The sequence below is a fragment of the Scomber japonicus genome, chromosome 6 (genome assembly GCF_027409825.1).
Source record: "Scomber japonicus isolate fScoJap1 chromosome 6, fScoJap1.pri, whole genome shotgun sequence".
Classification (NCBI taxonomy): Eukaryota; Metazoa; Chordata; class Actinopteri; order Scombriformes; family Scombridae; genus Scomber; species Scomber japonicus.
Window position 1 is genome coordinate 24,802,621 of NC_070583.1, and position 243,793 is coordinate 25,046,413.

A 243,793-nucleotide genomic window follows, 5' to 3' on the forward strand; every position below is an offset into this window, starting at 1 on the left:
AATCCTAATGATGAACTACGCTACGACCTTTTCTTTGGGTAATCTTGCTTTTTTTCCCCTCAAGATGATAAACCACAAAAGGGAGCCATTATCTATTCAGGCTTTTAACCTCAGCGGGTCTCCATGAAGGCTACTTTTTTCCTCAATGAATACTTAAGCATATATCAAATAGTCATTTTCAGTATGTGCATGCATGTGTATTTGTGTGTCGTGCTCTTTTGACACAGCTGCTACAAAGACCCACAAACAACCGTTTTTGAGAATGGGAAGAGTCAGATGGGCCGTTTTTCCTTCGAGGTTTTCCGTTTTGTGAAACACAGACACCAGAAGATGTCAACCGTGTTTTTGCACTGCGTCACAAAGCTTTGCAGAGCAGACGATTGCATTATGCTCATGCCAGTAAGTACGAGAAATCTTGAATCTCAATCTGCGACTCCCCATGTGCCTTCCTGACCTCACAGAGTAATAAAATCTGATTATGTGATTGGCAGATCTGTGGGCGACGACGCAGGCGGGATGAAGGAGCGAATCCTGATTCCCTCCCAGCAGCATCTGGGAACGCCATCATCACCGCTGGACCAATCATCACCAGGAGTGGTGCGAACAGTAAAGTCACTCTTAAAGGAATAGTTTGACATTTTGGGACATATATTTATTTGCTACCTTGCTGGATACCATTGTAATATCTGTACAGACCAAATATAAGGCTAATGTGAGCAACCGGTTACCTTATCTATGGCCAAAAGATAGTCCTACACATAACCCCTGTAAAAAACACAAATTGTTGTTTTCACACATTGTTCTTTGTTAAAATTACACACACTAAATATACTGTGTTAATTACAGAGCTTTAGAGGATTTTATTAGTTCTGGACAGAATCAGGATAGCTTTTATCCTATTTTTCAAGTCTGTATGCAAAGCTAAGCTAATCAGCTGCTAGCTGCTGTTTTATATTTAATAGATATTGATGTGAACGTGGATCAATCTTCTCATTTAATTTTTGGTAAGAAAATGAATAAATATATTTCCTGAAATGTCAAACCATTAATTTAAATTGAGATCATACATCTACAGAACCATTGAGGATTGAAGTAAATGTAACCACAATAAACACTTTTAAAATACTTTTTTTTCAGATGAAACTCCTGTCAACAACTCTCAACTAGGTAAGTTCTCTTATGCAAGGTTAAGAGACATAAAGAGGTTTAAAATATGACCTGCGACTAAGTCCTGGGATAGGACAGGAGATACCCATGGAAATTGTTGATTTAAGGCAACAACAACAAAAAGATTCTATTTCTCTTTCTGAAGGAAAAAGAAACAAACTCAGGTCATGTTAAGCCCCACGTCAAAGAATGTGTCTGTTTTAAGTTTCTGCTATTGTTCACCTTTCCCTCCACCAGCATCTGGTGACCCCTCCCATCCGATAAACCCAGTGACCAGCGCTCTGATCTCAGGCGTGGTCATCCTGGGCGTGGTCAGCGTGGGCTTCTTACTGCTGTTGCTCCACCTCCTGCAGAAGTCCCGCCTCTCCACGGCCGCAGCCTCAGGTGTTTGGAACCCCAGCTTTAAATGACCACACATCTGTATATAACAACATCTGTGCACTGACCATATGTGCAGAGTGTGTACACGTTGGACACACAAACTTAAACACATTATTAAATGTGTATTGTGTTGTTTAGGTGTTGTGTGTTTATTGCCTTCAATACCTCACTATTCCTGTCCCTCATTGCCCTCTAATGTTTGGCCAGTTACAATGTTTACAGAAGCTTTGCAACAGTTGTGTTTAATTAAATGTACTTATTTTAATCAATGTATATATATATATATATATATATACACACACATACATACATAGGCTATATCTATATCTATATCTATATATATATATATATATATATATATATATATATATATATATTACAAATTTAAACCAAAATATGAACAATTATCATAAAAAGGTGCACAATTTTATGTTTTTATTTAGTTTTACTGTCCTAATGTTGAATTTGAATCTGCATTTAACCCCTATACAATATTACAATGAACAAATAAGCATAATTTATTTGTTAAATTTAATTTCAACTCTTTGTTGCTTTAGAAAATGTAGCTGTATCATTATTAAAGGGATAGTTAAATATTTTGTTTATTCCATTAATAAATACATTTTAAAATGACATGTTACATTTTTATGGAGTGTTTGTAATGGATGAATTGGCAAGCTTTTAAAGGTGCTGTTGGATGTTTTTTGCTTGAGTCAGGCCAGCTGTTTCCCTCTGTTTCCCTCTGCTTCCAGGTTTTTGCTAAGTTAAGCTAATGAGCTGCTTGATATTTACTGTACAGACATGACAGTTATATTAATCATCCTGTTTAACTCTCAGCAAGAAAGTACATTTCAAAAATAATCTTCTTACTGTACACTTATTCTGGAGTAAGGATGTGAGTAAGAGGACCTTGAGCTGAGACCGTTTTTATCAAATGCTTTTTGGAAGGACAAGAATATCAAGAGAACTGGATTCAAGCAATGAATATGCAAAAGTTCCTGTTTTGTTTTCTCATTGTTCAGCATTATTTCATACTTACAATATGAATAACTGTACATTTTTATGAATGTTTGTATTTACAACATAGCTTTTGGTAAGTTCTTTCATCAATATAAACATATTTAACTTCTCCACGTGACATATATTTCTACTGTGACCAAAGGTAATAAATTCTGTTAATTCTTTAGATGCCATCTCCCTTATGATTTCTCTGATAATAATCAGTAAAGTTTACTTATTTTCCTTTCCTAAATTGGCACATGTGCGTGAACGTTTTTCAAAATGTCATTGCCTGTATGGGTGTCCTAACTCCAGGAAAATGAACAAACTGGGTAGTTCCAGAGCTCATTGGATGACTGCCAGAATTAATCTTTCAATTTTTGCCGTATTGATTTTCTTTCCGATGACCTATATAAATGTCTGTTTGGCGGCAGCTGTGTCTCACGTGTCTGACTCCAAGGCTGTATTTGTGACCCGCACGGCTCTACTGCATTCATTGCTCTTTATCACTCTAATCCCTTATTTCAACAGCTATTTTGTGATGTATTCAGCGTGCAAAATGACCACTGATAACTGAAATGAGAGGAATAAATGTTATCATCCTCCCTCTCAGTTTACTATCAGCAATAATTGATTAAACCCTCCTCCCTAAATGGAAATGAGGCAGGGGTTTGGTCTGAATATTGAAGCCAAGTTCAGCCAAGTGAAACCCAAAGAAAACTTCTATTTCTAAAGACCTGAGGAATATTTGGGAAGTTGCGTGTGGACAGAAAGGACTCTAAGCATGTTTAAGTGCACACGTCATGACAATAATAACGTGTCCTGCATTTAACAGTGTGGCTTCATACGTTTGACAAAAGATTGACGGAGACACCCATCCGCAAACTTGACCCTGATCAGAGCTTTACCTTCCCAGGTGGCTCACCTGACAAGATTGAGTTACTAACTGTCTCTCACTCATTTTCTTTCAGTTAAATCCCAGTATGATCCAAATATGAAATCATGCTCTAAATATGTGGGGAATTGTGCTTTAATACATATCCATATTCTATTGTCGTAAATCATGTGCAATACACACTTCAGCATTAAGATTTTCACAAGGTGCAAACATGTAAAATGCAAGTCAGTCTAACATCTTCAAGATGATAACATTGAATTGTGAGCATCAAAAATCATCATGCATATGATCCTTTGTGATTTGTCAAATTAAGAATCATCAAGGTCACATAAAACTACTGAACACTGCAGAAGACAACAGACCCTCTTTTCTTTATTGTATGTGAGGTCCCAGCTGGATAGAAAGCATACATTCCCTTACTTTATTAAGTTTCATATTAGTAGGTAAAGGGGCTTCGTTTCACACAAAAGTCACAAAGAGCCTTATGGGCATTGTTTAAGTATGTAACTTTGAAGAGGACTGTGTTGGGTTTCATCATGTGCCTCAAGGAAAGCACCACAGCACCTCAGCCACAAAAAGTGAATTGTTTCATGCAAGTTGAGGCAGCCCCACCAAAAGTGCCCCTGACCCTGTTTCTATCCAATCCCAAAACAGTATTGTGACCACACGGCGGTCATGTTCACCATATATAGAGCCCACTGCTCTCTGATCCTAAACCAGCAAAGAGACTGAGGAGGTAAGATCCAGATACCAACAAAGTTTGCCTGATTGACAGCACTGGATTATACATCTAAATTGGGCTTCAATGGATTTATTTTCATCTGAATTGTGCTGGACTTGACATCTGTGTGTTTCCCTCAGCTTTTTCACAGAAGGCAGAGCAGTGAGATGGCTTTATTCAGCTTCCTCATTCTGACCTCCCTGTGTATTGCGGGCCGAGAGGCCCTCAGCCTATCTGACTGCGATGCGTTTGCCAGACGACCAAGTAAGATGATCGTGACCTTCAATCTCGCACTTTTGTTTTGGACCAAGGGGGTCATATTGATTTTAGTTCAGGTGTAGACCTTTAGGAGGGTTGTATTGATTTTAGTTTTGCTTCAGATATTGAATCACCACACTTGAAAGAATGTGCCTACCACAGAATGAGGTTAAAAAAGGTTTAATGAACTAAATATTTATTCATTCATCATAGTGGTGGTGATCTTGTGCAACTATTTCTTTAAATTTTTAGATAAAATGTAATGAATGAATGAGGATGTAATATATTTTTAAATTTTGATAACATGATTTGATTTCATTACTGCCCATGTTACACTACATGTTTTCATAACATTTCTATGTTCTTTCTCAATAGCTAAAATGCTAAATAGCTCAGTTCTATTAAAATGAATAAAAATCCTATTATTATTTTAAAATATCACCATCAGAATACACTGATATCGCAGTGGTGTGTGGCACATCTGCCATTAGCCTGGCTATTCAGATCTGCCCGGCTATCTACACTGGATACAACGAGAGTTTGCTGATTCTCAACCACATCAGCGACATGAACTGTCAGGGGACGCTGGACACCTCTGTGGCGCCTCCTGTGGTGAGATTCAGCTTCCCCATCACAGAAGGAAACGCCTGCGGGAGTAACTTCTTGGTGAGCATTATATCAGTGTTGATTTCTGTTTTCAAAACATGATGTATGATGATCATAAGCGTGTTAGTCTTTGGCTGAGGAGATAGTTAAAGAAGATTTGAGAACAATAGGAGAATCTTAGTTGTGTTCAGGTTCAGATAAGACAAAGGATAAAAAGAGCAGTCACTAGCTGGAAAGTCTTAAGAGGATTTCATCCAAGCATACATGAGGTGAATCAGTCTGCTCTTTAAGTCAGACACATGCAATCACTCAAGCTTCCTTTTCTGAGGAGAGTTATTCCATTTTCTTGCTGCAATTTCATCACCACTGCCTGCTGTGCTAGAGACGATGGGCAACATTTATTTTTAACTATTTCTTTAAAAAAACATGTTTCCATTTAATAATTCCTCAGACCACTAGCACACCAGGGACGGGAATATTCTCAGACTTCTCCAACATCCAGACCGTCAACGTGAGTGGAGTGGTCCGATCTTTTGACCCCACCATTGGAACAATCACCTACAATGCAGAGCTCAAGTATTACTATTCATGTGCCTATCCACTGGAGTATCTCATCAACAACACCCAGATGGATGTGTAAGTGAAAACCTAAATTAATACCAAGGTTGAAAGGAAGAATGGCAGAATTTCTAATGTTTCACATGCATGATCACATTTATTTCATCCTTGTAGGTCATCCTCCTCCATTGCTTTGAAGGACAACAATGGGAGCTTCATCAGCACCCTAAGCATGGCCTTGTACCAGGTGACACTCAATTCCTCTCGCGCATACATATCCTAATTTCTGCCTGTAGCAGCTGTAATTCTAGAAGATTAATCAATATGCAAGAGCTTGTATAATGTTTTATTTTAAGTGTTAACTTTCCTTCCTTTGCCAGGATATAAATTACACCAAGCCCCTTGTCATGCCATCTCTGGGCATCGAGCTGAGGACAAAAGTCTACGTGCAGGTGGTTGCATCCAACCTGACATCCCAGTAAGAATCCTCATCATTACACATCATCACACCTACAGCTTTCCTTTGTCTGGTTGAGATCTGGGCCTGTATTTGTCAAACTTATAAGAATTACACTTTCTCAAGAGTCGCTGTGAAGAATAAGACACAGTAATGATTGGAAGATGACAAATCAAAAACAATCTTTTTTACACATGGGTGAAACAATTGGAAATTTGCTATTTGACTGGAATAGGAAATACATTATGTTGATTTTAGTGAATTTAGTGCAGACAATGGGAATGCACAGAAAGTGATTGCAAATTTGTTTACACACCTAACTTAAAGATCTCGTCTAGACATGTTTGTTGTTGTTGTTGTTTTCCCCACAAAAATGCTTAGTTACTATGTCAGAATTCCTACTTTCTCCTTCTGCCTCATTATAGTGTATGGTTATGCAGATATGTTTCATTTTAAAAGTTAAACTGCTCAATAGTAGATGTCTCCTATCTCACCGTAAAGTCTACTCTCAGTGTGAACTGGTGGCTTCATGCCTCCACATCACACTTGTATAAGTTGCATACTTGCCTCCATTGGTCCAAGCTAGTTGTGAAGACACAAACCATGCTAATAGATTTGCACCTTAAACTTGAATTTTTCATGAGCACAGAGAAACTTTCCACTTTCAGCATTTCAATGTGACAACAGTCTTCGATTGTCAAACTCTGTGCATACATCATTCTGCAGAGTGAAGCTCAAACATCCAACTGTAGGAGCAAGAAGAAAACATATTTTTGACTGGAGAGAGTGCAAAAAATGGGTTCAGATATAATGAATTATTTATTATGACCAATAATATTTAATACATTCACTCCAAAACGTGTCAGACCATATGTGCTCACCTTTTTCTTTACTGCAGTGGGTCTTAACCTATCTTAAGAGAAAAATTTAGCTCCACTGGAGCTCTCTTAAATTTAAGAGCATTTCCATTTAATAAGAAATTTAATTAACTGCTTTTGTGCATGAAAGTCAATTTATAATCGTTCCCATTCAGTCCAACATTTCACTTTTAGCAGTTTGATAAATACAAGTCCTGGGTGTTGATAATGTATGGATGGCTGCATGCAAGTGAAGGGCTAGATTTAAAAAAAGAAAAAGAAAAAAAAAAGGTTTTCCATTTCTCCTAGTTTCCAACCACATATATCTTGATAGATTGCAAATTTGAGGATTCCACCTGTGACCTGGAGTCTCTGACTCGGTGCTGGGGACCTCATTCTTTCTCCACAGGTACTTTGTTCACCTGGATCGGTGCTACGCCTCAGTGTCTCCACAGCCCTCCAACTCCACCTCCTTTAATCTGTTTGTCTCGTAAGTCAAGAAGCAAAAAACACACTCAAACTCACACTATACTCCTATCTACTTTTTGTAACTTTTGAATTTCTTCCAGTCTTTCAAGGCTTGATAATGAGTTCAGTCTTTTGTGCAGCAGTCCAGCTTTGAATTTAAAGCTTTTTCACATATCTGCAGGTTTCCTCTCTTCCATGTAATGAGTATACCAGCTACCTGTAAATCCAAAGGGAGCCCTAGTCTTGATTTTGTCTCCCTTCCTTTCTTTCATTAATACACTGCCTGTATGTATCCATGTCATGTGCAAACGGGGCACTTGTGAGGTTCGCCTTTTATTGAAAGGTGCTCTATAGATCAGCTGACCACCATGCTGGAGAACGGGGATAGCCAAAAGGCCCGCTTCTACTTCTCAGCGTTCCGCTTCATCGAGCAGCAGAATGAGACCATCTCCACCTACTATCTGCACTGCATCACTCGGCTCTGCGAGCGCAGCGTCTGCAGCACCTTCAAGGTAGGAATAAGGTGCCTCTTGCATTTAAAGCAGAAATCTTCAATTCCAGCCAGATCCTCAGCTCATATCCCTGCATCTGGTTTTTATCCACAGCAATGCAACAGGAAGAGGAGGAGTGTGGAGACCACTGTTGTCCAGGAGAGCATCACAGAGCCATCTGTGCTCACAGTGGCTATAAAGGCCAGGAGAGAGAGCCGTAAGTTCTGCTTCCTGTTTGTGAAAAAGTATCATTGAAGGAGTCAGACAAAAGATCTGTAAACTGTACCAATAGCTCCCAGCAGCAAGTAAAATTTTCATCTGCACACTAAATATGAAGCTACAGTGATGAGAGAGTTAGCTTAGCTTAACATAAAGGCTGAAAAAAGTGGGAAACAGCTAGCCTGGCTCTGTGTTAACATTAAAAAAATCTGCCTACAGGCTCCCCTAAAGTTCACTAATTTACCTGTTGCATTTGGTTTGTTTAATCCATATGAAAACCAAAGTGTAAAAACATCAAGCTTTTTGCAGGAGGTTATGTGCTGGACTATTTCTTGGCCTGGAGCAGTGACTGCAGTGACTTATTGTCCCTGGCCATAACATAGCTACCAATAAAAACCACAGCATGCCATTTTTACACTTTTGGCCAGTTTAAACAAATAAGACATGTGTTAATTAGTGAGGTGTAGAGGTGCTGGTAGGATAATGGTATCCTTTATGACAGAAACAAATCAATAAAATGTATAAATGAGAAATAGTTAATAATAATCTGACTCCTGCCTTCAATTTGTTTTCTTGAAACTGTGTGCTGTTTGTCAAATGTAGAGTTTAACCCCAGATCACTGCCTGATTCTTTGCTTCTGCTTCTTTCTCCGTAAAATTAAATTCAACATTTTAATATATTTTGCGAAATGTTTATCTCTCATAATAAAATACTGTCTCTTTCCATCTTTCTTGCAGCCATTCTATCCAAAGAACAGGGTAAGTATGTTTTTTATTAACTTGACTGCCATGAGAACAGCCATTCACAAAATGTTTAACTAATTAGATTCCTTCTGAATGAAAAGCATTTCATATCTGCAGCAAGTCATAACTTTTTCTGTTGTCTGCTGGAATCATGCATCCCATTTTGGTGTCACTCTCATTTGTGCACAGCGCTGTCTGGTGGCCAGCCTAATGGAAAGAGCACGTCTATTGGTCTGGGGATTGCTGTGGCCGTCCTCATTGTTGTAGGGGTGGTAGCCATTTTGATGGCTGCATCTTTTTATCGAAAGTTGAAGCAGCTAAGCTAGCAGCGACACCATAATGTTGATGAACAGTCAGCTCAAATTAAAAGACATGATGAGTTAAATTCACATACTGGTGGAGGTGCATAATGTATGTAGGACTCTGCTTTACTTAAATTGATTGGAGCACTTAATGTTTCTTCCCAACCCTTCAGACTGCTACAAACTATGGAAGATTAAATCTGACTAAAGCATCTATCATGATGTGAAAAGAAAAGAAAGGTAGAAAGAAATGGGTTGAAGTAAAAAAAAAAAAAAAAAAGATGTTAAATTTTGTTTGTTGTCAGTGTGTAAATATTCTTTGATTCAAGTATTCAGCATGCAATTCATAAAGAAACATCTGTGTATGAATCATGAACACGAATGATTAAGACGGTGGATTTGTTACATCTACTTTCGATGCTTTAACAAACAGCACAGGTTTTATTTGCGCAAGGCAGAGCTGACTCAGTTTAATTGGGCTGCTGTAATTCTATCTGTTGCATGTTATATGTAGAAAAGCATGTGTAATAAATTAAATTCTAGATGCAAATAATATGTGTACCATTACCCTACATTGTGTTGGTCATATACAGACCAACAGAAAAACCGATGGTGTCACATTAAATGCAATAACACCAAGAAAATAAGAGGGTAAATGTAGTTATTTATTTGAAGATTTTGCTTGTTTGAATTATGTATTCAAGCCTGCATATTACAGTATCAGGGGAATTTAGTTGGTTTAAATACTTGTAATAATGTATACAATACTGTGGCAACTGTTCTGAGAAAGTTTGTACATTCCCAAGAAGTGAATGATTGCTGCTGTGTAAATTCTTGCATTTTTTCATGTCACACATGCAATATGCCTATTAAAGCTTGCAGGATATGAAACAAGAGGGTATGTTTTCCAACAGTAGACACTCACCTGCCGCCTACAGAACATGCTGCATGCAGTGAACAACAGCCCTACATTAAAGTGCACTTCACAGTCCCTGACACACAAGAAGACTTTGATTATCTGCGGTTCAGCCTGGGAATTTAAAGGAAATGAAAAGGATTAATTCATCAAACCGAGTAAAACTGGCACACCCTTCTATGCTGTTTTATAACTGGAGGAATGTAGATCGTACAAAAAGTGCTCAATATGAATATCAGTTTTTCAAATTCAGTTTGAGATTTGATTTGCCTTGTTTTGGAAGTGCAGAGGCTAAAACCCAGTTTGTGTTCAAGTTAGTGGAATGATGTTTTTGTAATGACTCTCCACTAGAGGGTGTCTAATCACCATTCTTTATCCATCTCATTATTTGAGCGCTTTTGCTACTGTTGTGATTTTTAAGTTTACCTGTCCACAGTGGCATGATAGTTTAGCAAGCAGAACTCAATTTAAAGCAGTGTCTAAGAATCAAGACATGTAATGGGTACATTTCAATCAGGATTAGATTTGTTGCTGCACAATATATTCCTCTTCAAAGCTAGTTGTTGTGACAGCTCCATGGAGAGAAGCTGCTTGTATTCCTAGTTTATATGGTCATGAAGAAGGTAAGATCAATGCTTTTCTGAGTGATCCAGTGCAAAGTGAGATGTCTTCTCCTGTATACCATACAACGAACAAGCAAAGCAATCAGCTGGCTTGACAAATGATCTAATTACGAGTTTCTGTATTGTTAAGTAGGCCATGACAAACTCCATGACAGACGACCCACTTTGTTACTCGAGGGGGGATAAATCAGCTGAGCTGGAAGGTATTGCTCCATTAGGACTGCAGTAACTGTATGTTCTGGATAAATCTCCCTTTTATGAGTTCCCTGTAATTTAATTAAACCAACAGGGATAAACGCATGGTCTGTCGCTCTCTAATGGTGTGGACATTAACCTTTAGATCTTGCTGCTTTGCCCTCCAAAATGTTAACAGCCTTGGGAGCCAGAGTGAAGAGCAACTAAAAATTGACACTTGCTGCTTAGGCTGTGTTGCTCCTGACAGTGCATATTTTAATATATCTTAATATTCAAAGTTGACTTATATGGTGATTCAACTCTGTAAGCAGCATTTGTATCGCTGCTATTAAAACTGTTTATTTCCTACCGTTATCTGCAAAAGACAGGAAATCTCTGTCTGTGAGGATAAAATCATACTCTGCAATTCATTTAGCTATTATTGGCCTTAATGTTTTGGTCGGTTTTGTACTCAGCTGAAAGAATAATTATCCTGTCATTTAAATTCTAATTAATATGCATATGAGTCTGTCTGTAGGCTATACATTATGTTTAGTAGACAGCACAGTTATGAAAAATTGATGGACCAGCTGTAATTTAGCACTGGCATATGAACATGAGGAGTCTTGGAATATGATGAGTTTGAATAAACAGTGTCAGAGTTGTGCTAATGGGCTGATGCGATGTGCTAATGTGCCAAAAAATAAAGCTGTGATGAGTATAAAAGGCAGGTATATGTGGAAAACTTCACAAAGGTAGGACTGTGTTAGACTGCTGAGCAGGCAAAGTCACACTGGAAGGTCGTTCCATTAACCTTTTGTAATGAGACAGTGAAGCTGGGAAACTGCCGGCAAAGTGTAATGTCATGTTCACGTCATATCAGAGGAAGCAGAAGAAGAACGGGATAGGACAGCACTTCTTTGTGACATCCTGCCTGTATTTAAATGAATAGTTCAAGGTTTAGGTGAATATACTTATTTGCTTTCTTGCACAGTTAGATTAGAAGATCGATACCACTTTTATATCTGACACAGATGATTAAATTAGCATAAAGACTAGAAAAAGGGAAAACAGCTATCCTAACTCTGTCCACAAATGATACCTACCAGGCACCTCTAAAGCTCACCAATTAAAACATATTTGGTTTGTTTAATGTGTGCAATAACTAAAGTGTAAAAGGGACAATACTTTTGGACAGAACTATACTGCTCTTTGTCTGTTTCTAGTATTTATGCTACATAAAGCTAACTGCCACACAATTAACTTTCTGCAAGAAAGCCAAAATTTTAATTAGTCAGCTTTGGATAGCGGATTTTGTCACCTTTGGATACAGCCAAACTAATTGTTTCCCCCTGTTTCCCTTTCCATATTCATAATTTAGCTTTCCTGACTCCAGTTTAACAGTTAGATTAGACTGAAGGACAAACAGTGATGTCGATCTCCTCATCTAACTCTCAGCAAGAATGTAAATAAGCATATTTCTTCAAAATGTCAGACTATTCATGTTCACATCATCAAAGCTGTAATTATGACTGGGAAAGTGGGAGTTTTATTAAAGCTGAGACTTAAGTCCTACATACTGTTCTTAATCTGACCCTTTACAGTATCCTCTCAGAATTAGTTTAAATACCAAACTTCCCCTATCAGTCATTATTAGATTGATGGTTAATCCTTCATTTGTTTATGAAGAAAAAATATTCACAGTCACAAATATCATATGTAAATATATTATGGTGTTGAATAAAAAATAAAAAGATAACAGCTAACATGATTTCATGAATTGATTTTATTGAATGTAAAGAATGCAACAACATCATTTTATTGTGAATACAATTTAATATATTCTGTGTCACTTCATGAAAAGTCCTAAAATTTCATGCTAACAGAAAAATTTCTGAAAATGGGTCAAATTTGACCTTTAGGCTACAATATGAAAGGGTTAATTAATTACATGGAAGTGCTTAAAGTCTGCCATTCAGCGTAATTAAACCTTTATTTAATGGTTATTGTTAATGTGCAGTATTTTTTTAACCACACAATCATAAATGGTTAAATATGGAAATCATTTTCATGTCTACCATCCGTATGTCCTGACGCAGCAAGTCAAAAGACTTAACCAGGTTTTGCAGCCAGCAGCTGGTTTTTATATGACACAAATTAAATGTAGCATATGCCTATGTGTAGGTATAGCATCAGTACAGTCAATGTATGTGAAGGGGCTTTGTTAGTGTGCCTCCAATTAGTGTTCAGAGAGGGAGTGGGTAAGGGTGAATGTAGGACACCAGAAGACACTGCTGAGCCTTCAGGGGGGTGTTGTGGGATAAATTCAACAAACTCTCATTGCTGCTGTCCACTTGACCGTAAATGTCTTACAAGTGAAGATTATTTCCAATCATTGATCACTGCAAACGCGAAGATAAAAAGAGAGATCAACAGGAGAAAAAGAGTCTGAGTCTATTATGAAGATGGTTTAACTGACATGCTAGAAGCATAATACGTCTTATGTTAGTATTGGCATTTGAGCCTCTGATTAGCATTAACTTTCAAAAGTAATGTGAAACTGTACCAAGTGCTACAGACTTGTTCAGTATCCCCATCTGTACTTTGCTGAACTTGGACTCATGGACTTTTACATTTAAGAGATATGGCAGTTAATAAGCTGTTTGGTGGTGTTTCACTAATGGCCACAATGTGAGGCTGTTGGTGCCACTGCTAATTCATAAACATTCCCATGGAGAAATTATTTTCAAAGTTTCAGTTTATTTAAAGCGATGGTTCGGCGTAATTTCGACCTAGCGCCATGATCTATCTAAACACCGCCTCAGCCCTTTATTTTCATTTGGTTGCAAATTAGTGGAGTTAGAGCTATCAGCTGAATGGCTTAGTACAGGCGCTAATGGGACCAACAGTGTATCTCGTAAATTACCCCACTAATAATGCCTGGATTGTTATCAAACTTCTACAGTAGTACAAATAAGGTTTTTACTCATACATCCATGCATTGAAAAGTTTGTAAGTACACCAGGAGTTTATTAAAATAACACTTACCTGATGGCTTTTACTCTGCTGCTACTGCTAAAGCTGTAAACATCGCCGAAATCTCGCGCGATCACTGAAATGCCGTGTGGTCGTGCAAGATCCCACACAGAGCACCTTCTTGTTCGATGTGACCCAATTTGTACTACTGTAGAAGTTTGATAACAATCCAGGCATTATTAGTGGGGTCATTTACAAGATACACTGTTGGGTCCATTAGCGCCTGTACTAATTTGCGACCAAATGAAAAAAAGGGCGGTGTTTAGATAGACATAATGGGTGTTTTTGGGTGGTCGAAATTACGTCGAACGTTCGCTTTAAGACAACAAAACTGTATAAATATCATGTTTTAATGTTACAGTAGAATTTACCATTGAACAGTACAACCTGTTAAAAGCATCAGGCCACGCCTTCAAAATGTTGGGAAACATTTACAGACAAAAGTTTTTTTCAGTGTCATCTAAATATGGTGTAATATGGTGATTAAATGACATATGTGCTAGCAGAAGTAAAATATGCGTTTACCAAAAAATCCAAAATGGCAGAAAAAATGTTAAAGTGGAAATGGGAGTGGTCTATATCAGTCAAATCAGCACTGTCCAAGGAACACTGTGCAAATATTGTTTCGATAGACCTCATGGTTCATCTATCTATCTATCTATCTATCTACCTAGAATATGCTAGAAAGAAGATGAGAAAATGAGAAAGTAATAAATAGTAGTAAAATGAGAAATAATAAATAAAGCTTCGAAGAACAATAGTGTGCACGTTTGTCAGCATTTACTGTGTCACCGTTGTTGAAATTAGTACCAAAATACATTTTTGAAATGTGTTTCAATTTGTGGATTTTACAAGCTCCGTGCCTCTAAATGAGTGCAATCAGTTTCTCTGCGTCCTCTGATTACTAAGATTAGCAGGGAAATCTTCTGGCAGAAAAAGGGTGATGACATAAAGTGATGATTGTTCATTGGAGAAACAAATTCAAAGTTAATCTTAGTTACCTTTGGGGTCCATAAAATACTTTTTCACATCTATTTTCATGTGAAACCAAATCTTCACAAATAAATAAACAAACTGTTTTTGCTTCCCTTTCTTGTTCTTATTACAAATCTGGGCTGTGGTCTTATATTGAGAGTTAAACCATTTAAAATAAGATGCTTAAGTCTGATTATATCTTTTTTTTATTTATTTTTTTTATTAACAACAACAAACCCCAAACTAACAATTAATTATTCTTAATAATTGGTTGTGCATCAGTTACCCACACAGTTGTACTTGTTGACATGTTCCTTTATTACAGTAACCATGGACACTGTAGTACATTTTGTGTCAATCCCACGTACACCGCCCTGCTGATAAATACAAAAACTTATATTAAGTTTTCCCTATAAATGCACTATTTTATCCTGTTTGAATCATACTTGCCCAGCTTTTTTAGGAAATTATTTTTTATTTTAAATAATGAATATATGAACTGGTGACCTTTAAAGATTCTGTCCTCAGTAGAAAAGAGACACACAGAGGCTGGGGAAGTTTCGAGAGATGGACAAACACATGTTGGTCTTCTAATGGGATTGTTAGACATTGAAAAAAATACAGAATATCACCAACTTTAATTCTTGCATTAATTTTTTCTCACATTTTTCCTCTTTGGGGAAACATAATAGACTGTAAACACATCGACACATTACCACCTAATACAGTTGTTATGGCGGCTTTGTTGGGAGACAACTGCAAATTACATATCCAGTAGACACAAAGTGACATTAGCATTTATTTGGAGACATGTTTTGTTCACCTGATGAATGGAAGTCCAATATTCTCTCTGCTTTCAGTTTTTTGTTGGTCTCCTGAGGGAAATGCCTCTTCAGCCACTAAATGCTCCACTGTGTTCACTAGTTAGTCTTTGTCTGTCATTTTGGGGCTGTAGGGGGGCTATCACAGCTTTTTGTTTAAAACAATTTCCTGCTGCTGAAAGTGAAGTTGATGAGTTGAACCACTATGGCAATGTTGCAGCTGTAAGACCAAAGCAATGTGCTGAAAGACACTAAATCACTCTATATCTGAGGAGATCCTAATCAGGTGAGTGACTTCATCACCTGTGACTCCTTTTTTACATTACGTATAGTCATTTGTATTGATTAGTGCAACTTTAAATATGTCATCAACAGATTACATAATTTACCATGTAAAATTGCAAATAGGGACAAGTCTGAAACTGCTTTGAGGATTTGGTCATGCAAAGTTTAGACAGAATAAAGAGAGGTAGAATGTCAAATCCCTCCAAAAGGGGGAATAATCCTATTCTGGATGAGCGGCTCCAGTCGTCCTCCGTACCTGCAGTTGAAATCCTCTTAAAGGGTTTTTTCAGGACTTTTAGATTATCAGTGTATGCATCCCTTACACCTGGGTAAGTACGTGAGAAACACTGGAATTTCTCTAAGAAGAGCTGGCCACCCAAGAGAAAAGTATTAAATGTCACCTGTGCCTGAGTACTTTGGAATCCCTGAAAGCATCTCCAAATTCACTCTGTGAGTTCAGTTTAGTTGAGTTTAAAGCTTTCTGAGAGAGAGGCCATTATCCATTATTTTCTTCTCCTTAGAATTATGGCAAGTTCTATTCACGATCATTTCATTGCCTGCATTTGGATATTCCATTGTTGTGCCGTGAATAAATTGCCTGAAAAGTGAAAAAGGCCAGCATCACCTTGTCCCACTTCATCTTAACTTATTTGTCAAGCTGTCCATCATCCTTTCAACAGGGGGCTACTTGTTAATGATTGATGCGGCACCTCTTAATGTGATGGATGAATCGCCTGCTGCATGATGGGACAGGGGTGAGTCACCCTCCCCTGCTCCCCTCCCCCACCACTCACCGCCACTCCCTGCGTAGGGGAGACACACGCCTTGTGTCCATCCATGGTGGAACAAAGGCACATTCAATTTAAGCCCCATCAATAATGTACAGCTGAGGAGGTCTTTTGCTAAAGCAGCCCTGTAAAAGCCAGGGCATTGTTTGGGTGAGGCAATGGTTTCGACTGTTATATTATCTCAGGATCTGTACACTGAGTCATGTATCGTATCATTGTTTTATTTATTGTTGCACGGCAGCGTCACTGTGATGTCTGAAAGCCCTCTTGAGATGCTTTCTTTCTCCGGAGGCTGCAGCCTGGGCGCTGGAGAATGTGTCAAAAGAAAGATAAGAAGGATGTCATGGTTTTTGATTTATCACCCATGTCAAACATTTGCACCCACTGTCTATAAATGGGAAATTTGTTTACCCTATGTAGAAGCTGAACTGACGTGTACTGTGTATGAAATCTTTCATTTTATGCAAATGTGTTTTTTTATACACTGTATATATTATGACAATTTAAAAAACGCACCTCAAAGACACAGCCTGATAGAGAGAGAAGGAATAATGAAGCCAGCAAAGAAATAGAAAGTTCAGCAATCACTAAATCAACAAAGTAAAAAGTAATAAAACATCACATAAAACCATGAGGCTATAAAAATTATACTGTCTTTGATCTAGTTCCACGATTGAGGGTTCCTGATTGTAAATGCACAATCAACTTCGATTCAAACCCTTCTATCCTCAGCCCATACTTTCAGATGACCGCCCCATAAAAAACCCCATGTGAGGATGTCAGTCTACACACAATATCTAATGGGTACTTTAACGGTCAGCGACATAGCTTGGGGATGAACTCAGATGTGTTTTAAAGATAATCAATAACTATGCTAAAATGGAAACAGAAACAAGGCCACCCCCTCTTTTGTACCAACTAAAATCTTTGCAGAAACATTTTATAAATGGACAACAATGTGTAGAAAGCTGCTGTGATATAAAGCGGATGTGAGTCATGGATAACAGTTTTCAGCAGATAAAAAAGCTGAAATGTTTGAGATTTCCTCAATTTTGGAAGAATTACAATTTTATAAAGAGAAAAAAAACACAAAGTTGTCAAGGATATGACTTAGCTTTTCTGTCTGTGAGGCACAGCAGTGCTTTGAGCCAAATGCTTGTATCAGGCTGCTAACATACTCACAGCAACAATGCTAACATGCTGATGTAATGTTTGCCAGGCTCACTTTCTTTGTTCTGCTAACACATGCTAACATTAGTTAATTAGCACTAAACACAATGTGCAGCTGAGGCTGATGGGAGTGGCATTAGTTTTGCAGGTGGTGAAAACAAAGTCTACACTGAATTTCATAACAATCCATCCAACAGTTACTGAGATAATTAATTCTGAAGCAAAAATGTAAACATCATGATGGTGCTTTAGAGGAAATGTTTCATGGACTAAATTGGTGGACTGACTACCAGCCATTGCCATCCCTAGAGCTAAGCCATTAGCACAGCTGAAAATGAGAGACAATATTGTGTGATAAGAGGCCAAGCCATCAGTCAGCTGTGGCAATCATGTTATTGGGTCCTACAATGAGGAGCTCACTTTAATGTATTAAGGTGCAACATTCAATTTTGAAGGTCATAAAGAGGGTGAAGGAGAGACTCAGCTGTTAAATAAAAAGCTTTCGCTGTATCATTGTCATAAGAGTTCAAGGTGAAGGTTATGTCTTTGAGTTAAGTGGCCCAAGGGTAACATAGAAACAGAAATGGACCTAAAGGGGAACCCTGCAGTGTGAGAGGATCTACCTCTCCAGCACAAACAGAGAAAGTCAAACTACTTTAAAGTTATTTCACCAAAGCAGCCAAAGGAGTGTTTGAGCCTTCAACATGAATCACATGATCAGTGGTGTCAAAAGCTGCACTAAGGTCTAGAAGGATCAAAACAGATGTTTTTTTTTTCTTCTGCCATCTGCTAATAGGCCTTTCGGTCCTTTCATGAGAGTGGATTTAAAAGTGAGGCTGAAACTCCTCAAAATAATTATTTATATACCTGAGTGAAATTAGCTGATTAGCAATTAACGTTTCAAGGACCATTAATTTGACTTTGTCTACCAGATGAAGAGTTTCAAACTGGTGAGACTTTACTGGAATAAACCGTGTATAATAGACCTGAATTCTAGTGGACAAAATCAGACATCCAGACATCTTTGTTGCAGATTTCCTGTGTCTGTAGACTCAAAAAGCCATATAAACAGTTTTAAAAATCCACTGATCTGTTAGGAGCAAACAGTAGTCACACCTGTTCACACGTAGGAATTTGTGCTCATTTAGCCCTTCTTTTAACCTGACACCGGCATGGTGCACAGAGGGCAAAGAGACAAGCAGCACTTACACAAACAACTGCATCCTCTCACACAATACAAATGCCCTTCGACACCAATGGCTGAGATGGGCAGCTTTGCCCCCAATCCATCTGTGGCCACTGGGGAGCCTGTGAGGATCATGGTTCATAATTCATAGAAGGAGCCAGACATCCAGAGAGAGACAACCTGAGGCAGGGAGGGGGCTTGCTGGGGTGAACCCTTTTCATTATGCATTGGATCTCTGACTTCAAGACTCAGAAGCGAACGCTGGGTGCTCTGTGGATTTTTTTGAGAGCTGAGAGGTTATTAGTTTAGTCAGATGTGCACACACAGACACACTCTCTGGTCAGGCAGGTCAGGATATACTGAATATAGAGTAATTGCATAAATTCTTGTGTGAGGAAGGCTCCACTTCATGTTTGCACAGGTCAGTGATTAAGCAGGATGAGCTAGCAAACTCCTGGGATGTAAAGCAGTGACAAACAGGACTGCTCAAAAGGTTTTGCTAAATCCCCTTAGTGAAGTCATACTCCTACTTCTCAGTTAAATCCTGCAAAGCTGCATTCTCAGGAGTTAAGAGTGATGACGAATGTTAATAAGAGGCTTGATCCAGAATTAAATTATTCTTTTTTTAAGCAGTCACATCACAGGTGATAATGTTGTTTTACATGCTGTTGTGTGAAATATGCCATGTCTTTCTGTTTTTTTTCAGTTCAGAGGTGGAGTCAAAGACAAATATCTATTGTGTTGTACAATGAAGTTGTACTGAATTGTATTGATTTTTCTATCCTCACCAATATATCAAGGAAGTTGTGCAACTGACCCAAACCAAACCAAACCTGACGTTTTTAATTAGAGATAACGGTAGAGCGATCACAGGAAATGAGGAGAGAGAGGTAGGGACTAACATGCAGCACAGGTGAGGTCAGGGTTGGGTCTCAACCGTACCAGTCGGGGTTGATCTTAATATAATGAATATTTTTGTATTAATAATTTAAAATGAATTTGTGTAATGTGAAAGGGCCACCCACAAAGAAGTATTACTTGATTCTCACTTGAACCTTTTTGCTCAATGTTTGGGTCTTACTTTGCTGTTTTGGCTCTCTCAGCACTTCCATGGTGTTGTTTTCAGATGCAACAGGAAGCTGTTTTCAGTGAAAAATCTCACCAATGCACACTACCTGATCAATACCAAATGTTAAACAGACACAGTTAGAGACCAAAACAGAGCTAAAAGGAGAGTGAATATTGGTCTTGTATGTCTCCGGTAGCCAGAAACACAAAATAAATGGTTATGTTTCTCTGCATCTCCTGGATGTGTAAGTGGGCAACTGTTTGATAAAAAATACAATATATAAACTTAAAAGTGATAATATGTCAGTTTTACATTTACAGCTTATTTGCTTTAAAAAAATAAATAAGTTCTTAGTTTTAGACCAATGCAGAGCCCCAGAAAATTCACTCAAAACCACAAGGCCTCATGTTGGTGGGATTTCACACTGCTGGAGTGATCTTGACCAGCATATTGACTCTCCACAAGATCTAAGGGCATCCCTCTGGTACTCACTCTACACTCTGACCTCCATGTGCAGAAAGTGAAAGCAAAAGTTCCAGCAGTACCAGTGAAATAAATATCACATTATTATTACACTTGTTTTAATAACTAAATGTAAAGCTGTTTGTATCTGGTTGGCATTTCCATCCAGCCTTCAATCGACTGATTGATCATTTCAAATCCAGAGAGAGCTTCATATGATATATTAGCAAAGACAGACACAATAAAGATATTAATGTATTCTGTCTATCCTTAATAACAATCAACTTATAAACAGTGACAGCTAATAACATATTTCCATTATGGTCCATTTAAATTGAAAAAGAGAGAATGATGTTCGCTTGTCCGGCAATAACACACTACATAACTCTCACACATTAAAATACTTGATTCCACCTTTCGTCTAGCAGAATGATGAATTGCTTTTTACGGTCTTCATTTGTCTCGTCTGTCTTCATCAGCATTTTCTTAAACATTCTCTCATTTTTCTCTCTAATAGAGTGAGAAAGAATGATTTCTCACTTTAAACATTCAGCGACTTCCCTTTTCTTTTTCTCACTCCTCTAGCATTTTTCATCTTTTGTCTGTGGTTGTCTCTTTCTGTTTAGTTTTGTATATTTTCTGTGTGGTTTGAAATGTTTAACAAGAATTCTGAAATGATAATGCATACTAATGTGCACACACCCTCTCTCTGTTGTTTTTCTCCTCTTGCATGAAGTGCTGCTTGCTGAACGGGTTGTGTTATATGATTTTTATCCACCTTCACATATGTGTATTGTGATTGTGTTATTCATGTTTGCATAATTAGGGAAACTGAACTTCCTTTGTTTGCTTTTTTTTCTTCTTTTCATCTTTGTTATATGTACATGTCTGCTCCTGCGGGTGCATGTGCATATCATATTCCACAGTAAACACACTGAGTGAGGAGAACATAACCTCTTTGAAGTCAATGTTCACTCCACTGAGGGAAATTATGATATGATGTATTGTGTGTGCATGTTGTGTGTGCAGAATATCTGCAAAGAATTTCTGCAAATAAGTTAAACTTTTGAATAGCACAATAAAAAAACAGATGAACTTGTGCCTTTTAATATGTACAGTTTATAATCTTCATGTGCTTATGTGAAACCTGCACAATTTAAGTGCCTCTGCTTTGCTAAAACTAAAACTTTTCCATGATGAATCAGTGTAACTCTTAATGTGAATATGGTTATACAAATAGCACTAATGCACTGATTACAGCGATACTGCATGTGACCACATCTACAGTCCACTGTACCACGTGGTTCACTCACTGAAATTTCCATTTCTTTTTGCCATTAATTTGTTTCATTCATAAATAATCACTTCCTCTTTTTACTACAGCCATAATGCATGGTTTTCAAGCAGCACTTATCATAAAATCTATATAATGTTGAGGTTAAATGTGAACTACTGAAGAAGAAAGACACTCCTGTGGTTAGCATTCCAGGAAGTAATCAATGAGCACAAGCAATGTAGATTCATTACAATAAAATGTGTGAACTTTATATCACATTTTGAAATAACAGGTTTATGTAACGTACTGTAGGTCTTGGATGTGGTGTCATACAAGTACAATTTGTATTGGTATGTAAAAACTTGACTCAGTAAAAAAAAAGAAAAGAAGACATTTCATGAGTCGTACACAAATTTCTAAATTCAGCTCATGCTCATTCTTTTGTAAACTTAATAAACAATTGCACTTTTGCGTGTTTATAGTGGGACTGTTTTAGATATTTAACTGGAGGCAAAATGATTAGGTATGTGCTTCACTACCTCCTGTTCCTTACCCTTTTTAAAATGCTGAAATAGTGCAGAGTCCCTGTGGGAGTTTCTGAGGAGGGAACCCAAAACACAGCTTCAGTGCACAGAGAGCCGTTCCCATGACACATTTGTACTGGAGAAGGGGATTTATCCTGTTTGGGGGAAGCAAGATCTGAGATCTCAGCATCTGCTCTCCAGTTTGGCACTGTGAGTGCTGGAGGCAAGGCACATCAACGCCGTTTGATTAAAGATTTATACCCTTTCAGACATGTTTTCTCTCATTTTTAGCAAACCTTATCTCCTACATTTTGCTGAGAGCTGTTTAAAGTGAGGGAGTGGCAAATATGCAGTAATAAAGGATGTAATGGGGCAATATTAGAGGTATTTACGTTTTCTCACATTGAAAACAGAGCAAAAATCATTCAATTAAAAAAATCTATTGATTGTCAGCTTTGGATTATCTCCAGTTAATGCATGACTGGAATGCAGTTTAACTTCATTCACTCTCCCCACTAAACAAATGTATAAAAGCCTTCATTCAGAAAATTTGCATTTGAATTGGAGATGGCACTGCAATTCAAATGCCTTTTTGTCCACTGTGGTAGCTGTTGAACATGAGGATTTTTCTCCTTAAATTCATTCAATAAATATATATTTTAAAATCAAACCATATTCATATGAATCTCACCCCCAACACACAATTGTTTTCTGAGAAGATGGCAATGCATTAGGAAACAAATTCAACAATAACAAGAAAATAAAAATAAAAACCCATTCAACAATACATAAAGACATCACGCACATAAGAACAGAGAAAATATACAGCAACCAGTCACCACTCAGAGCACACACAATTTAAATGAGCCAACCTAAAAAAGTAGATCAAATGTCAAATGTTGTTTAAAATAGTCAATACTCAGCCAATCTGATGAAAGGGGGGAGACTGTTACAAATACTGTGTTCCTAAGTGATTAAAAGAATCTTACAATAAACCCTGAACTTCACTGGTAGCCAATACAGTGATGCTAAAATAGGAGTTATGTCAGATCTATGGTCAGTCCTAGTTAATAGCTGCTGCAGAAGTGTTCCTTTGTTTTAAAAAAAAAAGTATTGAACCAATTTGTTGACATGGTGTTCAAATTTCAATTTACCAAGATTCCTGGTGTTAGTTTTGACATGGGGGCGAGTGGGCCAGTACACTAAATGATGCCTTTTGTAGTATTATCAGGGCCAAAAATGAGAAGATCAGTCATGTCAAAAAGTAGTTAAAAGACACCCAGTCCTTTCATGTGGCTAAGCGAGTGTGGGTTGCTAAAATCGTCTGATTTTACAGAAACATATAGCAGAGTGTCATCTGCAAAACAATAATCGGATATAACACCAAATCAACTGATTATCTGGCTCAAGGGAGAAAAAGATAGGATTTAGGATTGACACCTGGGCTACCCAATATAACCGGGGAGAAGATGAGGACGCATAGAGACAGAAAAAACACCTATTTGACATATTTGACACAAACCTCTCCAGAGCTTTTTTTTTGTCGTATTTAGTTGATTAATCAGGGTGGTGTGATCAGTGTTATCAAAGGCAGTGCTCACGTTGAGTAAGACCAAGATGGTTGTTCCCCCCTCTTCAGCCTGTACAAGGATGTCATTCATGACTCATAACAGAATAGTTTCCATTCTGTGATATTGTGGTTTTCAACACAGCTGGATGGAAGGCCAGTTTTTTTTAAGAAGGGGCTGGACACTGGCTGTCTTAAACTGATCAGGGACATAACCAGAGGTGAGGAACACAAGGTTGTTTTCCATGGTAATGAGAGCAAAATGGGTTAGTAAATTTAAAACACTACTAAGTGGATCAAGGGCATAGTATTGGATCTGATTCTATTCATCTGGTTACTTGAATGTTGATACAATCACAAATATTCAGTTGACGATGGCAGAGAAAGCAGCAGGAGCTGGTTGCAGAAGCTGATTGATTGTTCTCAGAGCTCAAGGATTTTGTTTATTAGCAGTAATTAAGTCTGAGAAGTAATCTGTTCTTGCATCCTTGATTTTTTGATTGAGCAAAGTTAAAAGTTCTTTCATGTGTAGAAAAAAAATTAAGTTTTGTCTTTTTCCATCTGCACTCATCCCTCCTGCAGTCCTGCTTACAGCCACAGATAGCATTATTATATTTATCCACAGAGATGATTTGGTGTTTGCTACTGACATGTTCGTAATAGGAGCGAGGGCATCTAACACCAAGGAACACAGGTTACTGAATTATTGATCAAATCATTATGTTAGAGGGTTGAATATGACCATTGTATAAATCAGAGAAAGTAGAACTTTGAAGCAGAATGATTATTAAACGTGTAGAAACATGCTGTTGCCTACTGAATTAGAGAAGTTGCCTGGATGCAGGAGTCAAATAGAATGTATTTATGATTGGAGACAAGGTCTACCAATGGACGAGAGTTATAGTCCCAGAGTAAAAACAAGGTCAAGGGTGTGGCCTTGGTTATAAGTTGAACCAGAGACATGCTGCATGCTGAATGATCAGTAAGGAATCCAGTCGCAAAATTATGAGACAGGTCATCGATGTGGATATTAAAATTATATCATGATCAAGGAAATTGGAGGATAGGGATTCAGAAAATGCTGCTAAATAGCTGTTGTTTGGTTTGGGGGGACAGTAGAATGAAATACCGCAGACAGTTGATTTTAAAGATGAGCATCTCAAAGTTCTGAAAATGACAAACAACTATATTTTGTTAAGAATCACATTAAGGTAAGTGATATGATCCCAAACAAGCAACATCCAAAACATTAGTTTAGAAAAAAAAATCTTATCATAAGATATGACAGTTCATCCAGATAATTCAGTATCACTGAAATACAGTTTATTAAAAAGATTGGAAATGTCAAAAAGAGAAGTTTACCACCAGGCTACTAGGATGACTGACATTATTTTATTAAAGGATTACATTAAAAAAAGTAATAGTGAAAGTTGTAGTAAAAGGGGATGAGGATGGGGTCTCTATTTGCTCCTTATTATGGTCATTTGTTTATGTGTCTGTGGGATGAATCGTATTTACTCAATAATTACCTTTTTTGAAGAACATTTGGTTCAATAAGAGACTTATTGATGATGTTTCTATTTTATTTTTTTACTACTGAAGAAGAACTTCATGGTTTTTGCAAATACATTAATAATCCTTACCCTACATTGAGATACACCATGGAGTACAGTCAAGAGAACATTCAATTCTTGGATTTATTAATATCTGTGAATTAAAGTGGAGAACTTGATACCTGTACATTTTGAAAATATACTGACAGAAGTGTTTTCTCACATACCCAAAGTCATCTCCTAAGGGAGTGCTAGCCAATGTCCCCTATGGTCAGTTTGTATGGCTAAAATGTATATGTAATAAAGATAGTGATTTTTTGTGAAAGCAAGAGAAAGACTAGAAAGACAATATTTGTTCAAAGAGGTTTCAATGACCACAGTTATTTTGTTCTTTTCATAAACTGAAAGACTTCTCTTTTGTGTCTGAATATGATATTTCTGGTAAGGTTAAGAACACTATCAAAAAACACTTGAGTCGACTAAAATGTGACCTCTTTTTGGAAAATATGTGTGCCTCAATGCCAAGGTTTTGAATACTGGGGGCATCTGTGTATGGAGAATATGAAAACTAACTGGCTCTCTGAGGCAGTAAATGGGAATCATTGATGTGGTAGATGCACACAGTGGTCTAACACTTATGATACTAGAGAGTTTTGCACGCTGGTAAAAAGTACAAAATTAGACCATTTATTAATTGTATGTCTACTCATGTCATCTTGATACTGAAGTGACCATATGGATTTATATATGTAGACAAAATGAAGCACAATGTGAAGTTGATAATAGCTGAACATACAGCAGCTATAAGAAATAGAAACATGGATTATGCTATTGCAAGGCACAAGAAAGAAAGAAGACACGGCTCTGCTGCTTCCCTTAAATTCATAGCGATTGAAAGAGTCTAGCCCTAGGGGTGGCGATATCATAAATCAGTTATTGAAAAGGGAAGCATTTTGAATATATACTTTGAATGCCTTGGGGCCTCATGGGTTGAATGAGGCACTGGGCTTTTTTGGTCTATTTCTGTAACATGTGCTTTAAACTACATTGTTTCTCTTTGCCCACAGGTGTATGTAGGTAAAACTGAGTCTGTAAAACCCCTCCTGGTACAACCTCTTCCCTCCCTCCCCCATTAAGACAGATATATCTAGTCTGTATTCATCACCTCCTATTTTTGGCATGTATTATGATGATTATGATTATGTATTTTGTATAGTTCTGTTTTTTCTAATATCACAATTTTTCAATTTCAATATTAGGAAATCTATGTATTTTTTAGAATCATAGTTGTTGTTGCCTGTGATTTGCTTTTTTAAATGAATTTATGTTGGAAAATGAGTTGTTGCATGTGACTCTATCTCTGTAGATCAGCACTTGACTATTTAAAAGTACACCTGATGGCAATTAAACACAGAGACAATCTGATGAAACAAAGTGTTGAAATGTGTCCTTTTGTTAAAAAGTGTTATCTGGTGTGCACTCATATACTTCTTTTTTGACTATCTTAATTTGCCCTGGTTCAGCTGGCACCCAGCTCTGTGTGCCTCTTAAACACAAAATTATCCTTAATCTCTTGTCCTGTTCCCATGTGCTTACAGTACAAGAGGACAGGATGAGATATACTAGTACTGATACTCCATGCCTACCAAATAATAATTTGCGGGCAAATCTCTTGTTACCGTATACAATATAGCCACATGTGTTTTGAAAAGGAGGGTTGACCTTTGTTTTTTTCAACAGGAAAAACTGGTTCTCTTGCTATTGATTTCACTATAAATGCTCATATAAGGTTGCATACAACAAGCCTGGGCGAACTGGTGCATGTGGAAAATAACTCATGGAGAAAACATTAACTGAGGTTAACATGAGAGATAAAGGTTGCAAATAAAAATTAGAGCTTACAAAATAGCTCCTAGAAAGCATTAAAATGTCGCTGCCTGATTATACACGAGGGGAGAAATTATGCTTTAAAGGCTGTTGGTTCATATACACCTGAGTGGGCTGTTTTCTGCTGAAGGTGTCAGTCTGCCTGTGCCCTGCAGCCTTGGACAACACCAGTGACTTTTAATTGGTCTCTCTGTCAGAGAATCAAAATGCAAAGCCTGCTCTCAGCCCTTTAATTCTCCACTGGATTGCATGAGTAAAAGCTTTAATAAGTTTGACTTTTTTTGTTAGCATTTAATAATAATGATCAGCACTAAGTCATTTATAATACATTAGTTAGTGATAAACTAATCATGAACAAAAGATTAACATACCTTTTTGAATTACTAACAATATGTTGACACTAATAATGAACAAATCATTATTGGATTGTTAATGAATTAGTTGATGATATATTAATAATCACCTGTGAGCTATTCAAAGCAATTAAAAGAAATGATGTAATTACTTGAACAAAGCATTGTCAAATAATTCATTAATAATTCAATTTTATGTGGATACACATTTACAAATAACAGTCAGGACAAATACACAGACCTAATATATTTTAAATCCTCAGGTTTCCTGTGTTTCCAGTATTTGCCAGGTGCTTTGCAGATTGTAGCATATGGAAGTGTTTGTGAGTCTACAGTAAGGGGAATACCTGTACCTGTACATGTTGGGACCAGCAAATATAGCTCTAAACCATCTCCTACTACTTTCATCAGTGTTCCTCACCTGTTATTAATGATGTGTAACTAAGTTATTCACTAAGTGCCTTTGCATCCCCCTAATCTTAAATGTAAACAATTCATCATACACAAATGTCTAATCTATCATTTTCAGATTACTCTTCCTGTAACAAAGGCTGTAACAAACCTTTATGCATCCTCCTAATCAACAGTGTAAACACGTAAGCCAAGTAAAGCCTTAGTGAAAAAGAAAAAAAATTAGCTCAACCACTTAATTGAAGTCAACATGAATTATATCACACTTGATTAAATTGAGAAAAGGCTTAGAGAATTGCAATCAATATTGAGTTGCATCAACTGTAATAGTCAATTTAAAGCATTTTTTAAAACTCTTCTTATTGGACTTCTAATACATCCATGGGTCTGTCCCAGTCCAGCCAAAAATAACAGCAATAAACAACAGAACAAGTTTATGTGGGATTTGTTTCTCAATACAGCCTGTAAAAGAGCCTGAAACACTCACACAGTGTATGTCTCCTATGTTTAAATTCAGCTACCAGCTTTAGGACTATCAGTTTTGCTTCAGCTGCTATTGTAAGCAACCCATATAAAATGCTTGGGTGGTGTGAGCAGGTGGTTAGAGCACATGCCACATACGCAACCGACCCCAGTTCGAATCCCGGCCGGAGGTCTTTTATTGCATGTCACACACTCCTCTCTCTCTCATATTTCCTTTCTGTCTACTGCTGAATAAAGGTGCCTATACAAAAAAAAACACTTGGGTGAATTTCAGACTGGACACTGCAGCAGACCAACATGATGCTCTGTCCAGACTGAAGCTGCAGTCTCACAAGATCCGAGTAGAGTTTCCTGGTCCTCTCTGTCTGAAATCCCTCTCTTTTAATCAACCCAAACCTCATGCACTTTTTCATCATAACTTTAAAGCACCAGTACCTAGTGGAACAGACTTGGCAGAAATGGAATATAATATTCATAAGTATGTTTTAATTAGTGTATAATCCCATAAAAATAAGAATTGTTGTGTTTTGTTACCTTAGAGCGAGCCTTTTTTTATCTACATAGGAAGCTGGTCTTCTTCCACAGAACCCATTATGTCCCAGTGTTAATTTGGTTGTTATCTGCAATCTCACTGCTGGATGCCACTAAATCCCACACACAGGTCTTTTAACTTTAGTTTGCTCTAAACGAATTTATCCGTACTAACACACATTAATTGAGAGGTGCTACTGCTACTGTGGCTAACATGCTAATGTAATAATGAGCATGACAACTTTTACAAACTGCATCAAATTGGTACTGTATTAAAAATGCACACACAAGCATTTAACTTCTGCAAGCCACGCTAACTCCAATATCGGGTGGTGTAATGCTCCCATTATCCAAAGTTATTCCGCCAAATAGCTGCTTCTGCTTTCCCTCCACTTAATAGCCTGCAGCTGCACCCTGTAGTGTTACTGCTACACAAAAGGCTAAAACTTGAATTTGAACACACACAACTGATCCTAACAAAGAATCAGCACTGTCAACACATCAAGGTCAAAATGGTTTTGTCAAAGCACGGCAGGTCATCAGGAGCTTTTGGTATAAGCCAATTACTGAGTTATTGGACTCAGCTTACAACAAAGTTTTCAAAACCAGGATTTTGTGACACCCAAAGGACATGTAAATGAAATGTTCACTACTCTTCTGAAAAGCTTTTTGTAGGATATTAAATTGTAAAATAATCTACAGCCAAAGAATAATAACATAATTTCATATAATCACTTTCAATGGCTCACAAGTGATCCACGATAACTAAGCAATTCATTAATTAACCATCTACCAATGATTTGTTCATGAAAATGTCATAATTAACTAATCATTTATAGATTACTCACAACACCTCTGTGTCACACATTTGTAGAATTAACTTATAATTTCCAAAGGTATATTAATGTTTCATTCATATTAGTTTATCATTAATGAATGTCTTATAAATAATTTGCTACTAATCAGTATTATATAAGTATTACCCTTTTTTAATTGTATATGAGCAAGTGAAAGTTGAATGTGTCATCACAAATATTTTTTATTAGATGTAAAGTTGATTTTACACATTTATTTTTGTTCCATTGGGTTGAATGAATTTGCTCTTTAATTAATAGTTTTTTAAAATGTGTTCATCAATATTTCCTCACAGAGCAAAAGAGAAGCCATGAGATCATCTCAGCAAAGTGAGGAAATACAAACTGAAATATTAAAAACAGTTTCAGTGGGCTTGAGAGTCAATCTTGGGTTGATGCCTGGTGTTAATTTTTCATGAGATGAGTTGTTTGCAGTTGACTCATCACAAGTGAGTGAGTGAGAGATGCATGTGAAAGTGGTTGGACGCTGATTCATTACTCAGGAAACATGATGGACTTACTCACAAGCACACCATTGTTGTTCTGAGGCCTCTGGAAATAGAGGTCTCTTCTCTGAATTGGAGAGGGTACTGCCTGTCAGGATTCAGGGAAGGCTGGGGAGTTGACCTCTGACCCTTATAAGAGGAATGTGCAAGGATGCCTTGGTTAGACAGAAAGAAGTGGCAGAAGGCTTTGTTGGGGCCTCTGTAGTTAAATCGTCCCTGGAAGCGTAGACACCACCCTCGGGATCATTCACTGGACATAATATAACATGACATTCAAGGAAATTGTGTTTTGTTAGAACCTGTCTGTCGTTTTGTAGTTTTGACCATGATTATACAGGGTTACCATAACATTTTACTCACTAATGTAATAGTGGCTTGACACAGAGATATCACAACAGTGCAGTCCAGTGATACAAGAAACATGAGCCACACAGATTCATGTTGATACAGAAAGTACCTCTGCAAGATCTAACAGATGTAAGCAATAGAGTAAAACATTTTTATTTTAGCCACTTAGTCTAACACTTCCATAAGTTTAGGGATCACATTTTTCAAAATGGTCAAAATCATAGCAGCAAAAGCTGAGATGTGTCATCTTTTAGGCCTCATTTACATCTTTAATTAACATGTGATCTCCATCTGGGTATTTGGATGAGGACAAACCCATGTTAATGCAACATGTAAATGCACGGAGTGCATCCTGATCAGAAACAGATCACACTGGTCTCAATAATTATTGGTCAGATCTGCAGGTGTGCTGGCTCGCCAGGTGTAAATGCAATCTGTACAGTGTGACCAGATTATTAAAAAGAAAATCCATAAAGCATGTTAAAAGGTCACCTAACTCAGTCTCTAACTGCTGACTTAAGCAAACTACGAAAAAGGTATAACTTTAGCTTTATGTCAAATCTCTTGCAAAACAATTGTGACTTCCTTTGACCTGGGATGCAACAAGATTGTTGACAAGTCCGTCAGCCTATAGCTAATTTGCTTATTCAGATCTGATGGCAGTGTGGTGTGAATCAAGATGACAAGAGTACCAATACCAGGTGTAAACACAAAGGCTTATGATCCAAATAATAATAATAATAACAATAATAATAATAATAATAATGTATCCAGAGCCAGACCACATCAGTCCCTACGGACCAAGCTCTAAAAACACTGGATCCACTTACCGTAATCCAATTAGATAATGTGTTTGATAGAAATATGAACTCTTCTTTTGCTCCATAGGTAAGAAGACCTCTTTCAAAAAAATATTTAATTCGTATGGACACATTTTGTAATAATCCAAATTATTAAAAATACAGCCCTGAAATATACCCAATAGTATGCGATGTAGTATGTCAATTTGTCTAGACAAGCATGGTAACATTTAAAAAAATGATTTAATAATGTAGCTCAGACAGCAGAGTTTATAACTAAAAAGCTATAAATATTACATTAGATGTACCTGCGCAGCTGCACTTGTAAATTGCCATGCAGGAGATATTGTAGTTTTTTTTATGTAGGCTAGTAAATTAAACACTGTTGGAATTTTATGAGATCACAAAGGTTTCAGCTTCTAATATTGTAGTGCTGATTTATTAAAAGGGACAAACATGTTTAATATTTTCAGATAGACAGATGAAAGAAATGAGAGACTGCACTGGGTCTCAGTGGAAAAGCAGCTCAACCGGAAGTGGTTTCAGGACTTTCAATTAGATCCTTTGGAAAGCTACCCCAGAGCCACAGATGACATTATATAACTGTTTTCACAGGCTAAGTACTCCACACAGTAAAGTGATGGCAAAGTGCCTCTTTTAAAGATGGTATAAAAACTGATGGTTTGTTTACAACTGTCCTGATCTTCTATGGGCCCTTAGCTCTCTCTAATAAAGATGTGAGTAAAATGTAATGGTAACCAACATGAATGAAGGCCAAACTCTGAAAACATGATTCAGGATGTTAGAGGAATAGCTGAACATTTTGGGAAATAAAAGCTTTCTTACAGATAGATCCAACAAGGGTTGACTGGGGGGCAAATGGACTTGGTTGTAGATACTTTACATTTGAACTTTCGAGTATCTACCAGTTGTCCAGTTGCCCTTGACTCAACCCTTTGTGGATAACCATGACCTGGATGATTGAGAATCTCCAAAGACATCTTACTAAGCATTTTGGGATGAACACCATTAAAAAGGTATGGGAGTATTAAAATTCAGCTAGGAAAATTGCAGACTACAGAAACTACCTACGGTTTCACCTGAGATGCAGGCACAGACTCATACCAAACAGCCTGTGTCTAGGTACTATGGTGAAAGGCTGCAGAGCTGGAGTGATCCTAGAGCACACATAGAACCTGCTATTGAATGAGAGCGTGAGACAGGTCCATTTCACCATTGAAACTTTGAATAAAGAGGCTGACGGCTTAATTCTGAAGTGAAATCACATCTGCCCAGTGCAGAAGGCATAACTATCTCAACACACCAAAAGTAAGGAAAGTCAGACAGGGAAATTCCAAAACCTGCCAACAACACTAGGAAAGCAGAAGAATTTACCTGGAGGCAAAAGAGAGATAATTACACACTGGATGAAACATACAACAGATGGGTGAGGAACCTGTGAGACAGGGAACTTCCAATCAGAGCAATATGTATTTTCAAGTTTCTACAACCGAGTCCAGTTACCCTCAATTCAACCCTGTTATGCCTCTAAGCTACAGCTTTTTGTAAACAACAACTAATTAACATATAGCATGTTAATTAGCATTGGTGGAAAGTACATTTACTGTACTTAAATGCAATTTTGAGACACTTGCATTTTATTTGATGATTTGGGAAAGTAAAAGTAAAAGAAAAGAAAAGAAAAGAAAAGAAAAGAAAAGAAAAGAAAATGGAAATACTTAAATATTTCCATTTGATGCTACTTTATACTTACACTCCACTACATTTCAGAGGGAAATATTGTTTCTACTCCACTACATTTATTTGACAGCTTTAGTTTTTACACAATGGATAATGAAACCAGCTTTTAAAATACAATACATTGTTAAAGATGAAACCAGTGGTTTCCAGCGTTTTTTGGCTTTTGACATGTCAGTTTCACATTTCAGATATTGTTAACAACTCCACCAAATAGTGATTTTTCTCTCTAAATGGTTTAATTTTAATAAATGTTCAAACGATCCAATATTTCACCAAAAACCAAAGATTAGAGAAAAAGTCCAAAAAACTGAAGACAAATTTGGGTATCATAACCTTTTTTTCTTCTTTCCTCTCCCATTAATCATCTCACCTCCCCTCAGATTTTAACCTGACGCGCCAGATGGTTTGTTACACAAAACCGTCTGAGACGTTGTCCATAGAAACTGTTTGGAAAAGGGCAGGGACTTTCAAAAAATACTTGACAGGTGATGGATGAACCATCTGTCTATCATTGTATATCACTGTCTTACCTTGTGAGGCAGCTGGATTCACCCGGATGCTGATTGGTCTGAACAACTGGTGGTTTGGAAACAAACGCATAACTTGAGGCCTTGAGGTTGGTAACCGCTGGTCAAAACTAAAGTTGTGGAAAGTAGCAGCTCCACCTCCAGCAGCTACAACAGTAACATGATGCTCTAACATTGATGCTTCACTATTAATAATCTAATTATTTCATATACAATAATATATATAGTCAGGGGGACCAAACCCCTTCTTCTATTGCCATGCTTTAACTACATTTTGCTACTAATACATGTGTACTTTGTACTTTCAGTGCAGGACTTTTTCTTGTAATTGAGTATTTTTTACATTGCTGTATTGGTACTTTTACTTAAGTAAAGGATCTGAATACAATATACTACTATTAATTGGGAGCTTATTGGGAGATAGTAGGTGGATTTTGTTACCTGTGGACAGAGCCTGGCTTGTCGTTTCTGTGTGTTTCAAGTCTAAGTGAAGCTAACTGGCTACTGGTTGTAGTTTCAAATGTATTGTTCAGTCGAGAGCAGTATCGCTTTTCAAATCAACTCTAAGTAAAATATGAAATAAACAAATAAGCATATTTCACAAATTATTTAAACATTCCATATACAAGAATACTTTAATAGACATAATCATTTGAGCAACAAGGTTCAAGGCAGATTGTTCTGTTAGTAGAATCACTGATGTTTAAACCTGCAAAAGTTGATTCATACAGAGGAACAGTAATACACATATTGGATCTCACAAACACTTCATGCTGAAAGCAATGAGTGAAAGGACAATGCAGATCAAGGATTGCTATTGGTCTCATTGTTAGTGTCATACGTTAGAAATCACAAAGAGCAGAGGCACTCAGGTGTTTTCAGGAATGTCAACAGAATATTATGCTGTCCACGTATCAGGCTAGATTAATGGTTTGTTATCCTCGTGGCAGTTGCCAAGGCTACTGGAAGATGAATGAAATGTGACTAGTTTCTATAGAAAAGGGACACCAAGATGCACTACAAAGGAGATTTAAAGAGGTTGTCTAATTAGAGATAGAGATGGGCAGGTCTACTCATTATCAATCCATACAGACACTCAACGTGAAAATAGGGTTGACATCAGTGAGTAATTGCATTACCCCTCACCTCTATCTCTGCTACACACTGCAACCATGTGCTGTAGGATTGCCTACTGCTACACATGAGGAGAGAGTAAGGTAAACCACTTCACTTCAATGTGAAATGCAACATACTTAAAGGAAAATACAGGTACAGGCATTTTTAAACATTATTTTAGGCCACTTAAATTACTTTATTTTTCACAGCTGTAATTTTTCAAATGTCTTTTTTTTATCACCTTCAAGCAAAGTTTGGTCTCCATTTATACAAAATGGGCACTAACAGTCTCGGCGTGAGAGTTGATGCCTGAAACTTAGCAATCAGTGAAAAAGGGCTGCATTGTTGCTGGAAAATGAAGTCCAGTCTAATCCAGAATAGGATTACAATTTATAATTTTTCTTTCTTTTTTTTTGCATTAAAAATGTTCTGCAATCAGCACACAATTTATATCTGTATACTAATAATTTGAAACTGCAACAACATACGTAACTATTGTACAGCAAAGGAGGTTGGTACTGCCTTGCTATTGCAATGTATTTTACAAACCAGGAAGAATAAGATGTATGTCATTAAAAGATTCTGTGCTCTCCACTCTAAAAAGTTAAAAGTTTTAAAAGGTGCCTGCTGCACAGAACTGAAATGGTGGTCACTTCTACATGGTTGTGTTTGTTGTAGTTAAAATGTGACAACAAATCAGCTTGTCCATTCACAAGCGACAGCTGCTTGACTAATCACAGGCGACATCCCCCTCCCCCGCCAGTACCTGGAACTTGATTTAGTACTGAAGGGTGTCAAACTGAAATTTAGCTCAAATTACTTGTCTCTAAGAGACAGTGGAAACAAAAGGAGATCATGGTGCGACGGCAACAAGTTCTGTAATGGAAAAACAACATTAGAAAGAATCATAATGTCACCTGGATTCTATTTTAATTCTATTTTAATCATGATAACAAACCTGCAAAGTCACAAAATGTTTATGCTCACTGACAGATAATTTTATTTGATTTATTTGATTACATTTTGGAAAAGTCAACAGTAACAAGATGTGTCCACTTCTTCAACAGTCAAAACAAAGTTAGTGTGCTAAACCTCATGAAGTATGCAGGATGCAAACCCCTCTCTGTCCTGCACTTTGGACATCTGTGCAGTATATAAAAATGTAACACTTCCTGGACTGGAAAACAACATTGTCATGACCATAATACAAAGAAGTTTCCTCCAAAACATTATTGGCAAAACCATTTAGTAGTATTTAAATGTAATATTTAAGGAGACAGGCTTGAACTGTTAAATGTCAGATATCACACCATCCTTGAATGCACCAATGAGTTTGTAGTAGAGCACAGCGAAAACATATCTTTGACAGAATTAGAGGTGGCAAATTGATGAATTACCTGTCTCAAGCAAGTTTCAGATCACTACAAGCTGATTTTAATAGTGCACTGAAATGAATGGAAAATGATGGCTGGCTAGAAGAGGGAACATTAATCCACAATCTTGTGATTTGCTTTGAAAAATGACCAGTACTGCAGAGGATGCAGAAACATTTTTTCACTAATGGATGGAAGATGCAAAACTGCTATTAGGATCCTTTAAAAGCCTCCATGATAATATGGTATCTGCAGTAGAAATTCTGCACCATTATGCTCAATGCTACAATACTCTGGTGTGATCAGTGTGCATGTCTGGAGGCGTGGCAGGTTCACAGGAGGTGTAAGCAGCCCATTAACCATGAGAGCAGCCCAGCCTCACAAGAGACAGCTAATCTTGTTTTACTTTGTAAATGCATTTGCTTGCACTAAATTCCAACCACAAGCTGTCTCTGGGCGGATATCAAAATACAAATTTGAGCGATTGTTTCTACCGCTTTTGACCTCTCCTGAATTTGAGGGTTAATCTGGTTAAATTACTGACAAATAAATCTAATTATGAAAATGTGGTTATCACAGAAATACAAGTGATGTGCGTTAGGGACAAAAGGAGGTTTTACATTTAACAGCTGTAATGGACAGTGCAACGGCACAAAAGGCTTTTGACAGATATCTCAAAATATTATCCTTCACACCAAGGACTTTTAAAAATAGGATTGTTGAGTCTTTTTTTAGAGCTGAAAGATTCACTTATGATGGCTCTGATATTTGCATGGTTGTCTCAGACACTGCAGAAACTTCCTCTGCAGTGCATGATAAGCTGCACCTCCTGATTCAGCCTGACAGCAGCCTGACAAGCTAATAATGGTTTACTGAGACACTTAGGTTTCCCTAAATGTTTTCCATTTCAGCAAAATAAGGCATGCTTTGAAATGGCAAGTGCAGAGGACATCAGTTTGACTGAAATGTTTATTTAATTAGTGTCAGATGTTTCTACACCATGGATACCACACAAAATATATGAAAATCCTCTTAATTTGACTTAAAGCTGCACAATATTTTTATATTGACATTTTATTTAAGAAAAAAAACTATGTGTAATGTAAAAGGGGTAAATCATAGCGACAAACCCACATTATCACTCTCCTCTACAGTTCTCCCCAATTCCCCAACCCAAGAGCTTTTTAGGGTCCTTTTCAAGCTTACAAACGTACTGTTTTAGTCCCCTGTCATCAAAACTCAGAGTGAGGAAAAAGCATTGATAAAACTACAGAGCTATCTGCCCAGCACCTTTGGCAGATAGACAGTTAGCAACTGGCCGGTAAGTACAGTGGAGCACTGAGCATCTAAAGAACCAGTTATTTCCCTCAGGAGTTGGTGAAGACCAACACAGTGCTTCTAGAAAAGGGAATATTTGACTTTCATCCGTTAGTTGGCCAGACTAGTGACTGCAAATAAACATAGAATAAAATAATAAATCCAACAAATACGTATTTGGTGGATGTGTAAATACAGGCAACTATTTGCTGACATGTTCGTCATATCAGCTTTGTGTCAGTGTTGCTGAAACCCCGTGTGCTAAAACAGAAGTCAATGTTAACTGACTAAGAAATATTTCACTATTATTTATAGACAGAAATGACTATATGCCATTTACTTGATATTGCATGGTATGTACTTCCAGTTTGAAGTGTCATTTTGAAACTCAGATAAGGCCAGGAATAATGGGTAATTGAAATAAAGAAGGGGTTAAATGGTCGGTTTTGATATGGGTACACTATATTGATTCAAAAGTTCTTATTTTTAAACTCTGCTTTGATGTGTGTATATGTGAGTGAAAGGGCATCCAATCAGTGGTTGCTTATCAAGTATAATACTTTGTGATTAAAGTTTTTAATTACTGGCTGAACTTACTGTTTAGAAATCATACATCATAACCGTCAAAATATTTCTAATAAACACCATCTGTGTCTAGATTTATCAGGCTTTTGCTGCCACTGCTTAACTTTTAAAAAGGTTATTTAGAACCAATCAGCCTCTGTAATAAGAAGTCATGAAATTCAGCGCTGTCTCACAAGAGCAGGTTTAGGTTGAATGGCACAGCTAGCTAATCTCCATATGAAATGCATACTACAAAGGGGGAAATTAGCTGCAAAGAGTAATTGTTTAGAATGAGGCATGGAGAAAGTAAGCACAAGAGAGTGAAGGCAGCAGAGCAGGGAAATGCCGGCTCAGTCAAGTAATGAGTCACCCTGTATATGTCCCACGAGTTCACACACAGAACCCCAAAGTGATAAAAAACTGTAAAAAATCCAGCCAGTGCTTAGCAAGATTAATTGCATGTTGATTTCCTAAATGGGATCAGATTGAGGAGTTCAGAAATTTCCGAATAAAAAGGAGCCTGAACCAGTGGTCTAAACAGTCTTTTGTCATTTAATCACAACATTTTTATCACAAAGCAGGGAATAATGCTGCAACCCATTGTACTTCGAACTTGGGGAAAAACGATTTCTGCCATGGAAAAAGTGCAAAGGGCATTCAGGTTGGAATTTCAAGTCGAAAACTTGGGCATGATCAGTCCAGTCGAGGTTTGCTGATAGATACACACCTGATGTCGCAGCAATATGGCGCTGCACACAGTGAGCAATAAGAAGAATTACCTTTTCACCAAGTTTTACTTTCTGTAGTGTTTGTGTTGTGAACCGTGACTTTCTGTTAAATCATCTGCTATAGTGTTGGGTTGGAATGAAACTCTGCATGTACATGACCCTCTAAGCATCAGTTTGCTGCAGGCGCCCATGTTTTCCAGAGCACATGCACTGGGACGCATTTAGATTGTAAGTCAGAAAAAACAACTCGGAACTATGGCCTTCCAACTTCCAATGGATTGCAGCATCAATCCATGAAAAGGCGAACAGGGAGGAACCAAAATATCACAATGTCATTAAAAGTACAACCCAACACCAACATGAACCAACATGAGCCAAACAGGTTGAAGTCACCTGAGGCATGTCACAATTATTTAATGTCAACATGAACAACAGAGCAAAACATGTAAACACTAAATAGAGACAATATATGTAAAGCCAGATTTTAGATATGTACCGCTTGTGTAATCCATTACCTGCCCTCAGGCAGGTTTCGGAGTCATTTGCATTGTTTCAAACTGTCCCAGGTTGTAACAATGGTAAACACCATGCCCTTTTCTACCCCAAGCAACAGCAGCAGCCACCTCTGCTGCACCCAGCTGTCTCCCTCTGCAGCTGAAGTTGCATTGTCATGGACACGGCATGAGGCAAAGGGAAAACTGGATAGATACAGTGCTGATTGTTATGGTAACATCCGTTTGTTTGGTGGTGTCGTGCAAATGTAGGTGGGGCTAATTGCACTATGTTCTCGTAGGTCACTAGCATGCATAAACTCTATGGCTTCTCACTCAGAGCCTGAGGGCAAAGAAGAGATAATGTCAGCCCGACTTGGGTCAACAAACAGACCACTGCTCCTGCCCCAGACTGGTATTGTACCAGTAAAAACCTTCAGGGCAAAGATGCCCAATCCCTCCACATTCCAGAGTCAGGGGGCTTTAGTCGTCCCTCCTCTGCAGTGCAACCGCCTGTGTTTACACAGTCTTTAATCAGATCTGTGTTGGACTATTGAGGGTTGGGCTGGATCCGCATTGTTGCCTCAAACAATGACTGGCTTTATGGTAGCAGTGTGAGGTGACACCTGTAAGGTGCTTCATTCACACCCTGCAAACAAGGTATTAGGAAGTAAATAAGTAAGTAAACTTTATTTGTGTGGTGCTTTTCAAAACAGGAGATACAAGGTGCTTTCCAACAGGAAGGACATGAAGAAAGACAGACAGTATGCAAAAAATGGAAGCATTAAAACTGAATGTATCAAAATATCAATATTAAGCTAAAGTGATTCCAGTAAAATGCTCTTATAAATTTGAAGTCATTAAGCACAATGTAATCTCTCATTATGTTTAATTTGCTACCATACTTAAAATGTTAAAATCCTCAGGTAATGCAAAATATTTCAGCTCTGTCTGCAAAATGATTGGTTTCTGTCGCTGACATTTCAGACTGACTGATTGGATCCCTGCAGGAAAGTACCTCATCTATAATTTTCTTGGATTCATTCAAGACACCTGGCAATCAGAAATGTTTGAGGAGGAATCAACCAGTGTTTGCAACCAGAGAATTCTGGTTACTGCATGTTAAGGACTAAAACAATAGGCATTAAAACTGCTTCACCACTGAGGAGCTTGTTCCAATTAATTAATTCAGCAATGAAATGCAAGAGTATCAACAATGCATACTGTGTGTTTGTTTTTGTGAATGACTGTCACCAACTGGGACCAGCACAAGGATCATGAGCAGTAGTGCATTCAGAAATCTGACATTCCCTCAGAATAATAGACAATACTAAATCTCCATTGGAGACGAGAATACATTTAGAGAAGGTTGGGGAGCTGTTTACTTCTTTAATCCAAACTAGATTTACTGGATTTACTTATTTTATGCTAAACTAAAATATCTCACTGCACAGAGAGGGCTTGATTGACAGAGGCAATGAGAAGATGAAAGTCTAATGCAAATTCAACAAATAAGGAGAAAAAGCTTTAAGTAAAGACAAATATAGTGTCAGGAGGTTGTTACAGCTGCATTGGGGAGCAATACTTCACATTGATACCAGATAGTCACTACTACTAAAGCTAGTTAGCGAGCCAGATATTTTTCTCACTTGGAGGAGACCAAAACAGAGTGACAATATTGGACTTTTTTATCACACAAACATGACTCCAAATAAATGCCAATTATGTTCCAAATCTGCTATACTGTATATGTGTAAATAGGGGACTTTTTGATAACACGTTACACTTAAAAGGTGACAAACAATATGTGAAACTTGTTTGCCACTTGTACATCAAGCTTCATAATTTGATTTTTTAAAAAGCAGATAAAACCTCCGGTTATCATTTCAAATGTGTTATTAAATCTATCCATAAATGCATACATAAACAGGCTCCTGAGTCACTCAGTAACTGTCAGAAACCTCTTTGGGTTTCTGACAGTCGCTCTGGGGCATCTATGGGGAATTGTAAGCTGCTATTTTGTTGAATGTTTTTCTCTGTTAAGGGGATCAAACTCCTTACCTGCTCACAAATGGGATTATTTTAAACTCAGGAAGAAGAAGAACTTGACTGTTTGTCAAGAACAGACAAGATGATCTGGTGCTTCTCATTAAATTTTTATGGTATTTTTTTAATATCTCTTTTCTTTGTGTTGTTTTTTCTCTGCTATGGTACAATATGTACCGCTAGTCCAAGCTAAATACTAAAAAAACATTAAATAATTATACATATATATATATGTATATGTGTGTTTGTATAATAGTGACAGTAATAAATGCATACAGCTACTTGTATAACATTTGACCAAATAACCTTCCAAGGTCCCAACATCTTGTGGTGACTCACACTCACACTCAAAACAGGATTATTGTAATGTAATTTAATGTGAAGCTTAGAAATCTTAACATATAGCTATCAGTGGCTCTGTTCCTCTTCTTCTACATTGTACAAAATACATTTGGATCAAACCACACCAGTTTTCACTCCCAGACCATCAGCATCAGCTGATTCAGCTGTTGTGGAATGGGGGAAAAAAAAGTACTTCGTTTTTTATATTTGATTACTTTGTCATCTGTTTGATATTCTTGACATGCCCTTTTCACTCCAATATATCAAGAGATTGTATCTCACTTCTGCTGGTATCTACCCCTTCTGCTTTAAAGATTAACTGGCGAACAGAATGTCAACCTGCTTTCACCACTGTATTTATAAAAAAAATCAGCAGCAAATGATAGAGCACAGACAAATTATTCTAACAGCTTTGCCTTTGAAATCCCAGCCCAGTGAGCAGTTAAAACTTTTTAATTCTCATAACAGAATTGCCATAGCTTCACTTATCTTTTGTTTAAGAGTTAATTTCATGGAACATTTGGGTGTTGCACAAAGTAGTGGAAAAAGTATTCCCAAAATATCTATTGCCGTATAAAAGAGGGATAACAAGAATCTGCCATTTGTGTTTATCCTGAGTTGTTGTTCAAAGCATCCGCCTGAAGCAGGCGGCATCGAAGTTCTGCCGTCTCCACTGGCAACGAGCCGCCATTAACTGACAAACCGACAAATACTTCCAGGCTCAGGCGGGAAATAAACAATACTGACAGCTGACAGATGCCTGAGTTGTACCAGACTGGTCTACATCTTCATGAATAATTTCTCTTCCTTTCATGTTGCCAATGAATTACATTTATGCATTGACAACCAGGTAATTTAGGAAAAACAGACACAACCAGCAGCCAAGCCTGCCAGACTGGGTCGAATATATAACACACCAACAGCTGCATACTTTGCAGACTGCAGGTGGCGAAAAGCTGTGAACATTTCACCTGTAATTCATCTGAACTCTATTTTTTCCCCACAGCTCTCGCAGTAATTGATTCTCCCTCACAGATTTTATCGACTATCAGCTGGGATGGTTTCTTTTCTTTGAATATGAATTCCTCAAACAATACCTGTGACTTGACGTAATCTTTACAGTTAATACATGGTCTCTATATTTGGTGAAAAAGAATTGAGGCATAGAAATCTATTCAGGAACAAAATAAACATAGAATTATGTTCATTAAAATTATCATTGCTGACTGTGAAGTATGCCTTATGTACGCCACGTATGGTGTATGGTGATTACATACAGTGAAGTGAGACAGTAGAAACCTCTCAGGGTTTTTATTAAACATTTGTAATTCTCTGCAGCATCTCTTCAACAGGTTATAGGCCTGTTGGAATCACTTTCTTTCAGCATGCACAATGGTTTCACAGGGAATTTGTCTCGGTAAATTTGCGCTGACGTGCTGCAAGACAGTTCCACAATACAGGATTAACCGACTACACACAGGATAAAAACCGCACACAAGGTGACAAGACATACAGTATCACATTAAACCAAAGCAAGAACAATTACATGTTCATAACGGATTATCTGTACCACTGTGACACAAGGTTAATGGCAAAATATTTAGCACTGACAGAAGCACAAATACAGTTACATGCTTCTGACCATTCATTTAGGCACTAAGCGCCTCTTATTTTATTTCACAGCATCTTTACAAGCAAAATTATATTGTCTTAACAAGTTTAAGTATGGGGTATGAAAAGGTTAAAAGTGGCCACAAAACATTTTCAATACACATTAATACAAAATCACTTTTCCTATAATTTAAGGGGAGACCAGCAAAATATCTTCTTTTTCCTATTTTTATTCATGCAATATCATTGCACTGTTTACTACCCTCCAGTCACTTCTTATTTCTCTAACTAATACTACAGCTTCTAGTGTTATTAGGAAATTTGTCAATAAAATGTTAAAGAACAAACAAAACTATTAAGGGAAATAATGTTATATAAAAACAAATAGGCTGATGGCAAGAAAGCATCAGTCAACACTGTTGTAATTTCAAGGCAAAATTAAACATAAAAAAACAATTTAAACCCTTAAAAACGTATAGCATGGAGGGTAAAGACTTAAAGCTGCACTAATTAATGTGTTTATATAAGTAACAGATCACATGACTTTGTGTATGTGTGTCGCTTACAGTCAATAACCCACAGAGAATCATTACATGGCACTGCCCCTAGTTCCTCTCTATGAAGCTATTTAACATCTTTCAGCTCACTGTTTTGGTTTAACGGCTACAACTCACTGCTAAATATAGGCAGGTGTTTTTAGCAAACAGGGAATAAAGACTCCTGTACACTATACCTTCTCAGCACATACACAGTTAGCGACAATGAACACAGTGTAGCAATTAGTGGCTAAAGAACCAAATATTTTGACAAAAACAGAGCTACAAGCAGAGTGAATACTGGCCACAAACACGACTCTATATGAATCTTAATGTTACAATCTACCTACTGAATTTGTAAATAGATAACTATTTACTAACACATTCGCTATATTGTACTCTTGAGGTTATAAAATGTCAGTGTTGTGTTTACAGACTGCACATAACATTGCTGCATCTAGAAATATAAGATTGTGTGACTGCAAAACTTTTGGCACAGTTGGCATTTCAAATCATGAGTTACATAACACTGAAAGACATTTGGTGTCCTTGTTTGTCTTACTGACACTATCAAGAAGCAGTTTCTATTGATCATCTTCAATATAAGTGAGGTATGGATGGCATAAGGTGCTCAAACAAAGAGATCCATTCTCCTTTTCTTTGTGTAAATGTGAGGATTAGTTGGGGGGAAAAGTTAGGCTCTACAGAGAACAATGAAATCAATAAAACACAGACTCTCATAGAAAGAGAGATAACTCTGCATCGACTACAGGCTGCTCACACACTCAATCAGATTAACTAATGAAGCAATTATCGATCCAAAGTGGGGCTGCTGGGCGGCACAGGACTGGCCATTAAGTGGATCTTCCCCTCCCTTGGCCATGCTGAAAATGTCAGGGTCACTGTGTTCGCTGCTTGACACAGTTTACCAAAGCTCGATCTGTAGGAGACTAATCACTCGTCTGCCTCTCAGGAGCAGTTCCAAAGGGGGTCCACCTCAACAGGATAGAGGAGAAATTTAATTGTCACGGGCTGGAGCGGAGCCAAATTAACCTGTGCCATATTTGCTGCTTCCACACAGTGAAAATGAGGGAGAGCGCAAACGCGAACTGATGACTGTGGGGCTGCAAATGAGAACTATTTCCTGTTCATGCTGTACTGCCAGTTCTGGTTACCGGTGTTATTGAATTCCTCCTGGGCAAAGCTGAATTTAATTATTTTTATCCATGAAACACACCTATGATAATTAGTGTAGACCTGCCACATATGTGTGTAGAGAGGAAAATAGGACTTCCTGTCTGCAGCATCCTTGAATGTCAAAAATGTGTACTACCATTGCCCGAGTCCGTTGCAACACACTGTTGCTTGTTTCTATGCTCGTAGCAGGAGCTGTGTCACAAGATGTCAAAACAGGAGCGCTCATTCTTTCATCAAATAAATGACAGCAGGAGGTGGTACAGTTCTTCCAATGTGATGTAATTCATTATTCCATGTGTAATCTCTTTCTCCAGTCATGGGGACTGACTGAAATCGCTCTCCTGTGAATACAAAATCAACACGAGCCTAAGCTGCATTTATTCTCCTGAAAAGAAAAAGCATGACATGAAGTTTTTAGCACATCCTGTTTACAGGTTTACTGTAGATTTTCTGGTTGCAAGAATTTGGGGTTTCTTGTTTTCTCTTGTTTGTTTCAATATTAAGTCCTTGACCGGCCCACCTGAAATCCAAATTATGAACACGATGTTATTGTTTGGTAATTGAACACCACGCTCCAGGCTTGGTCATCAGTCAGTCTCATTCACTTTCACCCACACAGAAAAAAAGCAAATAGTTTTTTTTTCTCTCGGTGCACTGAGGCAGGAAAAATATTGCTTTGCGGTTAACTTCTAATCAAATTGCATTAGGTTTTCACAGCCTGTGCCCTCACTCCATTTGCACAAACCATCACAGACCTACATGAATTACACACCCAGGGTGAGGAATACTTACTTCTTCACCCTGATAGATTTCTCCCTTGCCCAACACACACTGTGCACACACGCAGACACACATTTTGTGATCAGACAAGCATGATCATGCAGTTACAGCACAGTGGTAAATCATTTTATTTGCAGCAAGTGTGGTTTTAATGACATTTTACATGCTCTAATGTTATTTTTACCGACTTCTGAAATGGACTCGATGAAACAGTCGTCGTTACACCCGTTTTAGAGAGCGATACTTCGACAGAAAATAGCCCTCATCTATTGCCACAATGTATTTGTCATCATATGTGAAACCTGACTTGAAACCACAACACACCGTGCAGGTACATAAATAACTACTGACATTATACTGAGCCAAAAAGAGTGTAAGTGAAAAGAGGTAAAAGCTCAATTTATCCCAAAGCATTAAGTACCTCATATTAATTCTATTAACATAGTCATTAGATGGATAATAATCATGGTGGTGTTGCTCTTGACTGTGCTCAGTGAAATAATTGAAAAGTATGGAGATATGAGCAAGGTTTTTAATAATTAATTATGGATAAATTATTTATGTGAACATTTCTTCATTATAATTAACCTTGGACCTACATCCTATAGCCTACTTACCATCCTCTGTGCCTGTAAGGCACAATGTAGCAGCATGAGACTCTGCATGAAAGCCTGATCTACAAGTCTTAGGCAGAGGGTTGATTGAAAGTGCATTATGTGTGTGTGTGTGTGTGTGTGTGTGTGTGTGTGTGTGTGTGTGTGTGTGTGTGTGTGTGTGTGTGTGTGTGTGTGTGTGTGTGTGCATGTTGGAGTCAGGGTTGTTACTTCATAGTTGTTACTCAAGTATTATGCGTGTACGTACAATTCTGCTCATATTCAATTCAATTTCTAAAAGAATTTTTTCAGATGGAATTTGTGTATTTTTTTACTCCACTTATTTATCTGATGGCTGCAGTTTCTAGATGGTTTGTAGATTTCTGATTTCTCACCTTGATGCGCTTATAAAATGTCACTCCTGTCAGCTAAAAATAACAACAACAAAAAAAATCTAAATGTCAACTTTTCAGAAACTCTCAAAAACAACCTTATCCCGAAGACAAAGCTAATTTTTGACACTGAACTGACAATGACATCGAGGAGGTATGTATTCTAAATTAACAAAAAAAAAAAAAGAAACAGAATTGCCCCATTTTGTAAGGTTTCATTATTGATGCATTAGCTGTAATTAAACACTGTGAGGGAGATAGTTTTTCATAATGAGTAGCTACTTTAACTTGACATGAGCACATTTTCTTGCTAAAACAAATGCTAGTTAAATTTCAAGATAAACAGCTATTGGGTAACTCTTCCACATGTGGGTATTGTGCACGAAACAAGTTTGAGGCATGATTTGCAGGTTACACATGCTGGCTATGTGTGTGTGTGTATGTGTGTGTATGTGTGTGTGAGGCCTGTTAAGAGGGGGGGTGGGGGGGTGAGAGTAAAAAAGGAGGGAGAGGGAGGAGAAGGTGGGTGAGCACGAGGGAGTGAGTTGCTGGGGGTCTTAAGAAAAGGGAGGGGGGGGGGGTGCACTTGTGTGTGGGAGCAGGAGGGGTGGGGGGTGTGGGGCAGCTGGAGGGGAGGTTTGGGAGAAGAGGGGGGTGTCAGAGGCGGAGCTGGAAACAGTATCCTCCGCCCTCGCGCTTGTCTGCGTACCCCTCGCGATTACCTGTTCCACCAGAACTGATGCGAGCGCGAGTTGGCGAGCACATGCCACGTTGGGAGAAGAGCCAAAAACTGAACTGAACCAGCAACCGAGCTCACGAGGACCATTTTAACCCCACCCATAGAAGAAGTAGAGGAAAAAGAAGAAAACAAAAACTCAAGCAAGTGTTTCTTTTTCAAACAAACCTGTAAAACCTACAGCCGACTGAGGATCTGTGAGACTCGCAAGGATGCACTTGTTGTCCGCCAGCTGCGTGCGCGCCCTCCTGTTCACCACGCTCCTCTGCCAAGGTAAGCTATTGTCTCATTATAGCGGGGCAGTGGTGCTGCTCATGCGGAGTGCGTCTTCGCGCTAAGCCGCAGGTATGAGAGGGGGTGGGTAAAAAAAGAAAAAAAAAATCCAGCTGTCACACGCAGGTGCCACCAAAACTTCAGACCGGCTTATCGATCACATTTTTGGAGGAGGGGAAGTGGAACAGAGACGCTTTGTGTGTTTTATAAGTTAGGAAGTCACCGATTTGATTGTGTTATGTGATTTGAATTTAAATTGCATTTCTAGAAATGTCCCTCTTGTTTAAACAATTACAAAATCATGCATCTATTGAATAATCTATTGTTTTTTATGCCAGTTTAAACTATGCATTGGTGCCTAATCCAAATCTATAATCTGATTTTAAAAAAACTTAACTGTCACAGAAGAAAGATGAATTATTATATTTAAGATTGTAAAGTCCTCCTAATATCTATAAGAAGTGACTTTTTCCATTTCTGCTTATGTGGCGTGATATTGGCCATCCTTTTTTTTGTATGCTACCCATGATGGGAGAGGCAGTGAGGTAGTCATCCTCATCCAGTCTTCACGTGTGTTCAGGCCATGATGTCATCATGATGCCTCAGTTTCATGTGTTATCTCTCCTGTTAACCATGCTGTTTAGCAGAAAGATGCTGCGTTCACATCCTGTCTCATTTATTGTAATTATGTGCTGCCCGTTGGGCGGGGAAACGCGCTCCTCACTGGCTCCCTTAACACAGAGGATAGGGCACATTTTGTATGTTGGCACCTGTAATGTGTGTGTGCATGTGAATGCGTCAAAGTTCTGGCTATGAAATGTTGCTCTTTTGGGTATGGTGTGAATGGAGACACCTGGCATGAAGTGGTGTTTTCTAAAATATTTTTGGAACAGGTGCAAAATTGCTTTCTTTGTCTCCATTTTGCGCTTGATATTCAATGTGCAGAAGATGTCTTTTCATCCTCGCCTGCCACATTAAGCCAACAGGTAGCAGCACCATGTGTTCACTTCACTCAACCAGACCATTATGCAAAGCTGCACAGGAGTGTTCCCTTGGACAGCAAAGGGGCAGAGAGGTTGATCTCACTGTACTCCGTTCTACCTCGTCACACTAGGGTGGCGCCTGTTGTTGTAAATTAACACCCATGCAGCAGCTATCAGTCAGGCTCAGGTGGTTTATTTGAGAGGAAGCGAATGGCCCTTTCAAGGTGTTTTTACACCGCTGTGCCGCTGCAGTGCCGTGTGCTTGAGACTGGGAGAGAGTGCACTCAGTTGGTAATGAGGTTAGACGTTGGGGTCGTCCACACCACTGTGTGTTTAGCAGACACACTGCCCTGACGTGATGGGCAGAACATGTGTGTGTGTGTGTTTGCTTGGACAACAGATGGTCACTGTTGGCTTCTTCATGTTGTTGTAAAAAAAAGTGTCAATGATGAAAGATTCACACAAAAGAAATGTTCTTTGTCAAGTTGCTCAGTATGGGCAAAATCTGACTGATGTGGATTATTCAGTTTGGGATTTGCAATAAAAACAGCATCAATACTTGTAATAAAAAACAGGCCTGTGAGTTTATTATATTTGAACAGATGAAAAAAGGAACAGCTCCCGGGGCTACAGCATTAAAGGCCAAGGCATATGGCCAAAAACCGGATAGAGCACAAAAACAGATCCATGAAATACTCTTTGAACAAATAGTGTAGAAAGATGCATCTGTTTTTTTGTTCGCTGCCTTGTCTCCACCCTTCCCCCACCACCACCACCCTCACCCCCTCCCAGACAGACAGCGCTCGGTGTCACAGCTGGTATTACTTGTCAAGCGAGTGGGGCTCTCCCTTTTGCTAATGGACTAATCTCTTGTGGGGGTCACCCAATTTCACCTGAGATAGATTCACTCTCCTTTCTTTCATCTTTAACTAGGTTACATTCAGACTGATGTGAATGCACAGGAAATGGGAAAAGAGCGTATTTAATTGTACATGTGGGTTACATGTAAGATCTTGTACATCTTTGGATTTGTGTGCGTGTCTATTCTTGTTTATAGGCTGTTTCCACTCAATGTTTGAAGTCTGTGGTTTTTTTCTCCTTTTTGAAAAGAGATTTCTTTGTGACTTGCAAGTATTGCATTCTTTCATGCAAAATTCAGATGCATTCATGAGAACTATGGCAATTCAACTGACTCAAGCTTTGAATAGAAATGCTGAATCTGGAGACTAGTCCACTTTTAAACTTCCTCTCTGAATGTCAATTATTTTTTTATCAGCTGATCAATTATTAGAAATGACTAGCTGGATAGATGGAGAGCAAAATCAAATTATGAAGCAAAGAAATTTGAGTAAATACATGAGGATCTGCAGAATTTAAATAATTGAACCCGACTGCCAAACATGCATAACCTGACTAACAAGCTCTTCTTCTCATTTATTAGAGTAGGGATGCTTAAAATGGCCCCAAATGTGATATCTTTACAGCTCATTGTTCTTCTGGATGCTTAACCTAAATTTGGCAGCTCATAATGTCTCTCAAAAAGCTCTGTAGGACTCTCAGGCCTGTGCATGAAGAGAGGGTGTGAAGTGGAATCTTTTCTAGCATCAGTTGCTGTCTAATGGTAATTTACTAAGTATGGAAGAGAACGTTAAACAAATGCCATTTTCTCATTGGAGGAGTTTGTGTGCATTATACCTTGATGAGAGTAAGAAATAAGTGGATATGAGCAGAATACAGATGTGCTGCTGAAGGAGAGAAAATAAGGAATATATCTTGGGCTTCCTCAAAGAAGAGAGGGGCCTCTGAAACAGGCAAGGTTGTACTGTAAATTAAACTGCATTATGGTGGGGAACCCAGTGTCACTTCACATCAGGGGGTGCAGAATTCCTACCAGCGCCCCTGGCAGCCACATTTTATAGCCTGGATGTGAGGATCGAGCTCTTGGGCAATGGGAAATCTAAAAACAACCTGAAGTGATGAAATTAAAACGTGGTTGTTACACAATCTTTGATGCAGGACACTAAAAAGAGCAAATAGAAGGTTTTAGTTCCAAAGTTTGGGAAATCTCAGATTAGAGTCAATCATTAGCCTGCTGTGTAACCATGACAAGAGGAAGAAGAAATGAATTAAGCTAATAACGTGTGCATCTTTCTTACATGGTAAGGACATGCTCACACTAAAATTAAATGTAGACTCCCAGATCCCAGATTGTGTAAATCAATTTAACATGAAAGAGTACAGTTGGATAAAAGCATTAATTCTGATGTAACACAGTTCAATATAGATATGCATTGCTGATTTCTTTTGGTCTTTGTTTGCTCCTCACCCCCTCAAACAGTGGGCAGGAATAGTGCACACCCACACACACGCTCTTTCTCACTCCTCCACCCCCAGCAGAACACTGAACAGGTGGATTAGTGTTGATTTTAGGGTCATGACGGGGGTTAGTGTCTCTTTATGATTCCTGTTTGTGTGTGCAGTTGTTGAAGGAAAAGCAGTCTGCTCACATCACTCATGTTGAGCTAAGCTGTGATAAGTTGTAAGTTGTAACATTAGAATTGACTTGATTTGAATGTGTTAAGCTTTCATGACAAGAGCTCTAAAAGTTTAATTTTAGATTTGTTCAAAAATCTAATTTCTAAAGCAAACTTAACCTTTTGGATTAGATGCAGTGAGACAGCTGTGAAGAAATAGGAGCTACCACGTGTACATGCTGAGTTTTCTACATGTCAGAGAGAGCAATTTACTCTTAGCTGGACTTGCCGAGCAGAGAAAGGTATGAGTGATTTTGCCTTGAGAAACTGAAAGGACTTGTGTGGCAAAAGTAATCACTCTCAGGCAATGACTCAATGAGGAAAAAGGTCTTTTGTTCGCCTGTGACAGTTTTACACACAGGATTATCAGTAAAACAGCAGCAAGTGAATCTTAATTACACTTTTGTGATTGGCTTGCCCCACTTTACTGTGGGAGTGTGTGAGATATATTCCATTTTTATAAAGTCAGCTAAAATTGCTTCTTTAGCCTTCCGGTTTTGTTTTAATTTGCCAATTAGGTCAAGAAAACCTTGTTGAATTTGGCTCCTTAATGACTTCATATGTGCTGTTTTACTTGTTTAGACTGAGGTGGGATTATTTAAAAGTGAGCTAGACTGTTATCATGTTGTACCAGACAGAACAACAGCTCAGGTTTCTCATTTTGTGTACAGGTTCCTTGCTCTGCGGTGCAAAATACTGGTTTGTTTCTTTATCCAAGGGGAGGGACCAGAGTTTCATTGTTTCAGCTATAAAGAAAGGCTTAACAACAGGAGAGAGATGACTATGCTATGCAGTTGTGCTTCTTTCTTTATACAGGAATGCCCCCATTGAAATGCACGAAGGTGTCTTTGGTTTTGGTGAAAGACCAACGGCATTCTGAAATTGGGAAGCTCTTGTTTCAGGGACAAAAAGTGAGGTTGTTTCTGTCTTTTGTTATTGACGCAGCCCCCAGCTTTCACTGGATTCCTGTGGACTCCCACCGACTGTATTGTGAAGCAGGCTCTTTTTAAACAAATGAGTGTATGATAGCGACTTCTTGCTCCCGCTCCTCCCTTTGTCATTAATATGGAACAGCACACACCCCTCAGAGAGGGCACAGAGTAGCTGCTGCCTGTCCCTGCACTTCACATGTGCAACCTGACTGTGGGGGGGGGGGCTCCTCCATATGAAAAGCCTGTAGCCACACCCATCTTTAACTGGGCCTGGATCTTTGTTCAAATTCTCCATTAGAGTCAGTCAATGCTCTGTTTTAATGAATTCTTTGAGAGGCCTCCATTAACTGTGATGGTAATCCTACCACCACAGAGAATATCTAAGGAATACCATAAAGGGGCACATGTGTGTGGAAAGCCGGGGGCATGGGCTTTAGATGGCCTTTGTTTTTTGTAAATTACATTTAATGACCTTCTTATTCTCATTAGAATGTATCTTATAGATAACAAGACAAAGCAATTGCACTTCTCTCACCACTGACAGCACATTGGAGTATCAGCAGCAGGGGCTCCTTTTGACCGATGGAGGGGCTGAACCTCTGATATTTATGCCTGCACTGCCATAAAGTCATTATTCTGCTCATTTATGAGAGTCAAGCAGCAAGGCAGGAGGTAGCTATTGTATCAAACCTTTATTTGGACTTGCCTTAGGTTCAGGGAAGTCAGTCGGGTTGGTGCAGTTTTTGTGCAAAATGTGAAACATTCATTTTAAGCCCCGGGCCAAATAATAAAACGACATGAAGTTTTGTCTTCTCATTCATTTCTGAATCAGCCTCTGTTGGGTCAAAGCTCTTTTGCAACACTGTGAAATCGTTCTATTCATTCAGATGCTGTTAAGCAGTTTTTCATTCATGAAACATTGCACTGCTACTCATTACGTCTTTCCTTTGGGATTCAACAGAACTGGTTTGTGTCTGCAATTGACCTCGCTATTCACATTCTTTCCATTTTAAAAGCTGTTTCTTTGTGTTGAGCTGATGTCCACCATCCTTCCTTCGTTGACTGCAGCAGTCTGTGGTGCCTGAAGCTATCTTTGATTACACGCTGCTTCGGTTGAACTTGCAGGAGACAGGAGATCTCATTCAGAGAGACTCTCTTTCATAGGGGATGGCAAGAGTACATCTCTGATTGGATTTAAAAGTCTGCCATTCACTTAGTGTGTAAGTAAGAAGCTAGATAAAAGATTAAGTGGTAAGTCCATCTCTGGTTCATCATTGTATCAATACACATAAGACTGAATACCCTTGAACCTTGATAAAGGTCCAGAACATCCAACTTTTCTTGAAATTTTAAATCACTGTAGGTTTTTTTTACAATGGTAAGAATCTTTTTGTAAAAATCTTATTTGCAAGATGCATTTCAGACCTCTCTATGTCAGATTATTAACCAATAGTACTACTACAGTAGCCAAGGGGTCTATGGAGACATTGAGGGAGAATTCAGTAAAACAATATGTCCACGTTTATATTTGTGCTTAGGGGGAAAATAACTATAAAATTACAAATTGGCACTCATCTTTAGAAAATGTATTGTTACAATAACTTGCAAGGTGCCAACTACAATGGATTAATTGCACAATAGAGGCCTCTAGAGCTATAACATTTAGTAAAGTAAATAGCCAACTATTAAATTAATCTCCAACTATTTTACAATTGATTAATCATTTTGAATCATTTTTTTAAAGAAAAGAGTCTAATTCAATTTCAGCTGCAGAGTGTATATTTTCTGGTTTCTTTGGTCCTCTGTGACAGTATACTGAATATCTTTGAGTTTTGTACTGTTGGTCAGGACAAAATAAGACATTTGAGAGCATCATCTTGGGCTCTGGAAAACAGTGATTAAAATTGTTTGGATGAATCAATAATGAAAATATTTGTGAGTTGCAGCCCTGCACACCTCCCACCAACCTAACACATTTATAATACCTTAAAGCCACATATGGTGCTGTGAACACATAAAGAAAGTTAACAAACAAGCAGATAAATTAAAATAGTTACTAGCTAAAATTAATGGAAAAATGGAATGGAGAAATCCAGCTGCCTCTTCATATAGTAATATTATGGATGCAGACTTTACCAAACCAACTTAAACATAACAAATGTGTAAAATAGTATTGCAACAATATGTTTGCATGCATTACTCAACATCCACTTCAATCCATGTTAGATGTTATTGTAAGCACCCACTGATAATTGCATGTTTCTATTTCAATGTACATACAGTAGGCTACCAGTCAAAAGTTTCTACACATTTTCTCATTAAAGCAAATGGGATGGCAAACTTTTGACTGGTACTGTATATATAATTGAAAATGCAGATGATTATTTGACCCTTTGTGTAAATGTTCCGTGTTACATATAATACATAAATAATTAATTCACCTGCTTTTGGAAGCAATTTTCACTTATTTCCTGGCTTCGGTGCATGTACTTGCTAGTGTGTAACAACTTGAGTGAGAAGAAATGTACTGCACACAGACACACCAGATTACAGTACATTATTCCAAATTGTCTTGCTGTAAGCAAAAGTGCATCAGCAACAGCGGAAGCTCTGTTTCTACAGATTCAACATCAGATTTTATTTAAAGAAGTCAAGTGGTGACTTTTAACATGGCAATTACCACACAAGCGATGGTTTGGCTGATGCATGACTTGTAGATGTTTTATGATAAGACGCTCAGCATTGCTGTTAAGCATTCAGCTGTTCCACTGCCAGACATTACAGGGAAGGTGAAAAGATGCTTGTCTTGTAATTGGATGCAATACTTAATTTTCTAATGGGATGTCTTAAGAGGTCAAATAGCCTGGTCCTGTGGAGAAAGAAACACGTCCCACTGGTGCAATTTAAACACAGACTTTTGTACTGATTTATCCTCTTCGTTCAAAAAAAATCTACTGATTCTTCTCTGACTTGACTGCAGAGTGGGCACAAAAGAAAAAAAGGCAGGAATGTTTTAATAGTAAACTCTGCAGCAGCCTTTTTACCAAAGGGCCTGTGTCACATAAAAGCTGCATTATTACCATGCCTGGGTAGTCTATAGAGTGATGACGTTGTTAAATGTACTTTGCAGTGTTTAATTTTGAGTAATGAAGATGCCATAAGCCATTATGCTGCCATTCATTTTCCCATTGCACAAGTAGTAGATACAGAGGACATGACACATCATTTCCTCTTATAATGATAGTGATTTAATTTGGATGTGCAGGGTCACACCGCAAAAAAATGACAGTGACAAATGAACAGTAATATTTTGGAGAGTTGGAGAGAGAGTTAGGGACATTTAAGGTAAAGTGGAATGCTCATCCACTCTTTTAAAAAGGAAATCTCAGGATTACTTGTCCTATTATTGGGGGCTTGCCAAAGCATGCTCATCTGTAAACAAAGCCAACACAAATGGATTCACCAAACCAAGGCAACATCACAGCCACAGTTTGTCATTACGCCAATATTTATTAAAACACAGTGAAATTACCCATTGGGTATCCAATAATTGGAAAACTTTGTTACCTTTCCGTTCAGGGAAGTATTTCCTCAGTTATCATGCTTGAAATATATTTCTTATTGTCTTCCTTAGTAGTGTCTTGTATTTACTGCATTTTCCTGTCTTGGGGCATTATATCTGCAAACATGCAAATTCTTAAATGTATTCTATAAATAACAATTGAAGACATTGAAGTTGGGTAAGAAATTATTTTTTTAGATATGATTTTTCCCTTCTTGCTCTGTTTGTAACAACAACTTTTATGTCCAGAATCACTCCCTATTTACTATATAGTGCACTACTATAGTTACCCTCCACCATTTTATTTGAGTGCAAATGCTGAATGTCTAGTATACTATATGTATAGTACCCTCAGATATTCCGCCATGGTACGAAAAAAGTACTTGCTGCTAACAATCCCACAATGCAATGCTCCACACTTTAAAGATGCATGTTTGTGTGCTTCTGCGTGTCCGTGTGTGTGTAACAGGCACAGTGTCTACACGCTGCGCACCCGCCTAATTAGGAGCATATTGGACTCTTGATAATGCTCCCTTAAATACCAGTGACTTGCGCCAGTGACTTTAAACCTGTTTAACGTGCCACCAATGTGCCTGACCACTCCTCATTTTGAGATCAACACGCCCATAGGCGCACAGACTGGTACAAGTGCATTTGCTATTTAGACAACTGCGCTGGGGGAAACTAACAAAGACACATGCGCCACGCCCGCCATCCACTGTGCGCCGACCGCAAGATGGGGCCCTATGAGTCATGCTAGCAGCTTTGTGTGACAAAGGAAAAGTGGTGCTTTGAACTAAATGTTAAATGCTCACAATGATAATGTTTAAAATGCTATTGTTAACTTGGTAAAACTTTATTGTAATCTGCTGATAATTTTCTTGTTTAATGGATCAGCACTTTGATCCATAATGTGTTAGAAAATGGTGAAAATATTGGTCACTGTTTCCTGAAGCCCAAGATGCAATATACAAAGTCCTATTTGTCCTGACAAATAGTCCACAACTCAAAGATATTCAGTGACCAATCACAGAGGACTAAAGAAAACAGAAAATATTAACGTTTAAGAAGAGATCTGTGGCTTTTTTATTTAAAAAGATTAATTAAAATGACTTTAGTCATGGCTCAGCGTAACTACCCCAAAACTATGGAAAAATGCCATAATGTTATCAGTATGGATATGTATAAAGAAAACTGCCTCACATTGATGTAAGCTTAGGCTAAAGGCTTTTGCTCAAAGGGATCACTATTACATATGTGTACCTCATTATTTGACACTTTGGCCACATTTAATATGAACATATAACATTGTTACATTACATATATATATATGTGACTGAAAATAACGAAAAGCATAATAAATCCCCTTTAAGGGCAGCTTTAGCCTCAATCGCTCTGTTTTTGTCTGACCCTGCAGTAGAAGAATCTCATTCCTCCAGAGGACTTTCTGAACAGCGTGTTGACTCAGTTTGCTTAAAGGGGATTGTCTGTGCCGAACATTCCCATGGAGATTCTTACTTCTAAGCTCTTTAGGCCACATAGTAGATATTTTGAACATATTTCAGGCGTAGTTCAGAGGTGTTGGCACATTTTTGCGTATTGACAGGTTTTTGTGAAGTGGTGTGCATCTCTGCTGCCAGGAAAACTCTCTATCAAATAGATATGCAGTGCCTCTGCTCACAAAAGTAGCTTGTTCTGAATGTACCACACAGGAGAAGAGGCAAGGGGGGAGCGGTTTAAGATGTGCAATGCCAGGGTTGATGGTTAAAAGCACTTATCTTGATGTATGGCTTTTCCTCATGTCATGATTCAAGAAGAAAATGTAATAGCCACTACTAATGAAATTATTATGCCTTAAAGGACCCTTGCACCCAAGATGACAGTGACATGCTGAATTACATAAACTGAGAGTGGTTATCTCATCCTATAGAAACAAAAGACGCAAACAATAGAGGAAGATTGGGTTTGTTGTGACAGTTTTATCTACTGTGTGTCATTGAAAAAACAGGATAATACTATTACTGACCTTGCTTCACCAAAATATAAATTAATCTTTTGGACATAGATTAATTCATTCCTCATAAAGAAACCTGCTACCCTTTATGGAATACATAAATTCATCATATGCAAAATACAGCTTCCAAGTTTGCACTAGTAAAACCTTGCAGCCAAATCACGTTAGCAGTTATTCCGCCACCTTAAATCTGAAAGTCCTGAAGTCATAGGAGGACTCAGTGGTGTGACAGCGCATGTTAATCTCCAACCTTTCATAGAACTCTATCAAAGCAGACGTTGGTCCACGGGTATTAAATGTGAAACCACACAGATTTGATGTGCAAGCAGGTACATAATCCTTTGTATGTATTATCTGCATTCCATGTATTCCTCCCACCGCTCTCCGCTCTGTTTAGCCAGCAGCGGCTTTAGGACCCCCCCAGAGCCAGAAGCAGAAGCAGGACACAATTTGAAACCGTCATGCCCTCTTAATACCAACCAGGCTGCTTGGCTTATTGGAATTGGGAGCATTGCCTGCTCTGTTTCACAATGAAGGGTTAGAAGGTCAGGAATGTCACTATGAGTACACAACATCATAAACGACTCTTTGATCAACTAATGTGTAGGTATCATATGAACGCTGCACTGAAAGCCATCTGCTGAGCAAATGAAAATATCTACCTCTTATTATGTTCTGCTGTTTACAGCATAACAAGCTGTACTTTTTAATACAGCAAAGATGGCAAACTGCCTGAAATTCAGATAATAAAACTACTGCGTATATTTCCATTAATAATCCATTTAATGTTGGAAAAACTTAGTCCATACAGAGTCTAATGAAGCACTCTAAAACTGATAAGTGAGTGCATCCTTGTTTACTAACATAGGAAAGTGATGGGCTTTGGGCTGATTCATCTCCATCTCCTGCATGTGGGTTTGTTGCCAGCACTGTGTGGTGTAGACAAGGCTCCATTTACCTTCAACAGGGGTGTGTTGTAGCAACATGTATGATTGGTATCCTCAGGCACCACATACAACCTTAATGTGGTCATACAGATAGAAAAATAGTAAACACAACGGCTCTCCCAGGACCAATGGGCTGCAAATGTTCAAAGCTTTTCTGTTGAGGGAGTTTGGGGTGGGGGCAGGGACAAGGCTGGGCCACAGGGTAGGGAGCACTTGTGGTGCAGGCAGACAGGTACTTGAACAAAAGACTGATTGCAGCTTGGTAAATAGTGGACTCTGTAGCTGCTAGTTGGGGCTAATATTTGGAAAAAATAATCTAATTCACTGAATTTTTCAGAAACAGGCAGATGCTCTGGTGGATGTGCCAGTCTTGACCCTTCTGTAGGACTCTCTCTGTTTGCATGTGTAATATATTGTGTGTGAGGGTAAGGGTCTTCCCAGCTAGCAGTACAAATAATAATTCTTTTTATTAGCATTTTTGTCAGAAAATAGGGGCAAATGCTCACCACATGTTCCCACACACTAAGGTGATGTGCAGATTCTTTGTTTTATCCAGCCAACAGTCCAAAATGTCAATGTTTGTTTCCTCAATACATGACCTAAATTATTTATTTAATTTATTTAATATTGATCAATAATTTATTAAATAATTGATAAATCATGTATCAATTATTTAATAGGCTACAAAGTAGATTGATAATGAAAACCTTTCATAAAAGCTTAAAGTGATTTTCTGATCAATTAATTGACTTCATTCATTTTCATGATCATTTCAATACCAGTCTTGGCTTTCTTTTGCCATATCTCATTATGGTTTTAGTGGACCTTTTATTTTATTTTATTATGTTATTAACACAATTGAATTATGATCAATCTGCAGTCCAGAGAGGAGAAGTCAGTGTCTGCTGTAGTCTAGCCTGTATATATATATATGCATAAAACTGATACCTACTCCTGTCTGATGTGATACCTCTTGAAGAGACCTGGTGAAACAGCGCACCTTGCTGCTAAGGAGGTTGTTTTGAACGTCAGGAATATTTTAAAGCTTCCTATTTACACATCTGGCTGAAGAGGGAGAAAAAAAATGGAAATATTATGGCAACATGACGTTTCATTTCTTGCACTTAGATTTATGGATCAGTTCAAGCTCTTCAGTAATTCAAAGGGCACTATATTCATTAGTGAGAAGCATTACCTACTGTTAGAGGCTCCATCTGTAGTATCACACCATCTGCTGCACCTCTTTAACCCTTACATTTATTACATTAGACTGTAAACATTTATTTTATCATCAGTTTAACTGCATTTTTTTTTAGCCTTAATTGGGTTGATTACATTTCCCTGTGGTAGCCGGAAGAAAACGATCTAATTTTAATTGAATTGGCTATTAAAGAGTGTTTTCAAACAGCAAGTCTTCCCAGTAAGAAACTGTGCATTTATCAGTGCCTTATAATCTTAAACCTAGAAAAAACATCAGGGAACCATAAGAAATGTGAAATCAGATACCTGTTTTCAAGACTCTGCTTTCTTAAGGTGCTTGCATGAAATGTTACGAGTTCAGCTGGATACATTGAAATCCCAAGAATATACAGCAGGAATATGAATCAGAGCTGCTTTTCAGGATTTGTTGCCTTTCATGCACACACCCACGGCGTAAATCTATGATTCCTTTTGTATTGTTCTCTATCACATCTGTGGAAAGCATCGCTTCAAAGATAGGTAAACAATGGCCAGACTGACTAGAGATAAAGACATTTAGAATTTAAGGTTTACTTCATCTTTAGCTCCTAAACATGACTCTTGCTAAGTGTTTCTGCAAGATGTAGTCACTTGAATTTGAAGCCTTTGGGGTTAAAAGAAGCAAAGTTGAGCATGTGAGCAATGAAAACTCATTGTTAGCTTTGGGAGAACAAGACACATTCACTGATGTTTGTAAGCTCCTCTAGTTTAATAACATTTTAAGACTTCTTGCCATATTAGAAAGTTATCACATGTAAATTGCTAGGAAATAATTAAGAATGAATGGTTGCTAAACACTTGTCTGGATATTGGACTGGAGTTAATAGACTTCAGCTTTGCTATCTTCTTCACAAAAGGAACATTTGACAAACTCACAAGCAAATTTAATAGGCAGCCTTTCTTCGGTGCTTTTACTTATAGAACTGAAAAGATTAATTAGTAAGTGGAAGTTCACCTCAACAGATGAGGGCATATAGTTAATTCTCATTTGGGTTATTAACATAAAGATACTGTATAGATTTAATTGACCAGTCAAAGCCTACAGATAGCCTTCTTTGAGAGCAATTGAACTGAGAAAAATGTTGTATGATTATTTCTTACGTGTCATAACCCTTATTATAATGAGCTTTATCTGTGCAGCAGAGGGATTGAGGGTGTCATTGCCCAGTTTTTTCCATTTTAATAGCTAGAAATGATGTGATAATCTCATTTGCCCTGCAAACTAGTGATTTGCTTGCACGCTGTGTCTGTTATTACTTTGAAAAGGGGAATCCTTACCTGAGAAACGTGGTCACTGTGACACAGTCGAGGCATGTAGACCCATTCGTTTCCAGTAGTGTCTGCTACTGACAGGGAATTTAATAATGTTATTCTTATTTGTTTATAACCGGAGATTTGGGTGAGGTCAGCTCTTCCGGAAACAGAAGAATGAAGTCATTGCCAAGGAAGGGTCGATGGATAAGAAGGAAGCAGTGTGCGTGCGTCTGTGCTTTGTTAATGGCCTAATGTTGCCTTAATGGCACATCACAGATGGGATTTGCTGGTGTATGTTTGGAGTCAGGACTGTGAGCTCGTATGATCTGCCCCAAGTCTACCCACAGGCATTTCAACCACTTCTCCCCTCAGGTCTTCTGGCCTGCGCCCCTCAAATATATAATTCACGACATAATGGACGTGATTTCTGAGTGCACTTACCACCCGATCACTCCAGCAGACTGCTGTCTTAAGAGCAGCTCCTGCACCCATGCAGCTCATTTACTGACGCAATTTATGACTTTTTTTTTTTAAGAGGATGCTCATGTGGTTGAGTGTATAGAGGAGAACATTTCAAAGACTAATGATCATGCCACAAGATCAATTTCTAGGAAACCTTATGGCAAGTCATTTAGAGTGATAATCACCCTTCTTGTAATGTGCTTTTATCTTTCCCTTCTGTCTATCCCTGAGAAAAAATGTAAGAAAATGACTTGGTGTTACTGCCAATGATGTGACGACTTTTACATATTGTATGTGAAAGGATATTATGCCTTTCTAAATTGTAAGTACATATGTTCTCAAGCCTTATGGTAACATTTATTTATGCTGCCATTATTTCTAGTACCAACAAAGACTTTTTCCTCCACAGATATTGGTATTGTTAAAGTGCTTTCCTGAAGCATAGTTAAACTATTAAAACTAAATCAAAGCCATATTGTCTCCTTTGATTGTGCTGTCAGCATCTTCAGACTGAGACGGTACTTTAAAGGAACTTGAACATAATTTATTAAAAACACTTGACAATATTTGCCTTTTAAAATCTCATATTAAACTCACTTGTTAATCAAAAGGAAAATGCAAGAGGTTCTTGAATATGTTGCAATCAATTTATTATTATTTTTATGTATGTCTCTCATTATCCAGCTTCAAAGCTTAGATGTTAGTCAATTAATAATGATGTTGAAATTCAGCTTGCAGTTTTATTCTACGTAACACAATGGATATACTGTATGTGAGGACAACTCTGTTGAAAGAGTTAATGACATGTGACTCAAGGTTTCATCAGTGAACGTTGAAATTATGGCCCATTATGTTGTTTGGTGCTGTGTTTTTAGTATTACCTCAAATAGCAGGTCAAACACAGACGTGACCCCATGTTGAGATATTTCCTAGCACTGCTGAGTGAAATTTAGTGGAAGAGGTTTTTTTTTAGTTTGTGAAAAAACAAGAGTAAATGTCAATGTCAAAATCATACTTCTTCATTACTTAAACCAGTGTAGACAATAAAACAGTAAGGCTTAAACAATGTCCTGAATGGTCACAAAGTGTCATGTGTTTTGAGCTTCCTTTGGGCTTATTATTCTCTCCAACTACACAAATAACCCACAGCTGATGCAAAGTGTTTGTGCCTGTTGTCTGGGGATTATAAATGGGCATTCTGGGAATTGTAGGAAATCAAGCAAACAAGAACTGATGGGCAACCTATACACAAATAACGTGCTACTCTCAAATTAAAATCCCACAAAGAATTCGGGAAATGACAAAGATATTAAAAATTAAAATCTCATTGAGCTATTAGATATAATAAACAATCTATCGAATTAAGATTTATAATGTCAGTCGTAGTGATGAACCTACAGAGAATTAGCTCATTGTTAAACTGCAACTTAACTGTTTTATTTCACTCTCAGCATTCATATAGTGTCATTTTCAACCACAGCAGGCAGTTATCAGAGAAAAAGTGCTAAAAAGAACTCACTGTACACTACACTACCTTCTCAGCACCAAATCAAGCTAATAGACAAAGTTACCAACTAGCTGGTTCACACAGTGGAGCATTCAATATCTAAAGAGACAGATATTTCCCTCAGGAGTTTATGGAGAATAAAAGCAGAGTTAAAGGAGAATTAATACATTCAATCAGGTGGACAGAAACACACTTCCAATTGAATGATAATGTTGTTCTGTAACTGCTGCTTGTATAAAATAGCAACTGTTTGCTAAATCAAGTTAAAAGGTAACATGTCGCTCTGCTTCATTAAGACTGTGTGGGTGTATTGTGTAATTTGATTGTATTTGAGTGACAACGCCATGACAGCCATTCCATCTTGATTCAAATTTAGCTAAACTGTGATTGGTGCATGAAAGGACTGAAGGTGACATCACCCTTTTCTAACTGAGTCCCGTCCACCTTTAATCAATGAGAAGAGCTAAGAAAAAACACACAAATAGAGAAATCTCTTTGTTAATTTAAGATCTTTACATTAACGGTAAGAAGCTGACTGAACAAGTGTGTTTTTGTGCCTTTAAAAATAATTATCATATGCAACAACAATTCTTTAACAACATGGCATTTATTTAGGGAACCAATCATTATCTACCCAAGTGGTTTGAAATTCCAGAGGGCAAAATAAATCTTCCCTCCATCTTGGGCGCTCCTTGATTTCTTTGGCCTGTCATCTCAGTCCCTGTCGAGAAGCGGAAACAGAAAGCTGATCCCGCAGCGGCATGTCTGCACAGGTACTGAGGCTTCCTCAGTCTAAAACCAGAGAAAATGAAGCCAGCATTTTCAGTCACAAGGCAGCAATGGGAACCCGACAGGTGGGACTGCAGGCAATACATTAGCCCTTCTCCCACCTGCTGTCATCTGTAGGTGTCTGTTGACCACACATGATGTAGCAAATGAACATTGTTTTCTTTGCCTGAGGGGGAAAGAGAGTTATCTATATGTCTCTCTGAAAATACATTTCAAACTAAATTTTTTTTCGTACCACGAGAGAACTTGAAAGCAGGTAAGAGCTATTCATTGCCAGACTACATTAGAGTAAAATGATGCAGGAGTGAGTACTGATGAGGGTTATTTTCGTTAGCTTTACTCTTCTGTGCATTTGCATCTGTATTTTTTTTTTCATTCAAAACCTCTTACCTGTTCTCTTCAAGTTACAGTTTTTCCTCCAGTTTCCTGAATAACATGCATTATTAACAAATGCTCTGATTGGGCATTTTGTTAGCCAAGCATGAATACTATTGTTGTTTGGGAGGACAGTAGCCTAAAAGTGTGCCCATGCTGCTGGGGTGGTGGAGGGGAGCCATTATGCTTAATAGACTCAGACTAATAATACTGTGTGTCGTATACTCTACATAATTCCCCATTTGCTGTCCATTCTCCTCCTTAGTAGAACTCAGGCTTGTTTTGCCCCGAGGTGACAAACATTGGCTGTGCGTAGTGTAGGCTGTGAAAATGTGAGTGTGCTTATTTTATTTAACTTCAGCTTTTAAAGTTGTCATGTTTTTTGTTTATTTTTTTGTTTAAAAAAAATCAATTAATTACACTGCACGCTTTTAGGACGATGCCATCTTCACGGAGAGATGTGCAGAACACATCAGACTAGGTTTAGAAGAAAAAAACCTGCTATTCCCATTAATTATCAGAATATTAAAAAAGGAAACTGCAGTATTGTGTGTCTGAGTGACTAATGGGGACAACAGTGTTTGAAATTGGTCCTGTATGAAGTGGGAGCGTTTCAGCCGGCAGCCATGAAACAGGCTGCGATGTAACCCTTGAGGGAAACAGTGCCCCACTAATGTGTATGTTATAAGTGTCTGACAACATCATGGAACCATACAGAAAAAGAAAACGTTTTTCTTTCACCACGAGGAGTTTGTTGTGTTCGAGTACAGAAAGTGTAGCTTATTGCTATCTAAAAGATTTCATGGCTGAATATTTAGCTGACAAGGACAGTTAGTGGACATACATTATAGCCCATTTCATGGCTGCTGGCTAGAGCACTCTTACTCAATACTGGATCAATTTCAAATATTGTTGTCCCCATTAGTTAATCTTTGTTAGAGACAAAGAGATAGTAAAATAGGGTTGAAAAATACTAAGATTCACTTTAAATCTTTGGATACTGTGTCTTGAAGTAGATTAGGATACAAATAACGATTATTTTCCCTATCACCAATCTGCTGATTATAGTTTGGATTAATCGTAATCATGAATGTCTGTAAAATTTCATATTAATGTAAAAAATGCCCATCATGACATATTCAAGTTGCTTTTTTTGTTAAAAAAACAACAAAAAACAGATACATTCCATTTACGGTGACATAAAGTGAAGACTATTCTACTGAGCACACAAAGCTATTGTACAGAGAACATAATGTGTCATAAAGTGTAGAAATAAATTGCTCTGCTTTTCTTGAACCTAATTTCCCAATCTAATATTTTTTCATTTAATAGTCGTGCATCAACTCAGCAGTTTATCAATGTTGGACAATATCACACAGTGGTTTCCATCATAAAGCTAATAAATGTGTTCAACTTTAGACAACGGTTCTTATGTAACTTGTAGATAAGAATCCACAGAGGGAGGCTTTGTCTCAAGTCTTTCTCTCCATAAATGGACCTTTTTTCCTCACATGATTCCCTCTAAAAGGCCATTACACCCTTCTGAAGGTCAAAGAGACGCAGGGCAACATCTGCAGTTGCTCTCAGTGCCCTAAAACAGATGGTGCAGCTTAAAATGAAGCATGGCAAACAGCTTTGAATCCACACGTCGTTGTCTTTGTGCCGTCCATTTCCCATAACCTCAAGTAATTACAAATAAACATACGTGCTGCCACCTTCTGCATAATATCTGAATTTAGGCAGTTTGTCAACATCAGCATGAGGACTGAAACGACTTTCAACAATATAGGGCTGCAACTGCAAATATTTCTACTATGGATTTATCTGTCAGTGAAACAGATTGATCACTGTTTCGCAAACCCCAAAGTGATGTCCTCAAATATTTTGTTTTTGTCCCGACCAACAGAACCAGAAAATGTTGTCTTTTTTTGACTTGAAACTATTAATTGATTATTGAAAAAATAAATTAATTTTTTATCAACTAATCATTGCAGCTCTACAGCAACAGTTTTAATAATAGTGTTATTGTTCCAGTCATTTTCAAACAAAAATGCTGAATATTCTCCATCCCTAGCTTCTAATCTAAAATCTAAATATCTTATACCTGACTTGGAAGATTCAAGGAAATTGAAGATGTCACCTTAACTCATATTCACTGCGGAAACATGATTAGCAGATTTGTCAGTTTGAAAAATATTGTTATCTGCACCAGCTTTAAAGCCAAACAGTACAACCAAATGAGCTGAGCTAAGTCAAGTTGCTACTCTGTGGGGGGGGGAAGTTTGGAGCCACCCATGAACATAAGATCAACTACTGTCACACAGTTATGAATATTAGTGCTTTTTTTCTGGTCAGCTCCCAGCCATCCGGCAAAAAATAAAAACAGATGCCCTTAGTGTTATGCTATAAAGACACTGACAGGCAATTACAGTAGGATGGAAAAAAAGCAAAATTATAGAGCACACAATGTTGACGTTTGGAATAGTGTTTCTGTGGTTCAGCCTGCAACAGAAAGACTACTGTGTGAAAGGGATGTTGTGTAAGTGTGCTGTCAGTTATCCATCACTGACATGATTACACCCCTTCCCTCGAGGGAGACCGACTGAGATAGTGAGGATGTAGCTGTGTATTTATGTTCTTGTTTTGTTTTTTTTGTTTAAAAAAAAAAATCTGTGTTCAGCTGGCTGGTCTGAAACACATCCTCCACCATGAACTGCTACTGTAACAGCATTTGAATACAGTCATATGCTTGTCATAGGCAGTAACGTATGAGCTAAGGCTGTGCACAGATGGAGAGAGCTGAAAAACAGCAGTCCACGGAGCTCATATATTACCAAATAGCTACAAGGGTGCTTTGGGGATCCTGGTGGTAAGACAGAGCGATTTTTTCTCCCCAAAACCTTCCCACACCTTTCTGTAAGACAGAAGTTCCTCTATTTTTCTTGACAGCAGATAATGAGAGATTTGGCTTATTAAATCACTGATCGCTTCTCATTTCACATACTTGATATGGCTAATCAAAATTCAGTACTTGTTAAATAATTAAAGAACCAAAAGCAGAATGTCATGGAAGGTTAGGTTTTCTTTGATTTCTCGCTACTTAGGCAAGCACCATTCACCATAAGAATCTACCCTTTCCTCAAGTATTATTGATCTAGTTGAAGTGGTTCTGTCTGGCCCCTCACTGCTGAATCGCTTCTGAAGCGAGGCTATTTGCCATCAAGTCTTTGTGGACATGCGCCATGGGATCTCCATTCACTGCACAATCCTCATTTTCAGCACTTAATAAGTTTGGGCCTCGGTTTTCCTTTGGATGTTGCAGCTGAAAGACGTGCACACACACTCAGGCACACAAATGGGAGGGCGTGAGGTAGCAAAACAGGGATATAGAGACTAGTGTGGGGAGGTAGCTGATTTCCCTGGTGAGCTTATATCTGAGCTGTCGTCACCTGTCTCTTCGCAGGGATAGAGGCGCCTTAATCAGGAACATGAAAGCATCTCCTGTGGTGCTGCCTCCTGTCTCTGACTCGCCTGTCTATTACTCGATTTACAATTGCCAAAATATTAGCTTATTTTTTGTGTCCAGTATGTGAACTGGGAATTTTCAGACAACTTCACTGTCACTAAATGATTTGTAACTAAACGCAAGCGATGCAAAGCAATGCAAAGCAATGCAGTTTGTTTAAAACTTTATTGCTTTCTATTGCAGACAACTCATCATACAGACAACTGTTGGATGGGATGTTTTTTTGTGCATGTGTTTGTCAACGTGAAGTCACACTGTTCACCTACTTTTGTTACGAAGGATTACCTTATCTCAGTAAGCAGCAGGAGCTTTGTCTTCTGTAACTCAACATGTGAGATTAGTCCTCATTGTGTAACAGCGTAATCTGTGCAGATAAAGCCTTTTCCTTAATGCAGACTCTTTTAAAGTTCTCAAAGAGGCTGAACACGGCTTTATTTGAATATTCAGAAATGCCTATTTGAATTTGAAATGTAAGGAGTCTATTATACAGGAAGTGCGATAACCTTTACAACACTGCAGTGCTTGCATTGTAACCTGAATTTAACGGACTCTTGTTATTTAACAGTTGTAAGATTCAGCAGAGTAGGTTGTGCAAAACTCTCTCTCCTGAGAAGTTTGAGTCTCAGCACAGAAAAAACACGTGAATTGCATTTGGATGTTTCCTCGACCATTTAACTATTTTGGTACTAACACGCCCAGGTGTTGCACCTAATCCAGACACTGACAGATTATTTTTGGCACCATAAATATCTCCAAAGTGAAATGTAGCTGCATCTCATCAGATCTGACACATATGCAAACCATGTGTCCATGTCTTGCACAGAGAGCTCATTAACTCCCCTCTCTTAATAGATTCACAATGTCTCCATTTTCCTTTTTCCACCCAGTGTGTTCAGTCTTTTATACCTCGGCCAGAAACCTGCACATCGAGCTGAAGCTCATTCAAGCGAGAGAGTCAGTTTCATTACATTTACTTCAAAAAGACAAAACAAGGGAGTGTGGGATGGCTACATCAGCATGCCGTTTTCGCACCAGCAATCTGCATTACCATTTCAGGTGGATCGGACTGATGTACACCCAATTGCAAAAAATCTGGGCGTGAGCAAGACTCTGTGAAATGCAGACACAAATTTACAGTTCAGTAAACTGCCCATTTACAGCATGAAGTCTTAGTTGGAGCAAACAGGGTGGCTGCATTTCAGTTGTGTGACAATCAAATATAAGTTCGTCAAACGCTTGAAAGAACTATCTATGCCAATTTAACGATACATAGGAGAATTTGCAAATATCCAAAGTACACTAGGTAACATTTGACTAACAAAATCGCTTATTCAGTCTGATCAGTGCGTGACTTGATTCCAAATAAGCTTTTAATACTTTTAATTCACTTTATTATGCAAGACAAACAGATTTTAGGTGTGGCAAATCATGGACAATGAGAGGGATCAATGCAGGAGATAGTTCTAATTGTGCTATAGTTGACAAGTGACAGAGCTTATCTCTGTGTTTTGGGGAAGAAATCCTAGTAAAACTGTCAGCAGCTGAGATGTGCTGAGGTTTGTTTTGTCCCAGCCTGTCAGTATTAAATGTCGCCGAGCCTTATTTAAATGCAGGCATTGTATCTATGTGGGTGAAGTGCGGTGGTATCTGTGTTTTCTCAAATACTTACTATTTGGTGGGTTATAGTGCTTTGATGCTCACATAAGCAAGTCGTAGATAGAGCTGTAAGCACTGATTATAGTCATCATCGTAGATATACCAACACCCCTTTGAAGCCCTTTTGTTCTTTTCTGTAGATGTTTCATTTCCTGACTCTGTATAACAATTTTTTTTAATGCATCTTTCAGTCTAGCTCATTATGAAAGTATATCCTTGTGAGTTTGAAAACGGTATTTAGATCAGTGTCACCAGTACCATGCAAGGGTTTTGTTGTGTATTGTTACTTTTTCTGTTTGGGGAAATATAAAAAATGAACTTAAATCAACAAAATGCCATAGTTGTTAAAGATATAATGAAATCATGATTTAGCATTTTTGTTAAGTGTGGGATGTTATTTGGCATTACTGATTTTGTTTCAGCTATTAAAGGAATAGTTTTATAGTTTAGGAAATGCACAGACTAAATGTAGCTACAACCACAACCAAGAGGCTTATCTTAGGTTAACACCAAGATGGAAAACAGGAAATCTTTACTTTTTACTTTGCTTTTTGTATGGATATAGTTATATGGTGGAAAGTACACAAACTATCAGAGCTGAACATGAGGCTATATGAAATCATGCTATTGAATTGTCTGCTGTTTGTTATCTGCTTGCTGTAGTGGCTTTACAGACAGGCTGTACAGATGCTGGTTAATGCGACGTCAGACTCGGTGTTGTTTCAGATCTGACAGCTCATAAAATTGAGTGACAAGTGTCAAAGTGTGAACTTGTTCAGCTGGGTGTCAGGAAGAGGATAACACACAGTATATTTTGTTGACTTGAGGCAAACTGTTTAATATTTGTGAAGTAACGTGTAAAATCAATGCGTGACTATATTATTAACTTGATCAATTGTCTTGATGTGACACCTGACAAAGGGGACTTTAATGTGGGAAAACAAAATAGTCTGAGTGTAAGAAGCAGACTCCAAACTCACCCAAGTATCATGACCACATGATCACCACTGTGCAAATATGCCTGTAGGGTCCTCCCAGTTGTTACTCTGGTGTAATGTAGACAATGGTAACCATAGTAAAAGTATTTACATTCATTCAAACAGGATTCAAATGAGCATCACACACAAGGCAAATGAAAGAAACGTCTCGTTTAAGGCAGATTTGTCATTGCAGTATAAAAGTCTGATGAGTTAAAACAGGAAAAGTGAGAGTAAAACTTATGTTGCAGAGCAAAAATGGCATTGTAGCTCTTTGTGCATGAATTTAATCCTACAATTTCAGGGTTGAATGCACACAGAATATTTGAGTATCTTCATTGTTTGGCACTTTTTTCTGTAAATACAAGGACAGCATTTGTCACTGATAGAAAGTGGTTGGTCACTGCTATGTTCTTATACACTTTGCTGAACTGCTGATGAGCTGTTTTGGATTTAAGCTTTAGCTGTCATCCCCACACAGCCACTCATGCATTTACCTTAGCTTGAACTCCAAGAGTTCTGAAATGTGAATCTGAATACCAAAAAACTGAACAGCACCTCATTTTCAGTCGGGCCATGGCAGCCTCTTCTTCCCTGCAGCCCTCTGGCTCTCACCCCTCATCACATCCCATTGAGACACTTCTGCTGGCACCCTCCTCTCATCCCCCCTCTCAAGCACTTTGTCTCCATGGCAATGTTTTGAATGCAATTTAGGGCAGGAAAGGTTGGCTTTTTTTTTTTTTTGCAACGGGCTGTAAAATTAGCAGAACTCCATAGAAACTGCTGCTCTTAGTGAATTTAGACAAACATTAGTGGTACTGATAAATGAAAGTCAGAATTGGGGGACGTTGAGGCATTTAGAATAATAACAGATTTCTAAAAGATCATGCTGTGTTGTAGCTGACCAAAATAGCCCTCCTGGAAAAGTAATTGAAATCTGTGGACCTGCTTTTTCCTTGCAGTCAGCGCTTTGGAGACTGTTACCGGCCTGTATGGGGAAACACTCGAGATCCCATGCAACAATGGAGCCATGATGGCAGATGACGTCAGGATCACTAAATGGAAATATGTAAGTCACAGTGGAGGTCAATGGATTCAAAATGGTGAAGTCCGTCTGACACCCACTTATCATGTCTGAACCACGCCCAGCCTGAGTGCATTTGCTGTGCATTAGAGCATGCATCTGTCCCTCCATATGACTCCGCATGAGGCACAGAACAATACAATGTGTGCTTTTATTTGAACTTGAGGCCAATGGCATATGTGACAGACATGTAACAAACACACCCTGCTTTTGCTTTCCAGGACAAAGGAGATGGACTTTCAGGAGACCTGCTGGTCAAGAAGAAAGCAGAGAATTTCTCAGTCACAGCCAATGATGACTACAAGGGCCGTGTGAGCATGGCTGCAAACTCCAGTCTGCTGCTTTCTGAAGCTAAGTTGACCGACCAGCGGACTTTCACCTGCATGGTGGTGGGTGAAGCTGACATCAAAGAATACCCAGTTAATGTGGTGATCTACAGTGAGTACAATCTCTCATGAGACTAAAACACCACTTTCAGCTTAGACAGCTGACATGAGCAACATGCAGCACACAAATCATGTACAGTAGCATCCTGTCCGTTAACATATTTTTTACTGTATTGCAGAGGTGCCGGCAGGTCTGGAGATTTCTGACAAAGCGGCGGAACTAGAGATTGGCAAACTTACTAAGGTGTGGTTTTTAATCATAAACATTGCTTATACCTATATTATTTTAAGCAGTAAAGCATCAAGGGAAATCCCTGACTTGAGCTAAGGCATCTTGAGGCATAGCATAGTCCATGTTACTACAGTAATGAGTTCTTTGAAGTGATTCTCATGAATTAGTAAACAGCAGAACCCCCCCACCCCACCCCTCCCCTCCTACTGCAATTTCAATACCCAAAGGATCTGAGAGGCTTTAGAAATGCTTTTGGGCATTTCACGGTCTATTGCATAGACAACTCCTCTGTCCTCAAAAGCTGGAGGGTTGCAAAAAAAAAGCTAATTTTCTCTGATATTTGGTTGTTTAGGAGAATGCAGATGTATCCTGAATTCATCCAATTGTGATTTTTTTTCAATAATTGTGTCTTTTAGTGCAGGTTTTTGTCATTATTCTCAGATTTAAATGTTTTTTTTTTCTACAGCTAGGAACATGTGTTGCACAAGACGCACATCCAGCTGCCAACATCTCATGGTTAAAGAACAATAAACCCCTGGAGTCAGATGGGAAAGGTGTGTATTCTTCATCCTGTTACATAATTTTAAATGCTAACAAAACGGCTCATCAGAGTGTTTTGAGTAAATTAATCTCTCTGACTGGGACAGTTGTTGTAACTTGTTCTTCTATGATGATTTGTGCTGTATTAGCAGGCTGTTTGAATACAGTGTTTTGGTTGTCACACCATTGTTTCCTTGTTAGAGTTTTCAGCCAGAGTTGTTGTTTTCTTGTTTAGGGATTTCCATCCAGGCCTCTGTGCAGGTAGACCCTGATACTGGCCTTTCAACCACTTCCTCCGTACTGGAGTACTCAGCCGAGAAGGAAGACACAGATGCCCAGTTCACCTGCATCACGCAGCCCACTGTGGGTGCAGAGCTGGTGTCCTCTCCAGTGACCTTCTCTATCACATGTGAGTCTCCAAACGCTGCAAACAACATTCACTGGACACATTTTCAGAAGAGCAACAACTGCTGTTTGCAGGCAGAGTACACAGCAGCACTGTTTGTTGTCAGAGTACTGTGTTGAAATTCAGTACAAAATGAAAGAAATGCTGCTTGATGAGGGCTGTTTCAGTTTCATCACCACAGATTATGAAAAATTAATTCTTTGTCTTATTTACCTCCCCGGGGGAAGTTATTTTTTTCAGGCCCAGTTGCTTTATTCACTTTTATGCAGTTTATCTCAAAAACTTGCTCACAGACTTCTACAATATTTAGTGTAACTGAGCAATTTAGAATTGATCTGGTTTGAAAATATAATTGGTATCTGAGCATTATAAAAAATTCTATCACTTTTTAAAGATGTGTTGATCCAAGTGAAACTGTTGTGTTATTTTCAGTTCTGAGGCTCAGTTATTAAAGTGGAAGTTTCTAAAGATTATAATGTGATTTTGCTTTATTTTTGACTGGCGTATTTCAGTTGACACAACATGAAATAAATATAGACCATTTTTATGTTAAAATCAACATCAGAATACACTGTCTAACTAGGATTTTCAGACCCACATCATCAGCATTTCCTGACCAATAAGAAGAGCATGAGAAACTCTTTAAAAACAACAGTAGCTTGCAGTGACATACTGCCACATGTTATTTTTCAGACTCTTTTTGCTTCCAGCCAACACAGACAACAGTAACACCAGCCTTTAATGGTGACAGCTCAAGAATGAGGTGTGGATTCTGCAACTCTGTTGTAGGATTTATACTGAACACCGCAATAAATATTGAAGGCATCTGCTCAGCGTGGCCTTTAAAGCAGAACTTGAACACTTACAAGAAATGTGAGAGTTTGTCTCAGATGGAGCAGAAACAGTTGGGCTTTGAAAGGATTGTTTGGTCGAGTGCCTCGAAATATGACTGCAGTTCACCCATCTCCTCGATTTTGAAGTTGGTCATAACCAATACTGAAGTTTGAGCTCTCTGTAGCATACAGACACAGTCGGTCTCTGCAGTCCCTGCAGTCAGCTGTTGGGGGCACACGCTCCACTTGATACACCCTCCACTCTTACAAACATCCCCCCTCTGACTTTCTGTCTTTCTGTTTTCTGCACAGACTCCACAGAGAACATTGTTCTTCAGGTCATTGCTCCAGACCCTCTTGTTGAAGGAGACAATGTGACTCTGAAGTGTGTGGCAGATGGTAACCCAGCTCCTACAAGCTTTAACTTCCACATTAAGGTACACACTCAAATGCTCATAAATGTTTCTTCTGTCTGTGATCATTACAGATTTGCATCTATAGATGTATTTGTTTATCTTCAAAACAGCATCATAAACTAATCACCTGCCATTGATCAATTGTTTATCTTTGAAGGACGATATGGTGAAGGCGGAGAACACAAATACTTACACTATCTCAGATGTCTCACGTGACAACACTGGCGAATACAAATGCTCTCTCATTGACGACCCCTCGATGGAAGCTATTAAGGACATCACAGTCAACTGTAAGAGACCAACACATGCTGCATATCCTGAAAAATAGAAATTACTGCAATTTCGCCACACAGCTGCATCACTATTGGTGTAATTTTATTTTCTGCCTATAATCTAAGATGAATATCATGCCACATTTCAAAACGAAAGAAAAGCGTCAAATGTTGACACTCAGTGTTTGAAAGCTTGAAGACTAAAAATGGCATCGATTGAAATGAGGTTTTAAAGGCGTTTATAATGTTTTGATGGGCTGAAAAAAACATGTTTGAGTTTTCTTTCTTCACAACTGCAACACTCGTTTTACAGTCAACCCTGTAAACCTTGTAAATGATGATCTGAAAACTGGTGCACACATGTTGGTGCAAATTTAAACTTGAGCTACGAAAAGACAAATCTTTATTTCAAAACTTTTTTGCTGAAGGGTTTGCACTGCTATTGCAGACTGTTCTTTCAGAGCTGAGTTTACAACGCCCGCTTTAAAGAGGTGTGCCCACAGCGGTTTCGAGCTGGCGAGTCACATGAATTCTGGCTGCGTTGTCTCACAGCTTCTGGTCTGAAACTATGAAACTATGAAACAGACCATCTGAAAAAGAAGAACAAAAACGAGATCCTGGTAGCAGGGGTGGAACTACAGCAATGACTGATGTGCACAGGATAAACAAGCAGGATGCACAGTTCTGCCAGCTGGTTGACAGCCTCATCTAATTATGAAAAATGTATCAATCTTTAAAGGCACTGGAGATTGTATGATCACTGAGAGTAATTTAATATGTTTAATGTTAGATTTTTAGGCTCATAAGATTACTTGCCAGAAGAAAATAAATCAAGGAATTAGGGCTGTCAAATAAAGTTAATTTAGATTAATTAATTATTGAAATAATAATGTAATAAAAATTCATATAAATGCTGATTATGATCATATTGTTGCTTGCAGTATTTCTGCAGTATCATCATCATTATTATACATTTTGCTGTAGGTGCATACCCACCCACTTAAAATCAGCCAAAATACATTCATTGGATATGTTGTAAGAGTTATACAGCTACAGACCAATTATAATGGTTTTGAGATATATTTGGTGGTATGGTACTGTTCTGGGACCTCCATGCCCATACATGAAAGCCATCAGCAGGGAGAGTAGCAGCAAAGACCTCCAATGGGAAACAGAAGACAGCAGGCAACAATAACATCAGTAATGAGAATGTTTAAGTCAGATTATTTCATGTAAAGGAGGAGCTGGGGTACACCGCAGAGGAAGCAGCAAGGGTAGTCTGGCAGGAGCAGTTTAAATAGGCCGCCCTGTGTGAGATTTGCCAATTGTGAATGCATAGATGGGAATCAGCTGAGGCAGATTCGAGCTGGCTCTGAAATGATCTGGCTATTAGCTGATGTGGGCTGCTGGGCTGAGCTTGACTGTGGCCTGCCTGACCCAACACTGTACGCTCAATTTAGCCTTGCCCACACAGGTATTGTGCTAAATAATATTAAGGCTACCATATCAGCTCAATTTAGACAATCTGCTTACTTACATATAATGACTACCTAATATTTATCAACACATAGCTCGCACATCTTAATGCAGCCTTGTATAGACCTATTGATGAAGAGTTCGGACAGTCCATCTTCATTCCACTGTTCTTTTTACACTATCCATAATATTAATAAGGATAAACCTAAATTTTGAAAATAGATACCATGCTTTATGTTGAATCAACTTTATTATTCTAAACATTCCCAAAAAATAGGCAATGCAGTGAATATTTAACTGTTGTATGTCACATATTGATATTTTTACTGTACTACATTTAACAATCCAAGATAAACACAATCATTTTGAAAATATCATGGCAATGGTTTACTATTTTAAAAGAATAAGAACTGATTTGTATGTTTAGTCCATAATTCTTGTCACAACATAATTGTTATGGACATAATAACACAGAGAGTTTTTATAGATTTCCATGCATTGTCCGATAATTAGAGCCACAATCTGCTCCATTCCAAGACCTGCAGGGCTATGACCACGGCTGACTATACTACAGATTACAGACTAACATCTTTGTTGTATGTCTAGTAGGGTTGTCAATCATTAAAACGTTTAATCAAATTAATTACACAATAGGCTGATTCATTAATTGAATTATTCACAAACATAATGAGATTTATTGATATTTGCTTAGAAAAAAACTGAATCAATAAATCGGGGCATTTTGTGCAGACTATGCTAAAAAAATATTACATTTTCGCCATAAAATATTCACCTATGGAAAATTATGACCCATTCATTAATTCAGGCATATTTTTTCCATAAAACAAAACTGATAAGTGTCATGATCTGCAGCGAGGCAACACACACCTCCACGGAAAACTGATTAGCAGTGATGCTGAGCTGAGATATGCTCACCAGCAGGCGGACTATCTGAGAGGTCAACTTAATTAGTTGTATTTTAGATATATGCCACTTCTTGAGTGATTCAGTAGGCTAAACCTAACAAGCACATGTCAGTTTTTCTGACTTCACCTGACAGAAGATATTACAGCAGTTCTCTCACCAATGAGAACTAGCACCTACCACCAGTAATAATAACAACAATGATAGTAAAATAATAATAATAATAATTAAGGGAAATACCTACTGCAGGCAACAATGTGACCATATTATATTATATACGTTTATTTGCATGTTTTAAGATATTATTTTTTTGTAATGAATTAATCTAAATTAACTTATTTTGACAGCCCTAATTCTTTGATATATTTTCCTCTGGTAAGTTATCTTATGAACCTGAAAACCTAACTATAAACATGATGAAATGACTCTACCTTCAAAGCTTTTCTTCAGTTTCAAAACATATTCGCAACATGATATTCATCCCATAATATCTCTCTTTGCCAGCCTGTCTTTCCTCCTGTGCTTTGTGAGGAAAAGTCTTGTGTCAACTGTACTGTCTCTAATAAGCTGCATCTGCAGTGCTGTGTGCCAAGTGCTGGGTTGTGTGGTTAACAATAGGAATGTTTCAACCCTTGTCAGGTCTCTGAATCATCTTTTTACCATCCTCTCCTTTATTTTAGACCTAGACATCACTTTAATCCCCACTGGGAATATTGTCAGGAGTGCCGGTGAAGCCCTGAATCTAACTTTCCAGATTGGTTCTTCCGGGGAATCAAAGGTCTCCTGGACAAAGGTACATACACACTTTATATCACAATGCTTCAATCAATGAAAAAAGTTTGTGCTTGTTATTGACAGTGCTGATTTTTTTCTCATTATTTAATTAGGATAATGTTAAACTGGACAAAGAGCCCAAGTTTAACAAGCTGGCCTACTCAGACTCTGGCCTCTATGAGTGCAAGGTGGAGATGGGGCCCCTCCTCCGAAAAGCATCTTTTCAGCTTGTTGTTGAAGGTAAGGGCATAAATGAAATTCAGAGATTTTGGGAAATGTGTTTCTTTGTTTTCTTCTGTTGGTAGTACACCTGACACTTTGATTTTTGTAAGTATGAGACAAGTTAGAACCGTTGCATTATGGAGGTTCCAAGGTGCTAATTTTGTTTGCACTAATGTTTGCACACTCCGATTTCCCCCTGTTTTCAGTCTATATGCTAAGCTAAGTTAATCAGCTGCTAGTTGCCATACGGACACAAGAGCAGTATCAATCTTGCCATCTAAGTTTCAGTAAGAAAGCAAATGTACAAAGTTGATTTCCCAAAATGTCAAAACATTTCTTGAAATAAAGACTTTTCTCAGTCATTTTGGGTGTTTCCATGAATGTAATACAATAACAGTGTGACAAATAATTTTATTCTGATGTATCTGAAGAGCTATGTCCTGTTGTAGGTGCTCCAGTTATCAAACAGCTGTCCAAACAGCGCGGTGAAGATGGCCAACATAAAGTCTTGATTTGTGAAGCTGAAGGTTCTCCGAAACCGGCCGTCTCCTGGAGCATCAATGGCACCTCGGTATGTATAGACATGCACTTAAATCTATAATTACAAAAAAATCTTTTTCTAATAATTCTTCTGAAGGTCACTATGAATTTTCTATAAATGCACATGCATCTAGTCATTTCCTTTTATCCTTTTATCATCTGCACTCCATCCTGCCAGAGCACAGAAAATTACATTACAATTATGTTTTCCCAGGCTTGAAGACTTTGAGTGGAAACATGCTGTACTTACTGTGACAAATACAGGACTTTGACTATAAATGTTGCAATTCTTCAAGTTAATGTAACAAAAAATATAGTATGTGGACAAAATGATAAAAGTTTAAATGTATGAATTGACGACTGTTACAAATGATCAGTTTTGTTATAAAGACAGATGTTTGGGTTGGGATACTTTCAATTTGCCTGAGTGATTGATGAGATGTCACACATCACCAATGCATCACAAGATTCTGTGAAATGATGTACCATCTGCTGAGATTCCCAATACTTTCTATATAGATTGATACAATTGAGTGCTTCTTTGATAAAATAACATTTGATAAAATACTGCATGCAAATGCCAATAACTCACTGTTTTTCTAGGTAAGTTTGTTTATGGTGCCTGCATGCCAGAGCATCAAGCTCCTCAAAACAAAGTAAACTGGAAACACATGGCACAAAGCCAGTGCATTCAAAAGGACATACTATAGGCATAATGCTGTGACCAGTTTTAGGACATAATTTATTGGTGAGCTGTGAACGAGGCTGTATGATAATTTAGCAAATCTACAGTCCAGACTGTCCACTTTGTGGTGTTTTGATTTATAAATGTGAATAATACATACCATAATTCCCTTTCTTGCAAAAAACTTAGTGCTTTCAAAAGCTCCATGTCTTTCCACTTGTTGACAACCTCTATGGCAGTGATTGAAGAGTCACTGTGGAAGGTTATCTCTGGTTGTAGAAGCCTGCCCTTTTTATTGGAGTCAACCGTCACGGCCGTGTGCCAGCTCAAAAAATGTAATACGGCAAGGTTTACGCCTGATTTCAGAAAGCAAACAAACAACACGTTGTGAAATTTGTCACACCCAGAGAAAGCTTGCATGTCACGAGGCAGGACAGTCAGAGCCCTGATAATCATGACAAGACAAGTTTTTCTCTCAACTGCTATAACATGCTAGTTTACTTTGTATGTTTTTTATGAATAACTGTAGTTTTTCAAAAGTAATGACACATAATAGAAATCCGTTTTAACAATTGGCCATGCAACCTGGTGATACATCAGGCCCTGAGGACTGTAACAAAGATTTCAAGAGACTCATCATTCAGACTGCTCTAAATGTGTTTGTCCTTTTTCAAGCAGTCTTTCTTTTACTGATGAATCCATACTGGTTGTCATAGAAATTCATCTGACAATGTAAGACTGAGATCTTTTAAAAGATGAGAAATATCTCCCCACAGTATTCACTAAATTGAATGCTTTGGTATTCTGTCGTAACTCTCTTCACTCCAGATTGTGCTTTTTTTTTTGTTTTTGTTTTTTTTGTTATGTTTTGATTTGTCCTCCATAGACCACCTGCTCTCATGAAGGTAAAGGGATTAAAGAAGTGCACAAAACAGTATAGTATTGATGCTCAGCTAAAGACAGTTGTCCAGCGAGGTTCAGAATAATGTTTTTAGTGCAAGGCCACAACAGCCAATATGCAACATGATGGAGGGGAGTGCAGTTTTTATTTGGTGGTCGCTTAGCTAGTGTTTACAGATTTAATGGACTGTTAAAATGGACGAAAGGTAGTGTATGTGTCTTAATGCAGAGAATCAACTACAGCTGACTCTGTGAGTGAGAGAATGAACAGCCATATTTTGTTCCACTTAATGTTGTCAAAATAAACAATTCCAATCAAATTGTTATTACATCTAAGATTTAAATGCTTTTTTTTAACGCAAAGACTTTTATCTTATGTGAAGCGCAACAGTGTGACACAGCTGATTGAATCTGCCATTCATTTCATTACTTTATGAATTTTACATGATTGTTTTATAGAAGTACAAACATGTATCTCTATTATTATTGTCAAGTTGATTTAAAAAATGACCTCAGCCCTTATCTGCATTTGTTTTGCTGTGGAAAGGATTTTAAACTTTCTCTGTTGAGGTCTTAAAAAGCAGTCCTGGTAAGAGGATGTTTGGTTTGTCCTGCAAAAACAGCAACAGCTGCAGCAGTGAAATCTGCAGGTAACAGAACAGCAACTGTATGTTGTTCACAAAGTAGCCAAGACATGCTGTAAAAGATTTTTATCTACAGCAGGTGATTTGGAGGCAATTTTGGTTTCATTTGCAACTACATCAGGGTACAGTTTGTGCTTATATTTATAGCTATTCAGATGTCTGGGTTATCAAACAACTTCTGAAAATACACTTGTTTCTATATTGAACAAACATAAATGGTGAAGAGAATCCACTAAGACACTCATATGGTTGTTTAAATGTAATGGCATTGTTTTCCTCACATCAAACCTATGAATAACATCAGTAGAGATGTGGAAGTTGGACTACATAGAGGCAGGTTGTTAGAGGGAGCAAAAAAAGCCCAAGTTGTGCCAATGTCTTGGTCCTGATACAGTTCACGCTTTGCTTTGGCATTCTGTGCTGCAGAATGAGTTAGTACTCCTTACATGGCAGTTAGTATTTTCCCCAGCTGCCACACTTGTGAACTTATCTGCTCCTAACATTTCTTGGAGGTTGTGCTCAGTGTTTTGAAAGAGTACATTTCTTCATTTTCTCTAAGGCTCAAACACAGTATTTTGTGACTGTCAGAATGACAAAGACAAAAAACCCTGCCTTTTTTCAAAAGGATCTTTGTTTCTGTAGTCTACCTGAGTGTAGTCTGATAACAGAGCTGCTCAGTGACGCAGCGTGAATAACGTATGTATCTGAAAGTGAGTATGTGTGGTTATCAAAGTATATTTGTGCAGGATGAAAAATCTTTTCAGTCCTTTCAATCAGTGCCTTACCTCAAAAATAACCTCAAAACTTGAACCTGTGCTCAATAATGAATCAAGTTTATTTTATTTTCTATTATCATTTCTCTGATTAAAGCCTATTCAAGGACAATACTGTAAGATTTTAAGACAGGCTTAGTAATGGGCATTTACAAAATTACCACACCCTGTTGTATATATGTAGAGGATGTGAAAAGGGTGTTGTCAGTTTGTCTTTGTGTCTGGAGTTTTCCTCTTAGACTCAAGTGTCTACATCCCAGAGGCACATGCTCTGTCTTTGTCATGTCAAGAATGAAGCACATATCAATCCAACATCACCCCCTAGTGGTACAAATGAGGACTCTACATACTGTAGACTTCTCCAAAATTCAGTATTGAAAGTAACTCAAGTACATTTACTCAAGTGCTGTGCTAAAGTGTAGTTTTAAGGCACCATTTATTGCTTCTTTATTTGTTTATCTCACTATGTTTTAGAGGGATATGTTGTACTCTCTACGACTAACTTTATTCGACAGCTGCATTTCACAAGTCACTTTTTTATTGGAAAACTAATTAATTAATATACTAATGTACTTTATCATAATGTAACAGTCACAGGATCCTTTTTATACAGTACTTTTACTTTTGATACTTCAAGCACTTTAACTTAAATAGCATTTCAAGTTTTAATATTTTATATATTGAAACCTGAATGCTTATTAAATCGCTGCTGATTTTGGCTTGTTCTACACCAGTTGGGTTTTCTGATCAAATCATAATGTCAAGACAGATATATAAATACTAAAATGTGTTGTTTTCATTCCCTCATCATTGTTCAGATTGACGAGAGTCCCTTCATCAATGGCAAGATAACTCACAAGATCACAGTTGTGCCTACTGCAAATCTGACTGTGTCTTGTACGGTGTCCAATGAGTTTGGCATGGACACAAAGGATATAAATGTGTCTTCCTGTAAGTACAAAAGTGGTAATACAGTCCACAAATCTCTCTCTCTCTCCTCTCCATAGTTTTCCTAAAGCCTTTCCTTAACTCTAATCCACATTTGTAGATGTTTTCCTACTTTGCTCTCTAACTCTCTGTCTGCATGCTGACTTGACATAATACCGAGATGTTTCATGTCAGGTATGTAGTTGAGTGCAAACCACCTAATTCAGCAGTTTTTAATCAAAGGAGTGAAGTTTCTACACACCACATTGGGCTAACAAACATTTCTGAATCAACAAATCACTATTTTATTCAAAGATTTGTTGTCCATATTAGAGAAAAATAAGTGATAATAGATCATATAAACATAAATGAGAACATGATGTATAAATTAAGTTAGAAAAGCAATAATAAATCATGCTTTTCATATTTGCCGATTCTTTGTCTTTTGATCACTGAATGAAAGTCCAACTCTTTTTAGTATCACTACATCTGTCATGTAATCAAATATAATTGATGCATGCACTTAGCACTCGGTTCACACTGTTGTCCACCAGTGTGCAGTATTTACTACCATCCTTTCCTCTCTCTTGCTTACTCATTCCTGTGTGTTTGGGACAGCATTTCACCTCTTTTTTTCCCTTCCTCGCTCAGTGTGTGTATGTTGGGATGCTGGATTTGATCTGTTCCCTCTCTGAACTACTTGCATGCAACAGTAGTGTAGAAGTAGTGGAGATTAAATTTTTCTGGACATCACGTTTGTTTCATTTTTTTTCCTTTTGGTCGAACGTTAATTTTTATTTTATATCTGATTTCAGTATTTGAGGAGGTGAGAATGGATAAACAAGGTAAGTTGTAGAAGTCTTCTTGTTTGTTAGAAACGGTGGGAGGGGGTTGAGTAAAGGTTCCCGGGGGAATCAAATGTTCTCTAAAGGAAGACTCATTATCAAATATTTACTTTACACTACCATACAATTCTACAACTAGAAGATCAATCTTTGGGCTGTGTCTTTTGTGATAATAAAAGTGCAGATATGACGAAGGAATGGAGGTACCAGCATCCTGACAAAATGTCAACATTTTCCATAATCCCACTGGCTGATGAAATGGTTCATAAACTAAGAATATCATTAACATTTAACTCTTAAGAGTCATAATCATGTATAGTGCGGGTGTGTCCATTCATCAGTGCAGTTATTGCAATTTTTTTTTTTCTATAATCATTCAGGCTGGAGTTTCATACTGAAATGTGTCCCTTTGGTCTGTGATGTTTGTGTTTTATCTTTATTTCAGACCAACCAGATGACAATGACAAAACCAAGTTGATAGTTGGAGTTGTAGCTGGCCTTCTAATTGCCACTCTGGTTATTGCTGTTGCATACTGGATCTACATGAAAAAATCCAAGTAAGAAATCAATGTTACCCTTTTCTATGAATGCTAATACTTACATAATATTTTTTTGGCTATTTTGCCTAAAAGATCTAAATTCACAAATTCCCATAAATTGCCGATGGCCACAAACTCATTTGTTGTAATTGAGAATTGAGAAAGATTAAGTAACAATGATGATATTAAGTGGCGTATATTTTTGACATTTGCAATGAATTAACAAGGTGAGAAGATTGATACCATATGTTTGTTAACTATGAAGTTGCAGCCAGGAGACTGTCAGGTTAGCTTAGCTTAGCATAAAAACTGAGAGCAATGGGAACTAGCTAGCTAGTATAAAAAAGTTGTGGTCTTACAGGGGCATTATGTACTAGTCCACAGTCTTGTCATTACCACAAGGTGTCCAGACAACCAGTGGAGACTCTAAGAAGTCACTGTACCCAACCAAGAAATAGTCCCCCCTGTAAAACAATAACTTGTCATTTTATACTTCCTTTTTAACCACTTAACGCACGCTGTTCCGTCTACGGGACGGGACGGATGTTAGGAGGTAGCCACAAGTTCTTCTGAATGTTTTAAACACCAACCCTTAAACATATATATTCATGCCGTACATCGTTGGAAAGCTTAGATTGTCCTGATTTATTCAAGACCACTCACGACTTATATGGTTGCTCACAGCCGTAATAGTATTAGCGATTAGCTCGGCTAGCCCCTGAGCTAAGTAAGAAAAGCTATAATGCCTACATACCTTCAAAGTCTTCCCTTTATCCACAACGATCATCTTATGACTCAGCACTTTCTGTACAGCTCGCCAAGTATCCATTCTTGTGAAATATGAAATCCGTTTCCATAAAACCGGAATACTTTCCTCAATATGTCAACATGTATTTAGTCCAACACGTAACGTAATAACACAAATAACAAACCATACACGGTCCGTTTACGTCATTTCCTGACCTGCGCGTCCATCTCAGAGTACACGTGACTAGATGTTTACGACCGTGAGCCTCTCCTGCTTCTGACGACACCACACACAAGCCAATCGGTGTTTAGGTTTAGGCAGTACATGTCTCCAAAGCCAATGAGGACATGTGACCGACAACAATGACGACATGGCTTTGATTGACTGCTGTTCTAGCCTATGGAAATATTCGGAAATGAAGTTGATAACCTTTTAGCCAATAGTCAGAGGTTTCCAACGGTGTATGACACTAAGCTGTCAGGTTTGGCTGTGCATAAACAAACTCCAAGCGTCATCTTTTGGTCTTTTGACTCCAAATTTGGACTGCATGAAGCCAAGACCTATGGCTGTGGCCTCATTGTGTCTATATCCTGCTGAGAGGTCCCTGAATGTCTGTACACATGTCATTGTAAAGGCAAACCTATGGTCGAGTAAACAACCCCATCATTGTAACCTCTGCCACTCTTTGTCAGTAAGTCACAGAATCACACAGACACTTTTACAAGAATCCTGAGAGTGTTTCCTTTCCAATGATACCAGACACATCTCCGAGTCTCAAACTATGTGGGATCTGTGCTGCTCACAACTTGGGCATGTCGTTTAGGCTAACAGCATAAAAAACAGGGGCGTGTGTTAAGTGGTTAACAGATTAGACTCAAGATATATAACGTGTCAATCACCTTTGGATGTGCTTATAGGTGGATTATTTGTCACCTTGAACAGAGCCACGTTAGCTGTTTGCCCCTAGTTTGCTGCTTTCAGTCTTTCTCCTAAACTAAGCTAACAGTATCCTGGCTCCAGCTTCATAGTTGGCAGACAGGTATCTTCTTATGTAAATCTCATAGATGAGAAACTTACCATTGCATATAAGTGTATTTCCCAAAATGTTAAACTATTCTTTTAACTGAATTCATCACAATACATCTGGGCCTTAATTGTCCCTGTGTATGTGTAGGAGGGCCTGGGGCAGTTGCCCTTAAAGATTTATTAACATGTTAGGTAACAATGTTTTCTTCTAAACAGGCAAGGAAGCTGGAAGACTGGTGAAAAAGAAGATGGGTCTTCTGAGGAGGAGAAAAAACTGGAGGAAAAAGTGGAGGAAAACAGCCAAAAGGCTGAGGTGTAAAGAAATGGCAACCATCCCTTGGGAATGTGAAAGGTAGATAAGAAAACACACACACCATAAGCTTAAGTAAAGCTTAACGATGCCATTCAATTCCAAATAACACTGTTTTCAATTCAATCTTTTCTTTGCAGTGAGACCATGGAACTTTTGCACATTTCTCATCATCTCTGTCTTGGGAAAAGAAAAAAAACAAGTGTACATTGGGATGAGGACAGTTTGGATTTGGTTTCAGGGAGAATTTTACTAAACAGCATATCTGAACACCCCGAAGCCCCTCAAACCCCCACCCCTCCAATCCTAAAAAAATGAATGGATACTGTATGTGATATACCTAACTTGTCTGCACTACTGATACACGTGTAAACTTGTCTACTATTAGGATTCATGTTTGTTAGATTGGAATTTGGGAAACTGAGAAAATGCACATCATTTTGGTTTTGTTAGTTGATGCAAGTAAAATTACTACTAGACCAGTTGCCTTTGCTGTAAGGATGTGTAGGCCTGCATTAGTCTATGTTTGACTCTCACCGCCATCGCTTTTCCATTTCATCACAGTCAAACAACCTCTGCCTTCAACATCAGTGTACAAAATCTGTTATTTTTGTTGCGTACATTTCAGTGTGTTCATTCAGGCATAAAGATGTTGAAATTGAGATGAAAATCCTGAAAGGGCTAAGGGTATATGGTGTACTCAGCATTAGTTGTAGATGGTAATATGATTTACATTTTGCATTGCTGGAAGTAGGTTATGTACCACAAGAATTCTTTGGTGTTACATGATTTGTGTTCATTATTTCTTTGCAAAGTACCAGGAGAGAAAATGACAGAAACTCAGTTCATTTTGCTTGCCTCTTTTTCAAATGTACTATAAATTGGACATAACCACTGTATGACACAAGCAGGTAGATTATTGAGAGAATGTACAGCATAACTCAGCTCATTTTACTGGCTTTAATTGATTGTTTTACATGAAGATTGTTTTACATAAAGCCATTGTTTGCTTCCTACTGTTCCCAAGAGAAAGTCCTAGGATCATGGTAGTGAAAGGATTTTATTTTAAATGTCATGCTGAATTCTCAAATTGTGCACCATCAGTGTTGAAGTATGATTGTTTTTTGTGCAGCTATGGCATCATTTTGTGATTGAACACACAGAGAGAACAGGACGTTTGCCTGAAAGTAGCTCCTCTGATATGTTTTCCTTCTTTTGAGAATCTACCTGTAGTTGTTTCAGATTGTGATGTGCACTAGGGTTCATGTTTTTATGTCAAATTTGTGTAGAATACGACTGAATACGCGCAGCTGTACATGTCACAATTTTGGTCATTTAAGAGCATTTACTAAATTTGAAAATTTTATCAGACCAGGATGTAATTGTGAAATATGTGAGATTAATTTTCTTTTTGCTATTTATATTGTACAAGATGAAATATCCTGGTAGGAAAATTCAATCATTGTCACATAATTCATATCTTGATTGAAATTGTTGATAAATTGCTTGCAAACTTTACAAAAAAGTAATGTAATTAATTTCCAAGTCATCAGTAGTTTGCTCTGCATCGGGTTGAATAATAGATTCAGCATGTGATAATCTCAGACCTCCGAGCTGCTGTTTGTTGCCTAACTTGTGTAAAACCATCTAATTGGAAGAATGACCAAAGAAAGTGAACATTGCCATGCAAGTATTGTAAATATCTGATGTTTGTTTTTGTACTTTTGTTTAAAATAAAGTGTACATTTGGAAAAGTTATGTCCACCGGATGTTATGTTGTTATTTTTAAAGTTTTCCATCTGATCATCTTTTGAAATAAAGACAAACTCCAATCATATCTCATCTTTTTTTTTAAACTTTTATGTACACACAGAGAACAACTTTTACTCAGTGCTTGTATCGGAATTTTATAAATTGATCAATACTTTAAAAGAATAAACCATAACAGAGTAGAAGAGAGAAGAAAAAGAGTTGCAATTTGTAGAAAAGAATGTATTTCCAATGTAAAAAATAAATAATGAAGTCTACAGGAAACCCAATTATTGGAATTAGAAAATGTTTTTGTATCTGAGACACAACTACAAAAAAATCAAAGGCAAATATAAATGATTGAATCTGATTTCCTGTCATGTTGTAATTTTTGATGCCTAATGTCTCAACATGACAGAAACAACATGCATATACCTGTTTTGAAGAACTGTTACATCCACACATGACTGATCAGGATTTTATGAAAACTGATCTGGGATTTTTCCGTACATCCTTTAGTCTACAATATCAGGATGCCACCTCCTTAAAATAAAAACAGCTTCTAAACAAGAAACATGAAAGTAGCTTTAAAAAGTATCTCCCTTTTCATAGGAGATGTGTCAGGAAAAGGTAAATAGTCTTGGTACTGATGATGCTGCCACCACAAACAGCTGAAAAACAAATAGATGGATTGATGTATTTCATAAGACCTGCAGTCATTTAATTTACTTCTGATTATGTCAAATGCAATACCATTTAAGCCTTGTTTCTCACAAAGTTAAAATATTGCACAGTACTTTTTTTCACACAGCATCATAATGTATACCTGTGAGAGCATTCATGGACAGAAAAAAGGCAGATATGGTTGATTTGTCCTTAAAGGACAGACACCCTGAACATTTAAAATATAATATGTTATAGGGAGTTCTTCAGTCCTTTGGGCAGCCACAGTGCTGATGACTAGTCATGTTCTTTAAATTGCTCCTTAGCTGACACTAGTCAACTAACCCAATAAAATTGCCGGGCTATATGTGGATGTCTTTCACCTCATGGGCAGATGGTCTGCCTGATACCCACCAGTGTGGGCTTCTGCTGCCATCCTGTGGTCACTAAATATACTGCAACAAGCAGGAATCGAACAATATTTTTGAGATTTGTTTTCTCTGTGCAAGAAGATTAAGCTACCCAATGGACTTTAATTGTTTAAGAATGTGAGGATACATTGTTTTAAAGATCAAAGTTCTATTCAGCTTCAAAATACATTAAACTCTCAGAGAAAATGCTACAATTTCTGTTTTCTGTTTAAAAACATTAGTGACACAAGAAAAATAATTTGGTATAGTTTTCAAATACTTTGAACATATCACATATTCAATACTCTGACCACTGATGAAAGTTGCAGACATACTGCATCTCATTATCTTGAAAGCAGGCGCTACACAACTATCATAGTTCACCAAGCAAACATCAGTTCATTGTACAAGAGTCTTGTTAATAGGCTTAGGATAATTATAATCATTATAATCAATAATTTGAAACATTTTCTGTCCTGATGATGATACCTTGTAAGTCACTGGTGTTTACAGAATTAATTGGAAAGTAGTAAAAGGGAAATTAGCCAATTCACAGTGAACATAGAAAATATGCATATTATGTTATAAATATGTATATTAATTGACTGAATGATCAAATCAAATCCTGTACATTAGCCAGATACAGAGATGTTGAAATTGAGAGAAAAGCTTTAATATTTTTTATATATATATATATTTTTTTTACAAGAATACAGTCTATATTCAAGTATTTTTTTCATGATCTTGAAACACTGAACATATTAAAAAAAATACTTACACCCCTTGCCTCTGTGACCTTCAAAAAGTATTGAACTAGATGTCCTTGGACAGTCAAATAATTTGTGCACCCTTTTTTTAGAAAAAAAATTAAGATGGAGTTGGAGGAATTTGTAATGTGATGGACTGAAACTGAAAAACTCAATGTTTACTTTTTTCTTTTTTCTTTTTGACTGTTGGCAACCACTTTCCTTTATGTGGCTGCTGCAATAATAATTGAATCATTTGCTTATCTTTTTAGAAATGTTTTGGCCAAATTGTGCTAAATTATCCTTTCAAACAAATGATCTAAGGTGGTTTGGGTAAGGGTAATGGTGTCAGTATACAGTGTCAGTGGAGATACAATTTATGCTAATTCAGTGAAGTCCAACAGGCACCAACAGCCCAACAAGTAGAAAACATAACCAACTGACACAATCATTTTAATTGAATCAGTTTCTGAAATTGTTTTGCACATGTACAAAGAAAACACAGCCCACTTGCAATATTGTCACAAAGGGGAATGACTATACACACCTCTTTCCAAATACAGATAACTTGTTGTCAGTGAACATGTTCTTCTATGTGCCTTTTTTATTTTTGCGCCTCCAATTTCACCAAATTATCAGCTATGTGTCATCTCTTCCAGCATTTATGAACACAGCCAGGCCATTGCTTTATGGGGGTACCCTCTCTAAATAGAACTAACATAGGTTCTTGAAACAACTATCCAAACTTAACAATTTGCCGCTGTAGGGAGGTCGGTACACACTATGTCCAATCCAAGGGCATGAGTCCATAGCTGCATTATAGTTGTTTATTTTAGACATGCACACAAAAACACTTTTACATTACAAGATGCTCTGCATAGATAACGTGGCAAAACTGGACGAAACGGATAGCAGTCAATGGAAAATAACGGCACTCTACTCACCTCATCTCTACTACAAACAAAAATGATAAAAAGGAGGAGCAGGTGATATTAATTACTACCGCTATGACCCAGTGACACACACACACACACACACACACACACACACACACACACACACACACATACACACACAGGCAAACATCTCTGACAACTACCACTGAGTGATAGGCGTGCAACCCAAATACATCCATTGCTCCTACATTCTAGCCCCTAATTATTATAACACAATAATTACAAAATAATAAATTATCAAAGTGAACTGTTTAATCTCAGTGTCCTTTACTCTAATCTCTTCAAGATTCTCTAAACCAGAGGTTATCAGCACATAGTTAGTTGAGAGAGATCTTTACCACCACTCTTGAAAGTCACATCCGAAAGTCAGTCATGCTGCATCTTTGTGACAGGCCTGTCCAGGCAGCTTATACTGGTCGTGATCTTCACTAGTCATACAAGTCCGCTCTCATCTGGAACAGCTTCAGAGTTCTCCCTGTGACCCAAGACTTATGGGGTTGGGTCATCCACAATGAGTAAAATGTCCCCAGGAATGAAACTGCACTTGACCTTGGTCTACTTTTAACTTTACTGAAGTTGCAGTAGGTATTCCTTTGTTAATCTTTTCCAAAACATACTCAAAATATACTGTACTTGTTTTCATCTGCAGATAGCATATAAGTCCTGCTTATGAAAGAGACCACATGGTAGCGATGGCTGAGCTTTGAGGAGCAGAAGTCAGAGCCTAATGATCATTAGGATCTGTGGGTGCCTTTGTTATTGGTCTGCTATTAAGAATAGCTTTTACTTCACAGAGCACTGTATAGAGACCTTTCTCAACAAATAGAGTTGAGGACCTTCCTAATGGAGCGAATGAATGTCTTCCATGCTCTTTCATGATCAGAACCAGTTGGAAGATTACATGTCCACTTAATACCTCTCTGTCAGAGTTCCTCGTGAATCTGAGAATGATTCCATTATTCAATAAGCCTTCTTAACTTTGTGTAAGTTGGTGCCATTTTCTGTGCAGGGGTCTTTGGTCCTTATTTTTTTGTGAGGAAGCATAGGGCATTGATGAAGGAATCTGTATCTATTGGTATCTATTGATGCTGCTACTTCAATAGGCACATATTTTTAAAGCATTTTAAGCATATGAATATAACTCTACACCTTTTCATTTGACTTCTTCATTCATCATTTTACATTTAGTGGACCAAAGAAATCTACTCCCACTGAAGTAAATGGTGGTTCATCTGGAGCCTATTGTGTCGCAAATTGGCCTTCTGTTGGCTGCCTCAAACTCTTTGCATCCATCAACTATACCCACATCTGTAATCCAATACTCCTTTCATAGCCTTGCCATCAATGTGGGTTCTACAACTGTGGTTGATTGCCTTGTGCACTTGTTTTAGGATGATGTTGGAGATATGTAGATATTTGGCCAGTATGACTGGATGATTTGACTCTTCAGGTATAGCTGCCCTACCAAGCTGTTCTCCGACTCTTGAAACACCAATCGTCAAGCACTAGATTGAGTTTGTATATGTGGCTTGTCAGTTTCCAATTCAATCCCTTTTGGAGGCTGTAAAACTCCTCTGGGAATCTTTTCTTTTGACATGATCTGATTACTTCTAGCTTAGCCTCCCTTAGCTCCTCCATACAGAGAGAAACATGGAATAAACCCTTGACACTCTGCAGCTCTTTCTTCACAATATCCTTCTGTTTTCTCGCATCTGACCTTGAATGAGCCAGCAATGTATTGACGATCTCTTTCCTCTTCTTCCAGAGACCTCTTTGGCACAAACAGTATTAGCCAAGATGCATGCTTTGACCTTAAGATCATCTTGTTTTGGTTGTCCTCTCAAATTATCTGGATTTGTAGGGCATTGCTTCTCCGGCATCATCAGAAATTGTGGACCAGATATCCATCCTTTAAGAATGACTCTGCTCCAAGTGCCCTGGAAGCAAGGTCTGCACAGTTGCATAAAGGTGTTCACTTACTGTATCTCTGAGCTGGATTTCTTTCAGGATAAGGGTTTCTGAGATGGTGTTAGCAACCAATCTGGAGGTAGTTTTTTTATGTATTTCAGCACTGAGGTGCTGTCTATGCTTGCTGCTGCTACTACTGCTGCTGTTAGCTCCAATGTAGAAAAGGTTGGCTTTAGGGGAGCCAACCTAGCCTTTCCCATGATAAAGACACTGCACATGTGTGCACTGGTGTTGTACAACAGCTAGTAAGTGAATTCAAAAACCAACCTCACTTGTGTCTGAAAAATGGTGGACCAGAGCACAAGTCTCAGTTCCAAGTCCACAGACTTGAAGCATCTGCTGACTTTGAAATCCTCCAGTAGGCAGATATCCTGTGTCCATTTTGTCCCCCCTATTGCAGTGGGAACAGGTATTATGTCATTCCACCCAAGGACTTTCCTGCACAGATTCTGTAAGATTAGTTTGGCATTTAGCACCACTGTTGACAGCACTCCAAGTGGGTCTATAGTCCATAGACAAGATCAGCTTGGTGATGAGGTTGCTTCAAAGAAATGGACAAGCACCCTTGCTCCAAAGAAATGGACAAGCACCCTCCATCAAGTGTTTTGAGAGAGAAACCTTAGCAAGTTAGAATCTTTAGCTGGTGCACGCACCTGATGAAACATGGCCTCAGTGTCTGCCATCAAAACAACTATTTACTTTGTCAATCTGGTTATGACTCCAATCAATGAGCTGGTGAGACCAGGGGCAAAACAAAGGTTTTATTTGGTGGACACAGTGTGGACATTACAAATGCCAATAAGTCTTTGGAGTGGCAGCATGTGGCAGACGAAGTGAATGCTGCTGGCTCAGAAAGTCAGAGCAAAATAAAAAATGTGGTCCGACATAAAAGTAGAAGCTAAAAGGTGTAATGCCTTATAGAGATTGTTTGTGCAATGGATTGGGGAAAGGAAATACTGGTGTTCAAGTCTCTTGATCAGTGACTTGCAGGAAGTATAGGGGAGTCCTTCTTGTGTGGAGAAGTGACAGAGGGGGCAGGGGACAGAGATATGCAAGATGCACTGGATAACTGAGATACGTAATTAGTATTCCCTTGTTTGAAAAGAGAGTAAACCAAATGCTTTCAAGTTGTGTTTAAATATTTATTTACGCAAACAATTGAGAGATTTTCTATTGTTTTTAGTCGCTGCTTATTCCAGTGTGGTGAGTAGTGTTGTATCTGAGCAGGAGCTGAGTGCACCAGCACTTGCTCCTTGTATGTCTCAACCCTCTAGTGGTGTCCTCACAGATGCCTTCTTTTGTCACTATGCAACATTTAGAAATTAGGCTTCAGGTCCTTGCAACAGTTGTGTATTCAGTGATGGACCTCAGAATCATCATGCAGCACACTCAAATACAACTCTGATCTTCCTCTTGTGCAAATGATATACACCATGGTGCCGTATATACCATACTTTACCACGGCTACATCCCAGGTCTTTAGCAGACATCTTTTCTGGCTAACCACAGCAAATTATGTCATGCATAAAGGCAACACAGTCTACATGAAATGGGGCAACTCTCTCAAACTTCCTTTTCAGATGCATGTTGCTCTGCTAGCTTATGGTTATCAGGCATGCTCACCTCCCTGAGGTAAAGCAATGCTGTTGTGACCATCCACCAGCTTAATAGTGTTTTTGACCATTTCCATAAGTGACAATTCGATTGATGTTCGCAGCCATTCGTCCTGTCTGCATTGTGGGAAGTCCACTTGAAAATGCTGCATCCACCATTTATCCAATCTCACCTGGTATTTCACAGTAGAGGCTTCTGCCCAGGCCAGCTACGACCAACAGCCAAAGTAGATTCCATGCTTTTTCAGAAAGGCAATCAACATGATGTGTCCTCTTCTCTAATACAGAGTACAGCTCCAGAGCACAACTCCACCCATGTATCTCCACCCATGAAGTACAGGAAACCCCTTTTGTCCAATAAGCCTCCTTCCTTTCTTGTATGGGCCTTTTGATCCACTGTCATTGCAAAACTACTTCCTTTACTTAATACATGACACTGATAATGCCATCTTTGCTTTACACTGTTTTTGGAGTATATTTTTATCATGGTGACAGCTTCTGACACGCTCTCTTGGTTGTTACCTGGTGTACTGCTCTAGGAAGTACAAACAGTGTGTTGCAATACTTGTTTTTTCTCCAATACTGTGTTCAAAGGCTCTCTTAAAAGCATTATACAGTAGAGGGTCTTCATCAAACTCTTGAATCTGTTTGGCAAAGATGAGAGATTTTGTTGATGCACCAGCAATGCAGATATTTCATTATAACTTGCCATGGTGGATAACAAATTATTACTGTCACCAGTGACCGGTATAGGAGCATGTGCACTTCCAAACTGGTCACAAAATTAGGTTTTGTGTTTTGAGTCATCCCAAGCTTGGGCAGTATTTCAAATAAGGCATTCTGCTCCTGATGTGAAAAGATTTTATGAAGATGTAGCTCGTCTACTTCCAGACTTGGAGGATTTCCAAAATCAAAATCAAAATCTGAGCAGTTCCTTCAAGTTTTCCTTTTTTATATGTCCATGACTTGAGACCAGTCTGTCAGTCTAATTTTCCTGAAAGACATCAGTAACTCATGCTTTGAAATTCTGTCCTTCAGCATTTGCATCAAAATATCCAGTTACCTTGCACTTGTAAAGCTTTGCCATAATTTTTCATGAGACCTCTTAATGCAGAGATGGCACCCTTAATTTAACCTTTTCAATGAGGGTGACTGTTCCTCTGACATTATCACTATTCCATGTACAACTGAACGAGACTTTGATCTGCTCATACAGACATTAACCAGCAGTGTCAAAATCTGCATCAGTCATCCACATCCAACTTTACACTCACAAACAAGCAATCCACTCACAACTCTGCAAGTTAACTCAAACTTAGGTAACAACATGCAACAATCAGCAACCACTGCATCCACAATATATGATGGTAGCAATATTCAAGCTGTGTCCAAGAAAGAACAAACTCACAGTATGAGCTACACAAACCATAGGACATAAGTACTGCAGAATCCATCAAGTTTTACTCAAAGTCCATATCCAAAGTGGCTGAGAAGTCCATCATTTTAAGTGCAGCATAGCATAGCATTAGGAGGTGTACACATGTGAGACTCCTTGGCCAGTTTTCCATTGACAATGTTGTGGCTACTATCAAAACGTAAGAATTAGCCACTGTGAGGGCTAATGTAGGGAGGTCTGTCCGACACGTGGTCTCCAATCTAAGAGCATGATTAGCTGCACCATTTATAGACATGCACATAGAAACACATTTACGTTACAAGATGTAATGATGCTGAAAAACTAGTCCTATTTAAGAGTAGGCTCAAAACTATCCTTTTTGATAAAGCTTATAATTAGGGCCGGCCAGGCCAGTTTATGCTACTATAGGCTTAGACTGCCGGGGGACTCCCACTCCCATGCACTGAGCTCCTCTCTCCTCCTCTCTCTCTCTCTCTCTCTCTCTCTCTCTCTCTCTCTCTCTCTGTGTCTATCCATACATCTATATTCATTAACATTCATGTACCACTAATGCATTCAATAACCTAAACTTCTTCCCTGGAGTTGTCTGTGCTTTTCTCGTCTCACAGGTAATCTGGGCCTGTAGATGTCCGGATGACAGATTCCAGTCCTGGACCTTCTAGCTTCAATGTTGATTTTGATGTGCTTCTCTCTCCTATTCTTCCTCTCTCTCCTCTCTGCCCCAACCAGTCGAGGCAGATGGCCTCCCACATTGAGCCTGGTTCTGCCTGAGGTTTCTTCCTGTTAAAAGTGTTTCTCTTGCCACTGTCGCCTAGTGCTTGCTTATGTGGGAATGTTGGGTCTCTTTAAGACTAAAACCTGAAGAGTACGGTTTAGAACCTGCTCGATGTGTAAAGTGTCTCGAGATTACTTTGTTGTGATTTGGAGCTATACAAATAAAGATTGATTGATGCTCTGTGGATATATTGGGGGAAAACTGGACAAAAATGATAGCATTGCAGTCAGGATAGCAGTCAACGGAAAATAATGACAACCTTCTCACCCTTCTTTGTTACAAACTATACTGATAACAAGCAGGAGCAGGTGATATTAACTACTACTGCTATGCCCCAGTGACGCATACACACATACCTCTAAACAGGCACACATCCCCACAACTACCATTGGTGACTAAGCGACAGGAGTACAACCCTCATACATATACGAAAGGAAATCATTTACTTTACATTTACTGGACTTTCTTAATAAAAAAAGTCTCAAAGAGCTGCAGGATCATATTGTTATATCCCATTCAAGTTAGTTGGAGGGCTAAACCAGAAGTTAGCTGTCACAGCCTATGGAGGTTTTTAGTGGGCATGTTCCATGGGTGCATGCTGTCCATAGAGCGTACACAGTATGTGTGATCACCATTTCCCATTCAACTTGATCGCGAAGTTGGCCTGCCACCACCACCACCACATAATGCAGTATTAGAGGTCATGGTCATTTCATGTATTTCTGTGAGATCTGGCTGACGCCCATTTCGACACCATGCTTTTGCCAGATATGAAACAATGGCAAGCCAATACAGCCATGAAAGCAAGTAAACTGGATCGACTTACATAGAGTCCACCCAACCTAAAAACCCATGTGAACTTAAAGTGGTGAGGAGGGATTGGGGGAAGAGAATCTCTAATATATTGAATTTGGACTGCAATACCCATTTTAAATGCTTTCTGTCAGTGTCACATGTTTCTGTGGCTCCAAATGATGTCACACAAACAAAATGGCAGCTCCTGGTTAGGGCATAGGTGTATAAGGTTGGGGCTGGGGTGAAGGGGTCATGTAGTGCAGTAGGTGTGTCACATAATAAATTGGGTGTGTTGTCTGCAGATAGACTCTTCTTGATCCCGCAGAAATATTATGGAACCCCCCTTGGGGTCAGGTGAGAGAGAAAAAGCTCTGTCTGTAAATCTGAAATTTAGAAATCTGAATGTATGGTTTATTAACCATGCTATCAAATTTATAACGTGTGCCCTTAATTACAAATTCATGCTCATGGACTTGTAAACCATTCTCTAAAAATCTTCAAATTTAAAAAAAAAAATTATAATATTGACAATCATATTATTCTTTTTAAAATAATGTCTTAATGTCTAGATTTTCATCACCCTGTTTGACATTGACATGACACAAAGTTTGGCTAACAAGTAATCTATAAACCATGTGCACAGATTTCTAAACCGAGAGTACAGATTTACACTTTGATCTTTTTTTCTCAGCTGAACCCATGGGGGCTCCATAAAACATGGATATGCTTGTTTTTGTTTTTTTTCCTGTGGGTTTTGAACATTAAGTGTGGTTTGACAGTCAGCATGCATTAATCTTGCAAAACACTGTTTGCAGTTGCTTTATGTGTGCATTAGGGTCTCTTTGGTGACTGCTGGGATGTGTGTGTTGTGGATGCATCCTGCATGTGCTGCAAACTGCTTCTGTGGGCTACAAGTTACAATTTGTGGTCCATCACTTGTATTTAACACATGAAATATTTAAATCATAATGCTGTTGTATGTTGAGAAATGAAACTGCCTCAGTCCAGATGTTTAGCCTATAGATTTGGCAATTGCATCCTCTTCCCTGACCATGGACATATTTTAAGCATAGTTTCTGCAGTCAAGCATAGGGAATCAGCAACAGGTAGGCAAAACAGACAAGTTAACAGGTGATAGGCAAAAGTTACGAATGAACAGAAGATAAACTCAACACTGTAGCAGAAAAAGGAAAAATATGTCTACACAAAACACAACAAAATTGGTAAGGAGCTAATGCGCAACCAACCACACAATCAGATTAAGAAAATCATTCATGCATGTTTTTACAGAGGCTAGTGGGCTGTGTACAGAAACAAACATGTGGCTTTCAAAACTGAACATATGATAAAAGAAACATTTTTACAAACCTGTCCACAAACATTGAGAATATTCTTGTAATTTCAACTAGGTTGTCATATTCTGCTTAAAGATGGGGCCTGCATGCCTTTTGGTTTGTTTTGCCTAATGTTACAACGTAGAGGAGTTGTCAGTCCAATATCTGTCTCTGCCCAGTGTGGTACTATAAATTAGAATAACCTCTGTCTTATACTCAGTCAGGTGCATAGACTGTATAAAAGAAAGGTCAGGTGGCAAGTTCTGAACTGAACAGAAATTATTTAGGCACGGCATTGGTTAGCACTGTTGCCTCATAGAAACAAAGCGCGCTTTCACACCACTAGTTCGATTATTTGGTCTGCACCAGGCAGTAAAATTGTTACTATGTATACAGGCTGCGGTGTGGTCCGCGTTCACACCTGCAAATGAATCAAGATTGGTCTGATCGACGTTCCCTCATCTTCCGGTAGAAGTACCAGAGGTCGGCATTTGGTGCGGAGACCACATCTTTTTGGAGGTCTCGGTCCACCGAGTGCGATTGATGCTTTCACACTAAACAGTTTTTATGTTTTCCCTGTTTTGACAAAGGTTCACCTGTATAGTCAAACAACACAAAGGTTTAGGTGTATCGAAACTCTAAAGTTCCCAGCCTACCCTGAACCGAAAACATGATTTGTTATTATTGGATGGATATGGTTGATGGACACTTGCCATGACTGTTGTATGACTGGTTTAAACCAAGAGAGTGTAAATCAGTGTAAATTGAGCTTTTGTTGCTGGATAGAAAAGTTATTTGTAACATTTGACCTTATGATGAAAAAAACTTCTATAAATGAGTCATGAGACAGACAGGAGAAGCCATGGCAACATGTGGACACATTTGAGGAGAAAACCTTTGTTGTGGCAGTGAATATTAATAGCAAATGGCTGGAAATGGAGAGTTTATGAGCAATGGCGCTCAATTTATTTCCCAAGAATTTGGGAGGCCCTTAAAGTTGGTGGAGTGAAATATGTATCATTCTGCTCCGCTAACAGATAAGTGAAAACATTTGTACACAGCATGAAACAGGCCAAGAAGGCTTCACAATGACAAGGCTCTATTCATCAGTCACTGAACAGTTTCCTGCAATCTTTTAAAAATGCCTCATGCAACCCTTAGAGTAGCTCCTGTAACACTCTTTATAAATACTATGGATGCACTGACTGCATGTTGATGCATGATTGACTACGCTTCCATTGGCATCAATGCTGTACTGGTATTTTGGACAAGTGCAGCCCCTAGTTTAAAAAAAAAACACCAGTTTTGACACTCAAAGACTCAAAACACTAAAAAAACTAAAAAAATATTATGCTATTGAAACTTCAAACCAGTTAGAGAAATGAAGGCAAGGGGCAAAAGAAGTGATTAACTTGTAAATTTTGAAAATGTCTCTCTTTGAGGTAGTATTAAAACTCCTTGATGTGGTGTTAAAATGCAGTAGATCTTAATGTAAATGTAGCCACTGAGTAGTGTCAATGAAACACTATAACAATTTAAAAAGTGGGATTGTGCATACAGCCAGCAGATGTCCTACATTGACACGTATCATACAAGGACCACTTTAAACTTTAAACTTCCAGTGCACATAGACATTTTTAGAAAGCAACGTTTATGTTACAGAGAATGCTTTTAATAAATAGCCATAAATGAGACTGAGAGGTACTGTTGCAGTCCCAAATAGTTTTGAGTGATTTCTTGTACAGATACTTTACTGACTTTATGATGTTTTCAGCACACTATACTGCATCCAGTGGTTCCAGCATTGGATAAGTGCCAACGGTTACTCTTGTTTTTGACTTTGCTCTAACTTTTATCCTTAAGTTAGAAGCCTAAAGGTTGTGACACATAGTTTAGAAAAATACACAGTGCTTAAGAGAGGTGACAAACTAAATATGTTACTTTTATGTTTGTATTTGTTTGTTTGCATAATTTTAGAACGTTTGCATCAAGTAACCAAGAATTGTTTCACTGCAAACATTTTCCAGTGCTTAGTTTAAACCTTGCAAAACATGAATATATTAATTTACATTGCACAAATATGTAACATGAGAATGTTTAGGTCTATAATGTGATTGAGTCACTGTTGTCTTATTGTATGATATTACCATCAGTTTTTACTATCTCATAGCACAAAATAATGTTAAATAGGTCACCTGTGGAGGTTTTCTTGTTCCTAAATCCAACTTGTTTCTCAAGATCCTTAGATTTCTAGTCCTTAAAACTTTTTTTGTCTATATTCACAAGTCAGACAAGTCTTGCAAGCATTATCCATTAGTGAGACTTGTCTGGTTTGTGAGACTGCCTGTGCTTGTATCAGAAAAAAAGCTGTCCAAACATTCTTTCGTCTGAATTGCATGACTCAACAATTGGATTTAAATGCCTTATTTAAATCAAGAATTTGCTGACTGTAGACATGAACATACATGGATAAACTCACTATTTAGTTACTTTCAAACACTGAATCGAAGACAAGAACGAGAAGGACAAGTGAGTCATGTTTGATGACACTTTCCTCAGAGAACATTTCTGCCAGGTGAAGACATTACACATAATAAGTGTTTGACTAAAAAGCACAAATCCATTGTAACCATTTGTTTAAGCTGTGCATCAAGACACAGACATGTAGCCTACACACAAACATTTTATTGGAGAATGGTAGTCTCGTCTAAAAAAAAAAAAGAAGAAAAAGATGTAGTATTGTAAAAGTGCCAAAATATACAGTACATCTACTTTAAGAACTCATGACTAGAACAAATTTACTTATTATTATTATTATTATTATTATTATTATTATTATTATTATTAGTGCTGTGTGGTAGACTATATTATTTTCATTATTAATATTATTTCTTGTCTCTTTCTGGACAAAATTATCTGGTGGATGTGTATTTGGGAGGCTAATGACCTCAATAATCCTAAAATTTGTAACTCTTCAAATTATTTTGGTAAAGTCATTCTTCAAAATCCAGGGCAAGACCATAAAAACACAATGAGGACAACAAGATGTAGACTGCCATACTACTATGCTACATAAATAATGGTCATAACACATGAGCAAAGTTACTCTCATAATTGGTTAGGGTGGTTTCAAAATTACAAATATAAACATAGTATAACGGTATATATCAAGCAACAGGCCAAACACTGTTAAAAAAAGAGACAGACAGGGACAACACTGGAGTTATGTGTGTCCTGTAACTCTGGCCGGTTAGATTTTATTCGTCATTGGTACATCCGGGCACTTTATTTTTTTTGATTGACAGTTGCCATGGCAACAAGCTAGAGCATCGCCATTTTGTCAGGAGGGTTTTTTTCCCCAGCTCAGTCTTTTCAAATGTTCTCCCTTCCCGCCGGAATAATGCTGTCAGTGGATGTACATTTGACGTTTTTGGATAACGAAATGCTTCTAGCGGATCGGATTATGAAGATCAAGAGGCCGACGTTTTAACATAGCTGAAATAATTAGGCGGCGCCGCACTAACTGAGTTGTCCGTGTCTCTGGTCCATCGGGCCGGTTCACTGCGCAGGTTTGGACCGCGCGCCATTTTGTGAAAATTGACACAAAAATTCCTAACCAAAATTATCAGAGGACACGGTTTCTGTTTCGCGTTTGAAACACTCCGAATTGAACCGCACTGTCGCGTTTGTCGAGGTGGCCGACGCTGTTTTTTCGCAAAGGCGGCGTTGAAATCGGAATTTGGCACACCGTTTATTGAGCGGTGGCTACAGTCGTTAGCTTGAGGCTAGCCAGGGCAGCTAGCTAACGTTAGCTGCGTTCATTTTGTCAACTAAGGTTAGCTAGTAAGTTATGCGTGCTAGTTAACGTTAGCATGTTGCTAGTCATCAGCTGATATAGAAAAGGCTAGTCAAAAGTTGCTTCGATCACCAATGTTGTCTATTAAAGCTGGGGATATGAAAGGCGTATTAAATCTGGCTGGCGAGTTATTTTAGAGTTTGCCGGTCAGGAGGAAAGAGAGGAGAGGGGGGATCGGATTTAACGTTAACATTACTCGCTAACCGTGCAGGGAGGGGAGAAATCTCAAGCTGGATAAGTTTCCTCATCATACAGGTTATTGGACTTTAAATGAAGATCGTGCCATCAGAGGTGAGCGACTATACATTTTCTCTTTGACATCAAGCCGTCATCGGCTCCTAAAAATAAAAAAAATGCACGTTAACGCTATATTTTTTATTGCAGATGTGTGTGTGTGTGTGTGTGTGTATAAATGTAACACGAATGGTTCACAATGATGGACGCGACAGTGAAGTTGAGGACGGTGGTGGTAGCTTATGGTATGGCGGCGGCTAGCTAACATTTTGTGGCGGTGCCGACTACTACCCGCTGAAGCCAGCGGTGTAACATTTGCTTCCAGTCAGTAGGTCAAACCGGACTCATATTAATGTCGGATGGGAGCAGCTTTTCCGGCTGGCTGTGGTGGACTAAGAAGGTGCAGCGGATTGGATTGTGTGTGTGTGTGTGTGTGTGTGTTGGGGGGCTTTGGAGGTGGGGGGGAGAGAGAGAGAGAGAGAGAGAGAGAGTCATGCTGGCACCGTGTTAACATTACAGCTAACTGCGATATTAGACACTGTCATTGTACGGATTGAAGCAAATGTTGCCGTGTTAGCTTAACAACCCCCAGCGTTTTGATTCACTGTCAATGCAATGTCTGATTTTATTAATTTAATATTACATGTGCACAGGTCGGGGTTTTTTTTTGGGGGGGGGGGGGGGGAGACGGCACCCGGAGCTCACCTATTAGCTAACCTGGCTAACGCCTGCTAGCTAATTCGGCTAACCTGGCTAATGGTTAACGCTGACTTGTTGACGAACCAGCTGAATGGGCCCCACACACAACCCGCTGGCTTGAACACAGCGTCACTAGCTAACGCTGGATTGGTGAGAGATATGCTTTGCTTGTCCCGCAGTTTTTCAGGGTAACGTTATAACGACGACAACGTTATAGCTAGTGAAGACTGCTAGCGGTGTAGCCTTGAATACGTTTTGTCATTTTTGTGTGTATATATATATTTTTTTTTTATATTTTTATTTATATATATATATATATATATATATATATATAGAATCACACACACACACACACACACATACATATACGCGGACCTTATGTAGCAAAGAGAGGACGCAAATTAACATGAATATGCTTTCTAAATCCCAACCATGACGAGATCTACCCCATCATCTGTAAGTATAGAGAGCCACTCGGGCACCACCGTCTTTTATCCACGAAGGTTAGGCTTTTTTATTTGGTCCCCCCCCCCTTTTCTTTCTTTCTTTCTTTTTTTTTGGATGGGTTACATTTGATTCAGCTTTGAAACGGATCTAATGAGTTGGGCGTGAGAAGAGATGACACATAGAGGGGCTTTATTACAAGAGGTCTTTTAGCCAACACTTATGATATGATACAGCTACTAATAGCAAGCTAGCTGTCGTTATATTTAGACCTAAAATAGGGCCCGTTTATGCCGTGATGATGAGTAGAGCCAGGAAAGGAACTGTTCATGTGTCAGTACTGAAAATGAAGAATAATCAAAAGGTTTGGGAGAGAGAGTTAAGAGCTACAAGTGTGCTTGCTAAAAAATAAAAAGAGGCTTTTTGTGGTCAATGAAAAGCTTGAATTTTATCCCAGTAGGGTTAGTGATATTTAAAAAGTCAGATATTATGTAAAATGGCCTCAAACCAAACTTTTTTGGCCCTTTTGTGAATTTGCATACGCTTGTATGGTAATTTCTCTCTTAGGTCAATTGGCCTCTGACTGTCAATTACCTATGTACCTATAAAAAGTCCCTAAATCCACTTCAATATAAAAAAAGTAGATTGTCTGTGGACATGGTGAGAAGGAGATCCAGTGCTGTGAAGTCCTCCTATTTTGTTTTTAATAGTTTCAAACAAGAGCTTCAGGCCTTCAATATTTTGAAAGTTTAATTGCCTGTGCTTTAACTACTTTTGACTGTTGCTCTACAAGAGGCTCGACTTTTTATATTTGGATTTTAGCTATGTATACATTTTTATATTTAAAAATCCTATATTTATTTACCCCCCAAAAGCACAAAAAGTTTTGGGGGTGTCACCTGTCCCTTCCTTTCAACTCCACAGTTTTACCACTATGAAGTTAAATAAATCCCCACCAAAGATGCACAATGATAATGATCTGTTTTTATTCTTTGTAGTGGGTTGTGGTTTGCTGCTGGACTCTCCTCCCAGGATGATATGAAATTTTACAGGAGACGATGCATCCAGGTTAGCTGCTATAATATATTAAGCCTTAACCCTCTGGTGGGAAGTGGTGAACCTAAGATCTCCTTCTCTTTAACTTATTTTTACTGTTTTTTAAAAAATAATTATTTTGCATCCACACTCAAAAATGTAAGGACATTAGTATGTGGGAAAAAGTCAAACAATCTGTAATTATAATAAAGATGTGTCACACTTAAGCTTTTTAATTTGACAGAGTTTAAAGTGACTGAAATTTGTTTCACATTATTGTCTTCAGGTCACAGCTGAACAAACAGGAAAATAAAAACAAACTAGTCATAAAAATATTAAAAGATAAATCAGGCTTATTGCTTTAAATTTGGTTTGAGATTTAAAAAAAACTATATTATACTATGAAAGGGTTCAAATTATAAGATTTAGACTTATCCAATTCATCTAAATTATTGTCAGTATATATTTGGGTTAACATAAATTTATTATTATTTAATATTATACAATATAACTATAATTATTATTAAGTATATAAGTGCGTGTGTATTTTTTATATATATATATATGTATGTGTGTGTACTTGCATGTACATAATAATATACACACAATCTCGGTTTCTTAAAATACAGCCTTTGCCTGTGCTCTATCATCTTACAGTTCCTCTTATTTCTGTCAGTGGATGTGTATTTTTTTCCCTTTTTTCCAAAGCTGGGTCAGCTTTCTAACGCTCTCAGATGGAGTGCAGGTTTTTGGGCTGTGCAGCTATTTTGCTGTCAGGCTCTTGTGTTGAAAGCAGCGTCTAAGTGTGCCAAAGTTCAATTTTATTTCTTGTTTATTTCTTGTTTTCTCATTGGAAAATGGGAGCAGCTCTGCCCTGGCAACAAAAGTAGGCTATTTGCATACTGCGTTGTGATTGGTCTGTGCATTGATGGGCTTGCCAAATCACGCTGTATCTCTGTGGTGATAGGCTATGCTAATTAGGTGCTGTTGCTGGGATTCTGAATAGTGGTTACTGTGTAGCACTGGTGAATTGTGTTGTCTGGTGAGAGATGCTGATAGCTGAACATGCTATTTAATAATTTTTTGATTCCTTCTGGCTTAAAATGAAGGATGATTCACTGTACAGTGTGGAGATGCTTTATTTTCACCCCTCTTTACTGTTAAACCTGCGGTTTTGCTCCTTTTTCTTCACAAAGGTTGATATATTACTGCTATATTTTATTTTATGGGTTATTCTTTTGATGCATTTTTGTTGTCTTTTACATGTTATACAAAAAGACACTTATGTATTATAACCTGACATTTCTCTCAACATTGCATTTATTCTTGTCATTGTTCTCCTCTTTTTATTATGCTTTTCTGTTTTAAAGTGGGATCTTAATAATTTCAACATAAATGTAAATATTACAAATACATAATCTGCATTTTGCATATATTTCTGTTCCCTTAAGGTAAATTAAGACATTTTAGTTAGATTTAGGAGCAAATAATGCTTATGTATATGAATTGTGCACAATATATAGCAAGTATATTTTCCTGTTTTGTTTTTTAGGCCATAATCTCATGTGTGGAAGAGAGGATGCAACAATTCTACATTAAGATTATCACCCTTTTTGCATCTTTCTGGGTTTTGTTGTATGTCATGTTGAGTTAAGTTAATATGCAACTCATGGCAGTGTTAATTTCTTCCAGGAGGAGAGACTTCAGCATGCAAACCTTCGTCCGTCCGGCTTGCGCCCTCTTTTTCTTTACACACTGCTGGTCTTCAGATGGCTGCTCCAATGCCCCATACGCACCAGCAGTACAGTGACCGCCACCAGCCAAGCACTGACCAATCTGTTACGGTCTTACCGTACAGCGACCAGACACCACAGCTCACTGCCAATCAGGTACACTAACAGGGTTACTACCTACACACGCTGCACTTGGATTCTTTTTTTCTTAAGTCTTAAAGTGTGGTATTGCAAGGATTGCAATACTTGTGTGATATTAAAGTCTACTTCCCTTTTTTTGCTGCTGTCACTAGGCAGAGTAGCTTCTTGTCAAATGTTTTTTGGGGTTTTTTCAGTCTAGCCCTTTAATATTGTACAAAATGTATTGTATTCAATTTAATGAACAGCCTCTGAGATTTAGCAAGAGTCCTGTTACTTACCATAGTACTGTGCATATTGTTTATGAAATGTTGTGATTTCCCCCTTTTGATACTTCAGAGGCACATGCCCCAGTGCTTTCGTGACCCAACTTCAGCTCCCCTGAGGAAGCTCTCCATTGACCTTATCAAAACATACAAACACATCAATGAGGTTAGTTTTTGTATTTACTTTAAATTCATCCATCTGTATAATCACTTTGTTATATTGTAAAGATTTTGAAAACTTTGCAAAATTAAGAGTAACATAAAACATCTTCCTGTGTCATCACGTGGACTGTTTTTGTTCATTTTTAGGTGTATTATGCAAAAAAGAAGCGACGGCACCAACAGGGTCAGGGTGAAGACTCCAGTCACAAAAAAGAGAGGAAAGTCTTTAATGATGGCTATGACGATGATAACTATGACTACATCGTCAAGAATGGGGAGAAGTGGATGGACCGCTATGAGATTGATTCCTTGATAGGAAAAGGATCCTTTGGACAGGTGCTTACCTATAAATTACACATACACACATTCTTGGTTGAGTATATATGATGAGAAAATAGCTATAAAGTTGAAGTATTTTGATTTCTAATGCTGCCATCTTATGGTTTTTCATTTTTAGTCAGTAGGTGTTAATGTTCATTTTAATAACAGCTGTTCAAGTTTAACAATTTGATGTTTTTTGTTGGCATCTTTAGGTCGTCAAAGCATATGACCGTGCAGAGCAGGAATGGGTTGCCATTAAGATCATCAAGAACAAGAAAGCTTTCCTCAATCAAGCCCAGATTGAAGTGCGCCTCCTAGAGCTCATGAACAAACATGATACCGAGATGAAATACTACATCGGTAATTCACTCTTGCAGTCTGCCTCAAATGTGACTAGACATAAAATACAATAAATGTTTTCCTTTATTTGACTAACACTTATAATTCCTTTCTTTTACAGTTCACCTAAAGCGTCACTTCATGTTCCGAAACCACCTCTGCCTCGTGTTTGAGATGCTTTCATATAATCTGTATGACTTGCTCCGAAATACCAACTTCCGCGGCGTTTCACTCAACCTCACCCGGAAGTTCGCCCAGCAGCTATGCACGGCGCTGCTCTTCCTGGCCACGCCTGAGCTCAGCATCATCCACTGTGACCTGAAGCCTGAGAACATCCTTCTCTGTAACCCCAAGAGAAGTGCCATCAAAATAGTGGACTTTGGCAGCTCATGCCAACTGGGACAAAGGGTACCTAGCTGCAGTTATCCTTATCAGCAACCATATGAATGTCCCTGATAGTGTGTGATGGTTCATGTGCTGATTCTGAATAATGGTGTAATGAGGAAAATCTAAATTGCTATGCTCTCTTTTTGTAGATATATCAATATATCCAGAGTCGCTTCTACCGTTCCCCAGAGGTGCTGCTGGGAATGCCGTATGATCTGGCCATCGACATGTGGTCCTTGGGTTGCATCTTGGTAGAGATGCACACTGGAGAACCTCTCTTCAGCGGAGCCAATGAGGTATAAGGCCAAAAAAATACTGAACTGAAATCTTCATTAATATTTGTTCTGTATTGTTTTTTGTAATGTGATTGAGTATTTGTTTAATTTCAACAACTATATTTGATCCCACATTAAAAAGTCTGAATTGTATGTGCGTGTGCATGTTCACATTCACCTCAATAAGAAAGTATGTCCATACTTTTGACTGGTACTGGTGGGAATTACCTGCAAGTGGACTTCACAAACTTGAAACATATCACACATTTGTCAGATATGGTGTTTTAACTGTGGTCACCTTGCTGAGCTTGAATGTTTTGACTGTTATAAGTCATGACATTTGATGACATTTAACTTCACCTGTAATGGATATAAAACTGTATTTATGTTTGTTGACTTTTAAATTGCAGGAATACAATATGAATGCCATTTACAAGTTTTGCTCTTTCGATTTCCTCTGATAGCATGTGAAGTAACTGTATTTATAAAAATTTCCCCAGGTGGACCAGATGAACAAAATAGTTGAGGTTCTTGGTATCCCGCCTAATCACATAATGGACCTAGCCCCAAAAGCCAGGAAGTTCTTTGAGAAGCTTTCGGATGGTACATGGAGTGTTAAGAAGACCAAAGATGGCAAAAGGGTGAGCTCATGTCTTTGCAGCTCTTCTGAAGTCTTTTTTGTGTTGTAATTATTATTTTTGAAAAGATAGTTAATGTTAGTATATACATAAGTCAGTGGTGTGTTCATCTCTTAATCTTTGTCTACTTTGCCTTTTAAATAGTATAAACCTCCAGCCTCGCGGAAGCTCCACTCCATCCTGGGTGTGGAGACAGGGGGTCCAGGTGGCCGACGGGCGGGAGAGTCTGGCCATGCTGTTGCTGACTACTTGAAGTTCAAGGACCTGATACTCCGGATGCTGGACTATGACCCTAAGAGCCGCATCCAGCCCTACTATGCCCTGCAGCACAGCTTCTTCAAGAAGACTGCGGATGAGGGGACCAATACAAGTAGCAGCGTGTCTACAAGCCCCGCATTGGAGCAGTCCCAGTCTTCAGGAACCACCTCCAGCACCTCCTCTAGTTCAGGTAACAAATGACTTCACTGCAGTTAGAGTATTGAGTATTGATCGAGTACATTTGTAAAACTTTTAATGTGAGCTGTAGCAAATTTAAAAAGTAAGATGAACCTTTCAACTACTTATTCATATGTACTTCACTCTTGAACTTCAAACAGCATCAACATTTGTGCTTTAGTAAACGATTGCTTATTCTATTTAATGATATGTTGCGAAGGCTGCATTTTGTGTGACACTTATTTTTACCCCTCAGGAGGGTCATCTGGGACAAGTACCAGTGGCAGAGCAAGATCAGACCCTACCCATCACCACTTGCATAGTGGAGGACACTTTGGCACAGCCATGCCTGCCATTGATGGTGACAGCCTCTGCCCACAGGTTAGTAGCTACTCACAAATAAAGTCGAGTTTATCAAATGCATCAATTTTAATCATAATTTTAATCTGTTTCTTAATATCAGTAAAAATTCAAATAAAGTGCCCTTAAGATGTTACATGAATAAGAAGGGACTCTTTGTATAATGTCTGTCAGGCCGTATTTGGAGGAATGATTCATTTTCAAACAGGTGACTCTTGTTATTTGCTTGACATTAACAGGCAAGACAGCCTTACCCACCCCCGCTGGTGTGGGGAGGTGGCGTCGGACCAGAGTCAGTCGCCGGAGAGACCCACCCAGTCCAGGAGACCACCTTCCATGTTCCCCCTCAGCACCCTAAGGCCCTGCATCCCCACTCACATACTCATCACCACCATGGGCAGATGATGGCTACGCGGCCACGCCCACGCCACTACACCTCCCCGACACACAGCTCCTCGACACAGGACTCCATGGAGGTGGTTCATGGCCATCTGTCTATGACCTCCCTGTCTTCCTCTGCCTCCTCTTCCTCTACATCGTCCTCTTCCACTGGGAACCATGGCAACCAGGCCTACCAGCTCCGCCATTTGCCTGCCGGAGCCCTTGACTTTGGTCAGAATGGTGGGCTGAGCATGGGGCTAGGTGCCTTCTCGAACCCACGGCAGGAGACTGGCATGGCAGCGCACCCTGCATTCTCCATGGGCACGAACACAGGGCCTGCCCACTACCTAGCGGAAGGCCACCTGGGCATGAGGCAGGGCATGGACCGGGAGGAGTCTCCAATGACTGGAGTGTGTGTGCAGCAGAGTTCAATGGCCAGCTCGTGACTGCACTGACATTTGGCTGTGTGTTCCCCCTGTGCGTCATTTTTAAGGTGGTGTTTTTTACTACAAGGTGTGTTGAGAACAAAAGCTGCTCACGTCAGAAGGGAGATATCACTGAACCGCTACTACAGAGAAAAACCTTTGTTAAAAAGTATATATGTAATTTTCATCAGTTTTTCTTTTGCAATCATTAGGCACAAAATAATACTGCAGAGTAACCATAGTGAGATTGAGACATCCATCTTACCATTTCACCAGTTTCATGTAACCACCAAGTAATCACCATATGGTATTATGTGGCAAAATCTTCTAAGGAGCATTTCAGAGCAAAGTTTGAAGCTGTTTTGCAGGTAGCTGTTGGTGATGAAATGCTTGGCGTCCTCTTTTCGTGGACTGCCTGACATTACTGTTCCACTGGTTCTTAATTATTTTGCCCTTTTTAAGTGAAATTTCACGTAAAAGCTGCTTGTAAATCCTGTAGCTTGACAATGAGGGGAAGTGTTTGCGGTGATATTTCTTGTTGTTGGTCGGTATTGTGTAACTCTTGTTAAAGGGGAGCACATAGCAGTGGAGTCCCTATAGCGTGTGCTGGCCGGGTGGAGAGGAGACCCCGCAGGTTGATACTTGACACCAACCGGGTCGAAGGAGAGGGAAGCACCACCCCTCAGGCCTAGAGGCCCCGTAGTCCTGCAAGCTGCAACCGGGCCCGGCACAGACGAGAGCAGCGATGGGCACGGGAGACGAAAGGATCCAGCCCAGCGAAAGGAAGACAGTCAGTGGCTGGTTCTGAATAACCCTTTGGCCTTATGACTCATGGACTTGGAATGGGATGGAGCTGGACATTATCATTTGAATTAAGATGGCTTTTCTCTATTTTTCTCTCTAGACAGCCCTTAATTCTTTAAGGAAATTAAAACAATTTAGAAAAGGTAAATAAGAATGGTAATTTGAGGCCTTTCTCGACAAAGATTTCTTCTTCAGCAGGGCCCCACATAACAGGGTCTTATTGTACACAACAACCTCCTAAACATTACTTCCTTGAAAATCTTATTCACTGGTTAAGGATTTTGCAGTGGAAAGAACTATTCCAGAGTCTACCCTTTTATGTTTTTGTTATTTTTCCCTTTTGCATGTAGTTCCTCATCAGAACCACCTGCACAAGTCTCTCCATCCAAAACATGGAAACTGAAGAAAAAAAAATGAGTTAAGTGACTGCCTTTTTTCTCCTCAAATTATGCTGTGAATTTTACAAGAATTTATTTTCCCTTTGGATATGTTTTTATACCAAAGCAGTTGTTTTATAGCATATAGGTGTCTGTAACCAATAATGTAGCAGTTCACCACTTTGACGCAAAGTTTATCAAGATCTTATTTTAACGTCAATACAAACAGCTGCAATATATTACTTTAGCAAAACTGGAGACCGTTGTTGAGACCGTTGGCTATTGTGTATTCTGGCCAGATTTGTTTGCAACGTTTTACCAAAACTGTTTCCATATTAATTGGTAGATTATTTTGGGAGTCTTTTCAAACTTTGGTATGTTAGAGAATTTGGTAGTTACTCTGCAGGCTCCGGAGTAGCAAGATAGAAGCTGATGGTTAAAAAAAAAAAGGAGACTAATGCGTTCTATTTCTGTGTTTTGTCGTTTTTCTTTTGCCCCCATCATACTATTTCAAAGGGTTTTGCTGCCTTTCATACATCATTTGGTCAACTTGGCTAGTTTCTGCCGTGAAGCAAGACTTTATGTCATTTTCTTGGCATGGTAAGGATAATTGTGGCAAATCAGTTTGTGTTGAATGGTATTGTTCTGATTTGGTAGGGCAGATCCCCATGATTGTTGTCCTATTCAAAGGGAAAGGGTGTCCGTCAGCCCACAATCACATGCTTTGCCTAGGCAGACATGCATGTCCTCAAAACATTACAGTCAAAAACCAGATTTTCTTTTTTTTGATATCAGGGATTTTGAAGTGCTTTCTTTCTTCTGTTGCTCATTTTACCAGTTTTTGAAATTAGAGAGAAAACCTGCTCACAGCCACCGTTCAAATTAAAGGGCAGGGCCACAGGTCATGCTGTTGTCATTTTAAAGGAGAAACCATCATAAGAAATCATGCTTGGTATTTCCACAAACACAAATGTAAAGCTACCTATATTGAGATTGGGGTTTTATCTGGATGTCAAGGTTAATTGCAAATTTGCAATCATTTTTCATACCCCGCAGAATTTGAGACATTTAGAAATTGCCAGTGGTTTTATTACTGGCACTCATACTGGTACTAAACATTCCAAAAATAAAGACTGAAAAAGAAAAAAAAATTGACTGCAGTGACTCGTAAGTGTGCGCCTATTTCAGATCATGCTGATTGACCTCTTATTTAGAGCAGTTGTCATGAAATGCAGCCCCTTTTTAATAGTTGAAATAGAATTTATGTATATATTTATATTTTTTTAATAAAGGAAGTATAGAACTCACTACCTTGCTCCTGCTGGTATGTTGATTATGTTTGTCAATTTGGTGACCATTCAGTGGGCAGGAACTCCTGTTTTCTTAGTGGCAAAACCTTGCCTTTTGGCAAAGGTACTTGACTACATCAGGACAACACTATGAGGTAGGGTTTGAATCAAACAGGGAAAGCTAGATCTTCAAACCTTAATAATTTTCACAGGGTATATTGTAAGTGCATGTACATCACAAACCTTACTTTTTGGTTATATGAGAAGCACATGGTTGAAAAAAAGGTTCCATCTTTCATAAGCCTGTTCAGTTTGTGGGTTATACACAAACACGTATACTTGTTGACATATCTGAACACCCAACAGAAGTTGAAATCCTCTTATTTAATTTGGATTTATCCTTTTCATTTTTTGATTTCACATTTTTTCACTTTTTTTGTACATGCAACATGCACTATAGAATTGAACAGCATGGGGGAAAGGATAAGTCCATGTATCCACAGATTGTAAGATCTAGTCAAGACTTTGCTGTGTTTATGACAATGCCCTTTGTATTATATTAAGACAGTCTTATGTATGATATATAAAAAGAAGTTAATTGAATTGCTCTGTGTGTCTTTATTGTTCTCTGCCAACTCCATTTACATTAGCTACTGTCAAAGAGATGTTCACTATTCACCACCAGTAACATGATCATACATAATCTACAAAGATGCGTCATCACGCAGCGCTTCTCCCTCTACCTGACATGTCTATGTTAAATGAATGTATAAAACAGTAAAGACAGAGTAGTGATAAAAACATGTCTTTATTGTTATGACATTTTATAAAAGAAAAGGACGCGCTCTTCAACGCCCTGGCTCGTTGGTCTAGGGGTATGATTCTCGCTTCGGGTGCGAGAGGTCCCGGGTTCAAATCCCGGACGAGCCCTGTTTTTCTCTCGGAGCAAAAAAAAAATCCAAATTGTGAAAGGAGAGTGACTATGACTCATACATTACCCACGTGAGTACAAAATAAATCAATATAATCTCAACATCTGCCAAAGAAACAACTCTTGTCACTTGTAGCACATTTTATATTTTGCTTCAGTGGTGTGTTTTTTTTGTGCGGTTTTCTGTTGATATTGGTGTTTCTGGTATTATTAAAGAGGGCAGATGACTCATATTATGAAGCTCAAATTGTCCCGTCCAAATCCACGTAAAAAAAAGCAGGGCTCGTCCGGGATTTGAACCCGGGACCTCTCGCACCCTAAGCGAGAATCATACCCCTAGACCAACGAGCCAGATGTATAAAGGCATTTCAAAGCAGTATTTTGTAACATGGCCTATTTCATCGATGATGCTGTCTTTTCTCTTTGTTTATTTAATGACAGCTACGGTGGAAAACTAACGGTATGTGTTAGCTAGTTAATAGTTACAACAATCACCGGGAGGCATCAGTAGGATAGACTGCTAGTGATCGATAGCTAATGCGTTTTTGCTCCACAATAGCGATCCTTTATCAATATCTAGAGTCAGCTAATGTTTGTCGTTTTGTCTCTGTAACTTCTGAAACAGGTCATCACATAGCATCTACTACACATCACCTAGTTTAGGACGTAAAGAGAGAATAAAGCTGAATGCCCTGCCCTCGTAGCTAGCTTTGTTAGCTCCTGTTTTGTGCTGAATCAATCAGAGGGGGGCAGCAGTAAGTCTGGAAGAGCCACTGCTGACACATGGGCAAAGAAGAAGAACAAAGGGAAGGGGTGCTATATTTTAATTGGTTAACGGGTTCTTCTGCGAAGCGCGGATGTCCAATAGCGAAAGAGAACAGTTCCGCTCTGACCAATCAGAGCGTGTCGTGGGCGGGACGGCATCCTGCAAACCGATCTATTCTTCACTCTGAGCGTTTTGAATGTACGGTGAAACCTCCGCGCTGTTTAACAGTTGCCTTTTGGAAACGCCTATCAGACACTGTTGTGGCAATATAAGTTTGTCTGTGAGTGTGTGTATTTATTCAAATCCACGCAAGCCTTTAAATTAAAGCGCTAAAAGTCACCATCGATCTAACAGGGAAACTGAAGTTAGCTGATGGTCCTAGTTAGCTGAGTTAAGCTAACTGGCTAGCCCGAAGCATGCCGAATTTTTGCGCGGCCCCAAACTGTACACGGAAGAGCACACAGTCAGATTTGGCATTTTTTCGGTTTCCACGGGACCCTGAGAGGTAAGGCATCACACCTGCCCGTTAACATAGTTATGCATCCGATCACCCATGTGTGGTTTCTTAGTTAGGAGTTGCACGAAAATCATTTAAGTTGGTTACTAACGAGCACATAACTGCATATAAACCCCAGAGATGTATTTTCAAATGGATTTCTAATATAAGTAAATATTTACCAACGCCTATATGAACATAGAAGCAAGAAAAGTATGTGGTTTGTTTGTGGATTTCTTTTTAACTCCAGTGTTTACGTTGCTGGCTGTGAACTAAGTCACGATCAAAGTCTCTGTTTTTAAACTTTGTGGCAGGGATGAATTAGTTTATATTCTTGGTAGACAATACAGATCCTTTATTAACCTGGGTCTAGATATTTGGCATTAATAACTTGGATGTAATGTTGTCACTGCATATTTCTCAGTGACAACATGACATATTTGATCATGTGACATACAGTAATCCATTTGTCCTTTGATGTATTAGTTCATCTTTTAAATTTGACTGAGCTGTTGTCAGATCTGTCTTCACAATGTGACATTTGTGACATCCTTTGTTATATAATGTGACAGTTGTAGTATACAGTACCTGTCATGTTTAGGTATGTGTTACTTTTCCAGTATGAACAAATCAAACACTCAGTAGATGGTCAGAGATAGTATACGTTTTCAGTGTAACCCTGAAATGTCAACCAAATTTGTTGTGTGTGTTTTTTTTTTCAGATGCCGAATTTGGGTAGAGAACTGCCGCAGGGCAGATCTAGAGGCGAAAACATCGGACCAGTTAAACAAGCACTACAGATTATGTGCGAAACACTTCGACCCAGCGATGGTGTGCAAAACGGTGAGTATGTGACATGGTTGTAGTCTGCAACCTGGAAGAAGGTTTTCATTCTTGTCCAAAATATGTTAGTCACTTACTAAAAAGTGAATGTGTTGCTTTCCAGAGCCCCTATAGGACTGTACTGAAGGATACAGCTATTCCCACCATATTTGATCTGACAAGCCACCTAAAAAATCCTCATACCAGACATCGCAAGCGGATTAAAGAACTTGTAAGAAAAATAAATATCAGATCTCTCACCTTTCTTTCAAATGCACTGCTTTAGTTTTCTGACCAAAAGATGCCTGATTCTTTCATTTTAGACTGAAGAAGATTTGAAAAAGATCAAGGAAAGGAGATGTAAGTGAATTGGAAATCATAAATATACAATTTTTAAAAAGCATCTTAATTTTATTTGGCACCAATTACCTGCAAATGATCATTGTCATTTTCTTCTCCCTCCCTCTCTCTCTCTCTCCCAGTGGCATCCTCTATTGACCAGCTTGCTTCTAAAAAAGAAGCAACAGCTGAGGATAGCAATACCACCAATGAAGATGAACCTCAACTGTCCACAGAGGAGAAGGAGTTTCGTGATTACTTGAGGTCCTTGTTTGAGGTTGTGGTCACGTTAGGAAAACAGAGCATCCCCTTAGCGGTGGACAAAGCATCTGAAGCTGAATACAAGTCCAACAACTTCCAGGCCCTTCTAGATTATCGCATGAACGCTGGAGACGAAGCTCTGAGGAAGCGGTTTGATGCAACAGCTGTGAACACAGAATACCTGTCTGCAACCCAGCAGGGCCAGCTGCTGGATGTGTGTGAGAACACAGTGAGAGAGGAGATGCTGATGGAGGTGAGAGAGAGTCGCTTCTTCTCTCTAGTCACAGGCGACCTTGTTGAATTTGCCAAAGAGAAACATCTGCCTGTCTTTCTACGCTTTGTGAATCAACAAAATGTCCTTCGAGAGGAATTTTTGGACTTTGTGCCATTTGATGGTGACGAGTCTGCGCTGGTAGAGAGGCTAGAGGCCCAGCTGACTGACCGTTGGGGTCTCAGCATGGAGGACTGTCGGGGTCAGGCACACAAGGCCACTGGGTCCTCCACCACCAAGATGAAAGCTGTGGCAGTATTACTGATGGAAAAGTATCCCTTGTTATTGCATATGCCTTGCTCCCATACAGCATTGAACATTCACCTGGCCAAAAATCTACCTTTTCCTAACGTCCAGATCATCATGGAGACTCTGAGGAGGATCGGTGCGTTCTTTAGAAACCCGTTCACTCAGGATGAGCTCGAGAAGGCTATCTTTACTCACTACCAGAAAAATGAAGAGAAAGGAGCTACACTGAAACAAGCTTGTAGCCCAGGTTGGACAGAGCAACACAATGTCTTTGATGTGCTGCTAGATATATTACCACCCCTTGTGTTGTGCATGGACAGCATTCGAGGCAATGGTGATGGAAAGTTTGCTGATGTTGTCACAGGAGATGCATATTCCATCATGGAAACTCTGGCTGACTTTGAGATTGTCGTCACCATCGTCATCTTAAAAAATGTCCTCATGTTCACCAGAGCCTTTGGCAGGAACCTCCAAGGGGAGACACTCGATGTGTTTTGTGCTGCCAACAGTCTAACTGCTGTCCTGCATTCACTGAACGAGGTCAATGACAACATCGATGTCTATCATGAATTCTGGTACGAGGAGGCTGTGAGTGTGGCCACAATAATGGAGATCCCTGTGAGGGTCCCGAGGCTGTTCCTTCGGAAGCAGCGTGCAGCCGATGTAGGAGAAATCCAAGCAGAGGCATATTTTAAGGAGTATGTTACAATCCCCGTTATCCATGGCATCATGCAAGAGGTGGAGGACATGTTCTCCGAAACCAACATCAAAGCCCTTAAATGCCTGTCACTGGTACCAGCTATCATGGGCCAAATGAAGTTTAACACCACTGAGGAGAACTATGCAGATGTTTATCGTAATGACCTCCCCAACCCAGACACACTTCCCGCAGAACTTCACTGCTGGAGGATCAAATGGAAGCACCGGGGAAAAGAGGTGCGTTTGCCCACCACCATCCACGAGACACTGCAGCTTCCAGATGTCAAGTTCTTTCCCAACGTGAACGCCTTCCTCAAGGTGCTCTCCACCTTGCCGGTGCTGAAATTAGAGGACAACAAAAGTGACGTAGCCAGTGAACGACTGCAGGCCTATCTTGACAGCATGTCTGCAAAGCAGTGGAACAGAAGCCTTGCCATGCTTAACATAAACACTCATGTCAAACATGACTTAGACGTCATGGTAGACAAATATTGCAGACTGTACCCAGAGGACGATCCTGAAGCTGAGGCAGAGTCTGAGGAGGTGGCAGAGGAAGATGTGGCAAAATGAAAAGCTTGTGCAGTAATGAAACTGATTGCAGCAGATCAGTAATCACATTACTATCAGCCTCTAATGTGTGTCTGGTGTATATACATCTACATCTTTGTACTAATAATTTAAATGTGAATATGTAATTAAATGACATGAGTGTTCAGTCCCTTAAATTTCCAAGAAAAAATGATGTATATAAATGCCTCAGCCTGATTTTACATTGTATAAATTGTTAAAATAAATGATTAATAACTCATGTTGACTGAGAAAATGATGAAACCTCAAAAATGTGCATAATACGAAAGGTGATGTATTTTTATAACATGCTCATTAAATGTGTTGGGTTTCTTTATTTGTCTTTTTTTTTAAATGTTCTGTTCCCTTTGCTGTTGATCTGCAAGTGTTTCTTTTTTTAAGCTACTGTGAGGCAGGAAGAGCACAAGAGGGAGCAGTTACACCAACATTCACATCAGCATCATTCCTGAATTAATGCTCAACAAGGAGGTCAATCTTTACACATCTTGAGCAACATGTTTTGAACTCTTTTGACGGAATAGCTGGGACTTAAAGGAAAATACAACTAATTTGTAATGTTGATGGTATTTTTAAAGTGTGGTTTATCATCTTAATATAATCCTTTGTGTCTAACTCAAACACAAGATCTCTCTTTTCTTTTTCTTTTTTTACCCCCCTTTGCAGTGGTGTGTCTGCTTGATTTTTCAGTCTGATGAATTGCAGTCAAGCCCCACCCTGAAAACATTTTAAAAGGCAAAAACGAGCAACAAATATAAAAGCACTAAAGTAAATATTTAATGAACAATCCCGTGTGCTCGGGTAGTGTTTGGTGCATTTTTAAAAGTAAAAACCTTTATTATTTTTTTACGCATTTTCAGCAGCACCATCGGCCATTTCCTCCAAATGGAACAAAAGGCGACTGTTCCATCCACTGTGGATGAAGTTGGCATTTTCTAGGCCTGGCAGCTCAGGGGTTAAACGTGTCTCCTCCTCCTCCTCTGCTGGCCAGACTGTGACGAGCTCAGGTGACAGTTCACCGTGCAGACTCGCAGTGCAGGCTCTGGCCAAATCTCGTAGCATCACACAAATGTGGGTGGGGTCGCTTTGATGCGCAACCAGACAGCAATGTGCGCTCCACAGCAAACCAACAAAAGTCCATTTAAACTTCAGTAAGAACAAGCAGCCTGTAGGAGGAGAAGGGGGTAGGAGTGTGGGCTCTCTCTATTTCTCAGGTGCACTGAATAGAGAATTACATAAAGCTAGAAGGAAGAATAACCCTGACTGGACAAAAACTGAAAAGGGGTGAAGTCTTCGAGTCGTGAGTAGGGCTTTTATTTACACATTCTCACCTGATTTGGGGTTTCTTTTTTCTCCTGTGCATCTCTTACACTCCGCATCTTTATCATCATGGCATGGCCGTGCATAACGCGTGCTTGCTGCATCAACCGATTTTGGACCGAGTTGGACAAAGCGGACATCGCAGTGCCTTTGGTTTTCACCAAATACTCGGATGTGGCCGACGTGCAGCATATCCCCCATCACCCGCAGCCCAAACAGAAGAGGGCCGGTGCCATTGCCATAGAAACCCAGCCTCATCCCGGCGAGCAGGAGGCTGGGAAGGCACCGCCCGCGACGGGTGCTGCAGCGGGCAAAGATGGCTCTTCTGCGTCCGTCATGCGCCAAGACTTCAAGGCGTGGAAAGTGCGCCCCGAGCCTAGCTGCAAGCCCAGAAATGAGTACCAACCCTCGGTGGGCCCGTTCAACACCGAAACTCAGTATCAGAAGGATTACAAGCCCTGGCCTATACCGAAGAAGCACGATCACCCCTGGATCCCCAAACCCAGCCCCACCAGCGCAAAGCAGGATCATGGGGCTGTCGAGGCCGAGACCGGCGTGGAGAAGAGCGAGATCGAGGAAAAAATGCAAGAGAAAGAGGTCAAAGCAGAGCCGAAAGAGTCTGTGAAGAAAGTCCCAAAGAGGGAAAAGTCAGCGGAGAGGAAAACGGCTGAGAAGACGGAGGCACAGATGTCTGCAGATGTGAGCGCCGAGCAGAGGAAAGGCAGAGCAGCTGCAGACGCTGTCAACAGACAGATAAAAGAGGTTATGTCGACTTCTAGCAGCTACAGGTAAGAGGCTACACTAAAATATTCTGTCTATTAAAATAAATGCCTCAGTGCTGTTTATTTCCCCTGTTACACAACACTCCTAATAGCATGCCACACTGCTCTGTCCAGTAATAAAACATCATTAACTTGGAGTTTTTCCCGGTTGTCATTATGGGATATTTGGTATTGCGTGGTCTCTTGTTACAATCTCCTGTGATTTCCAAAGCAAACCCATACTGCCACACATAAAGGTTGCATTATTGATTTTTCTCCCTACTTTATCCTGCCTGAGAGTACTACCAAATCAATGATGTAGCCCATGAATGAGTGAGGCCTGTAAAAGGGTTTGAATGTAATCATGAGATTTAACATGGTTTCTTTACACAGGCTTCCTCCTAATTGAATTGGAGAGGCATCATGCATGCAAGTTAAATGAGATTTCGGTGGCTTCATTCTGGACCTACTGAAGTAATAATGAATATACAGTAATGCAGAGAAACTTTTTCCAAATACCAAATAACAACAAGCATAATGTGACACATTTTAAAGCTGAGTTATAATGTGCTTTGAAAGCAGTGCAACATAACTTAATACAATGTCAGATTAATGAGAACACAGACAAATAAGCAAAGAAACGGGAACATAGAGATGGCATGAATCTCTTGAAAGTTCATCAGTCGCTGAGAGGCCAGATGTCCTCTATCTTTGACCTGAAATCTAAAATCTGCAAGATACAGGCTTTCCTGTAACATCCAGCAGCTAAAACTGAAGTTGACTGACTGAACACTTTCTTAATCACTAAATAGAAACAACCTTCAATTTCAACAAAGTCCAAAAATATGTAATTCAGTACAGTCCACCAGTTTATCAGTTATGAAACTAGAGGAGCAGTAATATTAATACAAACATTCATCTCTTAATATCTTGGTGCAGTTTTTATATGGTGGAATGGTTAGTATCCTGAAGTGGAGCGCTGAATGCACTCTTGATAGTCTCCCAATACAGTTACAATTTTGCATACTTCTTTTCATCTATGATGTGTTTAGAAGTTCAAGAGCCCCGAATTTAGCTTTTACACAGTCAAGCTCCTGTTAACGCACTTAATCCTCGTCCTCATGGATGAGGATGAAGTTCAGTGGTTCACACTAGAGCTCAGAAAGTAAATCTATAGAATTTTGACGTCAATGCTAAAAATAAGAGTTAGCCATAAAGATAAATGATATATGATAAATGAATAGATGAATATGATCCTGTGATATAAATAAAGTCTACAGCAATGAATTGGCAGCAGAGCTCTGTATGGCCTTGTGCTGTGCGGTGGCTTGTTGAGTGAAACAAGTAGACAATATAAAAGCTTGGACAAGTCCCAAATGAATAATATATGACTAATCCAATTTAGTATCAGCATGTTTCCAAGATGGTGAAGTTGTGATTTTAACAGGCTCCACCTCTAAGTTCCGATTTACATAAATGTTATTTGGCTGATTTGAAAATTTCGTGGCCACATTGTGGGAGAAGTTTACAAAAATGCATCATTAAAAAATGCTTTTGTTTAGATCTCACACCAAAAAGCTAAGGCTCAAATCTAGCTTGTTTTTTTCATATGATTAATGCCTTTCATGACGTCAGCTTAATATGTAGGGAACACATTTTTTAGTTTAGTTTTATTACCTTAAAATTGAAATCAGTACATATATATTTTACCAACTCTGCACATATTATTTTATTTATCATTTCAGACAAAACTTGTAGGTTCACAAATGCACCGTCATCCATCGTAATGTACCAGCTCTGGTTTTTTCTAATCAGCATGATTCAGATATTTTAGGGTTTTTTGCTTTGTCACTTAAATGGCAAAGCAAAGAAAGTGGGCTAAAACGATGAAATATAATCCATAATAGTTGGCATGAGGAGCCATTTAAAAAAACACTTAAATTGGTTTATTCATAATTTTGCCAAAATGATATTCCATATAACATTACCACACAGATTTGTTTTTATCTGTTTATGTATGTGTGATGCCAACAGCATCATTACCTACAGCTACATTTTACTGAAAACCTAAAGTCACAGATGTCAAGAAATGGGAATAAATGTATTTCTGACTACTTTATAAGAAATTACCATAAGCCAAGCTTAAAGCTTTATTTTTTTAACACAATATGGTAAGTAAACCAAACCAGCTATTAATTTAATACTACAACTTAAACGACACAAGGTAGAGTATATAAATTAAATGTTTAGCTGTCATCACCTTAAAAAATAATGCTGCCCTTTGAAAGATACTAAACCTTTATGTCTGCTTTTCTTTTACTCCTAGGACCGAGTTCAAGGCGTACAAGGACGTGAAACCAGTGAAGGCCATCAAAGCTCAATCTCAGTTTAAACCCCCAGAAGATGAGACCAGTCTGGAGACCAGCTACAGTGCCACATACAAGGGGGAGCAGGTGAAGGCTCACCCCGCTGACAACAAGGTGACGGACCGCAGGAGGGTACGCAGCTTGTACAGTGAGCCAAGCAAGGAGGCCACCAAGGTGAGCCACTGTGACTGCTGATGTAAGGGCAAGACTTTGAAATATTTCTACCACTATTTACTTTTTGAGTTATGTTTCTTTTATGTACTGAATGACAAACAGTAAAGTGAGGTGTTTAAATGTGTTAAATGCCCTCTAGGACTAGTACTTGGTTGTTACCAGCCTGTCAATTTCATGTTGTTGTAAACTTGTTACTGATAAACTCACCAGAAGTGCATTTTTCCCTAAAGAACCCAAGAATGGTCCTCAGACTTATTATACACAAACTACAACAGTTTCATACTTCAATTAAGAATTTAAAAATGATTAAATAAGCACTTGCGATCAACATTTGCTATTCTGCAGATAAATCAACCAGTAAGATATTTGTTAAGCAGCCAATCTGTGTACATTTTCACTTAACAAAAGATGACATTGCTTCAATTTGAAATCTTTCTATCAATCCCATCTCAAGCCTTTATTTTAACATATTTTTGACACTGATTGGTATCTGTGTGCATGTTAGCAACAGATGAATGTGTCTATAGCGGTGTGTTCATATGGCCACTCCCTCTCTCATTCTTGTAGGACCTCTCAGAGACTGAGAGCAGCTCTGTTCTAAGTCTGCTGTAGTCAGGTGTGTTCACTGTTTCTTCTAGAAGGCATGGAGGATGACCTCAAATTGATCAGATGCAAACATGAATACTGAACACACACACACACACACACACACACACACACACACACACACACACACACACTCACTCACAGTATGCACCAACACAAGCCACAGTCACATTTATCACTCAGCTGCCAGATGCAATCCTGCCAACAAATTATGAGCCACATCTTCACTGATTGCCCACCTCTCAGCCTGCACCACCCACTACCATCTTTTGTGGAGCTCAATAGTTTCAACAACCGAACATGCAAATTCTGTAGTTATGTGCATGAGGGTGGATTCAATAATGGATGGAAGAAACAATTAAGCTTAAATGCTATCAACATGTTACATAAAAATAAAGGCAAAGCAGAAAGATTTATTGCATCAGTGGAGGCCAACAAGTCAATTTGTTCATATTTGATTAGTATGCATTAACACTGATCTTCACTGTTTTGGGCTCTATTTTGGTGACAGTGTATGGTGCGAAGTACAAAATGGTAGTTCCTCCACATTTTTCAGTGTCTGCACCCAATTGGCTCGCCATGAAAGTGACTACATCCTTGTGGCTAGAGAGGGACAGTGACTAACTGTACCATCAAGCATTGGTAACACTTCTTTGCAGATGATGTTATCCTTTTGGCTTTTTATATTTCATCCGTGTAGGAGCAGTTTGCAGCTGAGTATGATGCAGCCGTGGTAAATACCTGATTTCTTTAGTTCTATTTTCTCCATCGGGCAGGTCCATAGCATTAAGATACTAAAAAATAGTAAATATGTTCCCAAGCTTGTGTACTATGATTTTGAGGTGCCAAGGACTTTCCTCTGTGTTGAATCTAATCAGGCCTGTTCACTGCGTTTAAGGATTTTTTATTCATTAATGACTGCACCCCCTTTCACATTCAAGATCAATTCCACTTTGCACTCAGCTGTGGTTGATAAAATTAAAAAAAAATTATTAGCATTTCTGTATGCACCACCTATTGCACTTTGCACCAGAATCCAGTTATTCACAGAAATAGAGCCCTTTGTTTCTACTCTGAGCCTTTTATAAACATTTGTCACCTCTTACACAATACAAAATTAAGCTGTATGTATTCAGTAAATGTTGAGCATGCATGCACACTTTTTTTTACATCAACACATTTATACTCACTGACACTTGGGAACATCATCTGTAGTTTGACTGTTGGAAACTCCACTAGAGCAGAAGTAAGTGCCTTGCTCATTGTACCTACAGTACAATTGATAGAATGTTTTTTTAGGAAGGGGGCCTCTTTATTTTTTATACATTCATCTCTGCACGCACATACTCCCAGACGGGTTGGGAGTCGATTTGAATCAACGACCCTCCAGTCATAAGCCTGTTTCTCAAGCCTCCATAAGCTATTGCCACCTGCTAATAGTTAATGTTACCAAAAAATGTAATTCTGTAAAACATAAGACTAACATCATGTACTAATACTGACCATGTAGTTTGTATGTTGTGCTTTCTTTAGAAGTTGGAAAGCTGCACGAACCACTATTGTTTACAAAAAAGGCACAAATACACCTTTTGTGCTGTTTTTTTATTTATTTTACCTTCATTTCACTAACCTTCACATGCAAATATCACCTATGCCATATGGTGTCATTTGCCTGTCATTAATATAAGTAACAGGGTAAAGAAGGTATGTATTGCATGCTAAAAATAGGGCTTTGACATGATTTAGAGTCTATAAATTAAGTCTATGTTTGACATCAGTTTATGTTTGAATGGCTGTTTTTAAAACTAAATTTAGTGTTTGCACTTCTCTTCTCTTCCAGGTGGAAAAACCAGTGTCTCGCACCAAACCAAAAAAGACACCAACAACAACAGGAAAGATGGTGAAAAAATCAAAAGAGAAGCAGATTGCCAGTTCCCAGTCAGCCAAGAAGAAACCCTCTTTGAGCACCCCAGAACCCAAACCACAGGGAGCTGTCACAAAGAAGAGCAAAGAAATAAGCAATAGACTGGCTGAAGCAAAGCAGTAAAAGTTACATCTCTGCATCGTGTTGTTTGTTTTGCAAAATCAAAGGCTACTTGACAAAAAAGGCAAATCTCTTCCCTTTGGTTTATTTCCCTTACCTGTTGTTTTTGCCGTATTGTCATTTACTGTTCACCTTTGGATGGGCACTAATGTTGAGCTTTTAGACTAATGCAAATAATTTCACTGTAAACTGAGAGAGAGAGAGAGAGTGTGTGTGTGTGTGCGTGTGTGTGTGTGTGTGTGTGTGTGTGTGTGTGTGTGTGCAAGAATGTATGGGATCCCTTGTATTTTGGTGCACAGAACCGCTTTATATTATTGAGCACATAATTTGCACATGGTTTATATGAGTTCTTTTTGACATCAAACTATTAAAAAAGAGCCATCGGTACATAGTATGTGTACAAAAGGGCATTTTTACCTTCGTCTGAATGGACGTCTCCTGACAGTTGAGGTTAACATTAAAATGATTGTAGAAAATGTCAAAGGGACGCTTTCTCTCTGAGACTGTATCAAACTGTATTTGTGAAAATACAAAATCTGTTTTATGGTTGCGTTTCCTAGTTACAGTGCCTCCGCTGTATGGTCCTGGTTTTCATTTCATTGTTCTGGATGATATCTGGTTTCATCAGTTTGGTTGCTAAGAAACCAAATCAAGTGTAATATAATTGCTACAGCCTGCATGCAAGACCCCGTTTTTGGTTGAGTAGCAACATTTTAGCAGACTATATGTCACAGTCACATTCTAGCTTGTAAATTGAGCCATTTAAGATAAATGTATAGGGGCAAGCCCTTTTCAAATATAATGCATGCGTAGTAGTAGATTCTGGTCACACCTAAAAACAACGAAACACACAGTAAATAAAATCATAGTCTGGTGGCTGTAAAAGCTTTAAAAAACACACACCAGCAATATGGTTCCACCTACAAACATATTTCTTGCAGACTAAATAAAGATCCTCTCCTTTAAATTACTAGGAATACTGCGGTTTTATAATGACTCAGTATGTTGTGGCATTGTACTCCATCCTATCCTTTGAGCTGTTATGCTGTAATTGTGCTACACAAGAGAAAAAAATGCATATAGGCCTGAAAAGGCAGAGCCTATTGTATTTATTCAATAATTCTCACTTTGAATGGGCTGATCACTCCAGGTGTTGAAGGACAAGGAATGGGCCAGGACTTGAAGTTCAGCTCTTTAAAATGCTGCTGTCTGAAAATTCGCAAATCACATCTGTTTGTTATGCGTGTGACATGAGGTGTTTTTACTAAAATGTCCTCACAGCCTTCCCTTTCTGGTTATCGTCTACCGTAATATCCTCAGCGGCCAACTTGGCTGCTGTATGCGAGAACCCAGTCAAGCACTAGCCACCGTGAGTCTGCTTCCAGTTTTAGCTTCTGTGTGCGTGTGTGAGGGATGGGAGTTTTTCCGTGTCTGACCTCTACAGCCTGCTGCCTGCTAGCATCAAGTCTGATCCCACCATAAGAAGTGCTGCTATGCACTCCAACACCCTGGTGCTATATCTCTCATCCTATATGCTGTCTGGTTCAATTGCGTGTGGCGTCAGACCAGAGTGAAATGATGATATGACAATGTCATACTGCTGCAGACATGTTGTGATGTTGTGCTTGTATTCTCAGCTTGCTCTGAATGAACTCTGATTAAAATGATGCTACAAAATCATGTGTTGTGACTTATTGCATCCTTTGTGTCAGACAGTATTTTTTTGGATTGTAAATATATTATAAAGTCCTCAGTTTTTCACCATCAGTAGTTCTTTTGGGTTCCAAAGAAGTTGCAAATACAGTATTCGAAGTTAATGCAGAAGTATTTGTATGTTATGGTAGGAAGGATTGATTTAAATGGTAAAACCAAAGGCAGAAAAAAATATTTAAGGGATAAAATGAGCACTGTGTAACTAAATGCAGAGAACAAAATGTATCTACAAGGTGGAACTTAATTGTTAAATATAGATAACATATAAATGCTCTAACTAGATACTGTATGATACTATTATCCATTTGTGTTTTTTCTAAATGTAAACATAATGCAATTATATAAGCTTAAATGTTCAGTTATCTAAAGGTCAAGGCAATCCTTAAGCAATAATTTCTATAAGAAGAAACTTCCATGGTTAAAGCCAGAGTTCAAGATTTATGTAAGTGTAACCTGTTTATAACAAATGAAGCCCTCTCCTTCAGTTTTCACTAGGGATGATGTCTGGACCACTGAGCAGGCCATGTCATTATACTGATGATACTGTCTATCAAGCCAGTGGGGCTAGCCACAGAAGTGTAGCCGAAGCAGATACTATGGAAGTATGAGGCTTTTTCTTTGCTGTGGTTAGAGGAGGATTAAAGGCCATAAGGCCCATTAGGTTTATGATGGTTCAGCCTGAGACCCACTATGGCCCCATAGTAATAGATCAAACTGTAATTTAACATGAATACTGGGCTTTCATAACAATACTCACCCAACTTTTTGCCACATTTGTCTCTGTATTGATAATTGTCAAATCAGTGTTATTGTTCTGAACAGTAATGGCATCTGAGAAATTTAACAAATTGGAAATGCAACACAGTTCTCTGTGTGCCAGTCATTCATTACTCTGAATAAGGGATAGTCATTATATTATTACATCATTTTTTTTAATGGTTAAGATATTTAACTTTAATCAAATGAATAATGTGTAAAAGTTGTACTTAATTACAGTAAGTATATTGAATTGCCACTATTGTTCTGCTCTCATTACTGTTGTCTCATTTTTGGGGATAGTTAAGTCTCTGAAACCATCTCCATCTCCAAATTGTATGTCTACAGCACACCTAGAGGCCAAAGTATATACGGCCTGTTAGAGACTGAGCTTGATGTGCCCTGCAGATGCTACTGGGTTTTGTTTTACTCCTCAAATCTCAATAATATTAAGAATCATTTATATAGTGTTTTTCTAGTAATCAAAATAATACAATCTGTGCTTTTCTGTGTTCTGACAGTCTGTGGATTGATTCAAGGATGCAAAATGACAAAAATGTATGAAATGAAACAAAGAACAGATGTACAAGGGAGGCATAATTTGATTATTTTTCAGTTCATTCAGCGACTTGCTTTTGGATGTTGGTGGTCATTTTTCTGTGAATCAGTCATCCTGACATAAAATTGCATGAATAATTCAGTTGTTATGGGTTCGTATGTTTGCAGAGCAGCATGAAATATTCAATAAAAGATCGGCGATGGCACTGAAGCTAAAAGACTTGTCTGTCTGGATACAGACTCACCTACACAGCTTCAGTGCATGTCCATTTTTGTCATGTTTAAGCAGCAATTGCCACTATAGTTATCCTGTTGTGGTTAAAAATATTTCATGAACAAAAGAAGCCTTTATGTTTGTCAGTTGAATTGATCAGCATCCAAAAAAATGTTATTTAACCACAAAATGTAAATATAATTGAGTTTGCAAAAGATCTCAAATTCTTCATTTCTAAGACACCCTTCTTCAATAAAATGACATGTCTACTTAAATATTATACACAGCAACATAAAGTCGTATTTTGAGTATGTGCATTGTTAAGAGAGGCCGCATTAGGAAACATGCATCCTCATCAAGCTAGTGTATTTCATGGACAGGCCTATGAGATGAGGAGTGTGGTGCTATAGTCAGCAAATTCTGACCTCTAGTGGATGGGAAACTATTGTACAATCTCATTGCATCACTGTAACAGGCCTCCACCTGAGAAATAACAGCCTGGGCAAAACCCTGTTTCACCCTCCATTGTTGTCGAATAGGTTCCTAGACTTTTTGAAGGCTACGGAAAGCCATTCCCCATGGCCTCCCCTCTCTTCTCTTCTGGTTTTTATGTCTGTGACCACAGAGGCTGCAGCCCTTCTAGCCTACTGTTACCTAGTCAATCCTGAAAAGCCTCCTTGCACTTGAAAACTTCATCCAACCACTGTTGTGTTTTGGCTTTGCTGCCATGACAAGAATGAACCACGGCGGCTTTGAATGTGGATCACTAGGATTCTATGTCCTCATCCTTCCTCAGGATATAGGAGAAATCCTCCAGAGGTGACAGTTGAAGGCCTTGCAGAAAGGGAGCTCTGGCAGATGTTCCCAGTCGAGCTTATGTTCACCAGATCCGTCTGGTAACTTCCACTGCCTGGCTGTTCTGCCTTATCACATAGACTTAAAATACACAGTGAAGCAGTGTGGTCCCATTTGTAGTGTAATGTCTTAGTGTATGCTGTGCTAAGTAAGCTTAGCTATACAGTTAAGTATTGTGTTGTGTATAGCCTATTAGAGGACACTCAAGACTTTTAAAATATGAGGTTCACAAACAAATGTGGTTTACATGCCAGTCACTATAACTCCTGTGCAGTAGTGCCAAAATTTGGGACAAAATAGCACATGCTGTGGACGTAAAGGCATTGCCTAAGATACAAAGCAATGTAAAAGAACAATTTAAAATAGGATTTTAAAGGGTGAAATGAAGTAGAGGATAAAGTAGAAGATAAAAATAGACTGTTGGCCAGCGAGGCAGAACTGAGCTTGATACTGAAGTTGTGCTGAATATAAGGACTGGAATCACAATGAGGATCATAACATGCTCACCACGATAGTTAACGATAGTTAATATAACATGGCAAATGTAAGGGTTTAATTTAGTAACTGAGTTAGACAGATTCTATAAGATAATTAACTATACCAGGGAAACAAAACCTTTAATGGCATAAATACCTCCATCTCAGAGGACTAATACTACTACTACTACTACTACTACTACTACTATTAATAATAATAATAATAATAATAATGATAGAAGAAGAAGGAAGAAGAAGAAGAACAACAACAACAAGAAGAACACAAACAACAATAAGAATAAGAACAATAATAAGGAATAAGAACAAAAACAAGAACAAGAGTTAGATGAAGAAGAAGAAGAAGAAGAAGAAGAAGAGAAAGAAGAACTCATCGCTCAACACAGTGAAACTACATAATCTGTGAATAGTTTTCAACCATGTGTGCATGGCACTGAACGCTACAAAGGGATTGAACTAATTCAATGCTGTTCTACAAATGTCCTGTAGAGGGAAGCAGTACATCTTTGCTGCATCTAGTCTGGCCCAACTCTCACCAGAGGAAGAAGAAGAAGGAGGAGGAGGAGTGACCGGAAATAAACAAAAGCAGACAAGCTGAGAGGAGGGAAGAAGCTGCTAGGTGTCTGCAGCGGGCAACACTCATATTTGTAAGAAAGACTGGCTTATATTAATGTATGAAGGGTGTGAATCGTTAGTGTGTGTTTACAAACCCCTCCCTTAAGATGTCATATGTTCCCACCGTAGCATTGAATGATTAAACATGTGATTAGCTGCATAAGAAAAGTCCTAAAATGGATGTGAAGCTGTATTTGGTTCAGCGGGAGCTAAACTGTTAGCTAAAATACCTACTTTTACATGTACATACCATGTTAAACTTTAATTACGAATCAACAGTTAGCTGCTTTACTCGTTCTGCTGATTAACACACTGTCCCAAATAACGCTGACTGCTATCATTTTATAGATAACCTTCAGCTTGTCAACACAGCTAACGTCGCTGTCAACCTGTCAACATGTTGTTATTCAACTCTAGCTAACATTGAAAACTACACAACTAAGCCATTAACAACAGTTTCTGGTTGTTAAAATGTGTGTTTTTGTGTCTGTAGGAGGTCTCCACCATGATGACAACCAAGAGACTCGACAACTTTGAGGTGGCCTGTGAGTGGGCTTCATGCGACTTCAAGGGACACACCATGGAGGAGCTGAGTGACCATATGTCGCTGCATTTAAAGGACTACCTGGGAGATAAAGATGCTCTGGAGGAACTGGGTGAGTGTACATGCTGCTAAATATCTGTGTCCAGACTGTTCAACATGTTAACAGCCACCAATGTAGGGCTGGGAGGTATTACTTTATTCTAATCATGATTTCATAAATGAATGCCATTGAGATCAACATTTCTTGGCAATAGACACTCACGCACTGAGAAGAGAAACCTGTAAGATTAAAGCACACACAGACAGCACTGGGAACAACTACAGATGGGTTCAAAGTGTTTCAAGTCTGTCTTAAGTCAAGTTCTCAAATCAACATTAAAATAGGATTTTCTTGCCATAATAATTTCTCCTGTTCATACTGGCCATTAAAAGATTCTTTCATAAGGCACTTACAATACTCTATTGAACACATCACTCCTGCCCTGCAGCAACTTCATTGGCTCCCTATTAAATCCCACATTGACTTTAAGATTCTACTCCTCACTTTCAAGATCCTTCACAACCTGGCACCATCATATCTGAACTTATTCACATCTACACACCTTCTCGCATAGTCACATTCATATTTATTCTTTATCTTTGCACTTTTTGCAATTTATATTGTTTGATGTACTGTTGTTGTGTTATGTGTGCCTTGGAAGGTGTCCTTGAGTGCTTTGAAAGGCACTACAAGCCTCCTTCTGTGCAAAAAATGTATTTAAATGTTTATCTGAAATTTATTTGAAGCTTCAACTTAGATTTCTTTCAACGTTACAGTCTTTTTAGTGACTAAGTCCCTGTGTTTATTACTATACTTCCACTACAGCTCAACAGGGAAACACTTTCCAAGGCAACACAGGGGAGAAATGTGATGCAAAGTATGTAAATGTGGCAGATATCCACTTACTATGACTAACTCTGACTGCTAAAGCTTCATACAGGCTTCAGATAAACTTTTAAATGCATACTTGTGCACAATTGATGGATTTAGGCCCCCATCACTTTCATTGAAAGGACTTTTGGACTTGCCCATGAAGTCATCATATTGTATGCCGTGTTTCAGGTGATGAAATAAAATAATAACATTGACATGGCTACAACCATTTTATCACAGCATTTACATTTTGCTGTGATAAATTTTGCCCACATGTGCAAAATGGCGTCTTTTTTTTCTGTATCAGCTTTTCCTGGTTTGCACCTGACCTCTCAGCTGCAGTTTCTCCAACATTTGAGTCATTTTCTGATTCAGACATTGAACAATTTAAACTGCCAGGTGGAACAATGCTGACTCAGTTTTTCTCTGTTAACGATGAACTCACACAAAAGATGTGAGCACATGCTGATTGGTTATTACTATGTGTGGGATTGTTGCACTATTAGGAGTATTAAAGGGACAAAACAGCTTGTCTGGAAGAATTTGCTGAACATACTGATTTTAATGTCAGTTAAAGTTCCGTTTTCTTAACTTTAAGTTGTCCAGCCATAGTTTGAGGAGTGTCATTGCTCTTTTTGCATCCTATAAATATCCACTAATGTCTCATTTGTTTTTTTTTGTTTAGATGAGTATTCTTGTCTCTGGAATGGATGTGAATTTGTCTCCATGGGCAGCGCTGCAGAGTTGGAGGTCCATGCTTATTTCCACAACTACCACGGTAAGCTAAAGTTTGTTGGGTCACAGCTGCTGAAGTCCCGTCCTGACCTGCCAAGCTGCAACCAAGGTCTGCATAGCAACAACCTGCTTCCCGAAGGATCAGATGGATACGTTTGCCAGTGGGAACATTGTGATGTAGGTATTTTTAGTTTAAAGTGAACACAGAATATGATCAACTAATTTGTTGAATAAATATAGATATTAATCTATTTTTTGTGTCTATACAGAGTGCATTTAACAATCCGGAGTGGTACTACCGACATGTAGACAATCATGTAGAAAGTGCCGAGCTGCAGTCTCTCCCACAACAACAACAGGCTCTCTTCTGCCATTGGACAGGTATAATAACTGAGCAAGAAATGTTAAAAAGAATCTTAGTTATCTTCATGATGTGTCCAGCTTCACTGGCAGCAGAGTTTCATCCCACATTTAAATTTGACCTCTGCTTTTGTGCTCACAGGCTGCGACGCCTTCTTCAAGATCAGATACCGTCTGAGAGAACACATGCGGAGCCACACTCAGGAAAGACTTGTAGCCTGTCCCACCTGTGGCAGCATGTTTTCCAGCAACACAAAGCTATTTGACCATCTCCACAGGCAGGCCGAGCCAGTGGGTGAGCAGGACACTTTGATTCGTATGACTTTTCCACTAAATGTGCTGCTAAGTGTATTGTATAATGCTGATTTCTCTAAAAACAAACAGACTCACTGGTGTGTGAACACTGTGGCAAAGCTTTTTCCAGCGAGAGGCTCTTGAGGGATCACGTTCGTCAGCATGGTAATAACTTTTCACAAGTCTAAACTTAAATTATTGTGACAGTGCAGTTATTAAGTGTGAATTTAAAATATTTAACGATGATGAGCTGATCACTAATCACCATTTCAAATAGTTACCTAGATGTTGTAAGTACAGTGTTATATCATGTTAAAGTTGATAAATCATGAGTAGTAAAACATTTAATGTTAAATCATATCGGTCTTCATCAGCTTGTTCTTATGTCTGTTTGACATTGCATCATTTCTGATTAATTAATGAAGTGTTTATTCACTTAATGTGCAAGAGAAAGGGTTTTACTTCAAGGTATCTTCTGCTGTGGCTGCAGTAAATTTATCAAAGTCATATTATCATATAGCTGTTCTGCAAGGTCAGTCCTGACTAGATAAAAGCATTTTGATTAATGATTTATCAGCCATATAAAGCTTTATCCATTTCCAGCTGTCAATTAGTAATTGTGGTGTCATGTATCATATTTTCATACTGCACTGACAGTGTCTTGTTTGTTCTTTCCTTTTACTTCCAGTGAATCAGGTGAAGTGTCCTTTCTGCGACATGACCTGCACTACTTTGGCAGCTCTTAAAATCCACATCAGGTTCCGCCACTGTGATGAGCGGCCCTTCCCGTGTGACTTCTGTGACAAAAGGTAGAGCTTCAACACAGATGAAAAGATCTCCAGTTGACAACAGCTGAACTTTGTCAAACAGCATGTGCAACCAGCTCTTCTTTGATTGTGTCGTAATGTTTAAAGTAATACATCAAGTTTCAGCCATTTCATGAAACTTCTTTATTCTGCCATTTTATAAAGTTTATTGTTCATTGTCTAGTTGCAAGTAAGAAAGTATTAGTTGAGATTTACTGAAGGTAGATAAAAAAAGAGAAAACAGAAAAGACAGTTTTCATGGGGGGGTCTCTTTGTTTTCCCTTTCCCTTGGATTACTGAACAGTGTAATACATTATTTCAACATCAGACATTTATAGTGAGGTGTTAATGTGTTTTTCATCTATCTCTGTTTTGGATTGAATAAATACAAATCATTTCAGCATCATAAATTCCTTTTTTTCTACAGATTTAAGAACCAGCGCGACCTACAGAAACACACAGAGGTCCACAATGAGGGGTCGGTGTACCACTGTACAGTGGAGGGCTGTGAATATTTTTGTCACACATTCCCAACAATGAACCACCATTTCAAGAGAGTGCACGAGGTTTGTTGGCACAGAGCTGCTGTAATCTTGTTGACAGTTGTGATTATGCTGCGTTATTGACACCACTGTATGGTTTTCACCAACAGGTTGGGGGAATGTCCAAATATAAATGTCATATCTGTGATAAGGTATTCTCCTGGTGTTACACTCTCACACTTCACCTTCGCAAGAAGCATGAGCTGAAATGGCCCTCTGGACATTCCCGCTTTCGGTAAGTCAGATAAGCCCATTAATACTTGACCTTTCAGCTCTCAGGATGTGTCAGATGTAACTATAAGATATCTGAAGATAAATATTACTTTTGTGGTTTTTCCTTGTTTTCTCCACAGATACAGAAAGGATGTAGACGGCTTCCTAAAAGTGAACATGGTTAGGTTTGAGACTGTGGAAGTGACGAAGGAGATCATGAAGAACATGGCCAAAAAGCCTCAGAGCCTTCGGAAAAGTCAGAGAACCAGCAGCCGTAACAAAAGACCTGCAGTAACACCAGAGAGCGGCAGAAGCTCACCTGCAGGATCCTCCTCGCCCTCCTCCAGTTCCTCATCCTCATACTCCTCAGAACTCTCTGGAGGTGAGGACGTCTCGTCTCAGCCCAGCCCCAGAAGCAGTGACTCTCCTGTGTACTGTGTCATGAGTACCATCCCTCACATTGAGGATGAACCTGGAGGAATAGCTCAGGAGGACTGTGACACTAGTGGGACATCAGGAGCAGTTCAGGCTCTGACGGAGGTGGCGAGGGGCCTGGGCATGGACGTGGTGTGATTGTCCACCATGCACTGCACCATAGAGCCTGATTGATGTAGGCTTTCTTATAGCTATTATGCAATTGTATTGTTTTGCCTCTTTTACTATATTTTTGCAGTGGAGCTGTCAGTGAAGTCTTCACTGGGACTATATTTGTGGGCCAAAGCTTCTGAATGTTCTTCAGCACTTTTAAAGTGATGTTACATTCATTTCCTGTCATATCTCTGTCTGGAGAACACAGTTTCACTATCACAGCTCTTAGTAACTCTAATGCCTTGGCTGAGCTTTGTAATGTCTCGCATTTATATAATATTGCCTGTAAAACATAGGTTAATGTTGACAAAGCTTACATGAATGTGATGAGTTAAAAGCACTACAGCGCTAGATCTACAAAATGTTATTCCTTACGCGTTCTTAACACATCACTTCCAACTTCCATTTCCTGTGATTATTTCCATGATGTTGCCGACACAGAGGATGCCAGAGGACATTGGCTTTTATTGTAAATGTAATTTTATTGTTTTAATGCAGAAGTCAGTTTCATTGTTATACATTTTAAATACATTTTTGATACAAAAGTTTTCTTGGTTTTAATTTCTCTTCAACAGCTTCTTCCACCTCCAAACACGAGCTTTGATACCACAGGACCAATCCATATTCCACCCTCATGTCTGAATCAAGATTTTAAACTTAACCTTACAAAAAAATCACAAAGCAGCTTTCTCTTGTGTCTCTATATTTCTAATAATATAATCAATGGGTCATTATAGTGAAAGTAAAAAATAAATCAAGAAATAAATTCTGAAGACTGCCATGCTTCATTAAAAGGGATATTCTGCAGATTTCTTCTTACAGGAAGTACAGTTCATCTGTTATGATGTGCTCCACAGCTTGTAAAAAACAGTTTGGTAATGTCTTCTGTGGATCTGCAGATGTCATCAGGGTTATCTTGGTTTGGACTTCAAATTCTCAACAGAAAGTCTTACAATCTGGAGTTGCAGAGATTTTAAAAGAAGGATTAATGCGACGGAGAGGTTCTAATAAAAAATGCTGATCCAGTTACATCATGGGAAATTTTGGATCCAGTGTTCTTGGAGGCTCAAAGTCAGGATACCTCTGCTGCTTCAATTTGACTCTTAAAAAAGTGTCTCCTGTGTGTCCCAGTTTGTCACTATGGCTGGATTTTTATATGTAGGACAGTGTGCAGCTTCACACCATAATGACCAGTGACATCCAGTGAGTTAGTGATTGTTATGGGAGCAGCTGCCCTCCTTTTTTTTGTCAGACTGACTCTGGATACTCAACACCCAGTGTAGGATGCAGCCAGAAAGCCAGGATGAAGAAGATGACTCATGGTAGCACAATGGCAGTAGTGATGTCTGCAGTGTTGGAGATGGTGGCTCTCATTAACTGAGTTTATAAACTTCCTCCCGCTGAGGTAAGCCGTCTCCTGCTGCCTCATAGCAAGAGGGAAATGAAGATGTGGGGCTGAAGATCCGTGAAAAACTTCTTTGTGCTTTTGTGCTTCATGAGGTATCCTGATCATCTTGTAGCCGTTGAGTAAATTGTCTCCTACAAGTTGTTGTCTTAAGCTCTGGTAAGCATACATCTCAGCTCTTGGGTAGGAGACAACCCCCGTAGGAGTTCTGGCAACATAATATCCACTGCTGTAACAATACAGGGCGGAGGTATCACTCAGGTCAGTATGTTGCAGTGGTGTGGTGTGAGACGACCGATCTGTACAAGCTGTGCTGAACAAAGGTGGCTCAAACTGGTCTTCTACAGCTTCCTGCTTCACCCTCTTCACCTTATTGAAGCTGCCAGTCTCGAGAGGCCTTTTCCTGTCATGTGAGACTGTGGCGTGTCTGCCAACAAGTTCAGGAGTGACTACCGTGTGATCCCAAGAATGTTCTTGAAGCTGGTGGTGTCTGTGCTCCTCCTTTTTATCCATTTTCTCTTTCCAGCTTAGGTTCGGGTGCTGTCCCAGTATCTCCCTCTTGGTGGTATGGACGTTACAAGATGGTGTCGATGATGTATGAAGACCAGAAGAATGACTTCTTTTGAGGTTGCTACTATTCTCTGTTGTTTTTCCTGTTTCACTCCTTTCAACATATGCTGACTGTCCACATGTAGAATCTGAAAATGTAAAAGAAAGGAAAAGAAAATTCTCATGCTGGTCATATACCTCTGTTAAATTTTCTGTATTTCTGACATTGTTGTCCTTGGACTCACCTAGATAGGGCTGTATGCTGGAGTGCTGGTCTGGTTCCTCGGGTAGGCTGGTGGTCTCTTCTTGATGGAGACTATTCGGTTTTGGCTGCATTTTCTGTTAAATGATAAATCGACCAGATACAAAACTGTCAGTTGCAATATGAGATATCATTCAAATCCTTCCACAGTGTAGAATTAAATAACATGCTGAGATTATACATTAGTCAAAACAGACTAAACTTGAATTGAGTTATTTTTCTAAAAAATGTTGTTAATTTAATGTATATATTGTTCATAGATGCTGCTGTTTCTCTCCAGATATTGACCTGCACTGGCAACGAAAAGACCTAATATAGACCTTTTCTCATCTCATTCAGCTATTAATAAGGCAAAGAAACAAAACTAAATCCCCAAAACATTCAAATACAATCATAATAATTTAGGCTTTTTATTCACATCATAGCTCAGTTTATGTAGATGACAGACCACAATTTAATTGACTTTAATTTCACACGCAAAACATCATATTGGTGTATTTAATTATTACCTTGAGTTGCTTGTGGTAATAAATTCGCCATGCTATGCAGACATGTTGTGCACTCCATTTCCCTCGTTTCTGTAAAAAAAAAATTCATTAAAACATGTAACAACATATTAGGTGATTTACAAAGCTTGATTTGAGTAAAATCATTGAACTAATCACAATCTGACAAATGAAGTTTAACTGAATCTTTCTACAGTTTTATTGATTTTTTTGACATGTCTTGTATTGAATGGTGCATCGTGGACGTACTGTTGACTTGAAGGACTTCTGTGTCACTCTGTGGATGGCAGTGACAGGAGTAAAGGACCGCAGCCTCGTTGTTCCTCTGACAAGATGCTGGATGACCTGCAACATGAGGTAAAACATGATGTCTTGAAACTATTCTTAGTGGTTAAATGACAAGAAGATAAAAAAGTGACTCAGCAGAAAACACTGAGCTGGGAATTGATCAAAGTTGGTTAAAGTGATTAATAAAAACAAAAAAAATCCATCTCCTTACATGACTGTCTTGAGCTCCCGTCATAGCTGGAGCAGGAATGCCAGCAGAGGACTGATGAAGGATGGGAGTGAAAGCATGCGGGTGAGTGTACTGATGCATGTCTTTGTGCTGATGGAGCACCTATGTTTCTGATTCCTGAGCAGGCGGGACGGTATATTCTGCACAGAGAAATCACAAAGGTAATCAACAGTAGAAACAGTGAAATTATGTTTAAATAAGCTGCAAAGTATGTAATTGGGTGTGTAGGTAGATTAAAATCAGACTGAAGTGCTTTGAGGGACTGGAATCAGTGGCATAACAGGCTGTATGAAGACATGTTGAAGTTTACCTTTGAAGTCAGTCTTGTATCTCAGTTCATCGGCAGTTAGGAGAGCAGCCAGGTAACAACAGGTTCTTGATGTCTTCTGTAGGACACAAACGGTAAGAATCAGTGAACACAATACAGTGTATAGTTTTGCAACATGCTGCATATTGCATGATATACATCTTAGGCAAATTGCCTTGCAAATGACAATATCTTGTTAGATTGCATTACTGGCGATAATCCCACTGAGGCATTCAATGTGCCAATCCATTTAATTAATTTAGGATCCATCTGTTGCAAGGGCACATAATGCTGTTAGTGAGTGGAGAAGTAATGAGATGTGCAATATGTGAATATAAACTAGAGGCTAACATAATGTTTGTCTCCGTAGTGGTGAGATAAAGTTTAATAAATCTTACGAATACAGAGAGGAAAAAACAGATGACTATCAAAATGAACTAGACATGGACAACATTAAGGTCATTTAAGCATCTTGATTGCATAAATTAAAATATTTATTTGAAGCGTCTGATCTGTGCAACTGTTTTTTTAATTGATGCTTTTTTGTTGATTTGTGCATATTAGAAGCCTCAATAAATATTTTAATATTTTGCAAGTAACATGCTTAAAACTGCCTTCATGTATGTCTTAACTCATTTTGTAGACATACGGAGGACTGATGAAGTAACAGGGCTGCCTTACAATACAACATGACGAATAGCTTGATAACATTTGAATGTACAACGGACTCTGTTTTTGGTCACTGAGAGTAAATAATAATTGTTAAACATCTTTTGAGTCATCTGTGTGACATATTTTTCTATAATGTATGTTGTAGATTTATCTAAGGAGCCATTTCTCTGGTGTTATTTTTGCCATTGCCCCTTTAACCTCTGTAGGCTGCGGCAATCCAATAGTCTGATCCCTCCTTTCTCATAAAGACAAGATTAGCTGGAGGTTACACATCCCACGTTCTCTAAATTTCATCCATGTCAGCGTGCCACAGAAATCTCTTAATCTCATAAAGGAGCTGTTTGTTAGAAGCACAAACAGAGTGAATGAGGCATCAGAAACAGCTCACTGTGTCATGGGAGGGCACAGAGCCCAGGACCTCACCTTACAAAGAAAATGAGCTGATTCAATTACATCTACTGACGCTTATACTTTTAAATCTACACAGATGCACTTGTGCTTTTTAAATCCTTGTTAGTGCTCAGATGTCAAAAGTTAACAGATACAATTCTTATTTAAAACTTTTATTAAAGTAAGAGTTGCCCAACAAATTAGTTTTACACTTAAATACTCATTAAATGATTTAGAGATGCTATGATTAATTGCAGAATATTAAAATGGAAATTCAGCCGCATGTTTTATAACTGATTCATCGATTTTTATGCATTAAGTAAAATGGAAAAAGCAAACATTTAAAGATGTCAAAATTTGTAAAGGTAACTGCCCAAAGTTTATGAACCAAACAACTAATCAACTAAATAATTCATTGAAATTAATTATTTTAATTTATTGAAAAAGAATCACTGTGGGAAGCCAGTGTTATTCATTGATAAATCAGTGCATTTTGAACACAACATTAGGGGAGAAGACAGAAATATCAAAAGTTCTTGTTTGAAAGACAAAATAAATGTTTTCTTTGCTCTTTGAATATTTATATAGATTTATGTTATTGTTGTTTAAAATCACATTGAACATTAAACAGCCTTGTAAGCATAAAAAAAGGTCAAAGTAAGCAGCCGGTGTAACGTTATGCAAGACATGTTATGCTTGGTTGGCCTCCGTCTCATTATTTAATGTTGCAATATTTTCTCCTTCTGACAAAATGAAACACATATATTCTGTAAATATCTTCCTTACCTGTGTGATGAGCTGAAATCTCTTAACTTCCTGATTTTTGATGATCTGATGAAGAACATTCAGCCCCTTTAAAGCCTGTTTATCAATCAACAAAGTGAAGATAAAGACTTTAATAATAAGTCCTTTTTTACATTTAACTGTGTCGATCTGGTCAGCCGAGAGCAGAATGAGTCCAGGTCTGTGTCCGTCTGCAGCTTTCAAACAGTGACTTCAGTTCAGCGTGGACCACCTGTTGTTGTAAGCCAGTGTCAAGTGGGTACTGTACCTGATCAATTAGTGTTACTTACCAACAACAGGAAAGACCATTAACTACTCCTAATTGCTTACAGTAATCCCATTAGCCTCATAAACCCTTCTGATTCAGTTTAGACAAAGACAGCTTATGTAGCAACAGACGGGTTTTCCTCAGCAGAGACGCCAGACAGAAAATGAAAATCTGACACAAATAAATGGTAACATGCACAGGCCTTTATCCGTACAGTGTAAATAAACCCTTATTTATTGTTTACTGATAGTTATTAGGGGTCCAAGCAGTGAAGTGTTGCTGCTGGATCCCTGTTGTTTGTCTCATTATTCTTCTTATGATTTTTCTCCCCTCTACACCTCTTACAGGCACATAAAAATGACACTGTAATAATCAGGTTTACATTTTTGCTAATATCTCATAATAGCTTGGCCTAGAGTGAACATTCTTCCATCATTTTAAGCTCTAGAGTTCAACTCTAAACCCATCAACCCATCACATTTTCGGACTATTTCTCAGTTTTTTCTATATCATATTTTTCAAATCTGTGCTGGGCCAATTGTCCTAAAACTTCATCAGGATCAGCTGATCAGGACTACACTGATCTGAATCTAAATAGACATAAATATAACAGTTTTGCACATGATGTCATTGTCTCAACTTGTGAGAAGGTGTGTGGCACAGTAATTAAATCACCTTCTCCGAGGATACAAAGGTCAAGGGTTTAATACTCAAGGTGGCCAGGTCCTACTCGCCAACAATGTAGCAATTCATACATTTGTTTTTCAAGTGCCTACTGAGCTTATATTAGGTCAAAGGTTGCCAGAAAGTTTCCTCTTTCTATTTTTCACTGATAAAAGTGTTTGTACACCAAATGTGGCAGGTGGGTTGCAGGCTTTACCCTCTGCTCATCTAACTGCACTCACTGACCTCAAGGTGTCACTGTAATAATCAAGTTTACATTTTCGCAATCATCTCAAAAAAGGTAATCTGCATCTTTTCTTTTTCTCTTTTTTTTAAAAACTATCTCAAAATCCCATCCATCTTGTCTTGATATGTTGATACGTCAATCCATTTCAATTAAACCAATCAATTGTGGTTATGTGAAACATGTCTTCCCCTAAAAGTCATAAGATTCATGTACATAGATATCATATACCATTAACATTTACTACTCATGCTAATATTATTATTACTATTACTACTTTACTTCTATTTTTAAAAATGTAAGGGGATTTAAAAGACTACAGAAAAAAAATATTTAGTTGTCTAGTGTGTACTACGGTGTGCCAGCTCTACATCCAAATAATACTAGATATACTGGACATGAAACATGCATTTTCATCTTAAGCTCTTAGTTACATTGTCATAAACATAATGTACCAGAGAAGCTAACACATTGACACAGATGGCACAGAGAATATTCTAAGACAACCCCCCAATATATCCACAATGGGTTTAACAATGAAATGTTTCCAAATACTGTGACAGATTTCCAGTATTTAATTCTGTGATTTGGCACCAGCCGAACTCACTGTCCTATATGGCCCCAGACGAATTGGGCTATCCCTCCATTGGATCCCATTAAGCCGAACATAAGATGCTGATTGGATGAGACTTTGAGATGACATGTTCTCCTTGATTAGCTAATGCCATTCTCGCTAACCAGCCAAATCCTGTTAGTATGGGCAGAGTTAAAGTTGCTGCTCTGTCAAGGAATAGTGTTCAACCTGCCACAAACAATTATGCCTACTTTTTATAACCCACAATTCATTGACCTGCCAAGACTAATTACACCATTTAAAGCAGCTTCTCAAACAAGGAACCACAATGGGAGTTATTTTGGGCTGATTTTGTTTACACACACCTATTATTAAAATGATTGTTATTTAATCTTATTTGATAAGGATGGTTCAATTTATCATAGCTCCAAATTCATGAGCATGATGCACAGAGTTGCTGGTTTTCAATTCCCTAGATGAGCCCAGTGTAATTAAGATATACAACTTTCATTATCATAAAACCATAATATACTACAAATATGGAAGTACAATAAAATACACACACACACACACAAAATCAGACCATGGTCACTTTTGAGGACATTACATAGACTTGCATTCATTTTATGGGAACTGATTGTAATCTTTACCACTGTCCCAAAATTCAGCTTTTTCTTAACGGGGACGCAGCTTTTGTCTCTGATTAACTGGTGGTAAGTTTGACCTTTGTCCCCCAAAGTAGCCTATGATAGAACATACACACACACTATCATAGTAATTCAGAGTACAATTAGCCAGAAATGGATAAGGCTTAGGTGTGCAATGATATAATAAAACAATAATTTGATTTCAAATTTGTTCTTGATACTTTTGGGGAAAAATGTCAAATGTCAAACTCAGTTAATTGAGTCCAATTAGAGAGAACAGCTGTGTCCCCAGTTGAGCAACAGCTGATTTTTGGGTCAGTGGTTAAGATTAGAGTCAGAGTAAGTTTCCAGGAAATGAATTTAAGTCTATGTAAGGTCCCCAAAAGTGACTATGGTTTGATTTAGTGTGTGTGTGTGTGTTCATTTGATTGTACTTCCCTATCTGTTAAAGATTGATCATCAGCAACATAACTTGAGTCAGCATTTCTTTGGCTTCATTATTATGTCAAATGGAAACCTCTTTATCTTTATCTTGTACTTGTATTTTATTTTTTACAATGTATGTTTTAATGTTCTTTGTTTCCAATTCTTACTGTTAAATGATTGTTTTTATGTAAAGCACATTGAGTTGCCCTGGGTATGAAATGTGCTATATAAATAAAGGTGTACATCTTTTTTTCTTTTTAGCAATTTGTGAGGTTTTAAGGGGAATTTCACTGATTGTTGATTTATGTCACTAGTCATTTTATAATTGTATAAATTATTCTGTGGCTCTAAAAGTGATTTTTCAAATCTGGAGAAAACAAAACAATGACACCTTCCTCGTAATCTTAGTTTGGAGAGTAGAAAGACACTATGCACTTTTTCTAATGATGTTAATATGTATACTCCATAAAAGGTATAGTATACAATGCTTGATCTGAGTTGCTGGCAGTATATACTATATGTCTCACAAGGTTTTATCATTTTCAAATGAAATGGAGGAGCAGCTCAGAGTGGCAAATATTTTTTCCTTTTTGAAAAAAGTGAAACTTGATTACGGATAGTTTATGTATTGAAAAATATTTTATATACATTGTGAAATTGTATTTTGATTGACATTGTTTCCAGTAAATGAACTGTGTACAATGTGCATCAGTAATAGCACATGCTGAGTATAATGAGTATGTTGTGTGGTATTAGGACATGTGGCACTGATGGTCAATAGAAGAAGCTATCAAGTTGTATTATGGCAAGTGTAAGATCCAATGTTTTTGAAATTCAATGTGTATTTTTGTGTTGGCATTTTCAAAAAATCTCTCAAGTGTCCAACGTTGAAAGGAAGAACAACTTTATAACTGGAGAAATATTTATCTACTCACAGCTGTTTAAAACCTGTCCAAAAAAAAAAAAGTGAATAAAAAGAGGATAATGTAGACGCACTTTATTCCTAAAACAGAAGCTGCACCATCAGTAGCGGCACACAATTATATGTACACATATACACACACAATTACCTAAATCTGTTATATAAAATATATAATCTGACAATGTACCTTTTAATTCCTCTTCAGAGCTCATTGAGTTACTGTGCGAGAGACTCTGGAGCCAAAGCAGACAGAGAGGTAAGTCTCATCCACTCATTGGGTGGGACGCAAATGCCCAGGCCAGCTTTTACTTCATTTTTACAGCGTGGCAATAAAAAGGTCTGTACCCTTTGAAAAAATAAGATTCTAAAAGCAATCTACAGCAAAATTCACTTGAACAGGTTTTTCCGTGTTGTAATTGAGAAAATTACACTTTTTAAACCAATTCCTTTACAGTGAGATGTACACACCCTCTAGGATTTGTAATATATAAAAGATATTAAGCATTAAAAATTCCACATTTAAAAACTTACAATAAATAATATATGCAGGCATTTCATTAAGATAAAATTTCATAGATTGCAATCTACAGTCGTTAAAAAGACAATTTATTCTCCTTTATGAAACCTCCCTTGATCATCCAAAATGCTAAAATGGATTCTTGGCATCTGATTGATTGATTGGTTGATTGGAAACTTCCAGTCAGTCAGTGAGTCAGTGTTGTGTGTGAGATACACCAGGGAGGAGGAGGAGGAGGGGATGCTTCCTCCACGTTTGCCCTGATGGAGTGCGAGGTCCTTTGAGTGTCGGGGATCCATCGTGGTAGGAAATCCACGATTTGACTGATCAAATCTCAGCAGTTTGATCCCGTTAAAGAGTTCAGAGCATGTTCATGATAAAGTTGTACATCTGGGTGAGCACCACAAAGTGAACAGGCAGACAGGAGCGCCGGTCCTGGGTCGCAGGATCGCAAGTCAGCCAGGAGAGGGCGTTGTATTGCTCTAGAACAAATCTGTAATGATGAGGACAGCACACAGTTAGAAACATTGTTATTGTAATAGTACACAGCTCTCCAAGTGTGCAGACTTTGGAGATTGAGCAACGTACCTGAGCACATCAGAGGTGTGGTTGGAGTCCAAGGGGTGGGAGTGTTTACTGTGCAGAAGCTCGTCTGATTGGACTGAAGACACGTGCAGGTGCAGAGAGGCCTGGGAACAGGAAATGAGAAAATATGACTCAAAAATCACTTCTGAGAACCAGGAGCTATTCATAGATAGGGACCTGAGGCATACAGTGTTTACAAATTATGTTATGTTATATCTTTGTCTTATCACTGGTGGAAACTTACTCTCTGATTTAATTTAGCACACTTCCCTCCCAGAAAAGTAATCAGCAACTATTCTGATAATTAATTCATCAAAAAGTGATTTTTTCAAAGTAATTTATTTCTGCTTCTCAATTGTAATCATTTCCTGCTTTTATTTGTCTTATGTGATGATAAACTGAAAATATTTCAACTTTTTGGACTATTGACTAGACAAAAGCAATTCTAAAAGTTACATCAGGCTTTAGGAAGGTGTGAAAGGCATAATTCAGTGTTTTCTTTTAGTCAAATTAATCAATAAAGTGCTTTAGAGTGACTGACAACTCTCACACGGGTGTTTCTCAGAGAATATCTACCTTGAGGAAGAGTGGGCACTGGTTCTGGGCTTGAGGGCAGGCAGACCAGAACCAGTCAGGCAGTGGTCCAGTCTTGGCTGTGGAGACAAAGTAGCCCAGAGCCATGGGCTGTTGCAGGATGTTCAGGGCCTCCTCATGGGACTCCATACGATCTGCACTCTGGCCCTGCAAGATGACAACGATTGAATTTAGAGACAGAAATACAATTGCTCTCAACGACATGCATTTTGAGTTAAAATACTCTTGTTAGGTCAATGTCATGTTTATATAGCATCTATTATTTTTAGATGTATTATTTAAATAGCGCTAAATCACAACAGAAGTTATCTCACTTTTCAGGTCTAGACAGAGATCCACATGAGTGAGAACTAGGTGACAGCAGTTAGGAAAAACTCAAGAACAGAACTGAGCTCTAGGTGGATGGACATCTGCCTCCATCAGTGTGCTACATCTGAATGGACAACATGAAATCCTGTGACCAAATCCTGATTTACTAGCTTTACTAAAACGTTGACCACAGAAACTCTCAGGGCGACAGAGTAGTCATTTTTTTCTAACTACAGGAGCAGTTGAAATATTGTTTTCAATAAGTGTGTCTTCATTCAAAATAGTAATTTTCTATCTCTTGTTTCAAACACTTCAGAGATTCAGGTTCAGCTTTCAGGTCTGGGCACAATGTGATTCAATTTTGGCACATTCAGCTTCACCTGAGGCTCACCAGGTAAGATTTTGAAATTGCTTTGTTTCAGTAGACGATAGAAGAATAAAGCAAAACTGTAAAAATCTATAGTAAGAACTGATGAGATGATGAACTGATCTGGTTCATTATGGGAACACTGGAACTGTGTTTTGGTTCCTCATGTTGGTGAATTATCTCTGATGTGTTGATGACTGACCTTGCTTCCATCTCCCCCCTGGTGGTAGTGGGAGCCAGGAGAATGAACGGGGGAGGTGGTCGGGGAGTTGGGCAGGATGTTGATGAGGTCGGGATCCACCATGTCATTGTCAAACAGGTCAAAGATTCCCATTCCATCAGAGCCATCTGCAGAGAGGAACACGCAGAGAGCTCAGGGTTTGTTTATGGCTGAACTGTATTTGGCTTTATCTATAATTCAACAGCTCGTGACGTTACACAAGCAAAACAAAACTGGTGCATTTCTTTAGAGGCCGTGTCAGCGACAGAACATACCAGGATTTATGGGGTTGAAGTTGATGTCGATGGGCTCTGTTGTGTTAGTGTTGACCTGCACCATGGCTGAGGTGGGGAACACCAGGATGTGTGTGCAGGATGTGTCCTGAGGTGTGCTCAGCTGCGACGTTTGCATGTTGAGTGTGGTGCTGCGACCAAACACTGAACCTGTTGACACAGAATCTGCCGAGACAAGATGGAGGAGAGATCATCATTATAATGGCAAAATAAAAACTAACTTTTTGTGACAAAGTCTAAACAACCAGTTTACTTTTTTTCCCATTTGGTTTTACCTGGCATGATGACAAATGAGCCTTGGGGCTCCATAGCAACCAGACAGGCGCTAAGGATGCTGGGTGTGTCCGCAGCAGAGATGCCACACATCCTACATGTCTCCTTCAGACGTTTACTGAGGGACTGCAAGTTCCTCCTGCTCAGCAGAATACTCCAGTCTGAAACGTGAAGCAGATGAGAGTACGTTAGTTTGTTGTCATGTTTGCAGATGAAGTGTTAACTGCACCCCCCTTACTGCAGGTGTACGTACCTCTAAGCTCGCCGTGCCCCATTCTACCGAGCCGCCCAATCACCACCCTCCATGGCAGTGATGTCACCTGCACCAGGCCTAGACACCACTCCCACAGCTTCTGCAACCCCACTCGCCTGACTGAGCCCTTTTTCCTGCGAGCCCTGCAACAAACACAACACCAAGTTTGAATACATATAAAACTTCATCCATCAATATCTCAACTTGCGTCATACTGATGCACAGACTGTGTGTTCAGTTACCTGTTTGGGACATCGATACTAATGATGCACGTCTCCAGTAGCTCTCCATGTTGGTCAGTGCAGGAGGCCAGCAGCCAGCGCTGGTCATGGGACAGACAGTAGCCAACAAACAGGACGTTGTACTTCTGAGACGCCTCTCCAAACGTCTCCCCGAGCTCGGTCTGCTTGTCTTTCACTGGAGCCAAAATGAAGGGCGGCGTGTACAGACGCAGACACTCGGGCCTCTGCATGAAGAGCAAACATTGGTTTATAAGAGAAAACAAATGCCACAATGCTGTATTGGCTGGCTTTCTTTAAAAGAAGTCACACCAATTTCAGATATATTACCTCTGGGTTCTTGAGTGCCATGTCGATAGCAAGACCAGGGCCAAAGCCTGTCAGAGCCTTGAAGTTGGTGGAGTTGGGCAGAGGCCGACGACACTGAGTGAACACGGAGAAGGCCAGGGACTTAAGGTGCTGTCCGTAGAGGTGGCGCTCCCCACTGTGCACCGGCTGCAGCAGATACTGGCAGGGAACAATCTGAAGAAGAAAGAAGAAAATGGTATTTTAGACAGCCTTTTGATATTTTACCTTCAGGTTTTTGTTACAATAATCTTGTCTCAATATGATACCGTTTTAACTCAATCATTATTTTACTGAACACAAACTATATCACCAAAAAAACTATTTACTTAACAAAGCATGCATGTTGTGATAAATCCATGTACTGAATGCATCATCTGACAGTTTCTGTGAAATCAAATAATATATTGTTTCTGTATTATTTCTCTAATGCAATTTTTTTTCTTAACACCAGAATAAAGGTTTATAAATAGAGGGATATTACACCTGTTGTAATCACTCATTACTGCTCTAATGCACAAACCATTAGCACCTTTACAGTGTTTCAAAATCCCCTTTGGTATGTTGATGCAACTTTGTGTCACTATATCACAAGCGAGGCAACTACTGCCTCGATTGGTCTCTGCTAATTAGTCCCCTGCTTCTTCTCACCTCCCTGTGTGCCTGCTGGTAACCTGCTCTGTTGTGGCTATGACAAATCAGTCCAAGCACATCACTCAATGTGTGAGCTACACATGTCCATCTGGTAATATTGTGATAGACTTTGGCTCACTCACTTCTATTGCCATTATATTTTATATACACTATGAAAGCCAGAAACCTTCTAAACTCTCTGATATGTCTGTGTCATGTTTCCTGTACCTGTACTGAGACAGCATTTCTGATGCGAGCAGGAAGAAACTGCAGCATCTCCATGTAGCAGCGCAGTAGGCCCAGTGTGTAGGTGCTGGAGTGGACCTCTCTGTCTGCGTCCTCGTAGCTGAAAGGGTCCACGATATACACCACGATGGCAGGCGGGAAAGACACAGCGTGCGACTCTCCGTCTGTTGGCTTGCCCACTTTGTCTCTCTCCATTGTGCTGGTAAGAAAAAGGCAGAAACTTGATAATTAGGCCAACTAAGCACATACAATAATCGTAACTAAAGCTATTCAAACTGTTTATACTACAAGTGTGCATACAACACAATTAAAAGACAGAAAAGGGGACGGGGCCCCACAGGGGTCATAGAGAAAAAAAGAAAAATATAGATAAAGAAAAAACCAATTAATGAACTTCAAACTAAACTGTTGTGTCCACAAGAAACCTTTAAGAAGATAAGCGCGTTTCTGAGAAGCTACATTTAAAATGTGGTTTAAAGTTGTTTTGCTCACGTTTTACAACATGTAGAGTCATTATTGTAACCTGTATTTTGGTTAATTTTGTTGTGATCATAAAATAATGATTTTATTGGCAGCTCAGCGGCTGGGTAATAACTGCTGGTCAACACAGTATTTATGAGCTGGGATCAAGTTTCATACCCCTTCCGTTACCTGACAACAGGAACAGAAAAAGTCAATCATGAGTTTAGCTTTAATCATTTCATATTTTTCATCCTCTTAATACTGTATACTCCATGAGGTCATCAAGCTGAATCCACAGGCAATCACTTCCAATTTATTTGAACATATGATTTCTGGAGATCCTACCACACGATCCCTTAATTACGTGTTGCATAACAAAAAAAAAAGCTAAATGAGAAATATCACTATTTCACTAATAGGATCCATCCATCCATCCGTCCTCTGCCGCTTATCCGGGGTCGGGTTGCGGGGGCAGCAGCCTAAGCAGGGAAGCCCACACTTCCCTCTCCCCAGCCACTTCGTCCAGCTCTTCCGGGGGGATCCCGAGGCGTTCCCAGGCCAGCCGAGAGACATAGTCTCTCCAGTGTGTCCTGGGTCTTCCCCGGGGTCTCCTACCGGTGGGACGTGCCCTGAACACCTCACCAGGGAGGCGTCCATGGGGCATCCTAACTAGATGCCCAAGCCACCTCATCTGGCTCCTCCCATCTCTAAGGGAGAGCCCAGCCACCCTACGGAGGAAGCTCATTTCAGCCGCTTGTACCCGTGATGTGGTTTTCGTCTGGGTCATGGAACTGTGGACCAGCTGTACACCCTCTGCAAGATCCTTGAGGGTGCATGGGAGTTTGCCCAACCAGTTCACATGTGTTTTGCGGACTTGGAGAAGGCTTTTGACCGTGTCCCTCGGGGAGTCCTGTGGGGGGGTTCTTCGGGAGTACGGGGTATCACACCCCCAGATATGGGCCTTCCGTTCCCTGTACGACCGGTGTCAGAGCTTGGTCCGCATTGCCGGTAGTAAGTCGGACTAGTTTCCAGTGGGGGTTGGACTTCACCAGGGCTGCCCTTTGTCACCAATTCTGTTCATAATCTTTATGGACAGGATTTCTAGGCGCAGCCAGGGCGTTGAGGGGGTCCGGTTTGGTGACCTCAGGATTGGGTCTGTTGCCCTCATCAGACCATGACCTCCAACTCTCACTGGATTGGTTCACCGCCGAGTGTGAAGCGGCCGGGATGAGAATCAGCACCTCCAAATCCGAGTCCATGGTCCTCAGCTGGAAAAGGGTGGAGTGCACTCTCTGGGTCGGGGATGAGATCCTGCCCCAACTGGAGGAGTTCAAGTACCTCGGGGTCTTGTTCACGAGTGAGGGAAGGATGGAGTGAGAAATCCACAGGCGGATCGGTGCGGCGTCTGCAGTAATGCGGACTCTGCACAGATCCGTCGTGGTGAAGAGAAAGCTGAGCCGAAAGGCAAGGCTTTCGATTTACCAGTCGTTCTTCATTCCTACCCTCACATATGGTCATGAGCTTTGGGTAGTGACCAAAATAATTAAATAGGTACGTAGTATTGAAATTAGAAACACTTGTTTTCAAATTGCACAGATGCATGTTGACTACCCGGCCAGAAAGAAAAATCAGTCAGCATAAAGAAAAACCCACTAATAAGCACATTTGCTACATTTGCATCTAAAACATGAAATAAACTGACATAGCTGAACTACTGCTATGCTGATATTTTGTTTTGAAGTCATCCTACACATTTTGAAATAAAAAAAAAAAAACATCACTTAAGTCTTCATTCACAACTTTTCTCTCTCATGTGTCCGCTGGCAGTCTGCTGTCTCATAACATCCCCACAACTGCCACCACCAACCTGCTTGTTTTGACTGTACTGTTACGAGATGACGGTTAATTTACAGACAATCTTAAATGTGTCATGAGCAAAGTCAGAGGACATCCATAGAATTAATTTCCCTCATGGTTTAAGGAGTGATACCTTTGTCAATATAACAAAATACGATTTTAAAAACCTAAGCCTCATTCTGCAAATATAAAAGAAGGCTCTCTGACAGGGTCATAACACATAATTTGGGATTTTAGAAAAAGATTCAATCTCTCCGACTGTGACTTCCATCGTGTTAACTTACCTCTCTGGTACTTCAGTGGGCACTTGTGGCTGGTTGGCAGAGGGTCCGTTTTCTGCCAGAGCTCCTGAGCCCTGCGGGTTTGACTGGGGTCCATTCTGAGACGTGTTGCCTTGCAGCCCTGCTGTCCCAAACTGGGAGTAGGAGCTTGGCTTGGCTGTTGCCATTCCCCCGATAGTCTGGGATCCTGAGGAGGAGGAGGGAGGGGTGCTGTTGACCTGGGCAGGCTGGGCAGAGCTGGTGCTGGAGCTGGTAGTGTTGGTGCTCTGGGGTCCTGAGGAGGTGCTGGAAGAGCTGGAGGTCTGGGAGGAGGAGGCCACAGTAGGGCTGCGCTGGGACAATAGAGAGCTATCCAAAGACTGCTCTGACAGGTACGGAGCTGGAGAAAGCAAGAAGAGAGAAAGGTGAATGATCTTTGTTATATACACTGTGTGACCCAAGTCTGTGTTTTAAGATATATGGGTGAAGTTACCTAGATCATAGCGGCACACTTGAGCAAAGAGTTTGAGCTTATTAAAGGCTTCATTGTTTCCATCCCTGGCAGCCATCTTAAGAAACCAGTCACTAAGGGGCTGCTCCGTCATGCTCCTGCCTTCTGTGGTGCCGACCTTCAGTATGCCCTCTGGGTGACTCTTACAGATGGGCCTGTGTTGCCCAAGCTGACATGCCTGTCAAGCAAAAGGAAGAGCATGCAAAAATGAAACAAAGTGAATCATTTCTTATGAGAGTGAAACTGTTTCTGTGGGCATGTCAGTACAAGAAAGATGAGTGTTATAAACGGCCAGGTGCGTACCTCATACATAGCACTAAGATCTTTGAAGAAGGTCTTGGCTCTGCAGACCAGGGCTTCATTTTCTGGGCAAATAACAACGAAACCCACATCCCTCTGAGAACCAAAAGGATCAAGAAGAAGCTTCTCCCAGTAGGGTAAGCCAAAAGGAGACAGCACCACGAAATCATACTCATAACCGACCAAAAAGGTGGGGATGGGCAGAGGCTCAGGAGACTCATCTGTACCTGTGTTGAGACAAGGACAGAGTTTAATCTTTGACTCTGAAAGCAACAAAATGCAATAAATCTCTGAATTTCTGTCTGATTCGGTATTCCTGCCTCACACGTACCATATGATCCCCTCCCTGCCATCTTGTGGAACTGCTGCCAGGTGAGCGGTCCCTGTACGCCCCATGAACGCACACTCCTCTTCTTCTGAATGGTGTCCTGCAGCACAGGCTGGAGGGATAACAACACCCGCAGGACGTCCTGAGAGAATAGCTTGCTCATATCCGCTGCTTTAGTAAGAAAAACAAAGAAAAAAGTCTTAACTTTACAAAGATTGATGGTGGGAATGAAATAAAAGAAGACATAAGATGTAGTAAGAAGAAATAGTAATACAAAAACACATACATTTGCATTTTGGCCACTGATGAAGACAGGTGCTTTTCACCAGTGCTTCATCGACTTTGCCACCTGACATATTGTCCATAAACTGTCTGCCATGCTCCAGTGCCATGTAGCAGTCATTATAACAGTCTCTCTCTTCCACCCTAAGGAAAGAACTGGGGGTCGAGCTTGGCTTGGGGTACTCCACACCCGCCATAGGGGCAAACGGGTTGGTGCACTGGTCCTGCAGCAGCAGGATTAGCTCATCTGGAGGCTTCTCCTTAAAGCTGCCAGCCTTGTGCGTTGTGGAAGCTCGCAGCTCTTCGAAACATCGCTCTGTATCCCGACTGGCGTCTGAGCCACGCACCACCACGTCTAGTTCGTCCTCCAAGAAGAGCCCGGCTGACTGGCCAAAGCGTCGATTGGCGACGGCACTAAAGCCACATGTGCAGGGGTACTGGGCCTCGCCATTGTCCTTGAGGTACACACCTACATCTGCCCCTCGGATGTTCATGTTGCAGACGCACACACAACAACTGTCGAAGTTGCAGTCCTTGAAGAGGTTCATGACTGACTCTGAGAGAATGAGGGTGACGTAAAGGCTGTGGGCCTCTGGGATGGAAGGTACAGTGGCCGGCTCCACAGAGCTGAGCGGTCGACAGGTGGAGGGCGTCGAGGCAGGGGAGTAAAGTTCGGAGTTGTCATACTTGAGTGAGCCCTGGACACTCGAGGGACCGCGGGGGGTCCGTGGCGTGCGTGGTGTGCGAGGCGTGGGCACAGAGAAACGTGGCGTGGCTGGGGAGGGAAGGATGCCAGTGCCGCTGTTGCTGGGAGGTGCACTGCTGGACATGAAGGGTGTGTGGGTCTGAGGGGTGTAGGTCTGACTGTAGTCTGGCTCCACACTGGGGACGTTACTGTGGCAGAGAGAATTTAAAAAAAGGTTGTATTTCAATTTCAGACCATACCAGAGGTTTAAAGAGTTAAATATAATGCAATAAATGCTGTCAATTTGATCATATTTCTTTATAACTACATACTATCCTTCACAGCAACAAATATCACAACATACGTTAGGCAATAATAAATAGAAGTAATACCATATTCTTCTATGTGTTGGAAGCATTAGTCTCAGAAATTTCAAAACAAAACTACCTAACTCTAAACCTTGTATATTAATTGTAGAACATGTCTTGCTGCTACAAACAACCCTCATCCGTTCCTTTTCTGTCTGGCAACTCAAAAAATTGGAAGAATACAAATGTATAAACTTGAAATGAATGAATGTATTTGTGGCTTAACAAAAATTTCCATACATGATTAATATGTGGGAACGTATATCAAACTGTTGTTGAAATATACAGTTAGTGTAAAATGTGCTTTCAAATGCTGAAGACATTTATCAACAGGCATAACACTCTGCATCAAAGATGTGGTGGATTGATGTCTGAGCTGAAATATAATCAGTAGGATAACATTTTAAGTGCTGTGCTGGAGTGTTGTCAAGCGTTACTGATTCATGTTTAAGTGGCTGAAAAATAACCCTACAATCTTAATTATTAGGATCACCAAATCACTTGATAAAAATAACCCCCACACCAATGCTCTGACATGAACACATGAAAACACTTAGGCGAATTAAGTATTAAGACTATTGATTTAGTGCTGTTCTTCACCTGTCTTTGGTGAGGAGATTGACGTTGGTCACCGGGGGTATCAGTTCCATTTTGCCCAGGGTCCAGCTGGGTGTGTACATACAGTCTTCTGGCAGTTTGATAGGCAATAGACACTGGCTGGGTAGCGTCTTCAGAGGGGCGTACATGGAGCAGCCAATGAAAGCCTGAGATGTCTCTGGCTTGTACACAAAGGAGAAGTCCTAAAAGCAGAGACATTAGTCACCAAAAAAAGAAAATCACCAAACATGAATGTAGCAACATTTTCCACATGATTCATACTAAGCAGGTGTGTGATGTGTGGTACCTTTATTTCAGATGGCTTCGGGCTGCAGAAACCTTCCTCCACCTCCATCTTGAAGTGGTTGTTAAGCTGGCTGCCATCCAGCAAGGTGAGGCCCGCCCCTGCTTCCAGGCTATCCTTGCTCCCAGAGTTCATGGGTGAATACCCCTGCTGCTCAAGGGAAGGCGGGGTGGGAAACATCTGGTGGAGGTCCGCTGAGCCTGAAGAAAGCAGAAATTATTACTTCTCTTGAGAAAACACATTAAATGTGACAATATATGATACGTAATTATTAACTGGTGCTTAGTATTCTTACTTATGCAAGACAGGGGGTCCAACGTGGCTGGTTTCGCGTCTTTACAGCCAAACTTGTCCTCTGTCCCAACTCCAGCTCTTTTGGATCCAGGCTGTGCAGATAGAAAAAAAAAAAAGGATATTCATCATCCATTTCAAGTCATGTTCATCTGGAAAGCTCTATATTACATACAATGTCTCAACAGGCTTTACAGGACCACATCAACAATGGTACTTGAGTATATTTCAGATTTCTTTGGCCATATTATGTTGGTCGTGGTAGTACAATTGTGGGACAAACACTCATTCAACATACATGTATTGATGCACTTAGCGCTAACTCATCTTCATCCGAGTTGAAGATTTTATCCAGGTCACTGTAGGACACCGCCAAGTCGTTCTCATGGATGAGGCTGGTTGAGGCTGAAGGTTTACTACCTGATGGACCCTGACCATCTGTGTGACAGAACAAAATCAGAGAGAAGGTCATGAATAAGATCAAATGACAAAAGTTTGAAATGCTAAATGTAACTTTGGATTTATTGAATGTATTGAAAGTAAAACAGGAAGGTATTCTCACCATCAGCTGACGACCCATTTCCTTCATCCCCCTGGATCAAAAGAAGAAAACATTATTGGAATTATTGCAACCTTTCAGAAACTGGATTGTTTGTTTTACATAATTTTGCTCCATGTAAAATGGTATTCCTGATAGTAGTAATATACGATAAATTCAGGGTCAATAAAACCCCCAGAATCTGATCAGAATAATTTTGGGATATTGTTGTAAATTTTGCCACAAAAAACTCCTGAATGAACTGATATCAGTCTTGTCAGGAACACACCTTGTGTTTCTTGTTGCCGTCTCTCTCAGCTCCAGCCTTGTCCTTCTTCTCAGTGAAGCTGAACTCTTCATCTCCCTCTACAAAGGCATAAGGATCCGGCTCTTCGCCATGTTCTCCGTCTCCTGTGGTGGAAGAAAGATGGCTGTTTCTCCGCTGGGCGTAAGTCTTAACCAACTCCTGGGACACCTTCAGAGGATGTGTGGAGCCCGCCATCAACCTGCGAAGAGAGTAGTAGTGTAAAGATTATTAGACGTATGTTGTTTGCAATGAAAAGCTGCATTTGTTGTTTAAATTACAAGTGAAGATCAACTATAAATTACATACTCGGTGACAGAGACTACGCTTTCTGATCCTCCGCCACCTCCAGAATCATCTCGGATTCTATCCACAGGTAGCTGGGGTGTCAGGTAGTTAGAGGCCTTCTTCCTGGGTAGGTTGAAATACTTCCAGGGGTTGTGGGTGGAATCTTCATTGGGGTTGATGGCTGAACCGACAAAGATGGTGGGCTCCAAAGTTTCATTGAAGGCAGGGGGGAAAGGCAGAGGCATGGACATGTTCTCCAGCTGAGGCTCCTCAGATGAGCCCTTCTGTGGCAGCAGACAAGGCTCCACCGATGGGGGGTAGAACGGTTGGTGAATGGGGGTGGATGAGTTCTTCATGCCACCCGGAGTCATATCACCTTCTACGTGGTCACAGGGATGCGGGCTGAGAGGAGGGGGAGGTGGGGATCCGACGAGGTCTGCGGGGGGGCCATGCGTGTGCAGCGTGGGGGCTTTGGAGGGTGCCGTGTCCACGTGGTGTAGGCTGGGATATGAGCCCTCCTCCTGTGTTCTTAAACAAAGCCTCTGGGTCTGTGGCTCCAGGGACTGCTCCTCGCTCACAGAGTTGCGGTGGTGAAAAGGCGTCTGCGGCCTCTTTTGCTGCTTCTCCCCCTTCTCCAGCTTCTCGCCCAACTTGTGCTTGGGGGCCGGCTGGGCAGGCTGGCCTGATGAAGGCGGGTGTCCTGAGGTGCTGCTCGATCGCTGTTTCTGATTCTTATGTCTAGGTGAGAAAATACAAAATGTCAACAAGATACTCTTTCAATTTAAAAACAAACATTTAGAGTCACTTGTTATGCTTATCACTCAACATACCTTGAGCAATTGCAATGTGGCCTGTGAGTAGACTCCACGAAATCCCAAAGTCCACTTTTGTCCGACTCCTCCTCACAGGTCCCATTGGTCAAGGTAGTAAACTTCCTCCTATAATAAAAAGGACAGATAAACATTATTATCAGGCTAACTATTATTGTAGGTGCAAATTTTGTGGAGGAGATAAAGCTCTTAACATACTTGTTCCCTGTACGATTTATGTTATACTCCTGCCACACCGACTCCACCATCTGGCTGGCCAGCCTGCGAGGGATTTTCCCCCCATGAAGACTGTTGTTAGAGCTGTAGCCATCAGATGCAGCGGACAGTTTTAACCACCTCTGTGCAGGCTGATAATCTATGAGGGGAGGGTAAGATAAACCGCAAGTTAAGTATAATTTCACAGGTTTGTTTTTGAGCATCACATTCTGGTAAATGTGCCGCTAGAAGTCTTACCAGTGTGAGCCTCCTCTGGTGACGTTGGAGGAGTCAGAGTGACAGAGGACATGGCAGGATCTCTGTGAGCAGCCTGGCCCTGCTGAGCACCGCACAGGCTTCCTGAGGTGTTGGCTGAGCCCTGAGGGACCACAGCAGGGAGGTCCGACAGGGGGAGAAGCACCAGGCAGGAAGGGTAAACCATCCTTACTCCCGCTGGAATAGAGCAAACATTTTTTTGACTTCAACATCTTGTACTGGCACATTAAAAAGGTGGTGCACAAATGTTTTGGTCTTTGCAATGTAAACGTGATAATATTTGTTTCAACAACTAGATACATCATTATCCTTATTGCGGCTCTGGAGGTTTTTCATGGGCCAAATGAATGTTTCTTACTTATTTTCCCTATTAAAGTGTTTCAAACTTCATGATATAGCCATATATATTTTTGCAATGTAGAAAATAAATCCCATAAAAAAATGAATTATTTAAACCACAGGATATCACTGCAGAAAACCTGTTTTATTCTGCATCGCCATCATTGTCTTAAACCCACCCAGCCATTTTATCGCTCTTTGTAGGAATATACGGACACGGATGGCTGGAGGAGGCACACCCTTTTCTCCATTTTTATTCATACTTTTAGGTCCTGTTCCAACTGATTGCTATTCTCATGTGCATCATAGCATTAAAGGCTAATGGCTGGGAACATTCTATATTTCTGTTATTGTTAATAAATTTCCCCCTAAAAACTTTTCAACTCACTTCAACTCACCAACTAAAGAGAAATATAGAACATCACCAATCTGATCCTTTAACATTCATCAAACATACAAAGTTTAAGCACAATGTTCTGCATGTACGTGTAATGATGCCTTACCAACAAGGACCTCCACAGCTGCCAGGGAGTCGTCCTCCCAGTCTGTATCCTCCATCTTGTCCTCCTGGACCTCCTTGGGATTGGGGCCGATGGGATAAAACTGCCGCCACTCCTCGATGAGCTTCTGAGTTGGGTGGTCTGACATCTTAAAAGCCTGGCCCGTAAGTGTCCCGTTCAAGCCGTACGGGCTCAGGATGACTAGAGAGAAGAGTCACAATACTGATATAGAAAACTTCTACTAATAAATTCATTCAAACATGTATAAACAGCACGTAAAACATTACTATGATACAGAGCTGGTGAGCTCCTCCCTACCTTGCAAGGGGCTGGAGCTCTGCTGGGCGAGGCTGAGGTGCTCCTCGCTGAGTCGCTGAAGAGGCTGATGTTGAGCAATCTCCACACTCGTGCACACATTGCTGTCGCCGTGTACAAAGAAGGTGAACGCGCAGGACAGGTGCTCGCTGTAAAGGTGTGTCAAAGATAAATTGAGGAATTTTAATATTTACAGGTAATACTCTTCAAGCATAACCACATCAAGCTTAAAAAAAACAAACAAAAAACCAAAACAACTTGACTCATGCTGCAACTCGTCGCCAGCACACAAAAGCTAATGTAAACCCCTGCAGGCTGTTTAGGTTATCAGTGTGCTCTCCATCACCTATTGTTAAAGTAGGACTCAAGAGAGGATTGAGAAACATGGAGAGGATGTGTGAATTACAATTCCTTGCATATTTGGCTGTGCACTTTAGATCCATATCATGCTTTTACATGACAACTGTTGCTTCCACACATATTGGGCAGAGACACAAAGGCCAACTAAGGCTGCCAATCAGATCACACACACACACACACACACACACACACACACATATACACACACACACTATATCTCTCTCACTCTCTCTCTGCTTCAGCACAGTTCAAACCTTTATCAAAACCTTCTCGCAACACACGGGTAAAAATAAACATTGGAGATTATAGCAGCCATGAAATGTTAAAACAATATTCATCTTTATTTTCTGACTACTTCTGGAAGGCCAGGCGGCTAAATGCACTAAAATAGTACTTGTTGACATGGTTGCTGTAAAACCACAGTGCAGACTCAGCATTTTCCAAAGACTGCCGTGTTTACCAGCCAGCTAGGGCAGGCGACAGCGAGACTGCCAGACTCTTCTGTTGGAGGTGCTGCCTCAACATACGCTTGTAGACATCTTTTTGTAAAACCAGTGAGCATAAACCGCCTCCTGTTCTTTGCGACAACTCTTTAATAAAAGCTGCTGAGACGGTCTGAAGCCATTGACGAAGCTGCCAGAGGGAACCTGGCCAAGGGGGCTGTGCATCAAACACAAGTCAGCTTGGATCAACACAGCCAAAAAAGCCCAGGCACAAATTAGCTCGTCAGGGAACTCCAGGATTCCCCCAGCCCCCGCCCCTTCATACAGGAGCGAGCGGGGTGCTAAATCTATGTCACCCCCCTTATGTATGTGAGGTGAGGAAACACAGCAGAGCGGAGCGCCACTCTGAACCAGACAGATATTTATGTGCTGCTGCTGGTTCACCTCAAGCTTACAACAACACGGACACAGACCAGTTTCGCCTTGCCGTTGGGAAAAAGAGTGGAGGTGTGGACATTAAACATTACCTTGGAAGTGTTACTCCGGTACACAAGATAAAAAAAGACTGATGTAGAAGTGACGCAACATGCCGATGATTATTATTTCATGCTTTCCCAAAATGAAACCAAGTGAGAAATGTGTCACACTGATGATGCAATTAGCTAAGTGTAATACTCTTGACATACTCCCTTCACATCATCTGTTTTAATTCCAGGAATTCTTTGTCTTCATATGAAACTTACATTTCCAGGATCTTGGCAGTCTAATGCGCCATCAATTCAATCTGTAACCCCCATGAACTTAATCTGTACATCTACTGTATACTAAACTGAAATCAGAGCAGTGGATATGATATCACAGTTAATAGTCTAGGATCATGGTTACCCTACTTTAGAAAACTCTAATGTTTAGCAGACAAGTTAATGTTTCCTTTGAGAAGATGATGTCTCATCCCTAGAAAGCAGCTATCAGCTTATAACAACACAGTTGAAGCAATCCAGCTGCAAGCAGCGTTTCTCCAGTTGACTTCCAACGGGAATTTTAATGATTAAAGGCTGTCAGAGGCCAGGAAATTGGTATGGAAAGTTTAAAGCTCTGAAACTCCAACAACTTTTATAACAGTGAGGACATCTGCCCATTAAGGCCGTCCCCTCTGCAGGAAACACATGCGTAACACTCCGTCATCCACCCTGAGCGTTTCTTGAACAAGCGTTCTCATACTCTGCTTGCACATACTGCCAATATCTTGCCCAACACAAAACACAGACTCGTGTTCAGCCCTTCTGCACAACAAGTACAATTCATGACGTCTTGTTTTGCTGCCATGTTTATCTTTAGTGGTTGCTGTTCCTTTTTAAGTTGTGAAGAAACTGCTTGAGGAACATGTAACTTTTATGACATGGATGGAAATGTCAAGCTTTTTTTTTTCTTTAAAGACTGCTAAAACTTATGTCAGCAAGTCAGTGGAATTCATTATTCAAAGTAAGCTAGATGACACATTCACTTCCTTTTCTTTTCACTGGAGGGAATTTGTTGTTAAACGTCTTCAATAAATGTTGGCTTTCATTAACTGCACGTTAATATCCAGAAAAGTCAAATAAAGCTGAATGAATTCATCAGTGATTGAGAAAAACACAACCACTTCTGTAATCAAGAGAAATGGAGAGCAACAGATTGCAGAAAGTGGCATGACTACATTGTTATGCTGATATAACAGGTGGTGGTAATTCCCACTGACTCACACAGAACATACCTCAGCTGACCGTTTGCGGGTGAGTGCTGGCTTTAATATGAGAATTTATTTCATTACATACAAGTTTAAAGCAGGTCATACCTTTTGTTAATGGTCTTCTCTTCTTTCTGGTAGGGCTTCACAAACCACTTGCCAATGCGAACAAAGCCACGGTTCATGAGACAGCGCTCCAGCAAGTTGTGGATGGCTTTGAACAGGAGTGTTCGACACTCGTAGGACAGGCCGCTCTCCCACTCGCCATCCTCCTCACCTGAAATAGGGTGGAGACATTAATCCAGATACTTACAACCAACAAAAGACATCCTCACACCCTGTTGAGTGACAGAGTCATGTTAACTGTAGTAACCTATGGTATGCTACGTGGGTCTGACAACCATATTTTGGTTTGTGGACCGTCATAGCAATACCATAAGTTAATCTTATTGGCTACTACACGATAATGTGGTCCAAAACTGAGCAATTCAGTATTTTAGGTGTTAACACAGACAGTTTATGAAACAAAAAATTAACCTTTTTTTTTTTTTTTTAAATACTAGGTGAAACTTTATTGCGAGAAGGTCCTAACTTGTTTTGCTGGTTAAGTCTACTCATAGATATTTCATGTATGCTGCTCTGGTCAACAATATTTTTCAAGTGCCAGACCTAATAATTATTAAAGTGAATTTCAAACTCCAAATTAAACTTTGCAATTGTCCTTGCAGTTTAGTTGATATTTGTGCAAATGAGGCTACCAATGCTGAAGAGAGAAACAGAGGGGTGACAAATCTGTGTCACCATCAAGAAACACTTGATCCTCCTTGAGAAGGGACACACAATACCTGGTAAAGCCGTCCCTGTGGTTCTTTCTGCAGATGTGAAATTTTGTTGAAGATATTAAGAACTCTTCAGCAAAAATTAAGACTTTGTAAGGTGACTGTGATGCATAACAGCTTGCTCTAATGCTACCATACAAGCCTGAACCTCTGTGGCTGAAAGCCAACAGATTCCACAAAGCTTTAGAAACTTTAACAGAACTGTTGGCCACAAATCAGTCATCAGACTTTGTATTGTTAAAATTGGATTAGAATACTCTGTCATAGTGTAAAATGGCTGAACTTATCCTCAAACCGTAAACATGTTAAAACATGAACACTTTGAACAAATGGACCAATTTTTCCTGAAACTCTCATTCAGTGCAGCAGCTCTTGAAAGTGTCTTAAATATCTCAGTTAATACACCTGAATATCATACACCATTATCATAAAGTTAGATAAATTGAACTTATTGCAAAGCACTGAATTAACTTCTCAGATTGAGAGACCATAAATATAATTTAGAGTGCATGTACAGCTATTGCTGATAATTAAACTGGTGCGTGAAATACATTTCAAGTGTAATAAACTTTAATATTTGGAGACTCACAAATCTTCATTTTAAGTCTAAAGAAAACATTCCCGCAGAACACACTTACTAGAGAGCTCATTATGGATAAGCTCGGCAAAACTGGGGTCATCCCCCCACCAGAAAAGCCAGAGCTCTCTGCGACCCGGGGTGTGGTGCCTTCTCCACACACTCAGCACATCTGCCGCCAAGCATCGGCTGAAACTACACAAGATAGGGTCCTCCTCGGTCACAGGGAAAAGAATGGGCGATGAGGTGGGTCCTTGCCACACAAAACGCCTCCATTTTATCCCGGTCAAATCAGCCTATGAAGAGAGAAACAATGAGAGAATGAACACAGACATTATTGTACAGCACTAATAATCTGTTGCTGACAGCACAACTCAGTAAATGTGTGAGTTTCTGCCCCTGCACACATTCAGTGCAGTAGTATTGAGCAGCTGCAGACTGCTCTTCCTGTCACACAGAAAATCACTTCCAGTGAAAAAAGTTACAAACTGAGACTTTTCCTGACCTCTTGTAAAGTTTTGCAATAGTTTCTACATGTGACACCACAATCATAACTGAAAACATTAGTCATGCAGCTATTAACAACTAGTGAACTACACTGTAAAGCAGTCTAAAATCTGATTAGCTGATAATATATATCTCAGCAATTGTGTGCCTTATCTTCTAATATATATGTATCATTCAGTACTGCAGTGTCACTTTGATTACAGAAAATAAGATGTGTTTAATGGCTTTTAAATAATCCGCGTGTTGGCCTGACCTGTAACCATCATGTAACTAACATTAATGTTAGCTTAATAAAATCGTAACCAATGCAACGTACACACACACGATCATGCCGTATTTATGAGCATCTCTCCAACACAGTTATCCTGCAGTATGTGCTGTCTCTGTTATGAAAGTTTAGCTAGATCACGATTTGCAAGTTGCAGGCCCCGATGCCTTCACGCCAGTCTGCAACTGACGTTACAAAGCTTGTTGCCTGATTAGCCAAAATGGCTTTCTGGCCTCTCAGTGTGAGAGCTAAAGCTAGCTAGCAGAGAGCAGGCAGAGTCTCACCAGGCAGAAGAGGTTGGAGTGGCAGTCCTCCAAACTGGCCCCGTTTGGTACAAAGCACGAATTCATCCTTTCACTGCGTGGTCGTCACGTTAAAGTCCATCATCTCAATCACCGTCGGGGAGGGGGGCAATAGCGGTGGTAGTTTAAGAGACGCGCTGTTCAGTTGTAACTACCCCGTTAAAACAACTTGCTAGCTAACGCAGAGCTAGCTACTCAAACACACAACTTCTAGCCGGCGCTAGCCTGAAAGCTAGGCTAGTGTTAGACAGGCAGCCAGATAGCGTCAACTGTGAGCCAGTAGCTATTGGATTCATCAATCCTATCTGAAATGTATTGTCTGATCTGGTTAGCCGCAAGCTTGCTGCTACACTACCTCAACAACACCAAATTAGTCCCCGTAAAACATGAACCGGGGATAGACTCTCGTTCAATCAAAACACCAGAAAAGTTAGATGCGCAATTAAAATACGAGCCTGAAAACTACAAAAAAAAGAAAAGAAAAGAAAAAAACTTCACCCCCCCAAAAAAGCTTAGTCCCTGGTGTGCTAATGCTAAAGCCAGCTAGCTGATCTGAAACAATTTCAAAGCAGAGGCTCTCTCCCCTCCCCCTGAGCTCTCTCCTAGCCTGCTAGCACACAAGCTAACATACCACAGCTTCAACGCTAGCTTGTTGGCTAAATAAAACAATTAGCTACACCGCCCTCCTTTTCACTAAAACAGCCACAGTGCTCCGACATAGTAAAAACTACCCCTAAAACGGACGAAACGCCACATTTGCGAGACTACTCATCGGCTTCTCTCCTTTGACTGATCCATGGGTCCTGCAGATTTCCATTATTTCAGTTCATGGATTGAATTCTTTAATGGCGGCCAGGAGGACAACTCTGCCTCTCAACTCCTATTGGCCAATTTGTGGTAATGGGGGCGTCATCCGGCTTCAAGTAGCTCCATGACTTCACAGTTTACAAGATGAAAGCTTCAGTGCATCTGTCATACAGTCAGTGGTCACTCCTCAGCGATGTCTGCTACTAAACATGTTTATCTTTTTTTTTGCAAAACATCTGCTACAATTGAGACCGAGCCAACAAATTGAGCGGGATGTTGGATTTAGGGTTATAATAATAATTTAAAAAAACAACCATAAAAAAAAACCCAACAGGATTTTTTTTTTGCACAAAATATGAATTATTGTAAATATGAATAATTAATAAGAGGGCATTTCTATTGTATTATTGAAGCTTTATTGGTGTTGTGTATTTAATCATGCTGCAGACATGAAATCTAGGCCAAGGCAGACAAAGATGTGGACGTCACTGATCCCAGCGGTATTATTAGACTAATATGTTGATAATATAAATCTCAGCTGCACTGTGCATGAGCAACTTTTTTTTTCTTCCTTTGACTGTATTAACATGCTTAAAGTATCTTTTAGCTGCAAATAACTTTGACCCTCAGCGTGCAAAAATGCACATTATCTCTTTCTTTAGTGTGTGTATGTGTGTGTATGTGTGTATGTGACTTTAATATTATATATCAATTTAATGCATCTAAGGCGCACTTTAATGCCACCCTGTCATATCCAAAGCAAGCCACAGGGCGGAGACTTTACACAGACGATGCTCCTCAGTACGTCCCTCCCAAATAGGCGGAGCGTAATGCATCGAGCAAATGTCAACAACATGCCGGAGTCGGCTTGCAGAGAAACAGAAACCGAGGAGGAAAAGAGAAACAGACAACAAAGAGATCAAGGAAACGAATCGTCCCATAACATCGTGTCTATCATATCTCAATACGCAGATGATAATTTAACACTTGTGCGGGTAGGAACCTCGTTTATGTGCAAGCAATGATCTGCATTTGTCTGGTGGTGCACTGACTGTGGTCACTTCCTTGCAAAATACTTGCACTTGGATGCATCTAGCTTACATTTAATCTTTAAGTTTTTTTAAGCATATTTACTTGAAAAAGTCTTAAATCTCCACTCCTTGAAAAAACACTCCTGTTCCCTATAAACTCTTCCTTTTTATGGTAACATGGTGTCATCAGATATCCTGCTCACCACCACCACCACCACCACCAGATATCCCCCAGTGAGGTTTTGATGCCCCAGTGGAGTCTATGTCAAACTCCAGTATACTGAGCTCATGGTATCTCTGTCACCCTGTCAAATCTAAACCGTCTCTTGTCTCTCACACAGAACATAAGCACCGGACTGGCTGTTGCTGGTGTGATTGTAATAGCAAGGAGTATCAAACTGGTAAGAGAGAGAGAGAGGCACACATCGGGGCAAAGAGGGCTTTCAATTGATAATGAAATTGTACTTTAACTTTAACAGGTATTCTTAATATCGCCATTCAGTGATAACGATTCCTTTCTTTGAGCCAGTTCATTTAAAAAAATAGCATATTTTACTAAAAGGAGAGTTGCATGAATTTTCAAGTCTGTGTTTAAACGATCATCAGGTGTCCAAATGAACATTAAAATACTTTTTGTCCTGCCATAATCAATCCTCCTGTTCATACTGAAGATCCCTTTATAACACACTTACAATGTAAGTGATGGGGGGCCAAAATCCACAGTCCTCCTATACAAACATGTATTTAAAAGTTGAACTGAAGCTAATATGGAGCTTCAGCTGTCCAAATGAGTCACACCAAGTATCTTTCAATGTTACTCTTTTTAGTACCAAAGTTCCTCTTTTTGTTACTATACTTCCGCCACAGCTCAACGGGAACACACAAAAAGGAAATTTGATAAAAAGACTAAATATGGTAGCTGTACACTTGATTGAGTACCTGCTGAAGCCTCATAGAAACATCAGATATACTTTTCAATGCATTTTTTTTCCCAAAATGACTGTGGACACACTGTGGATTTTGGCCCCCTAAACACCTGAATGAGATCTTTTAATAGCCAGTATGAACAGGAGGAATGATTACAGCGAGGGAAACCTTTAAGTGTTCATATGGGCACGTGGCATTTGTTTTAAGATCCTTTAATTTGTGTTAATGAAATGCATTTTGATATATTTCACCAGAATTAGTTACATTGTCACTCATTTGTCTCATCCCTCCTCTTCAGATTACCAAATTTCAAGCTGCATCTGAGATCCCTGCTCGATTCATTGAGAGGAGCGTCAGCCTTCGTGGGAAAGTTCATTCGATCGCCGAGAAAGGACTTGAAGTGGAGCATGTCCCAATTTATCTGCCAGTCATCTCTCCGTTATTGTCAAAACACAAAGGTGAAGTGGGTTATCCTTTAAGTGAAATCACGGAGCCATGTACACTTTCACGTAAGACATACACAAGTTCGTTTACAAAACAAGTCATTTGGGAATCTGAACAAATCTGAATAGTGCAATCAGCTCATCAAATCTGTTCATCTAACACAAATCCCACCTACTGCTTCTCTCATCAATTCAGCAGCATGATAATTTACTGCAGGTGCACCTTTTTATCTTGTTATACTTAAAATGTCATTGTGACATTTTTACTTCGTGAAGTCAGACTCGGTTGCATTTTATCCTCTTTTCATGAGTGAGATTGAAGGGTAAGCTTGTTAGCTCTGCTATCAAATCATGGTACTCACTGAGCAGAGTACACCTTATTGCTCCATCAGCAACCTCAGTATGAAGGACAACTAGCTATTTCAAGTATTACTTTGGTCCCACTTGACCGCTACATTTTTAAGGACCAGTTCAAACAAATTACAAATCTTTCCACCAATCTCTACTTGATTTTAATCATATGGATAGGTTGGGTTTTGTTCACACAGGTTTTGAGAGTCAAAAGTATTTTATTTGTGGTTTTTGGAGAAACTACATACCAAATATTATTTCTAGAAACAGTGTATTATACTGTAGTGCTTTCTACTGAGAAAATAGTGCCCATGAAAACTGTTGACTGAGAGATCTGTGGAATATCCCATGTAAGCAGGGAAAAATCACTATTTGGTGGAGCTGTTAACAACTCATAGAAATCTGAAATTTGACCCAGCCTAATGCAGACTACACATCAAAAGCCAGAAACGTTGGAAACCACTAGTTTACTTTATTGTGTTGTATTTTAAAAGCCTGTTATATTATCCATTGTAAAGTTTTGATCTGAAAACTAACTAAAGCTGTCAAAAGATTGTATTGATTGTAGTGATATTTCCCTCTGAAATGTAGTGAAGTGGAAGTATAAAGGAGCATACAATGGAAATGCTCGATTAAAGTACAAGTTTTCAAATTGTATAGATTTGGTTGTTCAGAGTAGTACACTGAAGATGCTTCATGTCAACTATTTTACCTTAATGTGTATGATGAATAACTTTTGTGTCCTGGTCAGGTGTGAGCACATCCCCGTTGCTGGTGAATCTTGCAGGAGTGGAGCTGACTCCAGAGGGGAAGGAATGGCTACACAAGAGCCTGGCCCCTGCCCAAACAGTCTGGTTAAAACTGATCAGCAGAGAAGATGACATACTACACTGTTTGGTGTCCCAAAGCAAGGTGAGACATCTAATAACCAGTGGTGGAAAGTAACTAAGTACATTTACTCAAGTACTGTACTTAAGTACAATTTTGAGGTACTTTATTACTTTATACTTCCACTCAACTACATTTCAGAGGGGGTTATTGCACTTTCTACTCCATTACATTTATTTGACAGTTTTAGTTACTTTAGATGAATGAAGATTTGACACCATGGATAACATAACAAGCTTTTAAAATACAACACATTATCACAAATTAAACTAGTGGTTTATTTTTTTGGCTTTTGACATCTTACAAAAAGCAGTGTGTCTGGGCCACATTTCAGATGTCTATTACTTATTAACAGGTCCACCAAATAGTGTTTTTTCCCTCTGCACATCTTACATGTTTTGGTTTCAGTAAATGTTCAAATGATCCAATATTTCACCAAAAATCAAATATTAGAGAAAAAGTCCAAAAAATTCTAAACAGATTTGTGTATGAGAACTTTGTTTTTTCTTTTTTCCTCTCATCTTATGACTTCTCAAATTTATCTGGTGAGCCTTTGGAGGGGGCTGACTCAAGGTTGGGAACCACTAAACTTAACTAGCTCCACCTCCAGCAGCACCAACAGTAATGCTGCTCACACACTGATGCTTCAGTATTAATAATCTAATGATGTCATACATAACAATATATCAGTCAGAGGGATGGAATGAGTACTTTTACTTCAATACTTTAAGTACATTTTGTTATATATTCATGTAAATATACATTTGCAATGCAAGACATTTACTTACATTTACGTAATGGAGTCTTTTTACATTGCTCTATTGCTACTTTTTTTTAAACTAAAAGATCTGGCCATATCTTTCACCACTGTAAATAACACATGGGAAAATTATGAGTAGCTCAACCTGGGCCCGATAAGTAATTAGTTTTTAACAGAATATATCAGGAGACATGTGACTGATACACTGACACTGACATCAACTGATAAGAGTTTATTATCCATAAAACCAGTTCTTTGTCCTTCCTCTTCTCTCCAACAGGGGTCACTGTGGAGCAGCTGTGTAAATGAAGAGGTTCTCAGGCTGGGTCTGGCTCGCACTGCGCCTGTCGCTGGAGTCCACCCTGACTCTCGTCTATACTGGCGTCTCCACAAACGGCTGCACAGGGCAGAGGTCAAAGCCGAGAAGAAGGGGAGGGGTCTGTGGAAAGAAGACAGTCTATGGGAGAGGGCCTCCAAAGCTGTCAGGGACAATATGATATTCAGAATGATGAGGAAGTTTTTTAAGAGGACTGAGAGTGACTGATAGACCCAAGACAGTCTGAAAAAAAAACTTTGTTAGCTTTGTTCTGAAATAATCAAAATGTGACAGCACACTGTATCACAAAGCTGTTTTATTGGAGGGAGTACCTGTTCATGCTAATTGATATTGTGACTCATCTAAAACGAGTTTAAAAGTCTTGCCATGAATTGAAAAGAAGTGTCACCCATTATCAGTCTTGTCTTGTGTAACTGCTTCTCAAGGCTGTTAATAGTAGTTTTCCTGTTATAAAAATTAAACTTGTGCTTTACATTCCTCATGATACTTTGGGGAAAGGTTTCTGTTCAATTTTTACTGTATTTTACAATCTTTAAATGTTTGCTATGATAAAGAAAGGGTTATTAAGAACCTTTGATACGAACTCTTGGCTTTCACTTACCCCATTAAACCACAGCTAAGCATGGCCTACTGCGGTGTGTGTGTGTGTTGGTGTTTGGGACACCCCACTAAACATAAGACGGGGGCGGGGTATGTTAATGGTTTTCAAAATGGAGTGGGGGGGGGGGGGGGGGGGTCCACTTTTCCCTTGCTGAGATCACTGTTGCTATAGAAACACCTAATGTGAAATACAAAGCGAACAGAGGGCTAAACTCTATATTGGCCTCCCTCAAACCCCATGGGAACCTAACATATAGTGTGTGTGTGTGAAAGAGAGAGGGTCTTTAAGTACCTATAAAGAGGGCCCTTTTAGCTGTAATGCGACCAAGACATTAGAGTACTACTGGAACACAAGAGAGAGGAGAAAATGGATGTAAATCATTACATCATGGTAGAAAAAACGGATTTATACACAACAAAGGATTATTTTTTTCCTGCTGAAGAATATATCAGATACCTTTATCAGCATGTCCCAAAGCAAATTTCCTTTCTCTGGGATTATGGTCATGTGTGTTTGCCATTATTGTTTGCAATCAACAGCCCAAATTACACCTTGTGCTTCCATGTGTTTTATGGTTGTTATCCAAGCAAAGCAGATGAGGAGGAGGAGGAGGAGGTTTCAATCTGCAAATGAGGCCAGGCTGTGATGTGTCCTGTCCTGTGGGGTGCAGGGTGAGAGGGGGTCTCAGTGCAGTGAGAGGTAGCACTGGAGCAATCCAATGGGCACAAGGAGATTAGTGCTGAGGGGAGGAAGGTCACAGGGGTAGAAGGGGATTTTGGATCCGAGCACAAAGGCAGGAGAGGAGGAGTCACAGTGGAAGGGAAAGGGAGTGAAGTAGAGGGGGGGGTTGATGAATCAGCTAGTCCTCCTTTTGTTGTGCAAATGTTACTAGCGACTGTTACGGCTGGAGTGGCTCGTGATTGGTGGGCTGGTTTAAATTGTAAGGTGCATTTCAGGCTGATGGCTGTTGCTGCCAGACTTTGAACTGTCACTGAGGGAGGAGTGGGAGGGAAACCACGGCTGAGACAAGCAAAGAGGCGAAAGTTTCTGAAGCTGGTGATCACATAAAATATATAAAGTAGAGTGAGAGGATCATTAAAAATCTGTCAGGACATCAGTTAAGTATTTAGGATTTTCATTTTAAAAGAAATATATAACATGATGTCTGATAAAAATGTTTAAGAAAATGACATTAAATATTTCATCCATTTAAATAAAGGACAAGAAAGTATTGTCAAGGGCTCCAACTACCAATTATTGTCATTATCAATTAATGTATTGATTATTGTCCCAATTAATCAGTTAGTCTAAAAAAATCCAAGAATGATGAGCACTGTTCACCAAAGCTCAAAGTGATGTCCTCATATATCTTCTTATCTTTGAAGTTCAGAACCCAAAAATTATTTTATTTCGTCTTTTATTACGACAAAATAAACCAGGATATATTCCAATTTGAGGAGCTGGAATCAAAGAATTTAAACTTAAAAAAAAAAAAAATTAAACAAAAATACTTAAAATGATGAATTGAATCAAAACAGAAGGACATTGGTTTTCTGTCAATCAACTAATTGATTAGTCGATTAAAGCTCTTGTATTGTCAAACACACTAGCACAAAGGATAATAAAGATTTGAGGGTATGGAGGTTTAACTGTGGAGTGTTCTTACATGTTGTTATATTATAATTATTTTCATTCTTTTGTATTTATGTTATTCCTGAATTTAGATCAAAGCACTGATAGACTGAATGAATAAACCATCTCTTTTAACTCCTAGTTGTACAAGCCCAAACTGTAGTAGTCCACTCCAGACTCCATTCCAGGTTTTTCCAAATCCACTGGTCCCACATTTGTAGTAGTCGTTTGAAAAGCCATCGTGTGTGATGTAGTGGTGTGTACTTGCCCACACCATTGAGGTTGTTGGGATGTTCACTGACTCTTTTTCTGAAAACCAAACCTCTGGGACTATCACTGAACTACATTTTTGACTCATGCCATGGATACTTGGTGCCTGAAGGACCTCTGTTCCAGTGAAAGTGACAACATTTGATAAGGAAGCTGACAACGTGGTTTCAAAATCTGAAACTGAATTGATAAAAGTAAGTAAGCTCATCATGCTTCATGTGATACATGAATGGTTGACAACAGCTGTTGTGAAAAACAACATGACTTAATATCAACTTGGCACATTTTACCAAAGGTTTCTTGGAAGTGAGCTGTACTTTTCTAACTGTGGTACACAGTAGCATGTCTGTAACTTTAAATTCACTGTTGGTAGGATACTGTATACAGTATCCAAGCAGATGTGCACCTGTTAGTCCTGTGCTCCTGGCTACACAGGCTCTGTAAAACAGAAACTCAAGACATTTTAATCATTATCTTTATTGTCCTACTCTGCAGGTAAGCTACAGGAAATTAGGCTGTAATGGTTTTTTTCACTCTTGAATCATTTTAAGAATCACAAACTGCCAGAACTGATTTGATGACTTACATAATTTTGTCATGTATGTTGCTTGTTTGCTACTACAATCAATAATGAATGTGTGCAACAGATCAAATATGTTATACTGCATGCATTTCCACATTTTGGTGCTCCTTGCCACCGTGCTTTATAAACCCAGATTTGCAGCAGGGCAGCATAACAAAGGCCTTTATTACACTCAGCCGGTAGCCATCCCACAAGAGAAAGAGAAGGGGCACACCCCCGTCCCACAGCAGAGTCCTTGGGGATTTTTTGATTTGATTTGAGTGGTTGTCTGTAGTTAGCCGGGTGTGAAAGACAAAGAGATTTAAAGAGACAGAGAGCTGGTGTAAAGCAGAATGAGATGCATCCTTAAACACAAAGTTAACTCTGCATCTCTGCTCCTACTTGTCAACTTTCAACACAAGGAGTGTCTTTGTCTGGCGAAGCTTCTTTGTAAACTGATTCAAGCATATCAGCCTCAGGTACAAAGTCACTTACTTTTAATGTGCAGTTTGCTCTCGATAATTGAGATTTCACTTAGATGAGGCAGATTTTTCCTGTCACCTGCTGTCACATTAAACACTCAATGGTAAACGACTTTAACACTGGGTAGCTTTTTCATCACAAATACACACACACAGGCGCTATACAGTGCCTGTGTGTGTGTGTGTGTGTGTGTGTGTGTGTGTGTGTGTGTGTGCATGCAAAGGAATGTATCAGTCGTGAAGTGAGTCCCTTGTTATTATGTGACTCAAGTATTGTGAACAGTGTACCAGTTTGCTGGTGTAGGGTTGTAGGAGTGGAAACATGACTCTTTGTGGGTGCTGTGATCCCTCATGAATAATTTAGGTTTCTGGGTGGAAAGGAAAGGAGGAGGGGGGGGGGGCATGGGGTGATGAACACTTTGAGATTGAATGAATCAAATTGTGAATGTATAGATGTGTGTGAGGATGAATGTGTAGGTGAAAGACTGTATTCTTTATTCTATTTTTAAAAAAGAAGATCAAAACAAGCACTGACAAGCTGTTACATTCTGCTACTGTATGTCAGAGGCCAATCATACACTTGTTCATATCTATTTACAAACTGTGAAACAGGAAACTCTGTGTACTGGACTCTTTTGGTACAAGCTGACACACTATCAAGTAAACACGACTCCAATATAATTTGTCACATTCCAGCAAAAATTGAAAACTTCCCTGTTGTCGGTGAGGACATGAAGCAGAACATGTGCCTAAACCTTAGTGTATATGGAGAAGAAAGCAACAGGAGGGCGAGTTGGGGGTGTCTCTGCTGGAAATAGATGTGAGGGGATTGACTTATGACCTTACCCACCCCTCAATTTCACAGTAAGGCAAGATGACTCCACTGCACATGTTTACACTCACATGCACAAGTTGAAATAAGATGCATAAACTTAAATCTTAATGATTTAGTTTTCATTCTAGACGGTACATCAATGAGGATGCTCAGCTGCAGGAGATTCTTTTACTTGCACCATATCAGTTTTTTTACGACCCTGTAATGTTACTGCAGCGTCTGTTGACTGGCTCTGATAGCCTCACTGGTCCTGTTGCCCCTCTGCAACCCAACTCTGACCCCTCAATAACCTCATTCTCTGTCTCCTTATCAGGTCAAAGGCTCAGCAGTTCAACAGTCCTGGCTGGACATTTTTGAAGTTACTTCCGTTTCATGCTGCTTAGCCTACACGGTGCCTCATCGTTGCTTATATGTCTTTTAGGGGATGCTCCACATTTGAGTTCTTTAAAGAAACACAACATCAGACCACCACTAATATACTTAAATTAACTCACATTTATTATATACACATCCAGAACACAAACACATAAAAGATTTATTTTAACATTAAAGGAGGTAAAACAGAGGTTGTCTATGATCTAATTTGACACACAAATATACTGTAAACTATTTTAAGGAAAGGCTCAGCAAAATTTGAGTTATTTTTCTTTTTTTGTTTGTTTTTACAGAAATGAACATGTCTGGTTTACAAAATGAAGAATATTCTTAAATGGGTTGATTCTTTTATCTTTATGTTTGGTGCTGCCTATAAAGTCATGCTGAGTTAGTGAGCTTTAAAACACAGCATGAAAGCATCAGTCAAGTCATCAGCATACCAAGACTGTTTGCTCTCTTTTCTGATAACTGCTTAACAAGCAATTTCAAGCTACTCATTGACTCTGCAGTTATTTTCAGTGTGTGTGTCGTTTGGATCCTTATCTTCCACAAATGACTTGTAGTCAAGGAGGCTGAAACAACGAAACCGGGACACTAAGTGCATTCACTGGTTTAAGTGTGCATCTATTCAATATATCAGAAAAGCTGCCAACAGCATTTTTTAAAATTAAAAAGATGGCTGCTTTAATCACCAAACATTTTTGACAGCTGGTCACATAAAATAGATTGTATATCTCATTATTCATGTCTAAATCGAGTGCTCTTTGGCATGTACCAGTATGGGCTGACAGATGCTGCTCTCTTTGTGTGCACGTTTCATGAGAAGGCCATTGTTACATACGTAGATGAAAACAAATGTGAGGGGAGATTTATGGCATGCATGTTGCAGGCAATGTTGCCCATCATTTTGATCAGTTAATTTTCTGTGATCTGGAGATACAGAGACATCAGTACAGTGAAGTCAGACAGCACAAATAAATGGGCAGTCAGATGATCAGACTTTAATAAACAGATTATCTAAACTACTTAATTTGGAGGCATGTAACAACATCAGCTAAGAAAAACAACATTATTTATTTAGGAATCAGAAAAGAAGAAATACAAATTCTGATTCATCAATTTATTTTGAAAGAGAACACAATTTCTTTAAAACCATCATCAATGTAAAGCTGGAAGAGAGAACATTTTTTTAGTAATTGTCCTTACTAAAAGTATTTATTCATATATGTTAGCCAACCACCTCAAACAATGGAGATTATGTTTTTTCAGTCTTTCTTACGATACACCATCACATATAATCAAATAAGAATACAAATAATGACTTTTAAGAACCATACAAAATATCAGATCCACTTCATAAAGAGGTTTTTTATTAGAACATTTGAAGAACATTTTCAGAACCAGTATTGTTCTGTGTGAAACCAAAAATGAGCGCCCATGAAATGTCAATTATAATCCGTCATTGTACAAGCAAACCTTTAGAACACAGAACAACGGCAAGTCTTGTGGATCAAAGCTAAACCAGTAGATTAAAATATGCCTAAAACTGGATATGAAAGTGTTATATAGACAGATATATTATAGATGCATTTACTTGAATTTGTTAAACTGTCACTGGAAATAGTACTTTCCTGCTAAATTAAAGGACTAGACATCATTACTCATTCACTCAAGTGTCTTATTTCAGTGATATAGGCCTGCTCTCAAATGTTACATTTACACTTGAAAGACATGATCCGATAAATATGTGACTCTATGACATAAAGGTCATTCAGCTAGATAAGGACTGGAATCTTCTGTAGTCGCACTGCATGTTTCCACAGTCTGTATGAAACAGAATCTGTCAGATAAAATGTGTTTTTACACGTAGGGACAGTCAGGAAAAGCGGAAGTACACAAAATGCTGCATGCACATGTTTCAGATTGTATTACTTCAGTTTGATTTAAATATCTATTTCAACAAAACTTTAACTTGCGGGCATCCACGACCTACTTCCTGTCAGGAACGGAGATAGAGTGGCTCATCAGGCAGTCTGGCTGCGAAACATTTATTTTTCAGCTGCTTTCTCTCCCCCGTAGACAGGAAAGAACAGGGTGTATTCCCCTTGAGGGTTGGGCCCTCCAATAGATGAGACGACTACTAGTATTACATGCAGTCAGAAGGGAAGAGGAGTCATTTTACTTGCCCTCATGACATGAACATGACAGTGCAAACACACAGAAACCTAAAAAAATAACTCAACTTAATCACTTTAACATGCACTGGCACACACTTAGAGACACTTTGTTAATATTTCATAATACAATACATGTGGCTTTAACCTTAAGTCAGCCTTTATTTTGCTGTGTATCTTTGTGCAGCATGCATGCAGCTTTACTGTGACTTCTTTTTACCATGTGAGCTCAGAGTTAATAGCGGCTTCATTTAATCTAGCTCTATGACAACCTGACATGCTATTAAAGCCGCTCAAACAATGTCCCCAGTCATCTACCTCTGCTCAACTCCTATCTCTAATTTGGATTCTGTTATGAAAGCAAACAGTTATTTAGAAACATTATTCTATAATTAAGCAGCAAGCCACAAGAGGCCTGCGCTCTACAGTGACTTCAGAGCAGTTGAGAGGCATTACAGACGTAAGGTGATGCAGAGTTCAATCATTAAGAAGTAAAGCTTCAGATTACTTTCTGTACTTAACACATGAAGACAGCACACTATAGACTATATTAAATTATATTAAATATATTAAATATTAAATATGGCATATGTTTTATTGTTAATCAGAAATGCTATATTTGGCTCAGTGTCAGCTCTTAGAAGCTGCATGTTGGGAGACTTTCACCAGCTCCAGAGTAAGCACTCAGAAAGTGCACCAAGCCAATTTGACTTAGAGATGACAACTTGGGTCTGCCTTGGGCCCTAAAATAATTTGTCCTGCAAACAGTCACGGGGAAAGCTGTGGCTATAAAATGGTATGGTATACAAAGTACAGTGGTAGGATATCACCACATTATCTTGTTATTTACTTGAAATGTCATTTAGAGCCAGCTGAAGCCTGGGCTTTTGTCTTGCGGGTCGCATTTACATACATTAACTTCAAGTTGGAACTTTGACCATGTTTAGCAATAGATATCCAACATCATATCACTACCTAAATGCCTGGAAGGTTATTATGTCCCTTTTCCCTTTTTTTTCCTATACTTTTTTGTGCACAGTAAACAGTATGTTTTTTTACTGAATATTTTGCAACAAGGCAGGTTGTCTTATTGCAAGGATGTAACTTTCATGTTTGATCAACTGTTCATGTTTTGCAATTTTTATATTATATTTTATCTTTTTTATTTTGTTGGAAGTTAAATTGTCCCCACCAGAACTAACTGTGGGTCATCAGAGTATTACAGTATTACTAATAATTAACTGACAAATGATAAAAAATTACAAATAATGAAAAAAACAGACAGAGTGAGTTCACTTCTGTTCATCTGGTCTGTCATAAACACCACACAGATCACAGGTTTCTATTTAAGGTGGTCTCAAGGGTCAGAGGAAAGTACTTTCACCTCAAAGATTTTTGACCCATAAGCTCTTGGTGTTCGACCAGAATGTCACCCCTCCTTAGGTCAGCTGGCACCAGACACCAATAACTGTCCCAGAGGCTCCAAGCCTTTCCAGATCAATTCATCTCCTCTGTGTGTGTGTGTTTGTAGAGTGTTTAGTGGAAAATAATAAATCACAGGAAGACAGACAAGCAACAGGTGGGGAAACACTAAGCAGTGAAAGCGGCAGTATGAGAGGCAGGGATGAAAAGCGATCAGGAGGAAGTGGTGGAAAATTGGGAATCTGGGAATATGGTGAGGAGAAACAGAAAGAAGATAAATGAGAACACCTGGTGAGAGAGAAATTCAAAGAGCTACAAACTAGTCGACAAAGAGAAATGGCTACAGGGATGGGATCTGGTGGGATAACAGTTTGGAAGATCAGATAATATTTTCATGGTAAAGATCATATAGAGACAGTGAGGAAACAGGCTCATTGATAGCCTGAATAACCACAGGCTGTTACTGTCATTCATTTTTGAGTGTACATATAAAACCTTTGAGGAAATACTAATTACATACTGAATAGTGAGGTGAGACGGGTGGCAGCTAAAAGTCTGGCTGAGACAAGATGCCTTCATTCGTCCACCATAATGAGTTTTTTGCTAATTTGCATAAATATTATACAGTAATGTGACATCTGCTTTTTGGGTTTTGACTCAAATAACACCAAATGACTATACAGCCGGCAGCTGAAATACAAAATTCTACTTTAAATGAGTAAGATCAGTCGGAAAACATGACCGCTATCAACCAAAATATGTCTTCAGTGGGTGGGGCTTAGAGAATATTGGCTATAACTCCTTAACCAATTGTCCAATCATCATCACCACAAATGCCACAAAAGTGCATCTTAAAATCTGGTGGACAGAATTTCATCAAACTTGATGTGCATGCTCTGGGGGCCAAAATGAGCCAAAATCTTGACTGCCATGCTGATTGGTGCATGGATGTGGCCTATTACATATTTGCTCATAACTCAAGATGCCTTCAAACAATCCTGATTAAACTCACTGGAAACATCCTGCACTGTTTCCTGTACATACACACCAAGTTTCATTCAAATCTGATGAAAGGACAAATAGTGGAATGATGAGCGTGCAATTATCAAAATGATGCGGGCTGTGTGATGATAGTTGATCTCATTCCTATGTAAACTATTAAACTTGCTGAATTGATTTTGCTCACTTTTGTGATGTCTGAAACCTGATTGTTTTTGCTTGTGGCTTTAATTTTCGGCATTTGGGCTGCTTCCTTCTCTTTATTGCAAAAAGCTTTGAATCCAATAATTGCCACTTGCAGCTCTATTTTTAAATGAAACTGGTCAGTCATTGCAATTCTACAGATGTTAAACATTCTTTAGCTATATAATAACTTTATTAATATAGCACGTTTTTGAACTGAGTTACACAGTGGTTCACCATACAGAGTAAACAGTAAGAAATGTTGAATTATTATTTAGATTACAAGAATAATTTAAAAGTATGACACAGAATGGAGCAGTAAAACAGTGAGGAGAATACAAAAATGAAACCAAGACAGGATAAAAACATAGTTAATACTCATAACATAGCAAATTCTTTCAAATTCAGCACCAGACGTTTGCAAAATTTGTATTTTAATAAAATCCTACCAGAGAATACACCTTATTCTAAAAATGTAACTAAAATAAATGTCAAGCACCGAAAAATAGGAAAAATCTCTCATTAGAGCGAAAACAGTACAACCTTTGGAAAAGTTGCAGATTGCAGTCAGCAATTATTTTTTCCTCCTTTCTGAATAAGAAGCAATATTTGTTTCCCTATTATTATATATTATTATATACTATTTCTCATGTACTGTTTGTGTATCTCAAGATACTTCTTGTTTGATGTGATATGATTGTATGATGATCTCTTATAGATTGTTTCTTTTGCATATATTATCTTTAATTAACTAACCCCTTAAAATGAATGTAACTGTTTCAAGATCCTTTAAAAACACAGTCTGATTTTATGCTTTCTGTCTGAACTGTTTCAGAGATCCTCTAGGCCGTTGTCGTCATCCTCTCACCATGAGCTCTTGGGTGGTGAACAGGAAAGGAGAGCCACAGTACCGCCGCCACTTCCTGACAGACAACAGCATATTTCATGGTAAATATAAGACATGACAATGTAATATAATGTACATTGTGTACTTTCATTCTGATACTGATGAACTGTATGTCATGTGAATGGACAGTAGAGGGAGACTCGTCTCCACTTTTGTGCCTTGAAGAAGTCAAGCTTACAGGCAGCATCAAGCTTCAGTCTTGAAGATGCTGTCTGTGCACTGCATTCAAGCTACATAATGTGTTTGTTAAGAGTAAAGAAACACAACATGTGCACTTATAAGATGCAACACCTGACTTGTGTTGCTACAATTTTTTTGCTCTTCACACATCACACACATCACACACATTCAGTACACATATGGTGAAACCAAATGTGACATACCCATCTATACCAGTATGATATAGCAGATATAATTTAACAAATCATTGCTCATTTCCCCCCTTTTTTATATTGCATAAAGCTGAAATGAATCCACACATGTGATGACATCAGTTTGATCTTGATTTATGAGGTTCCAGGCGGCTGCAAACTGACAGCTCTGCCAGACAAATCCATGACAAATCTCTGATATGTGGATCTGCCTCTGTGGCTCTCACACCTAAGCAGACAGACCACTTCAAGCCTCACCCTAACTGTCTACAGCCAGCATCCACATCCCACCCTGCATACTGTGTTACATGCAAGTGAGCACTTCCTGCTTGTCAGTGAACCGTAGTAGAAATCAGACTTGACTCTGTGAATGATGGATTGATCTGATTCATGCAGAGAATAATACAGATTTTTGTCATAGGGATATTATCATATTAATGGGAATTTCACCCTTTCCCCCCCTTGTAAATCCATTTCTTCCAGCCCAAAATGACTTTTGTTCTAGGATCTGTGGCTAATTAATGAAATGAAAGTGAAAATGAATAGCATACTCAACATAAAATGAACATAAAACAAATCCTGATGCGCTATTTTTCAAAGGGAAAATGGAAAATAAACAGAGCGTAATGTCTGTGAATAAAGGAGTTATTATAGCATTTAATGCTAGATATTCCTTTTTTCTTCTTCAGGTATCTTCTCCAAACTTCAAACCCTTTTTATCTCTGTCTGTGTTCATTAATTAATTCCTGGGACAGTTTGTCCTTTCTTGTCAGTCAAAACAACCTTGTAAACCTCTCTCTTTCTCTTTTCTTTTCCCATTTCTTTTCCACATGGCTTTGCTTCAATATGCCTCTTCCTCTTCCTCCCAGTTGCTTCCAGTCTTTTGTGAATTACAGAGTGGGGAGAAGATGGTTTTTGTTTGGCCATGGTACATAAATCAGTGTGGGAAGTGGGTTCAAAGTGGGGGTTGGAAACTGTCTGTGATCAGGCAGGTGTGGATGGGGAGAGGTTTACACTTAAAGTGAGCAATCACTAGACAGCCCCAGGTACTTGCTTATAGCTGACACACACGCACACACACACACACACACACACACACACACACACACACACACACACACACACACACACACACACACACACACACACACACACACACACAAAATCAGCTGAGGGTGACACGGTTGTTCAGACATGACTTTTTGTTCCTCCAGACAGCACTAATCGATTTGGTAACCTCTGCCTCTGGCTCTTAGGTGTTTGGACAAAGCTGTGTGTGCTGGCCTGTGTGTGTGTAGTGTGCATGTGCTTGAATTCTCTTCCAATCTTAAATTGCATGGCTTTAATTTGGACCAATGAACAAGACTAATCTGTTAGTGCCTATTTTACTTTCATTTGGAAAAGACTTCATGGAATGATACACTCCAGCCTGGACACATACATACACACACACACACACACACACACACACACACACACACACACACACACACACACTGCATTGAGACTTATTCTAACATAACCAAAACCAGCACTTTCCCTAATCTAATATAACCCTAAACTTACCTTAACTTTTAAACCAAGTCTTGAATGAATCATTTACATCCAGGGGGCTTGTTTTTTGTCCCCATAAAATCTAAAACAACATATAGAACTTGCTCTCTCTGTCTGTCTGCTGAGACTCTGACCCTGTATCACAATGCGTCCCTGATATCGTGTCTCCTACTGAGTCTCTGAGGAAGCATTTACACTTGCATAGAGAGAGTCTGAGAGCGTAAAGTGTGTCATAGGGTCCTTCTGAGTATACACATCGAGGAATAGCTGCCAAAAAAACAAACAAACGGATGTGGCACGAGTTCCTTTTGGTGGGGAATTCAAACGGAGCTGCGCTGTCACCAAACATCAGAGCCAAACTGTCTGGAAAACCTGATGAAATGTCCAAATGGCCAACTCTGGTGATTAAGCCACTGCTGTGCGCAGCATTCACTCTGGCTCACTCCGCGCCAGTATTAAGCGCTTGCTTATGAGCAACCCCTCTCTGTCGGTCCATCGAGCGTGCGAAAAATCGGCTTATCGTTTTTGCCTCTGTGTGCCTGGTGAGAGGAGAGGCTGTGCGCGCAGAGGCTGTGGATGGGGAGAGGGTTTGGTGATTTGTAGATCCACTCCGTAGATCACACAGAGTGGCAGACGCGGAGGAACAGTTTGTCTGGGGCTTGTTTTTTGGATAAAGTGACACTTTATCATCATAGCGCGCTTCTTCTGAGCATCCAATCATGATGGAGATATTGACAACTCGGGCATGTTTTAATAGTATGTCAAACATCAAGGGAATATAAATCATGTCCAAAGCGCATGGAGGGATCTTGTGAGACCAACAACTCCAATCCTAAATGGCAGAACTTGAAGTTTGCAGAAATCTCAGTTTGGAAAGGGGTAAGTGTTCAATTTTAAGCTTATTGTAATTTAATTCATCTTTTAATCTCACATGGAGAGGAATATTCTGTGCTGCAAGCATTCTTTTGGGTGTCAGCTAGCATGCAATGCAAACAGGGTGATGCCCATGCGTAAATTCTCCATTGCGCTTGTTGTGGAGACATTAAATCACCCACGCCGCTCTAAACATTTGACAAAGGAATCTTAATTTAAGACTATTTTGATTTGCATGAATGGTTCAGTAATTGTATTGACACAAGGCTATAAAACGTCATAATTAATTACATAATATCACTCAGTAAATATATTTTCATGTGAATAAATGGATGGCTGATGTTGCCAGTTTGTCAGAGCTCTTAATGAGGGCTAGTAGTGGAGCAGCGGGAAACTGTCCCTGGTGCTGAATATGCGCCTTTGTACTTGTCACCAGGGGGCAGAAAAGCCTCTTAATTTATCGATTTGACACGACTTATTCTGTCCTCAGGCCATCCAGCACATAGGTGTGGATGTGCTAACTCATTTGCAGTATTGCATCCTATGCACATTTCAGAGAAACCGTGTTAAATAATTTGTATGCAATAATTTGTATCACAGATTTGACTCAGGGGGTTTCACAATCTGTACAGCAATACCTCTTCTATACCAAGATCCTCAATTTTGGAAAGGAACCCCCACTCCACCCCCAAAAAATGGAAATGGGGGGCAGCATGGAAAAACAAGACAACAAAATTATAGATTGATCCTGAATAAACTATTCTGGAGATGTTTATATGTTCTGTCACTGCAATGTTTGGTAAGAAAATGCAGACTGACACACCACATAGCATTACCACATGCCATAGCTCAATAACCAAGGTGGATTTATATGTTGAGCACTACATATTGTGACAGAGCTTTGGGTCCAGCTTTGATGGAAGAATTGAAGCCCCAGCAGTCCCTGGGCTAGAGTGACCCTTTTGCTATCTCCCATACACTGTCAAAATATGGAATTGGCACTTAGAAAGCAGGATGTGTCAAACTGTCAGTCTTCTCCCCTGCAGTGCCCATGTTTGTGTGTTAGGTTGTGAGGAGGAAGCCCCCTGCTTGCCTCAATGAACAAAAGGGCTACCTCTTTATTCATTTTGGCAACACTTCTGTGAAGAAGATTTGCATGGCACCACTAGCTCTCGCTGAGAGAGAAAAGGAGAGAAAATGATGGAGAGAGAAAAGGTTTGGAGGAGCATGCATGGCTGCTAATCTCCTCCACATGGAGGAAATGGCTTTTCCATGTAAAATGTGTTTTTCCTCATGTGTCTCTCCTGTACTGCTGATGATGAATCTCAGCACGTTCCCTTTCTTTTCACTCTCTCTCTGTCTCTCTCCCCTGTTGTCTGTACCTCTTCCTTTCTGTTGCTCCAGGGCAGAGAAACAGCTAACAGACATCATGGGAGGGAACACATTTCTCCTCTCCTCTCCTCTCCTCTCCTCTCCTCTGCTGGTATCAAATTTATCTACAGATATCTTTATTTAAATCAAATCTCTTTACAACTTTAGACTATGTAGTCACATTTCTCCAACGAAGGTATCAAAACAAGTATCATTTTGATATTGACGATAAGACTCAGGCAGTATCAGAAAAAAATAACAGTGCCATGTTCATTATTGTTCTGCCTCTCCCATGTCTTCCTGGAGAACTGTCATTTATATTTACATAGAATTTCACTGATGACAACTTACTGTATGTATTCCCGCATGTTGACTTGAGCTGCTGGTATGTCACTTGTTTTCATGCATTAAGCATATAAGAAGTGAGTGTAAAACCTCAGCTTCGTAAACAGAATGAGATTATTTAGGTTGTCATGAGCATAAAGCTGTATCTGTGCAGTTGGTAAGTGCATATATAGTGTTCTATATACCTGTGTGAGAGAGATATAGGAAGCAAATTATCCATAACTACTGGCTTTTATTTCACTTCCCTCTATCCACTCAGCAATTAATAAGCTACTCAGAAGCTTGGTCCCTTTTGTCACGTAGCAAACACTTGAAGGCCTCTCCTGTGTGCTGGAATGAAATGGCAGGCAGGCAGTTATGGTTTCTTTTTTAACATTTCTTGTGAAGCATTTGAGATGAGACAGTTTACAGTGCGGTCTGGCACAGCTGGCAAATATACTGTATCTCAATCCACTTAAAGTCACCCAGCCATGCAGGCTTTTGGAGGAAGAAAGAAGAAGCCTGGACATTGTAGGGAAAGCTGACATCACTATATACTATATATGTACACACAAAACCCACACAAACACACACACATGCAGGCTTCAGTTCCCTGCTTTGATGTAAGGGCTGAATTCCTCTACCCGGGGAGCCCCCTGTAGCATCTCTGGTGAATGCATTATCATGCTGCAGTTGTCATGTGTTTATTTTTATTCCGGCACCGCTCTCGCGCTACACCCTAGGGAGACCTGGGAACTCATTTCCAGCACTGGCGACTTAAGCGCTGCCTTGAGCACTCTTAATTAGGCGACGTGAGTGACTATGCGATAAGAGCGTATGTGTTTTCCCTCTTTTTGCTCATCATTTTCCTGTGCTTCCTCACCCTTTATGTCATGAACAATAAGGTTTACCAAAATATTTTTTGACTTCTTCTGTGCAGGTTTTGTGTAATTAGTTTGCTTTAAAAAGTGTTTAGAATTTAGAATTTGTCCCCTAAGGTATCAATACTTACACATGGGTGCCACCCAAAATCTGCACTGGAGCAGATCTGAATTTTTGAGTGTTAAAGACTGACTAAATGATAAAGGACCTGTTTTATTTCCTTTACTTAAACTTTGATTATTGCTAATATACATTGTACACATTGATGCAAAGTAATTAACTTTAATTGAAAAAGATGAATGAGGAACACAATAGAAGACTCATTCACTGCATTAACAGTTGCTAAAAATGTTAATGAGGCAAAATTTGAATAGATTGCAATTATTTTATTATTATTATTTGAACTGTGGCTGAGAGTCTGGTTCTGCTCCTTTTGTAGAGGAGCCTGCATGTGATTGCTGGATTCATTTGAGTTTACTTCCAGTGACACACATCAGGTGGATTAGAGACTGAAGCAGCCCAGTACGTATGCATTTGAGTGTCTGTCTATCTCTGTCAGCTCCGACTAACAATAGGTTCAGGCTTTTTCCCTGCCCCCCACCCAATGCATGTTGCAGAAAGCTCCAGGCCTCTGTGACCCTGAACAGGAACAAGTCAGCAAACAAAATGAGGCAATGAAATGTCACTTCACTGCTTGTTCATTATATTGTTAGTCTGTTTGTTACACTTGAATAAATATGGACACCCAGTGGTCACTTCACTGGCCATCACACTTTTGGAGCACATGACATGAGTTTTTTATGTTGCCAAGGTTCAATCTGTCACATCTATGCTGCTGGCATTTGTCCCACCATGATGCAGCTGGATTTTCCCACACATTTATCCAGAAGTCATCATTGGTCACAGAGCTGTGCATGTCACTAATTTGATTTCATAAGCTGTTGAATGTCCTGAGAGGAACAGTGAAAGAGGGTTGAGACTGGATGATGTAACCCCAAATTCAGAGGTAAGAAGAAGATATGATGGGATTAAATGAAGTATCATTTGGGGTTCCTCATCCTTGATTTACACCTCTGCAGTGATATTAAAAATCATCGTTTATTTAATCTGAAAAATAGACATTTCATATTTTTTGTGCATGTTCAGTATTATGCTTGTAAAAAGCAAGCAATTTGATTTCAACATATTACCAAAATATAATAGAATTGAAATGAAATCAAGAAAATATTAATTTGTTAAATATAAAACCTTGCAGACTTCCCATGCAGACGGTGGCCAGATGGTAATAATGCTTATTTCTGAGTCACCATTAAAAATAGCTTCAAAATGGATGTACTGTTCACTCTATTCAGAAGGGCCACACTAGTTTTTAGTCAAAATCATTTGACATTACTAAACAGTTCCCTAAACATACCATGTGTGTTTACATTGACCCTCTCTTTCACTTCATTTAATCACAATTTAAAAATGAATAGGTATGAGATGTGAAAGTCACCAGACTCAGGTTTCCCATTAATTGCAGTCTCCATTTTTTGAAATATCAAGTTACATAATTGTCATGAGGTAATAAAAGTTTCTCATACCAGGGATATGAGCTCTGTAAAAGCCACCCTGATGGTGTGTTCAGATGATGGTTGGAAAATCTAACATCAAGGACTGGTTAATCAGCTGGTGAAAAACACGCTTTTTAATGCAAGGGACTAACAAATTGACAAACGTAGTGCCTGTTTTTGATGCAAAACAGGCACTATTACCACATATCTGCCTTGAAAGTATGACAAAAATCTGAAAACATATAGAAATATTCTGGATATTGGTCAGTAGTCATTTGTCCCAGTCCCCCCCTACAGTGCCATTTCATCAGTATTGTTTGAGTGGTTAGCATCCAATCCTCGATCCTCCATCACATGGCACACGAAGGCTGACCTGATTGATGTTACATGTACACAACATGAAGAATGAAAGAGCCCACCAAATCATCCATCTATCCTTCCTTCCATCCATCCATCCATCCATCCATCTATCTATTTTCTAAAGCTGCTTACGCTGCCCCATAGATCATTATGGTGCAGACATCAGTTAACATGCAAAAAGAAATAACATAGTCAAAGTGAGCCTATACACTCCTTTTTATGGTATTGGGTTACTTTTGAAGTTTATAAACGACTTTACTGATTGCTGATCATGTGGGTGGAAATGACATAACAGAGTAGAGCGTAGGCGGAGAGGACTTCACCCTCAGGAGGGAAAAGCCTTTGTGAAATAGAAGGGTATTTAGAGTTGGACAGATGTGCTGTCTGAGTATTTCAGTGGCTCTTCCTGTAGCGCACACACCCCACATGTCAACCCATGACTGTAAGTCTTACCTTCACTAATGCATTATCATGAACGTTATGTCATCGTTCTTATCCCTGTATCCTACTGCTGATGAGCATAGCCACACACACATCTGTTGCACTCTCCTCCCCTGCTCTTTATAATCACGGCATAAACTACACAACAATACTTGAGCTGTTGGATGCTAAACCGAAATCCGTCTGTATGTGGCATATTGACAACCACACTGACACAGCTATACAAGTTCTGAGAGACCTGCGAATATCAAAGAGAGCTGGATGGCAAGAGCAGGAGGTGGGAGTGGAGAACGGATGACTCTGAGATAGGTGGAAATATATGTGTGTGTTTTGAGGGAGAAGACTGTCAGATGAGGGAGATGAGAACACAGTACAGAGCAGGATGAACAGCAGGAGTTTTGGGTTTTTAGCTTGTTGTTTGGAGTTTGAAACGTATGGTCTGAAGCAAGTCTGGAGTGTCTGTCAAGTTTGATGTGAAGAAAAGCTGTATTTTCCGAGCTTGTAGCTACAGGTGGAGTGTGTTACATACTGGGACTGAGCTGAGGTGGACTCTAACTGGCTTGTTATTTTCCACAGAGCAAATGGAGGAAATTTGTTCTTCACTTTTTGGTCCTACTGCTTTATCTGCTCATAAAGAACGATCCTCCCTTATTAATGGTCCTTCAGAAAAATCAGCTGTGTTAACTGTAGCGACCCTGTTGGCACGGAACGTCTACCATATTGGTGGCACCGTGGCTGTACCACAGAAATGTAGGCTTACACAGATAGGTAAGTTAATGTGTGTGTGAGTGCATGTTTGTCTGGACACTATAACTCACTGTGCCTTACAGTAAGAAAACTCATAAACTCTGTATCTGCATTATATCCTTTTTATACTTGATATGACTGACTTGTATCTTGCTCAAGATAATTTATTTTAAAACATTATTATTATGATTATTATTATTATTATTTATTTGAAAAATTATTTTTTTCTTATTTTTATACTATGCAGGTGGTTTTCCACTGGTAAAATGTGTGTGCATGTGGACACACTTGTTGTATATTGAACATATTGCTTGCTGCTGCTATTTATAGCACAGGAAAAGAGCAGGAGCTCATGTTTATGTATCAAGAGTATCCCCAGGATGATTGAATCACTCACTCTCTGTTACCATAACTTTGATCATACAGAAAGCTTGTTTTAATGAGGCGTTGCTCATTACATGCAAGAGAAGATTTTTTGTAAATTGATTTCTGTGTGCTTTATCAATCATCATAGCAACAATTACATGTAAATGTCATTCATCTTGTCCTATGGCCAGTCAATCAACCAAAACTGAATCACATATTGATTAAAGTTCACCACACTAAACAAATGCTCAGGTAATGAGAGCTTAGAGCATTAAGTGAAAAATGACAATGCCACGCCCCCACTCATTCAGACAGTTTAATTTTGGTTTAATTGCTTTGCTTGTTATGTTTCATCAGCAGCAGAAATGACTGAGATAGTCAGGATGGTTGAGCCTTGTGTCATATGAATAGTGCATGAAAGATTGGGCAGATGCTGCTGAATATGAATTTATGTAGTTCTGAATAAATTATAATAAACCTTTCGACTGTGGTTCTTTCCAGTCATCATCTTCATACCAAATCTTAACTGAGATCTCAGAGCAAGAATTGAAATATTAGCCCTAGTAGATTAAAAACTCATTGAAATGACGGTACAGATATGGCAGAGGAGATTCACAGGCCGGTTTAGATTAAAAGTGACAGTTAAAATTGAAAGTGATGAATGAAAACTGTTGTTGGTGATAATGTGATGCCAGGTGTTATGTGTTTGCTGTCCCAGCCTAACCTTTATTGTATGCATCTAAGTGAGGACAGGCTTTGTTCGTCAGGTTATCACAGAGGCGGATCCATCACCTACCCTATTAAAATATGTTTGAATTGCCTGGGCCTCGGTGGCAAGACAAAGCTTTGATCTGCCGTCTCTGCTCTTTGCAGACAGAGATGATGAGTTTTTACACATTCACACACATACAACAGTGAATGAACAATCGCACATGCACAGACTTTGTATTCACCAAAAATGATGCAACCATCACTGGTCATTTGAGAACCACTTACATTAGTTCTCATTGTTGGTTAAAAGGCAGCTCCACTCTCCTGAGCAGATATTAACCCCAATGGTCCTCTTGCCTCTCAATCTTCAGGTTTACATATGCCTTGAAAAAAGGATTGGCATCGGGGAAACAACTGATTTAAATAACACTTGTTTTTAAGTAGTTGTAGTCAGTGGCCCCTCTGACTTGTGGTGTTACCGAAGGCTCCATCCTTGGCCCCCTATTGTTTTCCATACACATGCTTCCACTAGGTCACATTATCTGTAAACATAAGGGTCCTTATCACTGTTATGCTGATGACATGCAGATCTACTGTATGCTCCATTAAAACCTTTGTGGAAACCAACACAAGCCATCACCTGATATCTTGTCTATTGGAAATAAAGCATGGGATGTCCCTTTCTTCAGTTAAATGAAAAGAAATCCAAAATAATTGTATATGGTCCTCCCATACAAGAGTCCTTCCCCATTTTGCAGAAGAGCCTTGTTTACATCTTTTAAATCACTTCTCAAAACGTACCTTTTTAAGTTTTGTGTTTCTAGTTCTGCAATGTTTTTTTGTTTTTGTTTTTTTTGTTTACAGTTTTTATTCTCTATACTGAATTGTTTTAAGTTTAGTTTTTCCTTTGTAAAGCCCTTTGTAACTCTTTTAAAAGGAGCTATATACATAAATTGCATTTATTATTGACACTTCTGGTTTGACTCTGGTTAGAGAATACATGCAGAGGGCACTGATAGAGATAGACTGCAGAAAAATGGGGGTAAATAGAAGAGAAGGCAATGATAGGGATCAAGTTGACACTTTTAAGTTGTATTTTGACAAGAACAAGGTAAGTAATGATAGACAATGAAATGATACCTGCACATGTTAGTCCTCTGTTTTTGGAAAGCTGCCATGTGTCCTGATGTGCTGGATAAAACAAATTCATGATGCTTTTAGCCATTACACCAATATGACCCAGTCTGGTTCAGAAAGAGAAATCATATTATCATAATTTCAGATGATCTCATCATTAATGACTTATACTGTGTAGAAATTCAAGCATAGAGTTGCGGTATGCTATTAAAAAGAGAACCTTTGCGTCATCTCCCTCACGTTTCATAAGAGGCCTAACACTGAATGCAAGAAAGCTGTAAGACATACTTAGAAAGTTAGTTATGTTGTCTTTATTTAATGTAGGTAAAAAAGTTCTTGTATTAATTACATGGCAGTTTGTTTCTCTTCTTTTCACAAATTGTTGGCAATTGTCCTGCACTTTGGGAGGCGCTTGTGTGTATATGAGTATGTGTCCCTGGAGCATCATATCGCGAGCAGAATTAGTGTCATTGCTAAGCCTATCTTCAGGAAAGAGAGCTTGTTAACCAGTACTCTGCTTGGTGTGTGCTCTGTTAAGTACGCTTAAATAAGTGTTTTGGAACCCTGAGAGATTTGACTGTAGTTGTCTTTGAAGATAATCAACCATGTCTTCTCCAGATATACATTTTTATATTTTTTATGCATGCATGTGTGTGTGTGTGTGCACTTGTGTGTGTCCTAATATAGTTGACAAAAGTCACACAATGTCAAAGCATTTAGCTTCTTCAGTTTCTCTAAGGGCAAAAAGGGCTGTTCAGAGTTTGTAGCTGTAAAGCCTGAAGACTTTGAGTCATTAGACTCCTTCGCCAGATTTTTCATGCTTGTTTTCCAACAGGGTTTTGATTTTGTGCAGAAAATAACATCTGTGTTCATAGGCCAAAAACATGTGTACATTAGTTGTAGGATACATATTATACCTAATATATTAACTTAGAATTTTGGAAAACACATATTTGTTAGTTTTGATATACCATTAATGAGTGGTTTGAATACAGTACAAATAACACAATACAAATAGTAGGTTAAGGTGTAAATGTTGTCTCTGCTGTTTATTGTCCTTATTGATTACACAGCGATTTTTGGTTTGGGATTCAAATTAGAGGCAGGATTGTGTTTGACATTATTGTACCAGGTAACGCTTGGTTTGTGGTTATGAAATAATTGTAGTCAACAAAGGTGTTCGAGGTGTCATTATACAAATCATTGCTTGTGTGTATGCTGCTTCATATCAGTCTTTGTAGCTGTGCCTACTACCTTAAACTGTATGTTGTGATAGATTTCTATCACATTCAGGAATAACATGTCAAAGAGGATTGTGATTTCTTGTAATACACATCTTCCTCTCTAGCAGCTCTGGAGTTGTTGACAACTATCCCAAACCTCCCATTGCTGTAAGCCGCGGTGTGGCCTGATATTGTTCTCATGGTTTGCTTATTAATTAATATTGCTGTTGGACAAAAACCTTGCATCTCCATATTTCATCATTTTAAATTTTTATTGTTTCATAAATAAATGCTATTGATCTCCCTTTATGAGTGTCTGTGGGTTTCACAAACATTTAACCAATGAGTAGTATTAAAACAAGCTTGGGACTAAATCTTGTTACTCCATTGGATCCATTTCCTGAAAAGAAATGGTTTTGGATGTACAAGGTTTGCACCGGACATTATCTAATAAGGATATAAGGGTATGACATTTCATCACATATTGTGTACATATACTGTACAGGTGTGACCACACTCATATATTTCCCCAGAGAATGAGACCATCTGCAGTTGAATTTTGTTAATTGTTTTTACACAGAATAGAAATAATTGTGAATGCACAAGTAGTGTACAGACATTTTTCATCTGTATCTGTACCTGTCCTTCAGTTTAGAGGACTTGGCTCAAGCTCATGTTTTGAGATGCATCCCAACATCCAGCTGCTTTTTTAGAGGTTTTCTCAGTGACATTTGACTTTACATCCCCTTATTTAGTATTTATAGGCAATAGACACTATGATATAATTAGTAGATATGTGTTGAATATTGTATTAGTCAAGGTTAGTCAAACTGGTGTAAAACAGATAATCAATGTAAATATAGTAATAATGTGTCATGCTTATAATGATACTATAGTGTTTTATGAACCATTTATAATGTTTGTATGAATTCTATACAGGAGACTTGAAGCAGAGGAAAGTAAAACGTTAGAGATATATGTAAACATGGACATGAAAACAAATGCATACTGAGACATAACAACACACACTCACTTATAAACACAAACACACATGCATGAACACATTCCACTAATGAGGATGGAAATCTCACCGTCTCTCTGCTGTCATTCCTGCCTGTATCCCTGCCACCAGCTGTCACAAAGAGTAAAAAGTTTGAAGTTTTGTCTTTCATCCTTTCGCAATGCTGGACAGTGCCAGGCAGTCAAGCCATCAAACACAATCATCATTTCACTCCCTCTGTTCTCTTTAAAATGCAGCACCATTATTTTCCCTCTCTAGCTGTCTCCTGTTCGTTTCAAGTATCTTTAATTGAACCTTTGCCTATTATAACTGGGAGGTATGGTGTTTTCCCTTGCGTCTATATGATGCACATACATACTGTTAATGCACTTAGTGTAGAAATGTTAAGTATGAAGGTGAGCGGGACACTGTTTCTGGAAATAAATGTACATTTTTGAAATGTAGTTTGTCAATGATGTAAGCACCACAAACAAATTATATCCACCTCCTCGGTGGAGGCAGTAATCTGAGAAACAAATATATATTTGTCTCACATTTGTGCCTCCACCCATTTAAACATGTATAAATAGTAATTTGGTTGAATCAACCTTTAAAACCTCACTGCAAATTTAAAACTGTTTTGATATATTTCCAACAGTGTTGAATGAAGCCCAGATGTAGCTTCCACCTGCCTCAGCGTGATGCTGAGATGTTCTCTCTGTACAGCCCAGAAGCCCTCTGTGAAATTTAGAACAGAGAGACACTCATTAGCTCTCTTTCATGATACGATCTCTCTCTTACTGCGTTCTCTGAGTTGCTTTCAGCAGGAGGTCCATGGGTAACAGAAAAGCAGCTCTGTGTGGTCACACAGTAGCATCTCTGTTGCAATTTGGACTCTGACCCACATCAGCTGCTGGCTGTTCAGCTAATTGTGCAACACTGTGACACTTCGTCTCACTTCTTTCCTCACGAAAGACAAATAAAGCCAGACACCTGTTTCCTTTGTGTCTTAATATAGTTCTCTGCTGACCCTAGTGTTTGTGTTTGTGTGTGTTTTCTTTTGCAGTGGAGCGATGCATGAGTGTGATGCAGTCCGGGACACAGATGGTGAAGCTGAAGGCTGGATCCAAAGGGCTGGTGAGACTTTTCTACCTGGATGAACATTGCTCTTGCATCCGCTGGAAGCCCTCACGCAAGAGTGAGAAGGCCAAGAGTGAGTTTGCACGCGCATCTACACACACACACACACACACACACACACACACACACACACACACACACACACACACACACACACACACACACACACACACACACACACACACACACACACAGATATTAGTGCACATACACATTCTCTTACTGTCACTGTGTGTCTGTACTACTTTCTTTCTTAAACACTTAAAGCTTTTGAAAGAAAGAAAGAAAAACACTTCCGCTTGAAAATAAAGGGTTGCTATAAATGGAGAGTCATGAAGGATAAAATGAACTGTTTGGTTCAGCTCAGTTGAGTACACTGTTTTACTGCAAAAGCCTTACTTGCCGTACCTTTACTCTGCTAGGACCAACAGCTAATAATACCAATGTTGGCACATTTTAGGTGGATATTACTGTATAATTGACATTATGAAGTCAGTGAACTGACCTTATCAAAATTATGTTTTGCTACTGTTGCAATAGGTCATAGAATTTAACATGATCCCATAGTTGTCACTTGTGGCTGTTGTGGCTGCTGCTCATCAAAATTGCATAAAGGACAGTTCTGGTTTATTAAACTTAAGCCTTATTTTCATAGCTCAGGTATTTCTTTCTGAATGGTAATTCACCAAGTTATGGAAATTGCTGAAATATGTGAACATGACAACATCTCCAACTGTGGTGATTATACAGGTTTTAATCAAAACCCCAAACACAGATGAATGAAGAAAAATGAACCAAACTGTTCGTTATAAATATCCTTTACAGTTCATGAGCTCACAGATTGTTTTTTCCTTTTTCTGGTGTGAAACCTATTTTTCCTATTTCAATTTCTAAAAACTGAGCATGCCACACTGCTGGCTATGAGAGGGATTATCATTATAGATTTCATGGACCCATCAAAGCATCATTTTTTTACTTTACTGGTTGATACAGAATCAACCCACTGTACATGTGTATAAATTGCAGCATGTGTCAACATTAGATAAGCCTCTTAGATCCTCTCCGTTCACATGATTAAAAAAAATAAACAGCTGCTCAAATCTTGTTCTTTGAATTTGTATATGAGTGTATCTGTGCGTGTGGACTATGCAGGATCACATTAAGGCTGCTATATTACTTCCAGTGAGATTATGTAAATGGAAGAGAGCATGTACTGTAATTTTTTCACTGTACAATTGTGGATTGTATTATGACAAAAATATATTTTTGGGTGGGTACGAAGGGAATTAAATAACATAAATCTTCATTCTTTGTAAGAAAACAGATTAGCGCATTGATGAGGGTCATTAATTAATTAATTTATTTGAATTTAAACAGGAGTTAAAGAACCACACCTAAGAGACATGAGGAGAAAAATGACTGAGGGGAAGCGACCATTTGAGGGTATACATACATGCACAACAGGACAGTTTTACTAGAGGCTGATTTTGTATCCTAATGCAGAGTCAAAAATAGCTGAGTTCATACTCCAATCTCATTAGACTGTGATACACTCTGAGGCCTACAAGAAATGCCTTCTCTGTGTATTTTTAAACATGATAAAGAAAATCAGAGAGAGTAAGGAACTTAGATCATTTTGGTTATTTGTCCAAAAGTGATGCACGTCTTTACTGTGTTCCCAGTTTTGTATTTTACACTGAAATGATGCTGAATGCTTCATTATTCTGTCATTATACTATGACTATGATTGACATCAACATTAAAGGCTAGTATTATTCATTATTTTTCTTATAGCCAACAAATCTAATGAAAAGACAAAAACCAACAATGTCTTGCCTCATTGGTTCCTACTTAAAATGTACATCCTTAAAAACAGGTCATAAATACTGTATATGCTTTTATAAAATAAATAAAAAAATAAGAAAAAGGCTAAATCATTTCTTAATACAGTTGGGTACTATTGTTTTTAGCTTACGTTACCAGGGGCACATTAACATCACTGGAGGGCCTTTGTTACATTGTATCAAAATGAAAAATATGGGAGGAGGGGAGGGGGCCTCTTGGTGTCGCACCATCCCCATCACTTTTACCACCGGATGTCACTGTAGTGCAGCATCATATGTGTTACGGTTGAGTGTTCATTAGCTTACATAATCATTCTCAATTTTTAGAGCCCTGGGGCTGTAGCCCAGGTTAGCCCGTTCATTAATGCACCCCTGTACGTTACCCAAACAGGGATAAATACTGCGTTATTGGGGAGAATACATTTTATTGCAGCAGGATGATATGTGTGGTATTGACTCAAAATAATTAACTACAGGGTTGATGGTGTTTGATGCTACTCTGCGGTTGCCACCTTGCCGTGGTGGAGATGCTTGTGTTTACCCAGAGAACAATGAGTGATGCCATCTGGAGCTACTGCTCCTGGTATGGCCAACCATGATCGTAAGGTTGAGGGGGAAGGTACAGACCAAGATCCAGACCTCAGTGGTGGAGTGGTTAGAAGATGGTGGCAGGTCAGCTTACTTGTCCTTCTTACTGTCAACAACCTCCCTGAAGGTGTCCAAGTCCTCTACAGGACTGACAGAAGGCTCCTAAACCTTAAGCGGTGGCCAAAAGCAAAGAGCTTTCCACAACTATCATGGAACTATGCAGATATGGTTATGCACTCCTTACCTACTCAGATCAGTTCAAATCAAGGATCGGCCTCTATTCCCATCTTCAGACATCTTGTGAGTGATCGCTGATGACTATAATGATGTTTTAATGGTAATGAAGGAACATGCCATTCAGTACAACACTGTGTCTTATACTTAATTCCAGTGTATTATATTGTTTCTGTTTCCTCTCATTTATACTGTAATTTCTTTTTTGTCTTCATCTCCATCCCACTTCCTCTCTCTGTTAGTCACCATTGATTCACTGTACAAAGTGACAGAGGGCAGTCAATCAGACATCTTCCATCGGCATGCAGAGGGCAGCTTCGACCCAGCCTGCTGTTTCACAGTGTACCATGGAAACCACATGGAGTCCCTCGATTTGGTGACAACAAATACAGAAGAGGCCAGGACCTGGATAACTGGCCTCCGCTATCTGATGGCCGGGATCAGTGATGAGGACTCACTGGCCAAACGGCAGCGTACACATGACCAATATCCTTTAGAACCAGAAATGCATGTATCACTATCATGAGGTTTTTTTCTCAGCTCAGTGGGAAACAAAAGACTTTTTTTTTTTTTCATAAGAGGCAAACCTCTTGCCAATAAAACAGACAAATACATTATACCACTAGATCTGGCAAGTGAGATACTATTGAGACCTCTAACCTTGGTTAGACATACAGACTTGGTCTGCCATAGATGTCCTGGATCTTCCTAGAATAAAAGTCTAGGAGTCAGGGGTGTTTCTGTGCCATCAATGCTCTACATACAAGCTCTAGTCATAAACAACACCTGAACAAATCTAGACAGATTTAACTCTTTTAATCTCTCAACTACTGACCAAATGTTCCTTAACAAGGCTGTGTGACGTGGATGAAGCAGACGTTTGAAGAGGCTGATAAGAATGGAGATGGCTTCCTGAACATCGACGAGATCTACCAACTCCTCCACAAGCTGAACGTTAATCTGCCTCGCAGGAAGGTCAAGCAAATGTTCCAGGTCAGAACATGGAGGCATTTTAATACAATCTTTATTGAGTTTTAGATAATATTTGATTACAACTTTTATATCAGAACAATACATTGCTCCATTCAATCAGCTTCTTCACAAATGTAACAAGCCTCTGCATTCAGTAAAACTTGAGCATGTTAAAATTGCCTATATATGAATATTTAAGGTTTCTGATGTTACATTACTGTTGCATTTTTAACTTTTATGTGCATTTGTGTAATTCAAAAAATGTGCAATGTACATATGCAAGGGAGACACTTTTAGAGGAAAATGATGAAAGTAGTGGTAGAGGAAGGCTGCTTTAATTTTTAAAATAGAAGTCACTTGGAAAAATTGGTCTTGGAGACCCACACATAGTATCCACTGTTTTTTCTAAGGTACATTATAGTGTGCAGTAATACAGTGGTGTTGGTGACAATAATTGCCAACTATTACATTTTCTTGGTTTATCCATTGAACACAAATGCAATTTTCTGTTTAAGCAGGCAGGATTGACTTTGAACAACTAATTTAAAGGACTAGTACTAGGACTAGGATTTAGTGGCATCTAGTGGTGAGGTTGCAGATTGCAACCCATTGAATACCCCCGCCCCTTTCCAAGCATGTAGTAGAACCCATGGTGCCTGCAAAAATGCAAAAGGCCCTCTATAGAGCCATGGTTTTTACATCTGTGCTGGCCTAGCATAGCAACATGACGATGCAACATGGCAGGCTCAATAGAAGAGGACCGGCTGCCTATGTAGATATAAAGGGTTCATTCTCATTCTTATTTTCAAGTGATTATGCACTACTTAAAACCACCATGAATACCTATGAATTTCTCTCAATTCTGTTCTGCTAGATGCCACTATTCTACACACTTCACCTTTATTTACATAGTTAATTATTAGAGCTATTAGAGTGTCAATTGTTTTTACCGAATCATTTAGCGTATAGTCTTCTCACATCAGAATGTTCTAAATCAACTAAACTGCAATTTCTCTATAACTCACTTCATTTTTGGGGTTTAGATTACATAGAAAACTTAATTGATTCATTTATTTTCATTGAAGCGTGGGCAGATAGCAGTGTTGCCACCTGAACAGCTTGTGCAGCAAAACCTTAAAATACCTAAAATACTACTGATTCTGTTTGTTTTCTACCCATGCATTTCTGGTGTCCATCACAGTGATTTATCCTGCTGGTTGTGTGTAGATTCTGTCTGTGATCAAGTCCCCAAATGCCCACAGCGAGCTCATTATGGGAGTGTGATGGAGGCATTAGCTGGTATTATTAGATTTGGTGTGAGTCGAATGGGCCCCCATGAGAGCCAGGTAATAGGAGACGCTGGATCCCGGAGAGCAGACAGAGCGAGGTGGTAGGATAAAATGAGCAGTGAACCATGCTGTGTGTGTCCTCAGGCAACGTGTAGTGAGATACGAAGTGAGAAAGAAAAAAAATGGTTGGAGAGGTAATGTGTCTGTGACATAAAGACTGGCACTGGTGTTTGTATCAATGAGAAAGAGAGAGAGGGGAAGACATGATATGAGATGGAAGAAAAAGAAGATACAGTCTGCAGCTGCCTTTACAGCTGACAGCTCTATACATTTTCTAATTTTAGACTATATGCATATTATTTGAGAACAACATTGCAGATAGGGTTTGCAGATAGAAAGAACTCTGTGAAATAAAAATGTTACCTTACTGTCAATTTAGCAACCTATTTACATTCAGATTGTGGGGGAGCATCAACAAATGTATGCACAATATCACTCGCAGTCTTACTGCATTCCCTTCTGCAATTATGTAAGTGTGTAATCTGTTGAAGCACTGTAGAATGCAAATACAATGTGTAACACACAATCATTGCAGGAAAACACATAATATTAGGCTTATGTCCAGAGGAGAGGAGCTACAATATGTTCAAGTTTTTATTAATTCAGTTTAAGTGAAGTTTGCAGTTCAACATTTATGATATTTCTTGTTTTAGTTTTAAGTGTATTGATCTGCCTTATGTTTATATTATGTTTATAGGGTCCTTGCCAATATTTTTATGCATTGTGTTTTATTGCATTATCAAATTTTAATCATTATCAAATATCATTATTGGGTTTGGCCTCAGCGATCCAGTATTAGTTTTGCTATTAGTTCAGTCATCACAAAGCACTGCTGAGTTAGATTTTGAAAGTGGCCACATTGGTTCACTATGAAAGTAATATGAACTTCTGTTGAGATATATTAAGCCTTTTTTCTTTTTTTGTTGTTAGCTCTGATCATCAAAATATTATAGCTTGAGATGTTTCACTCCTCACCCTCACAGGAAGCAGACACAGACAATCAACAGGGCACGCTGACGTACGATGAGTTCTCCGTCTTCTACAGGATGATGTCTTTGAGGCGGGATCTATTCCTGCTGATGATTGCATACAGTGACAGGAAGGACCACCTGACAGCGGAGGAACTGGCCAACTTTCTGCACAACGAGCAGAAGGTAAGAGGTCACACTGATATCGGGTTAAAGACAATAAAATGCTCAGCTTAGGGAAGTTGAACCAGACACATTTTTATGGCAAACTACTTTCTCCCCAATCATCATTTTAATTTGGGCTGGAGACCCAAAAAAGAGTCAAGACTGATTATATTCCTCCTTAGTCTAAAATGTTACTCCCTCTGTCTCAGCTGTCTGCCCACAGGACTCTGCTCCACTAAGCCAATTTATCACGCCCAAAATTGGTCCGTCTCTTTGGAGCCCATGTCTTGTTCTTTACAGTTTTTCTTTGCGTTTCTGACACTCTCTTTTCTCTCTCACATTGCAATGGTGTCATTTTTCATCATATTGTATTATCCGCCTCCACCATGCAATGCTGTATTAAAACTGTTCACTGAACATGCTGCGTGTTTAACACTGCTGACACTTAATTTTATTGCAACAAAAGTTTATTTTTAAAAATGAGAAATGAGCAAGGTCTCAAAAATCAAATCCACTTTGGTATAAAGCTAAGGACCTGCTAAATTAAACCTATGTATATGTCACCTATTGCGTAGAGGTTTGTAGAAATGCATGTAAAACTCACACTAATCAAATTGTCATTTTACAAAAGACATCCATAAGAATGATCAACAGATGTACAAGAACCCTTAAACCTCTGGTTTTTTTCAATTACAGACATTGAAAGCTGATGATATTATAGACTACAGAATTGCTCAGATATTGTTTAAAGCTCACAATAAGTTACTATCTAAGAAAGTATAAAACATTTGAAATGAGAGTCAATATAATCTTAAAGGAAGTTGTATGTTGAAGAGAACCAGAGGTAGAACAAATGTGAAAAACAGATTAATTTCTGTTAAAGGGGTGAATTTATGTGTAAAACAGTCACTGTATTTATTTATTTATTTATTCAACAAAATGTACTTGGTGTCTTGGTGAATTTAGAGGGGTTTAAGCTTTAGCCTTCACCTTTTCCGTCTTACTTAAGAGGATTTGTTGACTAGTTCTGTCAAATGTACTTTTTGGTATATATTCCATTTTAACAACATTAACATTTTTCTTTATGTGCTGCAGACTGAAATAAAGCTAGATGGTGATGAGTTTGTTTATCTCTTTTCTGTGTAGATGGTCAATGTGACTCCAGAGTACATTGCAGAAGTCATTGACAAGTTTGAGTTGTCTGATGAGAATAAACAAAGAGGCGTCATGGGGATTGAAGGTAAGTTTCTCCCATTTCACCAATTTTTTTCAGGTCTTCCATTAATTTCCTCTCCCTGTATCTGTCACGGCACACCATCAGGTTGAAACTCCATTAATTTGTTAGATTTTTGAAAATCTTTTTGGTACTTAAATTCAACATCAGGTAAAAACAGTTAAGTGCAAGTGGGGCAGTGGTAGCCTGAGGATCACATGATCAAACCTCTCCGATAGACAGGATAAATCTGTGTGGGGAAAGTGGAGAAGCAGTGATGGTCCCTCCATCATTACCACCACTATAAGGGGCCCTTGAGCCCAGTGGAGCTGCTCAGTGCACTGGACAGCTTCCAGATATGAATGTGTAACTGTGTGAATGTTATCAGGGCTTTCCTGAAAAACAAAGCATTGCTCTCAGTGAAATTACCCTGAATGAATAAAAGTAAAAAAAGAAAAAAAGAGCAGAGTTGAACAGATTGTGTGGCTTATGACTGACACATTGGCCAATAATCACAATAATCACACGATCCTGATAATAAGTGGCTGACAAGATTGAAGAATGACCATGAATGCTCTGGGATTCTGTCTACATCAGATGCTCATCTCTAAGTGTCATTTTCAGTAACTGAGGGGTTTGCTTAAAGGAGAAAAAGGAGTGAGGATTGAGGAGGGTAGCTGGAGTAAGGAAATTGTAAAGTCAAAATGAGAATGGGAGGAAAGAGAAAGAGAAAATGAGAGTGACAGAAATGAGGAGATGAGAAGTGGAGGAGAGGTGAGACTAATCTTGTTGTCAGAGGCATGAATACTACATGTGTCTGTCTGATCAGACCAGTATCATTCCCTCCCCGAAGGCCTGAAATGTGTGTATTTAAACATACATGGTGTTCAGATGTGACAGTAATGCACACACAGATTCACATAAACACATTTTTACGGTGTGGTGAGCTCTTACCTACGGCATTTGTTCTCTATGCGACTGTCTGTTCAGTATAGTTTATGATGCATAGTGCCCTGCTAGAGTCTGGATTTAGCCATGATGGTACCATGACGAGATTGCATGTCCTGTCTGATTACTGATGTTCCACAGCAAAAAGCATTCCTATATTTGCATCACATCTCCTTTTTTTCCCATTTCCCCTCCAATCTTCTTCTTCCACATTGACTGTCTGTTTTTTTCATACTCTGCTTACTTGCTGATTTCTCCTTCCCTTGGTATTCCTGTCTCATTTTTTATTTCTTTTCTGTGTATGAAAGTATGCTTTCTCCCTTCTCATTCCTCTTCATCCAGCACCATCTGAAAAAAAGTTGGCTGTGTGAAGTATACCTACCTCACCACTGTGGTTTTGGTGGGCTTGCCTGCAATTCCTGTCATTCTTTTGTATTTTCCTGGATGTCAAACCTGCTCATGAAGAGTGTGCTCCAAATTTGGTCATCTTCAAAGTTTTATAAGGGGCATGTTATGATTTGGCCGGTCATTTGAAATATAAGAGATTTTGTGTTTTACTGTTCACTTTTATTTTAAACAATCAAAATAGGTCATAAAGGAACATTTTTGACCTGATGGATGCGCTAGAGAAAAAGTGGATAAGAGTATCAAAATTCATCCCCTGAGATATCTTTACCAAATTACATGGCAATCCATCTACCACATATTTCAATAAAAATGAAAAATTTCAACCTCATGGTGGCATAAAAAAAAAAAAAAAAAAACTTCAGTAAGAACAAACTACCAGCAGAACTGAAATCAGCCCCCAAATCCCTAAATCCAGGTTAAAAACACGTCTCTTCTCCTGTGCTTATGATTGAGCTCTTTTAAAGCTGTTAAAAGTTTAATCTTTCATTTGCACTATGTCCTTTTAATGATTTTAAAGCAAATCATTATTTTATGCTGCAGCCTCATATTTAATACTCTATTCTAGTAATGTTAATGTTAATGTTTCCATGTGTTTACTATTATTGGGTTTTATTTCTATTTCTCAAATTGCATGCTTTTATGTTTTTTTTATTTCCAATTCTTACTGTTAAATGTTTGTTTTATGTATGTTTTATTACGGTGGCCGAGACCCGCCATAGCTGCAAATAAAAGTAACGCTGCAAACAAAAACAAACGCTGCTGCAAATAAAAAGAAATGCTGCTGCATATAAAAGAAACGCTGCAAATAAAAAGACACACCGCAGCAAACAAAAAAACGCTGCAAATAAAAACAAACACCGCTGCAAATAAAAGAAACACCGCAGCAAAAAAAAACACCGCAGCATATAATAAAAAAAACGATGCAAATAAAAAAAAAGCCACAGTGGATTACCGGGGACTGTTTTTGCCGAAACACCGGAAGAAGAGACAACAACAACAGGACTACGAATTGGAAAACTAACTAGAAAGTTTGATTCTCCCCAAATGAGAAAATGAGCGCTCCCCCTCACAGTTTGTCACCGGCAACGTGAGGAACATCCTCAAAGCCACATAAACATTAGGGATGACTAACTGCAAACCAAACATCAATATGGTTTTCAGCATGTTTGAGGGTGAGTTGTCTGTTTCAGCCAACATGGGGATGAGGATCGGAACTGCAACACGCTGTTCCGCCTACGGGACGGGTCGGAGGTTGGGAGGTAGCCACAAGTCCTTCTGAATGGTTTAAACACCAACCCTTAAACATATTTATTCATGCCGTACATTGTTAGAAAGCATAGGTTGCCCTGATTCATTCAAGACCACCCACGAATTATATTGGTTGCTCACAGCCGTAATAGTATTAGCGATTGGCTCGGCTAGCCACTCAGCTAAAGTAAAAACAGCTATAATCTCTACATACCTTCAAAGTCTTCCCTTTATCCACAACGATCATCTTATGACTCGGGACTTTCTGTACAGCTCGCCAAGTATCCATTCTTGTGAAATATGAAATCCGTTTCCATAACATCGAAATACTTTCCTCAATATGTCCATGTATTTAGTCCAACACGTAACGTAATAACACACTCTCGTTAGTGGTCTCCCCGTGTTAGCCGAAGCTAACAATACACCGGCATTCTCCAGTTCAACTTCAAACCTGGGGCTACATCGCCTGACAAAATAACACATTAAAAAGTACATGTAGCGATCCAATTCGGTTGTTGTTGTTTCTTCTTCCGGTGTTTCGGCAAAAACAGTCCCCGGTAATCCACTTCCGTTGTGGCTTTTTTTATTTGCATCGTTTTTTTTTATTATATGCTGCGGTGTTTTTTTTGTTGTTTGTTTGTTGCGGTGTTTCTTTTATTTGCAGCGGTGTTTGTTTTTATTTGCAGCGTTTTTTTGTTTGCTGCGGTGTGTCTTTTTATTTGCAGCGTTTCTTTTATATGCAGCAGCGTTACTTTTATTTGCAGCTATGGCGGGTCTCGGCCACCGTATATTATGCTATTGTGTATGAAATGCGCTATATAAATAAAACTACCTTGCCTTGCCATCAGTAGGATTTATCTCTTGGGGCGCATGAATGTCCATTTAAAATTTCACAACAATTCATTCAATAGTAGATATTTCAGTTTTTAGTGTTTGGTGGACCGACCTACCACTTGTTGCAATTCTATTCTAACTATTTTTTCTCACATATTTGTATTTCCCATCAGGTTTTACAAGTTTCATGCGCAGTCCAACGTGTGACATTTTCAACCCTTTGCATCATGAGGTGAATCAAGACATGGAGCAGCCTCTGTGTAACTACTTTGTCGCCTCCTCTCACAACACATATCTGACTGGAGACCAGCTTCTCTCCCACTCCAAGACTGACATGTATGCCTGGGTGCTGCAGTCTGGCTGCCGATGTGTGGAGGGTAAGCATATGTCTATATTTAAATACAAGACTATTCTGACTGTGCATAAGCCTCTGTCATGGAGGACAGTTTGACATGTCACGCTGGAAAAAAAACCCAGGTGTAAATAATGAAATGAAGGATGGTTAAACTCTCACCTCAAATAGATTTACTCCATTTTGAGCTAAAATTTAAGAGAATCATGTGAAGGATATGTATGGATGTTTATGGATATCAAGGATGTTTACTTCTTTTTGCTATAATTTGTAGACATATATTTTGTTATTGCTATCAAGTTAAAACCTAAAGCCCATTTTGCTGTGTTTATATTTAGTCATAATAAACAAGCCCATAGATGCAGCAACACTGAAACGTTGAACACACACTTATATTCACACTATTTTGTGTCCCAGAATTAATTAAGACCAGTATTTGTTAGTGGAAAACAAAACTTCCAAGAATAAGAGCTCTGACACAAACACTGTGTTTCTTATATTCGAAGAGGACCAGTGAGAAGAGACAGAAAACTGAGAAGAGTAACAAGATGCTGAATGTCAGAATGAGACCAGGATAGAAATGTTTTCCATATTCATGCCTGTTTGCCTCTTTCTTGTCCTGCAGTGGACTGTTGGGACGGACCTGACGGAGAGCCAATGGTCCAGCACGGTTACACTCTGACCTCCAAGATCACATTCAAGTCTGTCTTAGAGACCATCAATAAATATGCCTTCATAAATAACCAGTGAGTTGAAGCTCCCTATGTGTGTGTGATTGTATGTGTGTGTTTGAGACATTTTATGGAAACTAGGCACCAGACACTTCCATTCTCCCAAAGGTATTGTACTGTAGTGGGAGAAAAATGGCATAGCGTGCCCAATAGAAAAGTGCTTTTATTTCTCCTTTAGTTTAAATACTGATATAAATGTGACTTAAGCATCATTTCTCGTTGACATTCAGTTAAGAAAATAATATTGCTTCAGGGAAAACAGCAAAACATTTCTACACAGTTTATGGTGTCTATATGCACACACAGATTGTATTATTAATTGTATATAGTTAATTGTATATGCTCCAGTATGGAATGAGATGTAATAACATCAACACAGCTGCAGAACTGCTTTTTAACTATTCTCAAACTAGCATTTCTCACACCACTTTAATAAAAAATCTACTTTTCCCCACAAGGTTTAACAACATTTGCAACATTTAGACGGCCAGGTTGGTGTTTTTCAGAGACACTCTGATTCCTGGCAGTAATTAGCACCCATTACTGAGCCATCTGGTTAGTAGCATTTCCTCTGGCTCCCCTGAGGAGCTACTGTTTGTCTCTGCTGGGTCCAACAATACCAAAACAAAGTGGTGAATGATGCAGCTTCCTTCTGCCACATATGCTCACTTTGACAGCTATTGCATTTACTTATGATGGCAGCAACTGCATTAAAAAAACACATATTTTATTCAAAAGCACTGACAGTACTGGAGTAGATATAAATTATGTAATTAAACCAGAGGTGTAAATACATTTGGCTGCAGCTTGTTGGAACTTTAACTACAATGAGATTATGTTGTGTGTCATAACCCTAACTTGTAGTTGTTAATTTTTTGTAACATTTTTTGTGGCATTGTGGCATGTTATCTATAGCTGGTATTGGTCTTGAAGACATTTCAGAAAATACACTTCTTGGCTTTCTTGCCAAAAATTTCAAAAAAGTACTGTAGATTGAGATCTGTCTTAACTTAACACAAAACCCCATAGAACCAAAACTTGATGTTTTTACACACACTGTTTTTTGTATGGGTTAAATAAATTAGTTAGAGCATGTAAATTATAGAGAGTAAGAGGTGGATGGAAGGCAGATAAAAAAAAAAAAATCTTCGTACAGTCTTCGCCAGGCTAGCTTCCCCGGTTTTCAAGCTTTGTGCCAAGCTAACCGTTTCCTTAGTGTAGTTTCATATCTAAGAGACAGTTGTGAGAAAATAAAGAAAATACAAGCAAATTGCAATTCAACATTTGGGTTAGGGTTAGGGTGAATTAATTAAAGGTCAAATTGATGGACATATAGCATATCTTCAATGATTTTGCTACAACTTTCTTTTGTTGGCAACTGATCAAAGAACAAAATGAAGTAACACAGTATACAACAAAACAAATCACCAGGAAGACATAAGTCACATAAGAAGGAGAGACACAACAAATGAACAAACCTACTTAAGTGAATGGATGAAAACTTACACCACTTTATCTCATTTGACCTTTTTTGCATTTATTTTACAAATTTGCATATATTCAGGTACAACTATGGTTTACAAAGCTGTCTGAATGACTGCTTTACTTAAGATCCGGCTGATCCATTGTGATTTAAATTTAAATGATGATTTGAAAAACATGTGTTCAGTGTAGCTTTCTGAAAGCAAACACTCACACTTGCTCATCAGAAAATACCTGCAATGTACATATTCTCACACACCTTCGTTAATTAGCAATCAGTAATAATGCAGACAGCAAGATCAGATTAATAAACGGAATGTTCTGTGTTTTATCTTTCTCTCTCTTTTGTCTCTCCAGCTGCTGTTCTCGCCTCTTACATTCAGATAATATTTTATCATTGGTGCCACCTGTTAATATGATCAATGGCCCCTGGGTTGTATTGGAATGGAGCGAGTTTCTGTGCCATCCCACATCCCACACACACACATACATTTTACAGCTCGTTGAGCTGCCTCACTGTTTCACCTGAGAGGATCTCCAGGATGTTACTGTCTTTGTTGTCTCTTTTTATCTTTAAAGGGCCTCTCTCTCTCTCTCTTCATCTATCTGTGCATATGTGTGTGTGTGTGTGTGTATATATGTATGTGTGTTTTATGGATCAGAGATAGAGGTGAGAATAGGGCGACGTCCCCTGTCAGTCTGACAGACGTGACATTTGAGCTGTGCTTCTTTGTGGCCACAAGTCATTTCACCTTTTCTAAATGAAAATACAGACACACACACCACCCCTGCCAGACATACACACACACACACACACGCACATACACACATACACACACCATGTCGCAGAGGTGAAGAGGTGTTTATGCAGCCGTGTTTTTTATCATTTACTTTCTGTGTTCTTGAGAAACCGAAGTACAGTTTGAAATGTCATTCACACTCATGTCGGCAGATCAGTTTCACTTCAGTCCACTGACTCCATTGAAGATACATTTTATTACTGTTGACAGGTTTTATATCATTTATGGAAAGTCTTTTTCTTTCTTTCAGATACCCAGTAATTCTGTCAATAGAGAACCACTGTACCATCCAGCAGCAGAAGAAGATTGCTGTATATCTCAGAGAAATCTTTGCTGACAAACTGGATGTGGGAAATGCACTGAACAGAGACTCCAAAACATTACCCAGTCCTAACAGCCTACTGGGCAAGATACTCATCAAAGTAAGAATACATAACAGGTTTGCAAATGGTGAATGGATGGATGGATGGATGGATGGGTGGATGGATGGATGGATGGATGGATGGACAGTAGATTAACAGTTTATGTTTTAAATGAATGAATAAATACAGAATATGCCCAGTCATTTAATGTACTTGTGAATGAAAGCCTCTGCATTACACTCTCTCAGTTTCATTCCTCTTTGTTCAGTGAAGAAAACAGAGCAGTTGTTATTCCTCCATATTTTAGATCATGAGCGTTACTGTACTGAGGATGGGGAGTAGGAGGGGCACTGCAAGGCAGCTAATTACTGCCCATAAACAGATGAAGAGAATAAAAAGGAGGAGGGGAGGACAAAACTAGCTCATCATATTATAGAGAGGAAAAAAGAGGGACGAGATGCTGGCATGAGATGACAGACTGACAGATTTATTTCATAACATACGCAAACAGAAGCACAAAAAACATTCATTTTAGATTTCTATTAGCTGTAGCAATTTTGTAGTTAACCATGATTAAATGAATCTTTTAAAATATGCTGACATCCCATGAAAAATATATTATGTGTTTTATCTGTAGCAGAGTCACAAATAATCTTATATTCCCCAAATATTAAAATAATATTAAAAAATAATCAAGTGACTGAACAACATACACAGGATAGGCTGCAACAGCAACATTTTGTCTCATATTTCTAATTTGAATCATTTAGTAGGATTTTAAAGTTCAGTGGCTTCAATAATATTAAAAATAAATCTCTATTTCCATTCATTTGATATGAAGGAACCTCACATAACACACATATCATCAGACAGAAAAGTTACTTCAAAAGGTACTGAGTTGTAGTCTGTCGCTATCTGCTGATCAAACTAGATATGTGGCAATAAACTATCTTAAGAAGAATAAACACATTAATATGAAATCTCTTTCAAATATGATAGAAGATTGTGATCCAAATGGTCTGCAAATTTCCACTTTGTTGATTGACATATGTATTTTATGTTTGTTCAAATGTCATATAGGAGAACTAATCATTCAAACACTAATGGCACAGCCTTCCAGAGTAACTTGGGGTTCAGTGTATTGCCCAAGGAAACTTTGACATGTGGACTCAGGCAGTGAAAGAGAGAGAGAGCTTCTGGGTGTGCAAGAGCTTTTAGAATTTATTGGACTTTTTGTTATAAAAACCAGATAAAATTGACTTTATCTGTAATGCGAAGAAAGCCTGCATTATTCCCCTGGAAAAGCGGAGCTTTGGCTATGTCCCCCCAGCCAGATGTCTAAAAAGTAAAAGAGCATTATTGATTTTCTATAAAGCCCTTTACACCTCTCTAACAGTTTTCCTCTATCTCTCCTCCCCCTCTCATCCCTCGTTCGAGAGCCTTTCCCCTCTCTGCATCCCCTAGAGGAGCAAGAGGCCAGAGGGTCACAAGACAATAAAGAAAATGGTTTAAGGGTTTTAGACGGTCACAAAAAGAAGGTAGAAGGGATAGACTGCTTGTGGCAGCAGTTTCAGTGAGGGTGGTGATATCAGCCAGTGAGAGACTGGATGTACTGCTTGGAGTCTGCCATTGATTTTGAAGCTTAGAAAATCTCAACTCCCACTCACACGTCAGAATAGCTCACTAATGGGCTTCCACTCTGCTGAAAGAGCTGCTTAGGGAGCTTCTCTGAGAATCCACAGCTGATTGTACATTTTGTGTGTGTGTGTGTGTGTGTGTGTTTTTTTATATGTGGCACTAATGGATTGAATTCTACCTATATAGTATGGAAAAGGAGCCCCATAAAGAATTTTGAGAGAGGCTACCTTTATGTGTCTGTGAAATATATATTGCATTTTCCGGTGTTATTCCTGGACTATCTTCAGGGTGCAACCTGTGTGGGCATTATTGAGTATACAAAGTGTTTAAAGCGAAGAGTGAATGATTATATATGCATGGGTCAAATGTAAGTTTGTCACTCTTCTCCTGTTTCTTTGTCTGTCTTCTCTTGCTCTATTCTCCAGGGAAAGCGTCTGCCTGCCTATCTGTCTGCAGACGCTGAGGAAGGGGAGGTGTCCGATGATGACAGCGCTGATGAAATTGAGGACGACTTTAAGCTCAAGAGCAGTAATGTACGATAGATAAAGAAATGTTTTGTTAATTGTTTGTTAAGTGGGACATAACATGCACATTTACAGGTCTACATTTTTATTGTGGGGCTCTACAGGAATATCCCTACATGATTTTACAGTTTAAAAAATCCTTATTCATCTTTCCTGGCCCTAAATGCCTCTGTCTGAGACAGGACTAGTGATCCAGTGTTAGCTTTGATCTAAGGTAGTGTACAAAAGAGGTTATATAAACAAACAAAAGTAGATGGACTTCACTTTTCATCCCTGTTCTTTACTTGGAATGTAAACTTCTCAAATACTTCATGCACAAGCTGAAATCTGATTGAAATATGCGAGTGGACGATACAAACAGCCAATGGAACAACCTTAGTAACAACCTTAACTAATGGAGTGAATGGCTATTCATCAGCTTGGTGGGAAAATAGAGGTCATTTTGCAAGAAGAACATCCAGAGCAGGTCAAAGCTCTGGCTTTTGACTTGAAGACAGCATGTTACACATGTTCACCTCAAGTTTTGGAACTTTGACTGTGTGTAACATAGATATCCATCATAACAGAATATGAATGACAGAAAATCACAAAAAACATATTATTTCCACTAAATCATCATCATTTTTTTAATACAATTCTTATTTCATGAGCTATCATAATAGCAAGACAACTAACAGTGTCAGCCACATCTTTCTGTCATCTGTGCCTAAAATAATGATTTGCTTTAAAATGATTAAAAGGACAGAGTGCAAATGAAAGATTAACATTTTAAGAGCTTTGAAAGAGCTAAATCATAAGCACAGGAGAAGAGAAGTGTTTTTAACCTGGGTTTAAAAGGCACTTTAATAAAAGTTAGCGTAATTGATGTGAGAATACAAAAAGGGTGTTTTTTAAATTGTAATATTAATTTTTTTAAACCTTTAAAATACTTTAAAGATTATCAAAATAAAGAGGTAAAAGTAGTTTAATTGAACTTGCCTTTTTCCTTTACTGCCGTCTGTCTGGGCAGCTTCCTAGTGTGTCTCTATTCTATGCATATGCACCACAAAGAGAAGTTAGATAATCGGATCTTAATGATTTTGTTGTGTTCAGGGTAATGAGTTTGTTAATTGAGATGTAATGTTGTTTATATATATAAGTTTTATATATCATCCCCGCAGTAATGTTTGGGGATAATCAATGTTTAATGGTGCAGCTCCCTGAGTATTAAGCCAATGCAAGTATAAAAAGAATTAGAACTAGCTTTTTATTTATTGATGAATACAGCTACATGCAAATCTATGCAACTGTAGTTCCAGGGTTTCCCTCATCAAATTTAAAGCAGGAATGCACTCTAGTTATTTTCCAGATGGTTCACTTGTGTGACTGAATATGGCATCATTCTACCACATTTAGCTGGAGGCATGAGGCCGCAGATGCCACTTTGGATGATCATCGCCATTTTAAAGGGATGGTGGCACTGAGCGGTTTTGTATTTAGCTCATTAAACTAGTTAGGGATAAGCATCACTTTAGCTGTACAGTAAGCTTTCAGATCAGTCAATACCAATGCACTAATATTACGATAAGAAGGCAACACATAATGTTGTCAGTACATGAAGTGGCGTCCTCGGGCTGATGTCAATTGCAGTCAGTTCCATACTCACCAACTTGTACCTGAAACAGTTTAGACGTGCAAATGTAGGATGTGTTGATGTTGACGTTAACTATGGCGCTCAGAATCAATCATTATTTACTGTATAGTGCACTATATTTACCTGCTGCAATTTCTCATCACATTTCATATACATTACAGCGTGTGCCAGTTTGATTTTAAAGCTATTTCTTAAGAATGTATTATTAATTACAAACAGATTCAGGTTTATTGGCCATGTGTATGCCTAGAAGGAATTTGACTCCCGTTTCTAGTGGCTCTAAATGTTATCACAACTAACAAACATTACAATAATTACAATAACTATTATATACAAGCAAGTAAGGGAAAACATAGGTACATATAGAAACAACAAAATGACAGCAACATACAAGGTTTACGCACAGTTAAAGCCCTGTAAATTGTAAACAGGATACAAGTAAAGGTGCAAAGGTGTACTTAAGTGAATATTATGTGGGTAATCTAATTAATTGCTTTATATGCTTTATATACAGTACCAGTCAAAAGTTTGGACACACTTTCTCATTGATTTGAATGGGAAACTGTGTCCAAACTTTTGACTGGTACTGTACATACGGTAGGTGGGTCTGTGCAGTTTATACAGTATGCTTAAATATATTTGACTATGATGATATGATATTTATATACTTTACTGCACATTTTGTATTTTAAACAGATATACATTGCCTGTATGTGTAAACATCTGGAAAGAGGGCATACTCCTAACTACTCCTATTACTGTCATTTTGGATCTTTAAAAAATAACATCTTAAATATTAAACACAATATTTATAGAAATTCTGAAGTGGTTACACTCACTTGTTTCGTGAAAGTAATACTCTCCATCATCTCCTGTCCATACATGTGTTTTTGCAATGTGTTTTGTGCCTTTCGCTTCCTTGCCTTTCTTGCTCTCTAACCTGCTAACTCCATTCTGCTTTCAAACAGGGGAATGGTCATCACCAGGTAGAGTCTCACATCAGAAAGAAACTGGACTCTCTACTGAAGGAGTCTCGCATTGGAGACAAGGAAGATACGGACAGCTTCAGCATCAGAGCCCTGCTCCGAGCCACTCACCAGGGCCTGCAGAAGAACCTGCGGCAGGTACAACCCCAAGGCAATGGGTAGAGATGCATATGCAGCAGAGTAATACATGTCAACAGATGAAGAGACGAAAGAGAGCAAAAGAGGGGGGATAAAACTAGGCCATGATATTAGTCACAGAGGGAGAAAATAAAGACTAGATACTGCACCACCCACAGGTCAAAGGCACCCGCAAAACACACAAAAAATGAACAGACAAACAGCACTTCCTCAGACCACTCTGCAGGGAATTCCCTATTTCCTCATGCATGGGCGGTATGTAATCTAAAGCATGTCAAAACAGACCTAAAGTGATGAGAAACTAAATGTCTGCAGTGTTACTCAATATTTTATTTCCCTCCTTGCCTCTCATGCTATTTTTAGAAGCTTTAGTTTCCTGAGAGCCACTTCCCAACACCCACAGTGGGTGTCGTGCATCTGAGTTTCCTTTTCTACTCCTGCTTTGCTGGAGATTCCCTTTACCTCATGCTGTCTCCAAAGCTCTTTTTGTCACTCTCTTCCTTATCATAATTTATATTCTTTCTCTGTCTCTCCTTTTCTTATTTCTCCCCCAAATCTCTTCTTCAGCTGTGTTGTGGTTTATTGGCTGATGTCTGTTGCAGCCCCTCCAGCAACTGAGCTTTTGGGTTTAAGTGACTCACTGGGTGCTAATTTGGTTGTTATTAGATTCACACCAAATGCTTAACACATGAGAGTAAACAAGCACACACAAATACACATGTAAAATAGCCTCTGAGTGTGTTCTCCTTGTATCTAGAGCTCCAAAGGTGTACTGAAGAAATCCCAGAGCAGATCCTTCATCACGACGCTCAAACAGAAGGTGAGGAGCACGGAAAGAAAGGATGCTTTTTGCTTCATTTTTGATCTTCTGTGGGTTCTGAAATGGGAAAATTGTGTTCAGCTTCAGACTGTTTGGTAATAATATACTTAGATACTTTAAACCACAGCAATAATAAACCTTCACAAATGACCATTGAGAGAGCCAACTAGAGACAATAGTGCTGGAAACATCACAAAATACCACACTCAAAGGTTAGCAATTACATCTCACTTAGTGTGTCAGGACTCTTAAAATACCACTGAACAGCAAGGTGTACCTAATAAACTGCCCATGATGTATGGTGAATTTAAATATATAACACCCTTTGTAGAAGTATCTTAAGCCTGTAGTAGGAAGCAGGGTAATAATTAAGACAGGTTTGTGCATAAATGTTGTATGAGTGGTTATTTGGTTTTGTTTTCTCTCTACATTCTCTCATTCTCAGTCTGGTTATTCCTCAGTCTCCATTGATTTTCTTCCTCTACCTATTGGCTTCTTTTAACCTCTTAAGTCCTTCCATTCTGCACTCTTTCCCTTCCTCTGTTTACCAACTCATGTCTTGTCTTCATTCTTTCATGCTTCTGTCTTTGCATATTTTGCATCCTCCCACGTGTGTGTGTGTGTGTGTGTGTGTGTGCGCGTGCGTGCACGTGTGTATGCGTGTGTATATGTGCATGCATTGGTGCATGTAATCTGTTGGCAAGCAGCCTAAACCCTGTAATTACTGTGACCCTCATCCCCTTCTCAACTCCACTTTAGCTCTAATAGGGATGTTGCTTCTCTCACAGAAGAATACACTTTACCAAATACACACTCTCTATAATTACATAAGCTATACCTAAAACACCCACCGACATGCACAAACTCAAAAACTCAAAAACAATAACAACACTCTATAGATAACACATCTATGAAACACATACAGTTGCAAAAGAGAGACTATCAGCGACCTCTGCCCACTAAAGAACCCACATAAGTTTGTGTGTGGTTGGTATCATGTATGATGTGTATTTAACACATTTATCAGAATTTAAGTTGAACATAATTTGCAACAAGAATATAGGCACTATTTTTACTCTTTTCAATGTGTCAAAGATAGAAATGAAATGGTAAATGAAACCTTCCTTGCAGTGCTGCTTCTGTGTCTGTTAATATATTTGTGTATGTGTCTGTTCGTTATCCAGAGGCACTCCAAATCCAGGCTGACATGCCAAAGTGTGGACAAGGAGGACGACAGTGACGAGAGGTCTGGGAATGAGGCTGGAGGACAGTTCAACAGGTGACCTTTGACCTACCACACCACAACACTGATGCTTGGTAGTTGGTGACTGCCAGGAGTATTGAATGATTCAAGGCATTAGTAGCTTTCTCAGTAATAACTTCTGTTTCAGTGAGGAAAACAATTTTGGACTTGAAGCCTGTAGCTTGACTGCTATTGATTTGTTCTCCTTTCATGTAAAAATCTATAATCTGTCAGATGAAGGACTTCAAAAAAGTCTACAATCAACATTTCTATACTTTTTTTATAAGTCCTAGGCTACGTTCATTCTGCAAATATTGCTCAATTATGCAATTATGACTGGTGTTGTCATATAGCTCTATTAACTCATTTAAATCATAGCTGGGTGTATTGTATAAAATACAGGAAAGGTATTGCTTCTTGTGCTACATACTTACTTTTATTAAATGTAGTTTTAATGTTTTGTTTAAACACAGTTACCTGTGATCAATGCAGGAATATTTATTAAGAAAATTGATTTAGCAAAGTAGCAATAATGCATCTTTAATAATTCTCCATTACAATAAAAACTCCTGCATTCAAAATTATTTTAAGTGATATTTCAGAGGTACTGGCAACAGAATGAAATTAAAAAAAGCAAAAGTGAATAATACCAGAGTATGCTAGAGTTGTTATACTATTGCAGCATTATTATTGATGTAGTAACATGTAAGTGGCACTTACTGTAAATGCTGTAGTTGGTCAAAGTGGAGCTAATGTAACTTCTTTATATATAGTATATATATAGCAGTTTAATCTACAACAGTGTGTATTTATTCATTCACTGATCAAATGTTTTGTATGTAAAATCTTAATTGGAAATGTATTTCTAGTTGTGAGGAGTTGAAAGTACAAAATATAAAAACTCAAAGTACTCAAGTAAAGTCCCTTAATATTGTATGAAAGTACTATATTTGAGTAAATATACTTTCCATTACTTCCCATGTCACTTTGAGTTTTGCTTCTAGTGCATCTCAAATGTTCCACTTAACTGTTCCTCTGCTGAAAACCTCCATTGTAGTTGTCCTCAATCTTTCCTCCAGTTAAGTATACCAGTGTGCGATTATGACGTTTTTATGTTTCATTGGACTGAAATAAATGTCACATGAGCTCAGTTATTAAGTGTTAAGATGGATATTAATCAAATGGAAATTAGATGTTCATCATATTTAGGACCACATACAAAAGTGGCCAAAATCAGAATTCAGTTTTATTTTCTGCTCATACTATGGTTTTAAAAATACAGATCTGATTCACAAATGTGGGAAAAATACACAAGTAGAGGGCATAGCAACTTGAATATAACCAAGTTCTCGTTTACGCACATTCTTTGAGCAGCTCTGTCTCCTTTTTCTTTTTTCTTTGTGTGTGAGCAATGGGCAGGAAGTATGGAAATTCAGCTGTTTTTCCTCTCCTTTAGTTGGTTTCTGTGTATCAGGCCTTTGTCTCCCTCTTTGTTCCTCCATTATCTGTTCCTGGTTGCATATTCATATATGCATCTTTGAGAACTATCACAATACACATTCCTGCAAGCACGCATCTGTGTAACTTGCTGTTCTGCAAGATTTTGTGTGCATGACTTTGTGTATGTGTAGTTGTATGTGAGTCTTGCTGTTGCACTGCATGCGCTCTGGTCCCTATTAAGCTTTTTGCTTTTGATGCCCTTTACTGCCATTTGCACCTGCCTCACTGATGGACATCCCTCTGATGCCTGTTAAGCTTTTGCCAATGTAAACGCTTGGATGGGTATATGAGTGTGTTCATGGCTTCCTAGACATCCATCTTACTTTACATGTCTCATGCATACATACATGATCTCACTCACTCTCCTTGCAATTGTCTTCTGTCATCTGGCAATTGTTTTAGGGGTGGAAGGAAGAGGAAGACGATGAAACTGAGTAGAGATCTGTCAAACCTGGTGGTGTTCACCAACTCTGTTGCCTCGCAGGAGTGTCTGAATGAAGGTGAAACATTTAGTTTTGACTGCACACACACACAGGCATACAAATAAGCGTATTTCAATATTTGCTTTAAAAACATTTACCTCATGCCTAACCCATGTTTCCCTTCAGGTACTCCAGGTGATGTTTTGTCATTCAGTGAAACCAGAGCCCAGTCTCTGGTGAATCACAGAGCTGAAGACTTCTTGGTGTTCAACCAGAGGCAGCTGTCACGGATTTACCCCTCAGCCTATCGCATTGACTCGTCCAATTTCAACCCCCAGTTCTACTGGAATGTGGGCTGTCAGTTGGGTGAGCTCGCTGTCTGTCACTCAAAGCTTTTGACTCGTGTGGAGCTTATCTTTTAATGAAAACATTAGGTGCCCTCCCTTAAGCGACATACACTATCATTATTTGACACTGTATAATAAATGCATACACTTAAATATACTTCATCATATACTTCATGTATGCATATCACATTCTGTGGTCTGCTATTTTCCTGATTTGGTCATCTTTGCAGAGCCTAATGGGTAAGAGTGTGAACTCAGTTGTGCAGCATTGCATGTGTGTGACTGATTGTGTGCGAGTGTATTTATTGGGTTACAGTTGGAATAGTAATTTGTGAGGATTAAGCAGAAAAACAGTATATAGGCCTAGATAAATAAAAAAATAAGATCAAGTATAAATATATATAGATAAACTAAAAAAAATGGCTGGAACCAAATATTTTCAACTGCACAAGAGCTGAACAATCCAAAGTCAAAGTCAAACAATCCAAGATTGTACCGGTGGGGGGTGTCATGCTGGGAAAAACACTTTCTTTTACATACTATTACAGACTTATTTGAATGCACCAGTAGTCGTGCATTTATAAACCCAGGCGTTTATACTCCAAAACTTTCTCAATTTACTTTTATTAGAAACACAATTAAAACACACATATTACACCTGAGACAGTGTGTCAGGTTGATGAGTAATGGTCCGGTAATGATTTGCTTAACTGAACTGGACCGGTATATTAACTCTGACTTGGTTCGGGTTAGGCCTTTTAAAAGAACACAGTAACTTTACATATTTGATACAGTGTGTACCTGTATGCTTACTCGCGTCCCAAAAACTGTTCATCAGAGCCACGCTCTGATGAACAGTTTTTGCACATCGCGCTTCAACATCAGTTTGGTCTGTAAAGACTGAAACATCACAGCAGTGTCCCCAAATACTTCTGATCAACACACAATCATTTTTCCGCACAAAATACAGCATTAATGGGTCATCAATAATCTATCTGTTTTCATCAGCTGCCAAAACAGAAATGTGGACACTCACATCATTATGTTTAAAGTTATAGCTATCATAGTTATCGTTTCCAGTGTGGACAGCCTTTTATATACCTTTAATCATATGCAGATCCAACCTCTCTGTATTTCACTGGTAAATAGGACACACCGGTGTATAAGACGCACCCCACTTTTAAATGAAAAAATTGCGTTAAAGGTGCAACTTATACACTGGTTTTTACGGTACTTCTTTGCTAATCAATTTTTATGTTCCTTCCTTTATTGAATAAAAATGAATTGATAAACAAAGAGGAACATTTTATAAATGCAAAAGTAAATGAAAAGTGAAGAATCACTCTCATTTTAGCTTATATATATTGCACCAATAGCTTGATGTGTAGGGGTTACGTGACATTTAGTAATGAAACATTTTTTTCTCTTTTAGTGGCCCTGAACTACCAGACTGAAGGCAGAATGATGCAGCTCAACAGGGCCAAGTTCATGGTGAATGGAGGTATTGGCTATGTCCTCAAGCCCCCTCCCATGTGTAAAGGTACTGCAACAAATATGCAGCATACACACAACCAAGCAAAAATACAAGCATGCAAACAAATACTTGATATGTTCATATACATAAACACTGATCAGCTGTTCATGATGTAATGCTCAAAAGAAAGCATACAAAATGTGTATCCAGTAATAGAGTTTAATGTAAATTTAGCAAAGTCTATATAGTTCTGTCTTATTTGTTCCTATGCACATCCTGTGTGTAAATATTTGGGTCTGGGTTTTTTTGGATTAAGTGATGACATAATCAAAGTTCTTGCTCTGCTGTCTTTCATTCCCTCCAGGCTCCTTCAGCCCATTCAGTGCTGACCCACTTCCAGCTTACCCCAAAAAACAGCTAATTCTCAAAATCATTAGTGGACAGCAGTTGCCCAAACCTCCAGATTCCATGCTGGGGGACCGTGGAGAGGTACAAACACACTGAACTCTGAGTCTGTCTCACACACACATATCAAACAACATGCACTGTTACACTTGCCTTCTTAGATATGTTTATCTTGCTCTTGATCAGAGATATATTCAACAGCATGAAATTTAATTTTAAGTCATAATACTTATGTCTCATCTTCAAAAACAACTACAACTAAAAAGACAAAAGTAATGTCTGCCAAATTAATTTAATGTTGTGCAATATGACAGAATTGTATTGCCTTTTTTATCATCTCACTGCTCTTCCTTCTCTATCAGATTATTGATCCATTTGTTGAAGTGGAGATCATCGGTCTGCCAGTTGATTGCTGCAAGGAACAGACACGAGTTGTTGATGACAATGGTTAGACACACACAGATGAACTTGAACAGCAATACTGTAAACACACTGAACAACTGAATGTTTTAACATGTCATCTCTTGCACAACAGAAAATGACCAGACGTTACCGTACTCTAAATTTCTAGACCTATATGATCTGATTAACATCAACCCATCGCAGCTTCCTACCTGCCTACAAATGTTACTTTGACTGATTATTTCCTTTTGGTGAGATGTTGAGTATATCATATCATCTGGCCAGGGCTGCATAGTTCCGTCAAATAGAATATTGTTGTAGAAAATATCAGATTTCTTCAATTGTATCATCTTGTTAAGTTTTGTTATTGTATTTTAAAAAGAAGCCCTTTTCATGGATTACATATCACAGTAGGAAGAGCTCAATAGAATTAATGATGGCTGAATTCCATTTCAGTTTCAGGGTTCCAGATTAGTGTAGAACAGGGTCCTCGTTAATATTATCAGTAACACCTGTGCTTTTCCTACTGAGACCAGTCAAAATGTCTGCTGTGGAAAAAAGGCAGACTGATGTAACATTTTATTGATCACAATTACAGAATTGCAACAAATTCTATTGCAGACCTTTAGCCCATATAAAACAGATTGATCCCTGAGAAATAGCCACTGCCCTAACAAGGGATGGAATAAATGTCTGCACCACATATTAATTATGATTAGTATTATTATTCTTCAAAGGCTTGATTTTATGTTATGACCTATGGTAAATGGACTGTACTTATATAGCACCTTTCTAGTCTTTACGACTACTCAAAGCGCTTTACATTACATCTCATTCACACACTGATGGCTACCACGCAGGGTGCCAACCTGCACATCAGGAGGAAGTTAACCATTCATTCTCAATCATACACCGTTGGGGTTAAGTGTCTTGCCCAAGGACACATCGACATGTGGACTGGAGGAGCCGGGAATCGAACTGCCAATCTTCCAATTGGAGGACGACCGCTCTATCTCCTGAGCCACAGCTGCCCCACCTATCCATTACTGTTTTGCAACAATGCAACTTTGTATGACTACTGCTTTGTTGTGATACAGTACCACTTCCATATTTTTGCACTTCATTTTCTTATCCTCTGAAAAGGGATTTGAAAAGTGCCATATGCTGTACATACTATGTGTGTATTACACTATACATATAGTATTATAGTACATACTATGTATGGCACACAAACAAAACTATCTTAATTTCTAATAATGACTGCAATCAATCCTTAGAAAAACACTGGATATCAAACAATGCTCTAGCCACAGATGCTGCACACTTTTGGTTATGGAGCGCTGCTGGGATCAAAAGTCAGATTAATTAATTAGAGGCATGAAGGAAGCAGAACAGAGGGGTTTGCTAACATGTCTCCATAGATGAGGGCACCCATCAGGGGGAGGGGAAAAGCCTCCCCTGGGGAAGGTTATGGAGCCATCAGAGCTCAACAGTATTATAAGATTACTGTGCGGGGCATTGATCCATGAAATACTATTATCTGACACACCACTACTACCAACATATTTTACAATTCATCAGATTTACATTTCAGTCTTGCATGATTTACATCTGTGTTTGATGGACATATTGATGAAGCACATCCTGATGAGCATATATGATATTTGTATATTTTCCTCAGGTTTTAATCCAGTATGGGAAGAGACCTTGTCTTTCACGCTCCACATGGCTGAGGTAGCTTTGGTGCGCTTCCTCGTCTGGGACCATGACCCTATTGGACGGGACTTTATTGGTCAACGGACTGTTGCCTTCAGCAGCCTGATGCCTGGTCTGTGCAGAATTCATCAACTATATCAGCTATATTTGAAAAAAACTATTATAGTACTGCTATTTAACACAAATAGATGGACAGACTCACCAATACACACTCACTCTTAAACACATAATTCCCTGATGGCTTTAGCAGTGCTATGGTTATGGGACACATTATCATTTGTCTAGTGAACCATGATTTGTTTGATTTGTAAAGTGAAAGGTGGTTGGAGGTTATTTTTGTTGTCCACATCCATCAGAGTTGTCCCTGACTCCCTGATGCCCTTCCTCAGGCCCCTACTACACAATCACCAGCCTGATGACAGCTATTATCTTTCTTCTACCACTCATTCTCTCAGTTACATGCTTTCTCCTTTCATCTCTAACAACAGGTTACAGACATGTTTACTTGGAGGGACTGACGGAGGCTTCCATCTTTGTGCATGTGTCAGTGCATGATGTCTATGGGAAGGTGAGTGCTATATTTTCCAGGTGTTCACTGTAGTGATCTCCCCGGGAATCTCTTGAGAATATATTTTGGAGGTAAACTGAAAAAAACATGTTCTTTTTTCAAAGTATCAATCTGTTGAGGCTATGCTTCTTCAATTCTTTGTCTTTCTAGTGGAGCCCTCTAGTCCTGAACCCCAGCTTTACCATAATGCACTTTCTAGGTGCTAATAAGGTATCCTGGTGGCCTAGGCTCTGTGTGATTCTGCATGAAACTGTAATGCATGAGTGCAAAAGTGCAGTTTGTCTTCAGTTGTATTTGCTCTGACTTGTTTGTGTGTGACATGAAACCACTGAGTCATACAGTTTACTTATGAAGCCATTTTGTCATTCAGATTACATTTCTTTCTACTGTTGTGATATAACTGTCAACAAAGATGGAATAATTTGCAATGTAAACTTGCCTGCATAATCCACAATGGCCACTTACACATTGTGATAACTGAAGGGGTAAGGATGCCATCTAAAGGCAATACATGTAAAAGCATGCAATTGTAAACTGTAAACTGAGTTCAATAGATGGCATATCTTATTCATTTTTTCAATGCAAATTAACACTTTAACTTCAAAGTTTAATTTGTGAAAAGTTATATTTAGTCCATAACAGATTTCACCGTCTTTGCTGATACATTTTTTCACTTCTTTTTTCCTTGCTGTTCTGCTCTTCCTGTCTACAGGGTAATCAGCTGCGAGGTATCCGGAGTTTGTTTAACCGCTCTTCCAAATCCTCTGTGGATACAACCGGTGGCCTTCGGAAACGCTCCATCAGTGATCACTTCCTGCGGCGCACAGCCAGTGCCCCAGCAAAGGGTCGGAAGAAAACCAAGATGGCACTATCAGAGTCAGTGGCCTCGATATCAAGCCACAAGAATGGCACAGGTGCAGTAGGAGAGGACATGTCAGGGAAGGAAAGAGTGGTGGAAAAGCGTTACCAACCCCGGGCCCCCCTCACCCACAGACCTATCTCCATGCCGTTAGACAGGCTTCTGCAAGGGCAGCTATCCCTCTGCTCCTCGGACAAGGAACAGCTTGAAATGGGTGCAGACACTGTCATTGGTGGGTATTTTAATGTCATCCTAGAAAAAAAAAAACATATTTTGGAACTATGCAAATTACACCCAAATTACATCCATTCCGTTTAGTTTGCATTAGAACTTTGTAAGATTTGTGATTCATTATCTAGTACCAAAACAAAACAAGCCATAGTGATGTGTGACATTAATTATAACAATCCATGTAATTCTTAAAAACTGTATTACAAAAGTGCCACTGATTTTGTGTTGAAATTAATGGAGTTCACATTTCTTAAAGCCACATTTTGACTTAAATTGCTTTTCATGTCTGTAATTTCACCCCTTTGCGTACTTGTTCTGCTACAACTATCTAAAAAAAACTTGTGCACTAACCATATGAACTGACAGACTAAAACCTACTCACCATGATACCTAAACATGCCTTTTCTGTCCCATCTTCATTTGTTGTGCTTCTTTATAGTAGAGAACTGACTAGGATATTCCTGCAGGTAATCCAAAATACCTATTGTCTGAAGGTTGCATTGTTCAAAAACATACCAGTATTACGTCCACCCAGTGTATTTTGTTCGGAAGTGGTCTGAGAAATATATTGCTGTGTCATTTGATCCCATCTGACCAAACCAATCCCATTTGACCATCTCTTTCCTATTCTGATGTTCGCATACATGGATTCCTCCTTTTTTTTAAAAAAACTTCCACAGCCTCATTTTCCAGCTTCCCCTTCACAGTCGTACTTGGTGATCCATTTGTCTGTGTATCGCTATTGCCTTGTATTGGCTCGAGTGTTAATTGTTGTCATTTGATTGTTGGTTGGCTGGTTGTTCTACATTAAGTTATATTTTTATGAGTCCTTTCTTTATTAATCTATATGTTGAATAATCTGTGTCCATAGGAACGTTCCCCTTCGACAGGCCCAGATCATCTGTGGATCTTCTCATCAAATCATCAACTCCTATTGAACAAAGCATCTCTTCCCCTTCTAAAACATGCATCAACAAAAATAATGAACTTGACCAATCAGAGGAGGCTTCTTATATGGTCATTGGTGGAGGAGAAGTAAGAAGTGAAGAAGACTATGTCAATTACCAGTCAGAAGGCAATAAAGTCAACAAAGCAAAGATGATCTTCATAGAGACAGAAAGAAATAGTTTCAGCTCACCTTCCACAAGCAAACAGATAAGACCAGATAAACCAGAAACGTCATCAAACAGCACAACATTCACAGTTGCACCTTCAGTCTCCTCCTCCTCTGCCCCTTCCTCTGTGACCCCTATTTCCCCTATCAGTATGGACTGTGATCTGAAGAGTCCCAGCTCTTTGCATGACAGCACCATCTCCAGACTCATTGATGCCGTGTCCTTAGGCAATGAGCAAGACACACGTGGCTCTATTTCTGCTCTGATTGGTCAGTTTGAAAGCACTGTTGACCAAAATAATTTCACATTAACCCATGATCATACCCCTTCTCATAACTCAAACTTTAGGCCTACCACCCCTAAAGCGCTGCACGATTTTAAGTCTCCTCTGAAGACCAACACAGCATCTGCTAGTAAGAAACACCTGATAAGTCCCCAAATGTTAGCTCAAACAACAAATAATGTAAACCATGAAATCCATTCACCACATAAGATTTGTCAGACAGACCTGCCTGCTCCTGCCCTTCTTTCGAGCCCAGAAACCACTGAGCTTGAGGAGGTGTACACCATTCTGGATGAGGAGGTACTGTTGCCTGTATCAGTGTACAACCTGAAGAAAACCCATGTTCAGGCAGACACTATGGATGGTACACCCTCAAACAGCTTGGGCTCCTCTCCAGCGAAGGTGGTTCAGGGTTTAGGGAAAGGACACAATGTGGGCTGGGATGGTATGCACAGAAACAAGTGTGGAAGTGAAGAAGTTGGGGAGGCAGAGGAGAGTGTGTATGAGGAGGTGTATGATCCACCAGCACCAGTACTAGAGCTAGAGAAGGGTACTTCTAAAAGGCATATGGGCTCCTCTGTAAACATTGATTGTTTGCAGTTTTACCATGACTCAGCTGAGCATGCTTTGGCAGAAGTGGAGATAAATGTTGATGAGGATCCTTTGGAAATGGTGCTGACCTTGCCGAGACAAGGCCACCCATGGGAAAGGCTCACAAGTCCCACTAAACGCCATGCTATTTACCAAGGCAATGAGTCCACTCCCAAAAACTCCCAACAAAAACAGCCTATGTCATACCATCATCCTCAACAACAGTACCCATCATATGCACCCAGTATACCATTTTCACAGTGTCCCTCCCCAATTAATCAACCGTCCTATCCACTGTCCAACCATCTCCAACATCAGTCCAACTCCTGGCTTTCTCCCTTCCACAGACCCTTTGACTCTAGATCTTCCAACCCCAGCCCACTGCGTCAGAACAGCTATCCCATCCCTCAAGGCAATCCTGAGGCTTTTAACAATAGAGACTTCAATATGTCCTATACACAACAAAGGAGCTATGGCCAGATCTTAAACAGATCTCATCAAGATAGACAAGGGTATAGACAAATAGAGAGGGAGCAAGAAAGGTGTTTCCACAATGGGTTCTCCTCTTCTGAAAGTCTCCCTGGCCAATCTGCCAGTGGAGGCAGAGGCCTATATTCCCCTTCCTCAGACTTTGATACAGTGTACAGCCACCTGGACTATGACTGCATTACACTGTCATTGGAAATTCCAGCTCCTGGAAACACACAACGACAAAGCCAAAGTCAAACACAATCATACAACACAAACCCAAAGCAGTCATGGACCCAAAATGTTTCCCTCATTAATACTGGGCACCAGTCAAAGCCTGAAACCAAAGTTTCTCTACAATCCAAATTAGGGCCTTCAACCCATCCCCCGCCTGGTACCATAGATTCCACAGCCCCCAGCCCATGTAAGTCCAAGTCCCTGGGAGACCTGACCTCTGAGGATATATCATGCAACTTCCAGAGCAAATACCACATCATTAGCCGTAGTTTCATCACTCCACATATGAGGAAACAAAAGAGGATGGGTACCATGGGGGAAGTAACTTTCCAATCACAGTCTTGTGATCCACTTACAGAACAGCTACGTAAACTGGTCAGTCTGGAGGGGGATGACAGTGAAAAAGTAAGGCTTCAGCCTCCTCAGTTGTGTCAGGACACAAAATTCCCACTGGAACACCCACAGACAACAAGCAAAGTACCCTCTGCTCCCAGGAATATAGATGATTCCCCTCCACTCCTTACGCGTCGCCTATCCTCTCGGAGCCAAAGCCGAGTGCGTCACATCAACAGTCGTGCACGTGAAAGACAGCAAGAGGCTCTAAAGCCTCGGCCGGGTGTAGTAGGGAGTAGTACTTCCAGCATTGGTGGGGTTGTATTGAGGAATAAATCAGCCTCACAGAATCCACCAGCTAACAGACACTCTACTGGCTCTTACATAGCAGGTTATCTTGGCCAGCTGGAGGACAGGGGACTTCCTGAAGGAGCTTGTACATCATTACGTTATGGAAATGGGGACCACTATGGAGACCGTTACTATACAGATGACTCTCTTCCACCCGCAGATTCATCCCACTTTCCGTCAGAGCCTGAGGTCTACTTTTTGCTCAGACTATAGCCCTGACCATAACCTAAAATGAGATTAAGGAAGAGTGATTCTTGATAATGTTTGGTTACACCAAAAGCCAGATGATCAAAGAAGTAAATACTTGCCATTGTTCATTCCTATATTCTCAAAGAATTCAGTTTAATTCATAACTTATTTCAAGATAAGATACAGTCGATATAAGTGAAACATCACATATAATCAAACATATAATGGATCTGACAGCATGAATTCCATGTATGAAATGTCCCCTATTCAGTAGTGGGTGGTCTATTTGGTCTGGCAGTGTATTGTCTATATTATGCTTCATGTGTAAATGTACTTGGGAATTTTGGTTCCCTCCAAATGGCTTCCTAGACTGATACTGTATAGATACTGATTATCTTTGTCCCTGTGGTGTACTGTCCAAACTGTGTACATTGACTATGAAGCAAAAAAAGAAGGATTGAAGTTTAAGCAGAGAGGAAATGTCTTTCTTTGTATCATTTGGATGTGTAGAATAATCAAACAGCTAATTTTAATAGATGGAGTTCATCTTTTCAAAGGTCAAATGTAAGTCTTCCTTCTCTTTTCAGTGGTATTTCTTTATTTGTGTTGTGTGTAAATATTCCTGTCATTGTTTTTAATCTGAGATGGGTTTTAATTGAGAACCAGTTCTAACTGTACATTTATGTTTTTGTGCATGTTACCTGTGAACATGTCAAGCATGACTATGCACCAATTTATACAATAGATGTTGCATTGCCCAACAACATTTGCACAGACCAAATACAGTAGTTGCATTGGAAACAACAGAGGATGTAGGCCTATATTGCAATACAGTAAACTTCTGTGCTTGGACTTACTGCTCTCTATGATTTGTAGACTTTGAAAAATTGATTGCAAATGATAAATTTGGAATTTAAAGCATTTTATTTTTATAATTGCTTTGATACAGACTGCAAAAATAATATCTTGTTGGTTCTGGTTGTTTTATTTTGTATAACTTACGGTAATTGAACAAAAACAGAGTGATATCTATACAGGCTTAGGAAGGGAGGGTGGCAAAGCTGCAGGTTTTTTTTTTATTGTTTCAGTCCATTCTTTTTTCTTTCTATTGTTGCTCATCGGAAGAGTGTGAGCATTTTCCTACCAATGCAATAAAATATTGAAATATTTGATTTCAACAAATTCAATGTTTATTTCTTGTTATAGTCAAAATGTTGGATAGCAACAGTGTAACATTGCAACATATTTATTGAAAGTCACAAACATGGCCTCCACTTTCCCCATATGCCACCATATGCATAATGGGAGGTAATTGCTCATGAAAATACTATAATAGAGCTGACAAATAATAGCACACCTGTTGCTCTGGGTATTAAATTCCCCGTACTACCTCCAGGCTAGACTGATAAGTTTTATGAATCAATCGCAATACAAAAATCCACATTAAGATACACATTAAGATTAGAGTTAAGCAGCTTCCCCAAACTCACTTCACATACCTATCTTAAGTGACCTTGAGCCATTCAAACTATTGCTTTTACAATGTAGAGGCTGTAAGAAGCTTACCTAAACTCCTCATTTGCTTACTTTAAGTGATCTTAGGTCATTTGAATTATTGAAACACAATTGTATTCATAGGAAGCAAGCTATAAACACATACATACACATCACTGCTAACTTCATACACGCTAATCACTTGCGAGCATTGTGTTGTTTTTCCACCATCACTCTAGAGAGGAATAATTTCAGGTAGTGTGCTTGTGTCATCTGTTTTTTCTTCCTACTCAAAGGCTTTACAACTATCATAAATACTCACATCAACAATTAATTTGTGCATAGTTAGGTGTATGTTATAGTCAAGATACTGACCAGATGTAACAATTTAACGTGATTTGAGCTTAGGTGAATCATGATTCTGTTTAATGAATTTTCTCTCTGCAGGATGCTGACTTGAGACTATGATCTTACATTTAGCACTTTAATGGAACTTTTGTCTTTGGTAACAGGAACTGTTGAATGTTGTCTATGAGGTACTGCATCATTTTCTCTGAACTTATTGCACCCCATTGGGAGGTTTGATGTGAATTATATTTTACACAAACTGAATTTATTGCACTGTTGGTTCATGCATATTCTAACATTGAGTTAATAGTAATGTGTTTATGTGTTGAATATCCAGAACAACTGCATCCATGTCTTGGTTTCACTGGCTCCTCACTCAGTGGGTTCCCTTGCTGCTGCTTCTCAATGTGCTGGGCAGACAGACAGGGCTGCAGGTGGTAAAGGCGATACTGTGTTCTCGGTGGGGTACACCGAGCAACAAGGGCCTCTCCCAGGAAGGAGATGTGATTATCGGTGGACTCCTTAATCTGTATTACGTACCCTCAGCTTTGGAGCAGGGCTTCACCAAACTGCCACAGTATAAACCTTGCACTGGGTAAAACCTGATCACAACTTGTATTGTTACAGTATGTTTGGTGGTTATTATGTTCATATTATGACAGCAGATTGTCTGTATCTTTTATGAGGTACATTATTCTTTAGAAAGAAAAAAATCCAGTATATCTGAGATAGTGTCTCAAAAGATTTAAGCTTGCATGCATGAAATGTTTGGACCCTTTTTGAATTAATAATCCCGTTCATGACTATTTTTTATATTTAACTGGTTGATATTGTAGTTAATTTCTTCCATCTCCTGTGATCTTAGTTTAGATCTACTAGCATTAAAATATGTGTATGCTATGACGTTTGCGGTGGATGAAATCAACCGTAACACCACCCTGCTACCAGGAGTGAAGCTGGGCTACCGTATACTTGATAGCTGTAGCCGATACCCCTGGGCTATGCAAGCTGCACTGTCACTGGTTGGAGGAGACACACACAGCTGCAACTTAACAGCCTCTATGTCTCAATCTGCAGCTCATGAACAACTTGGAGAAAAAACAGGTATTACTCTATATAAATTAGTATACAATTAAAATCTGCTTTGTACAAACAATAACTGAGATGATTGAGGTACAAAACATTGTCATTATTTAACACTATATCTAACACTATCATCAGGTGGTCAGCCTGTTGCGCTGCTCATTGGTGCTGCCACATCCTCAACAGCCATAATACAGTCAAGGATCCTGGGGCCTCTCTCTGTACCTATCGTGAGTTTCACTGCCCCAGGAAATAAAACTTTGATTAACCTTTTTTATTAAGCATTGACAAGATTTTCATGAAAAAAGTATCAGTACAAGAAGAGAAGTGTCAAAATAATAGTTTTGTGTCTTTCCCTCAGATAAGCTACTTAGCGAGCTGCCCCTGTCTTAGTGACAGGCTCAAGTTTCCTAACTTCTTCAGAACAATCCCCAGTGATACTTACCAAGCCCGAGCCATCGCACGACTGGCCATACGCTTCAACTGGACTTGGATTGGGGCAGTTATAGAAAATAATGATTATGGTCAAGGGGCAATACAGGTCTGCTTTTTGTTATGTTGTAAATTGCATGAAAAAATATCTCATCTACCTTCTTTATGTATAGAACAAACAATACATATGTATGTACATATTTGTTGTTTTACTTTCTATATTTCAGATATTTCAGGAAGAGATTCGAGGGAAAGGGGTGTGTTTGGAATTCATAGAGACTTTCAGCAGAGAAACTATTGAACGTGATGCCAGACATGCAGCAAACACAATTCAAGCTTCGACTGCAAGGGTGATTCTGATTTTTTGCTGGTATATAGATGTAAAGAAACTATTTCTTGAACTGGCCAAGAGAAATGTGAGTAACTGGCATGGACATTTATATAGACAAAGGGTTCATCATCAAACAAATCCATGTATTTTGTAACATCAAAACTCTGTTTTTTCTGTAATTTATTTCAGTGTCCTCTTACTATAGGTGACTGACAGACAATTTCTGGCCAGTGAGGCTTGGAGCACCAGCAGTGATCTTCTCCAAGATCTTACCATTTCTGAGGTGGCAAATGGAGTTCTTGGTGTGGCCATTCGAAGTTCGACTATACCTGGATTTGAAAATTATCTCAAAACTTTGCACCCAAATCATCGTCCCAACGATGAATTCTTAAGATATTTTTGGGAAAAAGAGTTTTCATGCAGCCCTGGAGCTACACAGTCACATGCAACACCTTCCTCCTCATATTCTTCTTCACCACTGAAAACAAGGTTTGACTATCCATCAAATGTTTCCTCTTCATCCCCTGAAAAGAGGTCCCTTCAGAAAGACTCACTACCAACCTGCAATGGGACAGAGTCCCTGGAGGGCATGCAGCATGTCTTTACTGACACCTCCCAGTTAAGAGTGGCATATAATGTCTACCTTGCTGTTTATGCAGCGGCCCACGCCCTTCACAGCCTTCTTTCCTGCCCCAACAGAGATAACCCTCATAGAAACAACAGTTCCATTTGCTCCTCTCCAAAACATGTCACACCCATAGAGGTAAATATGGTTATGTCTGACTGATAGCTCTAGATGTTTGTGAAGATTGAAAATTACATTTTCAAATACTATTTTTTTTCTTTAAAAATTTTCTTCAACTTTTCATGATTTCACAGCTGTTACAGCACTTGAACAAAGTGAACGTCACCACTCCACAGGGAGAAATGTTTTATTTCCAAGGGGCTGACATTCCAGCCATGTATGACCTGGTCAACTGGCAGACAACTCCTGAGGGGCCATTAAAATTGGTTTTGGTTGGTCGTGTAGATGAGTTTGATCTGCACCTTAATGAGTCAGCTATTCAGTGGAGCACAGGATCCAGTCAGGTAGTCAGATCAACATATTGTGTTAAGGATAATTACATATTTGCAGTTGAAATAAATGGTGTTGTCAATTCACAAGATTCACTTGATGACATGATTTGGCTTTTTGTGTAGGTGCCAATTTCAGTGTGCAGTGAGAGCTGCCCACCAGGTACCCGAAAGGCCAACAGGAAAGGGGAACCTGTCTGCTGCTTTGATTGTATCCCATGTGCTGAAGGAGAGATTAGTAATAAAACGGGTAAGGAGATTATGTTAAAAGAATTTTAAAAACATGTTTGAAACATGAATTTTCACCTTTCTGTTTTATTTTCCTTCTCTCCCTCCTCTGTTTTCCTCTCCTAGGTTCCCTTCACTGTGAGCGTTGTCCATCAGAGTTTTGGTCCAATGCTAACCAAACTGCCTGCATCCTTCGCCAGCTGGACTTTCTTTCCTTTAATGAGACCTTGGGCATTACTCTGACTACAGCAGCTGTGTCTGGTGTTTTTGTGACAATAATTGTCTTTGTGATTTTTCTGTCATACCGTCAAACACCCATGGTAATAACCCAGAGTAATGTATCAGACATTTTATTAGATGCATTCAGCATTCAAATTTTTCACATTTCTTTTCTTCCATTATTTTTTCTTGGAAAATGGAAAAACAAATTGTTGTATTGCTTATGCGCCCACATCTTTGCCTGTTAATCTGATTTGTGTCAAGGTACGAGCCAACAATTCAGAACTGAGCTTCCTTCTTCTTCTGTCGCTGAAACTCTGCTTCCTGTGCTCACTGGTGTTCATTGGTCGTCCATCAGCCTGGTCTTGTCGTTTCCAGCAAGCAGCATTTGGGATCAGCTTTGTACTTTGTGTTTCTTGCCTCCTGGTCAAGACCTTAGTGGTTCTGGCTGTTTTCCGCTCAGCTCGACCTGGTGCTGAAGCCTTGATGAAGTGGTTTGGTCCAGGCCAACAGAGAGGAAGTGTCTTCCTCTTCACCTGTATACAGGTGTGAATATTGTTTTATCTGTTACAGTATTACATTTTGTGACATATATCAATAACTACACTTGACATTCAATAATATTGGAATAATTTTTTCATAAAGGTTATCATCTGTGTCATATGGCTGTCCCTCAGTCCCCCTGTGCCCCAAAGTGATCTGGGTTTTCAAGGATCAAAGGTCACCCTGGAGTGTGCCATGACCTCTGTGGTGGGCTTCTCTGTGGTTCTGGGTTACATTGGGCTGCTTGCATGCACCTGCCTCATCTTGGCCTTTCTTGCAAGGAAACTCCCCGATAACTTTAATGAGGCCAAACTGATCACTTTCAGCATGCTGATCTTCTGTGCTGTCTGGGTGGCATTTGTTCCTGCTTATATTAGTTCTCCTGGGAAATATGTAGTCGCTGTGGAGATTTTTGCAATCCTGGCCTCAAGCTATGGATTATTGTTCTGTATTTTTGCCCCCAAATGTTTCATCATTCTTTTGAGGCCTGAGAAAAACACTAAAAAACACCTGATGGCAAGATAATGTTTCTGGCTTGAATGTTAGCATAGGACGCTTTAAGATATTTGTTTGGTGGACAATAGTAAAAGATCTATGTTGCCTCAGCAACAAGCACATGTGTGTTTGTTATATCACTTCCTTTCATCCAAACTGATTGTTAATGTCCTTAGTTGTATAAAGTACAAAGTTAAAAATGTCTCAGCCACACATATTATAGTTATGGCTTTCAGAAAAAAAAGAAGATTTCTGCTGTTCCAGACGTTATTGAATATAAATATAATGTTAACCAATAACCATTAAAGTAAAATACATATATCAATAAAATGCTGCTTTGCTTTGTTTTGTATATGCTTGATCTATTATGCAGTCATACTGTTTTGAATCCAGTGCAAACATTCAAATTAAATATTGTTCCTCATCTCAAGGAGAGTCACATTGAGTTTGTCTGAGAACAAACTATTTAAACAAAAATAAATTCTGCTAATTTATTCACAAAAGATTATGTAGGGTTAGGGTTAGGTGTAGTTTTCTTATATTACATACATGCATGAATTCAAAGTAAATAATAAAGATTCTGTACTTTCACAATGGGTTATATGTCCCATTTTTCAAGTACTGCATATTTAAACAAGAATAATTGCTATTACATAAAGAGGATTTCAGAATGACTCATCACAATAGTTAATAGAAGAAAAAATCACAATATTTTCTGAGAGATATTTAAAAACAAATCTGCAACCCATTATCCTATCAAGAGTTAATATACTCATTACTTAAAGAAGTGATGATGATGATGGTGATTACAGAGGTTGACAGCATGGACACTATTTTGCGTAAACTGCACATTCCATATAACAACCACTAATGACTCAAGTCCTTTAAATCCATCCCCTCCTCCGTCACTTCCCCTCCTCTTCATCATCTACCTCCTTCCCCTCGGCAATATCTTCCACAAATTTAACATTCACTTCCACTGTTACGCTGATGACGTCCAGCTCTACCGCTCTACTAAACCTTCGTCGTCGACTGTAGAAAAACAGTCTAAATAAATATCAGGTTTAACAGCAGTCAAATAAATCTTATTCTGGGTTACTTCTAGAAAAGGATACAGTCTGTAGGTGAAACATCAAATGTAATCAAACATATAATGGATCTGACAGCATTAATTCCCTGTATGAAATGTCCACTATTCAGTAGTGGGTGGTCTTTCTAGTCTGGCAGTGTATTGTCTATATTCTGCTTAATGTGTTAATGTACTTGGGAACTTTGGTTCTCTCTAAATGGGTTCCTAGATTGGTTTGTTCTGGTTGTTTTTTTATTTTATTATTATATTATTATTATAATTGTATTATAATATATTTTGTATTTTGTATAACTTAATGAAAAAAAACAGAGAGACATCCATACCTGGCAAAGAAGGGAGAGTGGCAAAGCTGCATGTTTTTTTTTATTGTTTCAGTGTCCATTCTTGTTTCTTTCTATTGTTCATCAAAGTGTGAGCATTTACTTACCAATGCAATAAAATATTGAAATATTTGATTTCAACAAATTCTATGTTCATTTGTTGTTGTGCTCAAAATGTTACATAGCAACAATGTAACATTACAACATATTTATTGAAAGTCACAAACATGGCCTCCTCTTTCCCCATATGCCACCTTATGCATAATGGGAGGTAATTGCTCATGAAATTACTATAATAGAGCTGACAAATAATAGCACACCTGTTGCTCTGGGTATTAAATTCCCCGTACTAGTTCTGGGCTAAACTGTCACACTTTGTTAAGTTTCATGGCACAGGGCACGCAGGTGGTCGAGTGGTTGGAGCGCATGCCACATACACAGCTGACCCTGGTTCAAATCCTAGCCAGAAGTCCTTTGCCGAAAAAATCTTAAGAAAAAAAAAAAGTTTCATGGCTCAATCACAATACATGAATCCTCAGAAGTATCAGAGACATATAAAGACTACACTGTAAATTCTAACATAATCATATTACTTAAGTTTACTTCTTCAGTTATCTTAGTAAAGACTGTCAAAGATTCTTGTATGTGGCATTACACCATACCTTCAACTTAATTCACTTTGTTGTTCAATTCCATATAGCACCAAATTACAACAATTTGGCGACAGCAACAAGGAAAAGCTCCCCTTTAAGGGGAAGACACCTCAAGCAGAATTGGGCTCGAGGTGACCGGTCAGGTTGAGAGTACAAAGTCGTGTGGATTTCCTAAATGCTATTTAACTCAATACATATTAAATCTACAAATTTAAGCTATGGTCCATCTAATCCAATCTGCAGAGAGCCAAGTGGTGTCATCATGGAGGAGTTGGAGAAACCATTGTAATGTTTGCATCTTTGTGCATATAAATACTGTATATACATGTCTCTTTATCTGCTTGTGGACTGCAGTAGGCAGTGCAGTAAGACAACGGGATCAGTCAACAACAATTTAAAAACAATAACAACTTCAATTAGTGGTGTAGATTGTGTTTAATGCCTCACAACATTAGAATTGTAACGTTCAGTTTTCAAATTAAAGTACAACATTTGTTTTTAACATCAAGTACTATCGCACTCAAGTCAGCACTATCACACTCAAACAACACACTTTCTATAGTCCAAGTTCAGAACATAGAATAAGCCAAATAAGACACATAGGACTTTTGGCAGATTTCACACATTATTTAACATGAATCATCCCTCCAGAATGACTGCTCTTTGAAATTCAAAGTGTAGGAAATTCAGAGTTGGGCCCTATTCCTTCCAGCCAAGTCACCAGCTCCATCTTCAGCCTAAACAAAGAAAATATTATTATCATCATTTCAAGTGACAACTTAGACTCTCTGAGTAAGTTCATCAAAATAATAGTATTGGAGCTAGTACCTTTATTATCACACTAATTAACCAACAAATTCAACATTTTGGTTCAAATCTAAAAAATGTACCACATTATTTCTACTATGGTATACTATTTGCTTTTACAATGTAGAGTTAAGAAGCTTACCAAAACGCCTCACTTGCTTATTTTAAGTGATCTTGGGTCATTCGAATTAGTGAAATATTATTGAATTCATAGGAAGCATACTGCAAACACATACATACACATCACTGCTAACTTCCTACATGCTAATCACTTGCTAGCATTGTGTTGTTTTTCCACCATCACTCTGGAGAGGAATAATTTCAGGTAGTGTGCTTGTGTCATCAGTTTTTTCTTCCTACTCAAAGGCTTTACAACTATTATAAATACTCACATCAACAATTAATGTGTGCATAGTTAGGTGTATGTTATAGTCAAGATACTGACCAGACGTAACAATTTAACGTGATTTGAGCTTAGGTGAATCATGATTCTGTTTAATGAATTTTCTCTCTGCAGGATGCTGACTTGAGACTAGATCTTACATTTAGCACTTTAATGGAACTTTTGTCTTTGGTAACAGGAACTGTTGAATGTTGTCTATGAGGTACTGCATCATTTTCTCTGAACTTATTGCACCCCATTGGGAGGTTTGATGTGAATTATATGTTACACAAACTGAATTTGTTGCACTGTTGGTTCATGCATATTCTAACATTGAGTTAATAGTAATGTGTTTATGTGTTAAATGTCCAGAACAACTGCATCCATGTCTTGGTTTCACTGGCTCCTCACTCAGTGGGTTCCCTTGCTGCTGCTTCTCAATGTGCTGGGCAGACAGACAGGGCTGCAGGTGGTAAAGGCGATACTGTGTTCTCGGTGGGGTACACCGAGCAACAAGGGCCTCTCCCAGGAAGGAGATGTGATTATCGGTGGACTCCTTAATCTGTATTACGTACCCTCAGCTTTGGAGCAGGGCTTCACCAGACTGCCACAGTATAAACCTTGCACTGGGTAAAACCTGATCACAACTTGTATTGTTACAGTATGTTTGGTGGTTATTATGTTCATATTATGACAGCAGATTGTCTGTATCTTTTATGAGGTACATTATTCTTTAGAAAGAAAAAAATCCAGTATATCTGAGATAGTGTCTCAAAAGATTTAAGCTTGCATGCATGAAATGTTTGGACCCTTTTTGAATTAATAATCCCGTCCATGACTATTTTTTATATTTAATTGATTGATATTGTAGTTAATTTCTTCCATCTCCTGTGATCTTAGTTTAGATCTACTAACATTAAAATATGTGTATGCTATGACGTTTGCGGTGGATGAAATCAACCGCAACACCACCCTGCTACCAGGAGTGAAGCTGGGCTACCGTATACTTGATAGCTGTAGCCGATACCCCTGGGCTATGCAAGCTGCACTGTCACTGGTTGGAGGAGACACACACAGCTGCAACTTAACAGCCCCTATGTCTCAATCTGCAGCTCATGAACAACTTGGAGAAACAACAGGTATGACTCAATATAAATGAGTATACAGTTAAAATCTGCTTTGTACAAACAACAACTGAGATGACTGAGGTACAAAACATTGTCATTATTTAACACTATATCTAACACTATCATCAGGTGGTCAGCCTGTTCCATTGCTCATTGGTGCTGCCACATCCTCAACAGCCATAATACAGTCAAGGATACTGGGGCCTCTCTCTGTACCTATTGTGAGTTTCACTACCCCAGGAAATAAAAACTTTGATTAACCTTTTTTATTAAGCATTGACAAGATGTTCATGAAAGTATCAGTACAAGAAGAGAAGTGTCAAAATAATAGTTTTGTGTCTTTCCCTCAGATAAGCTACTTAGCGAGCTGCCCCTGTCTTAGTGACAGGCTCAAGTTTCCTAACTTCTTCAGAACAATCCCCAGTGATACTTACCAAGCCCGAGCCATTGCACGACTGGCCATACGCTTCAACTGGACTTGGATTGGGGCAGTTATAGCAAACAATGATTATGGTCAAGGGGCAATACAGGTTTGCTTTTTGTTATGTTGTAAATTTCCTGGAAAAAGTCTCTCATCTACCTTCTTAATATATGGAACAAACAATATATATGTATGTACATATTTGTTGTTTTACTTTCTATATTTCAGATATTTCAGGAAGAGATTCGAGGGAAAGGGGTGTGTTTGGAATTCATAGAGACTGTCGATAGAGAAACTAATGAACGTGATGCCAGACATGCAGCAAACACAATTCAAGCTTCGACTGCAAGGGTGATTCTGATTTTTTGCTGGTATATAGATGTAAAGAAACTATTTACTGAACTGGCCAAGAGAAACGTGAGTAACTGGCATGGACATTTGTATAGACAAAGGGTTCATCATCAAACAAATCCATGTATTTTGTAACATCAAAACTCTAGCTGTTTTTCTGTAATTTATTTCAGTGTCCTCTTACTATAGGTGACTGACAGACAATTTCTGGCCAGTGAGGCTTGGAGCACCAGCAGTGATCTTCTCCAAGATCTTACCATTTCTGAGGTGGCAAATGGAGTTCTTGGTGTGGCCATTCGAAGTTCGACTATACCAGGATTTGAAAATTATCTCAAAAGTTTGCACCCAAATCATCGTCCCAATGATGAATTCTTAAGATATTTTTGGGAAAAAGAGTTTTCATGCAGCCCTGGAGCTACACAGTCACATGCAACACCTTCCTCCTCATATTCTTCTTCATCACTGAAAACAAGGTTTGACTATCCATCAAATGTTTCCTCTTCATCCCCTGAAAAGAGGTCCCTTCAGAAAGACTCACTACCAACCTGCAATGGGACAGAGTCCCTGGAGGGCATGCAGCATGTCCTTACTGACACCTCCCAGTTAAGAGTGGCATACAATGTCTACCTTGCTGTTTATGCAGCGGCCCACGCCCTTCACAGCCTTCTTTCCTGCCCCAACAGAGATAACCCTCATAGAAGCAACAGCTCTACCTGCTCCTCTCCAAAACATGTCACACCCATAGAGGTAAATATGGTTATGTCTGACTGATAGCTCTAGATGTTTGTGAAGATTGAAAATTACATTTTCAAATGCTGTTTTCTTTCTTTAAAAATTTCTGCAACTTTTCATGATTTCACAGCTGTTACAGTACTTGAACAAAGTGAACGTCACCACTCCACAGGGAGAAATGTTTTATTTCCAAGGGGCTGACATTCCAGCCATGTATGACCTGGTCAACTGGCAGACAACTCCTGAGGGGCCATTAAAACTGGTTTTGATTGGTCGTGTAGATGAGTTTGATCTGCACCTTAATGAGTCAGCTATTCAGTGGAGCACAGGATCCAATCAGGTCAACATATTTTCTTAAGGCTAATAATATATTAACATAAATGTCATTGCCAATTCACAAGATTCACTTGATGATATGATTTGGCTTTTTGTGTAGGTGCCAATTTCAGTGTGCAGTGAGAGCTGCCCCCCAGGTACCCGAAAGGCCAACAGGAAAGGGGAACCTGTCTGCTGCTTTGATTGTATCCCATGTGCTGAAGGAGAGATTAGTAATAAAACGGGTAAGGAGATTATGTTAAAAGAATTTTAAAAACATGTTTGAAACATGAATTTTCACCTTTCTGTTTTATTTTCCTTCTCTCCCTCCTCTGTTTTCCTCTCCTAGGTTCCCTTCACTGTGAGCGTTGTCCATCAGAGTTTTGGTCCAATGCTAACCAAACTGCCTGCATCCTTCGCCAGCTGGACTTTCTTTCCTTTAATGAGACCTTGGGCATTACTCTGACTACAGCAGCTGTGTCTGGTGTTTTTGTGACAATAATTATCTTTGTGATTTTTCTGTCATACCGTCAAACACCCATGGTAATAACCCAGAGTAATGTATCAGACATTTTATTGGATGCATTCAGCATTCAAATTTTTCACATTTCTTTTTTCCATAATTTTTTCTTGGAAAATGGAAAAACAAATTGTTGTATTGCTTATGCGCCCACATCTTTGCCTGTTAATCTGATTTGCCTGAAGGTACGAGCCAACAATTCAGAACTGAGCTTCCTGCTTCTTCTGTCACTGAAACTCTGCTTCCTGTGCTCACTGGTGTTCATTGGTCGTCCATCAGTCTGGTCTTGTCGTTTCCAGCAAGCAGCATTTGGGATCAGCTTTGTACTTTGTGTTTCATGCCTCCTGGTCAAGACCTTAGTGGTTCTGGCTGTTTTCCGCTCAGCTCGACCTGGTGCTGAAGCCTTGATGAAGTGGTTTGGTCCAGGCCAACAGAGAGGAAGTGTCTTCCTCTTCACCTGTATACAGGTGTGAATATTGTTTTATCTGTTACATTATTACATTTTGTGACGTATGGCAATAATCTCACTTGATATTAAATAATATTAGAATGTGTTTCATTTTCATAAAGGTTATCATCTGTGTCATATGGCTATCCCTCAGTCCCCCTGTGCCTCAAAGTGATCTGGGTTTTCAAGGGTCAAAGGTCACCCTGGAGTGTGCCATGACCTCTGTGGTGGGCTTCTCTGTGGTTCTGGGTTACATTGGGCTGCTTGCCTGCACCTGCCTCATGTTGGCCTTTCTTGCAAGGAAACTCCCTGATAACTTCAATGAGGCCAAACTGATCACTTTCAGCATGCTGATCTTCTGTGCTGTCTGGGTGGCATTTGTCCCTGCTTATATTAGTTCACCTGGGAAATATGTAGTCGCTGTGGAGATTTTTGCAATCCTGGCCTCAAGCTATGGATTATTGTTCTGTATTTTTGCCCCCAAATGTTTCATCATTCTTTTGAGGCCTGAGAAAAACACTAAAAAACACCTGATGGCAAGATAATGTTTCTGGCTTGAATGTTAGCATAGGACGCTTTAAGATATTTGTTTGGTGGACAATAGTAAAAGATCTATGTTGCCTCAGACAGGCACATGTGTGTTTTTTATATCACTTCCTTTCATCCAAACCAATTGTTAATGTCCTTGGTTGTATAATGTACAAAGTTAAAAATGTCTCAGCCACACATATTGTAGTTGTGGCTTTCATAAAAAAAAGAAGATTTCTGCTGTTCCAGACGTTATTGAATATAAATATAATGTCAACCAATAACCATTGAAGTAAAATACATATATCAATAAAATGCTGCTTTGCTTTGTTTTGTATTAATATGCTTGATCTATTATGCAGTCATACTGTTTTGAATCCAGTGCAAACATTCAAATTGAATATTGTTCCTCATCTCAAGAAGAGTCACATTGAGTTTGTCTGAGAACAAACTATTTAAACAAAAATTAATTCTGCTAATTTATTCATAAAATATTATGTAGTTTTTTGTGTAGTTTTCTTATATTACATACATGCATGAATTCAAAGTAAATAATAAAAATTATGTACTTTCACAATGGGTTATATGTCCCATTTTTCAAGTACTGCATATTTAAACAAGAATAATTGCTATTATATAAAGAGGATTTCAGAATGACTCATCACAATAGTTAATAGAGGAAAAAATCACAATATTTTCTGAGAGATATTTAAAAACAAATCTGCAACCCATTATCCTATCAAGAGTTAATATACTCATCACTTAAAGAAGTGATGATGATGATGATGATGGTGATTACAGAGGTTGACACAGCAGCATGGACACTATTTTGCATAAACTGCACATTCCATATAACAACCATATAAATCCATCCCCTCCTCCGTCACTACTGGTATGCCCCAGGGCTCTGTCCTGGGGCCCCTCCTCTTCATCATCTACCTCCTTCCCCTCGGCAATATCTTCCACAAATTTAACATTCACTTCCACTGTTACGCTGATGACGCCCAGATCTACCTCTCTACTAAACTTCGTCCACTCTCCCGCCATCCTTGTCCACAGCTTCGTCACTTCCTGTCTGAATTATTGCAACTCTCTCCTCTTCGGCCTCCCTCACAAAACTTCAACTGGTCCAGAACTCAGCTGCCCGTATCATTACTCGAACCCCCTCCATCCACCATATCACTCCTGTCCTCCAACAGCTAGACTGGCTCCCAGTTCAGTTCTGGATTCAATTCAAAGTCCTTCTGGTAACATTCAAGGCCATCCACAACCTCAACCCCCCGTATCTGTCTGACCTCCTCCATGTTCCCACTCCCTCCTGCTCCCTCAGATCCTCTTCCTCCATACACCTGTCTGTCCCCTTCGCCCGTCTTACCACTATAGGGAGCAGAGCATTCAGCCACTCTGCTCCCCGTCTCTGGAATTCATTACCACCCCAACTCAGAAACATCGATTCATTCCCCCATTTCAAATCACAACTCACAACACATCTGTTTAAAACTGCCCATTCCATCTGATGCCAATTGCTCTGTCACTTTTACTAGTGCGGTCTCTGTGCTATGATGAGCTCTAAATCCAGACTGAAAATCCTCAAATAAGCTGTTATGTAGAAAGTTACACAGCTGATTGGCGACTGATTTCTCAAGGATATTGGAGGGAAAGGGGAGGTTAGATATAGGTCTATAGTTGGCTAGAACCTCT

The 243,793-nt window shown here is 39.0% G+C and overlaps 12 protein-coding genes and 2 non-coding genes across 16 annotated transcripts in view; 12 read left to right on the top strand and 2 right to left on the bottom strand.

Annotated features, from left to right (window-relative positions):
* Positions 1 to 1,577, top strand: part of zpld1b (zona pellucida-like domain containing 1b) — a 4,992-nt gene extending 3,415 nt beyond the window's left edge. Inside the window, exons 6-10 of the mRNA XM_053321022.1 lie at positions 1 to 38; positions 228 to 399; positions 492 to 597; positions 1,138 to 1,167; positions 1,405 to 1,577. The exon at positions 1 to 38 is cut by the window's left edge and continues 43 nt beyond it. Of these exons, the coding sequence (XP_053176997.1) occupies positions 1 to 38; positions 228 to 399; positions 492 to 597; positions 1,138 to 1,167; positions 1,405 to 1,577 (519 nt within the window). The remainder of the gene's footprint in view (positions 39 to 227; positions 400 to 491; positions 598 to 1,137; positions 1,168 to 1,404) is intronic.
* Positions 1,578 to 4,333: 2,756 nt separating this feature from the next.
* On the top strand, positions 4,334 to 9,150 carry si:ch211-229d2.5 (zona pellucida-like domain-containing protein 1). Its single transcript, XM_053320217.1, has 9 exons — positions 4,334 to 4,430; positions 4,873 to 5,090; positions 5,482 to 5,666; positions 5,763 to 5,835; positions 5,969 to 6,066; positions 7,312 to 7,392; positions 7,714 to 7,882; positions 7,976 to 8,078; positions 9,014 to 9,150. The coding sequence occupies exons 1-9, from the start codon at positions 4,334 to 4,336 to the stop codon at positions 9,148 to 9,150; spliced, it is 1,161 nt and encodes a 386-aa protein (XP_053176192.1).
* Positions 9,151 to 47,845: 38,695 nt separating this feature from the next.
* LOC128360726 (CD166 antigen homolog A-like) lies at positions 47,846 to 88,192 on the top strand. The gene is made up of 16 exons (XM_053321217.1): positions 47,846 to 48,107; positions 71,827 to 71,933; positions 72,170 to 72,386; positions 72,514 to 72,578; positions 73,033 to 73,120; positions 73,342 to 73,515; positions 74,658 to 74,782; positions 74,919 to 75,051; positions 78,114 to 78,226; positions 78,321 to 78,447; positions 78,879 to 79,000; positions 82,790 to 82,922; positions 83,714 to 83,743; positions 84,189 to 84,300; positions 86,273 to 86,408; positions 86,507 to 88,192. Exons 1-15 carry the CDS (start codon positions 48,047 to 48,049, stop codon positions 86,373 to 86,375), a joined length of 1,710 nt encoding a protein of 569 aa, XP_053177192.1. The 5' UTR covers positions 47,846 to 48,046; the 3' UTR covers positions 86,376 to 86,408; positions 86,507 to 88,192.
* A 13,933-nt stretch (positions 88,193 to 102,125) lies between these two features.
* On the top strand, positions 102,126 to 113,993 carry dyrk1ab (dual-specificity tyrosine-(Y)-phosphorylation regulated kinase 1A, b). Of its 3 annotated transcripts, XM_053320564.1 has the most exons (12): positions 102,126 to 102,939; positions 105,024 to 105,093; positions 106,753 to 106,949; positions 107,271 to 107,363; positions 107,507 to 107,695; positions 107,893 to 108,040; positions 108,141 to 108,427; positions 108,556 to 108,702; positions 109,182 to 109,322; positions 109,464 to 109,767; positions 110,011 to 110,135; positions 110,354 to 113,993. In XM_053320564.1, the coding sequence occupies exons 2-12, from the start codon at positions 105,084 to 105,086 to the stop codon at positions 110,939 to 110,941; spliced, it is 2,229 nt and encodes a 742-aa protein (XP_053176539.1). In that variant the 5' UTR covers positions 102,126 to 102,939; positions 105,024 to 105,083; the 3' UTR covers positions 110,942 to 113,993. The 3 variants fall into 3 exon arrangements, with proteins under 3 accessions (XP_053176539.1, XP_053176540.1, XP_053176541.1); XM_053320565.1 differs by lacking the exon at positions 105,024 to 105,093; XM_053320566.1 differs by lacking the exons at positions 102,126 to 102,939; positions 105,024 to 105,093 and adding an exon at positions 103,178 to 103,282.
* A 255-nt stretch (positions 113,994 to 114,248) lies between these two features.
* On the top strand, positions 114,249 to 114,320 carry trnap-cgg (transfer RNA proline (anticodon CGG)). Its single transcript has one exon. It is a non-coding gene; the product is annotated as a tRNA-Pro (tRNA).
* Positions 114,321 to 114,600: 280 nt separating this feature from the next.
* On the bottom strand, positions 114,601 to 114,672 carry trnap-agg (transfer RNA proline (anticodon AGG)). Its single transcript has one exon. It is a non-coding gene; the product is annotated as a tRNA-Pro (tRNA).
* A 623-nt stretch (positions 114,673 to 115,295) lies between these two features.
* On the top strand, positions 115,296 to 119,051 carry thap12b (THAP domain containing 12b). Its single transcript, XM_053320944.1, has 5 exons — positions 115,296 to 115,592; positions 116,306 to 116,426; positions 116,530 to 116,637; positions 116,729 to 116,765; positions 116,888 to 119,051. The coding sequence occupies exons 1-5, from the start codon at positions 115,504 to 115,506 to the stop codon at positions 118,792 to 118,794; spliced, it is 2,262 nt and encodes a 753-aa protein (XP_053176919.1). The 5' UTR covers positions 115,296 to 115,503; the 3' UTR covers positions 118,795 to 119,051.
* Positions 119,052 to 120,198: 1,147 nt separating this feature from the next.
* On the top strand, positions 120,199 to 126,083 carry map6b (microtubule-associated protein 6b). The gene is made up of 3 exons (XM_053321161.1): positions 120,199 to 120,917; positions 123,217 to 123,430; positions 125,877 to 126,083. Exons 1-3 carry the CDS (start codon positions 120,199 to 120,201, stop codon positions 126,081 to 126,083), a joined length of 1,140 nt encoding a protein of 379 aa, XP_053177136.1.
* Positions 126,084 to 131,270: 5,187 nt separating this feature from the next.
* Positions 131,271 to 136,727, top strand: zgc:112083 (uncharacterized protein LOC550461 homolog). The gene is made up of 10 exons (XM_053320958.1): positions 131,271 to 131,317; positions 131,779 to 131,941; positions 133,428 to 133,654; positions 133,747 to 133,858; positions 133,980 to 134,132; positions 134,222 to 134,296; positions 134,820 to 134,940; positions 135,365 to 135,503; positions 135,590 to 135,714; positions 135,833 to 136,727. The coding sequence occupies exons 2-10, from the start codon at positions 131,791 to 131,793 to the stop codon at positions 136,263 to 136,265; spliced, it is 1,536 nt and encodes a 511-aa protein (XP_053176933.1). The 5' UTR covers positions 131,271 to 131,317; positions 131,779 to 131,790; the 3' UTR covers positions 136,266 to 136,727.
* Positions 136,728 to 145,475: 8,748 nt separating this feature from the next.
* Positions 145,476 to 165,978, bottom strand: LOC128360898 (mediator of RNA polymerase II transcription subunit 13-like). The gene is made up of 30 exons (XM_053321453.1): positions 165,124 to 165,978; positions 164,126 to 164,360; positions 162,757 to 162,925; positions 160,123 to 160,268; positions 159,808 to 160,005; positions 158,948 to 159,142; positions 158,693 to 158,849; positions 158,495 to 158,602; positions 157,686 to 158,402; positions 157,362 to 157,578; positions 157,097 to 157,127; positions 156,833 to 156,972; positions 156,539 to 156,629; positions 156,247 to 156,443; positions 155,943 to 156,142; positions 154,294 to 155,183; positions 154,011 to 154,178; positions 153,683 to 153,906; positions 153,362 to 153,557; positions 152,893 to 153,268; positions 150,272 to 150,488; positions 149,396 to 149,587; positions 149,069 to 149,292; positions 148,827 to 148,969; positions 148,576 to 148,734; positions 148,283 to 148,465; positions 147,990 to 148,135; positions 147,094 to 147,258; positions 146,521 to 146,621; positions 145,476 to 146,425 (listed from the first exon to the last, which is right to left on the bottom strand). The coding sequence occupies exons 1-30, from the start codon at positions 165,187 to 165,189 to the stop codon at positions 146,293 to 146,295; spliced, it is 6,384 nt and encodes a 2,127-aa protein (XP_053177428.1). The 5' UTR covers positions 165,190 to 165,978; the 3' UTR covers positions 145,476 to 146,292.
* An 800-nt stretch (positions 165,979 to 166,778) lies between these two features.
* On the top strand, positions 166,779 to 171,310 carry c18h3orf33 (c18h3orf33 homolog (H. sapiens)). Its single transcript, XM_053321456.1, has 5 exons — positions 166,779 to 166,943; positions 167,321 to 167,380; positions 168,205 to 168,364; positions 169,452 to 169,612; positions 170,629 to 171,310. The coding sequence occupies exons 1-5, from the start codon at positions 166,779 to 166,781 to the stop codon at positions 170,890 to 170,892; spliced, it is 810 nt and encodes a 269-aa protein (XP_053177431.1). The 3' UTR covers positions 170,893 to 171,310.
* Positions 171,311 to 195,106: 23,796 nt separating this feature from the next.
* Positions 195,107 to 229,425, top strand: plch1 (phospholipase C, eta 1). The gene is made up of 22 exons (XM_053321454.1): positions 195,107 to 195,253; positions 198,089 to 198,332; positions 198,710 to 198,839; positions 201,151 to 201,321; positions 202,447 to 202,540; positions 206,125 to 206,328; positions 206,929 to 207,049; positions 209,567 to 209,738; positions 211,742 to 211,849; positions 214,442 to 214,597; positions 215,355 to 215,417; positions 216,602 to 216,696; positions 218,563 to 218,660; positions 218,769 to 218,948; positions 220,362 to 220,469; positions 220,768 to 220,892; positions 221,171 to 221,255; positions 222,892 to 223,038; positions 223,415 to 223,494; positions 223,645 to 223,704; positions 224,207 to 224,585; positions 225,456 to 229,425. The coding sequence occupies exons 1-22, from the start codon at positions 195,118 to 195,120 to the stop codon at positions 228,173 to 228,175; spliced, it is 5,676 nt and encodes a 1,891-aa protein (XP_053177429.1). The 5' UTR covers positions 195,107 to 195,117; the 3' UTR covers positions 228,176 to 229,425.
* Positions 229,426 to 230,343: 918 nt separating this feature from the next.
* LOC128359903 (extracellular calcium-sensing receptor-like) lies at positions 230,344 to 234,428 on the top strand. Its single transcript, XM_053320218.1, has 11 exons — positions 230,344 to 230,588; positions 230,859 to 231,097; positions 231,215 to 231,297; positions 231,438 to 231,617; positions 231,736 to 231,924; positions 232,045 to 232,602; positions 232,719 to 232,928; positions 233,040 to 233,163; positions 233,268 to 233,461; positions 233,625 to 233,906; positions 234,006 to 234,428. Exons 1-11 carry the CDS (start codon positions 230,344 to 230,346, stop codon positions 234,426 to 234,428), a joined length of 2,727 nt encoding a protein of 908 aa, XP_053176193.1.
* Positions 234,429 to 238,035: 3,607 nt separating this feature from the next.
* On the top strand, positions 238,036 to 242,109 carry LOC128359904 (extracellular calcium-sensing receptor-like). The gene is made up of 11 exons (XM_053320219.1): positions 238,036 to 238,280; positions 238,551 to 238,789; positions 238,907 to 238,989; positions 239,128 to 239,307; positions 239,427 to 239,615; positions 239,739 to 240,296; positions 240,412 to 240,621; positions 240,718 to 240,841; positions 240,946 to 241,139; positions 241,302 to 241,583; positions 241,687 to 242,109. The coding sequence occupies exons 1-11, from the start codon at positions 238,036 to 238,038 to the stop codon at positions 242,107 to 242,109; spliced, it is 2,727 nt and encodes a 908-aa protein (XP_053176194.1).
* Positions 242,110 to 243,793: the final 1,684 nt, after the last annotated feature.

Excerpts from the sequence above, each read along its gene's own strand:
- LOC128359904 (XM_053320219.1), top strand. The coding sequence starts at position 238,036 with ATGTCTTGGTTTCACTGGCTCCTCACTCAGTGGGTTCCCTTGCTGCTG. Across the intron at positions 239,616-239,738 it reads CTGAACTGGCCAAGAGAAAC|GTGACTGACAGACAATTTCT; the intron begins GTGAGTAACTGG and ends CTCTTACTATAG. Across the intron at positions 241,584-241,686 it reads TCCTCTTCACCTGTATACAG|GTTATCATCTGTGTCATATG; the intron begins GTGTGAATATTG and ends ATTTTCATAAAG.
- LOC128359903 (XM_053320218.1), top strand. The coding sequence starts at position 230,344 with ATGTCTTGGTTTCACTGGCTCCTCACTCAGTGGGTTCCCTTGCTGCTG. Across the intron at positions 232,603-232,718 it reads AACATGTCACACCCATAGAG|CTGTTACAGCACTTGAACAA; the intron begins GTAAATATGGTT and ends ATGATTTCACAG. Across the intron at positions 233,462-233,624 it reads CATACCGTCAAACACCCATG|GTACGAGCCAACAATTCAGA; the intron begins GTAATAACCCAG and ends ATTTGTGTCAAG.
- c18h3orf33 (XM_053321456.1), top strand. The coding sequence starts at position 166,779 with ATGCATCGAGCAAATGTCAACAACATGCCGGAGTCGGCTTGCAGAGAA. Across the intron at positions 166,944-167,320 it reads ATAATTTAACACTTGTGCGG|AACATAAGCACCGGACTGGC; the intron begins GTAGGAACCTCG and ends TCTCTCACACAG. Across the intron at positions 168,365-169,451 it reads GTTATTGTCAAAACACAAAG|GTGTGAGCACATCCCCGTTG; the intron begins GTGAAGTGGGTT and ends TGTCCTGGTCAG.
- plch1 (XM_053321454.1), top strand. The coding sequence starts at position 195,118 with ATGAGTGTGATGCAGTCCGGGACACAGATGGTGAAGCTGAAGGCTGGA. Across the intron at positions 202,541-206,124 it reads AGGCGTCATGGGGATTGAAG|GTTTTACAAGTTTCATGCGC; the intron begins GTAAGTTTCTCC and ends ATTTCCCATCAG. Across the intron at positions 207,050-209,566 it reads TATGCCTTCATAAATAACCA|ATACCCAGTAATTCTGTCAA; the intron begins GTGAGTTGAAGC and ends TCTTTCTTTCAG.
- si:ch211-229d2.5 (XM_053320217.1), top strand. The coding sequence starts at position 4,334 with ATGGCTTTATTCAGCTTCCTCATTCTGACCTCCCTGTGTATTGCGGGC. Across the intron at positions 4,431-4,872 it reads TGCGTTTGCCAGACGACCAA|AATACACTGATATCGCAGTG; the intron begins GTAAGATGATCG and ends TATCACCATCAG. Across the intron at positions 5,836-5,968 it reads TAAGCATGGCCTTGTACCAG|GATATAAATTACACCAAGCC; the intron begins GTGACACTCAAT and ends TTCCTTTGCCAG.
- LOC128360898 (XM_053321453.1), bottom strand. The coding sequence starts at position 165,189 with ATGAATTCGTGCTTTGTACCAAACGGGGCCAGTTTGGAGGACTGCCAC. Across the intron at positions 158,403-158,494 it reads CCACATTGCAATTGCTCAAG|ACATAAGAATCAGAAACAGC; the intron begins GTATGTTGAGTG and ends TTTCTCACCTAG. Across the intron at positions 156,143-156,246 it reads CGAAGCCATCTGAAATAAAG|GACTTCTCCTTTGTGTACAA; the intron begins GTACCACACATC and ends CTCTGCTTTTAG.
- LOC128360726 (XM_053321217.1), top strand. The coding sequence starts at position 48,047 with ATGCACTTGTTGTCCGCCAGCTGCGTGCGCGCCCTCCTGTTCACCACG. Across the intron at positions 71,934-72,169 it reads GGATCACTAAATGGAAATAT|GACAAAGGAGATGGACTTTC; the intron begins GTAAGTCACAGT and ends TTTGCTTTCCAG. Across the intron at positions 82,923-83,713 it reads GGATATAAATGTGTCTTCCT|TATTTGAGGAGGTGAGAATG; the intron begins GTAAGTACAAAA and ends ATCTGATTTCAG.
- map6b (XM_053321161.1), top strand. The coding sequence starts at position 120,199 with ATGGCATGGCCGTGCATAACGCGTGCTTGCTGCATCAACCGATTTTGG. Across the intron at positions 120,918-123,216 it reads TCGACTTCTAGCAGCTACAG|GACCGAGTTCAAGGCGTACA; the intron begins GTAAGAGGCTAC and ends TTTTACTCCTAG. Across the intron at positions 123,431-125,876 it reads CAAGCAAGGAGGCCACCAAG|GTGGAAAAACCAGTGTCTCG; the intron begins GTGAGCCACTGT and ends CTTCTCTTCCAG.
- zgc:112083 (XM_053320958.1), top strand. The coding sequence starts at position 131,791 with ATGATGACAACCAAGAGACTCGACAACTTTGAGGTGGCCTGTGAGTGG. Across the intron at positions 133,655-133,746 it reads GCCAGTGGGAACATTGTGAT|AGTGCATTTAACAATCCGGA; the intron begins GTAGGTATTTTT and ends GTGTCTATACAG. Across the intron at positions 135,504-135,589 it reads ATTTCAAGAGAGTGCACGAG|GTTGGGGGAATGTCCAAATA; the intron begins GTTTGTTGGCAC and ends TTTCACCAACAG.
- thap12b (XM_053320944.1), top strand. The coding sequence starts at position 115,504 with ATGCCGAATTTTTGCGCGGCCCCAAACTGTACACGGAAGAGCACACAG. Across the intron at positions 115,593-116,305 it reads TTTCCACGGGACCCTGAGAG|ATGCCGAATTTGGGTAGAGA; the intron begins GTAAGGCATCAC and ends TTTTTTTTTCAG. Across the intron at positions 116,638-116,728 it reads GCAAGCGGATTAAAGAACTT|ACTGAAGAAGATTTGAAAAA; the intron begins GTAAGAAAAATA and ends CTTTCATTTTAG.
- dyrk1ab (XM_053320564.1), top strand. Across the intron at positions 108,041-108,140 it reads CGAGATGAAATACTACATCG|TTCACCTAAAGCGTCACTTC; the intron begins GTAATTCACTCT and ends TTTCTTTTACAG. Across the intron at positions 108,428-108,555 it reads CATGCCAACTGGGACAAAGG|ATATATCAATATATCCAGAG; the intron begins GTACCTAGCTGC and ends CTCTTTTTGTAG.